At 41.5% G+C, this 288,358-nt stretch overlaps 1 protein-coding gene across 1 annotated transcript; it reads right to left on the bottom strand.

Moving 5' to 3' along the window:
• Positions 1-52,597: 52,597 nt before the first annotated feature.
• On the bottom strand, positions 52,598-254,851 carry KHDRBS3 (KH RNA binding domain containing, signal transduction associated 3). The gene is made up of 9 exons (XM_039527237.1): positions 254,572-254,851; positions 191,341-191,459; positions 165,742-165,858; positions 160,844-160,990; positions 141,221-141,360; positions 110,240-110,432; positions 86,141-86,223; positions 55,450-55,508; positions 52,598-53,208 (listed from the first exon to the last, which is right to left on the bottom strand). Exons 1-9 carry the CDS (start codon positions 254,657-254,659, stop codon positions 53,117-53,119), a joined length of 1,038 nt encoding a protein of 345 aa, XP_039383171.1. The 5' UTR covers positions 254,660-254,851; the 3' UTR covers positions 52,598-53,116.
• Between the last annotated feature and the right edge of the window lie 33,507 nt (positions 254,852-288,358).

Genomic DNA, 288,358 nt, shown 5'->3' with positions numbered 1-288,358 from the left:
GGGCAGGACTCCCAGAGGCTTAGTTCAGAATTCCAGAAGATGGTAAACTCCAAGTTGGGGTTATGCAGTTTTTAACTACATGATCACATACTACTTTTTCACAGGATCCTTGCCTCGTTCAGTACGCAGTGTAGACTGTTATCTGCAGATGAGTCTGAGTTGTTTAATGAAGGAGGCTGTTGGTAGGACTCCTAACCTCATCTAGAAGGGGTGTACTGAGTAATGGGGCCAGGGGAAGAAGAGAGAGCTGTGTGAAAGCAGAATAACTTCCCAAATGGATGGAATGTGTGATAGCAGTAGAGCTGCTCTGTTGATATAATCAATAAGAAAGCATATGAGGGTGTTCTGAAAATTTTACATTAGAGGGCAATTTTGATGAAGCTGGGATTTGTACTGCTTTTTGATCTGTGCTGGAGATGGATGTGAAAGCTGCATGGGGTGTTGGACTGCATTCGGGGCTGTGTCATGGGCAAAATGAAGGTGGAAAGGAATGCACAAGTCTTTCATCTTAACTTATTACCATGATTCTAAAGTCTTTGGGTTGATGGGATGTGTCCTGCTGCAACCCTCACTGCCACTAAATGTAACTGTTGTTTCCAATATACATGAAATATGGAAAAAGCAACAAAGAGTCCTGTCAAGTATCAGAGGGGTAGCCGTGTTAGTCTGGTTCTGTAGCAAGCAAAAGAGAATCCTGCACCACCTTATAGAAGATGTTTTTTGCAGCAGCTGCATGGGTGAATACACACTTCTTTCTTCAGCAGTGGCACCGTAAAGAATAAAAGATGTATTGGAGCATAAGCTTTTGTGGGTGAATGCCCATGTACATGGGTCTGACAAAGTGGGCATTCACCCATGAAAGCTCATGCTCCAATACATCTGTTCGTCTTTAAGGTGCCACAGGACTCTTTGTTGCTTTTTACAGATCCAGACTAACATGGTATAGATGAAGCAGACTCACCCCTGCGGCGCCTCCTGCTGGTGACTCCGGGGAATTAGCTCGTTCCAGCTCTGGAGCACTTTCTACAGGCCAGTGATCTGCCTGTCCTCTGGCCCCCGTGTCCCTCCCTGGACCCGGTGCCCCTTTATCTGGGGTGCTACCCCCCTTGGTAGTAACCCCTTTCTCTCAGGGTCTCCCCTCCTGGGGAACCCCCACCCACTATCCCCACCTTGCCTCAGTTTTGGCTACTGCCTAGTCTCCATCTAGCCCCTGTTCACTGGGGCAGACTGCAGTATTGTTGGTGTCACTAGGTATAAATTTAGGTAACTCAGGAGAATGGCTTTGGGCCTGTGTGAACCAAAGTACCTTTATGTTAAGTGCTTTTGTTAGCCTTACTCAACTTTTGTAACCTCCTGTGCTATGTGCTGACTGCTGGCAGCTGCAAGGCCGGTTAGCACTAAATGCAGCCAATACTAGATAAGATAGGCGGAAAGCAGATGCTGTAATTAAGGTTATATGCATGAGAAAGTAGCCCCCACAGTGCAAAAGTACAGATAAAGAAAAACAAAGGGGGTATAAATACTGGAACCCCGCCTGCGTGTGTGTGTGCAGGATTTGAGATTGCTATTTCTCCCTTGCACCTTATTTGGGCTCAAATAAACTTGGTTTACTTCTCCACCCTGGTGTGTTAATTAGTGCGACGCACACCAGGCAACAAACCCCGTTGTTGCCCCCCTTGGGTCGGCAACAGTATCAGCCACTCATCATAGGCAAAGAGGTTTGGACCTGCTGCCTTGGCCTACCCCTGGGCTGCCCTCTGCAACCCTTAGTACCTTTTAGCCCAATGCTAGACCGCAGCCTGGGGCTTTCCTAGGCCAGAGCTCCCCAGGTCCTCTGCCTTTCCCCAGCCCTGCTCCACTCAGGTACTTTGTCTCTAACTCCCTGCAGCCAGGCCCATCTCCCTCTACAAACAGAGAGAGACTGTTTGGTCCTGCCTTCTTATAAGGCCCTGTTGCTCAGTTTGGGGCGTGGCCCCAGCTGCATCCACTTCCCCCTATCAGCCAGGGTTTTACCTTGCCCTCTGCAGGGCTTTTCCAACCCCTTCCAGGCTGGAGTGGGTGGTCACCCTGTTACACATGGCTACCCCTCTGATATAAAATATGGAGCGAATCTGTGCTCAGACAGGTCAACAATTGTGAGTATGGGCTAAAGGCATCTCAAACAAAAAGCTTGGTTAGTGTTATTGCTGAAGATATTTAATGTTGTCTTCAAGAATGAGGGACTGCTGCCGCTTCTGCAGAAGCCTGTTATTCTCATAGTGTTGCCTCATGAGGAACACACCACAAAGAAGGGTTTTTGCCTGCAATGGATAAATATAATCAGCCCAAGAAAACCAGGCTACTCTTCTATTGAAATGACAGTAATCAAGATGCAGCCAGGATGTTCAAATCATGAGAAGGATGATGTGGATGTAGACCTTGCTACACCATTTCACTTTTGGATGTAGATCTTGCCACACCTACTTTTGGTGCATTGGGATTAGATGGTTTTGATGAAAGCAGTGGGGCTACACCTTGGGACCATTCAGATGCCAAAGTTACTCAATGGCATCCTGCTTATTAAGCAGAACATTATGCTGGGAGCTCTTAAAAAAGGTGCTCCAGGAGCTGCACTGGTTACTTGTAAGCCTCTGCAGGGAATCCAAGTTGTTGGTATTGGCCTTAAAAATAAATGTTACTTGAGAGACCATCTGTCTTGCTCGACCTTGTTCTGCAGCTGCACTCAGCAATGGCACTAAGTGGAAGTTCCCCTGATATAAATGACAAGGATTGGCTATCTGTGCATCTCTGTGAGGGCTACTTGACTCTGGAGCAGTTTCCCTGCTTTGTCCACCAAATTTGCTCACCTCTAGGACATACTGGACAATTACTGGACAAGGCACCCTCTCACAAATCTACAAAAGAAGACATCAGTGGCTGGGACATGTGCTGAGAATGGGAAAAGAATGCTTACCAAATACCGCCCTTGAATGGAAGCCAGAAAACACAAGAAGAAAGCGAGGAAGACTGTGAATGACGTGGAAATGAACCGTTCTGAATGACAACAAGCACCTCAACATGAAATGGGAAGATTTGGAGGGAAGGGCGGTTGACGGGCAAGGATGGCAAATGTGGATAGCCCAATGTGCAGCAAAGCACGGAATGGACTACGGTCTAAGGACATTCTACAAAGCTCATCATTGGTCCTCGGGCATTTGAGGAGGGGCAAGATGAAGTTAGGTTCGAGTTACATATTAGCAGGTAGGAAGGATGTTTTGGGGACCAGAGTCACTTCCATTGTCTACAGCCAGGCCCTAAGATACAACTGAATTTGCTCCAATCCCTCAGACAGAGACAAACACCTGCAAGATCTTTATCAAGCAATCTTAGAACTACAATACCCACCTGGGGAAGTGAGGAAACAGATTGACAGGGCGAGATGGGTACCCAGAAATCACCTACTACAGGACAGGCCCAACAAGGAAAATAACAGAACACCACTGGCCATCATGTACAGCCCCCAGCTAAAACCTCTCCAGTGTATTATCAACAATCTCCAACCTATCCTGGAAAATGATCCTTCACTCGCACAGACCTTGGGGGAGGGGGGCAGGTCAGTCCTTGATTACAGACAGCCCCCCAATCTGAAGCAAATACTCACCAGCATCTACATCCCACACCACAGAAACACCAACCCAGGAGCCAATCCCTGTAGCAAACCTCGTTGCCTACTCTGTCCCCATATCTACTCTAGCGACACCATCAGAGACCCACCCACATCAGCCACACCATCCAGGGCTCATTCACCTGCACGTCTACTAATGTGATATGTGCCAGCAATTCCTGTCTGCCATGTGCATTGGCCAAACCGGACAGTCCCTACATAAAAGAATAAATGGACACAAATCGGACCTCAGGAATGGTAACATACAAAAGCCAGTAGGAGAACACTTCAATCTCCCTGGACATTCTATAACAGATTTTAAAGTCACTATTCTTGAAAAAAGAAACTTCCGAAACAGACTTCAAAGAGAAACAGCAGAACTAAAATTCATTTGCAAATTTAAGACCATAACTTGGGCTTGAATAGGGACTGGGAGTGGCTGGCTCATTACAAAAGCAGCTTTGCCTCTCCTGGAATTGAGACCTCCTCATCTGTTGTTGGGAGTGGACCACATCCACCCTGATCGAATTGGCCCAGTCAACACTGGTTCTCCACTTGTGAGGTAACTCCCTTCTCTTCATGTGACATTATATAATGCCTGCATCTGTAATTTTCACTTCATGCAGCTGAAGAAGTGAGGTTTTTTACCCACTAAAGCTTATGCCCAAATAAATCTGTTAGTCTTTAAGGTGCCATCGGACTCCTTGTTGTTTTTGTGGATACGGACTAAAACGGCTACACCCTGATACTTGTGACTGTAGGGCACTAGCAGAACACTTATATGATTTGATGTGTGTGTGTGGGCGGGTATTGTTATGAATTGTAAGTGTGATCAGAGCCACCCAAAGCTTGGAGTGGGCACACCTCACCTCAATTTTTATAAATATAAATAAATAAATGACTGTCCCACTCGAAGCCTGGCTTAGTCCCTTACTGACTGCCCCTTTGTTCAATTGCTGGCAGGGGTGAAACATTCTTAGGGATGTCAGTCACTTCTTGAATTATGCAGTAATTATTGTATTTGTCCAGGCACAGAAACAACAGATCATGGTATTGACACTTACAGAAAATGCCTTCCAGGGTACAAGCAAATTACCTTCCCTTAATGCCCACCTCACCTGGATGCCTTTTTTTCTTTTTTGTGTGGCTGTCAGCTTAGTGCTGGTGAACAGTGCTCGCTTCATTGCCTTGGAGACTGAAGTCCTTTGGCCCATGAGCAGGTGCAGTAGGGTAGTGGCACTGCAAGGACCATGCTCAGGAGATAGAAGACAGTTTGTTTTAGGGGTAGGACTTTACAGGAATCTGGCCAGAGGCCCAAGTCCTGAACTCCCAAAACTGTCAGAAGAAAGCCAGAGAGACATGCTCCAGGATGGTCAGCCTGCTACACACTCCTTTCCACAAGTCAATAACTTCACCTCAAAGATTTTGATTCCATGATACATTAGAACCCATATCACCTCATCAACAGCTCAACTAACTGGATGAGGGAAATGGAACTGCTACAGTAGAAATGTAACTGTGAGGGAAAAAAAAAAAGACCTCAATGAGAAATTTTGACTCACCGAGTTTAAGTCCATTTCAATTAAGCTGTAATAAGTTCAGCCTCTCTTAGTTCATTTCCACTTACATCTGCATGGCTGAGCGGTATCAGGAGATTATTCATAGCAGGGTGCTCTCTGAATGTTTTGGTTCTCTGTATAGATAAGGAATCTTTGCTAACTGCAGTGCTGCATATCAGTTTATTGTCACAAGCCGGCAGACTCTGCTGTCCTCACACATTTTTTAATTCCCTGTCTTCAACCTCTGACTTTTCAAAAGATGCTGAAAGGTGTATAATTAATTCAGCACCAATAATTATTAATGTAAGAGGAGGAGCTGACACATGCTCCTCTATTTCCCTCCAGGGATGTGTTGATTCATGAGCCACAAATCACAGCTATTATAGGAAAGCAAACTTGGGGGAGAGAGGGGTGTTGTGTGTCTGTTTCTCTCTCTTAGGCTCTAGATACATGCACAGATAGCTGGGATTTAAAGGCCTGAAAATCAATGGCCACTGAATAAAGTAAAAGTAACCTATGAAATGAGCACAGAGAAATTGTACTGTAGCAATCAGTGTTAGGATAGAGGGGACTGATCACATTAGGGGGCTGCCATTTAGACAGGCAGCAGGTGCTTCAGTGGTGAAGGATTGTAGAAACAACTGCATTGTGCTGCCTTTGCTGTTGTGTAAGAGACAGAGACAAGAAAGAGGAACAAGTGTGGGGAAGGAGTGCTGTGTTATTTGCAGAAGAGGTTCCTTAGCAACCATTTTGCAGCAGATGGGTACCACGAAGGATGTGAAAGTAACACCATGTCGCTCTAAGTGGGGAGGGGGCAGTTAGAACATCTCCATGGGCAGGAGAGCAGAAGTCTATCAGATAGTCCTTCTCAAAACAGAATAGACATTTATAGGGATAAGAAGATCATCCACATGGGTGCCAGGGGATTGAAATTCATGAGGGACATAAAGCCTTATGCTTGAGGGCATAAACCTACCACTAACTCCATCAGGTGAGGAAAGTTTCTCAGAGTAGCTGCTATGTAATTGTGTGTTATGGGATCTTGTGCACCTTCTTCAGCAGCGTCTGGTAAAGGCCCTTGTCCAAGACGGGGCTCTTGACTAGACCGGCCACTGACCCAGTTAAATAGGCATGTATCACCTTACACAGTACTATGCCTGATGGCCTTCTGCCTTCCCTGTTAATATCTTCTTGGCTGTCAATGAAACTCCATATCTCATTCCAAGAATTAAATCCAGGAAGGGGCCTGAGTAATCAGGAGTTGTGGGAGTATCTCAGCGATTGTGGAGCATCCTTGTGGTCTAGCTCTCATCTGCAAAAGCAGACAGGAGCTTGCTAATGTATTCTTGTGAATCCAATTTACCCACACACGTGGGTTCTTACCCCCTGTGTCTACATTCCCTTCTGTTAATCTAAACTCTGAGAGACATTTTAATCATTAGTGTCGGTGAAACAAATTATTAGAAAACTGAAAACTATAGATGAACCTGAATTTGCTCCAATGCAAGTCAATAGGGTTTTTTTTCTCCCATTGATTTCAATAAGTGTATTATGAATAGTAATGGTGTTTAACATTTATATCGCAGTAGCACCTAGATGCTTCAACCAGACCCCACTGAGCTGGCTACTACACAAGCATAAGAAATGACATCTCCTGCCTTGAAGACCTTATAACCTAAAAGGTGAGACATGACAGGTGGATGAAACGTAGCCTCTGTGTACAAAGAGAAATTGTATTGGTTTAACTTAAACCAATTTAGTTAAGCGAGTGCAAATCCCTGTAAGGACACACACACTCTGGTGTAAGAATGATTTCTTCTGATTTAGCTTGAACCTGTTTCTAACCGATGTAAGTTAGCCTGAAACAAACCCTGGTTTAAACTGAAATAAGAGTACCCCCCCCAGTTTAACTAACTCGATATATAAACATGACTTGGCTTGAACCAGTGTCTCTTCTGCATGCCTAAGGCAGGAGGCAGGTACTAGAAGGACGGAGGAACAAAAACAGCAGGATGTTTTTAGCACTGACCAGCTGTGTGTGCCATTTTTAGCAAATCGGTAGCAGCAAACACAACTCACCACCTGGCTAGCCATTATCAGATGGCAATTTTCTAAATGCATTATGGGCAGAGATGTAGAGGGGAGCGGGCAATACATATATACAATATCCGTGTTTAGCTACTGCTGTTGCAAAGGAATCTTTTTTTTTTTTTTTTTTTTTTGTATTTAGTGCTTCAATGTCAATTTCTCCCACCTCCCAGGAATAAGCTGTTACTGACATTTCCAAGGGGAAATTATATTTTTGGTGTTATTTGTGGTGGTTTTTTTCCCCTCTATCTCAGTCAGTTCATTTAGCTGGTAGGAAGACCAAGCCCACATTTCATATAATATGCTTTTTTTTTAATGTCAGGCATTAGCAGGAATGAAGTTTCAGCACTGATCTGGAGAAAAAAGCCACTGCAAAGTGTCTTTATGGCGCGTGAAATCCAGTGTAGCATGAATAGAAGCCTTTCCACCACATTTCCGTTCTGATTACACACCTACTCAGAAATCGAGATAGCTTGTTTAACTCATCAATCTACTGGGTGCAGTGCCATGGATATTACAAGGAAGCTGTGCAAGACCTTCTGTGCTGTAGCACATTGTACAGCTTGGCATACTTATCTGTTGTGGGGGGAAGTTTGAATGTCACGTTTCTGTATGGCTCATACCGTAACTCCTCCAAAGCTGACTTTCAACCTTCAGTGCACCTGATTCAAACATAGGGATTTTCAAAAGGATTTTTTCCCTCTTCCTCCGGTAGTAAATCTTGCCTTTTGGAAAATAAAGGTTCTCTGTCTTATTAATCATTTTTGGGATAGAGTCCAGCGCTGCCTGCTACACTGGCAATATCCCACCATAAAGTGGGAAAAGTGGTGGGAGGGCTGAATTTCTCGGTTTGGCTCTTGCTATTTCTTAGTAATGCTATGGTTTTCAGTAAAGGGTCTTTAACAGTAAAGGGAATATGTAGCTATAATAGTACTGGCAGTCATCAGACAACACTATGAAAAGATTGCTGTAGTGAGGCAGCTAGAGCTTGGAGAAAGACTTGGTCTTAGTGGCGGTGAAGTTATTTTTGTCACCACCAAAGTCGGGGATGGTTTTTTGCTGTGAGTCTTTTCTTGACTAGACACCTTAGGTGCTGAGCTGCTGCTTACAGGTTATGCTCACTCAAGCCAACGCAACCACAATGTGATATCAAAGCCATCCCTATTGTTAGTTTTCAGGACGGGCTTGGGAATTGTGATACACATTTTAAATGCTCAGACACTTAAAAATATTGTGAGGTGGGGGAGGGATGAAGATAGCTTTGTCAGTGTTGGGTTCCATTTTAAATAGAGTTTTTCAAAAACAAGGGGGAAACCTCAGAAAATTCCTCTGGAAATTTTCTTGCCCCTTTTATTATGAAACAATGAAAATGTCAAATTTTAAAAATTCAGTAAATTTCACCCAGCTCTAAGGATGGTCAAAACCAGGGAACATCTTTTGCAAAAACAAAACAAAGAATTTTTTTCCATTTTTTTTCCTTCAAATTTTCAAAATTTTGTCAATTTCAAAATTCAGAACCTTTCAGCCTGCTCTAATTTTATAGCCTATTGCAAGACCACATCCTGTAAGAGCTGCTATACATGCAGGCAATGTTTTTCTGCCAGGCTGCACTGCTGTTTGCAGTGACAACTCTTATTTCCCCAACCCTGTTTTCCTCGATGCAACGAGCATGCCGAAAACTCCAGGCAGCAAGAGCAGAAAAGCAGCTGGTCCCAAAGGCTCTGTCTGACAATGTCCTCTTTCTTGCAGGACCCATTTGACAGCCACCATAAAGTCAACAGACAGCACCACAGCTCATGTGGTCTTCAAGGAGATACTGCATTGGAAAAGTGGTTTCCAGGGACCCTGCATCTGCTCTGAATGTCCAAGAGTCTCTGTTCCAGGCAAGACAAATAGTTCTTGCTGACAGCTGTGCCCTAGTCAGGTGTGTAACACCAGGCCTAGAAGTTCTCTAATGGCCTGAAGATTACACTTAAGGAACATTTAGCACTACCTGCATGTAGTGCTAAGATTGACTCATGGGATTGTAGATGAAAACTGCATATCATATCTCCTCTTCTGATCACTGGTTCGCATCCAGACCAGGTTGGTATCAGACAGTTTTCCAGGAACCTCTCTGCAATGCAAAAGTCAGTATGGTTTCCTTAGGAAATCCCACTTGGAGCAGATCAATAATGCCTGCCTCATTAGAAACCTCAGCTGAGAGGCCAAAGATTGAATGGGCTAGAAGAATGAACCATCCTCTCCCTCTATAGCTGGGCATTCCAGATCACGGTCCAGATGAAGAGTGGGACCTGAGGGAAGCTTGGTCTGCTGCTGCCCGTGTTGTGTCTAGCATACATGCATAAACTATCCCAGTCTCCGGAGCTTTCTGTCAGACTTTTCACCAGGAATAAGGTCACTTTAAAAAAAATAAACAAAGCTTCTCCTTGGTAGACAAAAGTGACTTTTATTGCATGTCTAAGTAAACAGTATCTAAAGAACATGAAGATTGTGACACAAGCTAACCGAAGATGGCAAATATAGGCTGACGCTTTGTCCTTAACTTGAACTGTTCAGCAAGACAGCCTACATTTAAAGCAGAGCTTTGGCCTTAACTTGCAATCTCCTGGGCTTTGTCACTTTGTTACATGCTTAATGCTTTTTAAGGCAGTTTCCGAATTGTTTTTCTTAGCACCACAGGGGTTAAAGATGAGACAGAACCAGTAGTTATTATTGGTATAACAGGTACCGCTATCAGGGCTCCAGAGAACTAGGTATTGTACAGACAAATTGAAGAGACCGATCTCTACCCAGACAGTTCAGAATCTACACGTCCAACAGGACAAGTCAGACAAATAGGAGGGGAGTGAGTGGAAGAACGTGCTAACAAAACAAACCAGGCTGAATAGAAAACCTTTACAGATTTTGACAGGAAGTTTTACCCATACATGGGAGGCAGTGTGTGAGAAATCACAGAGGTGCTTAAGGGCTGAACATACAGGCAGATTAGGTCACTTGCTCCATCACTGATGACCTAGAATTGTTCCCTGGTGTATATTGCTTTGTCCAGTCAATTCAGTTTGAAACAGAGGTGGACCTGAAGTAAAATTATGGATCGAAACACCTCAGACTATTGGAATCTTCCGCTCCAAATCCAGAATTGGTGGCTCAAGCTCATCTCTGACTAATTTTAGATCATCCAGGTGATGAGGTTTCTAAAAGAGATGCTCTAGGTCAGCCTAGCGGCTTGTAGTTTAATGCAGAAATCACTGGTCGACAGTCTAAGGTCTTTATTAGGCAGGTCAGACTAGAGGATTCTAATGGCTCCTTCTGGCCCTAACTATATTAATAAGACCTTGAGCCCAGTTTGAGGTAGGAGCTGTGTTCTGAATATTTTTATGTTTGCTTTCAATAGCATTACTCATTATCCTTCTAGCACTCGTATCTATCATATTTTATTATCATTATTATTTGTATTAATATAGTCCCTAGGACTCCAGTCCTGGACCTGAATTCCATGGCACTAGGTGCTGTGTAAACACTGAACAAAGATTGTCCCTGTCTCAAGCACTGACAATCTAAATATAAGGTAGGGAAGTACAAGGAAACAATGAGACAATACTGGTCAGCATGAAACTTTAACAGCGGAAGTTGGCATTCTGGACTGATCGGCTGTTGGAGTCGACATCTTGATAGTGTATGAGGGATGAGAGGTAGGATGAGCTAAGCCAGGAAGGGCCTTGATGAAGACTTGCAGTTTATGTTTGATACGATAAAGAGTGAGCCAGTGCAGCAATGCAAAGAGAGGGCTGACATGGTCAAAGTGACAAGCTTGGGAAATGGTCTTTCCAGCAGCACTCTGCCTGGATACAGGTGGGGTGAGATTGCATTTGCCAAGGTCAGAGGAGGATGTTGTAGTAATCAAGCCGTCAGATGATGAGCCTGGATGGGAGCTGTAGCTGTGTGGATGGACAGGAAAAGCCAGATCTTAGAGATGCTATGTAGAAAGAATCTGCAAGATTTAGACATAGCCTGGATGTGAGGACTCTGGAGTCCTCAGTGTGACCTCAGTGTGTCAATGTGAAAAATTAAATCTGAACAGCCTTTTAGGATGGTAGAATTTGATTCTGCTCCCCTTCTGAATGTGCGGAGTGTATGCTCTCATTAAAATTATTGTCAAAAGTAGTGTCATTTTAGACCGATGCAACAAAACAAGCCAATCTGTAGGTAAATTCTCCCGTGACTCACTAATACCTACAGCTCTTTTATTTTCTTTTGGTTGAACAAGAAATTATGACTATTCACTGGAAGTAATTTTCTATCCATTTTGGTCCCTTTGAGTTGTATTCGGAATGTAAGATGTCCCCACATAATAACACTGAATCTAAGTGGCATTCAAGAACACCAAAGGTAGCATCTCTCTCCCTGATTGAGCCCAGAGGGTTACCTCTGCGGAGCTTGATTACAAGGACCCAAGCAAAACATGGTTTGCTAACGAGTGCCAGTTCTGAACCCCATGAGAAATGCACCCCGTGCTTTCACAGAGGGGGATACAGGCTCATTAAGGGCATTGTTTCTTTAAGAGTCAGCAGAATTGGGAAGGAAACTAATTCCAGTAAAGGTGGGCCTTGTATACAACTTCATTTGATCTGACAGGAACAGCCACACCAAATTGATTGTACAGCTGCTCTTGCCAGAGACAGACTCCCTCGAGCCCCTAGCCCTGGAGAGAGATTTAACTCCTAGCCAGAAGTGCCTACACTGTGCTTCATAGGCCATTGGTGATCCCTGGACCACGTGAAGAACAGGTTGGTCACGTAGTGTGCCCTCCTTATTTCCAGCCGCTAAGTTGCATTAAAAAACAACTAAAAACACATTAAACACTTCCCTGCTGTTATCCAGCCCTCAAAGCAATCGCTGCAGAAGCCACAAGGATTGTTACGCAATCTGAAAAAGAGAGAGAGAGCCTGGGGCCAGAGCCTCAGCTAGGGTACATCAGCCTAACTCCGTCAGAGTCAATGGGGATCTGGCCCATTAACTCCAATGGAGCTGTGCTGATTTACTCCAGCTGGGGATCCGGCTTGTAATGTGCTGGCTTGTCCCCAGCCGACAAAGGACTTGCGGCCACTCCCAGAGTCTCTTTCCAAGCAGTTTTATGTCCCTAACATATGCAAAAACACACGATAGTTCTTCAGCCCACCTTGGGCTACAGCTGCTGGGGAATTTTCCCCTTTGCCTTTCAGTCCCTCCTACGTCAGGACCTATGGCAGGTTTCTTGTGCACTTTTTTAGCTCAGCGTGGCTTTCTCCCTGGAGGCCCTTTCCCCAGCCACTCTGTGACATGGCCCATTGATTCCAATGGAGCTGCATGTATTTAAACCAGCTGGGGGTCTGACCCGCTGACTGCGATGGAGCTACACCCATTTACGCCCCCATAGGGATGGTGGGTCATGGGAGAAGAGGGGCCTATGGGACAACTGGTGTATTAAAAAGGGGTCTATCACATTCTGCAAGGCGGAGCTTGGCTATCAACCCCTAGCCTGTAGCTAATCATAAGAACAAGAGGCTGGTCACTCTCCCCAAGTGGCTAGGGAAGGGGGGTGTATAAAATCATCTCTTTGTTTCAAAGATATGAAAAGGAGGGAAAAATGGGTAAATACCAAAGATGATCACAACTTGTTTGAAAGGAATTTGGGGGCTAGGGTGGCATGGAAGGGACCTGGGCAGGAGGAGGAATCTGTAAACTGGCTGCAATGAACCAGGGGTGGGGACAGAAAGAGGCATAGAGGGATGCATAGGAAGGGGGAAGGCAGTGCAGGGTACTGGGGTAGCCTCAAGTGGTGCATGAAAAGAGATAAGGGGCATGGAGGTTGGGGATTTTGAGAGTCATGAACTTTGCCAATCTGGTCCCTGTGCCAGCATCTCTTCATCCCTAACCTCTGCAGCTGAAATGATCTCCCTGCCCCCTGAACCATCCCGATTCACTCAGAGGACTCAGGGAAAAGCAGGGGGGGTTGCTACTGAGCCTCCACTAATTCCCTCTGTGCAAAGGTTCACTCATGGAGTCAGAGAAGAAGACAGTGTCCTCTGACTCAGGTGACCAATCCCATGCCAGGGGTCAAAGAATCAAAGAGAACTCCCACTAGGCGAGAAGTTGTCAGGGGGAAAGGGGCAGCATGCACTGGATAGCTCCATCTGACTTGGCTAAGTTCAACACCACAGCTTCCGATACTCTGGTTGAACAGCTGCAAGGCAGCGTAACTAACTAACTAACTAACTAACTCAAAAGCCCTTACGCAAACATGAAACCCAAAAGGTGTTTAATTCAGTTCATTGTTTCTTTCTTCTCCCCACAAGTACTTGGCCACAGTAAGATATGAAGAAGCATCGACTCTATTAGATTTTAGCTATTCACTGTATTAATCATAATCCAGCTCACCTTTCAAAAAGTAAATAACATCTTTAAGATGATCAGACTCAGTTTCGAGCACCATTTTTCTTATTAAACAAGCACACAAGGCTGGGAAAAATCAATTGGAGAGTTAGACTGGGCTGAGCGTAGAAGGTGTTTGTTATCACCCGTGTAGTCACTGCAAAAGATGACAAAGCTGCCACATTATGAGCAAAAGTAATTTTGCAGGGCTCAGGGTGGATTCAGGTTTCCATCTTCTTCCCTTTTGTAAGGGAGTGTGCGGTGCATTCACATCCCTTCTCAGCAAAATTCAGCTGCTTTCATGTCAGACTATTTAAGTCTCTCAAGGAAGATGCGGTAGGTACAGCATATGACACACGGACACTGCACAGCACTGTTGCTCTTTACTTAATCACCTGAGAAATGCACAAAAGATCTATATGAAAGCAACAAACCCTACACATATTCCTCCTGTCCAGCACACCTTTCCCTTGGGAGTCCTTGGGGAACCATCTCAATTGAGGTAGGCAGTGCCCTTCCCCCCACCCCATCCCGCCCAAGCTCAGCCAACTGCTACAGCAGCTTCCCTTGTCTTAAGCTGGCAAAAAAAATGGCCAAAAAGAGAGAAAAATAGAGCAGCTACTGCCCTTCATAACCTTCCAGTTTCATAGTTAGGTGCCTCAACAACAGAGTTCCTCCAGGGGGCTTTGTTGCTAGGCAACGTCTCCCTGCTAAACCAGTTCTCTAAGATAGGCGGCAGTCCATTGTCCAGGACGTTTGTAGTTCAATAGAGGACCATCCAAATTTAATGACCTTCTATTGTCAGCTCCATACCACTACTCTGAGGGCATTTCAGTCCAACATGGAGGTAAAGAGGAAACAGAGAAGATAAAGAACCCCACTTCCAAAACAAAATCTGCAGTCTGACACAGCTACATATAATGCACCCACAATAGCTAACAAGATTCCTAAGTTGTACAGACAGTCCCCCAAACCATCACAGTCTGTCATTTTTACTATTTAGTTGTACTGCAGTGGAGCCTAGTGGGTACAACCACAAATGGGACCTCAGAGTGCCAGGATGTGTACAAAGACATAGTAAATGACGGCTTTTTCCCAAAGGGTGTGGGGGGAACAGAAGCACAGAGAAGTAATGTGAGTTGCCCAAGGTCACAGAGCAGATCAGCGTCGAAGCCAGGAACAGAATCTAGGACTTCTGATGTCTGTCCATTGGACCATGTATTCCTAATGCAAGCTAGTCAAAGTCAGTGCAGGGCTGTACCTCACAATCCAGTTTTTGGTACCCCAAACTCATTAATATCTATTTCACTAAATGTAAATAAATTTGAAAAACAAAATCCAATTAAAATGTTCCACTTTTTTTTCCATGTGAAAACTGGCTTCTTTGTAACCCTGTGAAATGAAAACAACTTGGAAATTACAGAACTTTTTGCAAAACTAGTTTTCCTTATTTTGCCCACATCTTCTCAGGATACTGAACAGCAGGAGCGTGTCAGCAGTTTCACATATCCCCCAAACCCACTGCTGCAGGTTTCTCTCCCTCTTTATAGCAAATTCGTGGCCAGAATAAAACAGTGCTCTATTAAGTGACTTTGAAATATACACTAAGCTTAGCAGTCCATTGCTGTTGCTTAGATTAATGTGCTATTATTTTCCATATTTGATTTACTACCCTTGTTAATCCTGATGCAATATTTAGGTACTACGGATCAATAGGGCCTCTAATAGCCACATATTTACTTTATTATAATGTGTAAGTCATGCCCAGAACTCTCGGTATTCAGTTTACTTTGTTTGATGTACTTGTGGCACCTTAAAGACTAACAAATGTATTTAAGCATGAGCTTTCGTGAGCTACAGCGAAAGCTCATGCTTAAATAAATTTGTTAGTCTTTAAGGTGCCACAAGTACTCCTGTTTTTTTTGCGGATACAGACTAACACGGCTGCTACTCTGAAACCTTTGTTTGATGTGTTCGTTAGGCACTTTCAGAACCTTCACCTGGCCTCTGCATGTGATCTGATAACTAGTATCAAGTGAATGTTTATAGTGAATATTTGAATGTAATCTGTTTAATTAAATTAATCAATAACAGTTATCCCTGCTATTGATTTTTAGAGATATTTAGTTGCATATTGCTGGCTCAGAAAGTTATTTTAATATCAGAGATACTATTAGTTGACCTCTACAATAAATTAAAAGTGATGCTCAGACATTTCTTTGCAGAGACAGTTGAAATGAAGCCATTATATTATAGGTTTCTTGTGATCTAGGGGCAAATTTTGTAATTCTCTTCAATAAGGTATACATTGTCATCCCTGTCACTATAGAAGAATTTCTGACCCCATTGAAGGCAATGGGAGTTATCACTCATTTTAGCAGAGCTAGGATTTTAGTCTATCTTTTTAATGGCATTAAGATTTTGCTGATCTTTAATCATATGATCAGAAATCTCTACCCAGCACTTACTCAAAATAATTTTTAATTAAAAACTACTTATGCCTGTGAAATTTAGTTATTTGCAGCACTTTCTCAATGTTGAAGTCAAGTTCGACGTATCTGCACAAGTGCGGTGAATAATGTCTATGCAAGATAAAAAAAAATTGGAAAGAGTCCAGCAGAGGGCAACAAAAATGATTAGGGGGCTGGAGCACATGACTTATGAGGAGAGGCTGAGGGAACTGGGATTGTTTAGTCTGAAGAAGAGAAGAATGAGGGGGGATTTGATAGCTGTTTTCAGCTACCTGAAAGGGGGTTCCAAAGAGGATGGATCGAGACTGTTCTCAGTGGTAGAAGATGACAGAACAAGGTCTGAATAGAGTTGATGCTTCTTCATATCTGAAGTTGCAGTGCGGGGGGAGGGTTAGGTTGGATATTAGGAAAAACTTTTTCACTAGGAGAGTGGTGAAGCACTGGAATGGGTTACCTAGGGAGATGGTGGAATCTCCTTCCTTAGAGGTTTTTAAGGTCAGACTTGACAAAGCCCTGGCTGGGATGATTTAGTTGGGAATTGGTCCTGCTTTGAGCAGAGGGTTGGACTAGATGACCTCCTGAGGTCCCTTCCAACCATGATATTCTATGATTCTCTGATTCTAAGACCAATATAAGCCAACTTTTCTACTTGGACCATAAATTGTCTCACAAAGTGTATGGCTGCTGCATTATTGCCCACAAATACAGGGTTTTGTGGGTGCATTCAAATGGGTGTGGGGAGCGGGGTTGTTGTTGGTTTTTTTTGTAAGCATCTCCTATCCAGGGATGAAAATGAGGTCACCTCAAAAACAATTAGTGGACTGACTTTGTCCATTTGGAAACCAGGGTTATTACTTAAGCTTGGCTCTGTCTCGGCTAGCTATGAAACAAGATGTGATCCATACTGGCAGAGCTTTCAATCTAAACAGATGGAGAACACATCCTACCAGAAGAACTAGAAGATGATGCTAACTTAGGCCCTGTCCAATGAAGCCAATGAAAGCTGTGCAATTTATTGAAGCTATAATGGGGTAAGTCCTTTAATGACTTTATTTATTGGCTGTGTAGGAAGCAAAAGCTTTTGTAAAGGTTGGCCAACCTTAACTGATTGGGTTGACATTTTCCATGCTGCGATTCTGCCTCAGAGTGACTTTCTTTCTTTCTTTCTTTCTTTCTTTCTTTCTTTCTTTCTTTCTTTCTTTCAAAAGTTCCAAGATAAAACAGGAGTTTCCTTGCTATTGCTCTTCCCATCTTCCAGGGGCCACTGTGTGGCATCAGAACTGAGATCAGGGAGACCATCTGTCCTGTGGCCTCAGTCTGGTGTATTGGCAGCATGGAGGAGAAGGGTGGAGAAGGTTGAAACAACATTACTGAAGTGCAGAGGGTGAGGAGTTGGACCTGGGAAATGTCATGAGGGGGAGGGTTAGACAAGTGGTGGAGATAACTGAGACAAAAAGCTGGGTGCAGGGAGGAGCCGAGGGGGAAATTGGGATGAGGGGGCAAGAAAGCAGGAGGATGAGGGAACAGGACAAGGAGTCCAGGGTGGAGGAAAAGACATGCCTGAAATGCGGAGAGGGGGTGGGGATGGGGAACTGCGATGCGGAGCTGAGAGGGGATGGGGACTAAGACAGGGATGAGCAGCTGAAGCAGGTGTCAGTGATGTGAGACTGTGTCTGGAAGTTCAACAAGGCTAGGCTGAAAGGGACTTGGGCAGAAGAGTTTATAACCACTAGACTACACTCCCCTCAGAACCTGGACTGGAGCCGAGGGTTCCTGAGTCACAGCATTCCTCTGCTGTCAGGAAATATCCAATAAATCCTCTGGCAAAGTGTGTGCCTCATTTCCCTCTAGTGGCTGGCCCACATACAGGATGACAACCTACTACTGCTATTATTTACTCTGTTAGCTCAAGTGGCAGAGCTCTATGCTGTGGATCTAATGGTTCTAACCTCTATCCACCTATGTGACTTGCCCAGCATCACATAGAAACGCTGCGTTGGGGAAGGTATACATTTGTCATTGAGGCATTAGCTGCCTAAACCAGGAGACCCCCCCGCCCTGCCTCATTCAATACACACCTTCCAACTTGTGCAACAAAGAAGATGCCCCCTACAGATAACAGCCTCCTTCGCTCCACAACCTGATTTGTTCACGCAGCAGGTTCATCTTGTTCACTGAACATGGCACGGGGCCCTGCAGGAAAAACAGTATGTGATTATGTAATTAAAGGCTGTATCCTAATGAAGACACAGAAGGTTGAATTAAGGTTGCACGGGCACCCTTGATTCTGGTATTTCCTAATAGTTGAGTGCTTAACTTTGCAACTTTAATGATATTCTTTTAAAGCAGTTTTCTTTTTGGATGCAATATACATCTTTGCTAAATACGGCAGACGGAGCTAGCAATTCAGTGACAGTGTTTTTATTACCATATGTTGGCATTTGCAGGCTTTGCAGAAAAGATGAGTCTCAAGGAAAGAGCTGAAAGATACATTGGCCTAGGAAGATCATCTCAGGCATAAGGGTAGCAAATGGGAAGCAGCTTTCATTGGCAAAGACGCAGGGGCGGCTCCAGGCACCAGTGCAGCAAGCGCGTGCCTGGGGCAGCAAGCCGCAGGGGGTGGCCTGCCGGTCGCTGTGAGGGCGGCAGGCAGGCGGCTTTCGGCGGCGCGCCTGCAGGAGGTCCACTGGTCCCGTGGCTTCAGTGGCGGGGATGCCGATGGCGCGGCACCGGTGGACCTCCCTCAGGCATGCCGCTGAATCCTCTTGACCAGTGGACCGCCCGCAGGCATGCCTCCGAAAGCCGCTTGCCTGCCGTGCTTGGAGTGGCAAAAAACATAGAGCTGCCCCTGCAAAGAAGGGGGCTAAGGTAAGAAAGGAAAGATGCAAGCAGGGCCAGAGTTAAATATAAATCATAAAGGAATGTGCTAGTACACAGATGTGCTAGGAAGCTTCTCAGAAATGTCCTTCCTACATGGTATTGCCCAGGAGAACAAACCATCGTCTGACTATTCTAGTTGCAGATGCAGACACAGATGTGAGGCAGGTTACAGGGACCAGCACCCTGGCTGTGGGCCCTTGAACCAGTTATTGTTGTTTTGATTCATTGTGAGATTTATTCATAGGCAATAAAAGCATAACATTTTGAAGGCAAGCAGTTGAGGGAAGCTATTCCCAAGCTGATCTGACTCACCAGGCTAAACAGGATGATTCTGAAGTATACAAGCACAAAAGCCCCAGGTGAATACCGTCCCAGTTACATCCATTGGAAAATGATATATATTTTTCCCCCCAAAAGTTGAGTGCAATCAGACATTTATTTTATTTCAAAAAAGTCTGGTTTTATGATGGAACAAAAGCTGAATATTAATTAGTTTAAAAGTTTTTTTTTCCATTCTCCGCTTTTTTTTTTCCAGTGGAAAAGAAATGGAAGGAAAAAAGAACCCTTTGGATTTCAAAAAGCAGTTGTCCCCCCCTCCAGTTTTTTTGGGGGGTTGTCAAAAAATCAGAATAGCTGAACAGAAACAAAAATGTGCATTCTGTTAAAAAGTGATTCCATTCCGCCCCCCCCCAAAAAAAGCCAACCAACCAACCACTGTTTGGATGAGAAAATTTCAACCAGCTCAACCTCCTTCCCGTGGCTGCCAAACCTTCATACACAAGGGGCACCTGGATCATAGGAGGACCCATCCCACCAGAAACTGGGCAAAATGTTTATGTGAAGATGCTTCTGTTCCTGGCTCTGTGCTCAGGGTGTGGACCATGAGTTGTGTTGTGATAACTTGAGCCCCCACTTCCAAGGCTCTGGTTAGTAACGGAAAGTTCACAGATGGATAGACACCCAGGCTTCTTAGCAGAGGAACAGACTCCGTGGTTATCTGTTCCACAAACCAGCCCTTTACCCACAATGCACTCTCGCCCTTGAGTCCTTCCCTGGAGCCAGGGTATCTGCAGGACCTTCCAGATCACTGCAGCTCTTCTCCCAGTAGCACACAGCTCCTCCTGTAGCTATCTGGGAAGTCCCTTTCCCTTGGGAGCCTCCTCTCCCCAGGAGCACTCTCCCCTAACTGAGCTCTGGTAAGCTTTTAATAGCTTTGGTAGCCACTTAGCTGTCCACCAGCTACCTAGGCAATTAATTACTTATGGGTGGGACTAGACCAGCTTGTTCTCCTTAAAGAAGCCCTCACTCCCCTTAGAGTGGCTATCCACCCCACGACACACATCCTGCTGGTTCCCTATCCTTCTGATCCCCTAATGTTCTCCTCAAATGCAGCCCAGCTCTGGAGAGATGCCCATTGTACACCCTTGCTCCCCAGGTGTAACACATTTCTCCACCATAGCATTTTGGGGGAGATGAATGAAAACTTGGTTGCACTTTTAATGTTATTTTCTACTTGGGGAGAGGACAAAATATACTTGAAATGGCCCCTCGCTTTAGCGCTCCAGGCTCACCCATACCTCTTGTTTGAGGGAGAAGCTGCAGCGAGGTGATATATATCCCCCATTAGCTATTACCAAGTTCGACACATTAAATTGTAGCTGAATAAAGGTCAGTGGTAGGCTGAGAAAACAGACTAAATTACACAAGCCACCTAAGTAAGGAAAGACATTATGATGTGGCATTAAGTAGTACATTAAATTAACTCTAGCTTGGGAAGTTCATCACAGACTGCGTGACAAAACCAGCCCATGAAAACATTGACTCCAACAGTCATTGCTGGCCCAATCTTAGGAGGTGCTGGGTGCCTCGTTGGAAGACTGAACACCATCAACTCCCAATTAAATCATGGTCTCTGTCCTGCACTGCTGATGTCAGTGGACTGGAGTCGTCAGACCTGAGTTCTATTTTTGGCTCTGCCACTGAGTTCCTGCATGGCCTTAGCCCAAGTTACTTAATATCTCTGGGTCTCTCAGCTGTAAAATCAGGGTAAAACTTGTTTCCCTTTGCAAGGCGCTGTGAGATGCATACCTGAAAAGGGCTCTGTAAGTGTCATTATCCATCGCTGGAGACAGGCCCACCGGGCCCCAGGGCAGAACAGTCAATGCGCTGCCGCCGTGCATCGTGCAGGGCGGGCTGGAGCCGGGCCTCACGCTGCTGCTGGCCCGGCATGGCGTCACCACATGGGCACGGAGCTGGACCACGTGCGACGGCTGGTGCACGCACACACAAGCCGGGCCCACGCAGACACGGTCCACCTGACCTTTAGGCAGTGCTGTGCTGTTGGGTGCACTCTTCCAGCACGGACAGGGCTTCCACATGCCCGCCCGCCTGCCTTCACCGCCACCACCGGTACCACCCCGCGCACACCTAGGAGCCCTGTGGCCCACCGGTGATTTAAAAGGGCCCGGGGCTCCCAGCTGCCACTGCTGCTACTGCTGCAGCAGGTGGGGGGGTCCCCAGGCCCTTTTAAATCATCCGGGCCCCATGGCAATTACCCCCTTTGCCCCTCCCCCCAGTCGGCAGGCCTGACTGGAGGCAGGACTAAGCCAATGGTGTTGGGGGTAGTTGGTCCTCGCAAGATGGAGCCCTGAATTAGTCAGTCAGTGGATGCACAATATCTGTGATTCACTCATATGGGAATTGGGAGGGGAGGGGAGGGGTCCTACTAATATTCCAATCGTATTACAGCACAAGCAAAATAGGCAGAATGGGACGGATTCCTAATGCCCCCTTGAAAGCAGGTAGCTCAATGTTAGCTCACAAAGTCTGTGTGAGGTGCTAAATTAGGGCCCTAGCTGGCCGCACTTGAGAGGAAGCGGACATGAGGCACCATGCTGCTCTCCTGCAGGGCTAACAAAGCCTTAAGCTGATTCTGAGCATGAAGGTGGGGGAAGGGGAGAGCAGAGGTTGTGGGTGCCTGATATTCCTCTCCTGCAAGTAAGTGGGAGCGGAGGACTTGAGATGGCAGGAGGATGGTGCGTGGGGTAATGGGCCAACACAATGAACGCCCTCATTCCCCATCTCCACAGGCGAGTGGGAGGATTTACGACTCAGGGGTGCCTCTGAGTCACAAGTCCTTCCTGGAGCACCTGTTGGGGTGATGTAGCTACATGCACTGCCCCTTCCCCGGGCTGAGAGCAAACTCTATATCAGGGGCGGCAAGTTGTATGGGCCCGTGGTGCCCACGCTCCAGGAATATTCAGAGAACAGGGCCCCAGCTCCACCAATGTCTGGGGCCAGGTCTCTCCCCCAGCCCTGCTTGCCGCCCCCGCGTGCCTCCCCTGGAGCATCTCCCGGCCCCGCCTGCTGCCCCCAGGTGATTTAAAAGGGCCTGCAGACCCCCACCACCACCACTGGCAGCGAAGTGCATCTAAAATGTCTTCCTGCTGGCCCTTGTTCTGCACGACGTGTCACTCCTGGAAGTGGCCAGCATGTCCCTGTGGCCCCTTGGGGGAGGGGGTTTCTCCACATGCTGCCCCCACCCCTAGCGCCGACTCTGCCATTGGAACTGTGACCAATGGGAGCTGCAGGGGCGGTTCCTGTGGGCAGTGGTGCACAGAGACCCCTAGCCCCCCTGACTAGGAGCCGCTGCCAGAGGGGTGTGCAGGTCGCTTTCGGGAGCCGCCCAAGGTGAGCGCCTCACCCCCTCCTGCACCCCAAAGCCCTGCCACAGCCTAGAGCCTGCACCCCACACCCAAACTCCCTCCCAGCGCATGACTCCCCACCTCCTCCTGCATGCCAACTCCCCCTGCCCCAGCCCAGAGCCTGAACCCTGCACCCAAACTCCCTCCCAGAACCCGACCCCTCACCCCTCCTGCACCCAAACTCCCTCCCCAAGCCTGCACCCTGCACCCCCTCTCACACCCAAACTCCCTCCCAGAGCCTAGAGCTCCTCCCAGAGCCTGCACCCCAACCCCCTCCCAGAGCCTTAGGCGGGTGTGGGGGTGGGGGCGGGACTTGGATCCATTCTGGGCACCACTAAAAATTATACAAACCTGCCGCCCCTGCTCTCCATCTAGCCTTCTGTATCCCGGTTCCTTTTTGAAATCAAGCCACTTTACAAATCCATCTCCCATTTGCAGATACATGCATTATGCAGCATATGATCAACATAATAAATGGCATGAAAAGGTTTTCGCATAATGCACTGTTACAAAATGTTGCTATGCAAAATTTTAGGGGAGCAGGGCTTTTATCTTTAAAAAAAAAAACCAACCCACTCTGGCCAAGGAAATCGTGAATGAAGGAGGGGGGAAATGGATAATTGAGGAGGACATGGGGATTAGAACTTTTTAATGACAGACTGACTGGCTCATGGTAATGAGCAGCTGTGGGAAAGTCCTTGATACGGCAAATGAACACTAGTGAATTTCTGCTTTAATAATTCCCTGGAATAAGTCAGGGAAGACAGCTCATTGGTGGAAAGCTATCTCTAGCATGTAGAAATGGCTGGGGGTCTATGGAAGGGAAGAAGCCAGAGTTAAAGCTGGAGATTCCCTTAACCCCTTATTTGTTTCAGAAATTATCTTTCTAGGGAACAAAGAAAAACTTCTGCTTTTGACTCAAAATGACACTTCTGGAGGCTTTCGGGATGTTGGGTGATGTAACCATTTATGTTTAACATGTGGCAGCCTTGCATAAAAGCCCAAATTAAATTAAAATAAATAAATAAAGACGACAGCCAAACAAACAAAACAAGCGCCACTGTTTAAAAGGAACAGAGGGAAAAAAAGACGCCTCATCCTAATGCAATCTTAGCTGCTTTTGTCAGATTGAAAGGATTTTATCCAATTTTCCCATTAATCAGCTGATAAAGGGGCCCCACAGTCTGACACCAAGCATAAGATAATGTCAATGTTATTTGCAAACTGCTGCATTATAGTGACAGCCTAATGTTTATTACTGTCAAATTACTGTCATTTTATTAAAAGGACCCAAAGAATTGGGTTTGCTAAGTACAGCTTTCAGTCCCACTGAAAGGAAAAGCGAGCGATTCTGTTCGCTCGCTCTCTGCCGTGCTGTTCTCCGTGACTGGAAGACAACATATCTATTAGTTTGTGCAGATGGCTCTGTGAACATGCTAACTAATGAACAATGCCTGGAATTTTAAAGAGGGGGAAACCTTTTCATCGGGAGCCCTCCTGCGATTGTTTTTGCTGAGCTCTTCATTGAAAGTAGCAGAGTAGTGCATGTCCTACACTTTTTTTTTTCTGGAATGCTTATGCTGTTAGGGCTAGATTCTGCTATCCTTACTCAGGGTGAATAGTAGGTCACTCTGTGAAGTCAGTGAGACCACTTGGAGGTGCTACTCAGTCTGAGTAAGGGTATCAGAACCTGGCCCACCAGGTTTGTTCCTAGAGGATAGCCAGGCTCTCCCAGTCACTAGAGCAAAACATTTCCAAAGTAGCCACTGATTTGGGGTAGCTCAATTTTTGGGTGCCCACCTTGGCACATTTTGGACTCAAGCATGCAGCACTCCAGATGAGGTCAGTGTAGGGTGACCAGATAGCAAGTGCGAAAAATTGGGAGAGGTGGAGGCAGTAACAGGCCACTATATCTAAAAAAACGCCCTGAAGATCGGGACTGTCCTTATAAAATCAGGACATCCAGTCACCTTAGATCAGTGCGAGCTGCTGGGGCTCAGCACCTCTGAATATCAGGCTCATGGTGTTCCAGATTGGAAACCTGAAAATGGAGGCATCCAAAATCTGCTGCCTGATCCTGCTATGTTCTAAGCACCCCCTACTAGGAGCTGAGCACCCTCAACTCATGGGAATCGAGTGCATTTAGTGTCCTTACATAGATGGAAGGACACAGGACTGGGTAACAAATACTATTACTAGAGTACTGAAAGAGCTGCTGAGGCAGGCTCCTGAATGCCAAAACAGGGAGGCACAGAGCCTTCCACAGGTGGGAATGCTGCCCCAGAGACACAGTGCAGCACGCTCTAAGCAGGAAGGGTACCGGCAATCACACTGATTTCATGCCCTCTTGGTGGATCAGAGGCTTTGCTGCTTCAGGCAGGTTCCTAGTGCCATGAGGTGCAGAAAAGCTGGAACTTGGAAAAGTGAACTCAGCGTTTTCAGCAGTTGCTCAAATGTGTCATTTCCTTGGGACACACTCAGCCAGGGAGTTCGTAATGTTACATTTGCACCTTTGAGTGCGGGCACCTGTGAGGTCCTGCTGTTGGGCTGTTCCTGGGAAGTCTCTGGTTGTGCACTCCGGCTGAGCACTTATTCCACTCAAGAGTTTTGTTTTTGTTTTTAATTCTCTTTGGACTCTAGAGTGCAGTTTCACTAAATATTAGACAAGACCGTCTCTGTTCTATTATGTTCTACTTTTTTCATTTCCACAGTATCATTCTGACGGATCAGGCTACTAGTCAAGGGTCATTTTTACTCCGAGTGATGGGCAGATTACAAACTATTCAGAGTTCCCTCAGATAAGTATCCAAAATGATTACTGAAAACTTTTCAGAACAACTGAGAGAGACTCACGATGCCCTCTCATCCCAGAGATGAACAGGGCTTAGGAGTGTACATTTATTTGGCAAATCTCCAAAGCGACATCCCAAAAACGGATGGGGTACACAATGGACCCAATGGTGTACATAGGAGTGGAAGGAGCAGCAACAGGGAAATGGCCTGTCCTAGCTGTTGGAGTTAGCGTGGGATGAAACATCTGTAACAGAGACCTGGTTGCAGATTTCATAGCCTCAGTCCAGCTAGGGTTTGGCCTGGAAGCCATGTAGAATTCAGCTAACTGCATTTCTCTTGGAATCTTTCAAATCCCAAACCTAGGAAAGTGGGATAAACCACCACAGACCAAAAGCAAAAGAAGCATCAACATTAGCAAAGAAGGAAACCTTGGCATTCTCGCACTGCTCTTCTGTCTGCTTTTACTTCCAAAGAAAATTAAAATCAGCTGAATAAAGGCCACTTTCATTGGGAATGAGTGTCCACGCAGGAATGAGTGTCCACAAACATGGTTTAACTAATTCACTTTAAAGTCACAATTTGTTCATTTGGATTAACTTTCTTGAGTGTCCCCATGTAGCAAGAATATAAGAACATAAGAACATAACATAAGAAAGGCCGTACCGGGTCAGACCAAAGGTCCATCTAGCCCAGTATCTGTCTACCGACAGTGGCCAATGCCAGGTGCCCCTGAGGGAGTGAACCTAACAGGCAATGATCAAGTGATCTCTCTCCTGCCATCCATCTCCATCCTCTGACGAACAGAGGCTAGGGACACCATTCTTACCCATCCTGGCTAATAGCCATTTATGGACTTAGCCAACATGAATTTATCCAGTCCCCTTTTAAACATTGTTATAGTCCTAGCCTTCACAACCTCCTCAGGTAAGGAGTTCCACAAGTTGACTGTGCGCTGCGTGAAGAAGAACTTCCTTTTATTTGTTTTAAACCTGCTGCCTATTAATTTCATTTGGTGACCCCTAGTTCTTGTATTATGGGAATAAGTAAATAACTTTTCCTTATCCACTTTCTCAACATCACTCATGATTTTATATACCTCTATCATGTCCCCCCTTAGTCTCCTCTTTTCCAAACTGAAGAGTCCTAGCCTCTTTAATCTTTCCTCATATGGGACCCTCTCTAAACCCCTAATCATTTTAGTTGCTCTTTTCTGAACCTTTTCTAGTGCTAGAATATCTTTTTTGAGGTGAGGAGACCACATCTGTACACAGTATTCGAGATGTGGGCGTACCATGGATTTATATAAGGGCAATAATATATTCTCAGTCTTATTCTCAGAATAAGCCCTCAATCTCCTTCTCCAAAGCCAAATATTACCACATAAAGACTCCCAAGTCTGGTTTCTGAGGCATAACCCACACCACATGACTTGGCATGAGCTGAACTAGCTCAAGTTATGGACACAGTTGCTACCCCTCCGAAGACAGTTCCTGGGTGCTACAGAGGTGCTCTTCTCATGCAGAAGGGTGATGATGAAGATTATAGAGACAACCCAATGTGCATAAAGAGTCCCTTGACAAGAATCTTCTGGGCTGAGTAGTGTGTGTGTCTAAGAAATGAATTCCTGATAGCTTGGCTGAATGTAGAGCTCCACCAGCTCTGGTAACTTAGGCCTGGTCTACAGTACGGGTTTATACCGAATTTAGCAGCGTTAAACCAAATTAACCCTGCACCCGTCCACACAACTAAGCCCTTTATATCGATATAAAGGGCTCTTAATATCAATATCTGTACTCCTCCCCGATGAGGGGAGTAGCGCTCAAATCGGTATTGCCATTTCAGAATAGGGTTAGTGTGGCCGCAATTTGACAGTATTGGCCTCCAGGAGCTATCCCACGGAGCACCATTGTGACCGCTCTGGACAGCAATCTGGAGTCGGATGCACTGGCCAGGTAGACAGGAAAAGCCCCGCGAACTTTTGAATTCCATTTCCTGTTTGCCCAGCGTGGAGCTCTGATCAGCATGGACTGTATGGGAGATACTGGATCTGATCGCTTTATGGAGAGACAAATCTGTTGTATCAGAGCTCCGTTCCAGAAGACGAAATGCAAAGCATTTGAAAAAATCTCCAGACAGAGGCCACAGCAGGGACTCAACACAGTGCTGCGTGACAAACGTAACGGAAAGCCAAAGAATCAAATGGACGCTCATGGAGGGAGGGAGGGGAGACTGAGGACTCCAGCTATCCCACAGTCCCTGCAGTCTCCGAAAAGCATTTGCATTCTTGGCTGAGCTCCCAATGCTTGAAGGGTCAAAAACGTTGTCCCGGGTGGTTCAGGGTATATGTCGTCAATTTACCCCCCTCCCCCCGTGAAAGAAAAGGGGTAAAAAATCATTTCTCGCCTTTTTTCAATGTCACCGTATGTCTACTGCATGCTGCTGGTAGACGCAGTGCTGCGGCGCTGAATAGCAGCATCCTCTCCCCTTACTTTCCTGATGGCAGACAGTAAAAAATGGTGGAAAACCATCCTCATCATCCCGTGAGTGCTCCTGGCTGGCCTCGGTGAGGTCGGCCGGGGGCACCTGGGCAACAATGGGAATGACTCCCGGTCATTCCCGGCGGACGGTGCAAAAGGATTGAAAACCATCCTCATCATAGCAACTGGGGGCTGAGCTCCATCAGCCCCCCCCTTTCATGTCTAATGAAGAATCTGTACTGCCTGGACTATCATAGCAGCGGGAGGCTGCCTCCCCCTCATTTTATCTCACTAAAAAGTCAGTGTTTCTTATTCCTGCATTCTTTATTACTTCATCACACAAATGGGGGGACACTGCCACGGTAGCCCAGGAGGGGTGTGGGAGGAGGGAAGCAATGAGTGGGGTTGTTGCAGGGGCACCCCCTAGAATTGCATGCAGCTCCTCATTTCTGTGGGATTTCTGGGGCTCTGACCCGGAGCAGCTGTGCTCTCTGGTTCTCTAGTAGACTTGCCCCATATTCTAGGCAAGACTGACTCTATTTTTAGACAAAACATAAAGAAGGGAATGACCTGGGGAGTCATTCCCATTTTTGTCCATGCGCCCCCGGCCGACCTCAGCGAGGCCAACCAGGAGCACCCATGACAGCAGCAGACGGTACAAAAGGATTGATAACCGTCATCGCCAATTTCCAATTGCAGATGGTGATATAGGGCTGGTAACCATCTCTGCTACCTTGCAAAGGCAAATGAATGCCGCTGTGTAGCACTGCAGTACCGCATCTGTCAGCAGCATCCAGTACACATATGGTGACAGTGACAAAAGGCTAAACAGGCTCCATGGTTGTCATGCTATGGCGTCTACCAGGGCAATCCAGGGAAAAAGGGCGCGAAATGATTGTCTGCCGTTGCTGTCACGGAGGAAGGATTGAGTGACGACATTTACCCAGAATCACCTGTGACACTGTTTTGGCCCCATCATGCATTGGGATCTCAACCCAGAATTCCAATGGGCAGGGGAGACTGCGGGAACTATGGGATAGATACGGGATAGCTACCCGCAGTGCAACGCTCCGGAAAGCGATGCTAGCCTGGGTACATGGACGCACACTGTCGAATGAATGTGCTTAGTGTGGCCGCGTGCACTCGACTTTATACAATCTGTTTTAAAAAACCGGTTTCTGTAAAATCGGAATACTCCCGTAGTGTAGACATACCCTTAGTGTCTAGTGAGATTTGCAAAAAGGAAAATAAATAACTCAAGAGGCATAACTATCTGAGCCAGCAGCGCAGGAGTGAAATAATGCAGACAGCTCACCACTGGGCCAGTTCCTATGCCGGAAGGGGACAACCTGGAGGGTGCCTGCTCAGTATCGGATTTACCATGGCACCACGCCCATGGTCCAAAGGGGACCCAGCCCGGCCCACTTTTCTCTGCCCCCTGCCCACCGTGCTCTCCCACGGGGGCGGTGGCCAGAAGCTGGGTCCTGCTGGCTTCTGCTGCAGGGCAGGTTCTGCCAGCAGCCAAGCTCCCCCTCCCCCACGTCTTCTCCCAGGCATGCTGTGTTCCTGCCGCTCCCTCTCCCCTTCCTGCTCCCAGCGCTTCCTCCACCCCCACATACCCAGCCCACCCACACCCCATGCCCTGACTCCTGCACCCCTCCCACATCCCCACTCCCACCCTGAGCACCAAATGGGGGCTCCTGCACCCCCTCCCACATTCCCACCTGCACCCCTCGCACCAAATGGGAGCTGCCCCATGTAAGTGCTCCACACCCCAACCTCCTGCCCCAACCCTGAGCCCCCTCCCTCACCCTAGTTCCTGGCCAGACCCTGCACCCCAACCCCCAGTTTGCTCCTGCACCCTAACTCCCTCCCAGATCCTGAACCCCCAGTCCTGTGTTCAGTGCACCCCCACCCTCAGCTCAGTGCAGAGAGAGACTAAGAGAATGGGCTAGAACCAGGAAGAAGGGGTAAACAGTATCCCTCCACTCTATGTGGGCAGGGGTGGGGGGATCCTGTTTACCACCCCCCCACCAAGCCCTGCTGCGCTTGCAGTTTACCCCCCCATCCTTTCCTTGCTCATAAGAACGGCCGTACCGGATCAGACCAAAGGTCCATTTAGCCCAGTATCCTGTCTACCGACAGTGGCCAATGCCAGGTGCCCCAGAGGGAGTGAACCTAACAGGTAATGATCAAGTGATCTCTCTCCTGCCATCCATCTCCATCCTCTGACAAACAGAGGCTAGGGACACCATTCCTTACCCATCCTGGCTAATAGCCATTTATGGACTTAACCTCCATGGATTTATCCAGTTCTCTTTTAGACGCTGTTATAGTCCTAGCCTTCACAACCTCCTCAGGCAAGGAGTTCCACAAGTCGACTGTGCACTGCGTGAAGAAGAACTTCCTTGTGTTTGTTTTAAACCTGCTGCTCCAGGGACCAACCCTAGCTCCTGCCCTGCTGTGCTTTTGCCTCCAGCCCCTGCCTTGCTCCAGTCACCAGGGACTAATCCTCCCTCCATGCCCCACTATGCTCATCTTGCCCCTGGCCTGTGACTCACTCCAGCTGGGGACTAACCCTCCCCCACCCATGCCATGCCCCGCTGTCAGAGTGGATACAAATCAATGACTTTTTAAAAAAAAATAAAAAATCTGATTTTTTTAAATTTAAAATTGGATTTTTGAGGAAAACAACTATCAAAAGATAGTTTTAATTAAGATACATTCTATCTCATCATGGAATAGGGATTATACATTCTAATTCTATAGTATGAGACAATATACTCATGTAATGTTTAAGAAAAGTTTTGTAAATGAGTTCTAATAGTTCATGAATTAGGGACCCAATCTTATGGGGTTCAACAGGCTTCTCTATAGATTATTTAGGTTAATCTTTTTATCTACCCAATGGGACTCAGTGCTCAGTCTAGAAGATACCATCAGAGATGCTTAGTTTTGCAGTTCTCAGAATTTGTGTCTCCAGAGATAACATGCTTGTTAACAGCAAAAATGTTTTAAAATAAAAAAATAAATAACAGACCTCACCTCTATTGTCTCTCTGCAAATTTGTGTACACAGAGTCAATCCCTCACCTCTCTTTAAAAGTGAAAATTTTCAAAAAGTACAATGAATAGAAGATTGTTGGGGGTGGAATAGATCTGGACAAGAAGAAGAAGTCTGGAGATAAATGTGAGATGCGAGGGACATACGCTTTTTTCTTAAAATATTATGTTTGCTGTTGCAGAAAAAAAATCCAGAATACAGAACGTTGTTGTTTTAGTTAAATAAAACAATTTAAATGTCTGTCCGGTGAGGTTTTCCTAATACAGTCTGGCAAGAAAATCCTCCAGATATTAATGATTAACCCGTTGAATTGGAGCTAGTTCACCTTCCAATGACTTCATAAATATCTACTTCAATTATCTTTGGTAAAAGAAATAACCAACCAATCATTCATTTTCCAATATAGCTGTAAAACTCATCTGAAAAGTTTTCAAAATAAATCACTGTTTAAAAATGTATAGTGTGTACCTTCTAACAATGAAACCTGCCTCAATCTCTGAGTTGCGAAGAATATGGATTAAGGTTATAACAACCAATAAGAATGCACTTCTATGTTGAAAACCATGATTAAATTGAGGCTTCCTGACTAGTGGTTTAAATCATGATTTAAATCAAATCCACCCTTCCCCCTGTGCTCTTGCCCCTGGCCTCTTCATTCCCAAGGGGGCCCGACAAAAAATTAATCTGGCCCTGTGCCTGCTCATTGCCAATTCAGTGTGGGCCACCTGTGTCATTGCCTGGATTCCATAGCAAGTGCAAGCAGTGGACTGTCATGGCAGTAATTCTGCACTCATTGTCCAGCAGACACACATTGTTTGAGATAGTCATTTGCATTGTATAATGTGTGTGCATTATACACTAAGGGTCAGATCCACAACTGATGGAAATCCGGATAGCTCCACCAATGTCCAAGGAGCTACACCATCTGAAAATCTGCCCTTTTCGTTTCAAAATAAAAATAAGAAAAGGCAAATTCCAATTAAACATACGGCACCCTACTGCTAAGCAGAGGCAGGATGAGTCATTTCCAAGACATCTGGGAAACGACAAGTATTTGCGTTGTTGTAATCAACAAGAACCTAATTGCATATACTTTTGACCTGTAGTACATAGAGATGGATTTAGTATCAAACGTTCACAATGGGATTTGGTAGCAATACAAATCTGATGCAGAAGAGACTGCTAAATGCTTTTGGGGAACTGCTCGTCTGTGAAGATATAATAATTTGCGGGTAATCCCAACCTATAGCCCAATCAAGGCTCTTCAATCTGCAGACAGGAGAGAAAAGGAATTTTAAAGCCCTAGTGACGGACAAGAGCTCATCACTCCAATGGATCTCAAAGGCTTGAGAACCAGGAATTGCTTCAGCCACTGCAGAAATGCAGCCATTCCTGGGGCAGAATGCACCAACTATTGACCAACACACAGCAGTGCCATGTAAGAGTTTGACAGGAAGTGAAAAATAACGTCTGCTGTTGGAACTGCAGCAGGAATTTCACCAGAAAAAAATCCACAGTAATGACCCCAAGTTGGAGTTTCTGAACCGATGGGAGCTAAATTCCCTGTTCTTGTGGAAGTGCCATGGGATCTCTCAAATCCACAAGTGGTGAGGTCTTTGTTTTTGTGTCTTACTTGAAAGATGGCTGCTTTTGCTGCAGCGAGTGCAGTTCTGGTGTCAAAACTGCTGCTACCTTTTTTTTTAGTTCTGGAGCTACATTTGGTCCAAGCTGAGCTATACAGAGCTAATCATCTGGGTTGTTTACAAAAACAGAAGGACAATGATCCAAATATGAATCAAGAGCTGTGCAACCTACTGAGGTAACAGAGACTTCAACCAGGCTAATAAATGCTGCCCTCTCGATGGACATTAAATGGTTTAACAATATGGTTCATTTGCTTCTCAGATGGAAAAGCCTTGGGTCAGAGATGAGTGCAGTTATAGGAAAACCCCAAAGGCAAATAACTAATCTTGCCAGAGGGCTCAGTAGGTGATGGGTCCTAACATGAGGGAATTCCGATACAGCCAATTAATTCATCAGCTAATGTAAAAGGCGAGAGGGAATATCTAAGCAGCGCTTGCCTAGATCCAGAAATCACTGTTATAAACATGTATGAGGGGGAAGCCATGTTACTTTGGATCCATAAAAAGCAACAGAGAGCCCTGTGGCACCTTTAAGACTAACAGACGTTTTGGAGCATGAGCTTTCGTGGGTGAATATCCACTTCGTCAGATGCATGTAATGGAAATTTCCAGAAGCAGATATAAATATGCAGGCAAGAATCAGTCTGGAGATAACGAGGTTAGTTCAATCAGGGAGGGTGAGGTCCTCTGCTAGGACACCAAGTGAGGAGAAACTGCTTTTGTAGTTGGCAAGCCATTTACAGTCTTTGTTTAATCCTGAGCTGATGGTGTCAAATTTGCAAATGAACTGAAGCTCAGCAGTTTCTCTTTGGAGTCTGGTCCTGAAGTATTTTTGCTGTAAGATGGCTACCTTTACATCTGCTATTTTGTGGCCAGGGAGGTTGAAGTGTTGCAAACACCACTAGTTTGAAGCGCACTAGGGAACCTTTATCGCACACCAGCAGGGTCTTCGCAGACCATTTAATATGCAACACGTTAGTGCATTTTAGAAATAATCTCCACTCCCGTATTGCACATCCCTGCCCTGAGTAGATAAGCCTTTAGATTAGGATGACCAGATGTCCCGATAAAATCAGGACTGTCCCAATTTTGAGGACTTTGTCCCGCGTCCCGACCAGAGTACAGTTGGGATGCCATTTGTCCTGATATTTTGTTTCCTGGTCTTCAGCGGCAATTCGGCAGAGAGTCCTTCAGTTGCGGACGGTCTTCGGCAGTATTTTGGCGGCGGGTGCTTCTGTCTTTGGTGGCCAGGTTTGTTACCCACTGCTGAAGACCGTCTGTGACTGAAGGGCTCTCCGTTGAATTGCCGCCAAACTCCCAGACAGGTGAGTGTAAAAAAAAAAAAAAAAGCCCTCCCCCCCCCTCGTGGCGGTCCCCCGATATTTTCCCTGGTCACCCTACTTTAGATACAAGCCAGGGGGCAGGGACATTGCTTCTGTAAACAAACTGCACTGGGAAAGGGGTGAAGCTGGCATGACCTGCATAACTATTCCCAATGTTTTCCCTGCATTTATTAGATAAACAACAGATTATGTTTTCTGTATCAGGCGTGTTTTATTAGTGTCAATCGGTTAAAAGCTAAAATCAGAGGCCCTAATTACAACTAATGCCAGAATACAAGGCATGTACATGTAACCCTTCTGCCGGGCCGAAACGATAGCAGCAAGGGCCGGGTTCAATACATAGGGGTCCCTTCCCTACAGCGTAATGCAAAACCAGCTCGAGCCCCCACTCAGTGACCTGGGAAAATCTTACACACACCCCTGGGCACCTCGAAGAGGCAATACTCCCCCTCTTGCAAGCACAGAGTCTCGGTGTAGTAGAAGAGGTTTAATTACATGAGATAAACACAAGTATTAAATTGGGAAAACACCTCAATTAGCGTTCATAGATTAAACCGTGAGCAAAGACCCACCCCAGGAAATTGGGCCGTGTCCTTCTCCCTGGGCTCATGAGTCCAGCAAACCCCAAATCACCCCAAGACTCCAAAGTCCAATATCCCAAATGTCCCTAGAGTCCAGCAACCCAAAGATCACCCACAGTCCCAACAATCCCACAATCCAAAAGTCTCTGTCCTGGGTCAGTGCAGCCCCAGAGTTCGAGAGTCTATCTGCAGAGGTCCCTGTCCCCACCCCCAGCCTGGGTGGAAAGGGGCACCTTACGTGGTCCATGGGGTTCTGCTCCCGCCTTTTCCACGAACTGCTCCTCCAGCCATCCCCACAAACTGCTCGGCTCCGCTCGCTCCGTGGGCCGCTCCACCCGTCCCATAGCTGCTCCGCTCTGCCAGCTGCTCTGGTCCACCAGCCATCCCCGCAAACTGCTCGGCTCCACTCACTCCGTGGCTCCACAAACTGCTCCACTCTGCTCTGCAGTATAGCTTCAGGCTCCCCCACTAGTTAGCACAGTACTCAGTGCTCTCAGCTCAGCAATTCCAGCTCTTTAGTGACTTCAGCTCTTTAGTGATTTCAGCTCACAGTAGGGGAGCCCCAGTGCTAGTGCACCAGTAGCCCAAAGTGAGTTCAGCTCAGTAACCTGTATCTAGTTTCTTAAGGGAATCAAAAATCAATTCTGATATTCCACAATGGAGAGAGGCATAGGTGGGGCTGGTGCTTCCAGCTCACACAAGGAGCCTGCACCACCAGGTACAGATACCTGTCCCCAGCCTCTCTCAATTCACTGGGTTTTGGAACCCATGTCCCTTGTGGCAAGTGCTATTTAGTTGATAATGAAACCCTTTATCATAAGACAGTTTTGTAGTTCCTCATTTACTTAATCAGGGTGACAACATTTTATTCCTCCTGCCCCAATAACAAAGAAATTGGGGATCCCACAGCTGTGAAAATAACCATCCCAGGCTGCTGTCTTCTATGCTAAGTGGAGTGGGTTTGCCAATGCAAATGCACATTCCTGAAATTCCTTTCCCCACTCCAATGCACATTCTTGAAATTCCTTTGCCCACTCCTCATAATTTACCACCAGATGTCAGGGTAGAGCTCATCCTGACTCTGCTTGCATACAAATGACACTAAAAGGCATTGTCAACTCTCTTAATGAATCTATAATCTGAAAGCATTTACCTGATTTTTGGGAAGGGCTGCAAAATAATAGGTGATTGGGTGGGATTTTCAATCACGCCTAGGTGAGTTACAAACTCAAGACCTATTGAAAGTCATGGGACGGGCATATTCTGGGGTGCAATCCAGACCAGTGAGGGGTTGTGCCGCCACCTGCCCTGTAACCCCAGGTGCCTTAAATGCTCTCTCGCTGTGGCTCACAGCCTGGAGTCAGCAGGCAAGCATACACTGAGTGTCTGTACCTTAAGCAGCTCTGGCTCAGTGCTCAGCTTCCAGTCGCTTGCTTGTTACACCCCAGCCAGACTCTGGTATCTACCAGCCTTGGTTACTACAAGTCAAGTGACTCCAACACACGCCCATTTCTGAATTTTCTCCAAATTGCCCAAATTTAGACCCCGTTATTTTTATGTAGAGTTGGGAATACGTTTTCCAGTGTACGTTACTTTGCATTTATCAATATGAATTTCATCTGCCATTTTGTTGCCTCGTCATCCAGTTTTGTGAGATCCCTTTGTAACTCTTCACTGTCTGCTTTGAACTTAACTATCTTGAGTAATTTTGTATTGTCTGCAAACTTGCCATCCCACTATCCACCCTGGGGACACCACTGTTTACCTCTTCTCATTCTGAAAACTGACCATTTATTCTACCCTTTGTTTCTTGTCTTTTAACCAGTTACTGATCCATGAGAGGTCATTTCCTCTTATACCGTGACAGCTTACTTTGCTTAAGAGCCTTTGGTGAGGAAGCTTGTCAAAGACTTTCTGAAAGTCCAAGTACACTATATCCACCGGATCCCCATTGTGCATGTTTGCTAACTCCCCGTCAATGAATTCTAATAGATTGGTGTGGCATGATTTCCCTTTACAGAAGCCGTATTGACTTTTCCCCAACAAATCATGTTAATCTTCGTGTCTGATAATTCTGTCCTTTATTATAGTTTTAACCAATTTGCCTGGTATTAAAGTTATAATTGCCAGGATCACCTCTGGAGCCTTTTTAAAAAATTGGCATCACATTAGCTATCCTCCAATCATCTGGTACAGAAGTTGATTTAAGTGATAGATTACATGCCACAGTTAGTAGTTCTGCAATTTTATATTTGAGTTCCTTCAAAACTTTTGGGTGAATACCATCTAGTCCTGGTAACTTATTACTGTTTAATTTATGAATTTCTTCCAAAACCTCTTCTATGGACACCTCAATCTGGGACAGTTCCTCAGATTTGTCACTTAGAAAGAATGCTCAGGTGTGGGAATCTCCCTAACACTCTTTTCAGTGACGACTAATGCAAAGAATTCATTTAGTTTCTCTGCAACGGCTTTATCTTCCTTGAATACTCCTTTGGTACCTGAATCATCCAGTGGCATGTTTCCTGCTTTTGATGTTTGCAGTTTGGCAGGCTTCCTGCTTTTGATGTACTTTCCCCCCCCTTTTGGCTGTTAGTTTTTGTCTTTTTCTTTAAGTAGTTGCTCTTCAAATTCTTTTTTGGCCTGGCTATTTATACTTTTACCCTTGACTTACCAGAGTTTGTGTTCCTGTCTACTTTTCTCACTAGGATTTGACTTCCAGGTTTTAAAGGATGCCTTTTTGCCTCTAACCGCTTCTTTTACCCTAATCAGCCCACAATACATACAGTCAGGTACTTACAATTCTGACCATTGTTGAAAGATACAGATGGCTCAGGAGGCCTGTCTTAAAATACAGCTGAGGCTTTTTAAATTTTAAAGCCTATTACATAGAGCTAATGGGAACAATACGTTTAAAGATACATGAAATAAGGTGGCGCTCTGTTCTGCCCAGAGAATGTGAAATGTTGCAGGTACTCAAAAGAGAGTAAATAATATATTGCAGTTAGCTGGGAGTTTTAATAGTAAAAAACTCATTGAAAAATAAATGCCTGGGTGTAATTGAAAATGCTGCCTGCTCTCTACGACGTATCTGTAATAGACCAAAAGAGCTGCAGATTAATAAGCACCACCGTTTATTGAGGAGCCATTTGATTACCAGCATGACCACATACCCTGTGCTCCATTTGGCATCTCAAAAGAGAACTCTTGTGTTATAGTCAGTGAATGCCAGTGATGCTGGGCAGGGGGATGGACACAGAGGGATCATCTCTCTCCTATGAAAATTTATTGCATATAAGCTGTATATTTGTTATCATGTGTGTGTGCGTGTGTGTGTGTGTTGTTGGGGAAGGGGTTGTTTTTTATTTAGTAAAATGTAAGCAGAGGGAAGGAATGAAGTGGACGTTAATTTGTGCAGGCTAATAAGGAAAGTCCCGACTGAGGAAAGCACTTAGGCATGTGATTAACTTTAAGCCCATGTTTAAGTCCCATTGATTTCCCTGGAACATAGGTATGCCGGGTGGGGTTTTTGAAAGCATCTAAGTGACTGAGGAGCACAAGTCTTATTGAAAAAATCTATGAGGCTTGTGCCTCTAAGTCACCTGGGCACTTCTGAAACCCCAATTCAGGCTTGAAGTTAAGCACGTGCTTAAGTGCTCTTGCTGAACACGGATGCTGTGCCGAGCAAGGTGTCTCTGTATGTGAATGCAGATGGAAACTCAAGTACATACATGTTGCTAGGAGAGAAAGTTGAGATGCTTAAGCAATTGTGTCCACTCCCCCTCACCTGGTGATGTCTATTGCTGTAGAACATCTATTTACAAACCAGGTCAGACACGCAGAGCTGCGAAGTAAAGATAGAAAAGCTATTACAGAGCAGACAGGGTCTGAGACGCGCATTTCACTGCAAGGGTCAGGGCCACGGATTTGGGTTTTTCTCCTATAAAGTGAGATCATGTGTAAGCGATGTGCCTCCCAGCTGTGTGGGGAGGGGGAGAAACCAAATGCCTTTCTATAGTCACAGTTTAAGCAGCTTGTCAGCAGCTGCAAGGTGCAGATCCTCCGGGCTGCCATCAGCCTTGCCCGGGAGTGATCAGTCTCTAGATGCGAGGAGCAGGCCACTGCTGAGAGCCAGAACTCTGGAGTTCTGCTCAATGCTAAGCTGGCTGAGGAGCATATTGATCAGGCTCTCCCAGCTGGCACTTTATAACCTGAAGAATCTTGTTAGAAACTTCTTGGAGCCTTTCCCAGGCTGCGACCTGAACTGTCTCTTCAGGTCACAGACTCTGTTACATTAAAAGCCTGTGGATCCCACTTGGACTATTGTCTGATTTAGTGACTCTCGTTACTTACTGCAGGGCCTTCTTGGCAGAATATTTACCTGAGACAAGGTCTCGGGGCACGTCTCTTCAGTGTTTAACTTGCACCGTGTGACACCGTATCGACTCGACCACTCGTTTAGAGAGCCCTAGTGGGCCAGGGGCCATCTGATGTGGTGTCAGTGGAGTGCTGTCCTCTGCCTGAGTGATGTTTCTGTGCCACCAGGCCACCTTGGGCTGTGATCACATCTGATCACAAAATCAGTGCTCAGGACCCAGTAGGCTGAAGGAAACAGGCGGTGAATAAGGAGGTGATCCTCATCCCCTTCTCAGCATCGATCCAGCACCCAACCATGGTTCTACAGGCTTGTGTTGGAGGGGGCAGCTAATAGATAAGATTACAGACTGAAGTTCTGATCCCCTGCATTATATTTTGATTAGATACAGTATTCTGTACTCTCCCTCGATTCCAGTGTACTGTTGCTTTGTGCTTGTAAACAGCTTCTGTGTTCCACCCCAGAGCTGGCTGCAGTTCAGGGAACTCCTTTACAAAGTGCTTTAGGAATATGAACTATTCTTATATAGCTCATCTTGGTAGCCTAAGATCAATAGTCAGACAATGGCACCCAGTATTCTAATATTGCTAGACAGACTTACCTTGGAGAGGTGTAATAATCCCATGACAAATCCCTACAACTGAGTACCCCACCTTGTCACCTTGTGGTGCCATTCTGCTTTTGTGTCTTACAGTCTGACTCCCTTCCCAATGCTGATCTTAACAAGTAGCAGAGAGTTTGCCAACATAACCAAGCAACAGCAGCCTTGCCCCTGAAGAGTATCCTGTATCCTAGTTAAAAGTGACAGCATCATATTATTACAATCCACTAGCCTTGGAATAATTACAGCCTGGGTAGCGGGTACTTACTCGCCAGTGGGCCTCAATAATCTCCTACACAGACCTTCTATATCCTATTCCTTTGCTTCTAAGATTGCAGCTATTTGGGTGGTGGTCCCTGTCCTCTAAGAATTACATGGGGACCACCAACTAGTTGGAGTGTAAGCTCTAAGGCAGGGACCTTCCGTATAGCTGTAAAGAACCATGCAACCAATGGCATTTGCATGGTCTGGCGGCACTTCGTAATACGAAAGAAACTCTCGGAGGAAACACTGAGTGATGCAAAAGCAGACGATGAGCTTTCAGGTAACAGAATTCAACTCTGGGGCAGATACTGGCCCACAGTCACACCACTAAATTCAGTGGGATTGCACAGGAGGTAGCCCTGTTGGCAGAGCTTGCTTTTCATCTTAAGCAACAATGTCATTGTACCAAATTCAGTGTCTGCAGCTTTCTACACAGCTGCACACCCACTCCCACCCGGGGTTCCAATGGAAGCCACATCCCGTAGCTGCTGGTACCACATTGTCATTCATTTCTAGGGCCCTCCTTGATTCACTGCCATGAAAAACACTTCATGGACCGTGAAATCTGGTCTCCCGCCCTGTGAAATCTGGTCTTTTGTGTGCTCTTACCCTGTACTATACTGATTTCATGGGGGAGACCAGGGTTTCTCAGATTGTGAGTCCTGACCCAAAAGGGAGTTGCCAGGTTATTTTATGGGGGCCACAGTATTGCCACCCTTACTTCTGCGCTGCCACCTTCAGAACTGGGCGGCTGGAGAGCGGTGGTTGTTAGCCAGGTGCCCAGCTCTGAAGGCAGAGCCACCACCAGCAGCAGTGCAGAAGTAAGAGTGGGAATATCATTCAATGCCACCCTTACTTCTGCGCTGCCACCTTCAGAGCTGGGCGGCTGGAGAGTGTCGGCTGCCAACCAAGGGCCCAGCTCTGCAGGCAGCAGTGCAGAAGTAAAGGTGGCAATACCATACCATGCCATCCTTACTTCTGCTCTGCTGCTGGCAGTGACTCTGCCTTCAGAGCTGGGCTCCCGGCCAGCAGCCAACACTTTCCAGCTGCCTAGCTCTGTAGGCAGCGCTACCACTGCAGAAGAGCAGCAGTACTGCAACCCCCCCACAATAACTTTGCCCCCTCCCCCAACTCCCTTTTTGGGCAGGATTCCTACAATTACAATACTGTGGCATTTCAGATTTAAATAGCTGAAATCATGACATTTATGATTTTTAAAATACTATGACCATGAAAGTGACCAATATGGACCATGAATTTGGTAGGGCCCTATTCATTACTTCCAATTCTTTGGTTGAGTCTTGATCCTATGGCTACTGAACTGCTCATTAAATTGAATGAGTACTATGGAGCTTGATTAGGTCATTCATAGTAATGACCTATTACACTTACAGGACTTTCGCACTCTCCTTCCCAAGGCATAAAGCTCATAATCACTATACACATTCCTGTTAATGTGCTGCACAAAACTAGACAACTAAGCTTTAAATTTCTGGGGTTGAACTACAGATCCCTAACCTCCTGACCGTCTTTTTGGCACACTACAGCAGTTCCTGGACTTATGTAACTCAGCAGTCATCGTTTGTGCTAGCCACTTGTCACATTACAATGGCAGTACAGAAAACTGCAGGAGATCCTGAGGCTCTAATGTCAGAATTTTTTCCCCTTGCCTTTTAAATCCCTTTTGAGTAGTTTATAAACAGTTGAACAATGCAAATGAGCTGATCCTTTCAAATACTGAAAAGGCAAGTCTTCAGAGTGGTTGCAGCAGCTTTAATTGAAAGACCTTGGCTGTTTCGATTGCCTTGAAAGTTGAGCTGAGTTTTCTACGCTCTCTTCTCAACTGCTTTGGAAAATAACAGACTCAGGTTTTTATACCAGAGTATTATATCCCTCCCATATTCTCTTCAATCTAATGGAATTTCTAAAAAACAACAACTCCAAAACCCTAAATTTGGATTTGAAAAATTTACATCATGCAAGGGACTTGTATGTCTTTTGAGTAATCTCTTGATAGGACACATGGACACACAGACACACATCCTATTAAGTGGCCTATTTAACAACATGGGCTAATTATGGATTTGCACTGCAAATGCGTCATCTGAACTCTGGGCCTGTTTCTTAGTTACTCCATTCCTGAGATTGGGGATTTGGTTTGGTGGGAGCAAAGGTAGATTTAAGCCTCCTTTGCACTCTCCAAATTACAAGGCCATGTAGACACTGGCTTGGCAGTGAGTGTAAGTTAGAGAAGCCTCAAGGCTATTCTAACATACACTTTGTTCTATAAGTCCTCAGGGAAGCAAAGAATAGCTGGAGTGTAGCACATTCTGGCCACACTATCCCATGGCCTTGGTACATCATGTATGCATGCGACTGTGAGAAGGACTGGTATAGAGCCTTTGTACCAGCTGAACACTGGCCAGGAATAGCCTCTGTACAACAGCTCATCTCAGGAAGACATTTCTGCCTACTTTAATGCTGCTAGAATGGTATAAACGAGCCTTAGAGTAACTGGGAATCAGCCCTTCTCTGTCTTTGATGAAACCAAGAACCCGACAACTTGTATTCATTAGAGAGCCCATGGCACTCTCTCCAAATAGGGTGTTGATGCTGGGACGTTGCCCAGATCCAATTAAAGGTAATTACATCATGCCTGCCTAAATACCCTCTGCGGTTTCAATTACTTTTCCTGTCCTGAACTTGTGCAGTGTTGCTGGGCACTGTAATACAGCTGCTAACTTCCAACCTGGAGCTGGCTGCCTTCCAGTAGGGAGTGAAATGGTCAAAATGTATTACCACTGATTTACTTCAAAAGTGTTTTGTGAAGGTTAGTGAGATCCTCAAATGATAAGTCCTGTGTAAGTGTGAAGTCTCCGGTTCCCATTGGAACGATAGCATTACGTCACGCTAGCACTGAATTTACTCTGGACACCAAGTAGGCAGCTAGTGCCTAGATAACTGGGCTTTCCCTCAAAGGACTGACTCTGGGATAATGGCATACCAAAAATGGGCTATTACTTACTCAGCTATACAGAACTGCACGATTGGCTAGGTATATTGAGGGGGTTTCCCTTTTGTCTGATGTGACAAGTATTGGGCACTGTTGGGGGCAGGCTGCCAGACCTGATGGACCAGTGGTATAATCCAAAGCAGCAAATCACTCAAATACTTTTTTTTTGGCACTTCCGAAAGGTACCTATCAAAATATATTTTTTTAAAAAGTAGATAAACATTAGTCAGAAGTTCATACCCCGATTTTTCAATTGTGGCACTTATAAATCTTTCAGTTTATGCCTTACACCATACTGAATGAGTTATTGCTCTAATGCAAGTGACCCTGATGACATGTAGCCCTGAGCTACGGAAAAGGAGATTAAAATGTCAACCTACGACTTAGAAGACCTCAGTTCACGTCCCCTGCACTGCTACAAACCTCCCCTTGACTTCAGGCAAGTCACTGAGCCTCTTAATCCTCCATGTGCAAAATGGGGGTAATAGCACTTCCCAACCTCACTGGGGTGTTGTGATGATAAATAAAGAATGTGAGGTGCTCAGATACCATGATAACAGGTGCCCTATAAGTACCTAAGATAGATACCAACACATAATGCTGACAAATGATCTTACTAGACAGATGGTAACAAGAGGGCTGACACTTTGAAAATGAGCAGCTATCATGTGGTTGCCCAATAAAATCTGTTAATTTAAATAAAATAAATATATAAAACCATTGTCTACAGGGACTAGAGAGCTCAGGAATTTGTATTGTGATGCAGTGCCTTTCACTTCCCAAATCTTAATTTCCACTGCAGAGCAGACCCATGGTAAATAAGGGTTGTTAGAACCTAATGATTTGGGGAGGGGGAGTGTCCTATGAAAAGGATATAACCGTGTTTTTCTCCTCCTTTAATTTCTTCAAAGACACCATCATTTTTTTTGTTTGTTTTTTTACAAAACCAGTGTTACAATGCCAGTCATGATCAATTAAACATGAAAGTCCAAATTACAATCACAAAAAACAACAAGAAACTTCCCCACAGTCCCTGACATGCATCTTGTTGGTCACTGAAATGGAATAACTCACTCAGGCTCATGTACTCTTCTCCCTCAATATACTCTTTCATCAACCTTCAGATGCTTTCCGTTTATTAAGTAGCAATCTTTTGCTAGTCAGCTGAGTCAGTAGATGTTGTCCTGTAATTTACTAATGGGTAGAATACTTCTGAGGTCCCCCAGTAGAAAAAATGTAGTGTCCAAGGGAATACCACTGCTGAAAACATATTAGCTTTTTGATATACTTCAGGCCAAATTCTCAGTAGGTGTAAAAAGCTGAAACATCAGAGGAGCCAAATTAATTTTCACAAACTGACAATCTGGCGCATCATCTCAGAATGTACGTACAAATGACCATTCTCAAAATGCATACAGCAAGGTAGCATTCAGCTCATTTTAGACTTGTCATTTGCTTTGAACTCTATATTTAGGCACTCTGAATGGAATTCTTAAACAAATAGAGCAAAATATTGCCATACAAACACGGCAGCACAGCTGAGCAAAAAACCCAAAGGGTAATCTGGCTTCAGGTAATATTTTGATGCCCTAGCAGCTGCATGCATGGGAGACAGAAATGAGCGATCTTAAGCAAGAATAGCTATTTTACATAAGAAAAGGATTGTTGAGCAGGCCACATATGGTCATGCCATGGGGAAATACTTAACTAAACCAGGAACCATTCTATTAATCATTCATAAGAAGCCAATATGGTTCTCAAGGAGATGCCTTGTATATCTTGTCTCCTACTAACACAGGACAGGATACCACCACTATAATTCTTAATTCAACAGATAATGAGGCAATATAACAACTGGGAAAACACAGAAGGGAAAAATGTGAAATTAATTATCCCAAGGAAGATTTGGGAATGAAGACACCGACTTGGGGGTCTTTCAACAAACAAATCATCACTAATAAGACAAACTGCTATCAACCAGACCACACAGGACTTTGCAGGAGATGGAAGCTAATTACTAATAAGTCAGTAGGTTCTCTTAAGTGGGCTATTCTGTATACAGTAGTTAGTAATTTAAGTTCAAGAGTGAGATGCTGGCTCCATTGAAGTTAATGGTAAAACTTCCATTGACTTCACTGGGGCCAGGATTTCACCTTAAATATCTTATTTGCGTAAAGTACATCTCACTGTCCGTTAAAATTACTAGCCTATATTTGTGTTCCACACATCTATATAATACTATTAATATAAAAAAAACGATCTGTGAAAAAAAATGTTCAGGTTTGCAACAGCACAAACTGACCTGTACAAACTGATTGAAGTTTGATTTTTGTCTCTGACTGGCAGAAATAAAACCAGAAGCTTGTTTATCTAGCATAAGGAGTCTAGGGTAACTTTCTATCTTGAAAGGACAAGAGTAATTTTCACTGTTTAATATACTAAAAGAGAGTTCTGAAATTTTTTTGGCATAAGCCTTCATTAAGCTAAATTATTTTGATCCTACAAGGAGTTTGGCAGAAGATTTGAGGTGCCTGTTAAACGTGTTCCATAATTTGCCATTTTTATTAACGCTGTGTCACTGTGCCATACATTCTTAATGTTTTCCAATGAACAATTTGGTAGTTCAGAGTAAAACTACATATTGAGTCAGCTTTCTGTTTGCTGTAGGATAAGGTTTCTAAGCATTTTTAAAATAAGGGTTTGTCTGCAACATCCTCTCAACTCTCCGTTTGCAAAAAGTCTGCCTGAGCACATGGCCAAATTTCTTGGATGATCGTCGTCCTGGGTGCTTCTATTTTAAGATAGCCAGCTTAGTACAAAATAATGGTGAGCATGGTATAAGATCCTAAGCAGAACAGAAAGAGAGGGGAAAAAAGGATGAGGGGGGAAAATAGGAGGGCAAAGAATTTTTCATTTTACTAAATTTATTTCCCCCTGTAAAGAGTTTAATCTACTCCCAACTATCAACGTCAAATTTGATCTGATTTATTATTGCATATAGATTCATTTTATCCCTTTTTTTCTGAATATATAATTGCTTCAGCTGTACAGATTAAGAGCTCCAAATTGAAAAGCAGTAATAGCTATGACTTCAGGCTTATCCCAATTCACATTGCCATTGGAAATTAGTATTTCATCTATTAATGACGCTCAGATTTCCAGGAATTGTTTCTTGTGGCTCAGTTATAAACATCATGAGCATCAGCCCCTAATGGGGAGATGCTCGCCTCAGAAAAACCACCAGCATAATTACTGGCAAGACAACATGGAGAGTAAAACATCCACTGCTAGAGATGGTCAGGTTCCCCACTCTCTTATACCACCTTTATGTTTTCCCACTGAGATGTGGTATAAAGCTGGTTAACAGGACAGCAAATCAGGCCCACCGTCTCTTGGTGAGAGCTGAAGCACAGTCCCAGGCACACTGCTGCTGCCCATACACATGTATAACCTCTTGTGAAATGCACATTGGGACCAAGGGCCAGATCTACAAAGGGATTAAGGTGCCTAAATCCAAAATTTAGAACCTCAACTCCCTTGTACAGCTGCCACCTAACCCTGTCGGTGCCTAAAATCGGCGAGTGGCCTATGTCCTGATACCCAGCTCACATCTAAGCCCCAGTGGGATCCTCAAAATCGGCATTGCCCAACAAACCCCAATCTGGTAAACATGCTCAGAGGCTGTCCTAGAGCAGAGCAACTGGATGAGGCTTGACATAAACTGTAGCTAGAGGAGGTGGTGCTCCCCTTTGCCCAGTGGTAAGACCACTTGCACTAAAGACAAGAGACCCAGGTTCAAATCCCCTCACTACCTGATATAGCACAGGGACTTGACTCAAGCTCTCCCACATGAGTACCCTAGGCACTAATGGAGGAGGAGGAGCAGTGGTGGTGGTGGCTGCTCCTTTTGATTTGTAAGAATTGGCTGACACACCTAACTCCAGGAGAGGGTCCACTGCGGTGAATCCCAGCTGGGGATAGGCAACTAAGTCCCAGGGGAGGAAGGTGCAGTTTAGGCTACACTCCTCTCTTCAATTTCCTATTGGCTAATCTTGGACTGCTCTGAGCTCAGCATGCTGGCGTTCTGTGGATCCCATTCTCAGGGCCCTGCTTTCCCCGTGCATTGCGTAAGGAGACTGGGCCCCTAACTTGGAGCTGTGGATTCCAGTAGGCAGCAGGGAATCTAAAGTTAGGCATTCCAAGGGTGAGCCTAAATCCCATGTATGGGTCTAGCCCCAAGGATGAAATCCTGGCCCCACTGACATCAATGGCAAAATGCTCATTGCCATCTCTGGGGCCAGAATTTAACACTAGTAGTTTGTCACACAAATATGGAAGTCTACTTGGTATGTAGATATAGGTATTAAATTTAGGACAATCTTAACCAAGTTGCCTGTGTGCATATGAATTACATAGCCTGCAGTCAGACCATCTTGTGCTGTGATCAGATTCCTCAAGGCAATCAGAGTTAGGCCAGGCCAGTACTTATGTAGGAAATGCTAAGAAAATACCAGAGATGCTGGAAATAGCTTTGGTAATTTAGTACTGGACACTTTTCCCTCTGAGTCAGTGCTAACGTCATTTCCCACCATGATATTTGGAAGCTGTGCTGATAGAGATGCAGTTTAATTAGATAAGACTCAGAACTGAAAATCTGATACCTTATTTGTAAGAGATCACTGTGTGACTAATCCCAGTGTCCTCCTGACCAAATTACAATTAAAGAAATTGCCCTCTGCTCTCTAAATTCCCTCTCCAGAGTCAGATAAATGTATTCATTTTCCAGTCTTACATATCTGGATAGAATTTGCTATGAAAAGTTAAACAGTTGCTATCTCACAGCAGAGATGCCTGCATTTTGGTGTGATGTGAACTCATCCCTATGCAGTGATTACCTACTTCATTTGAAGGGCTGGAGGCTTGTTTATTTTTAAATCACTTGCAGGTCTTCTGGAAGGAGCTACAGCAGTGCAGTTGTAGTAGAGTGAAACAGAGTAAAAGGGAAAATTCTTGGATGTAAAATATAATTTTAAATAACTGAAACTTTAAGGTGATATAGCTAAGTGGTAAAGAAGAAACAGGAAGACTATCCTTTTTTACTACACCTGAAGCTCCTTCCAAACAACCAAAGGAGAAAAGAACTAAATGATACTCCTTTTGCTTAAGGTAGCTTTGAGAAATCAATGTGAAGAATACTCTAAGATCTGAAATCAATTTTCCCACCTCCATATAAAAACCCTTAAAGACAGTCTTCAACAGCCACTAAATGGTAATAAAACATCTCAATGTGTGTGGATGGAGATGAGGAGTTTGAACAGAAGACACTTATGCATAGTGATATTCCTTTATTTTGCAAAAAAAGTACGTTTGCCTTGAAAATATACACTTAGCTAAAAAAGAAAAGTCTGGCCTCAGTATCGAAATGGATTAACCAGCATGCACACTGGCTGAATTTGTTGAGTTTCAATAACTATCAGAAAGGAAAATGCATTTGATGGAAGTAAATTTCTGAAGCATGGGTGGAAAGCAGTTGGATTTGCAGTAAGAACAGGTTAAATTACCAGAAGTATATTTGTGTTACAAATTATCACAATAAGGTCTAATATAAAAATGAAAAAGCATTGAGGAAACAGGTCTACCAGGAACAAGAATGCAAATTTATCAAGACATAAAAACTAGATTGAAATTCCTTTCACTGGAAAAGATGTGACCTTATATTATAAGAGTAGAGAAGATACTTCAGTAGATGTAAAATTATAATCACAATATACCATGGAGTAAGTGAAAGAGAATGAACAATATAATACAAAAACACTGATGCATCTGATGAAGTGGGTTCTAGCCCACGAAAGTTTATGCCCAGATAAATTTTTTTAGTCTCTAAGGTGCCACAAGGATTCCTTGTTGTTTTTGCTAATACAGACTAACATGGCTACCACTCTGAAACCAATATAATACTGTCCACAGTGATTATGACCTTCATGTTCTATAAACAAATTATTGAAGGAAATTGAAATTGGGTTTGTTCTCTCTCTATTAATCAGTCTTACTTCAGGCACCTCTGTTTACACTTAGCCTATGAGCAATACAATAGCTTCTGTGTAGCACACTTGTTTTTATGTTTACTTGTCCATGCAGTAGATAAAGCACATCCAAAAGTGAACTGTGGGTCTAGTCATAAAACTCCACACAAGGTTCGCTCATAGCTGCTGTGTAGGAATTACAAAGTCACTGAAGGAACATAAGGATGCATTATGGCTTTGTACTGGAGATTTAAATGGAGATTCTTTATTGACTTCTACATAAATAACATTGTTAAGTCATTAAACAATTAAGGGCTTTTATAGCAGTTGTTAAAAATAAAGGATATAATATGATACACTTTAGTATTACAGTACGTAAAATACTGAAGGGAAACAGAACTGCATTTTCAAATTCCAAAGCTGATTTCATCGTTGACTAGGCACATTGGTGAATATAATAGTCTAAGCAGTCCATAATAATCACGACAGAAGTCCCTGGAAAAGAGGAAAACAAAATACGTTTATGTACATCTGGAAACAAATAATTATTACTGACTCTCTGGAGACCATCAGATTACAGGCAGTGGAAACAGGCAATTGGAAATACAATAAATGTATGTAGATTTATGGAAAAGAATGCAAAAAAGGAGCTAATGGTTTAAATTTAGTACAAAGATGACAATAAAGCCTGCGTGCAATATGGAACAATTAATAATTATATGATTAATCAATTGTTAAGATATTATTCACTTATGCTATTGGATTTGACTCTGGCGATATGTAGTGATTGACCAAGAAATGTGAGAACATGAAATTCTACACTGAATGAACTAGTTCTCCTTAGTAATTAAGTTTGTCACACTGAAACAGGATTATCTAATATCTAAACTACCTTCCTTGGTAGGTTATTCCATTATTCCAAAGAAAGCTGGAGATATAATAGAGGAACAGAAGGTCAAAGTGTGCTATTTTAGAAAGTGTTGAGAAAAGATTTATACTGCAAATACTGAACCTATAAAAGTGTCTAAAATTCTGCTTCAATGTAGTTTCAATTTTTTGTTTTTGACAAAAAAAAGATGCGCAATCAAATCCTTGGAGAAAGATAAAAAATATGGACATAAATTATAAAAATATTCCCTGTCCAAATATTTTTAAAATACAGTGCTGCTATGGTCACTATTCACAACGGTTCTTCTGTGTAGAAGTCTGTGTAGATTTCGATAAGATCATAATAAGAGCCATTAACTAAAATTGGGCCGAAGAGTGTAAGGGCTGCAGTTTTCATTTGATTGGTTCAAAAATTGCATATAGATTAACATCAGACTTTTTATGCAACCTTAACTCTTACACTGAAACTATTTTTTTTAAAAGCCATTTTGAGGGTATGGACAAAATCATGTTAACGTAGTAATTAAGTGTTTGACCCAGAAAGCTAAGAACATTCAGAGAAGACAGCTTCAATATACCCCCACTCTATTGCGCCTAGGTATGGCAGCAGCTCTAAGAGTCAGCCTTGCTCACGAATTTTGGATCTCTGCAGTTATTCTTGCCAAGGCAGATAGAAGTCTCAGCTGAACTTTTTAACTTTTACAAGCCTTATGGGGCCTTTTGGCTAAATCTTAAACTAAGTCTTGAATTTGTTCCAGCAAACTTTGCATGTGCAAATGCAGATTTTGTATATGCAAATGAAGAGACCTCCTAATGTTACTGTGTTAAACAGTAACTATGTATGCATTATTTAAAAATATATAGCTCCATTTATACTACAAATTAAAGGCACTAAGTTGCCGAAAGCTTGAGGAGCCGTTTATTAATCAATTAACCTGGAATTTAAATGTTTCTTATGGGATTAGTATCTAGAATTACCATTCAAAGTAGGAAATAACCCCCTCAAAGGTTAAAAGTTTCTGTCCTAGTTTCAGTCATTTTTTTTTATAGCACAGCACAAAAATCTGGGTGAATTATTTTTTAACCTAGTATCTGACTAACTTCATTAGAAACAGTAATCCACAGCAAACATGCACAGCAGTAGATTCACAGCTCTGTAAATACACTTTTAAGGGATTTGACTTTCTCTTTCACCAGATTCAACATGTTTCTTGTGCAGAAATGTTCATTTTGGTTCACCAAGTCATCCTGTACCAATTTTATTTTTCCTATCAAACTATTCCCCACAAAGTTATTCTCAGAAAAATTATAGATTGGGACCTCTCTGACAGAAACTGTCAACATGACTTTCTATCAGGATTGAAGTTCTCTGTGGGGGACTGATGGCATAAAATTATACTAATTTCCTTCTACATTCCTCTATTAGGTCAGCAACTCCTTCACCTAGTTAGCTGAAATTCATATTTCAAAGTTAATTCTTAATCTGAAGAATAGAAAGAATCCAACAACAGCTAGGGGCACAATGGGACAGTTCAATATTGAGCTTTACATGTCAGACTGCCTGAAAAAAAAGGTATTTTTCTTTTTGGCAGACTCTTAAAGTAACTTCAGAATTCAAAACAATCACTGCCCTTAGTGATTATTTAAAGATTAGCCCAGAGCCTTGCTAAGTCATTGGCAGTCTTTCCATTGGTTTTTATGGGTTTTGACTTAGGCGCTTAAAATTCTTTTCTCTGGTACATCATTGATCAGAGAGTTTAAAGTATATGAATAGGTACATACCAAAGCATCAACATATGTAGGTTTTTGTTCTCTTGGCTCCCCAAGACGTTTAGTGTTTCCTGACAAGAGAAAAGATCTGTTTACTAAATACAGAAGAAGACTTTAAAATATAAACTACAAACAAACAATTCAAATTAAACTATAATTAAAAAGACAAACTGAATCTTCAAGGAAAAGCTTTTGAAAACATTTGTAATGTTTAAGCACTGTTCTCAGTTACTAGAATTTATGGAAAAATAAGGTATTACAAACTACTAGTTATGAGGTTTTACATTTGTTTAATAGGGAATAATTTGTCCAAATTAAACTGACTGAGCTAAGGCTTTTTAGATTACTAAAACAAATTAAACTTTTTAAAATGAGAATTTAGGTGAGCTTAAAGCCTTTCTAAAATCTAAAATGAAACTTTCTAATTTGTATACTCCCTGATTTTATTGGTTATATTAAGATAAATTAAGTGAGATTAAAATCTTATTTGATTTATTTACCTTTGCAAATGAAGACCGTTTTAAGGGTTACACATCCTCTGCCTCTGACGAAAGCGACCTCAATTAGTCAAGTCAGAAAGTCTTTAAAAGCTTTGTGTTTATTGCTTCCAGCACGGAGCGAGGTGGTCATTAAGGTACCAAAATTCTCATAAAAATTCCAAAGTTGCACTAGTGAAAAAATGCTCAACAAGATGAAAACTAGTCACATCTTTTTCAGAAAATTCATTAGCTATTTTAAACCATTTTTAACCAAGATTATTTTTTTTATATGTGGCATTCAAGCAGATCCATACCATTTGGATATTTAAACAGCATTTAAATCTATTGTGAGTATATAAATGTACATTTAGGTTTATACCATTTTTTAAAAAAAAAAGCTGTACAGTGTTTAGTATGAGCCTTTTATGTTGATCATTGTTAGATGAATTTCTCCCTGTTTACTACTATTTATGAAGGTTTATTATAAAATAAACTAAAGCATAAAATTACTCTCACACACACTGATTTTCTTTCAAAAGTTTATTTAGTATCAAGCAAGAGTAAACTTTGCTTAACACTACAGAACATTTCAAGACTCGAGTTACAAAATACCACATTATTTGCATTTGTAATTTGCTTCCCTTTTTACGCATGTTTGCAAGAGAAAAAACTAGCAAAATGGTTGAAAAATAAAACTAAAAGAACTAAATTGCTGAAAACCTTTAAAATAAAAGGTTACGCTTATGTTAAAAGAATGGATTAACATATTTAGTAAACCTAGTTTTTGTTTAACACTAGTTAATCAGAGGTTATTTTTTTTTGATCACCTATTTTTCAAATACAGTCTGGAAATAACAAAGTTCCTTGTTTTACATATCTTTCTGTCCAGGTTGTTCTTTCAACAAAATAGTTTAAGTTCAGTCCAGCCGTTCAATTTTTAAGCACTTTGATTTACTAAAAAGGGATTGTTTATAGAAAAAAATTACTTGGAACAGTATACAGGACTGGTGGAGATTGGATATTTCACAACATCAGACAGTACAATCAGTATCTGGCATATGGCTGGTCTCTGTAGATTCCCTTTGTTGTCCGTGCTGAAGGTGCCTTGTGTCTTGAGTTGGTCCATTCTTCTTGCCCTGAAACAAGGAAAAGCAATCATAGTTAGATCTTTCCTAATGATCATTGTGGCAGTGTTTGTTTTTACTTATAATTTTTTTAGTTTAATTTTGGAGTTCAGTGCTTTTGCACTGACAGTTGTAGAGAATGAAGTCTAATATTTAGCAAAAGAACTGGTGAACTTCCCCATACTGCTCTTCCAAAATGCCTCAGTTCTGACTGGCATTAGCTGGGGGTGAGAATGTGTTTAGGCACCTATGATATTCAGTATGGCCTGTAATGAGGCTACAAAGAAGTACTTATACTAACAGGACCTGGTGTAAGAACATGACCATCTATGTAGGCTACGGAACAGCTATAAATCTCTCCTCCCCCACCCAACTTCTTTTGGTCACTACCAATTTAGGATTACTTTGAATTAGAAAGCTACAAGTGAAAAGTTTCATAATTCCACTATGAACACTTGTGGCTTCCCTTGTGAAAACACAACCTAACACAGCATTTCAGATAACAGTGGATTTCACAGAAACAAATACATTTCCTGTAAAGTGCAAGATCTACAGAGCTGGATTTTTTTTTAATAATCTTCAAAGAGCAAAGGAAATTGCTTGCCTCGCTTGTAACAACAAAATGAATAAACACACAACACACACTGAACTGTATTATTAACAATAATAATGGATCAAATCAGAGTTCTAATGTGTTAGACATAGAAACACATAGGAAGACACGGTCCCTCCCCAAGGTGCTAACAATCTTTCTGCAAATCTCGAAATATGATGGTGTACACTTAATATTTTGTACTAAACTTCTGGTAAACAAGTTTGCCCTGACAAATAACAAGCTATCAGTTTTAAGTAACACAAGATTTAATGAGAAAATTTTAATTTTTTTACCTTAAATATTGTAATGCTACAAAATGTTACATCTTGTGTCCTGCATTAAGCAGGTTGTAAGCTTTATCACTATTGGTTTTTCCCTTAGTGAGATACTCGGAGAAATCAGACCCCTACTGCCAAACAGTTAACTTTAATGCTGAAATATACAATGATTTAAGCAATGCGGTCCACAGAGACCAATTTAAAGAACTGTGAGGGGCAAAAATTGCTTGAAGTGACCTCCTCTTTTGATGCACTCATCTAATCAATTACTTTCCCTCAAGTTACTTGCATCAATTCCAGTAGATGACATGTGGCAAACCTATATGTTCAAAGTGTTTGTTATGACAAACAAATCTTAGCTGAGGTCATCATTGCTTCAGGGAGGAGACATCGTAAAATGCACTTCAAAAGATACACCAGGAAATGGTTTTCAGTTATGTTCTAAAAAATGTCATAACATCCATTAACCACAGTCATGATTCACTTGCACCAGTCACTGGCAATTCATGAGTTTTTGAGCTTCCTGACTGATTGAAAACTGCATTTCTCTGATCTCTAGCCAGAGGTATGAAGTAAAGGTGCCTTTTAACATGCTTTATGCTTCTAATCCATAACAGATTCCTTTAATTAAACCTATCACCACTGCACTTCTGATTTGAAAAAATGAATCCTATCGTTGTGGCATATGCTTTTTGCTTTATCATGCGTTGTCTTGCCTTCAGACAAATATTCCAGTACCCTTGTGTTTATTGCATACCTAAAATACTTCATAACTTTTATATAATTACTACCTGCTTGAGATTACAGAACAGGAGCTTGGACATGAATTTATATACCAAAAGACCACAAACTAAGTGTGAAATGTGCTCAATTCAACCCTGATTCAGCAAAGAACTTAAGCATATGCTCAAGTCCCACTGACTTCAATGAGTCTTAAGCACATGTTTTACATTAAGCATATGCTTAGGTACTCTGCTGAACTGAGGCCTTATGGCCCAATTCTTTGCCACCCTCACTCACACTAAATATTATTATACGCTGAAAATAATCCCATTGATTTGGGGGAATGTAGTAAATAGGAGTAAGGGTGGAAAATCTAGCTCTTAGTGCTTATTTTTACTATTATATGGCAAAGATAAGCAAACAAAATTACAAAAAACAAACAAAACAAAACAAAAGAACCTCCCAACAAATATGTCTCAGTAACCATAAATCTTCAACATCTGTAACAATGGGACTCAAGACCAGCACAACAGTCGATGCAAGTGCATCCTGATGCAGGATTGCAGCATTCTTCATGAAAATTCTTTTTGGGTTAAATTGATTTTTTTTCAAAGTTCTTTAAAATACACTGATAATTCCAAATACAAAGCTACTCACCATACGAATCATATGTTTCCTCACTAAGTCCATGTCCATAATCATAGTAATCTGTTCCACTGTATGAAAAAAAAGACAGACAACATAAGTAATGCTATTAGAAATGTAGTGTTAAGCAACATGTCTTAAAACATGATGGACTAGATTCACAAGGGACTTAGGCACTTTGCCTTTTTAGGTGCCAAAGTCCTACACTGAGGTGGCAGTGACATTCAAAAAACCATTGTTTAGCTGTCACCTGGCGCTGTCGGTGCCTACGTTTCTGCCAGAAGGCATACAAAATCATCTAAATCTTGACACTGCGCTGCGCAGCTGCTTCGTGCCCTAGCTTATTTTACAGGGACAACATCCCACCATGGTTTTATGGTCCATACATTTGTAACTATGTATAACCTTTTGCTTGATTATTGCTTTAGAAAAATATTTTACATGTGATCAAATGTCTACGGCAGGGATAGGCAACCTATGGCACACGTGTCGAAGGCAGCACGCGAGCTGATTTTCAGTGGCACTCACATTGCCCAGGCCCTGGCCACCAGTCTGGAGGGCTCTGCATTTTAATTTAATTTTAAATGAAGCTTCTTAAACATTTTAAAAACCTTATTTACTTTACATACACAAATAGTTTAGTTATATGTTACAGACTTATAGAGAGGGGCCTAAAAATGTTAAAATGTATTACTGGCACACGAAACCTTAAATCAGAGTGAATAAATGAAGACTCGGCACACCACTTCTAAAAGGTTGCTGACCGACACCTGGCCTATGGGATGTTTGCAGGACACTAAGCAACAAATAAGAAACACCATTTAAAATACAAAATGGGTGATTGTGATAGTTTGGTACCTAGTAGCCAGATAAATCCAGAGCCAGTATGGAATACATGGCTATTTGGAAAGTAGCTAAATTACAAACTGCTACAACCAAAGTCTTGTCTTCACTAGGAAAAAAAGCTGTGTTCTTATCTTATTTTGGCTAACAAGTGCTAACTAACACAAAATAAAATCCAAGTCAAGACAAAACAATTTGTAGTTTTAACAGGAGTTCGCAGGTAGAGGTAAATGCCAGGCTCTCACATAATCTTTTTATGTACAGAGTAAACAATACATGTATTGCAGGTGCATTTAACTTGCAGAGAGAACTACAGAGCTGAGACAGGTAATGAAATAGAGTTGTCAAATTTTGGAAAATACCTGGGCCAAAAGTGTAAAAATATGCAAATACAAAACAATAAGAGCAGTGAATGAGTCTCTATTATTGCTTGTCTAAAGCTTCCTGAACTAAAAATTCTAGTAGTGTCTGCACTGTGAAATTCTGAAGACCTATATAAGAGCTAAAATTCTCATCTATGGTTTGTCAGCCCACGTGACACAGACCTGTATATTAAGGACAAAAATGTGAAGCATACAAAGTAGCATAAACTTGTCCTGCAACAGTTCAGTGATAAAACAATCTTAGTTTTGACAATCAAGAACTTTAAATTGACATTCTCTATCATTTCACACAGCATCCGATTATTTATTGTAAGACTGTCATCAAGTCTAGAGGTCTATAGCAGCTGAGCCCCATCCCTGTGCCTGTCAATCCTGTCAGAATTACTTTTGCAGTGTTTCATTTCACAGACCTAAAATGTCTATTAAACAAAAAATGACACACATTTTATGGCATGTAAACTGCAAAACCAATAAACACTGGAAGGGAGAAAATCACTTATTTGCATTATAAGTACATCAAAATTTAACTTTATTACCTGACAGACTGTTCAGCATTAATAATCAGGTCAAATAATATTGTAAAGTGCTCAAAGTTGCTCAATGAAATGCAATGCGCTCTCTCTTCCCTGCACCCTCTCCTCTCAGGCTCTATAACAAAGTAATGCTGCTAAACCCTTGCATGACTGACTTCTGTCTGAACTTGAGAGTCTATAAACAAATATGAAATTTTACACAAGAGGGCAATATGTTTGTAACACAGTGAACATATTTTGTGTAAATGGCTGTAGGCAGGACTGAGGAAAGGAGAAAACAGAAAACCGGTAAGACTACCTATCTATCGCAGGCCTTCCTATAATTGGAGCCATGTGAAATTCTTTATTTTTATATTTTTTTCATTTTATTTTTTGGGAATTTCAGTTACTTTGTTTTATCCCCAAACCCTCACAATCCGCCCCCCTTGCCCTTCGTTGTAATAACTGGGCCTACAAATGTATATGCATTGTAAACTTAATTGTAAGACATGACAGTTTATAAAATGTCATGTTAACTTATAAGGACAAATATTAATGGAAAAAAGGTGCAAAAGGGACATAAAAAGACTAAATTAGTCCAAACAAAAAGGCCTATTGATATAACTCAAGGACTGAGTTAACATCATGTCTGGTAAACAAGAGAAGTGTTGGACCAGAAATCAAGGAACAAAAATTGGTGTGTTCAATATGAGGTCTAATTAATGAACAAAATAATGAGAGAATGGGCTATTCCATCTATCACTCCGTTTTTTGTTTTTTTTTTAAGAAAAATCCTTTTTGGGGAAGAACAGAAGCAAATACTGGCTGACTGAAGAACTAGAAAGGGGGAAGAAGGGAGCTTCACCATGACAACTGTCACTCCCACAGTTTCATTGGACCCCTGACCTTTTTTGTCTTGAGAAATGTCCTGACCAGGTTGGGCCAGAGAGAGGGAGCCAAATTTCATTGCCACTCCCCTGGCTCCAGCTAAGTCTCCAAACACCACCTGGGAAGTGAGACTTTGCCATCCCCCTCTCCATGTGTCCTTTTCCTTCCCCACCTTATTTCTTTTCTTTCCTCTCTCTCTCCTTTTTCTTGTATCTAAGAGGAGTCTGGCTTAGCTGGCCAAGACTGTATATTTTGCAACACTGCTGTGAGCCTTTGACCAGAAAAAGGCAGCTAAATGCAATTCCCTGAACAGCCCAACACTGGTACAAGTTTGCCAGGTCTCAATATGGCTAATAAGATCACATGCTGTGCCCATGTTTCTCCAGCAGTGAGGCTGCAAGTGAGTCAGCACCAGAGACAGAGGCTGCATTTTCTATCTTTGCTGTTCTCTTCTTTCCCCTTTTGTGTGTGTTTGGCTTGCTTTGTCTTCTAGAAAACAGGACTGGACTTCAAATAACAACAGCAACAATAATAGCTCCAGCCCATTTCAACTAACTTTTCCTCATTTCCCTAGAAAGGACAGTTATTATCATTTTAAATACCACCGAAAAGACTGTAATATGGGGTAGGGTGAGGGGAGGGTTTCCTTTTAAAAACTCTTTCCAGCTAAAGGGAAAGGGAACACGGGTTGTTGTTAGAATAAAATTTACTTAATACTTTATATGTTAAATGCTTTAACTGATTTCTCTCTTTTCTGTATTTTAGATTAAAGATTAAAAGGAATTTTAATGATGTGTTTGTCAATGGTTCTAAGCAGGGCTCTGTATACAAAATCCTGAATCTTAACACTGTTAATGTTGGACATTGCCAGGGCCACGGTAACACCTTTGATTCCTTGGGACTCTTTATAACATCTGCATTAATAGAACACCTCTCCCCCCAACAACCCTGACTCCACCTGCCCCCCCAACCCTTGCCCCTCTGAGCCTTAGACCCCCCCCCCACTTGCCTCGACTCCTCCAACCTCTGCCTGAGGTCCAGGCACCATCATCTCAATACTCAACCCGTGCGCAGACTCCTCTGCAGTGATGCCTAGTGCTCAGCCAGGACTCATCACTCCATCCCATGGAAGGAGGGGAAAACTGCAGTGCCACGACTCCCTTGATGGTCGTGCTCAGGAGAGGTTGAGCACCCGCTCTCCCTAGCTCCCTCACCACAATGGCTGCCTCACTCAGGTATCTGTCTCTCTCCTGCACTCTTCGTGAGGCTGCTAAATCCTCCTGCCAGCCCTACCTCAGGACGCACAGTATCCATGCACCATGAATGCATGTGACCCTGGCAGGCCCTTCCCTAGGCTGGTGCACTTCGTATGGTGGAAGTGATCCAATTAGTTCACTGCTTGCACATATGGGTGCTGACGCTGGCCACTGAATCTCCCATGGCTGGTGAGAAGCTTCGTCTTTTTGTTTTTTGTTTTCATTTTATATATCTTTTTTTGTTTTATTTCTGGTTATTGTGTATTTGAGAAAAAATATGGAGCTCTACCTCTAGTGCCTATAACTGCAGAGTCTAAGCAATGCTTGAATTCAAAAGCTAACACCCCGTATTTTCCTGGATTTATTAGTATATATCCATCCTCTTTGGAAGCATCTCATATAAAATATGAAGGTGCTAAAATCACCTACAGAAGAACTGTCTCATCCAGGAGCGAAACATTTAGTTTTTGATAACTTTCCTTTTATAGATATTTACTTATAGATATTTACTATTGACAAAGCTGAGCGCATTTTACAAAGAGTCTGCTCTATTAGAACTTAAGCTTCCTTTCAAATTAAATGTTTTAATTCATCAACTGAAACAATCAAGTAATTTCTATTTTTATGGCCATCACATTCCTCACAACGGGTATAATTTACACCTATGCAGAGGGCCCATGATAAGCCTGTTATGCAAATAAAGGGATCTTTGGTTTCCAAAACTCTCAAACACTTTCAAAAGCATTAAAATATAAAATAATTAACTAAATAAAAAAGTTTAATTCTCTGAATTTGTAAACAACCTGGATGCACGTCTTTTTCACATATGTTAGAGCAACAAGTGCTTCAGCATTTAAAGATGCTGGTCAAAGATTGCCTAAAGTTCGTATTTGTTTTTAAGTGGTCTAAATCAAGAGCACTGGAGTGGGAGGGGGAAATCTGAAACCTGCTTTGTCAATATTTCAGTATTGCTGAAATTTTTTAAAATAAGAACATTTTCTTTCCTGACAATTTTCTCTTTCTGAGATTTTCTACGCTTGCCCAGATGTCTGAGAATAGCTCCTTCCTACCAGCAGATGGAGACAGTACTCTGAAACTTTTTTGGTAATGTCTGCTCTGATTATAAATAGGGCCCTGCCAAATTCTCGGCCATGAAAAACATGTCACAGACTGTGAAATCTGGTCTCCTCTCCTGAAATCTGGTCTTTTGTGTGCTTTTACCCTATACTGTACAGACTTCATGGGGGAGACCAGTGTTTCTCAAATTGGGATTCCTGACCTAAATGGGTGCTGCAGGGGGGTTACAAGGTTATTTTAGGGGGGAAGGGGATGGTATTGCTACCCTTATTTCTGCACTGCCTTCAGAGCCGGGTACCCAGCTCTGAAGGCAGCTCCCCGCCAACAGAAGTGCAGAAGTAAGGGTGGCAATATCATACCATGCCACCCTTGCTTCTGCGCTGCTGTCTTTACAGCTGGGCAGTTGGAGAGTGGCAGCTGCTGACTGAGGGCCCAGCTCTGCAGGCAACAGTGCAGAAGTAAGGGTGGCAATACCATACCATGCCAGCCTTACTTCTGCACTGCTGCTGAAGGCGGCTCTGCCTTCAGAGCTGGGATCCAAGCCAGCAGCTGCTGCTCTCCAGCTCGGAAGGCAGCGCTACTGCCAGCAGCAGCACAGAAGTAAGGGCAGCAGTTCTGCAACCTCCACTACAATAACCTTGCAACCCTTACATAACTCCCTTTTCGGTCAGGACCCCTACAATTACAAGACCGTGAAATTACAGATTTAAATAGCTGAAATCATGGAATTTATGATTTTTTAAAATCCTAGGACTGTGAAATTGACCAAAATGGATCGTGAATTTGATAGGGCCCTAATTAAAAGTGTATTGCTCACCCATGTTGGCTGAAGCTTTGAAAGCACTAAGGCCATATTTTCTCAACAATATGTAACTTCATGTAATTGGGGGAGGGATAGCTCAGTGGTTTGAGCATTGGCCTGCTAAACTCAGGGTTATGAATTCAATCCTCAAGGGGGCCATTTAGGGATCTGGGGTAAAAATCTGTCTGTTCTGAGCAGGGGGTTGGACTAGATGCCCTCCTGAGGTCCCTTCCAACCCTGATATTCTATGAACTTTAATTCTGAATCTAGTCTGACTGCCACTGGAATTTTAACTATCTACCAGACGCTTCTGTACATTAATATATCTAATATCTACATCTGTTTGTGTGTATGTAACTACCAGGATTTCAATAGCACAAGTGTAGTATCTTAGAGCTGAAGGGAAGGGAGAGCCTGAAATAAAATGAAGAAAATTAAATTATCAGGTAAGAAAAAATTCCCATTCTCTTTGATTTTCTGTGCCAACCTAAAAACTTGGAACCTCACAAAGCAGTATGTACACAACAGTATGCAGGGATTAGCATCCAACAATAGACCTCAGTATGCTGCTCCTAATTGCTGAGGTCTGGACATTAATCCGATAATGCTTAGAGAGAGTGTGAAGTGAGGCCCAAGTAAGTAGTTTACATATTGCCAAGAGGATAGTGTCTAATTTCTCTGTTTAAGAAGTCACCACTGATCAAGCAGAGTGAGCTTTGAGAGATTCTGTCACTTCCTTATCACCACACAAGTAAGCCACTTGGATGAACTGTTTTAGCCAATTAAACAACATGGTACATAATGTGGACCTGCAACAGCCTGTCCTTTCCTGGTGCAGTGTGAAGAATGTCTCTCTAATAAACTGAATTTATAAGTGTAGATGATTGTGTTGAACAGGGCCTAAGTTCTCCAATTCTTTTTGCTGTGCAGACTGCTTCTAAAAATAAAACGATGGTAGACCATAGCTACAGAGTGATTTTTCATTCAGATACAAACAACAGTTTAGTAAGGGCTTTCAGGACCAAGCTCATGCCTCAAAGAGAAATGGCAGCTTGATTGCTGGCCTTAACTACAGCCTGTTATTGCTGGAGATGGCTGGATGTTCCCTAAGTGACAGTTATCTCCAGAAGAGTGGACTTGTGAAGGGCTGGCATTCATTCCCAAGTCCAGCCCATCTTGTAAGGATATTTGCTATGTGGACAATCAGAGGATCAGTACCGCTACATCAACACCAGACAGTGAACATATTCCATATTTTTGCATAGTATACATGGGTGTACTCTAAAAATATATTATTGTTGATGAATTGGGATATAATGACCCTGTAAGGCTGATGAAAGAATCCTCCAGGGTCAGTACTACCACATATCAAGGTATTCTCTAACAGACCATATTACAGGGGCATGACTGCTGAGGGAGAGGAAGTAGTCTCAGAATGGCAGTTCATATTTTGGGGAGAAACCCAGACTGTTAACTCTGATAGGGCTGGTCACTGGAGTGCAAAGAGAAGAATATTCTGGAAGCCCTTTTTCCTAGTCAGTGCCTAGAGGTTGCTTTGAAGTGTAGTTCATAGGAAGCCAGTTGGTAGTTCTGGGCTAGTGCAAGGCATGGTGGAAGAAGTGACAAGTAATCCATTGTTTTTTGCTTTTGCTTGTTATTTTCCAGTATCAATGCTGTGTTTGTTTGTTTAGAGGCTTTGAGGCTGAACCCTATGGGGTAAGGTCAGGATAGCTTTAGAAAGAGTAGTTGAGGAAAGCCAGGGGCAGGAAAATTTTAATTTGTTTTTTAAAAGAGCTTATGTCCAGTAAATTCCTGCTCAAGGAGACATACCACACTAGCGCTGACTGAGCTAACTTGCTGAAAATAGAGTGTAGCCACAGCAGTGCAAGTGGCTGGAAGAGCTAGCCACCTAAGTATGGGCCTAGCATCTTGGACAGGTATGTATCTGGGAGGCTACCACTGCCACTTGCACCACTGTGGCTACACTCAATTTTTAGCACTTTAGCTTGATCAGAGCGGGTATTGATCATAGGTATGTCTCCTTGAGCTGAAATGTATACCTCTATGCTGGAGTGTAGACACACTCTGTGTATGTGGACTCTCTTGTTTGGCCTGCTACAGACTGACAGCACAGAACAAGCGAACTAGGGAGCAAATGGCCTGTCAAAACAATTGTTTTATTTGGTCTGCCACCACTGTTATGACGATGTCTGACAAACCCTCTTCCCATGTCTTGCCCTCTCAATAGTTATGTCATAAACCTAAAGTGAGTTAGATCTTCCTGTGTGACTGGTCCTTATATTAAGATATTTTCCCATCAGTGAATTGTGGGAAATGTGCCCTGGATTTTCCTGCGGGGGAATCCTCACATCTGGTTTATTGCCTTGAACATCCTAGGGTTGGAGCTCCTTCTGAGCTTCTTGTGCTCTTCTGGATCATCAGTGCCTCTTATGGACACTGCAACCAGACATGTATGTGGTACTGTGTTCTGTCATAAAGGTAGGATCAGGCGGATGGGAGGTACCATTTTCTTATGTCTTCTGTGTTAAAGATACAATGTTTTCCATCTGCTGGAGTGAGAAATGACTGCCCAGGTTAAACCAACACGCCTGTCATACAAACAAGATGACATCACTGAAAATGTTTCAGCATATTGTCTTACTCTGTTGACAGAGATGAACTTTAGCCAAGCATATGGACTGGTACAGATGATCAAAGATAGCTGCTGGTGCATGACTCACTAAAAATAAAGTTTAGATATTATTACCACCCTCCCGATCCCTCTCCCCCTCCCCACCCGCCATGTTAAAAGAACATTAAGGTTGCAAGTCAAGCACTCAAAAATTTAGGAAATGTGACAATTCAGGTTGCTTCTGGAAAACTTAGTTCAGGCCCATGTCCATATGCATTGTCACACTCTTGAATTACATGATCACATACTATTTTTACCACACAACCCCAGCTTGCTTTCTTCAGTGCCGATGACAAACCTGCTCTGGGGCTGAATCGGAGTCTTGCAGTGGAAATTTATTTTTCCTCACTCTCATTCTTGAAAACAGCTGAACTTTTATCTGAAATTTTTCTAAATAATTCAGCCTGACACACCCTCAGCATGGAAAATGTCAACCCAAACTGTTAAAGTTTGGCAGTGTCATAAGGAACTGAAAACAGGGTCTGATAATGCAAAGTGTCAGACAATCTTGGTGATAGGCGGTGCCATCAGTCCTGCCTTTAATAACCATTGTGGCCTTAATTTATTGTTCAGCATAGTATATGAAGTCCAGGATTTTTAATACTCGAGTATTAATTACAGTCGTCAGATGCTGCTATTAAAATGTTTGAGAGTCAAAATACACACAAAACACACCTACCAGTGTAGGCTGTTAGATCTTGAAGAACTGCTATATTGTTATCGGATGTAACTATTTTAGAAATTTTTGAATATAGCAATAAAATTTGTGCTCTCCCTTGGTTTCTGACTAGAACCACATAACTGCTGCCCTACAATGATGCCCACAAATATTACAAAGTGAACATTAAAAGGCTTTCATTTTTTTCTTCAGCGGCTGTAGACAAGGTGTTCCTACTTGGGAGTCTTATTTCTCACTTCAAAATATTAATGCTGTACAAAATGTTGAGAAGGGCAGCAGAAAGGACATATGAAGTAGAGGTGATTGACACTAGTCCCTATCAGACTGTCAGTAGGCAACTGGCTTTATACGTGCCCCATGCTGCAGAGGAAGACATACCATGACCAAATTCCTCCCTCAATAGCAGCCTTCTCTCCTACTCAGTCACAGGACATCTGTACATGCTGGTGACCTGAGAAAGCTAAACCAGGAAGGAGGTAATGAGGAGCTACTGAATCGACAGCTAAGCATACAAGATCAAAGGCCTACCAAGGTATGAATATTTTTGCTTATAGCAATCTGCCATTCTGGTTCCATTAGACTCTGAAGGGACACAACTAAAATAGGTCATTTGTTCTAAAGGGTAATAATGGCCGACACTGCTCTGTTATCCACACATAGCTTCTGATAATACATGTGTTATGTGGGCAGTGCAGGATAGTGGGTTTTGCCATTTCCCCATCTTTGCATGTTATCTAAAATTGATTGTGAGGTTATTCCCACTTGCACAGCATCCATTTTGAATAAAATGCTGACCAGGGCAATAGGAGCTGTGGCCACTTTAGCCCCCTCGCTATCCCTATTTGGCATTGTACACAGTCTAAAAGTTGCAGTTGCAGCTATTGGTGAGGCTTCCCTCCATTAAAATATTCCATAAACAGAAACTATGCAATCAAACTTGGTTAAGCATAACATGTACCCAATACAAATTCATAAAAGAAAGGAAATGCCAAGTTTTGGACACCAGTTAGCTGTACCTAATGTACATTGCATGAGTGATAAACCAAGGTCTGAACCTTGGACATACAGCACCACAACACAGACCTTTACTACTGGAGCTAACTTAAGGAGAAACTCAGTAGTCTGTTATTCTTTAGTGAGCCTGCCATTACAGAGGGACCGAACATGCACTTTTGCAATGAATCACACTGTCATCTCACATGATCCATCCATTGTAAAGCGAATAAACCCCTTGAGGGCACGATGCCACACTTCCCCTATTAGATGAATATAAGGGTCTTCTCTGCACCCTCTGATCTGAAATCAAGAGAGTGTAAATTTTGTGTGTATAAACTATATAATTTTTTCAACTCTCTCAACTCCCAGACTTTCACCCACTTGCCTAACAACCTATAAAAGACAATTTCCCAAAGATGACATAAACCAGCTCTGCCTCTGCTCATAAGTGAAGTTGCATAATTTTTTTTTATAGCTTTGGCAACTCCTCCAGCCCTTTCCAATTTGCTGCGTTTTTTTTCTCCCAAATGAAAATTTATTTGAATCACTGCATCTAAAAAGAGACGCGACTATTTCTGAAAAGAAAGCGTTCAAAAGGGTCAGAAAGTAAAACTGCAAAATTTCATCCAGCTCTAGTGAAAACCATCAACATGTTGAATGCAAATATGCAAACCACTTTATCTTTGAAAAAATGTGGTCTTGGTAGAAATTCTGGTGCATTTTTTGTAGCATTTAGAGATTGAACTGAACTTTTAGATTCAGCACTTTTTTCTTTCACAGGGCAGCATCTGGTGCTTGAAGCTAAGAAAGTTAAATTGGACACTTTACTTTTAATATAGTATCACTTTATTGGGAACACATGAACTTTCAAAGAACAGGAATAGGCAGATGGCTCATTAAAGCCCGTTCTTATAACCATTATTTGTTTTTCTATAACAAGTCAACCAATCATTTTAACATCAAACAGTACATTTTTGAAGAGATGTGCAGAGAGAGACTTAGCCAAATAATTCCCTCTGATAGTGGGAGTTGTATAGCTCAGTGGTTTGAAAACTTACCCACAAACAACTGACTAGGAGATCACAACCATAGTATCCAAAGTCCAGATCCACAAACGGACTTAGACTTTTAAGCCCCAGTTTTAGGCACCATTGCAATCCAGAAAGCTGCTTGGCTGCCGTGTAGCCCAGTAGACACGCAAATTCACTTGTGCCTAAATTGTCATTGTAAAAGTTCCCTAGTCACTTAAGTTTCTGCTTCTGGGAGTGCATGCTGCTGCCTCACTCTACGTGTCTGGATGCCTCTCTCACACCTAAGCCTCAGCGCGATCTACAAATCAGGGAAAGACAGATATTCACCCATGTATCTTGCCTGAGAGGCCCAATTTGGTAGGCATGCTCACAGCCCTTATAATTTTTAGCCCTGTGCTTACGTCACTCACCCAGGCTGTGGGGGAGAGAGAGGTTAAATTCTCACTTCTGCCAGATAGGGAGAAAGGTTTTGAACACGGGGATCTCAGCTCTCAGGCGAGTGCCCAAACCACTGGGCAATGCCATATTCTGCTGTGGAGATGCTCAGTTTCTCCTGTTGAAGATATTCCATTTTGGACAAAGAATTAGAGTCACTGGAGCAGAGACACTGGATCTCCCACATGGGTATCCTAACCCCAGTCTATACAGTCATTCATTCTCTCTCTCTCCCTGGCCCAATGACTAAGTATGCAGCCCCGACTCACGCACATAACTCCTTGATAGGGGTGTGGCTTAGAACACACCCTTCTGGTCAGCATCTCCTATTGGCTAGTGTAGGGAGCACCCTGCCTAGTGTGCTGGCTTCCGTGGATCCCACCCGTATGTGCCTATTTCTTCTTTTCATTGTATAGGGAGCGTAGGCACCTAATCTAGCCTTTGTGGGTACCATTACTGTTCCAGTGATTTTCTAGGCACTTAAGATCTTCTGTGGTTCCGGGCCCATGTGCTTAAAGAAAAGCTGTACTCCAAGATTTCTCTCTTCACAAAAGTGTCTTGTTACTTGCTGAACTGAAAATTACTTGCTCTAGATTCATCTTTGGCAGTTTTCTAAACTTCAGCTCTCTTATCTTTTGTGTCAAAATATTTTGCAGTTAGTTCAAGTTGTTCGTGTAACTAAAAAGATATTTTTAATCCACAATGCTTTTTTAATTAGTTACTATTATAAATAATATCAGCAATGTATAAATCCTGAAGATCTCACATTTTAAGATTACTAGCTTATTAACATCTTTCTAAAGTAGAGGTCACACTTCAACTATCCTTTCCTAATGATTTCAGCTCTCCAGTAAGCAAAGGAGAAATTCCTATGTCCTATTGATTCTCTTCCACCTTACCTGCATGGTGATAATTCAGACAGAGGTTCAAAAAACTGTATCTGGGCAAAACTGAAGAATTTGTGCAATATGAATGAGTTAAGTTTGCAATCAGAACTTTTTTTTGCATTTCCTGAATACTTAAAATATGACCTTAATGTTCTTGTATTTGTATTATAATTACAGCAAATAAAAAACGTCTATAGCAGTTCTCCAAATTGATTTATTTTATTTATTTTTAGAAAAATCCTAAAACAAAGTTCAGGGAGTATTACTTAAATCCTTTAAAGCATACAGGCTGTTTTTTTCCAACAGTTGAATTTTCAGGCTTATAAAACTGTCTATTCAGTATCACTAATGCTAACTAAAAATACTCCTAGTATTTATTTTATTTAGTAGCTCCCTGATTTGCACCTTGGACTACCATTTGTTTGATTACCCCTCTTTCCCCTATTTTCTGAAATATCATATGGTATGTTAGCCTCATGACTTCCATCATCATTAGTCTCTGCTAACTTCCTATGCAATAATTTGGAAGTTTATCCCTTTGTAGCATTCCAACTGCTCTACATTTTATAATGTTCACTAAATTTGCAGATTAATCATTTTGCAAAGCATCAAACACTTTTCTTAACCTCAAATAATTTACTAGATTTGGGGCAAAATTTTCAAAAGCACATAAGTTATTTAGGAATCTATGGCTAGATCCCCAAAAAGGTATTTAGGTGCCCTAGTCCATCATCTGGGCACCACTGCCATTCTCAAAACCACAGTCCAGCTGCCACTGCACCTCACAGATGCTTCCGATTCTGCAGTCAGACCTGTTACCCCACATCTAACAACCTGCTTGAAGCCCTCTCTGAAGCCAAAGCCCAGTGGCCCTAAAGTGGGATTCTCAAAGTAGGCATTCCCCTGCCTATCTTGCAGGCATTCCTCAACCATGGTTAAGACTCCACACCTGTCTCAAAAGACAGCTAGGGGTGAGCAGGTTGGGAGGGAGAGAGTGTGTTGCAGCCTAGGAGTTAGGGCAGGGGTCAGATGTGGTTTGCTGAGTCTTCATTTATTCACTCTAATTTAAGGTTTTGCGTGCCTGTAATTGATTTTAAAGTTTTTAGAAGGTCTCTTTCTATAAGTCTATAATATATAACTAAACTATTGTTGTATGTAAAGAAAATAAGGTTTTTAAAATGTTTGAGAAGCTCCATTTAAAATTAAATTAAAATGCAGACCCCCCCAGACCGGTGGCCAGAACCCAGGCAGTGTGAGTGCCACTGAAAATCAGCTCGCGTGCCATAGGTTGCCTATCCCTGAGTTAGGACATGCACCTGGGAAGTGGGAAACCCAAGTTCAAATCCCTGCTCGTCTTGATTTAGAACAGGGTCTTGGAACCCAGCTCTCAAACATCCAGGTGAATGCCCTAACCATCAGGTTATTGAGTATCTGGAAGGTGGGTTCTCAATTCCCCCTGTTGAAACTGCTCCACTTTACATAAATCATTAACTATTCACTGGACTAAAGAGAGACTAACACTATAGCCTAGTGGTTAGGGTGTTCAGCAGAAATGTGGATTCAAGGCCCTGCTCCAAATCTGGCACAGCAAGGGTTTGAAACTAGGTCTTGCACATCTGAGATGAGAGTCCTAACCACTAGGCTATTGGCTATAATGAAAATGGGGTGAGGAGGAGGACATTTCTTTGCAAGAAAAGTCTGGGTTTTGTCTGCTAAGGCATGGGTTTTCTAAGCAACTCACCTGGCTTAGGTGCTTAACACCAGGAAAGTGATTTCTTTCCTCTGCATTTCACTACTAGGTAGCTTGGACAGCTCCCCGCTTAGTCTGTAAGGATCCTGTCCTTCAGTGCCTAACTCGCCTCATGCATTGTATGTGGCGCATGGGTGCCTAACTTAGGGTTGAGGATTCCTCTAAGTGGCAGCCTAGGGATTAGGTGATGCTATACCCTTGGATTTAGGCCCTAAGTGCAATTGAAAGTCAACAGAACTTAAAGTACAAGTTAGGGGTGTGATACCAAGGCTGAGAAGACATATTTGTGCTAGCTCTCATTGAGCTAGTCAGCTAAAAATATATTATAACCACAGCAATGCTCTTGAGTAAGTGCCTCTGGTGTCAGATGGGCACAACTTAGGGTGACTAGTATATCTTTCGGCTATTAGCTCAACGAGAGCTAGAGCAAGTATTTGTCCTTGAGTTCAAAGTGCAGACACACCCTTAAAAGCATCAAACAAAGTGGGTATTCACCCACGAAAGCTCATGCTCCAAAATGTCTGTTAGTCTATAAGGTGCCACAAGACTCTTTGCTGCCTTAAAAGCAAGTCACAAGATACAGCAGACTCATTTTCAATTAGAAGCTACAGTACTATCCATGAACATAAGAATGGCCATACTGGGTCAGACCAAAGGTCCATCCAGTCCAGCATCCTGTCTACCAACAGTGACCAATGCCAGGTGTCCCAGAAGGAGTGAACCTAATAGGTAATGATCAAGTGATCACTCTCCTGCCATCCATCTCCACCCTCTGACAAACAGAGGCTAGGGACACCATTCCATACCCATCCTAGCTAATAGCCATTAATGGACTTAACCATTATGAATTTATCTAGTTCTCTTTTAAACCCTGTTATAGTCCTAGCCTTCACAACCTCCTCAGGCAAGGAGTTCCACAGGTTCCCTATGTGCTGTGTAAAGAAGAACTTCCTTTTATTTGTTTTAAACCTGCTGCCCATTAATTTCATTTGGTGGCCCCTAGTTCTTATATTATGGGAACAAGTAAATAACTTTTCCTTATTCACTTTTTCCACACCACTCATGATTTTATATACCTCTATCATATCCTCCCTTAGTCTCCTCTTTTCCAAGATGAAAAGTCCTAACCTCTTTAATCTCTCCTCATATGGGACCTGTTCCAAACCCCTAATCATTTTAGTTGCCCTTCTCTAAACCTTTTCTAATGCCAGTATATCTTTTTTGAGATAAGGAGACCACATCTGTACGCAGTATTCAAGATGTGGGTGTATCGTGGATTTATATAAGGGCAATAAGATATTCTCCGTCTTATTCTCTATCCCTTTTTGAATGATTCCTAACATCCTGTTTGCTTTTTTGATTGCCGCTGCACACTGCGTGGACATCTTCAGAGAACTATCCACGATGATTCCAAGATCTCTTTCCTTACTCGTTGTAGCTAAATTAGCCCCCATCATATTGTATGTATAGTTGGGATTATTTTTTCCAATGTGCATTACTTTACATTTATGCACATTAAATTTCATTTGCCATTTTGTTGCCCAATCACTTAGATTTGTGAGATCTTTTTGAAGTTCTTCACAGTCTGCTTTGGTCTTAAGTATCTTGAGCAGTTTAGTATTATCTGCAAACTTTGCCACCTCACTGTTTACCCCTTTCTCCAGATCATTTATGAATAAGTTGAATAGGATTGGTCCTAGGATTGGCCCTTGGGGAACACTACCAGATACCCCTCTCTGTTCTGAAAATTTACCCTTTATCCCTACCCTTTGTTCCCTGTCTTTTAATTAGTTCTCAATCCATGAAAGGATCTTCCCTCTTACGCCATGACAACTTAATTTACATAAGAGCCTTTGGTGAGGGACCTTGCAAAGGTTTTCTGGAAATCTAAGTACACTATGTCCACTGGATTCCCACTTGTTCACGTTTGTTGACCCCTTCAAAGAACTCTAATAGATTAGTAAGACATGATTTCCCTTTACAGAAACCATGTTGACTTTTGCCCAACAATTTATGTTCTTCTATGTGTCTGACAATTTTATTCTTTACTATTGTTTCAACTAATTTGCCCGGTACTGATGTTAGACTCACTGGTCTGTAATTGCTGGGATCACCTCTAGAGCCCTTTTTACATATTGGCATTACATTAGCTAACTTCCAGTCACTGGGTACAGAAGCCGATTTAAAGGACAGGTTACAAACCATAGTTAATAATTCCGCAATTTCACATTTGAGTTCTTTCAGAAGTCCTGGGTGAATGTCATCTGGTCCAGGTGACTTGTTACTGTTAAGTTTACCAATTAATTCCAAAACTTCCTCTAGTGACACTTCAATCTGTGACAATTCCTCAGATTTGTCACCTACAAAGGATGGCTCAGGTTTGGGAATCTCCCTAACATCCTCAGCTGTGAAGACTGAAGCAAATAATTCATTTAGTTTCTCCGCAATTACTTTATCATCTTTAAGTGCTCCTTTTGTATCTTCATCGTCCAGGGGCCACACTGGTTGTTTAGGAGGCTTCCTGCTTCTGATGTACTTAAAAAACATTTTGTTATTACCTATGGAGTTTTTGGCTAGCCGTTCTTCAAACTCCTCTTTGTCTTTTCTTATAACACTCTTGCACTTAATTTGGCAGTGTTTATGCTCCTTTCTATTTGCCTCACTAGGATTTCACTTCCACTTTTTAAAGGAAGTCTTTTTATCTCTCACTGCTTCTTTTACATGGTTGTTAAGCCATGGTGGATCTTTTTTAGTTCTTTTATTGCAATCTTAATTTGAGGTATACATTGAAGTTGGGCGTCTATTATGGTGTCTTTAAAAAGCACCCATGCAGCTTGCAGGGATTTCACTTTAGTCACTGTACCTTTTAACTTCTGTTTAACTAACCCCCTCACTTTTGCATAGTTCCCCCTTTTGAAATTAAATGCCACAGTGTTGGGCTGTTGAGATGTTCTTCCCACCACAGGGATGTTGAATGCTATTGTATTATGGTCACTATTTCCAAGCAGTCCTGCTATAGTTACCTCTTGGACCAGCTCCTGCGCTCCACTCAGAATTAAATCTAGAGTTGCCTCTCCCCTTGTGGGTTCCCATACCAGCTGCTCCATGAAGCAGTCATTCAAAGTATCGAGAAATTTTATCTCTGCATTTCATCCTGAAGGAAATGTTCCCAGTCAATATGGGGATAACTGAAATCCCCCACTATTATTGGGTTCTTAATTTTGATAGCCTCTCTAATTTCCCTTAGCATTTCATCATCACTATTACTGTCCTGGTCAGGTGGTCGATAATAGATCCCTAATGTTATATTTTTATTAGAGCATGAAATTTCTAACCATAGAGATTCTATGGAACATGTGGATTCGCTTAAGATTTTTATCTTTCACATACAGTGCCACTCTTCCCCCTGCACGACCTGTTCTATCCTTCCGATATATTTTGTAACCCGGAATGATTGTGTCCCATTGATTGCTCTCAGTCCACCAGGTTTCTGTGATGCCTATTATATCAATATCCTCCTTTATCACAAGGTACTCTAGTTCACCCATCTTATTATTTAGACTTCTAGCATTTGTGTACAAGCACTTTAAAAACTTGTCCCTGTTTATTTGTCTGCCCTTTTCTGATGTGCCAGATTCTTTTTTATGTGAATGTTTCTCGTCTGGTATGGCCCAAACTTTATCCTCTTCCATCCTCTCCTCCTGACTAAAACCTAGAGAATCTCTATCAATATACTCTCCTCTAAGAGAAGTCTCTGTCCAATCCACGTGCTCTTCTGCAGCAATCGGCTTTCCCCCAACTCCTAATTTAAAAACTGCTCTACAACCTTTTTAATGTTAAGTGCTAGCAGACTGGATCCACTTTGGTTTAGGTGGAGCGCATCCTTCCTGCATTGGCTTCCCCTATCCCAAAAGTTTCCCCAGTTCCTAATAAATCTAACCCCCTCCTCTCTACACCATAGTCTCATCCACACATTGAAACTCTGAAGCTCTGCCTGCCTACCTGGCCCTGTGCATGGAACAGGAATGATTTCTGAGAATGCTACCATAGAGGTCCTAGATTCCAGTCTCTTTCTTAGCAGCCTAAATTTGGCATCCAGGATGTCTCTCCTACCCTTCCGTATGTTATTGGTACCTACATGTATGACGACCACCGGCTCCTCCCCAGCACTACACATAAGTCTATCTAGATGCCTCGAGAGATCCGCAACCTTCGCACCAGGCAGGCAAGTCACCATACGGTTCTCCCGGTCATCACAAACCCAGCTATCTATGTTTCTAATGATCGAATCTCCCATTACTAACACCTGCCTTTTCCTAATGACTGGAGTTCCCTCCCCCAGAAAGGTAACCTCAGTGTGAGAGGATACCCCAACATCATCTGGAAGGAGGATCCCAACTATGGGAAGGTTTCTCTCTGCTCCCGTTGACTGCTCTGCTTCCCTGGGCCTTTCATCCTTCTCAACAGCGCAGGGGCTGTCTGACCAGAGGTGGGACAATTCTACAGTGTCCCGGAAAGCCTCATCAACATACCTCTCTGCCTCCTGTTGCTCCTCCAGTTCTGCTACCCTGGCCTCCAAAGGCCGTATGCGGTATGCTTGTGATAATTCTTTTAGAGGGTTGCTTTGTAATAAATTATATAATTTCAATACATAAATGTGCCCCAGGTGCTCTGTAATCAACAAATTGCAAGATACTAGCCATTTAACCTAACACAGGAAATCAAACTGTTATAGATAGGATCGATCGATTTCTGAATACATCAGAGACTGAAACATATTCTGCTACCAGCAGTAAGATGCAGAAAATTACACGTTGAAAAGCTATAACAGACACTGTTTTGCATATAATCCATATTTATACACCCTGAAAATGCATGATTGCTGACGCCTAACAATGTAAATTTAAAACACTGAGCCCCACAAACAAAATGTCAGCAATTAAATTTTAGTACAACTTTGAAATACCATCATCTGCAAATCAATGCATTAATGAAACTTTAAAATTAAAATTCCCAAAACACAAAGACATTGCTGCTTACCAGCCTAAGAAACATTTTTCTGATTTTATGCTTAGTGGCAGCTATGCATTCAAGTACAGATTATCAGGAACAATCTTCCTGACGTATATTAAGTTGCAAAATTGTTTCCAAGGACATTCAAATGGTTGAGGTGAAAACTATAGCTGGTCAGGAAAAACTTTGATGGAATTGTTTTCTGAGGTAAAAAGCAATTCCTTTGAAATAAAAATGCCTTGGAAAGTCATGCTGATTTTACTAAAATTTCATTTAGGAAAAATAAAAAAGAAATTTATAACAATCACTGTCTAAATGAAACATTTAGATTTTTCATTTTGAAATGACTTTTCATTTTTTTTTATATTTTGCATTGTATATTATAACACATTTTAAAAAGTCAGAATCAAATAAAAATGTTCCCATCATTCTTAAACATTTTTTGAGTTGTCCTTAGAGGGGAATTTCAAAATTTTCAGGTTTCATTCCAATCTGAAATGAAACAAATTTTTAAATCTTATAAAACTTAGTGAAATGGAATGTTCACCCTCTGCGCAGTTCATGAAGTATGGACATTTAAAAGTAGACTGAAAAGTACGGTAGTAAACATACCGGATGGTACGATCCTATATCAGCAGGGGAATGAAAAGGATGATTTATATTTCTAATATCTAAATCTACTAGATGAAGAGGGTGGGGGGGAGGGGTGGGAAGAGGCTACTGCTTAAGGCAAGGATGCTGAAACATTTTCATTGCATGGACTGTATTACTTTACTTTTCAATTTAAGCAAATGCTGTAGTTGCTATATGCATGCTAAGCGGTCACAAACTGAATGGAAGGAGGTCTTCATGACTGTGATTTGGTGGTGGTGGGAATGTGGTCTGACAGACTCTGTCTATAAAGATGTGGACCACCCTATACAATCATCACTGATAAAGTTTGCGGGGAACACAAAAATTAGGGGAGTGGTAAAGAATGAAGAAGAAGAAATAATGATTCAGAGCGATATGCATTGCTTGGTAAACTGGGCTGAAGCAAGCAATATGCATTATAATTATTATGACAGTCATACTTACAGGATGGGGGGACTCTATCCTGGGAAGCAGTGACTCTGAAAAAGATTTAGGGGTCATGGTAGATAATGAGCCACACACAAGCTCCCAGTGCAACACGGTGGCCAAAAGGGCTAATGCTATCCTGGGATGCATTAACAGGGGAATCTTGGCAGAAGAGTAGAGAGGTTGTTTTACCTCTGTATTTGGCACTGGTAAGACTGCTCCTGGAATACTTAAAGGATTAGAAAACAAACCTTATAGTGACAGATTCAAAGAACTCAATCTGTTTAAAATAGGAATGTAAGAATGGCAAGTGGTCCATCTAGCCCAGTATCCTGTCTTCCAAAAGTGGCTGGTGCCAGGTTCTTCAGAGGGCATTAACAGAATAGGGCAATTAAAGTGATCCATCCTCTGTAATCCAGTCACATGGTCTGCCAGCCAGAGGTTTAGGGACACCCAAAGCATGGGATGCATCCCTGATTATCTTGGCTAATAGCCATTGATGGACCTATCCTCCATGAACTCACCTAATTCTTTTTTTAACCCATTTATAATTTTGACCTTCACAACATCCCATGACAATGAGTTCCACAGGTTGATTTGGGCTGTCTGAATAAGTGCTTTCTTATGTTTGTTTTAAACCTACTGCCTATTAATTTCATTGGGTGACCCCTGGATCTTGTGCTATGGAAGGAGTAAAAAATACTTTCTTATTCACCTTCTCCACACCATTCACCATTTTACAGACCTCTATCATAGCCCCTTAGTCTTCTTTTCTCTAATGTGAATAGTCCCAGTCTTTTAAATCTCTTTTCATACGCAAGCTGTTCCATACCCCTAATAATTTTTGTTGCCCTTCTCTGTACTTTTTCTACTTCTAATATATCTTTCTTGAGATGGGGCGACCAAAACTGTGCGCACTATTCAAGGCGTGGGCATACCATGGATTTGCATAGTGGAATTATGATTTTTTTGTCTATTTTCTAACCCTTTACTAATATTTCCTAACATTCTGTTAGGGTTTTGTTTGTTTGTTTTTTGACTGCTGCACATTAAGTGGATGTTTTCAGAGATCTGTCCACGATGACTCCAAGATCTCTTTCTTGAGTGGTAACAGCCAAGTAGGCCCCATCATTTTGTATGTATAGTTGAGATTATGTTTTCCAATGTGAACTACTTTCACTTATCAACACTGGTCCATTCTCCAAAATGCAATGCTGTATAGACACAGCAGTAGTTACTATCTGTGTAGTATCTACCATCAGAATGAAACAAAGCATTATGGTGAAACACAAAATATGATACATTCTTTCTTAAAAATGTCCTTGTGGCTTGAAGGACTGATTTGAAGACATTAACATTTACTGGGAATCTAGGATCTAAGATCTACTACATTTACAAAATTTGTAAAACTGGTAAAATATCATGCCTGGCCATCTTATCTCCTTTTAAGGCAACAAAATCCAAGGATTTGAAATTTAAAATTAATTAAAATTTCTTCTCATTGAATACATTTTAGTTGTATTTTTTAAACGTTTCAGTGCCTGCATGCACTTGCATAGTTCAAAATGATCTGGACAAACTGGAGAAATGGTCTGAAGTAAATAGGATGAAATTCATTAAGGACAAATGCAAAGTACTCCACTTAGGAAGGAACAATCAGTTGCACACATACAAAATGGGAAATGACTGCCTAGGAAGGAGTACTGAGGAAAAGGTTCTGGGGGGCATAGTGAATCACAAGTTAAATGTGAGTCAACAGTGTAACACTGTTGCAAAAAAAGCGAACATCATTCTGGGATGTATTAGCTGGAGTGATGTAAGCAAGACACGAGATGTAATTCTTCCGCTCTACTCCGCGCTGATTAGGCCTCAGCTGGAGCATTGTGTCCAGTTCTGGGCACCACATTACAGGAAAGATGTGGACAAATTGAAGAAAGTCCAGAGTAGAGCAACAAAAATGACTAAAAGTCTAGAAAACATGACCTATGAGGGAAGATTGAAAAAAATTGGGTTTGTTTAGTCTGGAAAAGAGAAGACAGAGGAGACATAACAGTGTTCACGTACATAAAAAGTTGTTACAAGGAGAGAGAAAAACTGTTCTTCTTAACCACTGAGGATAACAGAAGAATCAATGGGCTTCAATTGAAGCAAGGGAGGTTTTGGCTGAAAAACTTCCTAACTGTCCAGGGAGTTAAGCACTGGAATAAATTGCTTAGGGAAGTTGCGGAATCTCCATCACTGGAGATTTTTAAGAGCATGTTAGACAAAACCCTGTAAGGGATGGTCTAGATAATATTTATTCTTCCCATGAGTGCAGGGGACTGGACTAGATGACCTCTCAAGATCCCTTCCAATCCTATGATTCTATGAAAAAGCCATATGAACATAAGAACATAAGAATGGCCGTACCAGGTCAGACCAAAGGTCCATCTAGCCCAGTATCTGTCTACCGGCAGTGGCCAATGCCAGGTGCCCCAGAGGGAGTGAACCTAACAGGCATGATCAAGTGCTCTCTCTCCTGCCATCCATCTTCATCCTTTGACAAACAGAGGCTAGGGACACCATTCTTTACCCATCCTGGCTAATAGCCATTTATGGACTTAGCCAACATGAATTTATCCAGTTCCCTTTTAAACATTGTTATAGTCCTAGCCTTCACAACCTCCTCAGGTAAGGAGCTCCACAAGTTGACTGTGCGCTGCGTGAAGAAGAACTTCCTTTTATTTGTTTTAAACCTGCTGCCTATTAATTTCATTTGGTGACCCCTAGTTCTTGTATTGTGGGAATAAGTAAATAACTCTTCCTTATCCACTTTCTCCACATCACTCATGATTTTATATACCTCTATCATATCCCCTCTTAGTCTCCTCTTTTCCAAGCTGAAGAGTCCTAGCCTCTTTAATCTTTCCTCGTATGGGACCCTCTCCAACCCCCTAATCATTTTAGTTGCCCTTTAATGAACCTTTTCTAGTGCTAGAATATCTTTTTTGAGGTGAGGAGACCACATCTGTACACAGTATTCGAGATGTGGGCGTACCATGGATTTATATAAGGGCAATAATATATTCTCAGTCTTATTCTCTATCCCCTTTTTAATGATTCCTAACATCCTGTTTGCTTTTTTGACCGTCTCTGCACACTGCGTGGACATCTTCAGAGAACTATCCACGATGACTCCAAGATCTTTTTCCTTACTCGTTGTAGCTAAATTAGCCCCCATCACATTGTATGTATAGTTGGGGTTATTTTTCCCAATGTGCATTACTTTACATTTACCCACATTACATTTCATTTGCCATTTTGTTGCCCAATCACTTAGTTTAGTGAGATCTTTTTGAAGTTCTTCACAATCTGCTTTGGTCTTAACTATCTTGAGCAGTTTAGTATCATCTGCAAACTTTGCCACCTCACTGTTTACCCCTTTCTCCAGATCATTTATGAATAAATTGAATAGGTTTGGTCCTAGGACTGACCCTTGGGGAACACCACTAGTTACCCCTCTCCATTCTGAGAATTTACCATTAATTCCTAGCCTTTGTTCTCTGTTTTTTAACCAGTTCTCAATCCATGAAAGGACCTTCCCTTTTATCCCATGACAGCTTAATTTACGTAAGAGCCTTTGGTGATGGACCTTGTCAAAGACTTTCTGGAAATCTAAGTACACTATGTCCACTAGATCCCCCTTGTCCACATGTTTGTTGACCCCTTCAAAGAACCCTAATAGATTAGCAAGACACAATTTCCCTTTACAGAAACCATGTTGACTATTGCTCAACAGTTTATGTTTTTCTATGTGTCTGACAATTTTATTTTTAACTATTGTTTCGACTAATTTGCCTGGTACCGATGTTAGACTTACCGGTCTGTAATTACCGGGATCACCTCTAGAGCCCTTTTTAAAGATTGGCGTTACATTAGCTAACTTCCAGTCATTGGGTACAGAAGCCGATTTAAAGGACAGGTTACAAACCTTAGTTAATAGTTCCGCAACTTCACATTTGAGTTCTTTCAGAACTCTTGGGTGAATGCCATCTGGTCCCGGTGACTTGTTAATGTTGAGTTTATCAATTAATTCCAAAACCTCCTCTAGTGACACTTCAATCTGTGACAGTTCCTCAGATTTGTCACCTACAAAAGCCGGCTCAGGTTTGGGAATCTCCCTAACATCCTCAGCCATAAAGACTGAAGCAAAGAATCCATTTAGTTTCTCCGCAATGACTTTATCATCTTTAAGTGCTCCTTTTGTATTTCGATCGTCAAGGGGCCCCAATGGTTGTTTAGCAGGCTTCCTGCTTCTGATGTACTTAAAAAACAGTTTGTTATTACCTTTGGAGTTTTTGGCTAGCCGTTCTTCAAACTCCTCTTTGGCTTTTCTTATTACACTCTGGCACTTAAGTTGGCAGTGTTTGTGCTCCTTTCTATTTGCCTCACTAGGATTTGACTTCCACTTTTTAAAGGAAGTCTTTTTCTCTCTCACTGCTTCTTTTACATGGTTGTTAAGCCACGGTGGATCTTTTTTAGTTTTTTTACTGTGTTTCTTAATTTGCGGAGTCTATTATGGTGGGCTTTAAAAAGGGCTCATGCAACTTGCAGGGCTTTAGTCACTATATCTTAACTTTTGTTTAACTAACCCCCTCATTTTTGTATAGTTCCCCCTTTTGAAATTAAATGCCACAGTGTTGGGCTGTTGAGGTGTTCTTTCCACCACATGGATGTTGAATGCTATTGTATTATGGTCACTATTTCCAAGCAGTCCTGCTATAGTTACCTCTTGGACCAGCTCCTGCGCTCCACTCAGGATTAAATCTAGAGTTGCCTCTCCCCTTGTGGGTTCCCATACCAGCTGCTCCATGAAGCAGTCATTTAAAGTATTGAGAAATTTTATCTCTGCATTTCATCCTGAAGTGAAATGTTCCCAGTCAGTATGGGGATAATTGTAATCCCCCATTATTATTGGGTTCTTAATTTTGATAGCCTCTCTAATTTCCCTTAGCATTTCATCATCACTATTACTGTCCTGGTCAGGTGGTCGATAATAGATCCCTAATGTTATATTTTTATTAGAACATGAAATTTCTATCCATAGAGATTCTATGGAACATGTGGATTCGCTTAAGATTTTTACTTCATTTGAATCTACATTTTCTTTCACAGATAGTGCCACTCCTCCCCCTGCACGACCTGTTCTGTCCTTCTTATATATTTTGTAACCTGGAATGATTGTGTCCCATTGATTGCTCTCAGTCCACCAGGTGTCTGTGATGCCTATTATATCAATATCCTCCTTTATCACAAGGCACTCTAGTTCACCCATCTTATTATTTAGACTTCTACCATGTAGGTTTATGCAAACTAGTTTACTCTCTATGGCTTTCACAGTTTAAATTATTAATTCTTTTCTTGACAAATTTCCACCGCAGGTTGGAATATTATGTATATGGCACCCAGGAAGAACCTTCTAAGAGGAAGAAATCATTGTATCCATATCACATATATCAACAAACGATTCTACAAATTTTTTTTTGAAGTTTCTAGGAGACATAGGGAAAATTGAAATAGTGCTATAAATTTTAAGAGGTTTGAAATCTGAGAAAAATTAAGCATTTTCTTTTGTTTACAAGCATTAATCATTCTCTCCTGACAGAAAACTGTAAAGTAGATAGTAAACCTTTAGTGCTATTGGACAGGTAACAGACATATACCCTTTTTCAGCAAGCTTGTCACATAATCTGAATTTTAGTAACAATCCTCATTCTCAGGCATGTTAATTCTCTGCAGCATCTGTCACTGCTATGAATGGTTGATCATAAGTACCTCTGTAGTCATCTCAATGCTATTAAGCAGATGGCAGTGCTAAATCTGAATGATGTAGTACATCTCCCTAGTGGACTTTGTTTCCATATACTACCATTACTCTACAATTCCTCAGTGATAAATCTTATGTATTCTAGAGAACATTAAATAGTGAGCTGACAGTGGCAATTGATTTATTACCAGTAGTTTGCCTTTGCCCTATTATTGTCTTTGCAAACACTTGTGTAGATCATGTATGAAGCTTCCAAGGCATAAAGGCCATTGGCCTAATTTTTTCTTTAATGTTTTAGAGATTTAATATTTTAATGTAATTTGTCTTCAGAGTGAACATGTTTAAACTCTGGTCTATAGATCTGAAATAATTCCCTGTTAAAATTCTCCTTTTTTTCTCTATTATATTCTAAACTGTGGATTTTCATGATAATATGTTCTAGTATTAACATTAGGCCATTAAAACAGCAACTTCTTTTGACCATAAATCCAAGTAAAAGATTATTGCCGGATGTATGGTTTTGAGAAGTATTATTTGTAATTCAACTTTGTTTCATAAATATCATATACATACACATACACACACACACACGAGTGAAGCTGGTAAAAACGACACTTGTGTGCCAAGCACAAATGAATACAATAATATGGGGGGTTATTGTTTTAGCAGTATTTAACTTCTGCAGTTCAATTTATATTTAAACAGATCATTTGTGCTATATACAGCAGTATATGTTAAATTATTATGTATCTATGTAGTGCAGCTTTCATGAAGAAATTACTAAATGCATAATGTAAAAGTTGCCTGCAGAAAAGCTATATTGCATGGCATATGGCAACATTAATTTTAGTCTTTTTGCTTTCCTTAGCTTGGCACTGAAAATCTACCATGAGCGTTCATAGCTTTTGACAGTTTCCATTATACTCTGGTCTTTAGGTAGAGCTGGCTGACTGACAATTTCACAAATGTTTACTATTCTCAATTTTCAAAAGCTAAGCAACAATGTTTCATAAACTCATTTTATCTTTCTTACTATGACTGGACTGCTTTAGCATTATTTGTTCAATTAGCCTTACTAATTTGTATGGGTGTAATTTCTATCTAATATTATCCCCTAAATGTTAAGTGCTGCATGGGAATTTCATCACGTCAAGAAGAAGAAGTCAATGAAGCTGGCTGGCTAAATCCAGCACACTTCAGAGTTATCTATTTGAAGACTATCATAATTGCCAAAGATAGTTCCTTTGAAAGCCCACCAAAATGCACTCAATTATTTGTGGATTTACTCTATAAACAAATTATTTGTAGACGATGCAACATTTTAGTATCCAAAATGGAAACACTCCCCACAGATATTGTACTTGATTGCTGGGACACTACTATGTGTAAGAATTGGAGAGAAATCTCAGATTTAATCTTCTTCTCTCTGGTATTAGAGTGAAAGGTTTTTAAATAAAACCCAAGGTTGATAGGTACCAGCAGTCATACAAAAGTGATTCTCAGTGATGACGTCTGACTACCAAACAAAATGCCATTAATAAAACTTAAAATGGGCATCACTTTCAGTCTCCTAGTTGGAGGTTGGCTACTATATAACAGTATTGGTGGCTGGAGAGAAGGGAAGGTTAGGTTGTATAGAGAGGAAGAGCAGCTTTTCATGAAGGCAAGTGAAGATTCAACTACCCACCCACCCACAATATTTAGACCATGGTATCTGAATGTCATATAATTCCCTTCAACCCCTATCAGCTACAGATATCCTGGGGAGACAGTAAGGAGGATGTGAAAGTATCAAATGGTGCAGTGCTAGGGGAGAGCTCTATCCAGTTGCACTGGATGCCCCAAAATGGAGAACAAACTACAAAAATTTATTACTGCACTTCACATTTGAGATGGACTTGGGTGGGACAGTGGGCTATTCATTCTACTGCAAGAACATTCTCTTTAACTAGCACTGTACTATTTTGTTTCACATAAGAAAACTATCTGACAACCTAGAATACCAAAAATACCACTACTCTGAGATGTACAACAAATAAACTAAAAAGTCATTATTTTGCAAATTAGGAATCCGAAGACTGAACAACAGCAAATAGATGAAGCATCTTTAATTTCCCCTGAGTAGTAGAAGCATATATACAGTGGGATACATTTCAAAACTTTAGTCTGTTTCTAGAGATATTTCCAGTTCTAGTGGCATTCCTCATTTTAAGTACACGGAATATCTCTGAAATCTGCAATATTTTAAAATCAGTATGAACTTTTTAAGCATGCCACGTACCCATAGTACTAGAAAAAAGGAAAATGTAGTCCTAACTGTTGACTGAGTTTAAAGAGGCCGATTAACCTAATATTTGCTTTAACATTATTTTAGGGGTACTTAAAACAAGCAAACCTTGCTTTTACATGCTAATCAAAAAGTGACCCATTTTAAACATGTGGACCTATTCATTCAAATATGTCAAGATTTTTTCCCCTTATAATGAGGGGAAAGTATCAAAAAAAATTTTTACGATACTATAGCATCACAATTCTCTTTTGTTTCACATAATGTGTGTAACACCAACGACATTTAGATATATTCCAGTGTTATAAGCATCTCTTAGTAGTTACAAATGACATTACAATATGTTCTGTTCTTTGATCATCAGATTAAAAATTGTTCTGTGTTGCTCAGATGGTTTGGCTAATGAAATTCTGAAATATCTTTGCAAAAAATGTGAGCTGGGATTGTGTGAGCAATATTTCATCAAGCAAATTCATACCCCCTTCCCTTTCACCATGAACTACCCCTATTGTTTATAAAAACAGCAAAATAAGCAAGTGAATAAGTAATTCTTTTTAAAAGTTTATCAAATTTGGAGTCTAGTGAACATAACTGGAACAATATCCCAGATGCAACATAAAACAACTACCTAATAAAGTAGTTCTACCCTGGTGACACTCAATAATAACACATTATGGCTAGTAATCAGTACTTTACATATGAATTACATGTTGTGTTTCATTTGATTTTTGCTCATCATCATTCAGAGGACCACCAAAATTTGTAAAAGATAAAAAAAAAAGTTCATAACAGATCTTGTTTAAAACCTGACAAAAAGGAAAACAAATTCAAATAATCATTTTTTAAGTTTTAGTCTAGTCCAGTATTTTCATTGTGCTATCTGAAAGCATAGGCTGCAACAGCAAATAAAACCTATTACTAATATTAAAAGCAACAAAGCAAAATAGAACTGCCAATATTAAAAGTAAAAATTTGAAGACTTTTTTGACCAGTATATTTACTAAAAAGATCATGTTAACTGCTGCTATTTTCTAAAGGTAGTATGCAAGGTAGACACATCCTCCAGAGTTCTTATTGCTTCTGGTATGCACATCAGTTTTTAGAAATTTACAAAACCTTTTCAGGTGGGAGACACCATGAATAAAGACTACTCTTTTCTGGTTGTCAAAAACATCATAAAAAAACAATCTAAGTGAAAACAGTGAAATTAAAACTTTCCATAAATTTTTCACTTTGAGCAGTTTGCCTGGTTTTGAGAGCTTTCTTCCCTCACAAAGACTTAAATCATTCCTGACAAACAGAATGGCAAAATATTCCTCAGTTGCCAGCTGGGAAAGTGTTTTTCCTCCTCAACTGTGTTGTGAAATCAGGGTTCTTTAGTTTTTTAGATTTTGCTGCACTGTTATAATGCATTTAAGTAAAAGTTGTCTTTAACTTGTTTACTGGTAGGTGAGATATATTGTCAGTTTGAGCAGCACACTCCCTAGCCTTAGAAATATTGTAAAGGGCATCTTACCCATGAGAAAAATCTTTTAAAGTCAATCATCATGGATAATGAATGCAGGAACATAAAACCAGAATATCTGCATACTCAGCATGGTCAGCACAATGAGCTCAACCAAATAAACCAAATCAATCAAATAAAAAGTTCCCTAACCTTGTTTTATCAAAATCTATGTGTACTGAATGAGTTACACATGTTATCCTTTGATTCTTGAAATTTTTCGAAGCCAAGTTCCAACAAGCTAAAAAGTGAGTAAAAATTCCTTTTCTTTCAAGTATATACTGTTCAGGCACTTTATAATGCCACTGTCAACCAAGTTTCTGAATAATGTCATCTAGTAAAATTTGCCATTTTTTCAATATCTCTTCTCCTTGTTTACTGGGTTCCATTCGACCCCTTTTGGTGGCAATTTGTCTTTTGTACATACCTGATAGCAGAGAACAATATAAGACTGCAGATTGTTGCTAACAATCCTCTTGCATAATATTTATGCTGTTTAAAATTACATATAAAAGGAATTCATTGGTACTGAAAGTAAAATTAGCTACTTGATTGTAGGATATCAGAGGGGTAGCCGTGTTAGTCTGGATCTGTAAAAGCAGCAAAGAGTCCTGTGGCACCTTATAGACTAACAGACGTATTGGAGCATGAGCTTTCGTGGGTGAATACCCACTTCGTCGGATGAAGTGGGTATTCACCCATGAAAGTTCATGCTCCAATACGTCTGTTAGTCTATAAGGTCCCACAGGACTCTTTGATTGTAGGAGTTTTCTGCTATAAATACAGTGGGACTCGATACTTACCTTTGTGCCTGGGTGCTATAGCTGTTATCATAGGAGTCGTAGCCCTGCTCATCATAAGCAGTGCCATATCCATCATCATACTCCTGAAAAATATAATAGAAAAGTAATGTTAAAATGTAAAGAACACACTTCACAACCTGAAAGAAATATGTTAATTATAAATGTGAACAACACTATCCACTGAAATCTAAATTCATGCAACAAGATGTAAACCATGGAACTATAAAATCTTAATATACTTAATACACACCAATTCTATCTAAGAGGCAATATAAATCTAAGATCTAAGATTTATGTAGTTACTTTGGATTTAAGTTTGAGATCTTGGTGGCAACCAATTTTGCACTTTTAAGAGATATTAGCATGTTGAATAAAAATGGCTACTTACCACAAAGTAACTGTGGTTCTTCAAGGGTGCTGCCTCTGCATATTCACACCTGTGGTATGTCTGGAGCCACAGACCTTCAAGAAAGCAATGTCAGTTCGGGACCTTTTGTGGCAACAAACTTTGGACCCAAAGTTATAAAAAGGCTATGCAAATCCAGTTGCCTTAGTTCTTTTCCCTAAACTCAAGAATCCTGTAAGAGTATAATTCTGAAGAAGAGAGAGGCTGACAGGCAGTGCAATTATGCAGAGACAACACCCTTAAGAACCAGAGTTACTAACGTAAGTAACCATTTGTACTTCTTGAAGTAGCCTCTGCATAGTCCCACTTGTGGGATTTTAGTAAATGGCATAACCCCATGAAGGAGGGCAGAGATCTAATTAAACAAGAATTGTAGAACTGCCCTCCCAAAACCAGCATCAGACCTAGATCCCAGATTGAGAGAGCAGTGTTGTATGAAAGTTTATACAGAAGTCCAGGCAGGACCCTTCCAGATGTTTATATTGAAAAGAATACAGAGGTACCCCCGTGATATGGGCTTATGCCTGGTAGAGTGAAATCTAGAACTGTAAAGATCTGACACATTAGATAATTTACAACATGACTCAATGCAAAGCCTAATCCATTTAAACAGATGCTGACTGGAAATGACATTCCCTTCACATTGATCCCCCGAGGTTACAAAATTGTTGATATTTTAAAGGCCTCAATTTTACCCAAATAACTCAAAGCCCTCTCTAGCCATAGAAGGTATATAAGCCTAGTTCCCCCAGGTAAGCTTTGAAAAGATACTTGGGAGACTGATGATCTGATTCAGATGAAATTAAGACATCAGATTTGGAATAAATCCGAGATAAAAATACAGGGTAACTCTCTTGTAGATGTAATTGTGTCTAAAAACGGTGCTTTTAGTGTCAAGTGGAATAAAGAACACTGTCATAAGATCTCCAACTCTACAATCTTGTCAGCACAACACTAAGGTTCCTTGATGGAAGAGGTTCTCAACTCTGATGGGAAAACACCAGATCCTTTTAGGAATCTTTTGATGACTGAAAACAATAGAAACTCCACTGGGAGATAATATAGTAAGATTATAGATGTATTCTACCAAGGTGCATCTAATACAAGGGGAGACTTAAACACCAAGTACAATAAATATTTCAAAATCAATTATATGGGCATGGGTCATGGAGACATTATCTGATTACCTTTGAGAAAACATCTTCTGAGATGAACAATTCAACACAGATGCCTTTCTAGAATGTAGCAGAGCCTGCTCTATTTCCACAGAGCATTCCACATCAGAAGTAGTCAATGTCTTATGATCAAAGCAATGGAGATGAAGTGACTCCAAATTTGTAAAATAGAGAAAATAGTCTTCCTGTGATAGCAGGTCTGATGATGAATGTAGAAGACCTAGGAACTTCATGTACCAATACTGTCTAGCTCAACTAGGGCAACTAGTATGATTTTGGAGAATGTCTTGCATCTTTTTATTACCATTGGAACTGTTGGAACGGCATCAAAGAATCTCTTGCTCCAGTTCAGCAAGAATGTGTCTGTGATAGTCTATCCATCACTGTCTGTTTCAAGGAACACTCACACTGTTCCTGCAGCCAGCAACTGAGAGTCTGTTGCCATATTCTCTGTCAGTCAGATCTGCTGAGTTGCACTTGATGAGCCAGACTTCCATCTGACACAGCCATTGCTTCCTGGCATTATTGTTAACTAGCACCTCATTATTTATTAATGTAATATTTAGCTATCATATTAACAACATAGCCCTTATTCAATGCCAGAAAGGATTTGAGGCAACCTAATATATACTACATGTATATGGCACTTGGTCTCCTCCCCCAGATTCTACCAATTTTGAACTCTCAGCTTCGGAGATAAGCTCTCCAACTCAAACTGGATGTATCTGTGATGATCACAATGGCTGGGGAAAGAGGATAAAAATGAACTTCCTATATTATATTGGTTGGGAGCTTCCACCAAAGGAGAGTCCTAAGGAATTTTGGAAATCAACTCATTAGTTACATATTGGCTACATTAGGAGGGAATGTTTTGCTGAACAGTTGGCCCAGAGGGGTGTGAGGTAAGAGAAGGGTCATAAAACAAAGAAAAGAAAAGTGGCTTTTGCTTGAGATCCAGCATATCTAAACCTTCTTAAAAGGAACAATGCCAAAATGTGCCCCAAGTACGAAACAGTGCTAGCAAACTGACTTCACCACAAGGAAGACAGAATGCTGGCTAAGTATGGCAGGTTCAACTTAGAGTTCACAGAGAGGCTTGGTTCCATAAGTTGCTAGCCCAATTGCCTTAATAGGGTGTAACTGGCATGGCCAATACTACCATTTCCTATCCCATCCTGGTTGGTGGCTGTGTTTGTTACTATATTTAGTATCTGGATAACTTCTCTTTAAATATAATCTTCTTCCAAAAAGTTAGTATTATTTACTAGCTTTGGGTTTCATTGAACCTTCCAGTCTCTGAACAGGTATTGGACTATTCTGTTTTGATGTGTTCACTTTACAGAATGCAAAGAATGATAAATGAAGGTTACTTCCCTATAACTCACAGTTCCTTGAGATGATTACATATTCACACTTACAGGTATTGTGCCACCGGGTGGCGCCTAACCGGAGAACCTCCTCCAAGCAGTGTGCGTTAAAGAGCACATGCCTTGCCTCTTTCCTTTGGCATTTCCAAAAGCTTTACAAGGGGACACTGGCCCTCTACACTGTCAATTCCTTCCATTGCTAACTCAGAGTGACCATAATAGGACTCTGAGAAAGAGGGGGAGATAGGAGGGAAGTGTGAATATGCAGTCATATTGAAGAACTTGTATTACAACAAAGTAACCTTCATTTCTTCTTCGAGGGGCTCTGCATATTATCTGCTACGGGCAGTTTGACAAGCAGTGCTGAAAACCCAGGAGGTGGGAACAAAGTCAAAATTAAATAATGACTGAAGCACTGCTCTACCAAATTTGGCATTTACTCTTGAAGCCAGATCCAGAGCATAACATTGAGTGAATGCATGCACTGACTTCTAGGTAGCAGTTCCTATCTGGAACATGTCTAAGACAAGCAAAAGATGCCTCTACAGCCATGCAGAATGAGACCATACAACACAGAAAGCACAGGATTTTCTGCTAATTTGTAGCACTAAATCACATATAATTTAACCCATCTGGAAATAGTCTGAGCAGACACACTGATCCCTATTTTTCTTAGCATAACAAACAAAAAACCTAGAAGAACTTTGAAAACTCTGTTATATTTAAATAACATGGAAGAACACTTCTAGCATATAAAGTACATAACACAGATTTCCCTTTATTAGTGTGAGGTTCTGGGGAAAAACACTGGTAAAATTGTCTGGTTGATAGGAAACTTGGACACCACTTTTGGCAAAACATAGGGATCAGATCAAATAATTATCTTAACTTTACGAAAAACTATAACTGGCAAGTCAGCCGTCAGGGATAGAGTTTGCTCACCCTTCTGGCTGGCGTTATAACAATAATGAAGATCTCTTTAATAGATACACAAAATAAAGAATACTCTACCAGAGGTTAAAAAGGTACCCTCATAAGCATAGATAAAACCAGATTAAGATCTCAGCATGGGACTGGATACTTTAAAGGACGATACACATTAAATATCCCTTCATAAACCTTTTAACAGAATAACATGCAAAGAGTGATCTACCATCAATCAAAGCATGGTAAAGTGAAACAGCTGCCAGGTGAATCTTTAAGAAAGAATCAGATAATCCTTCAGATTTTAAGTGCATTAAATATTCCAAAATACAGGGTCTGAAGATGAAACTGGACAATCAAATTTTCCTGCATTCATGCAACAAAATGTAGCCCATTCTAAATAGTAATATTTCTAGTAGACAATTTTCTAGAATTAAGCAGTACATTTTGAACCAAAGAGGAATATTACTGTTCAAGACTAGCCAAGGTCCAATACCAGGTAGTAAGATGAAGCGACTGAGGATCTGGATGAAGGATCCTGACCAGTTGCTGTGATAAGAGATCTGGAGCCAAAGGAAGACACAGGTACAGTCTGACTAATAGCTGAAGAAAAAGCTTATGCTACTACTGTCTCGGCTAAGCTGTGGCAATCAAATATACTTTTTGCCCTGTCCTGATGTTTCCCCTTCACCACTTTCTGAATCAATGGAAAGGGGGAAGGGCATACTCTTACCCAGTGTAGAAGGACTCTCCCTCTCTGCTCTTGAACAGAGGAGAGGACACTTTTTATTGATCTTTTTACAAACAGGTCTACCTCAGGCCGATCCCAACAGGAAAAGATGTCTCATGTTACTCAATCCTTCGGGGACCACTCATGAATTTGAGAACTGTTCCTGCTGACAATCTGCTAGCACACTGCTTTCCCCTTCTAAATTCAGGACAACCAGATAGATCTCAAAGCATGCATAAATCTCATAATCTGACTGTTTCACCACATAACTGGAAAGAATGAGGACTCCTTTGGTTTGTTCATGTATTGTCTGTTGATTGTATTGTCTGTTGTAGCGATTGTATTGTCTGTTGATACGTGAACAACCTTTTCTTTTATATGAAGGAAAGATCTGAAGGCCAAACAAATAGTTCTTAATACAACACATTATGAACAAGCTCTTTTAATGAAAATACCAGTGACTCTGGATTGTAATCCAGCCTCAAAATGGGCTCCCAATCCACTGTTGGATACATCGGACATTGTGGTGACCGATGAAGGGGGACTGAACAGAACACCTCAAAGAACATGATTTGTCTGTTTACCAATTCAGTGAATTCAGAATCCATAAGACTTTGGAAGGCGATCACTTTCTGGGATTGGCAGGCTCAAATTTGGAAAACCACTTGTTCTATTTGTAGAAACCTGTCCTCTGGAAGAAAAGCCTTCCCTGCTACTGACTCCAGTTTAGAACCTATAAAAATAATTCTCTGAGTTGAACAAAGATATGATAGGATGACATTGAGAAGCAGACCCAGATGTGAAAAGAGGGAGATTGTAAATGTGATGTAGCAGCTTTTAGCCACCAATCATCCAAATATGGGTAAACAAAAATACCCTATTTTCTCAGATGTACCACTACCATAGAAAGGCACTTTGAAAAGATTCTTGGTGCTGTGGAGAGGCCAAGCAGGAACACTTTGTATTGGAAATGGCACCCCAACACCATGAAATGCAGGTATTGTCAATGACTATGCTGGACAGAGATGAAAATAAGCATCCTTTAAACAGAGAGTGATAAACCAATCCATAATTGTAAATGAAGGAATTATGGAGGCCAGGTTTAACATATGTAATCGGAATGTCTGGGAGGATCTGTTAAGTTTTCTTAAATCTAAAATTAGGCAGAAACCCCCACCTTTCTTTTTCTATACCAGGAAATAACTTGAATGGAACCCTAACCCCACAGATGTTTTCGTACCTCTTTAACAGCTCCTGTCTAGAGCAGCTTTTGAGCTTCCATATGTAGAATAACGTTGTGAGAAGGTTACCTGAAAAGGGAAGGATAGGGACAGCCATGCAAACTGAACAGCATAGCCTCTGACTGTAATTTTAGTACCCATACATCCTATGAAATCAGCCTCTGATGAACTGCGGATGAATTGGGCTAGTCTGTCCCCAAATAAAAGAAGAGATGGATACTTGCTGATAGGACCATGACTGTCAAGCCTCACACCAAATGTGAGACCTGGTGTTAAAGGAAGATGAAGAGGGAACAGATTGTCTCAAAGGTCTACATCTGAAAGGCCTCATTTTATGCTTGGTCTCAAATGAAGATGGAGGTTGCTGGTGCAGTTGCCGACATCAGATTTGTAGAAAAATAAACAGATGACGGAGAGTAATATTTCTACTGATATTGAAAAAAAAGAAGCAGAAGGTCTTCTGATTGAGGGCTAAAGACCTAGCAAACAAGCAGTGGCTCTAGAGTCCTTTAAACAACAATACATCAGTCTTATTGCAGAAAAGACAATTCCCTTTGAAGGGGACATCTTCCACTTTCATTCATTCTACAAAAAAAGCTGTGGAGAGTTTGTAGACTAACAGACGTATTGAGCTCGCCGGATGCATGTCATCCGATGAAGTGGGTATTCACCCACGAAAGCTCATGCTCCAATACGCCTGTTAGTCTATAAGGTGCCAAAGGACTCTTTGTTGCTTTTACAGATCCAGAGTAACACGGCTACCGCTCTGATACTTGACACTTTAATTCTAGTGTCTGCTGCCAGAGAAGAGGAATCGAGCCAAGCATGCCTCCTCAAGGTAACTACAGACACCAAGGCTCTGTCAGAAGAGTGTAATGCATCAAACAATGCTTTAAAGACATGCTTTGACATGTTCTGTCCTTCTGTCAAAATGGCATCAGAAAAGCCTTTTTTTATCTTGAACAAAGAAAACCATCCTTTTCCACAGGTAGAATTCATAATGGGCCATCAGTGCCTGGTAATTAGCCACTCTAATTTGAGATGCTGAGAACAAAATTAATCAAGGAACCAAAGGACACGACGAGAAGAAATTCTTAAATTGCTTGTACATTAATACTAGGAGCCTGGGCAACAAACATGAGGAACTGGAAATACTCATTTATGACCATGAAGTTGATTTAGTCATATTACTGAAAGCTGGTGGGATGATTTGCATGAGTGGAATGTTAAAATCAATGATTATAAGCTATTTAGGAATGACTGAGTGAGGGAAAGGGAGGGGGCATGGCACTCTAGGTCAAAATAGCATTCTACTAATGTCTCAGGAGGATGTTAAACAGAAGTTACTAAAGTTAGACATTTTAAAATCAGCAAGTCCAAACAACTTGCATCCAAGAGTTTCAAAAAGCTGGCTAAGGAGCTTGCTGGGCTGTTAATATTGATTTTCAACACATCTTGGAGCACTGAGGAACTTCCATAAGACTGGAAGAAAACTATTGCTGTGCCAATTTGTAAAAAGATAAATGGGATGATGACAGGTAATTATCAGCCTGTGAGCCTGACATTGGTCCTGAGCAAAATAATGCAGCAGCTGATATGGGACTTGATTAATAAAGAATTAAAGGAGAGTAATGTAGTTAATGCAAGTCAACATGGGTTTATGGAAAATAGATCCTGTCAAACTAACTTGGTATTTTTTTTTGATGAGATTACAAGTTTGGTTAATAAAGGTAATATGTTGACAAAATACACTTAGACGTCTTTAAGGGGTTTGACTTGGTCCCGTATGACATTTTGATTAAGAAACTAGAATATAAAATTAGCATGGCACACATTAAATGAATTAAAAAAATGTAAATGGTGAATTGTCATCAAGCGGGTCTATTTCCAGTGGGGTCAGTTCTTGGCCCTATGCTGTTTAACATCTTTATCAATGAGCTGGTAGAACAAACAAAATCATCACTGATAAGGTTTGCAGATGACACAAAAACTGGGAGAGTGGTAAATAACAAAGAGAACAAGTCACTGATTCAGAGTGCATCAATATTTCTCTTTTGCCTATCAGCAGGAGTGGAGTGAGTTTGGCCAGACCTAAGCCTATTACTGGAAGCAGCCACAATCAACAAATTTGGCAGAGCATGCATATAAAAGAAAGAAAACCCTTCATGAGGAAGCTGATGCAGTTTGTCTGCTTTCTTGGAAATAGGCTGACAGCAAGCAGGAGTTGACCAAACAATCTTAGGAGGCTGCAAAAAAACATCCAGGATAGGAAGTGACAGCCTATTGGTGGAGGTAGCCCCAAGAAAATCAAACACTGGATGGGAGGCTGCCTCCACAGTCACCAAAAGTAAGTTTAATGTGGCTACCATGTGATCTATGAGGTCATGGAATTGCAAAGCATCCTCAGAAGGGGAAGAAGCAGAAGCTACACCTAACATGCTCATCTGGTGACAAATCAGGATTAAAGTCAGTGTTGTCAGAGTGGTACCGGTGTGGAGCTCTGCTTTCTCCAATGTTGATATCACTCGGCTGCGTGCGTGTGTTCCCTTTGTGAGCTGCCCCAGCTCTTCGAAGATAGCTGACACAGCAGACCCGACGAGAACCCCCAATAACCACAGAGTCCAGTAAGATGCAAAGCCACGTCGGCTAGGTTTATTGCAACCTCGGACACAATTGCAGTTCCCTGTAGGTTTATTAGCCTAACTCAGGGCATACTACGAGAAAGTGCCTCTTTGCAATGGACTCAGCTCAGTCAGTGGCGGGATTTTCCACTGCCCCCTAGTCTGGACAAAGACACCGCCCCAGGAATGCATTCTTATACACAGATACAAACAAGTTACACATCACACCTGACGTATTGAGGGGCCACCCCTCTACGCAGCAAGGTTCCACCTTTCTACGTATTTAGGTGCCGCCTTCTACCTTGTACATGTTGGTTTGATCAAAACAACTCTATCCATCATTTTACCCTTTTGCCCCTGTCATTGGGATGGGTCGGCCTGTCCTTTTATTATCTATGGAATGTTTCAGTATAGTGTGTTCTAATGCTGTGTTTATACTTCGGTATGCTAGGTGAATATATGTTTATGCAGCGTCAGCCCTTTTCCTGCCAGCTTCTGTGAACTGAGCCGGCCTTCAGCTCACAGCCTCACTTTGCTTTTTAGCTAAGTCTTGTTCATTACTTTAGTTCAGGCCTCAGGCCTCATACTGGGCCTTTATCAGGGCCTGCACTTACTACAGTCAGTATCCATTTGTATCTTCTCATCCTCTTCTTCAGAAAGCATATCAGGTACGACTATCTGAGCTGCTGATGGATCTGGAGGAAATAGATCCAAAGACTGTTGAGCCACCATATCCTTATTGGATGAAACATCAATTCTCTATCTATAAGGAGGATAACCCAAAAATTCTTGTGGTGGAACCCAACAGGTCTCTTTAGTAGCTAGGATCTGGAAACATTTCCACAGAAGGAGAAGCAAAAGCATAAGGAGGCATAACCTGGGACAAAACAAGTTTCCTTCCTGTAGTCTCCTCTAAAATGGGATCTGACCTCAGATCTGCTATGTATCACACCAGACACAGCTATGTAACCACAGGGTGAAGACAGACATAAGGTGAGAAAGACCTGCCTGAAGATCCTGTTGGAATTGGAGGAGGAGGAGGCAGCGGCACAGATGGATCCCAGAGAAAAACTAACAACCTTCTCTGCTCTTCTCCTCTTTGCAGGTGAAGAAGCAGACCACAGAACTGAAGAAGACTGCCTCTTCCTCATTACAAACTTCCTGTCAGTTGGATCTGAGGAATGCACAGATGCAGGAAGATGCACATCAGCAACCATTGTTAACATCCTCTTTGGATCTAAGGACTGTCCCAGAACAAGAGTGGAGGATGGAACTGGCATCACAGGACTGAAAGGCACCAGATCTGGAGAAATACTCAGCTTCACAGCACTGGACTTTAAGCAGAGCCCAATTTGGATTTCGAAGTTGGAACCACAGAAGCTATGGGAGAAGTGGACAGATCCAATAAGTCTCTCATACAGGATCTGGCACTGCTAACAGTGACCGCCTTCTCCCTCAACTGCTTCTTTTGAACCAATACAATTGGAACCGAAATGGCTCTAGGTTCCTAAGCGGTCAGCCCTTTTCTACCAATGATGCCTTCAGAGACTTGACAGCTTTTTCTGAAGGATTGAGAGCTGGCACTGGCAAAGATACCAAAGAGTGGGAACACTTAGACAACTTAGCCTTGCTGGAGAAAGCCACCAGATTAGAAACACTTAGTCTTCAGATCCAATGACCCTCCAGATCTGGATAGCTTAGTGGCAAGAACTTCTTTAAGCAAACGCACAGAGGTCTGGTTCTGCCTGGCTTTGTGTGTTCTGGGCATGAAAGTCCAGCAAGCAGAATGTCCAGAAGGAGAGTGGCCTTGTCCCCAGGGCTGGCTCCAGTGTTTTTGCCGCCCCAAGCAGTGGAAAAAAAAAAGCCACGATTGGCAGCACTTTGGCAGCAGCTCTACCGCCACCGCTTCATTCTTCGGCAGCAATTCAGCAGCGGGGCTTTCGCTCCGAGAGGCCCTTTCCGTTGGCTGCCCCAAGCACCTGCTTGCTGTGCTGGTGCCTGGAGCTGGCCCTGCTTATCCCAGGCACTTATAACACCTAATGTTTTCGTCCAATGCCAGGAAGACAAGAACCCTGGTGCAACAGTTGGAAAGAATTTAGGCAGCAGAGGGCACAGATTTGCCCCCAAAACATTCAGAAACACTGAGGGATAGTACGAGTGTGGTGCACATGTACTCTAATGGGCACTGCCTGCAGAAGGTTCTATTGTTAGGCTCCACCAGTTGGCCCTATACCCATAAGCAGGAATATGCAGAGCCCCTCGAAGAACTGCCGCTTCACTGGAATGCTATTGCACTTGCAAAAAACAAATCTATCCTCTGCAAAGTAAAAGTATGATTCTTTGACTTTGTGATGTAATTCAAAGGTAGAAATACAGTGGCCTATGTACTTACAATGAGATGAAAATTATAAACAGCTGCTGTACTGTGATTGCCGTCTGATGTATTGCTAATATTTAAATATGCAGTAGTAATATCAGGATGACAAAATTAATAGTTTAAATAGAATTTGCAAGTCATGAAACTGGGTTCCTGATTTCAGTCACTTTCAAAAGTGTACAAAAACTCTTAGGGGGAAAAAAATCTATTGTTTTTTTCTCTTTCCAAAATATTGTGTCTACCAAATTATTTTATCATGCACAAAAGTTTCTTTGGACTATTTTGCATATGATACTTGCAAATAGAAAACAGTGCCTTCCATATGTCCATAAAAAGCTGCCTCAGTTCCTTGTTGTTATCGGATATCCTTCTAATGGATTCAGATCAGGTGACTGATGGCCAAAGCACAAAATAATTAATGTTCTTCAAATTTCTAACTTTTTGTGTACTTCGGATTATTTCTTGTTGAAAAATTGTCTTAAGGTTTATTCTCTAAAGGAATAGTTGCGGATAGTAATATCCCTTTATGTACTGCTTTGTCCATTATGCCATCAATGAAATATAGTTTTCAGAACAATCATCCAATGCCTTCATGCTACCTTCATCATGCTTACTTATTGCAACCTTGAATATTCAAATCTTTTTAACACTATGGAACATTTTAATCACACCATAAACCTGTGTTTTAACACTTCACCCTTTCCAGGTTGTCTGGAGCAGAGTTTAATTTTACTGCTTTACAGTATCATGATTTCCTACAGGCTATATTTTCATTGAAGCAGTCACTCCTTATTGCTTATCAGTTCTTCCATTCACACCAGTAATACTGTGTTTCTTAGCTCTTTTATATTGTTAGTAGTACACCCTCCTTTCTTACTGGAAATATCAATATTGCTTTTTCCATTTCATATTGGTAGCCCCTCTCTGGTTTAACAGCATACAACCTGTTTCGTTGCATTCTCCATAATCTATTTAGATAATGTGTCACCAGTTCCTCATTTGCAGCCTAGTATTTAAATTTATCAAATAAATTACCTTGAAAACCAACCAACAAGATAACTCATTCTACAAAAATAGAAGATGTCTAAGAACTACTCAGAATTTATTATCGCACCAAAACAGCAGGTAAGATATTCAAATCCTACAAATTCTCTTACAACCCATGATTCCCTTTAAACAGCAATCTGGCATGGGTGGTTCAAGTATGTTTTAAAGCTTGCCCTTAATTAGATTTGACTTCTTCGTGTTAGTATTTTGTGTTAGGAGAGCTTTTAAATGCTGAATATTTATCTTGGGCCATCTGGCATGTAAATTTATAGTTTTAATTTTAGATAAATCTCCACAAATTTGAATATATAGAAAAATTAGACCACCATTTGTTTCCAAAACAGAGTCTCCTTTAATCATATTTATAACATCAGTGAGCAACACCCATTGCCATTTGGCAACCTGCATTATTGTAAAATTTCATAATAATTTAAATAAAAGATATGTAAGCACCATTTTGCTGCATTATACAATAAAAAACTACTGAAGCGATAACTTTGCTGCAAGAGATCTGTATACTTTAAAGTTCTCTTTGTAAGAAGGTATTATTTACGAGGGTTGTTATATTAAATAATTTATTATAATATACAGAAAATATATTCATAACAGATGTTATCTTTCATGTTAATTTTGTATTGAGTTTATTTATACATACAATTCAAGCATTTGCTTAAGGAAACTTCAGTGTAGTCCATATTTTTTTATTTGGTGCATGGAAACCATTTTTTAGTAGTAAGTGGTTTTGAGTTCCCTCTGAGCCCCAAAGAAGATGATATTTCCAACTTACATTTGCCTCCCTCTAGATGCAATACCTTTCTGTCTGGCCAAGGAAGGTGTTACGTTTCCTTCTGGAGCCAATCAATGGTACTCCAGAAACGGCCAGAGAGTTTGCTTCAGAATCACTAGTTACTCCCACCATATCAGAGGCAAAGAATCACAGTCTCTCATCTTGTACCCTCTAAGTCAGTGGTTCTTAACCTGTGGTGCACACACTAATTGTCATTAGTCTATCAGGCCAGCCTAGAAAATCTACTTTCACCAATTTTATTCCTATAAACAGAAGATCATTTTAAAGTGTACTGCACTGCATATATCCCCAAAACAAGTAAATACTAATCTGTAAGTAGTACAACCATCTTAAAAACTTTTGTGTATTTTGGATGTCAAACCATGAACTGGAAAAGTAACAGAATGATTATTGGCTAGTTTTCTGTAAATTTCAATCTTTAGAATAATTTCCTGTAAAAGAATCACTTCTCCATGCAGAGTATCTTAGAATTCCAAGATGGGAGATTTTCTGAGATGAGACCAGGCAGCTCTTCTCACATAAGACATCTCTGAAGCATACTTAATATCCATTTCTTTGGAACTGACTTATATTAACCAGTTGGCCAATGTACTTGTAGTTGAGGCAAGAACAAAGGTCAGGAAAGTGGTATTGGTAACAGCAACTGTCCATTGCAAAGAATAAGAACATAAACATAAGAACATAAGAATGGCCGTACCGGATCAGACCAAAGGTCCATCTAGCCCAGTATCTGTTTACCGACAGTGGCCAATGCCAGGTGCCCCAGAGGGAGTGAACCTAACAGGCAATGATCAAGTGAATCTCTCTCTCTGCCATCTCCATCCCATCCTCTGGAACAGCAGAGGGGACACATCCTTTCTTTATCCATCCTTGGCCATAGCATTATTAGCCTTAGCCAACATGAATTTATCAGTTCCCTTTTAACATTGTTATAGTCCTCTCCTTCACAACCTCCTCCTCAGGTAAGTTTCACAAGTTGACTGTGCGTGCAGAAGAAAGAAGATTTTTTTATTTTTTTTTTACCTGCTGCTTATTAATTTTTTTTTTGACCCCTAGTTCTCTATAATAATATAAATAAATATATCTTTTTTATTCTCCTTTTTTTTAATCACTCTCAATTTTTCATACCTATCCCATATTCCCCCTCTTCTCTCTCCCTAGCCTCCCTAGTCTCTGCTCTTTTAATCTTCTCTAATCTGGACCCTCTCTCAACCCTAATCATTTTTAGTTGCTCTTTTGCTCTTTTCTTCTTTTTTTCTAGAATCTTTTTTTTTAGGTGAGGAACATAGACACAGATGGAGACATGGATGTGGATTTACCATTGATATAATATATGGATTATATATATTCAATCTCTTATTCTCTCTCTTTCTTTTTTTCCTTCTTCCTTTTTCACTTTTGCTTTGTTTTGCTCACTGCTGCAACATCTTCAGAACTCTCCAAGATCTTTTTCCTGATGGGTTCAAGCAACAAAGATGTATAAATAATCACCATTCAACTCTATAAACATCAAGTGATTCCTCTGAGTCAGTGGCTAATAGGGTGGTGGAGGGAATCTCATCCAAAACTTCTGTTGTTTCACAAACTAGCTGCACCATTTTAAATCCAGAAGAGAGTAGTGCTCCTCAACTTCTGCCTTATGATGAAGTAATTTCAGTGCACTCTGTGACCCTGCTAATCTTGGGGAAAAGAAATGATAGCCTTAACTTTTGAAACGTGGGCAATGGTAGATCAATAATTGGTTCTTTTCTTAAGGAGGGGGCACAAGTGTTTGGGAGAGAATGAATACAGGAGCACAAGGAAAAGAGAAGGGAGAAAGAATGCAAAAGTAGCTGCTCGATTTCCTCAAAAGAACTTTTGTTTTGTTTTGGAGTGATGAAAGTTCCTGGGGTGTGTAAGGAATCAATTCCTTTCCAATCCAACTCCACAAATTATGTAAGGGCCAACCCCAGGATGTCAGAAAGCATTACAGCTAGACATATCTGAGGTTGTTGCCTGGTTTATGAAAGGAATGGGTGTTCTCCTGAAATGAATACTTCAGCCAGTGCTTTACCATGAAATGCTGAGAACTATGCCTTCTTTTAGATAAGATATTGTGGTTGAGATAACGTGAGGTGCACAGATTGGAAATCTTGTAAATGGAGAGAGGACTTCACAGACAAATCTGTGGGTAGAATTAAGCACACCCTTGGAAATGTAGGAGCCTTGAAGGGAAGAAACGAACATTTTCTCATAAGCAAAGTAGGGGAATGTGGTCTAGATGTAATTACTATAAGGTGGGTGACTAATAGTTGAAAGAGGAGTTACCAATGGCTCACTGTCAAACTGAGAGGGCGTAACTAGTAGGGTCCTGCAGGCGTCAGTCATCGGTCTGATACTACTCAATATTTTCATTAATGACTTGGATAGTGGAGTAGAGAGTATGCTTATAAAACTAGTGGATGACACCAAGCTAGCAGGGGTTGTATGCACTTTGGAGGAGAGGATTAGAATTCAAAACAACCTTGGAAATTAGAGAATTGGTCTTAAATCAACAATATAAAATTCTAGTGCAAAGTGCTTCACTTTTAGGAAGGAAAACTCAAATGCACAGCAACAAAATGGGGGATAACTGGCTAGGTTGTAGTATTGCTGAAAAGGAAGTGGGAGTTATAATGGATCACAAACTGAATATAAGTCAACAGAGTGATGCAGCTGTGAAAAAGGCTAATATTATCCCAGGGTGTATTAACAGGAGTGTCGTATGTAAGACATGGGAAGCAACTGTCCTGCTCTACTTCAGCACTGGTGAGGCCTCAGCTGGAGTACTGTGTCCAATTTTGGGCATCACAATTTAGGAAGGACGTGGACAAACTGGCAAGAGTCTAGAGGAGAGCAACAAAAATGATAAAAGGTTTAGAAAACCTGACCTGTAAGGAAAGGTTGAAAAAACTGGGTAAGTTTAGTCTTCAGAAAAGAAGACTGAGGGGGGAGCTGATAACATTCTTCAAAAATGTTAAGGGCTGTTATAAAGAAGATGGTGATTACTTGTTTCCATGTCCACTGAAGACAGAACAAGAAGTAGTGGGATTAATCTGCAGCAAGAGAAATTGAGGTTAGATATTAGGAAAATCTTTCTAAATATAAGGGTATATTAGTTGTGGAATAGACTTCCAAGGAAGGTCATGGAATGTCCATCATTCAGGGTTTTTAAGAACAATATGGACAAACACTTGTCAGGGATGGGTAGTCTAGGTTAACTTGGTCCTGCCTCAGTGCAGGGGGCTGGACTTGATGACCTCTTGAGGTCCCTTCCAGCCCTATATTTCTATGATTTTTAAAGTTTAACCCAGAGAGCACTTCATGCAACTGCAAAACTATTAAGGATGTTGGCCAGAATCTAAGGCGAACTTGAGTCACATCATTAAGGGTGTTAGTGGCCAAAATACACTTAGATCGTAGGCTCTTTATTGCAGATTTCATGTCTCTTTTTTCCACCTCTAGTCTAGTTCACTTTTGATTGGAATGTAGGTAATAAATAAAACTTTTCTTGACTGAGTTAGGGAGAGAAACATAAAGTGTTTTTTCTCCAGCTTTACCTCTGTAAGCCAAAAAATGGCTTATTGAGAAATATAGCAGTGGGCAAGCATTGTAAACTGAGCCATCTTGAGGTCAAAAAACACCCATTACTTCTCTATTCATTTGGACACAGAGGGAAATATTAGACTCAAGAGAAGGATGTGTGTCCATACCATAAATACAGAATATATTTTTTGGGGGCGGAGAACACGAATCCATTTGCTGGAAAAGCTGGATGAGAAGTTAATATGGTTTGAAGGTGGTTGTTATTGTTTTTTAGGCGAATCAATTTAAAAACTGCAAAATAGCACTGGCAGTCATGAGTTTCTATACAAACAGGTGAAGAAGTAAAGCTTTTCCTTGGACTTTACTCACGCAGACATGTTCCCGTCCTTAAAAATCCAACTTTTCTTTGGGCTTACTCAACTTCATGGCCAAAAATAAAAGTTTAATAAGGTAGCCTAAGTCCTCCTGAGAAACTGTATGGGGAGGTTTTAAAAATCCTATTTTCCTGGCCCAAATATCAATTAGTTTACACTCTGAGAAAGGTCAAGAGAGGAGAGACAGGCTAAAGGTATTAGAACCACAGCCTACACATCTGCGACGTCTACTGGGGGACCATGGCAAAAAGTACATTGGATGCCACAGGAAAAACGGTCTATTGAAAAAGTGGGAATCTCCTGCCCAAAGGGTGATCTGAGGAGATGATATTTGGCAGAGTAGGGCCTCCATCATTCTGTAGGCAGCCAGATAGCACATTTAGAACTAACAGAGTATGATATACAAGAGAGAGGGAGTCTGAAATCCTTTACCAGTCCCAAGGTCTAGTTTCTCATACCATTCACTGAATCTATATCTCCTTCTCTGAGGTCTGCCGCTAGGTCTCATGGGCTATTCTGTATGCTGCAATCCCAGAGCACCGAGTCTACAGTACTATTGTAAGAGCTGACATTAAGGGATCTGCTGAAAACTACTGCTGTGGGAGTGGGGGCTGCTCATACTGTGAACAGTGAAGTATGGAGCTAGTAATTGGTAAGCCTTTTTTCATTGGTCTAAACTCATTTTGAGCTGAGAAGCAAAAATGTAAGCCTAAAAACAATTGCAGTTGCTGAACCAACTTCTTGCCACACTACATGCTGTAATAAGACAGGAAGAAGACTGGGGGTTACAGTGTTCATTCACATGGAAAGAGGCAGAACTGGAGGAACAAAGAATCAATGTGATTGAGATAACCTCCTCCTCATGGAAACACAGGTAGGTCAACGTCTTTTCCAGGAGACTAAATTTGAAAATCCTGTACAATAAAAACCTGGTTAGAACTCTGTTGTGATTGAATCAGAAAACTACCAATGTTTGGCTGGCCAATGAGAATGAGGCTAAACAAAACTCCATGAAAACAATGTTCTTATAATAATTTTAATGCAAGTTACTTTAAAATGGGGAATGCTTACATTTACATTAATGGAAACTGCTGAAGACTCAGCAATTCTGAAAATCAGGTCACTTATTTAGGTGCCTAAATATGGACATAGGAACCTAACTTCAGGCACTTAAAAAAATAAACAAACACCTTGGCCCAGAATTGTAAAATAGTTCAAAGGATTTGTAGAAATATTACCTTTTATTTAAAATTAGAAAGGATCCCTAAACCTCTATCTGGTATACTCTCCATCTTAATTAAATTTCCTATTAGGAAACCAAGCTAATTGAAGCATCTTAGAGATTAGTTAACTGCCAGAAATTATGCAATTAGGCACTGCATTAGGAAAATCTGCCATCAGCGCAAACCTTGTCTGAAGGCTAACACAAAAAGCATCAATAAAATAGCCAGACACATAATTAAAGCTCTGTCACTAATTCTCACAGACTGGAAGGAACCCTTAGAACTAATCATTGGCTTCCCAAAGAAAGACTACATTTCAGATAAATTACAACACTCTGACTGTGGATGGCAGGACTTCTGGGATTCTCTGGTTTACAGTGCAGAATTTCCCTACGCTCATGAACCACTGGTTCTAAGTTTAAATTCAAAACCCAATCCGTAATTACCACTTGTCTAAAAACAAAACATTATCTTGAATGTATATCCTGCCCATTTCAACACATATGAGCAGTGATTAAAATAGTCACTTGCCATGCAATCATTATATAAAGTCTTTATATAATTCTTGAAGTCAAATATTTCATTTGGAATAAATCATTTTAAAAATTCTATAAATCAGAACATCAGTAACATTTAAAATCTATTCTCAAAACAATGGCACTTGGGTATAGTCCCTTGCAAATTATTACTGAAGAAGTTTAGAAAATCTTTAAATATTGTGGTAAGGGGCTAATGGCAAAAAAGGTAGTAAAACTCTGAATATTTATAAGAAAAGTAAATTATGGTAAACATGTAAGTTTATTTCTGTAACCACAGTCATTGTTTCAGAGAAAACTAAACGGTATGAAAACGAGTTATAGGTATATTGCTACAAAATATCTATCTTCTGCTTATTGAGAGAAGTCTAGAAAAATATGAAATCATCTCCATTCCATTAGCTACTTATTAGAAATAATTACTGTTTCTTATTATAATGGAATAAAGTCAGTTGACTAAATCACGTGTGCACACAAACACATGCACACACACATAATGTCTTGGTTTTTTGTCAGCCTAATTTGGCCCAATGTTCAGGAGAATATTCTTTTCCTCAATAAACACGCATAAACATCTTTATTAACTGCCTTGGAAAGAGGTTACTCTAACTTACTAATTGAAGCAGTGTTCCAGATAAAGTCTTTTGCCATCCTCCAGTTAAGAAATCATGAACAGGACATGTTTTGATTGTAGTTATAGGAAAGTGCACAGATTGCTTTTCTGTAACACTGTACCTCCTAAAGATGCAAGTCTTAAACAGACTGGAGGCCATATACATCAATAAATCAATTTAATAGTATGAAACCATGTACAACCACTAAGCCAGCACTTAAAACTCAATATTCAAGGCCACCTCTTTGACAGGTAAATTGAAATTATTACTCTCTGACTGAGCCAGTAGAGAGGTCGCACTGAGGTTTATACTACCTGGTAAGGAATCCAAATCGAATCCACTTTTGAGCTTGTCAATCAGTTGCATATTAAGTACACTTAACAGAATACCACTTCTCTATGACTGAATTGTATGTGAAGAAACAGCAGACCATCACAAACAACTAAGATTAGAAATGAAATCCTCATCCACAACCAGCTGCCCTACATTGTGTGTTACAAGGCCCTCACTGGGCTGAAAACAATCTTTGCCTGGAATTTGCTCATATACACACTATTTCATTGTAGATTTCCTTTTTTGAGACAAAACAACTATCTAGAGGAGTTTATAGAATCACAGAAATGTAAGGTTGGAAGGGATCTCAAGAGACCATCTAGTCCAGCCCCCTAGCGCCAAGTGTACCTAGAATGGCGTAGTATTTTGGATAAAATACGCGTTTACTTCAAAATCCATCTCTTTCACCCCTTCTCATAAGCTGTTCAAAAACTCACGAATAACCTGTCTTTTGACCTCCCTGGGTATGTCTACACTGCAATAGAAGACCCACAGGCATGGCCACAGTTGGCCTGGGTTATCTGACTCAGGCTTGCACGGCTCAGGCTAAAGTGTAACAAAATTGTAGCAGGGTGAGAAAGTCTCAGAGTACATCTACACTGAATTTAAAAAAAAATGTAGCACCATATCTCAGAGCCCAGGGTCAGCTGACTTGGGCTAGCAGGGCTTGGGCTGCGGGTCTAAAAATTGCAATGCAGACGTTCAGGCTTGGGCTGGAGCCCGGGCTCTGAGATTCAGAAGGGAGGGTCTTAGAGGATGGGGTCCAGCCCAAGCCTGAACATATACACTGCAATTTTATAGCTCTATACCCTGGACCTCGCAAGCCTGAGTCAGCTGACCTGGGTCCTGACACTCGGTGCCATGGTTTTTTTTAATCATAGGAGAGCCATACCCCGAGGCCTTGCCGCAAAACCAAGAGATACCAGAATTGTCATCCTTGATATTTCTCAGAAAGAAAGCAAACAGAAAAATCCTAAAACTCAATCAAACCTATCAGGCCTCTTTCTGCATCAAGAAGAAAAAGGACATAATGCACTTAAAAAAAATTCTTTGCAAGTTACATAACTGCTTTGAGTAACTGATCTCTTATCCTCTGGTAACGTACACAAGCTCCTTCCCTTAAAAACTGATCCTTTATATAACACATCCTTGAGATAGTGGCAGTTACGCACTGTCCCAGTTCCTAGAAGCTCCTTGAACATCCAAAAGAAATGACCTTCTTCCCATCCACATCTTGTAGATCTCCAACCCCAGGTGATGGTGTGTGTGTGTATTACAAAAAATCTTGTAAGGACTGCAAGAGCACAGCCATCCTCCCTTCCCAGCACAGCTAGTATAATATTCACAATCATCTGTAGCAGTAGACTGTTCATATCTTCACCATAAGGGGTTGGGGCCATCCAGTTCAGCCTACTCTAGGGTGTTACTAACCTTCAATATAAATGAGGACATCCTATTTCTCACCCTTATGCTGCTCCAAATCTATACTATTCCTGATAGGGGAACATATCTGACTTTCCCCACCCACTATTCAGATGCTAGCACTTAACATTAAAAAGGTTGCAGAGCAGTTTTTAAACTAGGAGATGGGGGAAAGCCGACTGCCGCAGAGGAGCATGTGGATCAGACAGAGACTTCTCTTAGAAGAGAGTCTGTTGATAGAGATTATCTAGGCTTTAGTCAGGAGGAGAGGATGGAAGAGGATAATGTAAGGGCCAGATCAGAGGAGACACATTCACATAAAAAAGAATTGGACACGTCAGAAAAGGGCAGACAAATAAACAGTGACAAGTTTTTAAAGTGCTTGTACATAAATGCTAGAAGTCTAAATAATAAGATGGGTGAACTAGAATGCCTCGTGATAAAGGAGGATATTGATATAATAGTCATCAAAGAAACCTGGTGGACTGAGGACAATCAGACACTGCAGGAATTATATCTCATTGCCACAGGCAGTAAGAAGGAACCAAGGGATGACTGGGCCTGCTGTTTTTTATGTCCTGTGCAGGGGCGGCTCTAGAAATTCCGCTGCCCCAAGCAGGGCGGCGCACCGCGCCGCTCGCGCCGCCCTTCCCCGGTCCCGCGGCTGGGGCAGAAGTGGCTGCGGACGGTCCCGTGGCTCTGGTGGAGCATCCGCAGGCATGCCTGCGGGAGCTCCATCCGAGCTGCGGGACCAACGCACCCGCCGCAGTCATGCCTGCGGGAGCTCAAGCAGAGCCGCGGGAAGAGGGGACCCTCCGCAGTCATGCCTGCGGCAGGTCCGCTCGTCCCGGGGCTCCGGTGGACCTCCCGCAGGCATGACTGCGGAAGGTCCGCCGGAGCCAAATGCCGCCCCACGCGCCTGCTTGGCGCGCTGGGGTCTGGAGCCGGCCCAGGTCCTGTGGTGGGGCACCTAGGCCCTAGGCACAGTCCCAACAGATATCGCTGGTCTAAAGAATCTAATCTCACACATGGGGCATATGCACCCAGAAGCAGAATACACGTGGACTATTACTTGAAGATGATGGAGTTAAGGTTAAGTATATAACAGTAAATAAAGGGTAAAACATTACAGGGATGTAATTATCTCAAAAAGAAACATTAGCAATTCAAAGTCAGTAAAATGCACAGTTAAGGAACACCAACCTTTACTTCTATCTGCACTAACACCGAGAGGCAAAAAAAATGATGCATCTTCAATTTAACCTAATATTGGACTACAAACACTAAAATGTACTAATCATAATTGCAACTATATTGCATAGTGTCACTACATGACAGAGTTAAGGCTGTTTGAGCGCCTTAACTGTGCATTTCTATTCCTTAATATGTTTTCATTTCTTTTAAGTTTATTTTTAACGCTGAAGCTCCTGGGTGTGTAAATCATGGTTTTGGCATAACAGAACAGTTCTCTAATGTTTTTACCCTGTAGCTACAGAAATGTAATCAACTGTAACTTCATCACAGCACAGTTTATGTCTGGGAATATATTGTAATGTTAAAAATGAAACAGCAGGCTCTATTGTATAAAATATGGTTTTAAATGGTGTTTCCATTCTAGCGCAAACATTTTCTATTGTAAGACAAATTATATAGTATTGGAGAACATTTCATTTAAAAGTTACTTTGTGTCTTATTCATTTTCTTTGTTATTGTTTTCTAATAATTCTCTTTTCAAAGCTAGGTGTACCTCAGTATACTGACAAGCCTACCAATCATTACCATACTACATGCAGCTACAGATAAAGGCAATAGGTATGTATTAATTAACAAACACCAATTTATTTTCTAACATATATTGCCAACAGCAATGAAGAGTATGCCTTGGGAATAGTTTGTGAGAACAGATTTAATGAGGAACATTTAAAAGACATTATAAGTTACTGAATGCATTGCTCACCTTGACACAATCAACCTTCAGTTAGGTGTTATCAGGTATGGCAACAGGACATGCTTTGTCATATGGGCTAATTAATTATATTAACCTATTAAGAATCCTTTTTGTTGATCATTCAATTGATACTAAACCAATGCCTACATTCAACTCTCTTTCTTTACACAGGCCTAAGAAAATTACAAGAAACTACAGGCACATATTTATGATTATGTGATATAAAGGAAAGTGGGTTTTTTTTTGTGGTGGATGGAGGAAAAGGGGGGCAAGGGTGATATAGACTGAAGATCTAATCCATCAGATATGCTGTTTCTGGCAAAGGAAGACCACATGAGACTCCCACTACAGAGCGGTCACTTGTGAGATATAAAACACTCACATCCTCAGACCAATCTGTAGGCCTGAACTCAGATATCACCTAATATATCATCAGAGTGCAAAAGCTTTTCATAAACAAACAAACACAAAAATCCCTTGACCTATCTACCTTCAAATTTCTGTAATGTCTTTAATACTGAACCCATTTTTATTTGTACAATTAATGGATTAATGAGCTATTTTTTTCAAACCATTAGCTTTGTGTATTTAGTCAAAATTAAGTTTGTTCTTTAACAGTCTTTGCCATGCACCTGTTGAATACTACATTAAAAATAAACTAATTTAGAATATGCCTGAACTCAAACATCTATCTTTTATTTAAAATGTTTAACGCCTATACTGTAAACAAATTAAAACATTATTTTCTCATAGAACATGTGAGACTTACAACTCAGCTTTCAAGAGCCAGAATTCTTTTAAATCTCTCATAAGATTTTTATATTATATTTTGAGCATATGGAAGTTTTTTCAACTGCTTAAACATAACACAACCTGATTCCTATAAATAAGGAAAAAGAAGTATATGGCTGACTGCATGGTTTTTAAACCACTTGCACTGGAACCTAAAATTTAACATTTTTCTTAAACTTATTAAGTAGAACTTCATTAATTCACACTTACAACTAGACAACTGACCCATTACATAGTTTTGAGTGTTATAGGTTAGTAAAACAAGAAAAAAGTGGCTAATTCATTAAAAGAATAACTTTATTCATTTGTCAACTGCAGGTTAGATTTATTTATATCTTAAGGTATGATAGAAAAGTGTAATAGAGTATTTTGTAAAGATACTAAAATTTAAGAATATGATATCCAGTACACTGTTAAATCTTTCTAAAAGTGCTGAGAGACCACCAAATCTGGTGCAGATTTCAGGTGTGGGGTTCAGTAAAGTGCAGATTAAAGATGTTCTACTGAATTCTAAAATGACAGTCACAATCTTCTGTGACTAGAATAATGAAGATTATGCTTGGTGGTACCAACAAGTAGGTGAAAGGTTTCACTTACATATTCTCCATATGTCTCCTGCGCTGGAGGTGGTGGCAGAGGCCGGTAGCCTGCAGGTAGAGGTACTCCTCTTGCTCGGGGGGCTAGAAGTCCACGACCACGACTGACTGGACCTCTACTGGAAGGTACTCCCCTGGGAGCTGGTGCCCCTCTTGGTACACCTGCTGGTGGGGGTGGCACTCCTCCACGGCCCCTATGAACAAGAAGATAATTTTATTAAATACCGTATTCTTACTCTTGGTCTTCCCTCTGCAAGGTTTTTCCCAGTAACTTGTCAATTTTGCACCAGTGATCACTGCTACAGCTCGCTAAGAAGAATGTTTAAAGAATGTTTAAAGAATGTTTCTTTACAAAAGAGCGATTTGGAGTTTGGCATTTGTATTTCACATTTTGATTCAGTTATGCTTAGTATGACAGTACTACCAAAGGCACAAGTTGCATGTAGGTGATTTTTCACTAATGTCTTGTGAAGGTTTCTGCTGGTAGTGTACGTGGAAGCCTCCTAGTGAAATTATAGTAATCAGTCAATTGCACAACAAATTTAACTTGAGATGTGGAAATACCATCCCAAGAAATAAAGGATTATCTTGAAGCTATTATTAGTTACATCATGTCCCTTAGATCCATGCACAGAGAAATCAGACCCATCTCCCTTCAGACCCTGTAAAGACTTAGAATCATAGAATATTAGGGTTGGAAGAGACCTCAGGAGGTCATCTAGTCCAATCCCTTGCTCAAAGCAGGACCAACACCAACTAAATCATCCCAGCCAAGGCTTTGTCAAGCATGGCCTTAAAAACCTCTAAGGATGGTGATTCCAGCACCTACCTAGGTAACCCATTCCAGTGCTTCACCACCCTCCTAGTGGAATAGTGTTTTCTAATATCCACTTCTCTGCATGGTTCATGGAACATGATGAAAGAAGAGACTAGGTGGGGACAGCAGTTGATTTTCTTCCCTTTCTGGCCCTATGGAAACTACATTAAAATATGTAGCCATAGCTGTGCACTTGTACTGTGGTGAGAGCTATAGAAACACATTAAACTTGCAAAACACAGCCACCTACTTGATTATCAGTACTTCAAGCAGGGAGCATATAACATCCCTACTTCAAGAGTTTTATAAGATTGCTATATAAAATTCAGGTGGTGTTCAAGGTGCTGGTTTTAACCTATAAAGCCTTTGGGGTAAGAGAAGTGGTTACATTAGAGAATACACTTGCCCACGTATGTGGTTTATGGTAGTGGTAAGATGTTTGCTGATGTGTGGAGGAGTACAGCTTTGTATTGCTTGGTGGCTTATCTTTTCATTTCCTTGCTTTTGTGATTTAGTGTCTGGGATGTTTTTAATTGTTCAAGTGGAGTGAATGAGGGTGGGGAGAAGTTACCCAGATCTTTGTCACAGAAGTGTAGCTGCTGACACAGAAGCTGCACTTCTGTGGCAAATAAACCCTTCTCCATTGTAGGATAAAATCCAACAGAAAAGCGTAGTTGCTGAAGGTAAAGATGTTATGATGTGCTGGATAAACAATCAATAGGTGTGAAATACAGATAGCAAGTCAATTCTTCAGAAGTACTTAGTCTACACATAAAGCTTTAGTCAAACTCCTTTTCTTACTCTATAGGATTTATATTTGAGGATATGATACAAGAGCAAAAAAAATGAGGAAAAACCTATATAAAAATCTGTATGTCTCTTAAATGTAAAAAAAAAAAAGATAGTGGTTAGCTTACAAACTATTACCTTCTTTGCTTAGTTTGTGTATTAAAATCGATGATGGATGACCTTTGAAATGCTAGCAGAAAGACCTAGACAAACATCTTATTTCTTCCACAGAAAAGATTTAAAATGTGGACTTGGTATTCTGATTCACTCTACTGCCCACATCTTGTAATACATCTAGAGTAACATCAACAAAACAATACACTCCATTCTCTATCAGAGAGATAAATATACTCTGTAATTCATCCAAAAGAAGTAGAGAAGCAAGAGTGACCCTTGCAATTACAACCCGGCTATTAGAGAGAATAGATTCTAGACAAGCCTGACTTGGGCAGAAAGGTTTAGACTCATCTGATATGATATAAAATAAGGAGGGCCAGGCTTGTCTTGTGGATAACATATTGGTGATCTGGGATCTATACACACTTCCTGTGTAACCTTGATTAAACAACAGAACCACTCTGCACCTCACGTTTCTTATCTGTACAATTGTTTTAATATTGCCTTACATCACTGCTGAATATATTAATGTATGAAAAATTGTGGCACTGGCTGAGAAACTTAGAAGTGCAAAGTTTGATCATAATCAGAGTAGATACATATGAAATTACTCATAATAATTCATCAGGATAGCAAAGGGCAAAACATTTTGAACAATACAATGAACAGTATGAGTAACTGGTGTGGCCTGCTGAGTACTTACTGGTCACAAGCTGCTAGCTGAAGCTCCTGCTTTATAGCTGCTTCTACAGGGTTTGCAGTGATGTGTCTGACTACCTGCAGAAGTGGCATTAAAGGAGAAAAAGCAAACCTAGCACTTTCCACTAAAGGATGCAAAGAAAAGGAGAAGAGCTTGAGGTCACCAGCAGGGTCAGTGCCAGGAGATAACAGTAGATATAGAACAAGAGCCAGCTGCAGTGCCAGAGCCAGAAGTTTCCTTAATGATGTAGTTCAGGAGAGAGAAGTAATCAGGGGTGCAAGAGACCAGGCAGATACATGCAGGGAAGTGGAGGTGGTAGATGGGGAGAGGAAAAAAAAACCCTACAGGATTCTTTGATGAGAAAGTAAACTATTTAAAAAGTTTATTAACTGACCAAATTCTACAGTTGTTACAAATGCCTCATCCACCTTGCCTTCCTGATCTGGTGGTCTAGAGCAGACCCCCCAAACCAGGACTTCACTCCTATTTTTAACCCTTTTATCTTTACCCAGAGACTCTCAACTGGTCTGTCACTCATCCCCTTGTGGACCTCATGAGAAGTGTATCTATTCTTTATGTATAATGCAACCACTCCTCCCTTTTCCCCCTTACTGTCCTTTCTGAACTAGCCATACCCCTCTATATAAATACTCCAGTCATGAGACTTATCTCACCAAGTCTCTGCAATGACAATTAAATCATAATTTAGCTTATGTACTAATCCATCAAGTTCTTCCTGTTTATTCCCCATACTCCTTGCATTTGTATATAGGCATCTAAAACATTAATCAGATTCTCCCACTCATTGCCTTCAACCCTATTGTAATCCCCGCCCCCTGCATCTAACCCTCTGTTAAGATAATTTTTTATACTTATCTGTGGGCTTTTGTCACCTACCCCAACTGAACCTCGTTTAAAGTCCTCTTCATTATGTTGGCTAGCTGGTGCGCAAAAATATTCTTCCTCTTCTTGGTGAGGTGGGCCCAATCTCTTCCCAGCAGAACTTCTTCCCAGAACGGCATCCCATGGTCGAAGAAGCATGTCAGCATGCCCTTTGGAGGATTCTCTCCATCCTCCCTACCAATTTTCAATGGGGGTTCTACAGGTCTTTGTCTTTGATCCCCTTCCTCCAACTCTCCCTCTACACCTTTTTTTGGGTAATCTCATCCGCAAACACAAATTCAACTACCATCGCTATGCTGATGACTCACAGATCTAATTCTCTACTCAAAGCCTGTCTCTAAAAACTATCTCTAAAAACACTGTTGACTCATATCCAGTTTCTTGTCCACTGTAATCCCCTCCTTTTCTGCAGAATTGTCACTTAGCAAGAAAAGGACCTGGGGATTACAGTGGATGAGAAACTGGACATGAGTCAACAGTATGCCCTTGTTGCCGAGAAGGCTAACAGCATATCAGGCTGCATTAGTAGGAGCACTGCTAGCAAATCGAGGGAAGTGATTATTCCCCTCTATTCAGCACTGGTGAGGCCACACCTGGAGTATTGAGTCCAGTTTTGGGAAGGATGTGGATGTGGATAAGAAAGAATGTGGATAAACTGGAGAGAGTCCAGTGGAGGGCAATGAAAATGATTAGGGGGCTGGGGCACATGACTTACGAGGAGAGGCTGAGGGAACTTGGCTTATTTAGTCTGTAGAAGAGATGAGTGAGGGGAGATTTGATAGCAACCTTCAACTACTTGAAGGGAGGTTCCAAAGAGGATAGAGCTAGGCTGTTCTTAGTGGTGGCGGATGACAGAACAAGGAGCAATGGTCTCAAGTTTCAGTTGGAGAGGTCTAGGTTGAATATTCGGAAAAACTATTTCACTAGCAGGGTAGTGAAGCACTGGAATGGGGTTACCTAGGGAGGTGGTGGAAAAACCTCCTTACAGGTTTTTAAGGCCCATCTTGACAAAGCCCTTGCTGGAATGATTTAGTTGGGGTTGGTCCTGCTTTGAGCAGGGGTTGGATTAGATGACCTCCTGTGGTCTCTTCCAACCCTAATCTTCTATGATTCTATGAAAACTAAAATCTTGGCCTGTCTCTCTGTTATCTTCTTGCAGAGGCCTAGCCATCAGTTCAAGTTCAATATGGCTAAAACAGAGCTCTTAATCTTCCCTCTCTTTTCCCCTCTGTTTCCTTTCTTGATCACTGTTGAAATACCACCATCGTGCCTGTCAGTCAGGCCCGTAATCTGAATATCATCTTTGACTCAGACCTCTCTCTAGGTCAGCCAACCTGTGGACCTCTTTTCCTGAGGATGTTGTGAAGGCCAAGACTATAACAGGGTTCAAAAAAGAACTAGATAAATTCATGGAGGATAGTCCCATCAATGGCTGTTGGCCAGGATGGGCAGGGATGGTGTCTCTAGCCTCTATAACGAGAAGTCCTTGTGGCACCTTAAAGATTAACAAATTTATCTGGGCATAAGTTTCCATGGGCTAAAACCCACTTCATCAGATGCATGAAGTGGAAAATATAGCAGGGAGGTATAAATACACAGCATATGAAAAGATGGGAGTTGCCTTACCAAGTGGGGAGGTGTCAGTGCTAATGAGCCAATTCATTTAAGGTGGAAGTCGGCTATTCTCAACAGTTGACAAGAAGGGATGGAAATCACGTTGGTAGTGCTAATGAGGCCAATGTAAACAAGGTGGACCATTTCAAACAGTTGACAAGAAGGTGTCAGTATCAGCAGGGGGAAATTAGTTTTTGTAGTGACCCATCCACTCTCAGTCTTCATTCAGGCCTAATTTGATGATGTCTAGTTTTAAATTAATTACAGATCTGCAGTTTCTCACTGGAGTCTGTTTTTGAAGTTTTTGTTGTTGAAGAATTGCCACTTTTAAGTCGGTTATTGAGTGTCCAGAGAGATTGAAGTGTTCTCCAACTGGATACTGAATGTTATAATTCCTGATGTCAGATTTGTGTTCATTTATTCTTTTGCATAGAGACTGTCCAGTTTGGCCAATGTACATGGCAGAGGAGCATTGGGAACGGGCAATGGGGGATGGACCACTCAATGATTACCTGTTCTGTTCATTCCCTCTGGGGCACCTGGCATTGGCAACTGTCAGAAGACAGGATACTGGGCCAGAGGGACCTTTGGTCTGACCAAGTATGACTGTTCTTATGTTCTTCACATCTAGACTATATCTCAATTTTGCAGATGGCTTCTGCATAACATCTCTAAGATACAAATTTTCCTATCCACCCACACACTTTAAATTCTTGTCCAGGCTCTCATCACCTCACATCTTGATTATTTTAACATCATTTTCTCTGGCTGTGACAAATGTAATCTTGCTCCACTCACATCAATTCAGTATCCTGCTGCAGAGATCATTCTCCTATCCATCTCTTTGACCATGGGCAAACCTCTCTTTGCATCCCTTCATCAGCTTCCTCTTCTTTCTCTCTTTAAACAAACTGCTTGTCTTCACTTTCAAGGCCCTTCAAGGCCTAATCCAACCATATCTATCATGTCTCATTCACTATCAAAACCTTGCATCCGACGAAGTGGGTATTCACCCACGAAAGCTCATGCTCCAAAATGTCTGTTAGTCTATAAGGTGCCACAGGACTCTTTGCTGCTTTTATCAAAACCTTGACTCTTACCTCTGATCAGCCTATGACATAGGTTTCCACTGCCTCCTTATTAATTTTTCAAAAAAGCTGTGTTGTGCTTTCTCTGATTCCACCCCACACCTTTGGGAAGAACTCCTAGTCTAGTGACTCTCAACCTTTCCAGACTACCGTACCCCTTTCAGGAGTCTGATTTGTCTTGTGAACCCCCAAATTTCACCTCACTTAAAAAGGACTTGCTTACAAAATCAGACATAAAAATACAAAAGTGTCACAGAACACTATTACTGAAAAATTGCTTACTTTCTCATTTTTACTTTATAATTGTAAAATACATCAATTGGAATATAAATATTTCATTTACATTTCAGTGTATAGTATATAGAGCAGTATAAACAAATCACTATCTGTATGAAATTTTAGTTTGTACTGACTTCGCTAGTGCTTTTTATGTAGCCTGTTGTAAAACTAGGCAAATATCTAGATGAGTTGATGTACTCCTTGGAAGACCTCTGTGTACCCCCAGGGGTTCACATACCCGTGGTTGAGAATCACTGTCCTAGTAAACACCTGCAGAGATACCTCATTATCCTCCTTCAAATTCTCCTTTGCCATGAGGCCTACAAAAATTTGTACAACTGTTAAACTACTGCTATCACTGCTTATCATACTGACCAATACTGTCTCATTGTTACCTTGTATTCCCATCTATCTGTCTATATCCATCTGTTGTCTCTTGTCTTAGATTGTAAACTCTTTGGGGTAGGAACCATCATTTTTGTTCTGTGCTTGTATAGCACTTAGCACAATGGGGTCCTGGTCAATGACCCCATTATTATTTGTCTAGTAATTCAACAAATAATAATATTTGTATAATCCTCATCATTCTAGTACCTGAGCACTTCATAATCATTAATGGATTTCTATCTTCACAACATCCCACTGGAAGAAGAGAAGTCCTTTTCCCTAAGCGACTTGCCCAAAGTCACACAAAGCTTGCGTTAGGTGTTGGGGGGAAACCCAGACTTGAGTCTCAGCACAGCACCCTGTCAATTAAACCATCCTTCCTACTGAATGCAATTATAGAAGCTACCTTTAGGAAGGATTTGAAAAATGTACTCAATACATGGTAACTTGTAAACTAGAGCTGCTTCCCCAGTCCACTCCAGACAATGCTTACCCCTCCTGATTCTGGGGTCTGGTTCAATGACAATAAAACTACTGACTCCCTAGAAAGTAGCACTCCTGGAATATCTGGTTTAAGCAAATCTCAAACAGAAAAAAAAATCAGACACTTACGCAGAACAACCCTGATGTCCAAGCCTTCTCCTCAGGCATGGTTAACCACTGAGTTTCAGATTCTCCATAAGCACCTACAACAGGTCTGGCTCTTCCCCTTACTGGAAAGATCCACCAGCAACCCCTTTCGTTCTCCATGTGTTCTCCGTAGAAAGGCCCACAAGCAGCTACTACTCCCTTCATGCCAGAGCAAAGTTGAACCCTGAACCTCACTTAAAAGTGCCAGCATGCCTTATGACATATCTAAAATGAAATACATCTGTTTCACCTCTTCCCTGGTACACCAAGTCTTTTGCAATTAAACAGAGAAACAGCCATGTAGTTTTTAATATGAACTGTATTTTATTGGTATGTTTTTTGAAAATTTATCAAATAGCAGTTGATTGACAATGTAATTAATACTAGATCTGACTGAACAACAGAGATAAATATCTGGTAAATGTATTCAATGCATTTCAAAAGTTGTAGAACAACATAATTGCCAAATAGTATCTAACTATGAATTAAATAACTCAGACGTTATTCAAATACCAGAGAAAAAATCATTTACATTTTTGCTGAATATTATTTGACAAGCCCTATTACATTTCTTTTGATTTTGTTATACCTGCCCTTTCTTCTTAGCTTCATCTCCAGTCTGCACGTGATCATAGCTATTCATGGACCTACACACTGGGGCTGTACATTTTACCAGATACTTAATAGCCAAGACCAATTCTAGGCATGGGCAAGCAAAGCAGTCATCCTGGGTGCCTTCTTCCAAGTGGCACTGTACTGCTCAGCTGTTTTTCTTTTGTTTTCTGGGAGCTGGTGCCATACTGATTAGCCAGCTTACCCCCTCCCCTCGGCCATTCAATGGAGGGAACACAAGGTCAACGTGAAAACATCTTCTGTCCTGGCTTGCAAAATGGCTAGGGCCACTCCTGAGGAGAACTAAACCTAACAGTCACAGACTTATATGAATGACGAGAGAACCCTCACAGTCCAGTGGCAATGCAATCGCTAGAACAGGGAGTGTGCTGTATTTGCTATGAAGGTGCTGTCCCTAGACTGCTCATGAGCACATTCTTTAATACCAACCTCCAGGAATTTGATAAACTTGAAGAAGTCCACTAGAGACTTGTGGCTAAGAAGCAGCATTCCGTCTTTTGCTCTTCTAGAACTTCCCAGTGGCAGCAAGGAAAGTTCTCCATTACTGGGATCTCCATTATTCTACTTCTTCCATTTCTGAGCAGTGAATCACCTCCTTTAGTATAGGTGCAGCCTGTCTCCTCAGTATGCTCAGCTAGCTCTGCAGGCTCCACTCCCGCCCTACTCCCTTTGTCATGCTCTACAACCCCTGGGAGCACACAAAGGGTAAGACCCCTGCGGCCTCTTGAATTCAAGGACTATGTGATTGTTGCCAAAAGTTTTCAATAAAAAGTTACATTTTAAAACTATAATGTTGAATGTCCATTAAGAAGAATATTAGAAGCTAATATACTGAATATTTGTCCGTTATTTTTTTAAAATAAAAACAGAAAATATGTTATAGTGGTAATCCCATTTGCAAATAGCCATAAAATAATGTCAGGAAGGTAAATTAACCATGTTAGAATAAGGTACATTTTATTTGGAATTAGTATGCAAATACCACTAATGAGTCTCTGGAAATACATACTTAATTTCAACAACTGCAATTATCATCAATAACTATTTATTTGTTCTCTAACTGAAGCTGATAGTTGATCAACTCTCAAGTGTATGAATTACAGTAGAAAAAACCTAAATTAAATTCTCACAAATAAAATTAGAACACTTTACCAGAAATATAAGATGTTTTCTACATATTTGTTATTTACTCTAATGCTGAGGATATTTGCCTGAATTTATTTAAATACATCTCCTATTATCTAAAGAGACAAGAAAAACCTAAAAAGTAGGGCTGTTGATTAACCGCAGTCAACTCACACGATTAACTCAAAAAAAGTAATAGAGATAAAAAAAATAATCGCTGTTAATCACAGTTTTAATCGCACTGTGCTATAGAATACCAATTGAAATTTATAAAATATTTTTGGATTTTTTTTTACATTTTCAAGTATATTGGTTTATATTACAACACAGAATACAAAGTGTATAGTACTCACGATCATTTTTACAGTGTAAATATTTATAACAAAAAAAATAAAAAGAAATAGTATTTTTCAGTTCACCTCATACAAGTACCATAGGTTCAATCTCTTTATCGTGAAAGTGTAACTTACAAATGTAATTATTTTTGTTACATAACTGCACTCAAAAACAAAACAATATAAAACTTTAGAGTCTACAAGTCCACTTAGTCCTGCTTCTTGTTCAGCCAATCGCTAAGACAAAGAAGTTTGTTTACATTTACATGAGATAATGTTGCCCGCTTCTTATTTACGTCATCAGAAAGTGAGAAAAGGCGTTTGCATGGCACTTGTGTAGCCGGCGTTGCAAGATATTCACGTGCCAGATATGCTAAACATTCGTATACCCCTCCATGCTTCGGCCACCATTTCAGAGGTGCTTCCATGCTGACGATGCTCGTTAAAAAATTGTGTAAATTAAATTTTTTACCGTACTCCTTGGGGGAGAATGGTATGTTTCCTGCTCTGTTTTACCCACATTCTGCCACATATTTCGTATTATAGCAGTCTCGGATGATGACCCAGCACATGTTGCTTGTTTTAAGAACATTTTCTCTGCAGATTTGACAAAATGCAAAGAAGGTACCAATGTGAGATTTCTAAAGACAGCTACAGTACTCGACCCAAGGTTTAAGACTCTGAAGTGCCTTCCAAAATCTGAGAGGGATGAGGCGTGGAGCATGCTTTCAGAAGTCTAAAAAGAGCAATGCTCCGATGTGGAAACTACAGAACCCGAACCACCAAAAAAGAAAATGAACCTTCTGCTGGTAGGCTCTAAAGTTTTACATTGTTTTATTTTTGAATGCAGTTGTTTTTTGTACATAATTTTACATGTGTAAGTTCAACTTTCATGGTAAAGTGATTGCATTACAATACTTGTATAAGGTGAATTTAAAAATATTATTTCTTGTTTTTTACAGTGCAAATAATTGTAATAAAAATAAATATAAAGTGAGTACTGTACACTTAGTATTTGGTGTTGTAATTGAAATCTATATATTTGAAAATGTAGAAAACATCCAAAAATATTTAAACAATGGTATTCTATTATTGTTTAACAACATGATTAATCACGATTAATGTATTTAATTGCTTGAGTCTTACCAAAAAGGCATTTCAGATTTCAGCATAGTATATTTGTCACTGAATAAAAATTACAGAACATTAGTATTACATGTCTGTATTACTCCTGAAAGCACTGTTAATGCTGAAATGTCATCCTTAGCTTTTGTACCGAGCTATTGCAGTACCTTACATCTGATCATATACTGTTCTAAGAGTCTTGTAATTACTAATCACAACATGAGTCCAATAGGTTTACCTAATTTTCCTTAGTTCTGCGAATTCAACCAGACCTTCAACATTACTTTTAAAAGGTTTTTCTTTATGTTTGTGGTTGTTTAACTATTAGGTTGACCCAGTGGTACAACTTTTAGAGGCTGACTAAAAAATGACTCCTCTTAAACTCATCTTAGGATGAATGTTGTATTTTTAAGGGGTTTTATTTCCTTGGGATATGTTTTTTAGTTACTGACTGAAGTTTAAAGGCAAATTTTATTAAAGTTCACTGTCTTCTTTATAAAAGCAGCAAAGAGTCCTGTGGCACCTTATAGACTATCAGACATAAGTTCGTCTATAAGGTGCTACAGGACTCTTTGCTGCTTTTACAGATCCAGACTAACACGGCTACCCCTCTGATACTTGTCTTCTCTATTTAATTTGCACTCAGGAACGAGGAGGTTACTTACCTGTAACTAGAGGTTTTTTGAGATGTGTGGTCCCTATCCATATTCCACTGACTGTTTTACGCATGCACATGATGCATCCGAAGTTGGAGATTTTGAAAGTAATACTGTCTGTTAGTCTACGCATGCGCCCTTGGCTCACCTCAGGGTTTCGACCGAGGTGATAAAGGGCGGGGCGGACCAACAGTGTCTCAAGTTCCTTCGCCACTGCAAATCCAACAGACCTGCAGCAGAGAGGAAGGAGGGCAGGAAGTGGAATACAGATAGGGACCACATAGCTTGAAGAACCTCCAATTACAGGTGGGTAACCACCTCTTATTATCTGAGTGATGTATTCCACTGAAGGTGATTAACAGGCAGTACCTCAGTAGAGAGAGGGTACGAGGATGAAGATGGAATGGTTGAGCAGAGGACTGTTGTGCTGAAGGAGGCACCCACTACTGAGACATAATGCATAGCAAAGGTATGCACTGAACTCCATGTGGCCACTCTACATATGTCCCAGAGTGGCACATCATGGAGGAAGGCGATGGTCCAAGCCTAGGCTCTTGTAGAATGGGTCCACACCCAGAGGGTTACAGCAATCCCTATAACTGATGGAGTGTAAAATGCATCCTGAAATCCACTTGGAGAGTCTCTGTGTAGAGATTGCCTAACCTATAACTCTTTCAGCTACTACAACAAACAGTCGAGGAGATTTCCTGATCAGTCGCAGGTAGAAGGACAAGGCCCGATGGACACTGAGGGAGTGGAGTCGTCGTTCCTATTCTGAGGCATCTGGCTTTGGAAAGAAAGCAGGTAAGTGAATGGGCTGATTGAGATCATACTGGGAGACAACCTTTGGCAGAAATTTGAGATGCAGGTGCAAGGAGACTATCTTTATGGAAAGTGGTGAAAGAAAGGTCCACCATCATGGCCCCAGGTTCACCTACCCTTCTCTCCGAAGTGACAACAAAAAGGAAGGTGACTTTCATTGAAAAGAGGGACAGAGAGCACAAAGTCAAGCTTGAATGATGGATTTTGTTAATGCTGAGAGAAAAAGATAGCGGTCTCACTGGGGAGCGATGGGTCAACGGGTGGAAAGGTTCTGATGAGGCCTTTCCAAAACCTAGCAATCAGTGTATGTGTAAAGACAGAATGTCCTTCTGGGGAGGAGGGAGGTGGAAGGTGCTAATTGTTGCCAGCTGCACCTTAAGAGAGTACAGGACTAGAACCGATGTCTTCAAAGACAGGAGGTAGTCTTAAAGGAGGAGAATCTCCATTGCTTCTGGAGAAAACTCCTTCTGTTGGACCCAGGAGACTAAGTGTTTCCATTTGGCCCAGTAGGAACGCCTTTTGGACTCTTTCCCGGTGCTCAAGAGATTGTTTTGTACATCTGACAAACATGCCTGTTCTAGAGAAGATGCCCATCCAAATACCATGCTCTGAAGTGAAGCATCTGGGCTTTGGGATAGATCCTGCCATTGTGCTGCATCAGTAGCTTGTGGAAAGTAGGGATGGGAATTGGGGGATGGGTGGGACATACAGAGGAGTTTGGGAAACCAGAACTTTCTGGGCCAGCAGGGGGCAATCAGGATGACTGTTGCTCTTGTGGAGTACTCAAAGCAGGACTGGAAGAGGATGACATCACATCCAAAAGGACACTAATAGTTCTGACCTGGACCATGCGGCACTGAGAAGGAACTGGAGACACAGTCGGTCCGTCCCACCCTTTATGACCTCAGGTGAAACCATGAAATGAGCCAAGGGTGCATGCATGGATCAACAGTCACTACTACTTTCAAAATCTCCAGTTCTGTGTGCATGTGTAAACCCTCAGTGGAATACAATAAAGACCATCACATGAAGAAGAACATGTTCTTAAATAAAACCATATAAGCTGGATACAGGATTGTCATTTAACACCCATCACACTGCATCATATGTGAAAGTGTGACATATAGGAAGAAACTAGCATCTTCATTATTATCTTAATTGAAAAGAAACCTCTTCTGGGAACCATTTTTCCAGGATCCTTATTCTTTACATATTATTTCTTGATTATATTTCCTATTTTCTTTTACTAGATTTGAAGGATAATGAAAAAATGGGAAAAAGTATTACTTTCAAAATTGGTTTGAAGGTCACAGACTAGTTCTTCTCATTTATACAATTCAGTAACTTTTTAAACTGATATCATCATTAAACATATTAAAGAGGAAGAGTGGGATTTTTTGTACAAAATATTGAAAGACGGCTACAATATGGATTCTAAGTAGTATTCAAAGTACAAAGTATTCAAGTACTATTAATTATACGAACAATAGAAAGCAAAAAGATCCCTATTTGGATACAGACACAAAAAGAAGGAATAGTACTATATAAAGACTCAGGCCTTGTCTACACTACAAGACTATTTCGAATCTACTTAAGTCGAATTTGTGGATTCGACCTTATGAAGTCGAATTTGTGTATCCACACTAAATACACTAATTCTGACTCCATATTATTATTAGGGCCGGGCGCGACTCGTGCGGTGCACTGGAAGAAGCTATCCCCATCCCCCATGATCCCCCCTGCCCCTTGGAATGCTGTGTAGAGCTGCTGCCTGCCTGGGGGAAAAAAAAAGTCGAGCGGTTTTGGGATACTGTCGTCATTGACGAATCACCCTCCCCCCTCCCTCCCAGAAGCAATCGAAATCGCGATCGGCCTGGGTCGGTTACAGCCGCCGCCCACCCGCCACTGCACGCAGCATGGCATGGAGAGATCATCTCGCTGTACTTATGGCGTTGTCACTCTCTCTCGCACCTTACCCTCCACCTCCACCTCTTCAGTCAGATGCTGAGAAGAAGGCGAGGCAGCATGGTGAGGTGAGAGAGGAGAGAGAAGCCCTCTCCAGAAGGCACGCTGAGCGCGCTGGAGATGTGGTGCAAAATGGGTCAAGGGTGGGGTGTGGGGCAGCGATTCTGGGGGAAACAAGCAAGCGACTGGACTGGACTGCTGCAGGCTGGGGAGGCAGGAGGAAACAGTAATTTCAGGATGCGTAAGATCACTCCTTGCACTGTGTGACTGACTTGTCCCTCCCCCCCTGCCGCCGCCCACACGGATGCGAGCAGCCCTGCCTGGCAGCAGCAGCAGTGCAAGTGTGCTCTGGGGAAACCCGCCACCAGAGAGCCCCCCCACGGCTACCAGACACCACTTTGGCGCGCACCACGCTTGGGGGGGGCTGCTGGGGCCGTGGGTGATGCACAAATCGTGAGCAAAAACTCTCAAAGGTCTCGACTCTCAACAGGTGGCTCGTCGCAAACGTGATGGTCGTCCCGTGGATGGCCTTGGCTGATGGGGCTCTGTGGTGATGGGCCTCACCTATCCACACTCCACCCCCTGGGCAGCACCAGCCCAGCCAGCCATTTAGGCTACTTTTCTGAGGTTTTCAATTTTGCTGGTGCTGGAAGTTGACCCAACATCTTCGGGGGGTGGCCTCAACATCGTGGCGGGTGGCCGGTGGCGCGTGGTCTCAAACGCTCAGGCACTCGAGTTCCTTCCCTCTTCCCGGAATAACGGTTGGTCTTGGATGTGCAGATGCCTACAGTGGGTGGGCAGTGCCCCGGCCTGATCCTCGGGGACTGCCCCCTCCTAATAAGCCTGGCTCATGAAGAGAAAAGGAACTCTTGCTTCTGAGTGTGAGCAACTCTTCGAGAATGGCGCCCAGACAGAGAATGGTCATGGAGTGTGCTTCGGACGCTCCTCAAGGAGATGGGGGAGCTTACTCACTCTTATCGGACATCAGCGAAAAGAATATCCTAGCTGTGTGCTTGCTGTGTGTGTGCTCTTTGAGGTGGAGGGAGCAGGAGGCTTTGGCCCTATGGGAGGTTGAGGCAAAGTCAGCCAGCCTGCCTGTTCGAGATCAGAGACACCCCCAGCGGGAAGCGCTCAGCAGCCGAGGCTGTGAAAGCTATGGCTTGTGCTAGCTAGTTTCCTTCAAGAGAGCATGTCTTGATGACTGTGACTGTTGATTTGAGAGAGCCTGATCATGTGTGTGTGTGTTATGTGTCGAGTGAGTTCTGAGCTCACAAACAACTCTCTTCTTCCCCCTTTTCCTTCAAAAATTTAAAATCAAAATTAATTGAACAGTAATTAATAATCAATCTTTCGTTGACTTTGCATGGCTGTTCCTGGGTTGATGTACAGAAACATGTGAGCTGGCTTCTGGTGTACAGTTGTCACAGGTGCTTGTTCAATCATACACCACAGCTACACTGCTCCGTGGCAGGGTGGGTTGGGGTGGGGTCTGTGGTTTGGGTGGGGTGGTAGGGTGGGTGGGTGGTTTGCAGGAAGGGGTGGGGGGGGGGGAGGGTGGGTTTGGGCGTGGGGGTGGGTGGGGGCTGTGGGCTTGGGCTTTGGAGGAGGGGGGGGGTGGGGGTGTGGGGGTGAGGGATGAGGGTCCCTGGGGGGGGGGGGGGGGGAGGGGCTCTGGGCTAGGGGCGGCGGAGGCCAGGCTCGGCGGCGCATGGCAAGGAAGCTGCAGGCCAAAGGACTGACACAGCAGCACAGGGACCTGGACACCCCAGCACACACCACAACTGGGCACCAGTTTGCCACCACCACACCTGACTCTGCAGTGACTGCTGTCTGTGCAGTCTACCTGGCCCTGCTGCCCCCCTGTCTGCACAGTGGTAATGTTGGCCCAGTCTGCAACGACAAATGCCCAATCACAACAGTCTTCTAACGAGCAGACACACTGAAAAACAGACGGAACAGTTAAGACAACAAACCGCTTTAATAATGTTAAATGTTATGGGGGTTGGGACTTGGATTTGGTGTTGGGTGTCTGTGAAGAGGAAGAACTGGGCAGAGGTGTGAGCGTACAGTGCGGTGTTCTTGCGCTTCTGCTGCGTGCAGTCTCAGTTCTCACGCCCCCCCCTACCTCCCCTTGGGGCGGTGCCAGGGGGTGGGGGACGTGGCGACGGTTCGCAGCAGGAGGCCTGCAGCGCAGGGCTCTCTCCTGCTTCCCCTCCCCTGCGGTGCCCAGAACGCTGCGCGCCGCGTCTCATTAGTCTTCATCCTCCCAAGCGCTCCTGCTGGCGCAGCCTGCTGCCACTGTCTCTCCTGCGCTCCCGTTCGATCGCCTCTGCTGAGCTGCTGCTGTCTCTCACTGTCTCTGCTCTGCTGCCTTCTCTCTTCGCTGGTAGGCCATCCAGCCAGCCTGTGGGTCAGTCCTAGTCTTTTTTTTTTCTTTACTGTTGCCTGCCCTGTGGCCTAGATGTAGATGAGCAGTGAAAGAAAGAGGAATGAGGATGTTTGGTGAAAGTAGGCAAGAGATTTGAACAAAGTCAGCATAGTTGAACAGTGTGCTCACAGAGTCTAGTGTTCGAAGGTGAACAAGAGGATACAGGGCACTTAGTCTGACAGCCTTTCAGGGCCCTTACAGAGAGAATCGCTTGGCAGTGTTCGGAGTTGCAGTCCTGAGGCGCCAGTGGTTGCGAGCTTGCAGCTGAGCTCGCAGCCAGTCCTGTCCTAGCCCCCTTACAGTAGAGTCTTTAACAGTTAATGGATAGCTGTGCCCTCCCGCAAAGGCAATAAAAGAAGCAAGGAAAGTTTTCCAGCCCCTCCCCTCAGTGCAGTCCCAGATCACTGTATGCACTTCCTCTGCAGCCTCCAGAACGCTGTAAGTAGTGGCTGTTAATGCAGGGTCATTCTTCCATTAAATAAAAGTCTAGCAGTCACAATTAGACACAGCACAGTAAGAGCCTCACAGAGATTACCCAGAGCAGGCGATGCTGAGAATGACATGCATGCTAGGGTCAGCGAGACAGAGAGACCGATGCTAAGCTGCACAGAGGGGGACCATGCTAGGGATAGCCCCAGGAGGTGGATCGGCCACTGGGCTGAGACCTGCTTTCCTGTCTGTGGATTTTTGTGAGCACCCCCAGAGACGGAGACTCTCAGTTTTATTCTCCCCCAGAGGATTATGCTTTTTTTTTTTTTTCCTGAGAGCTTTTTTTTATAGTTTGATTTGTAATTTTATGTTTTTATATTAGTTTTATATTTTTTTTTTTTAAAAATTTATTTTTATTTTTTTTATTTTTTATTTTTTATTTTTTTTACCTGTTTTCCTTTCTAAATGTTGGTTGACTTATTAAGGGATCTCTGTGAGGGTCTTCCCTGGGATGAGGGTGGGAGTAGGGACTGGAGGGTGAGGAAGAGGGATCTGATGCTCCAGAAGGCCTCCAGGGAGCTGCCCAAATGCGGAGTGGGTTCGCTGTCGCTCCAGCACCCTCCCCATTCCATCCCTCATTCCACGCCCCAGAGAACCCATTACCCTCACTCCGTCCTGCACCACTATTCCATCCGGGGGGCACCGGCAGATGGCAGGAGCGCCAGTGGCAGACCCACCTAGAATGGCATGTCTGGGCTTCTGGCTTTTCGGTTCGGTCGCACCCTGACTTGCTTTTTGCCCGCTTTTCTCTTCATCTTTTCGTTTTCACTTTGATCATTTCCTGGCGCTTTGCTGGATCTTTGCACTTCCATTTCTGTTCATCACCGCTTCCAAGAGCTCTCCGCCTGCATTCCGCCTCTGGAGTCTGGAGACAGGCTCTCGCCCCATGCAGGGCCCCACACCATCTGCTGATTGTCTGTCCATGCTGGGGACCTCTTTCCTTCTTCAGTCTGGGGACTCTTGCCTCGACTCTGCTGAGGACAGAATGCTCAAAGTCAGGTGTCATTTCAATTTCTCGTCAGATTCAAAGTGCCCAGACAAGCAAATGAACAGAGAGAGCGGGTCATTTCTTGTGTGGTGAGCCAGAGAATGGGCAGCTCTGGTCCACCAGCCCGGAAGCAAGTGAGCCATGTCGACTTGGTGAGCTAGCCATGTACCTGCTACGAGGCACCAAGCCTAATTTGAGCTAGCCATGTCGATTTAGCGCTGCTAGCCTGGAGTATGCGTTACTCACCTTACAAATTTGATAAATAAATTCAAGGCAAAATTAATTAAAATTAACTATTTGTATACTTATTGCTTTTTCCCCCACTGTTTGTACGAAGAGTATTTCTAACACTTTGAAAGACATTCTGAGTAAATATAGTCTCTCTCTCAGCACCATGTTACACTGTTTACTAGGGTTAGAGATGAAATAAAATTAGGTCCATCTCAGTCTCTGTTTCATCAGCTGAAAAGAGTATTTTCATTGCCGTGGAGCAGCAAAAAAGGGGAAAGATGCACTTTTGTTCCCATTCTTCTCAGCTTCTTTATGCACTAGAGGATAAACTGATTTGTCTGAAGTATTTGCTTCTCACCAATGAGATTTTTCCATGCATTTAAGATTACCTTCATCTTTTTCTCCTGTTTTATTTAGTCTCTTGGACGAATTTAGCCCTTTTCTAATTGGGGCAGATAGCTTTGGTAACTACTCTGATTTTCTTGAAACACTTTATTTGATAGGATCAATTCATGATATGTATTGCTCTTCCTTTTTTAAATCTGCACTGTCTCTTTTTAGAAACTGTTCTCAGCAAGAATCTGCCACTAGGAACATATAGACTGGATAAAGAATATTCTACCCATACAATGAGGGAAATGAAATTAATAAATTCAACCTAAACATCCCCTTCTGTTTCAACTGGCTGCAATAGATGCAAACTGTCTACTTAGGAGGGAAAGTCCAAATTTTTACAATTTACTTCTTCTGTACCACAGAAAAATCCATTTATTCCAATGAATTAAAAGTATACCCTATTTATCCCCCTTCAAATATCCCTATTAATAGTTCTCAATTGTTGACACCTATTACTATGTACTATTTACTTCCAGGCCTAAACTGTTGCGCATTACTGAACCGTACGGTTAAACCATTATAGATTAAATTTATAACTGAGATCTCAGAACAGCATCTCCTGATATCACAAGATGCTATTTTCATGAGAAATAATAGCAAAGATGCACTAACTTTTAATATAACCATTGAAATCCCATTGTGGGAATAAAATATGGACAGCCATTGTTAAACTATTACCAGCTGCCACGGCATTATTACAAACAGCTTTAAGCCAGAAGTTTTGTCAATGTGTTCTATTTAATATTATGAATTATATTCATAATAGTCAAACCTTGTTTAATTAATTCAAAGAGGCATATTCGCTCCCAGAGCACTAAGAGGGATAAATCCTTCCCTGCATAATTTCTAATGCATGTCAGTTCAAATGAGTCTAAGATTATCTGGCACCCAGGGGCTCTTCAAATAGTTCCTTATCCAATTAATGCCCATAGTTCAAAACATCCAATCCTACCAAGCCATTCTACCTTGCCCACACTCTGGAATTGCTGCCACTTGTGCAGTTTCTAGCTGAAAATCAGTATGTCTTACATGTTCATGTTACAAGGGTGTTCACGCCCGATACATGGAAATGGTAAATTCTCCATGTCTTGACATCTTTAAATTAAGAATAAATGCCTTTCTGGAAAAAGATATGCTTTAGTCAAATAAAATATTGAGCTCAATACAGGGGTAACTGAGTGAAATGTAATGGCTTGGGATTTACAGAAGGTCAGACTACATGATCTAATGGTCTATTCTGATGATATACTCTGTGATCTATATGTAGAGTCCTCTCACAGCTCCGGATATCTCTAATTTATCATCTTCAAGAAGCACAGCACATTCTTCAGATGTCGTTTTCAACTGTGCTCTCAGATTTCAAAAAGAAACACAGCCACCTTACTGTTAGTAGCCAAAACTTCTGGGGCCACAATCTACCAGAAGCCCGCTGAAGAAAGAGAGACTTACCACACCTAGGGGACAATTCGCTTGAGTTCCTTTTTTGTGTTTGTTGACAACACTTAAACATCATTTATATAACAGACAATTCTAAATACTTATAACCAGCCTGTTAACTAAACTTACTAACAACATTTGTTTAATTTCTGAGGAGTCTTGCATTGTTGCTTGGACTTGTGGGTCTCCTTTGAAATATCAGTACTACTGTCAGTGGGCAGTGAGTCCATTTGCTCCGGCAGTGTTATGTCCTGGGGACAGATGTCAGAGACCAGAGGCCAAGTGATGGGAAAGGCCTGGGATGGTCCCTAGGGCCAATCTGGGCAACGAAAATGGTGTGAAAACTCCTTAGACATTTTGTGTTTACCTAAACCAAGGAAGGAGATTCACCCCTCTTTCTGAAACAATCTAGTTGATCGGACTTATTCAATCATTTTCAGGTAAAATTTAAGGGCTCAGACCAGCTGAGATGAATGCAGGATCATTTCTTTGTCACATTTTGGTTTGAGGCAGGAAAAAGCCAGGGATACTACTTGATTAATGTGAAGGCTAGAAGTTTTCCTTGGAACAAACTTTAGGCAGAAATCTCAGGACCACTTTGTCAAGGTGAAAGTAAATTAATGGAAATTGGCAATAAACAGTTGATTTCTCCTACTATTTCTAGTAGAGGTAACTCCAATGAAAAAATGCCAACACGGATGAAAGAAAATTTAAGGTAGCAGTTATCAAGTTTCATAATTCTTAAAGACATTCTTCTGCTGTGTTTTTTTAACCTAAGAAATATTAGAAATACTCCCAGATATTTTCTGGATAAACTCTTTTATATCTCAGAGCAAGCTTACTGTAAGTTATCTGATCTTATCTTACAGGGAAGAGGTGTTCAATATACTCAGCAGCCTCCTTTACTGAAACTCTCAGTTACTGAAGTTAAAGAATTGCTAACGTTTCATTTAGTGAAATTAAATATCTCTTCCCCACAAATTCCATCTCATCCCTTGTTGCAGAAGGTTGGTGGTGAGGCACGAGACTGGCGCTCGGGGGAGATGAGTTCTGATACAAATTTTCAGAATTCCTTTGGGCAAGTGGTTTGATTTCTCTCTGCCTCAGTTCCCTATCTACAAAATAGGAATAAAAAAGCCTTAACTCACAGGCATTTTGTGAAAATAAATGAATAAATTGAGAGTGGTGATGGATGCAATTGTTTGACTTTCTCCAATCATCACAGACTTCCTGGACAGATAAGACTTTACTATCTCATAAATGTAAACTTTCAGGGGAAAATCATAACATGGTTTAAAAGAAGTCCCATTTACATCAAAGAAGCACAGGCTTCTCACCTGGGCACTCACCACTGTACAGAAACAGGACCCAGCATACATAGAAGAGGACGACGATGGGTACTTGGACCCAGGAGGCAGCATCCTGGAGCTGCCAGTTCAGTCTGGGGGAGGCACTGAGTGAACTGGCATAGCTTTGGAAGGACAGAATATCCCTCCCCCAAGACAGGCTGGAAATAAGCAGGATGATGTACGAATGTGAGGATGATGAAATATTTTATGTTTTAACTATATACACTGGGTATTGCTTGGCAGAAAAGGAAGACTGAAGAAGTGACTTTACATTTGGATTTAAAAAAATGTTATGGTTTTGACCTTTGTGCTTAGACTGAGTGTGTGAGAGGTGGAGACAGGAGAGGCACAGGTTCAGACTTTCCTGAAGGCCTTGTAAGTAGGCTCCCTGGTCCAGTACTAGAAGGTAAAATTTTAGAGAGCACGCTGTCAGGCAGGTAAGGAAACCAGTGACAGGAACAGGAGCATCCTTGGAAAAATGCCAGATGGTGGAACAGCAAGGAGTGTTCCATGTGAAAGGTTTTACTTTTTATGGGGGGATCCTGTCAGCAGTTTGTGTGGACGTTCTCTGTTTACTTGAAGGTGATGGTACCACACTTCACTAGACTTAGCAGCTGATTGCATGTTGAACTGGAGGTCTCGTCTCACATAATTCAGGCACAAAATATTCCATAGCTGGACGCAGGCAAATGTAGAAATTAGCTGGCAAAAACCCTCTTAATTCAACATTTTACATTTTGTTTCTTCCATCTGCTGAACTAAAAAGAAGGTTCTTTGGAGGAAGGCTATACAATAGCTCCTTTCTGATGTGGAATGGATACTGGTTCTCCTACCGTTAGGAGCAGCAATCCCTTTTGGAAAGAGACTTTTCTTCTTTGGTCATCTCCTTGTCAATCATAGGTGGAAGCATCTCCCTTAGTAAAGATTGTGTGACTTATTCATGGTAAAAATACCATGAACCATATCACTGCCCCCAATACCTACACAGCCCAATGGTACAATTACATGACAATAGTATTTTCAAATATAGAACTCTTTTCCTACAACCCTTATATACATGAATATAGCACTTTGTAATACTTTTTATCAACTTGTATACCTAAATAACATTCATTTTTATAAGTGTACAATATATCTTTAGTGATTTATACTTACATGATAGATTCCGTTTTTTTAAAAATGGTATGGCTTTAGTGATTTCCTTTCTAAAAAAACGTTTCCCTTCCATAGGCACAGATACAAATCTTATTTTTGTAGTAGGTCTGAAACTGAACCTCAGAGAAATGTAACTATAGAGGTGGCATTTAGTAAATATATTAATATTTAATTCTCTCATCACATTTCTACAGCAACATTGATATCTTAGCACCTTGCTATCCACGTGCCAAAAACAAGTAAGTAATTAGCACCTCTGCCTTCTCATTTTGTTTTGTTTTGTTTTAAATACATGTCATTGCTGGAATAAAAACTATCAAAAAGGCGGCCTTCATTTTGAGCTGAACACAGTTAGGCTCATACTCAATCCCTCATCCTCTGGTAACTGCAATAAAGCCTTAGAGAACACACTGTCTTACAGCTCCTGAATCTTATCTCTCAAGCTTCAACATCCCTATGGAGTACACTGCCTCAGTGGATTGTGGACAAAAAGGCAGTCTTTATAATTTCCAATTAATTCAGAATATTATAGATTAGGATTGGGAGTTTAAATTTGGTCTGAAAATTAATGAGGAATTTGTGAGCACATTATAGGAGTGACAAGATCCTATGTCAATTATGACTGAGGCAGGCTGCAGCATTCTAAACTAGCTGTAGAATTTGTGTGACTGTTATATTTAGCCCCAGACCGAGTTGCAATAATGAAGCCTTGAGGACCCCAGCCTGCACACAAAGGTAAGTAACAGGGTTTTAACATGATATATGAATAGAGCTTCTGATCTATATTAATTGGAAACTTGTGTCATTTTCCCAAATAAGCTATCCCAAAACATAAGGAGACTATAAGGAGGGCTAAGAAAAGGCATTATATGGGGTGAAAAGATTTGATAATAGCTGCATTCTTAGATGCCACAATTCTAGGAATTTTCTGTAGTAGGACCAACATAACTCCTGCAAGCACATAATTCCATCAAGGAATTGGAGCCACTGAATTGTAGGTGGATAATTTTGGAGATTTTCTATATGATATTAATACTCCAAAGGAGGAAAAAAGGTATAAAAATTGGAAGTCACAATGTTTCTTCCTATACCATAATTGCACAAAAGTTACTGTATGCTCGTCCACCTTTAAGGAAGTAGTTGAAATGACGACTTATATTTTCCAGGGGAATATTAGTCAGAATAGTTTCTTGTGGTCTTGTATGAGATCCTCAAAACCCAATTAAATATTCTACTGTAACTCCCATCAATTGCTTGCATGAATTCCTGAAGTATTACAATTTTGACTGCAAATTTGATCAAAATAAGTAGAAAGAAACCAAATGGCTAAATGGATTAGCATTGGTGGGTACAAGCATTCAACGTAGGTGAAATTACTCAACCCCACCGGAAAACCAGGTGAGTCACAAAAACAATTCCCTTAGCAACAATGTCAAGAGCTTTAAAAAAAAAAAGAATCAGGGCAACAGGTAAATTAAGAACATAAGAATGGCTGTACCGGGTCAGACCAAAGGTCCGTCTAGCCCAGTATCTGTCTACCGACAGTGGCCAATGCCAGGTGCCCCAGAGGGAGTGAACCTAACAGGCAATGATCAAATGATCTCTCTCCTGCCATCCATCTCCATCCTCTGCCGAACAGAGGCTAGGGACACCATTCTTTACCCATCCTGGCTAATAGCCATTTATGGACTTAGCCACCATGAATTTATCCAGTTCCCTTTTAAACATTGTTATGGTCCTAGCCTTCACAACCTCCTCAGGTAAGGAGTTCCACTCACTCAGGTAAATTGAGGAGTAGTGTCCAGTAAAGTTATATTTTTCCCATATTTTTGGGGTAGGAAATTCATCAGCAAGCTGTTTAATTCTGAAGAGTCATGTTTTAAGTTTAAAATAAGCTAATTACTTTACACTTGGGGAAAAAAAAAATGCGGTTTTCAGGTTTGCAAGAGGCCCTTGGAGAGAGACACTAGCTAGAGTCCATGAGACTATCAACATTACTCACTACACACTTACAAAAATTGTATCTGCAATTTATATGATCATTGACAATGCATGCATTTTTAAATAAGAAGATACCGAAAATCATATTGATTCCAAGGGAGATGTTACAATTAGAGCCTGCGCAGATAGAAAATTTGTATTCACATCTGAGCCGCAAAAATGATCTGTGGATATCTGCAGATGTACAGGGCTTTAAATATAAAATTTGGATCCACATCCATCTGCAATCTGCAAAAATGGTCCGCTGATATCTGCATCTGTGGATATCTGCAGATATAAAGCAGACATCTGAGGATTTGCAGGGCTCTAGTTACAATCACGTGAATTAATACAACTGTAGGGAGGTGACACTGGCCCACTCACTGTTGAATAATTTTTAAATTTTAGAGCGTGTTGGGTTCCTGCAGGTGAGTAGGTGTGGGGATAGAGGAAGGGAAGGAACAGCAGCATGGGAGATGGAAGAAGCTGAAGTAGCATCACAGTAGGAGAACGGCTGGATCTACATGCTAGCTAGTAGCATGTTAAAGTTAAACCGTTAAGATTCTTCTTCCCTCCTCTTCCCCAAAGAAATGACAGCTGAGACACCCACGATGACAGAGTCCCTTTGTCCCTTCCTTTCTGATGCATACTCAGAATAGATGTATAATATCTAAAGGGTAAGAGATGTTTAGCAATGTAAGCCCCACCACTTTGTAGTACTGCTTCTTTCCTCCTGTCATTACCAGGTAGGCAGAGAAACAAGGGGGGGACGGGGACAAGAAAAAGGAATTAGCACTAGATTCAAGATCAACGGAAGGAAGGAAAGTGAATACCTAAAAGCTCAAGTTGGGAAGGAAGGAAAACTCTTCTGTGACAATTAAGTCTTATTTTCTATTTCCTCTTTTTCTCCCTCAGGAGTAGGCAAACTTTCTGTACAAAGCCACAATAGGGAGGGAGGGATCTCCTTTTTTCATATATTATCTATCTGTCTGTCTGCACACACACACACACACACACACACACACACAGTATAAAAACTTATATAGAATACACAAGAACAGAGGCAATATGACTGGGAGAGTCCTAGTTCTAAGCAAAGGAATGCTCTATGAAAAAAGTACTCTTGTCAAGGAAGTTACTAGGAACTTAACTGACATACATTTATGACAATCTAATGTTTGGCAATTTACAAAGGATAACAAATGTACTGATCTCTATATTCTGAAACTTCTGTATAAAGTGTATACTGGAATTTTATATATGTAAGAAAAGGCACTTTTGACAAGCTATATTGTCTGCCAGATTTAGAATATAAAATCCATAGGGAAAAAAATAGATCTTTCCCTGTGCAGCACTCAAGCACACAGTTGGCATCTAATAAATAAAAATGTGACCAATTACCAGGTACTGTACAACAGATATATATAAAGTACAGAAACTGAAAAAGACCAAGGTATTCTGTCATGTCCTTAAAATGAAACAGTGAATAAGGAGAGAGAATTCCACCATGTGGTGAAAATATAACAGGTGAAAACCCAATACTTTAACCTGTAAATAGGAAAATAAACATAAGCAAAGGAATTGAAAAAAAGATTCTGGGCAGAAAGGTGTTTGTTATATCATATTACATAAAGAGGTTACTGGGGTTTGAGATCTTACATTATATCCACAATGGATTTAAAAGTATTGGAATTGTAATCTTCATGTCATTTGAGGTATACGATTGATAGGTGTTTTTTTTTTTAAATCATTAACTTTTCTGCTTCTATGTTTTCTTAGAAATATCAGGAATGTAATTTTTTGTCTTCTCTGATTTTGTTGGAAGACTTCTGGGAGATCTCAGGGATGCTTGTTTGTTTGCATCATTATTTATGAGGCTGGATGTTAAAGCCTTTAACAAAGGCTTCCTTAAATCAAAATGTTAGCCATTTCAAGTTAAACAGGTAGGCACACTCTCTCACACGCACAGGGTTTTTAGAAAGTCTGAGTAAAAGTCTCTTGCCCTCACAATTGTTCAATTTACATTCTCTTGATTACTGATATATTACCATTTCATTGGTTCTCAAGCCATCAGATGAGACAAGACTTCAATTTTTAACATAAAAAACCCACAACTTTAAAACAACAAACAAAAAAAAGGAACTCATTTCAGGGCTCCTTTATATCATACATCAAACAGGGATCAGAAGACACAAACCCCATTTTTTTCCTTGGCAGATCACCTTTAAGTTGAACTCAAACTCACAGGTATCTAGCAGACATTTAAACAGAATTGCATGGCTGTTATAAGAATTAAAAAAGATTGGGTGATTGCAAATTGGAAAGGATAGAAGCTTACAGAAAAAATGGTAACTAAAGATCTCTTAAGATTCAATACAAAACCAGAAACAAATTAGTCCAAGTTAATGATCAAATTCTGTATCACAGAAAAAGGTGTTCTAAGGTAAATGAAAAATTTCTCTCTAAATATTAGTAGAGTAGAAAAGTACATGACAGAACCAAAAGTCTTTGTGACGAGAACTAAGTTTAGCGTGCACTTGTTAGAGGTGTCACTGAGAAAGTGAGAAATGTAAAGACAGACCCTGAGAAGTATAAATCTAAGTTTTCTACAAATAACCGAAATGATGTTTGCAGGAATTAGCACACAAAAACCTTTCAGATGCAAATATAAGTGGATCTAAATCTGAACACTATGGAACACCCATCAATAGATCATATGGAGAAAAATTAGAGAAGCACATTAGCTGGAGAAAAAAAACAAAGATATAACCCAAACCAGGGGAAAATTCCTGACAACCAGAATAATATTGCAAGAAAGATCTACAGGATAACCAAGATGTTTGCAACTGGTACCTTAATTTTATAATAACAATTCAAATATATTTTATGGAAATAGAAATATCATTGTTAAGACTTCAGCAAAAACATGGGTTATCTAAGCCTTTATCAAAGGATTTTCATGCTAATACATTGATTGATTTATCTAAGATATACACTTAAAATATTGTAATGAAAATATTACGCATGCAAAATGGAGGGATGTAGAGGCTCCTTTCTTTAAAAAACAAAACAAAAAACAACCAAAAAAAGAATTAAGCACCATGGACTTCCTAATCTTGGTGAATAACATATACAATGCTAAGGAAGTGGGACGTCATGACAGTTTTATCACTGTTTGAATGATCTTAAAATTGAAAAGCAAAGTAGACCATATGTATCTTCCAATAGATAATTTAGGAAACTGTACAAAAGCAAATAATTCCTCCAATACAATAAGCCAGGACGGCAAAAAAAACCTATAATCTTGAAGGAACAAGGCTCTGATACAGAATATCACCATTCTAGATAATGTAAATGCTTAAAAATTGACAGACTCAATCTGCATTGTTAAATGAGATGAATAATTTGGTCATCTTTCCAGATTGTCTCAGTTCTCCAGACATTTTTCCTCCAAAAAACATCTGTTTTCGTGTGTTAGGTTAGCCTCAGGACTGTATTTTGAACTTAATTTTGAAGCTAACCTGTGAGTTAGAATTTAGTGTAAATAAAAATGACAGATCTGGTAGAAGGAAAATGGCTTAATTTACACAGTAGCAACAGTTTTCTCCATAGAAACTAAGATCTGTGTTATAACGTAAATGCCCTGCACTACTTTTTTTTACCCCCTCCATCACCCAACACACACTAGGGTTTCAAAGGACTTGGAGGAAAATATCCTGAGCTGTCACTTCTGTACTTCAAGAAATGGGTATGCAGAGGGTTGATAACAAAGGCATAAAACTGGTCTTGTAGCAGAGGAGAGCACTATAGAAGAGGAAGCATATTTCTCCCCTTTTCTCCATCTAACAAAAATGCTTGTTAAATACTCGAATTCAATCTGAAGGATTTGGACATGTGGCTTTTTTAGAAGTGAGAGATGGGTCCCAACCTAAACTCAAGCTTCAAAACACCTATGTGAACTTATATTTTTAGCTTCTGATCATGCCGAGTTATCACAATAATGTTAAAATTAAAAATGTAGTACATTGTAAAGTTTCCTAGTGCACTATAACATAATACTGTTTCAAACAACATTACTTTGAATCAGGATAGGGAACCTTTCATGCACACCATCAGGGCCTACTCAGATCAATTAATGTGTAACACATTAGTGTGGTTCCGAAATCAAACCCCCACATTCTGCAGTACAACTCAGTATACACAAATTACAAGTAACCATTTCCAGTGCTATACTGGCCTTCATTGGCTAAACACTTTTTATTTTGGATAACAGGCATTTTATTAGTAAAATGAAAAATCAGAAGTCCTATTTATAACTAAAACAAAACTTGATTGGTCCCTTATGTAACTGAACATCCAGGGTAACACTCCGTATTGCAGAGTTATCTTTTCTCAACACAGGCATCATGTCACCCTTGCTAAGAGTTCACAAGACATATGCTGGCTAATTCAAACCACAATGTGTGTATATCAACATGTGTAATCAGGAAGGCCAAAGCACAGTTGGAGTTGCAGTTAGCAAGAGATGTGAAGGATAACAAGAAGGGTTTCTACAGGTATGTTAGCAACAAGACGATCAGGGAAAGTGTGGGACCCTTACTGAATGGAGGAGGCAACCTAGTGACAGATTACTTGGAAAAAGCTGAAGCACTTAATGCTTTTTTTGCCTGAGTCTTCACAGATAAGGTCACCTCCCAGACTGCTGCACTGGGCAGCAAAGTATAAGGAGGAGGTGAGCAGCCCTCAGTGGTGAAAGAACAGGTTAAGGGCTATTTAGAAAAACTGGCAATGCACAAGTCCACGGGTCCGGATCTAATGCATCCAAGTGTGCTGAGGGAGTTGGCTTATGTGACTGCAGAGCCATTGGCCATTATCTCTGAAAACTTGTGGTGATCGGGGGAGGTCCAGGACAATTGGAAAAAGGCAAATATAGTGCCCATCTTTTAAAAAGGGAAGAAGGAGAATCTGAGGATTCTACAGACCAGTCAGCCTCATCTCAGTCCCTGGAAAATCATGGAGCAGGTCCTCAAAGAATCCATTTTGAAGCACTTGGAGGAGAGGAAGGTGATCGGGAACAGACAACATGGATTCACCAAGGACAAGTCATGCCTGACCAACCTGACTGCCTTCTATGATGAAAGAATTGGCTCTGTGGATATGGGGAAAGCAGTGGACGTGATATATCTTTACTTTAGCAAAGCTTTTGATATGGTCTCCTATGGTATTCTTGCCAGCAAGTTAAAAAAGTATGGTTTGGATGAATGGACTGTAAGGTGGATAGAAAGCTGGCTAATTTGTCGGGCTCAATGGGTAGTGATCAACGGCTCAATATCTAGTTGGCAGCCGGTATCAAGTGGAGTGCCCGAGGGATCAGTCCTGGGGCCGGTTTTGTTCAACATCTTCATTAATGATGTGGATGATGGGATGGATTGCACCTTCAGCAAGTTCACAGATGACACTAAACTGGGGGGGAGAGGAAGATATGCTGGAAGGTAGGGATACAGTCCAGAGGGACCTAGACAAGTTGGAGGATTGGGCCAAAAGAAATCTGATTAGGTTCAGCAAGGACAAGTGCAGAGTCCTGCACTTAGGACGGAAGAATCCCATGCACTGCTACAGGCTGGGGACCTACTGGCTAAGCGGCAGTTCTGCAGAAAAGGACCTGGGGATCATAGATGCCAACTCCGTGGGTGCTCCGGAGCTGGAGCACAGATGGAGAAAAATTAGTGGGTGCTCTACACCCACCAGCAGCCAAGCACCCCTCATCTCCCACCCCTCCTTCTCCTTTTCCTCCTCCTCCCGCACAGGTGAGGCCACATCTGGAGTATTGTGTCCAGTTTTGGGCCCACCTCTACAGAAAGGATGTGGACAAATTGGAGAGAATCCAGTGGAGGGTAATGAAAATGATTAGTGGGCTAGGACACATGACTTATGAGGAGAGGCTAAGGGAACTGGGCTTATTTAGTCTGCAAAAGAGAAGAGTGAGGGGGGATTTGATAGCTGCTTTCAACTACCTGAAAGGGGATTCCAAAGAGGATGGAGCTAGACTGTTCTCAGTGGTGGCAGATGACAAAACAAGGAACAATGGTCACAAGTTGCAGTGGGGGAGGTCTAGGTTGGATATTAGGAAAAACTATTTCACTAGGAGGGTGGTGAAGCACTGGAATGGGTTACCTAGGGAGATGGTGGAATCTCCTTCCTTAGATGTTTTTAAGGCCTGGCTTGACAAAGCCCTGGCTAGGATGATTTAGTTGGGGTTGGTCCTGCTTTGAGCAGGGGGTTGGACTAGATGACCTCCTGAGGTTTCTTCCAACCCTGATAGTCTATGATTCTATGAACCAATGTGAATCTTGCTGCAGAACCGAGACAATTTCCTCACATTTTGGTACCCATGTAAATAGAAATCATATGGTAAAGAGTTGCTTTGCCATTCTTGTTTTTCTTACATAATACCTTGCCATACGCTCTGGATAATCAGACTTGATTCAAGACTGAGCCGAAATGTACGTTTAAATAAAACGGTGCGGTATTTTGAGGTACCTACCTGGCCAAAGCAGGGACTGGTACTCCTCGTGCTCGTATTGGTGGTTTTCCACGTACAACTGGAACTTCTGCATTTTCTGAACCACCATTCAAATATGTTAATTCTTGAAGCTGTGCCTGTCTGATTTCATCATTGTAGTCCTAGACAGAAGGGAGGAGTAGAAATCTATTCAACCAACACAGGAAATACTTATCACAAGAACTGCTTCTAAAAAAGTATTTTTCATAATATTCTAGATGATTTTTGTTGAAAATCCTTTAGAAACAACAATACAGAAAAATGTGGCAATAGAAACTCCAATTTAACCTAAAATATGATTAGAACCTTCAAATAAAACATGATGTTTTTAATTATATTTTTGCTCAAATCCTGTTTTCCTCTCTGAGGTTGCCCATTACCTCCAGCATATTTTCCACACAAAAAAAAAAAAAAGGGTGCTGGGTTTACTGACTAGCGGAAACAAATTACCAAAACACTATATATGTCTCTTAACAATTTAGAATGAGTATCAGGCAAGATCTGATGGTGGAATCACATTCCACTACGAAGTGGTGAAAATCCCATCACTTCATTTCAGCTTCTCAGATCTGATGAATTTTCAGCCGAAAGCATTTTGACTGCAGGCCCATGTGCCACTGGGAGAAATCCTGTGCTAGTGGAGGGTAGATTAAATGACCTGCCCCAAAAGCTTATTTCCATCCTTACATTCTGATTCTATGAATTTCTTCCATATATATGAGTAATTTTATCCAAATAATAAACATAGTCAGTGCTGAAAATATTTTCCTTTGAAAAATCTAGAATAGACTTGTATAAGTAAACTGAGGACACACTAGATTTATTTGCTCTCCTCAACAGAGCTACTCACAGGAAGACTGCAGAATTCATAACAGTTATTTATACAGAGTTAGTAGAACATTTCTCAAACACATGCAGACCTTGAAATACTATAAGCTATCCTCCAAATCCTGTATGCTACATAGAATGAAACTGATGTTGTGAGCTAATGTGAACTCAGAGCTGAATTTCTTTATCATCAAATTCCATTTAGTATAAATGAGCCAAGGATTGCAGTTTTAGTGTAAACCAAGAAAAAGATTGTATTCAAAAGACTATTTTTAACAGGCTCCTCCATGTACCAGCAATAAGTGCTGGTTCTCACATCATTTCACTCTTGTTTAGTTCAAGAAACAACTACATTGTGTCTATGCCTTTTCCACCAAAGTGGAAGAGTTTTATTCAAACACTGTCAATAGTTACAATTCTAATTAAGGAAGATAGGAAATCTCTCTCATGATGGCAGTGGAATTTTATCCCATCTATCAATGTGAATGCAACCAAAGAAATATCAAATGTTGCCTCATGCACTTTGCTATGAAGCACAGAAATTGAACAAACAAAAGGATTCATGCCACTCTAAGGTTGCTGAGCTCTGTGCCTTTATCCTCACACACAACTATTTCAAATTTGATGACAATATATATCTCCAGATCAGTGGCACCGCTATGGGCACCCGCATGGCCCCACAATATGCCAATATTTTTATGGCCAACCTGGAACAACGCTTCCTCAGCTCCCATCCACTCACGCCCCTTCTCTACCTACGCTACATTGATGACATCTTCATCATCTGGACCCATGGGAAGGAGACTCTGAAAAAATCCACCGATTTCAACAGCTTCCACCCCACCATCAATCTCAGCCTGGACCAATCTACCGGGAGGTCCACTTCTAGACACCACACGGCAAAAATAGTGACGTCACATTAACACCACCCTATACCGAAAACCTACCGACCGCTATGCCTACCTTCATGCCTCCAGCTTCCATCCCGGGCATACCACAAGATCCATTGTCTACAGCCAAGCACTGAGGTACAACCGCATCTGCTCTAACCCCTCAGACAGAGACCAACACCTACAAAATCTCCATCAAGCATTCTCAAAACTACAGTACCTGCACGAGGAAATAAGGAAACAGATCAACACAGAGCCAGATGCGCAGAAGCCTCCTGCTGCAAGACAAACCCAAGAAAGAAACCAACAGGACTCCACTGGCCATCACATACCCTCCAACGCATCATCAGGGATCTACAACCCATCCTGGACAATGATTCCACACTTTCACAGGCCTTGGGTGGCAGGCCAGTCCTCGCCCACAGACAGCTTGCCAACCTGAAGCATTCTCACACAGTAAACTGCACCGCACCATAGTAACTCTAGCTCAGGAACCAATCCATGCAACAAACCTCGATGCCAACTCTGCCCACATATCTACACCAGCGACACCATCACAGAACCTACCCAGATCAGCCACACCCATCACGTTCATTTCACCTGCACGTCACCCAATGTAATATACGCCATCATATGCCAGCAATGCCCTCTGCTATGTACATCAGCCAAACTGGACAGTCTCTACGGAAAAGGATAAATGGACACAAATCAGATATTAGAATGGCAATATACAAAAAACCTGGAGGAGAACACTTCAACCCTGGCCACACAATAGCAGATCTTAAGGTGGCCATCCTGCAGCAAAAAAACTTCAGGACCAGACTTCAAAGAGAAACTGCTGAGCTTCAGTTCATCTGCAAATTTGACACCATCAGCTCAGGATTAAACAAAGACTGTGAATGGCTTGCCAACTACAGAACCAGTTTCTCCTCCCTTGGTTTTCACACCTCAACTGCTAGAACAGGGCCTCATCCTCCCTGATTGAACTAACCTCGTTATCTCTAGCTTGCTTCTTGCTTGCATATATACACCTGCCCTGGAAATTTCCACTACTTGCATCCGGCCAGTGTGGGTATTCACCCACTCATCAAAAAAAAAAATCTCTTAGTCTAAGGTGCCACAGGACTCTCTGCTGCTTTTTCTAAGAACACTGGCACTCATCTGTCAGACTTTGTGCCTCCCCTCAATTGTTAAGTTTTTTTTTTTTTAAACAAAAGGCTTGGATTTTCCCTCATACTTCATTCAAGAAGGCAGCCTTTCGGTTGAAACACAGGTACTAAACAGCAATGTTACCTGTTAAGCATCTCTGTATACCCTTGGGGTGTTAATTCAGAGAGGATAGGTTGCACTTCACTCTCCGTTCAAGCACGAAGGCTGCAACAACCAATCGGTAAGTAAGGCTAGGTCTACACTAGAGAGCTTACAGCGACGCAGCTGTACTGATGCAATAAGATCTCTCGCGTAGTCGCTCTATGCTGACGGGAGAGAGCAATCCTGTTGACATAATTAATCCACCCCCACAGAACGGCGACATAGCTCTCCCGCCGTTATAGCGCGGTGGACTCTAGTGCTTATGCCGATGTAATATATGCTGCTCAGGTGGGTAAAATATCCACACCCCTGAGACACAAAAGTTTTGCCAACGTAAGTGGTAGTGTAGACATAGTTAAAGACAAACCTTTTTGTGCCCTTTCATAGATGCCTTCTGTGAGATAGTTTTATTTCCAGGACCTTGTTCTTTGTAAAACAACTGCTTCAGTAAACTGTTAATACTTTAAACGTGTGTAAGCAGCAAAGATTTTACTGCAATAAGATCTTAGATTAATACTCACATTTCAATTATTTCCATGGGGTGAGCGGTGTTTCATTCTGATTGACAGAGTACAGAAAGACAATTTGAACATAACATGTCTATTTCTTCACCTAATGTATGCCAAGTCATGATGGATGGGAATTGTAGATAGGAATCCCTTAGCTACAAAATACCAAATTATACACAAGGTGGACAATGAAGAACATTAAGGAAGCACTGGATGAGCACAGTAAGTAGGATGCATTGGCCAAAGTCCCCCACTGAAGAAAGCAGAGGTGACTAGTCTGCAGAGTTTTAATTAAAAAAAAATGGAGCATTGTCAGGCAGGAAAATAAGTTATTTAGCAGGCCTTGATTTTTCAGCCATGGGAATAGCATCTCAAAAATCTCTTTCAATGGAAGTCTAATAAAACACAAAAGACTTATATGAAGGAAGCAGTACACATGAAGGTGTACCTTGCAAAGACAGGCATTTTGACAGACAGGCATCCCTGATGGAGGTCCTTCTACTCTTTAGTAAGACCTATCAAACTTGTTCCAAGTTTGTTCTCTGGGATGTAGCCATGTAGCTTCCAGATCATTATAAACACTCAACTATTTACAATAAAATACCAGAATACAGTCAACTGAGAGTACTTGCAAAAGCAAGGAGAGCAGTTCCAGTGACCGTCACAGGCAGTAAGAAGGAACTGAGGGGGCTCAGGGTCAGATGGGCCTTTTATACTGATACCAATGGCATGCGGCATGCAGCATGCAGCAGGAGAAGGTGCCTAGCTGCCCCCAACAGGTATTGTTGAGGGGAAATTTCCAGCCACTGTGAAGGGGGCACACGTTCACCAGTAGCGGACTGCACATGTACAATCACTCAAAGAGAACTTTAAATTTATGCTGCAAATAGAGAATAAAAAGTATCAGTAATATTTTTGTTCCAATGAAACTAATGGTACAAGAATGACCTCTCTGCTCTGTCAACCATGCTGCTCCCAAATACCTGTTTGCTTTGTGTAAGAAGAACAGTTAGTTGTGCAATTTGTGGTTAAATAATTTATCTTAGGAGCTTTCTTCTTCAAAAATCCTGTTCACTTCTTGTTTTATCAACTCTTCGGTGGTGTTGTATTTAAAAGTTACCTTGTCTACCACAATGTTTTATTTTTCAAAAGAGGAAAGAAAGAATAGGTGCTGCTCTTTCCTGCTGGTAAATACAGTAAATTAATGACTGGTCAATTTTTTTTCCTCAAACTAATCTCTGTATCTGTAGTGTAAACCAAGAAAAAGATTGCCCGCGGGCGGGTTGGGGGGAGGAGATGAGGCAGCATCAGTAGTCACCGAGCAGAGTCAGCCACGGAGGCAGTATCACTAGTCGCCGGGCAGTACGCTGCCAGCTCAGTCTGCTACAGGTGCCCCTGGGAGCCACGGAGTCAATGCTCAGGGAGGAGGGATGGAGGCAGGAACACTAGTCACTGGGCAGGGTAAGCCAAGATGGCTTGAGGGAGTGAGGGAAAAAGGCGGGAAATGGGCTGGGAGATGGCATCAGGCTCTCACGGCCACTGATAGTGCGAGGGAGCACGATGCTTCTGTCACCCCTGCCCAAATGCCGACTCCACGGCCAATGGGAGCTGCAGGGGGTGGTGCCTGTGGATGGAGGCAGTGTGCCTGTAGAGTTGCCTGGCCGCACCTTGCCTCCGCCAGCAATACCAGGAACAGGGAGCCACTTGCGGGGATGAGGAGCTGCCCCAGGTCCTGGAAAAAGGTGAAGAAGAAAGAGGTTCTTTCGAGCTGTTGCCACTGCAGGTCTCTGTAATGAAATGGGTCCCTACACAATTATCTGCTTTTACCCACTGTCACATGTTGGTAGGTATGTAGAACAGGGCTATCTCAGCAGGAGCACCAGGAGGCACTGGACCTGATGGGAGCATAATCCCAGCCACACAGGGTTAAAACACCCACAGCCCCATCCCTTCAGGGTAGTAGCCACGCTTCTCACCTCCTGCATCTGAGCAGTGGGCAGGCCATGAGCCTGCCTCCTCCTCAGCCCCTTTTGTGCCCAAGGAGGCCCAGCTCAGCAAGGCCCCACTGTCAGCGGAGCATGGAGTGTGGGAAAGTGGAGCAGGAACTGCATCATGGTAGGATGGTCTTAGTGAAGGTGCTTTGGTGTCCCTGACAGACCAGGTTTGTATTCTTGGCATTGCCTCTGCCATTGATTTCCTGTGTGACCTTGGGTAAGGCCTCAGTTCCCCAGCTGTCACAGGGATAATAGTAACCCATTGTGTAGTAATGAGGGCCATAAAGAAATATTTGGAAAGAGAATGAAAGTCTGATGCTAAAAAGAGATTCAAAAGGTGGGGAAGGAGAGGAGAATTTCTAGTACCTTCCCCTCTCACCCACACACACAGCTGAGCATCCATGTAGGGTCCGGGTGCAATCTGGCCCATAGTTTTTATTACTGCTGTACAGATCACAGAACTTTGATTTTCTGTGGACCCTGTAAAAAGTAGTTATTTTTAAAACGTACTCATAATTGAAAAGAATTTCCTCCATATTTAATAAGTTTATAAACAGTTTTTAGTAATTGCAAGCCCAATAAAATGCAGCGGGGGTACTTTTTATTTCATATGATGTTTTGATACCAACCAAACCCATGCACAGCTATAGCAGGCTTTAATCTATTGATCTACCTACCTATATATCCACACAACAATTTACTACACATGGGATACATAACATTTCTGAGTGCCATCAGCTTCAGTTAAAGTTAGTTAGCCCAGTCCTGAAAGGTCCCGAGTATTGTGAACTCACACTGCAGTCAATGGCTGTTGAGGGCCCTCAGAAGCTCATAGCAGCTGCTCAGAACCTTGCAATATCAGGGCTTAATTCTCTTTCCAGACATCTCCGTTAGTACTTGTATGCAACTCAGTAACACAGTATTTGAGTGCATCTTAAACAATGAATTTAGCCTCATGCAACCTTTTTGAGGTCTCCCTATGTCTGCCTCTCTGTATGCTATTATAGCCCAAATCTATAGCAAGGAGCAGCCATGGCAACAACTTACATGGCACTGTTTCTCATTTTCAGTCTTAGTTTCTCTTATTGTTTCTGGAACCTTTGATTTACCCCCCACCTTTTTTTTTTTTTTGGTTACTTATCCACTAGTGCTATATTATAGAAGCAGGACAGAACTAAAGCTAACTGCATTTATAATGAATTCCCAGCACCTGCAGTTTTGCACTTAACTTGTTTGGTGTATTTCCCCTACATTATGAAAGTAACTATTCCACAGTAAGGGCCAAAATCTGTCCTTAGATTTGTGTGTAGGCAGAATTGTACTTCAGCAACAGCTGTATGAAAAGGATGGTTGTAATAAAGAATAAATACAGAACACTGGAAAGTCTGATTAACATAGTGTTAAACTGTTTCATATTAAGATGACAGAAGACATGGGGATAGGGCATCCATTTCGGATGCCTGTTTCCTGTATGTATATATGTACACACTATGTTAGGTCAATCAATCCCACCACGACAAGTTTTCCCTTCTTAGGGTCTTTTACTAATATGGTACTTCCTGATCATAGCTTGTGAATACGGATCTACATTACATGAAATTGGTTCTGCCTTTTCTTAGTGGCATCCAAATGGTCTCCTTTTTATTTAACTCCTCAATTTCTCTTTTGTTTCCCCTACTGCAGATGATCATTACATTTAAAAATATATATATTCTAACAGGGATGTCACAAAAAAGACAGATATACTGAAAATGGGTTGCCAAACTCTAGGAAGATCTGTCAAAATACTTCTCATTTCTCCAAATATTTATAAAGAGTTCATGAAGTTTGGTGGGCTTCTTGAGCCCCTGCAAGAAATTATTCTCAAGGACCCAATCATGCAAAACTCTCAAAAAGGAATCTAAGAACAGGCCCTAATTATTATAAACCCTCAGTAACATACAGTATGTAGCATTCTTTATAAACATCTGAAAATATCCCACGAAAAGCTGTTGAAATACATTTTCAAACCATACTTTTCAGGATGCTGTTTTTCCTATAGCTCCTACTATTTTTCCACCATTGTTCAAATTTATGCTATTACAGTTTTCTAGTTAATTTAATATACTGATCCTACAGCCATTGAATTCAGTGAGTTTTGCCCTTAACATCAATGGATGCAGGATCAGGCATTTCACTGAATGTATCTGAACTGAGTTTCTGTGGTTTTTTTTAATAACTTAAAAATAACACTTGATAGGAACATGAAAATGTATATCCAAGAACAAGTTAAAAAGTAGTGACAACAATGCACTGGATATATGGTTTTAGGATAAATATTTAGTTAAATATCCCATCTTACAAAAAATATTGACTTCCATTTTTTAACAAAAAACCCATACTGGACTTTACAGAAAATAGAATATGCACTGATAAAACAGAATAAAAAAAAATAAAATGGTGGTATTCCATGTTTTTGCCTCACCATGTCAGACTGAGCTTTATCTTGAATGTTACTGAATTACCATTCCATACTACATGTGTCAGTAGCAGCATGATAGTAGAGTTTTGCTTCACTGATTAGAATAAAAGTAAAATAAGTTACTGTAGAATCTTGATGACACGTAACAAGAGGCTTTGTTATCCAATCAGACAAAGTGTTAGCTACGTTCAATCAATGTTGTGTGAGTTTTTTCCCTTCGTTCCAGTGGGGAAAAGAACCTGCACAACATGGTCTAACATAGTGTGTACATACATACATACAGGAAACAGGCATCAGAAATGGCTGCCCTATCCCCATGTCTTCTGTCATCTTAATATGAAACAGTTTAACACTCAAAAAGGAGGAAAATGATAAAAATGAGGAACAGACTCCCCAAATGATCGCTCCCTTCATCTCTACTCATGGCATCAGCACAACCTAAGGACAAGGAAATCAATACTAAACCAGAGGAGGGATCCTGGCTGAAAGGATTCCAGCCAATAAGACTGTTTAGCATGTTGTGAGAGAAATCTTTGATTTGAATTCACTTGCTTGTTAAGTTGGGCATTTTGTGTGTTCTTATCTTTTATTTCTTTGTATCCAATCCTGACTTGTTATTAATGAAACGACAGATTTTATATGAGTTTGTATTGTCCTGGAGGGTACTGGGCAGTACAAGACACACATTTCTGGGGGAAGTCTGGGACTGGAATTTGCTGGTGCTGCTCTGTAATGTAGTTGATGGCTGGCTAGCTGGTTGGCTATAGTACTTATAGAGTATTGCTGGAGGTGATTTACATGCTGGAAGCTGTGTGGGGGCACACTAGAAGCAGTTGCGCTCACAGCGAAGCCCTGTAAAGGGCACCCCAGGTAGAAGAATTGAGGGGACACAGCTGTCAATCCGTCCAGATTGTACCCTGGGTAATATCACCGTGTGTGTGTGTGTGTACATATACACACACGCATGCACACACAGTACTCTAAAAGGGATAATTCCCCAAGCTGAGGAAAATTCTATGCAAATTAGGAAGGAAGGTGTCAATTGAAGTGTAAATTAAAATATGAAGTTCTTTATGAACAAGTTTATTAGGTGGACAAAAAGCTATGATTCTACAATAAAAAATGAGAACAACTTTGGCTAAAAGTTCAGCCTAGTTCATTAACAAAGTGAAGGCAGCAATTAGAAATCGAAAGAATACTATATAACAAGTGGGTGAAAAGGGGAAAACAAAAAAATCAACATCAATTAGAAGCTGCAGTTAGAAAATTGATATGGGAAGCTAAAGACATCAGGGAAAAATTCATGGCTGGCAGAGCTAAGAACAATCAGGACTACTTTTAAAATATATTGGGAATAAAGTATCAGAGAGGTAGCTGTGTTAGTCTGGTTCTGTAAAAGCAGCAAAGAATCCTGTGGCACCTTATTTTATTGGGAATAAAGAAATCCTAGCAATGGTATAGGCTCATTACTAGACAGAGATGGTAAAATTGTTCATAATGATGCAGAAAAGGTAGAAAGAAGTATTTAATTTCAAGTGTTCAGATAACCTGCTGACATGGGTAATTGTAGGCTGATTAGCCTGACATAAATCCTGGTTAAAATAAAGGAAAAACTGATATGGGATTCAGTTGATAAACAATAGGACTACAAGTAATGCCAGCAAATAAGCAGATCTTATCAAACAAACCCAATTTTATTCTTTGAGATTACATGTTTGGTTTATGAACATAACTGCATAGCTGTACTACAGTTTATAGTACTGCACAATATTCAGGTTAAAATATTAGCACTACACATTATCAACAAAGCACACTAAAACGGTTCAAGATAGATTTAGAAGTGACAGATCTCAAAGTAGTCAATGGAGAACCATCATCAAATGGGAATGTTTCTAGTGGGGCTCTGTTGGGATTGATACCAGGTCCAATGCTATTCAAAATTTTCATCAGTAGTAAATATAAAACTACTGCTGATAAAATTTGCAGAGGACACAAAGACCTCCCATCATACAGAAAGATCTGGATCGTTTAGTAAACTGAGCCATTCAAACAAAATACATTTTAATATGGCCAAATACAAAGTTGTACAACTAGGAACAAGGAATGCAGACCATAGCTACAGAATGAGGAACTGTATCCTGGAAAGCAGTGACTAGAAAGGATTTAGGGATTATAGTGGACAAACAACTCAACATGCACTCACAGTGCAATGCAAAAAGGGAGAATATGATCCTTGGATGTATAAACAGAGAAGTAGTGAATAGGAAAAAGGAGATTGTTTTACCTCTGTACATGGGATTGGTGAGACAACACTGGAATACTATGTACACAGTTCTGGTTTTATGGATATCAAAAAATTGGAGAGGGTGTAGAAAGTGATTGGGTTGGAGAATTACCTTACAGTGAGAGGCTTAAAGAGCTCAAGCTGTTTAGCTATCAAAAAGAAGGTTGAGAGGTGACTTGATTACAGCATATAATCACGGGGAGAAAATACAGGATTCTAAAGAGTTATTTAATGTAGCAAAGAAAAGCATAACAAGAATCCATAACTGGAAGTGAAGCCAGACAAATTCAAATTAGGCACAGACTTTAAACAATTAAGGTGATTAATTATTGGAATAAACTAACAAGGGAAATGGTGGAATTCTCCATCTCTTGAGGTCTTCAAATCAAGACCGGATGCCTTTCAGGAAGAAGTTATTGGGCTTCACTCAGGTGTAACTGGGAGGGAAGATTGGCCAGACTCACTAGATGATCTGATGTTCCCTTTTGACCTTAATTCAGTTAATCTATCATTGTTTTTTTAGAGACTTTATTCTGGAAACAAAACAAGAATCATGGGTATACTTGTATACGTAGGAAGTTCTCTATAGTCCATTTATTTTAAAAGGCAAATTGAAAGGGTAAAATACTAATCTATAATCTGTTTTTTTTTAAATTATATTTCACAGGACTCTCTTTCTTGGTTCTTGTATTTTCAACATAAGAGAAGCTTATAATTCACATTCTTAATCCATCAAGGCACTGACAGATGAGCATAAGGCTCCCATATTAATCCTTCCAAATGTCAGTGCCTTTAAGGTAAAAAAAAAAAAATAATAATGAAGAGGCAGTAGCCTGTGCCAATGCCACTGCCTCCTAAACAGCTTTCAGTCAGTTCTTGAAAGTGCAGTAAGAAAGGTGAATTGAAATCTTCAAAGAACAGAACTACAGGTATATACATTTTCATTTTTTTAAATAAGATACCATCTGCACTATTAATTGTACTCCTGGAGAGTAGATATCTCAAATGATACCTCAAAATATAAAGCATAATGATTAATAGCACAGCTGGCAGAGACAGAATGAAGGGCAATACCTTACATTATGCAACAAAGACTGAGAAGAATCTTCCTGTGAGCTACAGTAATACAAATAATGAAATAGTCAATGTTATCTGGGCAAGTGAAGAGTGTCGGGTTTCCTTTCTGCCTGACAAAGACATGAAGAAATGCTGGGAGTGGGATAAGTGATAACAGGCACAAAGATACTGCCCTCCCAGTCAGGGTGGAGGGAGATCAGAGCAGTTGAGTGGGAAAGCAGAAAAGAGATCTCAGCTGCTAAGAGAAGGGGAACGAGAAGACATGAGCAGAGCAGAAGGAGAAGACACAATTGGTACAATAGTCCAAAACCTGAAGTCAGAGGGGAATGAATTAGGCCTTGATTTCAGCCACAAAGACAATTTCTGGGGAGAAAGTGTTGAAACTGTAGAGACGAATATTGCTGATTATGCTTAGGGATGAACATCATCATTTCTACCAATTTTCTCTGCTAATGCTTGGATCATGGATGTATAAGGACTTGAGAGCAGAGAGGTTTGTCCTGGGGTTTTCGGTACTAGTGAGTTACTTTTTTTTTTTTTTAAACAAACAATCCGCCTTTACTGACCTGCCCGCAGCAGTGTGCAGGGCAGCGAGAGCTTTAAACAGATCTGGGGACTGGTCTTAAAACCAGGTCTAGTGGTTTTAGCACAACAAAACTAAAGCACAACTGTCTGCAAACCTCTCCCCGCACCCCCATTATTCTAACTAAAGCTTAAGGCACTTGTGAGCGTTTATCTACCTGACCTGCCAGGAAACCTAATGCTGGGGCCTTCTCCCTTGCTGGGGTCCCTTCCCAGGGACTGCAAGCGTTATTGTAGGGTTGCTGGGGCTGATCCCAATGCGTTGTTATTGGGGGATTGTATGTCAGAGCTCGGCTGCACACACTGGTTTGTTATTGTAGGGTTGCTCTTGAGCCCTGGGCTGTATAAGTAGGGGCACTGCCAGCAGATCAAGGGACGTGATCATTCCCCTCTATTCGACACCTGGAGTACTGTGTCCAGTTTTGGGCCCCACACAACAAGGAGGATGTGGAAAAATTGGAAAGAGTCCAGCGGTGGGCAACAAAAATGATTAGGGGGCTGGAGCACATGACTTATGAGGAGAGGCTGAGGGAACTGGGATTGAAAGGCAGTCCTCTGTGCCAGAATGAAAAGTAAACAATTTACTTTTCCAGCCAAGCCACAATAGTCTACTTAGCAACTTCTAGAGCCTTGCAAACTTAGCAGCAGCAGTTACAGCAGTTGCAAGCCAGAGTTTGATTTGATTTTAAGAAAAAGAATAATGTTTGCAAGCTTCAGGTTATAACCAGAGCATCTGAAGGCAATTATTTTTCCTGAAAGACAAGTGATAGCTCAATTTGCCAAGAAAGCCACACTAGGCTTTGTAGCAAATAAACTACAATTAGGTTATCCACTGCTTCTGAACAAAAACAAACTTGATTGGATTTTAGGAGGTGGACAGCTTCTCTCTTGTGCTACCCAAAATGACTACTCAGTTTTTAAAATGTAGATTTTTAGTCCTTCTGTTAGACTCCTTTTGAAAAGCCAAGAGGACTTAAGACAACATGGGCTTGACCCCAGATCTAACAAAAGGTCATTTTGTACTACCTGAGCTCAGCACAGGCAAGGTTCAATCCCATCTCTTGCAATCTGCTATGAAAAAAATAAACCACGTAATTAGGGATGAAAGGAGAAAGGTTGCTCTGGTTCTCAGTCTTCATCTTTCCATACTCAGCATGATAGGATCAGCCACTGCTGAGTTGAAAAGCATATCAGTCTCATCCCTTAAGGTGCTAGTAGACTCATAGAACAACTTCTCCACTGAGGTTAATGAATGCCTTTGCTCCAGATGTACCAGTGGGAAATACCTTCTTCGCCAGTGGATGGAAATCGTGTTTCTTATCAAGCAGACTTCTGTTGGTGCCAGGTGCAAATAGTTTCTTGTTCATTAGATTAGTCAACAATATCTACCTCCATTGTCTCCCACTCGAAGAATATTTCATCCATCACTACTGATTCAAGAAATAGAGTTTATCGTCTGTTAACTAAATGTAATTATGTCCTTATGTTTGGATTAGTGGCAATCCAAAATACCTTGCAAGTATGGCATATCTGTATGACTTTCTGACACAGGGGATTATAATCTGGTGCCTTCTTATTTATCTAGAACATGATGTTCAGGTTGTTCATTTAGACATGAGATCTATTTAGGACAGCATGACTGATTGCTCTCATCTCTGGAATATTCAAGAGTAACTGTTCTTGGAGAGAGCAAACTCTCTAAGTGCAAAGTTCCGCTGTGTGGTCTCCCATTCATCCAAGATTTGACACAAATTTAGTATAGTGTTTAGACACTGTGATGATAAGGTACTTTATAAATACGTACAGATAAATCCAAGTGGTTCCTTCCATGCTGGTCTGCCTGATCAGCCAGCCATCAAGAAAAGAAACCATTCAGGCAGGCTGCCATTACAGCTAAGAATTTCACAAGTATACACAATGCTATTGTAGCGCTGCTGAGGCACAGTCCTTTACAGAGTCTGAACTTTTAGAGTCGCCAGATGCAGAATCTCTAAAGCCTGGTCTACACTAGGCGTTTAAACCGGTTTTAGGAGCGTAAAACCGATTTAACGCCACAACCGTCCACACTATTTAATGGCTCTTTAAACCGGTTTCTGTACTCCTCCCTAGAGAGTAACGCTAGTATCGGTATATTAAACATATCGGATTAGGGTTAGTGTGGCTGCTGATCGGCGGCATTGCCCTCGAGAGCCTATACATTTGAATATTTCCTGTTTGCCCAGCGTGGAGCTCGATCAGCACGTGTGGTGATGATGCGAAAAAAAAAAAAAAAAAAAAAGCAGCACGGACCATGCGGATGTGATCGCTGTAAGGGCAGCAAATCTGTTCTATCAGCGCTCCGTTACAGAGACGCAAAAAAAAAATCATTTTTAAATATCTCCAGACAGACGCCATAGCAGGGACTCAGCGCTGCTGCGCGCGGCAAAGCGACGGAAAGCCAAAGAATCAAATGGACGCTCATGGACTGGAGGACTCAGCTATCCCACAGTTCCTGCAGTCTCTGAAAAGCATTTGCATTCTTGGCTGAGCTCAAATCTTCTAGGGTCAAAAACAGTGTCCAGTGGTGGTCAGGGCATGCTAGGCTAGGCATTTCCCCCCCCCCCCCCCCAAGTGAAAGGAAAACAATCCTGTCATGTCACCCTATCTTTACTGAATGCTGCAGATAGACGCGATGGTGCAGCACTCACACCAACATCTATTGGCACATGGGGCAGTGCAAAAGGCCTGGTAACCATGTACTAGCATCGTCGTCAGGTCGATCAAGCGCCTGGCCTGATGGTACAATATGGCTGATAACCATCATCATCATAGCAACAGGGGCTGAGCTCATCAAGCCCCCCCCTTCATGTGTAAAAAAAAGATTTTTTGCCCCTGGCTGGGCTCCTCTCCTCCACACTCCTTGTCCTCCTATGTATCATCATAGCAACTGGAGGCTGCCTTCCACTCATTTCTCACTAACAAGTATTCCTGCATTCTTTGCTGGGGAAGAATGGAATGAACAGGTGGGGTTGTTGCCATAATCTATGCAGGATCTGACACAGAGCAGCTGTGCTCTCTGGTTCTCTGATACAGTGGTTCTCTAGTACACTTGCCCATATTCTAGGCAGGACTGATTCTATTTTTAGATACCAAAAGGAGGGATTGACTCAGGAGTCATTCCAATTTTTTTTTTTGCCCCTGCTAAGAGCAGCAGCCAGGGCACTTATGCAGCAAATGGAACAGTGCAAGTGCACTGGTGGCCATGCCCCATCCTTATTACCAATTTATGGTATGGTAGATGGTACAATATGGCTGATAACCATCGCTGCTATCATGCAAAAGCAAAAGCATGCAGCTGTGTGCCACTGCTGAATCGCCTCTGTGTGGCATCTAGTACACATCACAGTGACAGACAAAAAAAAAAAAAAACAGGCTCCATGATTGCCCATGCCATGCATCTTCCAGATCCAAAAAAAAAAAAAAAAAAAAAAATCTTTGTCTGCTTTGCCCAGTGGAAGGAGGAGGATTTACATTTTTTTTACCCACCACCCACCATTTTTTTTTTTTTTTGGCACATGCACTGGGATCTCAAGGAGGCTGCGGGAACTATGGGATAGCTACGAATAGCTACCCACAGTGCAATGCTCCAGAAATCGGCGCTAGCCTCGGACGTGGGCGCACACACCGATTTGTTGTGTGTGTTGCTGCGCGCGGATTTTATACAATCTGTTTTACAAAACCGGTTTATGTAAATTCGGAATAATCCCGTAGTGTAGACGTACCCTAACATACTGGAAGTCAGCCAACATTCAAAGACAGTCTCTCACCTTAGAAACATATGGAAGGGCAAGCACAGGAAGGTACTACCAACCAAGAGGAACAGATGCTCCAAGGAGTACCCCACATTTAGAGCATTGAACTGTCGCCAGTTATTGCTATAGATATGCAGACATACGTTAGGCAAGGTATAGGTATGGAGTAATGCACTAACACAAAAAACAATAGCTTAGCTAAACTAACTGAGGCCTAAGGTCTAAAGATTTGACATAACCAACTAACCAGTAAGTGACCCTATATCATAAGTTGTCACAAGATAGAGTGCTGCATTAAGTAACTGATCCTAAACTGCTGACAGGTAACCACAACATACCTGTTTGGACCAGCTTTTAATATTTTAAATCAGAAGCATCAGCAGATAATAATGCCATGGTAACTAAAAATATATGCTAATGAGCTTGAGGTAAATGGCCTAGTAACCTATGGGAGAAGAGCACCCCAACATTAGTAGGGTGAGGTAGTATAGGTAAGGAAAAGAGGTTGAAATCCCTATTGCATATGCATGAGGAATAGGGAGTGTTGTCATAACCTATTATAAAGTTAGTACTCTACCTGTGGACCCCTGCGATATTTCCGGGAATCTACAAGTCCAAGGACAACTTGTGGGTCATCTCACCTACTATTGGGCTCCCCCAAAGAATGATGTGAGTACATGAATGCTGAATTCGGCATTATCTATTTTGCTGAGTTGTAGTGTTTGTGATATTGCTCATTGTGCTAATAAAACTACACCTCTACTCCGATATAACGCTGTCCCCGGGAGCCAAAAAATCTTACCGTGTTATAGGTGAAACCGCATTATATCGAACTTGTTTTGATCTGCTGGAGCGTGCAGCCCCCCGAGCGCTGCTTTACCGTGTTATATCCAAATTTGTGTTATATCGGGTCACGTTATATCGGGGTAGAGGTGTATTACGAAATCAGAAATTGTTTTCCCTAAGTGCGAGTCTCTCTCTGATACACCAGGGCCCTCACTCTAATATTGTGACTAATGTACAGGTAGCTGACCAGCGCAATAACACATCATGTTAAATTGCAAACTCTAAATAATACTTAACCAATAGATCAGACAACAAAAGTAAACTGGAAACTATATGCTGTTCCATACACCCAGTGACATCCATACTGCATCTAGGCCTTACGTGACAAAAAACAAATCTCCTCCACACTAGAGGCACTTCAAGGTATGGATCCACTGCTGAGTTGCACCGATTTCAAAGACACTGAATTTTCATTTATTTTTGCACATGGTGCCTCCTCCAAGGTATGTCACCAACGTACTGTTACCCAGGGTTTTCAGAACGCAAAGCAGTGGTAACTTCACAATTTCACTCTAGGTGGTATCAGGAATAAATCAATGGGAACAGAGCACTTCCGGCTGATGAAAAATTGATACAAGGGTGCTCTGATCTAAAACTACTATTTCTTAGATTTAAGCGCACACACAAGGACTAAGTTTAGAACATCCCAAGCAATTACACAGAATCTGAGATGGTATTGAGTAGTTAGCAGCAGGTCCGTGATGGTTGGTAGCTTCCCTACCGGGGAGTATGGTGTCAGGAAAGTCTCTCAAGATAGCTTCAGAGAGCTCACTCTAAAGTACACTCTATTATATAGTCTTTTGAGAACTATTTTTTACAAAACACATACCTTATAGTGACCCCTACTGGGTCATCAGTTCTCCTAACATTAACAAACTACTCATCAACAAAACATTCCTAACAATCTTAGTCATAATAAGCTTCTATATCAAAGGCACCCTAACTCAAGGTCCCCATCCACTTATTTTATTTCAGTCTCAATTTGTTCTATCTCCTCCCATTCTGATTAGCGAAAACTGCAACCCTGCAGCTAACTTTTGACCTTGCCTCTGGAAGCCCTGCTTATTCAAATTAAACTTTAACTATGTAGTGTTCTATATTTCATTCATTCATTGTGGCTGAATGCACACAATATGGTTGCAATTAGCTTGATCAAATTCTGGGTAACAAAACCACTGCATTCTGGAGTAACAGTACAATCTCCCCAACTCCAGGCACCACCAGTGTCTCTCTGACATTTAAGATGTTCACTCTGCTGTGGCTCTAAGTTCCAATAGGGCACTGGAATTTGTGCTTGTACCCCAGTGGTGCAGAAGAGAGAGAACTACTGAGCTACATAGACGTGCTTGAGTGACTCCTTTCAAGCTTCATAATCATAAACATTAAACAACATCCACCAGAAGCCAACTTTTGTCAGAATATCTCATTACCTTAGACAGGCAAAGAGCTTATCTCCACTATGCGGTGGCAGTGAGTCACTCACATTGTAAATTTTGTCTTCTACATGCATCACAGAACACTAACACTCTCTATGCACTTTAGATATGCACAGTTTTAGTAGCATCCCTATCATAACAGGCTCAATTAAAAAAAAGACAGCATGTAGGTGTATCAAACCTCAATGCTGAGGACTGAAAGTGGGAGCAAACTCTGCCTCACCTGCACTTAAGAACAAAATCAAATACATAACAATAGCAAGTGATGAAACTTCAAGGAAGACTCTCAGTGATGACAAATAAATTAAGTAAGTTCCCATAGCTCACACTTGGAAAAAAAAATCCAAGAGTAAGAATGCTGTGTGGGTTGTATCTCTAAAGAAGGCTCTTTATCTACTAAGATCTGATATAAGAGTTCAGTGTTTTCCTGCAACAGTTCAGGTACTCTCTAAACACATAACACAATAATCTGTACCAAAGGAAACATCACCTGAATTAAGATCTTATCAGGAAAGTAAAGGAGAGGAACTGATTTTTTCAAAATATTTTGTCTTGTAATTATTTGAAAACTTAAAGTTCATGCATATGTTTACCGAAATCCATTATAACTTAACTTAAACATAATTTGATCTAGCAAAATAAGAACAATGTTTAGATAAATAACCATTTTATTATCTAGCTATTATTATCTATGGCATTTTACCTATAACTGTTAATATTGTACCCTTATTTGCAGATAAGGTAACCATGTCTAATTTGCCTTCACCCAGTTGTCATTTGAAATTGGACATTTATTTTTTTTTATGATTTCCACTTTTTGAATTAAAGTGCAAATTTGCTCGCACCTGCATCTTACACCACCTAAAAGCAACCAAAATCATGTGTCTGCATATTTCCCATACTTTCTAAGGACTTCCTTAACAGCCTACATGAAGAAACCCAAGTTACCAGGGCCATCTGAATCTCCTTGTGTTTTACTACTCTAAGAAACCAAAAGTACCTTTAAAGCTATATTGACAAACCTGATTATAAAACTGAAGTTTAAAATCAATTCAATTTCTACCTAATTTGTTTTGACAATGTATTTTTGACTCTAAATTACATTCAATTTTAAAACAGAAGTAGCTAAATCAAAAATATAAGTAGGATGACTTATTGGGAAGCAGACATACCACCAGTAATAAATAACTTAGCTCACATATAACGGTTTTCATCCATACATCTAAAAGTGCTTTTCAAAGGAAGGTATAAGTCCCCATTTTACATATGGGGAAACTGAGGCACAGTGAGCTGGTCTGACTTGACCAAAGTCACACAGCACATTAAATGTCAGAGCCGGGAATAGAATACAGGTTTCCTGATTCCCAGTCCAGTGTCCTACCCACTAATGATCATGCTGCCTTCCTATTAATATACACATATCAAAATGTTTTATTTTACATGGGAATATCACAATTATTCATTCACATCTAGTGCAAATGATCTCTCAAATGAGTTATAGTACACATCCTTTAAAACCTAAGAGAGGGGTTTAGGTTAGATTGCACATTAAAGAGGCGGAATTAGTAAATAATAGTATAAGACTACAGTACTAACAGGGATAAGGAACTTCTTGATTTCTTCCAAAGCATGTCCCATTCTGGCATATGCCTCTGCTGGTGGGGCAAATACTTCAATTAGAACATGCAGGTCATCATTTAGATGGAAGTATTTTGCTTCCCCACTTTTTCTCAACTCTTCTTCCTGGGAAGGAAAGAAAATTTCACTGTAACAAATATAATCATAAAAAGAGAGAAAAAGAAAAGTAAAATGAACTTGTATTTGAGATGTTTGCCATATACATATAGTTCATTCACTTTTTGCTTCAAATACTAAATGGAAACATAACTGGAAATTATAAATTAATATTCTCTACTGTACTCAGAGTCAATGAAACTTTACAATATTGCTATTTTGCCTATCAAAGAATGTTTTATGAAGTATATATTACTCAAGAGAAAATTAATAGATAAGATTTCTACCTTGAGACAATTACTGGTTCCTCTAACAGACAGAATTGTTTCCATTGTTTTGACTTGATTGAAATAAACTAGCAGTATTTGTGAGCAACATGAAAAAAAAATCTTTGTCCTATTTACTGTTTCAACATTGGGGGGTTTGTTCTATTTATTCCTCTTGCTCCAACCTAATTCTAGGCTTGCTGCAGAGAGTGCATAATCTTCATTAAGTGGATGAGCACTCAGTTCAATCTGTGTATGCTCAAATTTCTGGAAACAGAAATTTCTGGAAATGCTTAGAGGCTTAAAGGACGTCATCGATTTAAAAATCATAATTATGCCTGAAATTTGTTTTGATGACTTTTTAATAAGCATTGGAAAAACAACAGTGTGTTTTAAAATCCCAAAACAAAAGGCACTGCTAACAGCCTAAGTATGGTTTCATTGTGCTATTAGACAAGCAGTAAAACATTCTGTTAATCTAAGTATTCAATATAATTTGATTTGAAAAAATGTTCTGTCAAATATCTGAGGCTCTAAAAAGTATGCTATTCCTGACATTTATTCTATTTAAACAAGCAATGAATAGCGCTGAAACATCTCTCTTTTAATAGGTCTACAAATAGTAGTTTTAATGACAGATTAAAGCTTTCTTATTTGTTCCTTCTGTGTCATAATTATGAGTTAAAGTTATGACAATCAGTTCTAGCTTATTGTAGGTAATCTTTATGTTGTCAAATTTACACAATATATGAATATTGCAAAATAGTTTGGAAAAGCAAAGCAATCTGATTATTGATAGAGCACTCAGAGCAAGAAAATTAACACATCATAATTAGTTGGCTGAATCTTGTCAGCCTTAACCATCATCTTGTCAATACAAGTGATGAAAGGACCACAAAAATAGAAAGTAAAAACCTCCCTCAATGAATACAACATTCTAGCTAAGAACTTAAAAAAAAAAGGGGATGGGGTCCTTTTAAGCTAGTTCAACAAATCAGACTGCTCAAAATGCTAAAGAAAATTTCTGCTTATGAGTCATTTAGCGTGGTCCAAAGGGTACAGGTGAGAGCACCATGAATTAAATTAAAAATTGAGGAATTTAAGCTGGATATCACAAACAAACTTAACTGAGAATGATTAGACTGTATAATAGTCTCCCGTGGGAAACAGCAGAAACTCTTGAATAATTTAAGAGTGAACATACCACTGGAAAACATGATAGTGAATAATCCTGCATAACACTATATGACTTGATTTAGAAGAAAGATGGAAAATATCTAGGATTCTTTGAGTGGTAGCAGGTTCAAAGTACAAAACAAAAGGGATTTAATCAGCCTAATTTTAATAACGTGATTAAGTAGATTTCAACAAAGTTTGTTTAAAATCACAGTAAGCAAAGTTTCCTCATACAGAGAGCTCATATGCTAAATTTCATCCCTAGGAAACTTGTTGGCTAAAGGATTTAAAAACTTAATAATTGGAACTGATAACAGTAGTGTGCATAGTGCTTGGATGTATTAGACCTTTCAGAAAAACATAATTGATGTATTAGACCCTTGAAATAAAACAACCTACATTGCTCAGATCAGGACTATAACCACTCACCCACTGCTAAGTGCTTTTTCCTTGCACACAATGTAATCTGTATTTTTAAATTATACCTCAGAAAAATAAAAATGTAATCTCAGAAGTTAAGCTCTTCCTCTTGCAGATATCTTAAATTCAGTGCAGATTTCATAATCAGTCTTTACTATTTAATCTCTTCAGCATTGTCAATACTGGCCACTGGTTATTGGATGAGAGCACTGTATTACATTTAATATAGAAAATATTTAAAATTGTAAACATTGAACTCATTAATCTGATTGATAAATAAATACAAACTGGTTTAGCACGTAACACTTCTAGTGCTTTTCATACACAGATTTTAAAATACTTTACAAAGGAAGGTAAATATTATTTTACCCTCCTTTAAAAAAAAACAAAAACCACAAAAACAGATTTAAGGATCTTCCATCTTTAATCTACCATTATTTGACAGGTTGGAAAGTTGTGATCAGCAGCAAAAGGTTCAAAAATTCTGACTTCGGTAATATACTACCATAGAGAACATTTAGGTAAAAATTGCCATCCCACCAGCTGATCTTTCAGAACACTCTACTCAACAAAAAGTATGTACTTTTGTTAAATGTATGTAATATTGCTAAACATCATGAATGTCTAAGAAATGAGAGCAAAACTCCTAATTTTGTCCTCCAGGACTTTGTTATCAGTGATAGTATACACACATCCCTGATTTTTTTTCATTTGAATTTGCTGATCATGAAAATGAAAGTCTAGTACCTCTGGCTGGTGGCATCATTAGTAGGAATACTACTATACAGGAATCGCCAGACCAGGTCTGGATGATGATTATCTGACAGCAACCAACAGCAGATGATTCAAAGGAAAGGGTGAAATCCATAAGATAATTATAGGACACGCACTCTTGAGAGACATTTCTATATCAAATATGAAGAAGAAATATTGTGTTTGTGTTCATATTTTTGGAATGCAACTCCCTAAGTGACACTCATTTACTAAATGCCACCTCTACAGTTAGATTTCTCTGAGGATCAGTTTTTGACCTACTACAAAAATCAGATTTGTACCTATGCCCAAAGAAGGGAAACATTGTTTTTGTAGGAAGGAAATCACTAAAACCATACCATTTAAAAAAAACCAGAATTTATCATGCAAGTCTAAATCACTAAAAAGACACATTGTACACTTATAAAAATGAATGCTATGTAAGTACACAAGAATAATAAAATGTATTACAAAATGCAATATCCATGTATATAAGGGTTGCACCAGCATAATGGCCTGTTGAAATACAACTGTACAACTTTATATTTCAAGCTGTTTTTCCTTCTTCTCTATATCTTTAATAAAGGTTACATGGATTTTTAATGGTGTGTTTACCATGATACTAAGCAGACTGAGGTCTCTGTATACCAAACTCCTGATCTTATTTAACACTGTTTAATATTGGACAGCAACTGGGTTATGTGAACACTTTTGGCACATACATTCCATTTAAATTAATATAACAGGCCCTGACCCTGGAAATCTAGATTATAAATATCAGTTTTTCTTAAAATAGAAATGAGCCTGAACTAAATGCCTGATTCAGACATCCTTCCCACAAACTCGGAGATATAATTTTGGATCTGAACCTTTTGGCTTAGGACTTTCCCTTTACAACAAAAAACAAAATGCTTTTGCTGTGAAATTAACCAAAATGGCCTTTGTATAAATATAAGACCAACAATATTTTTGTTGTAACAATGTAAAGCCAGGAGAGGGAATTATAGATCAGCTAAACCTTGCCCCAGGAAATCTGTTGATATTATAATACTGATACATAACAAAAAATGCACAAACCAATGAACAAAAAGAATGCCAAGATGGCATCTGCTCCATGAGAAAATGGAGAGAGAGAATGAAGAAAATTTGCCAAATGTCAGAACCAAATCAGTAAGCCAATATTTTAATACATATTTTCCTAGTAAACCTGGCCTCACCCTTTCATTCATCTCCCCACGCCCATTTGTCTCATCCATCTGTTACATTTTGACATAGCTAAATTTTGAACTTTTTGAGCTAGAGAATGTATTTTTACTGCCCATTTGCACAGTGTGTTTAATAAATAAGATACTAATAAGAAGCCACACATCTCAAAGTGCTACTGTAATAAAAACTATACATAATATAACCCCCTGCAAATAAAATGCATCAAAAGTTGTATTTAAACAGACTATGCAAACTATATTGCATGGGAATATTAATATTTTACACATTGATTTTTTTTTGATTAAGGAAAAATGTTCCTAACAGGCAACCCTAACAACCACACTTAAGTGTAGTTGACATCACCATCTACCTACGCACTTCTGAAGGCCATCATCATAGTATCTCATGATTTTCTTGGGAGGCACTCCATCACAATATGCCAGTGGTCTAATTTTCCTTCCTGCATTCTTTGAGACAGTTTGATTTTAAATAACTTCCCCCTTTTCTCTTCTATTGTTACATTTGTTTAACATGAAATAATTGTCTTTATTTCAAATGTCTCTGAATGGCTATTCACGTTACAAGTTTTAGGTCTGTCTGTGATTCAATTATTTCCTCAGACATTTAACATTCTGGAAAGTTCATGACTTAGGCCCCAATAGTGAGATGAGTTTTGTGGCGGGCAGAACCAAAAGCCCGTGCTGAGCCCCACTGACTTCACACGTTTAGAGGTTTGCTTGCATAGAGTTCACTGCAGAATCTGAGGGTTCATATGGAAAAACAGACCACATCTGAATCTGGCTCACATATGCTTTGTTTTATATTCATTTTCTGGTGGTTCTGGGCTTTTTCCACTTTCCCAAACTGTGCTGGGAAGACTAAAGGAAGCCACGTACCATGGTATACTATGCACTAAAATGTTTCAGCTATTTGGTTTACCTTGGCTTTGTCCCTCATGGAGCCTTTTCCCAATATAGACATTTTTGTCAATGTTTCTTCCTGTAAACGTTTCAGTGAATTGCCACGTGGACCCAAAAGTTTTCCCACAAAGTTGAACTGTAAGGAAACAACAAAAAAACACAATAAAAATATTAGTCTCTAAGGTGCCACAAGTACTCCTTTTTCTTTTTGCTGATACAGACTAACATGGCTACCACTCTGAAATAAAAATATTGTAACACTGAGGAACTGTCATCATGTAAAATTCCAACAAGGTATGAAAGATGTTGCTTATGCAGCATTTTGATGTAGCTGCAAACAAAACAATATATTAGGTCATAACTTTTATAGCCATTAAATAAACATATGTGGAATAGATACCACCACTTCAACAACTTCTCCCATAGTACAGAAACCTACAAACATCAATATACAACAACTTTCAAATACTATAAAGAGAACTCAATTCACTTCAACTATATTATTTTAGATTTAGGACAGAAAAAGATGCTAACCCTTAGGTCCTAAGTACCTCTGGCTACTGTCTAAAAGCCCAGTTCAATATAAAAATAAAATCAGAAGCTAGCTCAACCATATAGAGAAGCAACCAATCAAGTATTTTTATTTCTTAAAAGAAAACGTAGCTCATGCTCCTTAAAAATTATCTGTGAAGGAATATGCCACTCCCCACCCACCCCCCAAAAAAACACCCTCCCTAAGAAGATAAGCACTTATATTAAGGCTGTCAGTTTGTCACGGAAGTCACAGAAGTCATGGCAGCTCAGGCAGCCCCTGCGCCAGTTGCACCGGCCACTGGGGCAGTCTTGGGCCCCTGCACCCTCTCCTCTCCAGCAGCAGAGTCTGGGTGTAGGAGGGGGAAGGGGATTGGGGCACGGGATGGGGTGAGGCGGGCTCTGGGCAGAGCTTACCTGGGGGGCTCCCCAGAAGCGGTGACATCCCCCTCGCTCAGATGCTAGGCGGAAGCGTGGCCAGGTGGCTTTGTGTGCTGGCTTCAACCCCCGGGCAGCCCCCTGCAAGTTTTAGTCACGGGTATTTTTAGTAAAAGTCATGGACAGGTCACAGGTGGTGAATTTTTGTTTACTGCCCATGACGTGTCCGTGACTTTTACTACAAATACCTTTGACTAAAATGTAGCCTTACTTATGATCAACAGATTTAAGCAAGATCAGATCAAGGTCAGAAGCCATTTCCAAAGACAAAGGAGCTGTTATGGAGAACATCCTATTGGCAGCTCCCACCTGTTGATACCAAGAAGCTCAAGCACCTAGGTTGATCTCAACTGTGATTTGTCAGAAAAAGAAAGGAGATACAATAGCATAATGATAAAAATTCTTATATTTTTTTATATGCCTGAGTGTCTGTCTGGAGAGGTAATACTGAAAGGTAATCTATTGCAGGAGTTATTTTCTCAGACACTAACCATGATACCTTTTTGATCCAATGATGAACAAGAATTAGAACATCAGTTCTAACAGAAAGATTAGAAAAAACGGTTACCTACCTTTTATAACTGTTGTTCTTTGAGATGTGTTGTTCACGTCCATTACACATTAGGTGCGTGCGCGCCATGGAAACTTTTTCCCTTAGTGGCTCCCATCAGGTCGGCAGGGGAGCCCCCAGAGTAGCGCCTCCATGCTGGTGCATATATGCCCCTGCCGACCCAACCCCTCTTCAGTTCCTTCTTGCTGGAGACTCCGACAGAGGGAAAGGAGGGTGGGAAGTGTAATGGACGTGAACAATACATCTCGAAGAACAACAGTTACGAAAGGTAGATAACCGTTTTTTCTTCTTCGAGTGCTTGTTCACGTTTCTTCCACATTAGGTGACTCACAACCTTACCATAGGAGGAGGGTAGGAGTCATGGAGCAATTGATTGAAGAACAGCCCTGCCAACCACCACATCATCTCTGGCTTGCTGGTTGACTGCACAGTGGGCTGTGAATGTGTGCACCACTGACCAGGTGGCTGCTTTACAGATCTCCTGGATCAGGATGTGTGCCAGGAAAGCTGTTGAGGATGCTTGTGCCCTTGTCAAGTGAGCAGTGATCACCGAGGCTGGAACCTTGGCAAGCTCGTAGCAAGTGCGGATGCAGTCTGCAATCCACAATGATATACGTTGTACCGAGACCAGAAGCCCTTTCATTCTATCGGCTATGGCGACAAACAACCGTGTCGACTTGCGGAAAGGTTTAGTTCGCTCCAAATAGAACGCCAGGGCCCTTCAGACATCCAGAGTGTGCAGGCTACAGTGACTCAGGTCTGTGTGTGGTTTAGGAAAGAACACTGGCAAAGAAATGTCCTGTCCCATATGAAATTGTGAGACTATCTTAGGGAGGAATTTTGGGTGTGGCCTTAGTTGTACTCTGTCCCTATAGAAAACTGTATAAGGAGGCTCCAAGGTTAGGGCTCTCAACTCGGATACCCTCCTCATTGACATAATGGCCACCAGGAACACCACCTTCCAGGAGAGGTGAAGGAGAGAGCAAGAAGCCAGGGGCTCGAACGGGGGCCCCAGGAGCTTGGAAAGGACCAGATTAAGGTTCTAGGGAGGGACCAGCGGGTGTGACAAGGGGAAAACTCTCTCCAGTCCCTTGAGGAACCGCACCACCATGGAGTTAGAGAACATAGAACATCCGGATTCTCCCGGGGGGAACGCTGAAATGGCAGCTAGATGTACTCTGATTGAGGATGCTTGAGGTGCAGGAAGTATTCTAAGATGACTGGAATAGTGGCCTGGAGTGGCTGTATCTGCTTAGGCTCAAACCAGCAGGAAAATCTTTTCCACTTAGGTAGGTAGGCCGCCCTACTGGAAGGCTTCCTACTGCCAAGGAGAATCTGCTGTACCAGACGAGAGCACTGGCTCTCCATAGCGTTTAACCAGAGTACTTCCATGCCATGAGATGCAGAGACTGCAGATCTGGGTGGAGCAGGCGCCCGCGGTTCTGTGTGATGAGGTCCTGGTATGGGGCAGGGCAATCGGGGTGGCCACTGACAGCTCTAGTAGGGTTGTAAACCAGTGCTGACGAGGCCAAGCTGGGGAGATCAAAATTATTATCACCTTGTCCCTGCGAACTTTGAGGAGGACTCTGTGGATGAGCGGGAGCGGAGGGAAGGCGTACTTCAGACTCCCGCTCCAAGGGAGCAGGCTATACAAAAGTCCCACAGGAGAAGGGCCTCTTGGCAGAGGGGAGAGGAGTGGGCTCTGCCCTGCTTGTTTATATAAAACATGTCAGTGGTGTTGTCTGTCAGAACTGTCATGCTCTGACCTTCCAGAGTAGCATGAAAGGTTTGGCAGGCTAGACGAACCGCCCTGAGTTCCTTCACATTGATGTGGAGTGACATCTCGGCTTTGGACCACAAACCCTGTGTCCTTAGGTCCCCTAAGTGAGCTCCCCAGTCGAGGTCTGACGTGACTGTCACAAGCATCAGAGCAGGCTGTGGTGTGGCGAATGGGATACCCTCGCACACTACCGGCCAATTGAGCCACCAGCGCAAGGAGTCCAACACATGGTCCGGAACTTTCATAATAAGGTTTAGGGGATCTCTGCCCGGGCGATACGACTGGGCAAGCCATGCTTGTAAAGTCCTGAGCTGTAGTCGAGTGTATTTGATTACGTGAGTGCATGCTGCCATGTGCCCTAGGAGCTGCAGGCAGCATCTGGCTATGGTAGTGGGGAATCTTAGCATCAAGTCTATGATCCGCTGGATGACCAGGAACCTGGATTCCGGAAGGCTCGCTCATGCCTGCACCAAGTCCAGCAGTGCCTTGATGAACTCCAGCCTTTGGGTTGGTATCAGGGAAGACTTGGGTATGTTGACGAGAAGACCCAGCTTGCGGAATATGTCTAGGGCTACCGACAGATGGGAGCAGACCTCCTCTTCGGACCGACCTGCGAGGAGACAATCGTCGAGGTATGGGTATACCCGTATTCTCCTCTTTCACAGAAAGGGTGCCACTACTGATATGCATTTCGTGAACATGCGGGGGGCTGCCGCCAGACCGAATGGGAGGACCGTAAACTGGTAATGGTGTTGGTTTATGGCAAATCGCAGGAACCGCCGGTGAGCGGGGTGAAAAGCGATGTGAAAGTACGCATATTTCATATCGAGGGCAGAGTACCAATCCCCTGGATCCAGGGACGAGACAATAGTGCCTAGGGAGACCATGCGGAAGCGGACCTTGACTAAGAACTTCTTGAGCCCACTAAGGTCTAAAATGGGCCGAAGGCCCCCCTTTGCCTTTGGGATGAGGAAACAGGAGTAGTAAAACCCCTTCCCCTTTAGTTCTCGAGGGACTTCCTCCACCGTCCCCACCTATAGGAGCAACTGTACCTCCTGCATAAGGAGTTGTTCGTGAGAAAGGTCCCTGGAGAGGGACGGGGAAGAGGGGTGGGTTGGAGGGAAGAAGGAGAACTGCAGCATGTAACCCACTTGTACCATGCGTAAGACTCAACGGTTCAATGTTATATGGGACCACACCTGGCAGAAGTGGGACAAGCGGTCCAAGAAACATGGGGAAGGATCTAGGAGCTGGGTTGGTACGCTGTCCTCGAGCACACCTTCAAAACCCCTGCTTGTTGCCAGGTTGGGGCTTGCCCTGGCCCTGGCCTTCATTAGGCGTGTTATTCCACCTGTGTCTGTTGTCTTTGCCCCTCCTGCGATAAGGCTCCTGCCTAGGGCGAGGCTGGTACTGCTTGCTTCTGGACCTCTGGCGGAAGGCCTGCAGCCACGCTGAACACCTCATCACCACACCTGAGGCGACTGTTCTGGCTGCTGTGTCTGCCGAGTCCAGAGAGGCCTGTAAAGAGGTCTTGGCAACTGCCTTTCCCTCTTCCACAAGGGCCGTGAACTCAGTCTCAGAGTCCTGGGGCAATGAGTCTTTAAATTTGGAAACTGCTGCCCAGGAATTAAAATTGTGCCTGCTTAGGATCGTCTGCTGGTTCACAATCTGTAATTGGAGGCTCCCAGAGGAGTAGACTTTCCTTCCAAAGAGGTCCAAACGTTTAGCCTCCTTGGCCTTGGGGGCCGGGACTTGCTGGCCATGACACTCCTGTTCATTCATGGCTGAGATGAACAGCAAACAGGAGGCTGGATGAGAAAAAAGGAAGTCATATCCCTTGGAAGGGGCGAAGTACTTCCTCTCCACCCCGCTTGCTGTCGGTGCGCTGAAGGCTGGGGTTTGCCAGACCATCTTGTAGTTAGACTGAATGGTCTTTATGAGTGGGAGCGCAATTCTGGAGGGGCCGTCAGGGCTTAGTATGTCCAGCATAGGATCCTCCTGCTCCACCACTTCCTCCCCTGTAGGCCCAACTTCCTCAGATTCCGAGGACACCGACCTCAAAGGCCAATGTGGTGCCATGACACGGTGCCATCAGGAGGCTGGAGAACGGCTCCTCACCGACCAGGACCAGGATCGGTACCGATGCTCTCAGGACCGGGATCACTGCCTTCTACTGGGGATTGTGGCCTTATATCCCCTCGGTGCCGGCTTAGTGATCGCGATGGGGAGCAGTGCGCCGACGGAGCCAGTGCCGTGTGCTGGCTCAGTTCCAGTGCCATCGAGTTCCGCTGAGTCAAAGATAGCTGGGAGTCCACAGAGGCTGAGCTCAACTGGGACCGGCACCGGGAGCGGTGCCCGGGCAGTGACCTCAAGTGGGGCACCATTGCTGGCTTGCTTCTGGACGGCACCCTTGGTGATGGCACCGGAGGCTGCTCCTTGCAAGGGAGGGGATTTGCCGCCGACAGCTCGATGAGGTCTTTTGCTGCCTCAAAGGTGTCAAAGATGAAAACTGTTTATGATATTTATTTTGTAAAAATGCCTTAATTTTTCTTACAGGTAGATAAAAAGAGCAAATTCACATGGTAAGGTGAAAGAGTAATTGCTGAATAATTTAATTAATACCTTTTACATGTAAAATTACCCTTTTTATCTTATGGATTCATATTTTATGCAATATTAAATATGATGTTTTTCGTATTATTTAATGTACAAATAAAAAATAAGCCTTGAAAAATTGTTGGCGTCCGTCACACTCTTCTGAAAACATGAATGTGCTACTGGCCACAAAAAGGTTGGGGACTACTGGCTTAATCTGTCTCTAGTTAGGATTTCCACAAATTCTTTATAAGATGTTACAAAATTTTCAATAGCCTTAAGCTTCCAGTCTTCTACACATTATATATTTAAACAGACTGCTAGTTAGTTGATCTCCTCCTTACAGATTTAATGGTTTTGGTTAATCACCATTACTTACAAATAGTAACCTTATATTTAACATGTAAAAAAAATCTCCATTTCAGTTTAATGGAATGACAGGTCAATAGTTCGAACCATACCATATTTCAATATTTACAAGGCTATTTTTGTAGAAACAGAACCACTAGAAACACAGAGCCAGGTAAGCTATTAGAGGAAGTAATAGAAATAAATCTTCAATGCATACCTAAAGGAGGATAATTCATTATAGTAAGCAATGCTGAAATGTATTTCAGAATGTCAAGTGCTTATTGTATTACATAAATCAGACGACAGAACTTTAATACTTATCCAAAATATCAATTAGAAATATTTAACTTCAATTCTTCTCTCAATGCCATTTGATAAAAGTAGTTTATAAAAACAAAATAGTATTCAGTGGACTAAACACATATTATAACTTAATATTGCTTTTTGTAGTCTTCCCACATAACCTTATACAGTAAATACTATTTACAAAATTAAAATAATTTTAATGCATAATTAATTACAGTTGCTGAACTTCACTTCTCTTTGAAGACAAAAAGCTTTTCCAATTTATTTTAAAGACTAGGCTCTCCTAACTAGCAGGCATTAGACGCAAAAGAACAAAAACAAAACACAGTACACACTTTATCCAGGGGGAAGTAAAATCCACCTCAAATACCACTCTCAAATCTCTGCAATATTCACATAGGAGAAAACAAGCAGAACAAACCAGAACGAACATAACTAAAAATAAATTAGCTTCACTACTCAATTACAAAATGCCTGAAGATAGAAGCTAGTCATCATGTGCAAGCTAAGTCGATAACATCTTCTAGTCAACAAATCATTTAGTTAACAAGGAACTGTGTTAGCTATGCCCTTATGTCAGATCAAGAACTGCTCTCTGTGCTCTGAGAAGCTCTAAATACATTATAACTCTCATGTTTCAAAACTGTCATATCCATGCTGCAAACCTTTAAAGTTTTGATGGTTTCAAGATATAACAGCTTATAACCCTGAAAAAACATTGAAGTTTAGTGCAAGGGTGACTAACATAGTGTCCAGAAGCCAGATTCAGTCTCAAGGACCCCTTCCTGCAACATTCTCCAAAGACCAAGTGTAGAATAGACAGATTTTATATATATATATATATATATATATATATAAAATCTAGTTTGCTGCCCTGTTCATAAAAAAAAATCTACAAATTAGAAAAGGTAGGAAGTAAACCCCCTACAAAAGTTTGCTTTGAGCAGGGGCTGGACTAGATGAGCTCCAGAGGTCTCTTCCAACCCTTATCTTCTATGATTCTAAAAATGGATAAAAGCATGGGAAAAGAATATTTGCCCCAAATGGGGATTTAATTTCCCAAACTAAACTATTGTTTCAGCTCCTATTCAAGTTAATCGCCTGAGAAACACTTGATTGGAAAGAGTTCTTTGTTTGAGATTCAATACAAGATACGAACCCACATATTCCAAGGCATAAATCAACCAATAACTGATTATTATTTATATTGCTGTAGTTTCAAAGGCCCAAATCAAAGTCAGGGCCCCTCATGCATGGTGCTGTACAAACTTCTTGTAAGAGAAGCTGAAGCCGTCTTTGACCATACTCTAAATTATAGTGGGGACTAAATTCCCTCTCAAGAGCCCTTGTGAAACAAGGGAACACAAAATGACTTAAACCCACCTTTGTGCTCGGATACCCAGCTACACTGAGCAGAGCTCCCGTGTAGCAGAGGATCTGGGCAAAAGACTCTGGTTTCAGTTGTTATTCAATTAAATGCCTGAAAAACACTCAAGAAAAAAAGAGGCCTTGGTTAAAGATACATAACACCTGTCCCTACAATTAAGAGATTAAAAAAAAATCACAATGTAAATTTGAGACCTCCGAGACTTCCAGCAAAACCAGAGAGCACTAGATTTGACCTTACCTGATATTTCCAAGATTAAAATCCAAAAATAAGGACAATTATTTTTTAAACCTTTCAGACCTTTCTTTTACACATCATAAAGAAACGAAAAGGAACACAAGCCATTTTCACCGCACATTGAAGGTCACCTTTAAGTGGAGGATAACTTTATTTAAAATGTATGTAGAGTGGTAAAAAAAACATAAGAAGATTGTTCATTTTAGGTTAATGAAAAACAGTTAAAAATAATCCTATATACTGTCAACATTACTTCAAAAGAAAAATTTCCATTTGAAAATTTTCTGTGTTAAATATATTAAGTAACTGGTATTTTGAAAAACAAGTCTCACCACTAATATAGTGCATCAGTTTAACCTAATCATTGTACAGGTTTACTTCCTACACAACCCCCAAATTTAAAGTGTGCCTAGTTACATATACACAGGATTAAAGATTTCTTTTTATCCTACCACAACATCCCATTAATAGGAAAATGTATCAGCGTCTTCCCTGAACATTTCCTTTCTTGGAATAATGAGGTCCACATATCCATGACATTGGGTGCACTGCTCAATGCAGCCTTGAAGACAGACCAAAACCTGTCAGTCAGAGGCAGGGGAGGAGTGACTCCACCACTGAGAAACCACCAGCTGAGACATTTGCACAGCATTTGAAAAACTAAGAACTCTATCAATAAGGAAAATTAGGCATTAAGACTAAACAGAACAATCTTCCTGCAGAGTAGGGAATTCAGCGAATGATAAACTTGAGTGCCATTTAATAATTTGATATTTTTCCCCATTTAACAGCCCATTCAGGTTGGATTGGATCTGTGGACCTCATTACTCCAAGTAAGGAAATTTTCAGTTAAGACACACATATATTTTCCTATTTTCTTATTCATAATGAGGTCCACAGATCTATGATATTGGGATTTTCATACCAGCATCCACTCAGGGGAACTTTACACAGTTGTGTACAGATGCAAAATATAATCCTTTTCTAATAGTTACTGGGATATTAAAGCAAGGGGCACCCATCTATTGAAGGCTATATCAGATAATGACTGCAGAATTTGAAAGTGACATGAACAGTTGGCCATGTGGCTGTTCTCCACATTTCCTCTTATGAGAATGATCTTTCTGCCCATAAAGCTCCTACAAGTCTGAGAGATTGAGCTCTGATACTAGAAAACACGGTTATGCTTCTTTGACTCCTTTGTTCTGAGATACAATATCTCAGCCACCTAGAAATGGAGAATTCCAAAGCCTTCTTTCCCTCTGACACAAGATAAAGCACAAACAAAACATTTGCCTTTCTGATCTGAGTTGTGTGGTGAATATATACTTGTTCAGCTCAGCAGACATCCTAAGGTAAGCCATAGTTTCTCTTTGGGGTGAGATGGAGATTTGCTGAAGGATGGAAGAATAATTTCCTGTACTCTCTAGAGAGTGGAGGGGTAAGAAGACAAGGTTGAATCTTGAGCATCACTTCAGCTTTATGCAAGGTACAATATTGAGTTTTCAGAAAAACAACTCCCAACTCAGACTCTGAATAGCCACGATTGCAATCAGAAAGGCTACTTCAATGGTTAGAAAGTAATAGGCCACCTTCATGACAGGTTCAAATGGAAGGCCTGTAATGGCATGAAGAACCAGGTAAGATCCCACAAAGGAACTTTAGGCATCTCAAGAGGATGTAGAAGAGATACTGCTCTCATAAGAAGAATGCTGGATATTTGGGTAAGATGAAATTCACTACTTGTCTATTGCAATAAGGATGTTAGACAAAACAGCAACTTGACTTCAGTGTTTGAACAGTCAGGCTTATCACCTGGAGTCCATCCTGAAGAAACTTGAGAATTTGCAGTACCAGTGCAAATGGAGGAGTGAGACTTGTCCTGATGGTAATGGGTAAACCTCAACCAGGCTCATGAATATGCGGAGTTGTGGATTTATTTCTAGAGTATCACTCTGAATAACCTCTTTGGCTTAAGAGGCTCTATTCAAGAACCATACACCCAGGTTCATACTGTCTGGATTTTGATGCATGATTGGCCCTTGTAATATGATATCACTTCTGGATGGAAAGCAGATGAGAGATCTTTGTACCATGTCAAGGCAGTCAGAGAATCATGCACTGTCAGCATTATCAATGATGTTTCTCTACTGATCTTCAGTAACATTCTGGTGAGGATATGAAAAAGGATGGAAGGCATACGAGTCCCTCTTTTTGCCATATTTGCAACAAGACATCTGTTCCTTTGACTTTGATTCCACTGTCAAGAGAATACCACTGAAACCTAGTGATTCATAAGGGAGGCAAACAGATCTGTTGCTGTGAGATTAAATTCCTTAACCAAAGGATGCAACTCCTCTGGCTCTAGTTCCCATTTTTGATGATCTAACTTTTGCCTACTGAGCTAGTCAGCCACAACATTGACTTTCCTTGGGTGCAAAAGCAGCAAATTGTCCTTTGGCCAAGCCATCGGGAGGTGAACTTCTCTTTCAAGGACTGTAGACCTTGTTCCCTTTATTTGCTGACGTATGATATGGCTGAGAAGTTATCTATCATGATCAGCATTGAGGGCAGTCCAAACAAGAGAGCAAAGCCTTGAGACCAACTGGACTGCTCTGAGCTCTAGCCAGTTTATACTGTGCTTGGTCTCTTGTTTGGACCAGATCCCCTGGACAGTCCTTGATACAGGGTGAGCACCTCTTCTCAGGCTTGCATTTGTGGAGATGACTATCAGGACTGGTTCTCCTATTGGAGAAATCTAACCTGAGTCTACTTGGATTCATCCACCACCTGACTGACCTGAGAATCTTCTTGGGGTGAGACATTTTCACTGAGGGATAGATAAGACAGTTGAGGGAGGAATAAGAGGAAGCTCTGTAGTGACTTCATGTGAGCACTGGCACACTATGAATATCCACACAGGATACCACTGATTCCCCGAAGAGACAGAAGGATATGAGTGGGTATTCCCCTTGAGAAGTTGACTATTTGGTAAGATTTTTCAGCTTCTCCAGTCTTTCCTGCAATAACGAACTTTGTAGAGGATAATGTTCTCCCACTCAGAGAGGTTGAGAATTTGTTGAAACCGTTAACTGATTCTTTCACAAAACCATAGCTCAGCAGCATCCTTGCTGATTGGGTGATACAATGTATGACTGACTTTAGATGAGGCTTGAATAAGGAGGTTATACAGGAAGGGACAGACAGACATCTTTCTGTCTCAGAGCTGCTATTAACAATACCATCACTTTCATAAACACTTGCAGTGTTGTTGCTAAACGAAAAAGGGCAAGGAAGAGGAAAGTTTAGGAAGCATCTATGAGACTCTTAATTGTGATATAGACATAGGCACCCTTCAAATCTACTTGAAGTCATGCAGTCCCCTTCGCCGATGGCAGCTAGTGTGGATTTTAAGGTCTCTGTCTTCAATTTTTAGTTCTTCATAGATCTGTTGAGATAATTGATGTCAATAACTGCTCTGCAGCTTTGTTTTTGGTGGGATTTTTTAGCATGACTGAGCAATATGACAGTGATGTCTCTGGAAAGGAGGAACAGGTCCTACTATAAATGGGAGCAGAAGACCTAGGATGGCTGTCTGCTTATCCAGATTCCTCCTCTTCCTCAAGAAGAAGGCCTTAGGCTTTGCAATTTATTGATAGGTTGAGGGGGACCATACTTGCAATACTGTCCACCCAGGTAAGCATTGCTTGTGAAAGTCTGCGGAGGCACTTAGAATGTCAGATGACAGTTCTTTTTTATTTATTTATTCTTGTTGGCCTGTTGTCCCGGATAGATTTCATGCCACAAAGAGGGGGCTGACATTATGGCTGCCTGTGAAGGGCCTGTATAGCGAGGAGGCCATGTGACATTACCCAGGGTACAATCTGGACTGTTGAACAGCAATGTCCCCTTAACTCTATAACCTGAGGTGCTTTTTACACTTCTTTGCTGTCAGAACAGCTACTACTGACCTGCTCACACAGCCTTCAGCATGCAAATTCACTTCCAGATAAATACATGAACACTCCGACCACTTGCTCATGAATTAAACTGCAGAGCAACATCAGCAAGTTCCCTAGTCCAGACTTTCCCTTCCAGCCTGGGACCGCCCCCCTCCTTTAGTTGCGTCCTTCAAGTATTCACTGATGTCATAAACAGAGAGATGTGGGGAGGAGAGGTGAGTTAGAGGTTACTGTTTCTCACTTTTATATCCCTCTCCCTTCAAGGATTACCCCCAGCTGGGGTGCAGATGACAAGCAGTCTCCTGAGGACATGAGAATGGCCATTTAAGCTTCTGTTTTTTAACACCTGGCTGGGGCCAGTGTGTCTGTCTCTGAAAAACTGGTTTGTAGGTGTTACTGAAATATGTTATAATTCTGGGTAACAATATACAGTAGAATCTCAACCTCACATACAGTATTACTACACATATTTTAATAGGATAATAATGTTCAGCAGATTGTGACTTTTCAAATGATACCTCAAGGCATACTTTGTACAACATATGTCATAGTCTTGTAAAAGCAGTGAACATAATGGCATAGACTGTCACAGTCACTCTTTCAGAAAAAAATCTCTCTCAGTTAGAAACAAGTCCCTGACCATCAAAGAAAAGGGCACATTTATCTATGGCAGTGATGATAGGATACATTTTTGACTGGTGCACACCAAGGAATCTTCTGGCCTTGTAAAATGGAGGCCTGGGAGGAAGCATGGAGTAGAAAGAAAGAAAGAAATGGTGGGCAAGACGATCCTTACTGCCTGCCAGCACTTCCACATCTGGGCTGCTATCACTCTCATCACTCCAGAGCCGATGGGGGAAGGAGGTGGAGGTGGTAGAAAGGCATGTGGCAACCTGCAACAGAAGCTGGAAGCGAAAACCAGGATGGCAGGGCCTGGTGACCTACAGTGGCAGCTGAGGATGACAGCCTGATGCTTTCCCAGACTATTAGGTGTGACAATAATACACTGGGAAATTAAAGCTATTAGGTATCCCACTGAGTACATGAGGGATATACAGCTATAGCTTGACTAAAGCATATGTATACCTCATAACTGTAGTTTACATTTCTCAAAATATTCAGTGCACTCTGCCCTGAAAGTCTAAGTCTATCCTGTGTGTGTGGTGGGCTTTTGTTGTTTAAAATACTTTATCTGAGTCTCTAGTTCTGATCTGCAGTATTGGCATTTCTCCCCTAAGTAGGAAGATTCCCTGAGGGGAGTGCAGGATATGCACGCTTAGAGGAGACAACACCTATTTATGGCCAGGTCTTTTCTGCACTGATTTGCCATGCTGCATTCTGGGAATGTGGGCAGGTGGCCCCAGCATTGACTATTATATCCCTCATGCTGCACTCCGTGAAAATGAACAGGGTACACAGGCATTGAGGAATATCTGCCCTGGTGCACTCCGGGGAGGTAAGCAGGGGAGCCATGTACTGAGAATACCTGTCCTGCTGCACTCTGCTGGTGTATGCAGCTGAAGAGAAACAGATTCTACTTTGTGGCTCTTAGGGTGCCTCCTAGAGGAATCCCCTGAATCAGATTCTTCAAAAGATAGAGCTTAGGGATTCTTTTTTCTGTGCCCATGCTTTATGTTGGGGAGACTTGAAGGGTCTAAGTGTTAGAGACCTTTTTCTTCTACCTACCCTTGATTTGCCTCCTCCCCAGAAGGAGAGAGTGTAATTTCATTCTGACAGTGCCCTGGACAGGGAAGGACCTTGTGGTTACTCTTTTCAGCAAGCTTCCTGTCCCAAGAAATAGAAGATTCAGACTGAAGGTGTTGCTGGACTGGGTACAGAAGACAGATTCCCAAATTCCCAAGCTTTGTTCAAGGGAGATTCCTGGACATGGCCTGAACATAGGCTGACCTCACCCCAGAAGCACCAAGCTCCAGTCCTGGAGGTTCAAAGGGAGTCCCCCTTGTCCCACGTACTGCACTGGGAGACAGCACTGGGCTGACATTGCTGGCAGCGAGTAGCCCTGAGACACTGCAGGGCTGGGGAGGGGGCATGCTGCAGAATGGAGGAAAGGGTTGGGCCTGACTGCCTCTTAGCATACTCTCCTTGTTTTGTCCCAGATGCCTTTCCTTAGCTCCCTGTCACTGCCATAGCTGCAGGGGAGGAGCTGGGCAGCTGCTCTGCAGTCAATAGTCTTGACTTGGCTCCAGCAGCTGGGTGGGAAATTTCCATGACCCTTTAATAGGGTACTTCAAACTATATTCTCCCCATGTGGGGGGAATGAGGGAATCACCACTTGCTGGTCCCAGGTCTAGGGGATGTTGCTGTTTAGGTGCTGCCACAGCTTCCTGGGAGCTCTCCTGGCTGCTTGGGGGCTGAGGCTACAGGAACTTTTGCCTCTGCCTGAGTACTTGAAAGGGGGCTGGGCCTCCAGAGAACAGGCTCACATCTTCATGCAGGCACTTAATCAGCAGGAGAGGTGCAGGAAACAGTGTCTGGATCTCTCCTCTCCATTTTAATTTCTCATCCATGAGCACTCTACATGACTGAGCTGCTGGCACAGAGTTCCAGTAACTGAGGGAAAAGGGAATTCTTTCTTTCAATAAAGGCAGGCCCTGACAACATGGAGATTAAGCCTCTCCTCACCCCCTTTTCCTGCAGCAGCAGCAGCTAGTCTGCTTGCAGTTGGAGAGGCAGATGAGGTTGGATTTTTCAAGTGGAGCCACACCTCCCCTGACTGGCAGGTATGTCTGCCTCCAAGTCTGTTTAAAACAGAGTACCCAATGTCTTGGATCTGTGGACCTTATTAGGAAATAGAAAGAGATTTTTTTTTCCAGATTTATGTTCAGACTACAAAGGACATTCCTTTCATAGGCATTTAATCTGCTGTATGAGTTTCAGATAGAAAAGAATTAATATCAATGCTAAATCAAGTTTAAACATATAAATTACGGGGTAGAGGGGATATGTAATAAAACAAGTAATCCTTCTTTATCCCCACCAAGACAAATCTGCTGAGAATGCTATATATCCAGCTTAAATGCTTAGTGAAAGTATGGTATAAACACTTGACCAAATGGTCTATTTGCAAAGCTTTAACAAGCCAATTTCAAAGCTACATGAAGCTTTCTGGCATATTAGGTCCTCCGCTAGGGGGTTCTGTCATTTGGGATCCCTTTGAAACAGAATATGGTTGTAATTTGTTTATTCAGCATTGGGAAGTCATTGTTCCTAAACAATCCGATATTAGAAAACCCAGAGAAAATTTCCTCTGCCTCTTCCAAGATATGCAAGGCTTCCACAGCAAAAAAAAGTCTCTCCATTTCAAGCACCCAGTTTGTATTACACAATATTAGCCCCCTTCACTTGGGGTATCAGGTAACCATAGCTTTAAATACAAGAACAGATCTGAAAGCAATGTTATCAACTTCAGATTTAATCAACTAAAAAAATTCCAAAGCAGTTTCCAGTACTACACCTGTCCCTGATTCCCTGTACCAATTTTTGTCGCTTTATAACCATCCTTTCCTGTTTTTTATTTTGTTAAAAAACATTTCTTTCTCCTTCCTCTTTTTATCTGTGTTAAATATCCATGCAGGAGACACTGACTTGTGAAAAGATTAAGTACTGTCAAATGTGCAAAATAAATACATTGATAGAAAGAGGAAAAGGTTACACTAATCTTTGGTGTTACTTGTAACAGTAGACAAAATGCTTATAGATTGAAATGTAATTTTTAAGTAAACAGTAGCAATTTAACTTGGGGATAAACCCACAATACGGGCTCTGACTGCTGAGGGTATATAATGTAGACTAATACTTAAGGGAATACAATACATAGATTGCTCACAGCTTTATATCTATTTACTCAGTCATTCTCAAAAGTCAATATGAAACAGTCTTTAAATGTTAACTTATCTTAAAAGGGGAGTAACTGCCCCCAAAGTTATGATGAATCTCTTCAGAAAACTGGTTTATTATTGACTGAAGCCATTTTTTCCCATATCCATTCTAATGCCAAAGCAAAGTCAGGTTTCTGAGAAGATGAACTGGCTCAACAAACTACTTACTCATAAAATGGAAAAGAACAGTTACTTAACAGTAACTGTGGTTCCTCAAGATGTCCTATTAACAAGGATTCCACTTCTGGTGTGTATGCATCCCATGCACATGAGATTGGATTCTTTTGGCCAGCGATGTCTGTTGGAGCCACACCTGCACCCTGGATGCTCATGGGCCTCTCCCCGACATAGGACATAAAGGACAGATTGGGCCCAACCATCCTTCAGCTTCTTCACCAATATAAAAACCCCAGAGGTACAAGACTCTGCAGAAGTAGGGAAGGAGGGCAGGTCATGGCTTCCATGGGAACAATACATCTCAAAGAACAACAGTTACTGTAAAGTAAGTAGCAGTTCTTTCAAGTAACTGTCCCTAGGGATCTCATTTCTGGTGACTAGCAAGCAGTTACACTCCCTAGTTTGGAGGTAAATGCTAGGAGTCCTATTTAAAATAGGATTGCAGGACAGCTCTACCATAGTGGAATCCAATCTGGAAACCTCAACTAAGGAATAGGGCTCGGAGAACATGTTGACTGATCTCCTTGTGTCCTGCAATGGATGTATCTTAAGGAAGCAGTAGAGGCTGCCCGAACCCAGCTGGACTAAGTTATAATCTAGACAGGTGGCTCTAACCAGACTAACTTGCAGAAGGATCTTCCAAAGAGTTACATATTCATTTAGAGTCTCAGAAAGTATGGTCTAGCCCTTAACTCTGTCAGTAAAGGTCACAAACAATTTAGGGGAGTTCCTGAAAGACTAACGCTTTCATTATTTCAAGCATGTATGGCTTAGCTTCCCTTTAATTTGAGTGAGGCTTGTGGAAGTAAACCAGAAAGTGAACAGACTGATTCAAATAAAGCAATCTCAGGCAAAACCTTGGGGTGAGGCCTAAGAGTCACTTTATCTTTATAGATCACCTGTAAGATGAACTAGCCATATGGGTCTGAATTTTCTCTACCTCCAAGTTACAAGGAACGTGGTCTTCATAGACAGATGAGATAAGGAGGTCAAGAGGGGTGTACAGGGGGGTAGGGGGGAGACACATTAAAGTTTGTTGGTACTATACTGAGGTCACAGAAAGGCTGGGGCTCCTGAACTTCAGAAATCATGTGTATGGTGTGTGGCCCTGAAAAGGAGGGTGATGTGTGAAAATTGGTTAGATATCCTATAGGATTAATGGAAAGTGCCAATTGTTTTAGGTCTAACCAAAATCAAAATAGCAGAAATAGGATTTTCAAGGGAGACAAATGATGTCGGGATGTCCAAATAGACACACTGTTCCACTGTTTTTAAGTCAATCTAGTTGAGTTTTTTTCCCTTTGCTAGAGAATTCTGAACATCTGATGGGTACAGAGCCACTGACATTTATCTGATGAAAAATACACCAAGTCCAAGATCTCCTGAAAGAGTGAAGATGATTTTGCTCCCTCAGTCTGTCAATGTAGAGCATGGCTGTTGTATGGTCTGTCAGCACTTGGGCTGACACTAGGGAAGGAACACTTTGCATGTCAGGTAGATGGCTATGAGTTCCAGAACATTTACATGTAGAGAAGCTTTGGGTGGAGTCTGTAGGGACTCTATATGAGTGCCCTACCCTTGAGTTGAAGCGTCTCTCACCAGAATCCTGGTAACAAGAGGTGAGAAGTTGCACACCTGAAGTGAATCTTTCCACCAATTTCATGAGGAAAGGACCTCTTACGGGACCATCATCTGCATGTACATGCAACATTCGCTTGGCAAATACATTTCAAGTACCCTTATACAGAGCAAACTGAAGTGTGGCAAACTGCAATAAATAGACACAAGAAGTCATACAACCCAGAAGTGCAAGGCACACTCTTACTGTCTTTGGATGAGTCTACAGATAGCTGAGAAAGTCACTATGTAGTTTAGAATCTTTCTTATCATAGATAAACCTTTGCTGACCTAGAATCTAATACAGCCCCTATGAACTCTATGCTCTGAGTTGTCACAAAAGTGGTTTTTTCTCCGTTTATTTGGAGGTCCAGAATAGCACAGAGTCTTTGGATTACACTGGTCAACCTGGTCAGCTGCTAGGGTAATTCACTTTGGATGAGCTAATGGCAAAGAAATGGATAGACCTGAATACCTTACATCTCAAGTGAGCAGTTATAGTGGCTAGGCACTTGGTGAAAACCTTCAGCCCTATGAAAAGACCAAAGGGTGGGGACCCTGTATTGGTGGGAAATCTCCCATATCACAAATCTGAGGTATTTCCTGTGTACCACATGAAAGCACCGGTGGAAACAGGCCACCTGAAGGTCCAAACCAGTCTTGAGGGGATTATAAAGGCCAGTGTCACCATCATGAACTTGAAATGTCAGAGGAACTTGTTGAGGCATCATAGTTCTAGGATAGGGCACATCCTCCCTTCCTTCTTTGGGATTAGAAAATAGTGGAACTAGGATCCCTTGACGCTGAACTCTAGAAGCATCACCTCCATTGCGCTGAATTGCAGAATGGAGTTCAACTCCTCTTTCAACAGTGTCTCACAAGAAAAATCCCTGAGAAGGGATGGGGATGGAGAGTAAGAAAGCAATATCCTTTGCTGACAAATTGAGGTGCACCAATCCTTGGTGATGCCAGCCAAGGATTTCCAGAAAAGGATAGAACATTTGCCATAAAGAGGAGGAAGAGCAGTTCTAGATCCCTCATAGTTAAGACCTTGGCAGAACCTATGGTGTCAAACCTTCTGCCAAGACGAAGACAGACTGGATAGCAGCTAAGGAAATGGCAAAGGATTATCTGCACTGGAATTTTTTCCTCTTCAGTGGTTTTGATGTCCTTGGCAGTCTACAGGTGTACGAGGCTGAGGGATTCTGCCTGATGGAACTCTGAGGTCTGACTTGTGCTTTCTGGGCTTATACACCAAAAAAGAAAACAAGATAGCTCTACAGTCGTAACAAATCAAGGGCCTCATTGGTCTTGGAGCTGAAGGAATCACAACCATCCTATACTGTGCAACTGCCAGACCTCCTTGAGTATCTCTGACAACTTGGGGCAATGTTGGCACAAGAACAAAGAACAGGGCCAAATGGCTATAGAGAGGCCATCGACAAGTTTAGGCTTGAAATTAGATGAAAGTTTCTAACAATCAGAGGAGTGGAGTTCTGGAACAGCTTCCCAAGGGGAGTAGTGAGGGCAAAAAACCTAACCAGTTTCAAGACTGATCTGGTTAAGTTTATGGAGGGGGAATGGTATGATGAATCTGTGTACAATGGCATGTGTCACACCTGCCACTGCTAGTAGCAAATGCATCTGATCTTCAGCTGTTGGAGATGGGCCACTAGATGGGGCGGGATCTGAGTTACTACAGAGAATTCTTTCCCAAGTGTCTGCCGGGTCAGTCTTGCACACATGCTCAGGGTCTAACTGACCATCATATTTGGATTGGAGAAGGAATTTTCCCCCAGGTCAGACAGGCAAAGACCCTGAGAGAGTTTCATCTTCCTCTGAAGCATAGAGCACAGATCAATGGCTGGTTTGATCTACAGTAAATTGTGGATTCTGAGTCAGAGATTATGGGTCTATGACAGGAGTGGGAGAGTGAGATTCTGTGATGTGCAGGAGGTCAGACTAGATGATCACAATGTTCTCTTCTGGCCTTAAAAGCTTTGGAGTCTAAATGGAGCCAGAAGAATTTTTGCATTGCCACAGGTGTAGCTATGGTGGATGCTACAAGTGTCACACACTTCCAAAGCTGCTTGCAGGAAAGTTTGGGCAATCGGCTCCTCTCAAGCATTATCATGACGTGCAACCCTGGCATCAGATTTGAATAAATATATCCAGAACTTTTGGGAGGCACTTTGTACATCTATCTGCTCTTCTAAATGTGGCCAGTATCGATGCTGGAGTCTGCCACGATTCCTTGCAAGTTTTAACAATCCTTCATTAATGAGAAAGTTTACAAGGTATGAAAGGATAGAGAATATCAAACAGCTTGTGCAACTTCTCTTGCACTTCCTCCAGCAGGATGTCAAGGATCTGAGCCACGTGTTTCATCAAGACTTGGAATGCCTTAAAATTGTCCACTGAACAAGGCACAGAGGGAGTTGCCACCTCACCAGGGAAGATGACAAAATTGCAGCCAGGATGAATTGTTCTTCCACAACTATGTGGTGATCGTCATCGCTCTCTTTCCTTTTTCTTTAGGGTCTATGACTGTACCAACTGAACTAGCTTGGAAAACATGCCCTAACCCTAAGAGGCAGTGTATCTAACCCTATAAGGGGGCAGGAGTGAATGTTCATTTGTAGGACCAGGATTGTATATTTTAGGGTACCTAGTAGGGACATGACTGATAACCATATGAATACTGGACTAGTGGATCCAGGGGAGAATACCAAGGGGCCCTGTTATTTGTGAGACCCATGCCTTTTACTGCTCAGAGAACAGTGTCCTAAGTTCCTCTCTAATAACCACAGAGGAGAAAGGAGATGAACAGAAGATGACTATTTATCTCTAAAGACATAGAAGATGAAAAGGAGTACATGCCCAGCAGCAGCGGGGCTACTTTTTCTAGAGTGCTACAGTATCCTTGCCTCTCTTTTACCTGGGAAGGAGGAAGGCATTGGTACAGACATCACAGTTCCTACATATGGAGCTCAGTACCATACCATACAAATCATACCAAGGAGCTCAGTACCAGTGTCAGATACTGCTCTGTGTGTCAATATCAAAAAGTCTGTGTTAGACGAAATGTGATCTGTTGATTTAGCCAGTACCACATGCATTTGTTTTATGGTTAATACAGAGGCCCTAAGGGGACCCATCTTATGGCACAGGTTATCCTCTGACTGGGGAGCCAAGCCTGAACCAAGTCTAATATATGACGACTCATGTCTTGTTTTCATAGACACCTATATCTCAACTCTAGAGGAGGACTTCATTGCTCTGCCACCCTCCCTCAATCTCTCCCGCTGAAGCTGTTCCATTTGGGATAAATAATTAATGAATCATTAGGCCACACAGACAGCATGCATGAGAATGGCTGTATATTTGAAACACAGGATCCAATCCCCCTGGCTCCAAAAAGAGGCCAGACTGAGGGAGATAGACATCAAAATACCCCATAGGGGAGTTCTCTAATCACTGGGCTAAGAGGTAGAAGATCTTTGTTCAATAGCTCTTATCCCCCTCAGGTGGAGGGGGAACTTGAACCAGGATCTCCCAGATCTCAGGTAAATACCCCAACCACTGGGCTAAAAGTTACAAGGGAAATCCTTCTCCCCCTCTACCCATAGCTTCTTGCAAGAAACACCTTCAGCACCTAACTTCAAGTAAGGGTTCACAGCTCCCTGCAGCCCAGATATAGGCATCAAACTCTCTGAGAGGGGCAGGGATCAGGACACAATCTTATTCTTAGCATCTTCCACTGGCTATTAGCATGCTGACTTTTGTGAATCCCATTCTTAGGTGCCTAACTTCCTCCATTCATTGTATAAAAAGCCCGAGCACCTAACTTAAGCTTTGTGAATCCCAGTGATCTTTTAGGCACCTAGAAGTTAGGCATTCCAACGCCTATGTTGTCCCTTTGTGAATCTAACACTGGATTGCTATACTGTCATGGCAACATTTATTCCATTTATTCCGTTTTGAGTAATGTTCTGAGCAACATTAAGATATGTTGCTCAGAACATTACTCAAAATGGAATAAATGGGAGATCCTTTTGTCCCCCTCCTTTTCCTAGAACAGAGTGTATAGTTTAGAAGGGATCCAGAGAACATCTTAATAATGAGAGAGGGTGGGTTAGTAAATGAAGTGGGCAGAACACCCTTCAACAACATTATACTGATTAAAGCATGAAAAAGGTTTAGTTAGGACGCAGAAATATAGTTTAAGTAACCAAATAATTTGTTAGAGTGTATTTCTTAAACTGCATTTTTGCCTGAGACAGAGAGGTTCAAAGTGCAGAGTCACCATCAGTACCCCAAAATGCAATCTGCTTCCTTTACAGTTCTACAGTGGCAGGTACTTAGAGTTTTCTCTTGCTCAATCTATTAACTGACAGCAATGTGAAAGCTTTTTGTTAAAACTGTTGGCAGGACTATATTAACTTTTTTCCAGGGTTGACTCAAAACTTTTATGCTCAATTATTCTGAGCAGAAACAATCCTATTTTAGGCACTCACTGCTGTAAACCATTAATCACACCATCTCCAAGCAATGGTTCTCTCAGTAGGCTACTCAAAAACGTTAGGCTGGTAACAAAATGACATTCTGCATCTTATCTGCAATCATAACAAAGACCTGATCATCAAAATCAGAATCCATATTAAATATAAATCACTGACAACTTTATATTTCATACCAACATGAACACAAACACAGAGTGTCTAAGAAAAATAATGTAGTATAATCAGCAAAATATAATAATGGAGGAGAGGGGATTTCATGCATTAAGGACAAAATCACTTAGAGCTTTTCTATATGGCGTGTTAGTGCGCAGAAAGCTGAAACAGCAATAGGTCCAAGTGCACTACAGATCTTTTATCATGCGGTAGCAGGGCTCACATGACCTGTTACTGCACAGCATGCTAGAGTGCTGTAGATTTACACCACAGTTTGCCATGTACTAACTCTCTGTATAGACATGCCTTTACTTTATCAGCAGACAGTCCCTAGGATTTTAGTGGTTTTAACTACATATAGACATCTTAATAGGAAATTCAAATCTTTGAAGTAAAACCAATATATGCTCTCCATAATGCAGAGTACTACAGGTCAGAACAAAAAAATCAAATACATGAATACAAAATGAGCAACAACTGGCTAGCCAGTTGAAAAGGATCTGGGGGTTAGAGTGGATCACAAATTGAGTGTGATGCAGGTGCAAAAAGGCTAATATCATTCCAGGAGGTAACTGTCCCGCTCTACTCGGCACCACTAAGGCCTCAGCTGGAGAACTATATCTCATTTTGGGCACCACACCTCAAGTTAGATTTTGACAAACTGGAGAAAGTCCAGACAAGAGCAACAAAAATGATTAATGGTCTAGAAGATATGACCTATGAGGAAAGATTTAAAAAGCTGGGCATGTTTAGTCTTGAAAAAAGAAGACTGATGGGGAACCTGATAAGTTTTCAAATATGTTAAGGTCTGTTATAAAGAGGCCAGTGAAAAATTGTTGTCCATGTCCACAGAAGGAAGGATAATCAGTAATTAGTTTATTCTTCAGTAAAGGATATTTAAGTAGATGTTAGACATTTTTTCATAACCATCCGAATAGTTAAGCACCAGAATAGGCTTCCCTGTCACTGAAGGTTTTTAACAACAGATTAAACAAACACCGGTCAGGGATGGTCTATGTATACTTAGAATCATAGAACTGGAAGGGACCTCAAGAGGTCATCTAGTCCAGTCCCCTACATTCAAAGCAGGACTAAGTATTTTCTAGACCATCCCTGTCAGGTGTTTGTCCAACCTTCCCTTGAAAATCCCCAATGATGGACATTCCACAACCTCCCTAGGCAATTTAGTTCATTGCTTAACCACCCTGACGGTTAGGAAGTTTTTCCTAATGTCCAATCCAAACTACCCTTGCTGCAATTTAAGCCCATTGTCCTATCCTCAGAGGTTAAGAAGAACAATTTTTCTTCCTCCTCCATTTAACAACCTTTTACGTACTTGAAAATGGTTATGTCCCCTCTCAGTTTTCTCTTCTACAGACCAAACAAACCCAATTTTTTATTCAATCTTCCGTCATGGGTCATATTTTCTAGACCTTTAATCATTTTTGTCACTCTTCTCTGGACTTTCTCCAATTTCTCCACATCTTTCCTGAAATGTGGCGCCCAGAACTGGACACAATACTCAAGTTGAAGCCTAATCAGTGCGGAGTAGAGCGGAAGTATTACTTCTTGTCTCTTGCTTACAATACTCCTGCTAATACATCCCAGTATGTTGTTTGTTTTTTTTACTTATTCTTTCCATATTTTAGACTCTGATCTTACCTCATTTTCACTGGCATTCATTATGTTAAACGTCCAATCACCATCAACCTTCTTGGTGAAACCCAAAACAAAGAAGTCATTAAGCACCTCTGCCATTTCCACATTTTCTGTTATTGTCTCTCTCCTCCTCATCGTGTAATGGGCCTACTCTGTCCTTGGTCTTCCTCTTGCTTCTAATATATTTGTAGATTGTTTTCTGGTTTCCTTTTATGTCCCTAGCCAGTTTGATCTTGTTTTGTGCCTTCACTTTTCTAATTTTGTCCCTACATACTTGTGTTATTTGTTTATATTCATCCTTTGTAATTTGACCGAGTTTCCACTTTTTGTAGGACTCTTTTGGGAGTTTTAGATCATTGAAGATCTCCTGGTTAAGCCAGGGTGGGCTCCTGCTATACTTCAAACTATCTCACTGCATAGGAAAGATAGGCTCTTGTGCCCTTAATAATGTCTCTTTGAAAAACTGCCAACTATCTTCAATTGTTTTTCCCCTTAGACTTGCTTCCCATGGGATGTTACCTACAACTCCCTGCGTTTGATCAAGTCTGCCTTCTTGAAATCCATTCTCTTTATTGTGCTGTTCTCCCTGATACCTTTCCTTAGAATCAGGAACTCTTCCATTTCATGATCACTTTCACCCAAATTGCCTTCCATTTTCAAATTCTCAACCAGTTCCTTCCTATTTGTCAAAATCAAATCTAGACCAGCCTCAGACTTGGTCCTGCCTCAGAGCACAGAGCTGGACTAGTTAACCTATCCAAATCTCTTCCAGCCCTATATTTGTGTGATTTGATATTAATATATTAGTGTCATTTTGTTAACCATCTAGGCAATAATATCCAGTGGGTAGCGTACAGGACCTGGAGACAGTCGGCCCAAATTCTAAACCCAGCTCTTCCACCTAATCATTGTGCAACCTTAGGCAAGTCACTTCACTTTTTTTTGTGCCCTTGGTTTCCCCACCTGTAAAAAACAGTATAATAATGCTTACCTACTTTGAAAATTGTTTTGAGGTCTATGGATTAAAATCACTATAAGTATTATTTTATTCTTTTTTTCTTTATTTTTTACTAGAGGTTACAGAACAGCTGCAATATCCTGGAGGTTTTGGTTATGTGCTTGTTTCAATATACTACAAACAAATATTTCCTTTTTCTACTGCTTGAAATGAGGGTTACAAGTAGTCTTCCCTTCACACAAGTAGACATAGGTATAGCTTTAAATCTAAAGTTCATAGAAAATGTATCTGGAGCAGTATGGTGAGGAAGCCAGTATGAGAACTATATATAATAAATTATAGAATAACATGAGCAATAGTAGATAATACTGTCTTAGGTTTAGGAACAATTTTCTGTTGCTTAAAGAACTGAATATATTTTGCTATCACATTCTTACAAAGAACCAGTTTTAAATTTCTGACAAATTAACTTACCTTAGGAAATTGTTTCACTGGAATTAATACTTTCTGCCCCAGCTTCATATTTTTATTTATCACTACATCAATATACTTTTCCTCTTCCTTTCCTTCCCCTTTTTGGAATTTCTCAATTTCTGTAAAGAAAAGTACAAAAATCTGTTACTGATTTTTTTTTAAACTTGATATCATGTTCTCAAGTAAATGAATAATTTTTATATCAGCATAAATTCCAAAACCAGTGTGTAACTTGTAAAACAGATTGATTTTCTCTCCTAGGCTGCCATTTACAACTACATATTTGAGTCATAAGAACATAAGAACGGTAATACTGGGTCAGACCAAAGGTCCATCAAGCCCAGTATCCTGTCCTCTGACAGTGGCCAATAGCAGGTGCCCCAAAGGGAATGAACAGACAGGTTATCATCAAGTGATACATGTCTTGTCACCCAATCCCAGCTTCTGGAAAACATGCTAGGAACACCATTCCTGCCCATCCTGGCTAATAGCCATTGATGGATCTATCTTCCATGAATCTATCTAGCTCCCTTTTGAAACCCGTTCTAGTACTGGCCTTCACAACACCCTCTGGCAAGGAGTTCTAGAGGATCATAGTCATTGCATGAAAAAAATACTTTCTTGTGTTTGTTTTAATCCTGCTACCTCTATTAATTTCATTTGGTGGCCCCTTGTTCTTGTATTATGAGAAGGAGTAAATAATACTTCCTTATTTGCTTTCTTTATACCACTCATGATTTTATAGATCTCTATCATATTCCCCCTTAGTCGCCACTTTTCCAAGCTGAAAAGTCCCAGTCATATTAATCTCACCTCATACGGAAGCCATTCCATACCACTAATAATTTTCTGAATCTTTTCCAATTCCAATACATCTTTTCTTCAGATGGGGCAACCACATCTGCACGCAGTATTCAAGGTGTGGGCATACCATGAATTTATATAGAGGCAATATGATATTTTCTGTATTATTATCTATCCCTTTCTTGATGATTCCCAACATTCTGATCACTTTTTTGACTGCCGCTGCACATTGAGTGATTGATTTCAGAGAACTATCCACAATGACTCCAAGATGTCTTTCTTGAGTGGTAACAGCTAATTTAGATCACATCATTGTATATGTATAGTTAGGATTATGTTTTCCAATGTGCATTACTTTGCATTTATCAACATTAAATTTAATCTGCCAGTTTGTTGTCCAGTCACCCAGTTTTGTGAGATCCCTTGTAATTCTTAAAGTCTGCTCTGAACTTAACTATCTTGAGTAATTTTGTATCATCTGCAAATTTTGCCACCTCACTGGTTACCCCTTTTTCCATATTGTTTATGAATATGTTAAATAGGACTGGGCCCAGTACAGATCCCTGGGGGACACCATTATTTACCTCTCTCCATTCTGAAAACTGAGCATTTATTCCTACCATTTGTTTTCTATCTTTTAACCAGTTACCAATCCATGAGAGAACCTTCCTTCTTAAAAGCCTTTGGTGAGGGACCTTGTCAATGGCTTTCTGAAAATCTAAATGCACTATATCCACTGGATCTCCTTTGTCCGCATGCTTGTTGACCCCATTAAAGAATTCTAGTAGATTGGTGAGGCATGATTTCCCTTTACAAAAACCATGTTGACTATTTCCCAACAAATTATGTTCATCTATGTGTCTGACAATTTTGTTCTTATGATAGTTTCAACCAATTTGACCGGTACTGAAGTGAGACTTACTGGCCTGTAGTTGCCAGGGTCACCTCTGGAGCCCTTTTTAAAAATTGGCATCACATTAGGTATCCTCCAGTCATTTGGTACAGAAGCTGATTTAAATGATAGGTTACAGATGACAGTTAGTAGTCTTGCAATTTCACATTTGAGTTCCTTCAGAGTTCTTGGGTGAATACCATCAGGTCCTGGAGACTTATTACTGTTTAGTTTATCAATTTGTTCCAAAATCTCCTCTAATGACACCTCAGTTTGGGACAGTTCCTCAGATCTGTCACCCAAAAAGAATGGCTCAGGTTTGGGACTCTCCTTAACATCCTCAATAGTGAAGACCAATACAAAGAATTCATTTAGTTTCTCCGCAATGGCCTTAACATCTTTGAGTGCTCCTTTAGCATCTCAATCATCCAGTGGCCCCACTGGTTGTTTAGCAGGCTTTCTGCTTCTGATGTATTTAAAAAAATACTTGCTATTACATTTGGAGTCGCTGGCTAGCTGTTCTTCAAATTATTTTTTGGTCTTTCTAATTATATTTTTACACTTCATTTGCCAGAGTTTATGCTCTTTTCTATTTTCCTCATTAGGATTTATCTTCCACTTTTTAAAGTATGCCTTTTTGCCTCTCACTGCTTCTTTTACTTTGTTGTTTAACCATAGCGGCTCTTTTTTGGTTCTCTTACTGTGTTTTTTAAATTGGGGTATACATTTAAGTTGAGTCTCTATTATGGTGTCTTTAAAAAGTCAAAGTATTTTTAAAAAAATCCTTATCTGTTACTATCAGCACTTTGGACTACAACTGACATTTAAGAAAATATAATTTATACTACACACTGGATCATTTATGAGACTTTTTTTAATATAGTTTACTCAGTTTGAACAATGAAATGTCTGTACTATCATTTTAGGGGGTTCTCCCGCATTTGCCCTATGCTTCCAAAACTTCAAGAGAACGTTTTAAATAAAAAGAAATCATCCACTGAAAATTCAAGAGTTCATGAGAATATTTCTATTTGATTTTATAAAACCCAGGAATTAACAACAAAACTTAAATCTTGTACCTTAAGCACAAAACAGTTGCTTTGAAAACTCTTTAAAAAGCTTTAATTTTTTTAAAATATATATGTGATGGGGTGTACCTGGACCTTCCTTGACCATATGCCTACTACACCCCGCTCTAAAAAGGAGTGGCAAAGGTGGGTCCTCCAGGACTGCCCAGAGAGGCCTTGTGGAAGCAGCCAATCATAACTCAGCAAGCTCAGCTAAAAGGAGCTGCAGGGCCTTAGCTGGTCAGTTCCTGGCTAGGGCTAGAGGGGCAAGGGAGGGTGCTCTGTTCTGGCCAGAAGAGCTTGATAGGCTGTTTGCACTAAATCTGGGAGAGAGAGGACCTGAGAATGCTAACCCTAAGGTAAACAGATAGCGGTAAAGGGACCAAGTAGGAAAAGGCCCAGAGACTGCAACAGCAACTAATTAAATGAAGCAGTATGTGGGTCTGCCTGGGTTGGAACTTGAAGTAGCGGGTGGTTCCCGCACCAGCCACTAGCAAAGTGGCCTAAGCCCCAAGAAGGGGACAAGGGTCCATTAGAAGAATGAGAGAAGAGCTGGATTTAAAGGGCCCAAAGATAGGGGGTGAAGACCCTGGGTGAAGACAGTTTGGCAAATGCTTTGCTATCCCAGAAGGGCTCCATTTTGATGGTGTGACTTGGCCAGAGGGCTGAACCACTGAAGACATGCTTAGTGACATTGGCAACCAACAGGGGGCTCCACAAGTAGGGGAAACGGTTACAGCACCACACCTAGCTGCTAGGGGATACTTGAGGTGAGTGCCCCATTACAATATTGTATATATTTAAAGTTTAATTCTCTTCGCCCTCCATAATCCACTCCCTATTCCCAACATACATTTTAACAAGAGTTGTAATGGAGTTATATCCTCCACTGTATAGGTTTGACATCTAGTTAAACACATTACTGTTAGCCTCCAGATGAAGTAAAACAATCTTTCCAATGTTTAAAGCTACAAAATACCAAAACAAATAACCACATGCCAAGTCCAAAAGTCTAGGATTGAAGTTAATGTACAGATGGTAACATTTCTGTGGATGATGCTTAGAAACACATTCACTCTTCATGTTTTTGAACATCCTGAGGATGTTGTTTCCACATCCACATCTATGGTCTCTCATTACATTTTCCACGTTACTTTAGCACAGTCTCCTTTAAAACAAACAAAGTGTAATCTTTGCATGTGCTTAAATCTTTGCAGTACTAGAGCCCTAAACCCTTATCTTGCACTACGTTAACCAGATGTGGAGTCCAGTGCCCACACAGAGCCCAGCTGATTTTAGAGTGCTCCATATAGGCATAGGGTCACCCTTCCCCAGGATGTCATATTAGATCAGGGGCCTTTGTCAGTTAACCCCTCTGCAAACTGATGGACATTACCATAACTTTTGTTTGTCAACAGGAACAAAATGTATCAAAAGACCTGTTAAGTATTTATTCAATATAGGCTTGATCCTACACCCACTGAATTAAATAGCAAAGCTTCTAATGACATCAGTTATGCAGAATCAGAGTCTTGTTTATTCCCCACATTTTTGCTTTGGGTCAACGCAAAACTCTGAATTATTTAAAAAACTACTTAGAGAACCAGAGCGTCTTCAAGGTACAGTCTCACAGACTAATTTGTTTGAGTGATTTGTCTCTTTTACTGCTAACAGAAAAAAAATTAAAAGGAGTCATTCTTGTTCATCACTGCAATAAAATCTGAGGGACAGCTAAAATAGATTAATCAGCTCACATTTTTCCTCGCTACTGAAATTTCACTCTGCTTTTTTATTTTTAGAATACACTTTCCCATAGCAAACACACAAAGTAAGAAATAAATACTCTTATGCTTATTATCTATGTTAATTTCTTATCATGATGTTACAAATTAAACAAAAACATGATTCACAAATGAAGACAAAAATTTCTGGTAGCGTGTGCTTCAAAGTTTAAAATTTATTTTAGTTGCTAAAATGTTAATATATCAAAACAAAACAACAACAAAAACCCTATTTTTAGGTGTCACAAATATCTGTTGGCCACCTCTTTACTTTTAAAGACCTAGTGCATTTTTACAACTGAGTCAAATGTAAAGTTTCCTTGAAATTTACTTTCAGGTGAAACTGGCAAGAGTGCACATATACAACAATGAGGAATTTAGATTATAGGAAGATTAAAGTTTAATGAACCATTTAAAGTTATAAAACTTTTGCTTTTTACTCTTTTACTTTTTTGATCTCCGGATTCACATGTCGAGTGTAGTACTCTCTAAAATAATACTAAACTAGCTATAATGCCCTTGTTCCAAGCAAGGTAAATTTCATTATCATCAGCTATGTTATATATCACTCAGCTAATAAGGTCAGTGTATTACAAAACTTTTTAAGAGGTTGTTTACTCAATTAAAATAAATTCTGCAATATTTAATATGGAAAAAGTGGGAGGAAATGTGTGGCAAGTGTGTGTTAATTGCAACATCAAAGACAACATACTAAAGATACATAAACTGTAGACTCAAACCCAAAGCTTTCTTATCATTTAAAAGACTTCAGTTATTCAATACTGGTCCCATTTTACTGACATAACATCTCATGAAAGAGATGACAATACGTTGTATATTAATTGTTTGTAATATAATATTTTGCCTATGCATTTATTGCCTGTGAATGAAACAAATTAACTACAATAATAGAAATAATATATAATCCTCAGATTTGATTATTTCCCCTCCTCTGCATAACAATTTTTACTAGAAATTGCTTAGAGGTGGTAAGTAAAACAAAAGGTATCCAATGTACACTTTTACTTGTTTTTTTTGTTTGTTTGTTTGTTTCACTGAGATAAAAGCGCCACTCAAAATTGAGACGTCTGGGCATGTACTGTGCGGGAGTAAGTTAAATTTGCAGTGACTTCCGATTATGAAACTGATGTATTAATTGATTATATGTAAGAAACACATTCAAAGACATACTTTAATTCATAGAATAATTTATTTTCTAGTAAACCTAACTTATCTGACATTTATCTCTGCAGGTGAACTAACCTGTAAACAGTCATGTTTTTTCTTGATATTAAAAAGGTTACTCATCTCAGCATAAACAAATAAAAACTGAGGTTTGTTTTCTTCAGCTTTAATTAGTAGAAGTCATGCACTGTTGCACCCAATTGAACAGATGATATGAGATTTATTCCTCTATTCCCAGAGCAACAAGCAAATTTAACTAGTTCAAAACCAAATCAGAAAGGACTTGTATTAAAACTTTAAAATCTACTTTTGCAATGAATGGTGGTTCACTCTAGGCTTTTATGTACACTGATGGCAAACAACAACAAAAATCACACAACTGAAAATAACCAGCAGTCTGACCAAGAGCTTCTTACAGGATTAAAGTACATTGGATGATAGGTAAAAATAAAAACTCCCACAATACCTATATTTGCTATTCAATAGACATTGGGATTAGTTCCCTACCATCATGAGCACTGTGTAAAATATGGTATTTTCTTAAAATGAGATTGTACTCTACAAAATGAAGAGTAATGAATATATCTGAACTCAGCATTCTTAAGTACCTCACTTTAATGACAATCAACCCACTTAATATTCGTTAACATGTAATTTATACTGTAATTAGTTCTACTTCAAATATTTTAAATTTCTAAATTAGATTTAAGTTGATATGAGTAAAAATATGTATTATCTGGGAAATAAAATGCTATAAAAACAGGTAGCTTTAAGATACTGTATTCATTCACCAATGACACATTTTGAATTAATTATGATCTGTCACAGATAAGTGAAAATAAATTAATTGAGTCGTCTCAATATTAGCATTTCTGTCCAGAGCAGGGCACATCAATGTACATTTTATTGACCAGCCATTTGACCTATCTGAACCTGTCCTGCTTTCGCAATGTTTTTCAAGCTTTTTCTTAGCCTCAATAAAACTATTTTGTAAACCCGTAAAGGGACACTCATAACTTGATGGTAAATAACAGAGGTTCTTTTAAAATTGCCATAGTCAGGTTTTTTCCTAAAATGAATTACTCTTCTTCCAGTAATAGTAAACCTTCCCCCAATAGTCACCATGTTAGTACTAAAAACAATAAACCACGAAAGACTTCTCTTATTGCTCTGTTTTAACATATTAATAATAAACTGCTGTTCCAAGAGTTGTGTTAGTTCATGTTAACATCATAAAATTGAATCTGATTCTGAAAGAACATGAAAAAAATGTCCTGTTGGCTGTTGTATCACTAAAGAAACATAGAAAAAAAATTATTATGCATGCCAGAGCCAGTTTATCTTTATTTTTACCTCTATCTTTTCTTCTCTCTCTGTTCATTTCTTCCCACTCCCAACCCCTTTCAGGAAATCATGAACACCAAAAGTTTTAGCATCAGAGTATACACTCATAAGATATACAAGACTCATTTGACAAATATCATTCATGTATATCAAGCTTAACTTAATTGGGGAAAACTATGCCAGTCCAAAGAGCAAATCCAATCAGATTTTCAAGGTCGAACAGATAGGAGGATTTGCCTTTCCCTAATCCCAAGATTACATTCTGTACTACTCGGCTTTGTGTGACAGTGCAGTCTCCTTGTTCAGAAATAATAAATGAACATGTGATTAAGGCTTCTGATAATGCTAAGGGATTAAAATCCCATGTTCTCAGGCCATAGATGTAGCATTTGCATTAGTCTAGGAATTCAGCTGAATGAATAATTATGTGTGTTTTTTTTATCCACAGCAGAGAAGGCTAAGCAATGATTGCTTGCCGATTAACCCATATGACACAATATAACATTATTGAATAGATTAGATAATGGTGAAGTAGACTTCTTTAACTTTAATCTCAAACTAGAATTAATCTTCCTATCAGAGAATTACAATAGTCAGACATGTTATTTCCAATTTAATTGGTATGCAATACTTAAAAGTCTAAGCAATATTAAAAATGATGCTCTGCCTTTATCTGTTTAATTGTCATCATCATCCTCAGTCTGAGGCCAAAATGTCAAACTCAAATCTGAAGTAGATATTGCTATACTCTGTTCTTTTGTGGGCAGTTCGGTCAAACAATATTGCACAAAACTGAATTCCCAATGCAATGTTTTCCAACTCACTTATAATATTATAGCTCCTAAGCAAGATCCAAAAGATGTTTCTTCCCCTAGTGCTATGAGGACTATTTTTTTCAACATGACAGATGCAAGGCTGAGAGCTAAAATGTGTCTCGGAATCTAAAAGGGAGGTTCTTACATCAATAAACTGAAGTTTTTATGCAGTCTCTCTAACATTTGTTCAACAACCATATATAAGTGCTGTATTCATCTTATTTACCAGAAAGAGCCTTTAGGCTTAATGAGATGCTGAATACATGCAATTGCCAACTTTGCTCTCTTACATGAAAAGGCATAACAATACTTGCTGCTGGACCTTGGTAAGATGTGAATGAGTGTAAGCTTCACAAGAGACTTATGTCTAGGTTTTCATAAAACTACTGGTGCTGTGCTTACAGCTCAATTATGAATAACAACAATAATTGTGAGAACAAGTTTTGTATCTGCAAGCCTGGAAAAAAGAAACCACATCACTATTATTTTCAAACAACAGGTACAGTGACCATAAAATACAAGACTCTTCAACAAACTTCTATTGCAGAAAAACTAACCACTTTAGATAATGTAAAATGTCAGCTGGGCTACTACTCTTTAAAAAAAAATAGTGTGAATTCAGAGCTTCTAAAAGGAAATGACTGAAAGTTTGTTAACAAGTTATAGCAACGGACCTGACTGAACACTCTAAAATGGACAAGAGAGTGTAAGATAGTCAACAGTTTAAGGAAATACTGAAAAAACCTGTAATTTGAGTGACAATTATAACTATTAACTGGTCCAGTCCCACATTTCAACACTTCAGGATCAGATCCAGACACAAAATAAGTACTTTTTAAAATATCTTCTGTCCAGTGACCCCAAAGCACTTTACAATTAATATCCAAGTGATAATATATATAATATATAAATGTGGGATTTAAGTTAGTTTTAACAAAGATATTAGAATGGTCTTTGATGTCACAGAATGCGCACCATCCAGCTTTTTTTCTGTGCGACAGTTCGCCTTACTGATCGTGGCGTATGTTGACTTCCTGGCCCAAATAAACATATTTATCAACCTCTTGGATCTGCTCTCCTCCAAGAGTTATTTGGGTTCTTGGCAGAATATCTGATCTCATGTATTTTGTTTTCGACTGATTCATTTTTAATCTGACTACTTTTCGCGTTCAGTTCTTTAAGCATTCTCTCAAGCTGGGGTGTATTTTCGGCTATCAGCACTATATCATCTGCGAACCTGAGATGGTTTAGCCGCTCGCCATTGATATTAATCCCACCTTTCAAGTCTGCTCATTTAAAAACCAATTCAAGACAGGCTGTGAATAATTTTGGTGAAACTGTATCTCCTTGTTTCACACCTTTGTTGAAGGGGATTCAGAGGGGAGTATCAAACAGCAATATCAATGTCAGCAAGGACATCCTCCAAGGAAAGATCAGCAAAACAACTAGTGCGAATCTTTTCAACTTGACCATGCTTCCAGCGATGTTATATGGCAGTGAAACATGGTCGCTGACAAAGACTGAAGAAGACCAAGTGTCTGTCACACAGAGGGCGATGGAATGAACATTTTGGGCATTTCTCACCGTGATCACATCCCCAACAAGATAATTAGGCAGTAGTTTGGAGTGTGAGACATTGTTGAAAGCAGGCTCAGCAAAATGTGGTGGGCGGGACATGTGGCCTGACTCAGTGACAACAGATGGGCCACAGCTATATCCGAGTGGTATCCAAAAGAACAGAAACGGCCATGCGGTTGGCCTCCAAAGAGGTGGGATGATTTCCTAACAGGAGATAAGGACAAGCATGGCAAAGGATGGCCAGAGCGAGAAAAGATTGGAAGACATGTTGTGATCAGCTAAGTCTCAACTGATGAAGGACCGACAGTCTACGCAGTCTATGCATTATAATGGTCTCGTGATACCACATTGATTTAAGGCATCCAAATCCATTTTCCTTGCCCTCTCCCCCTCACCAGATTCAAGATCACCTTATTCTTAAGATCATTTGAAACATAAACACAGGTCAAGCTGCTGAAAGCCAACATAAACATAGGTCAAGCTGCTGAAAGCCAACTAAACTGGGTCTATATTAGCTCTAACCAATTTAAAATCATGTTAGCTGAATCAGTTTTAAACCTGTTAGAAAGTTTTCCCTGGATAGACAGTCCTTAGATCTCCTTTTTCAAAGTTTTAACTTTAGCAGAAAGGTTAAGCAACTGATTGCAATATGCCTACACACCCGTGGTTCTCAAACTTTTGTATTGGTGATTCCTTTCACACTGCAAGCTTCTGAATGTGACCCCCTCCCTTATAAATTAAACACTTTAAAAATATTTAGCACTATTATAAATGCTGGCAGCCTTGTGACTCCCTGAGGGGTCACAACCCCCAGTTTGAGAACCCATGCTACACACAGTGCACATAATTACACACATAATTACATTTTTGCAGGATTGTGGCCTTAGTATAACCACAGGGAAGATACTGTTTCGTATCATTTTTTACATTACAGTTTAGAACTGAAACAAATTCACTAGAGAGAATATTTAAAGGAAGCAGGATCAGCAACAAACAATATGTATCCTTGTCTGGAAGCCACCAAAGGAAATATCAGTTTTACTTGCATTCTTCAAGATCAGAAAACTTTCACTTGACACTATGCTAAATCCAGCCAACCATCTTATATTTATATAAATAACTGCAACTGTTTCTATTTCAGACAGAAGTAAACAAAGAAGAGCCCAATCCTGCATTCTTTATACACCCATCATTGACTTCATTAGAAGCTCTATATAGAAGACCAGATGCTATAAAGGATCTAAGAGCTGACAAGACAAAAATGCCTCTATTAAAGATTATAGCTAGAAATTCAAGTAACTGCTACGACAAATCAAAGTGTAACAAGATGGTGACCTTCCTTTAAATGCTGCCAGTGTCTGATTGATACTGAGGTGAGGTAAGGGAGCAGAAAGGTTCTGGATTGTGGAAGGGAGCCCCAAGGGATCCAGAAGAGCCATCAGTAAGGATGTGGGACCAATTCTGAGAATGCCACTGACTCATAAAATGCTGAGGCTGTGAACTGTACTACAGCGGACAAGCACTCCACTGGAGCTGTAGGGCAAGCTCAGATCAGGACACAATGGATCCAATTTCCAAGTCCTATGGGGAGTCAGTTTCCTGCAGGTGAATGCCTGACAATGAAGATGGTTTCACCTGGAGGACTTCAGCTTCCTGGACCACAGAATATTGTTCAGGGAAGAAGGACTGCTATCATGGAAGGGGAAGAACATCTTTGCATACAAACTGGCTAATTTAGTGAGGAGGGCTTTAAACTAGGTTCGATGGGAGCAGAAGACAAAAGTCCCCAGGAAAGTCAGTCAAAAAGAGAAGGGTCAGAATCTGGGGGGAGCATGGGACGTTATAGCAGCGACAAGAGAGAGACAAGAGAGAACATAGGGGAAAATCAAATCACTATCTTAGATGTCTGCATCCTAAGTGCGAGAAGTATAGGGAATAAGCAGGAATAACCAGAATGCTAGTTAATAAACACAACTGACATAGTTGGCAACACAGAATTGATGGGATAATACACAGGACTCGAATAAAAGGTACAGCTTGCTCAGGAAGGACAGGCAGGGAAAAAAGGGAGGACGTTTTGCATTATATATCAAAAATGTATACACTTGGACTTAAGTTCAGATGGAAATACTAGACAGACTTGTTGAAAGTCCCTGGATAAGGATAAAAGGGAAAAAAAACAAGGGTGATATCATGGTAGGGGTCTACTACAGACCACCTAACCAGGCAGAGCAGGTGGATGAGGCTTTTTATAAACAAAATCATCCAAAGCACCGGACTTGGTGGTAAAGGGGAACTTGAACTACCCAGACATCTGTTCGGAAAACAACACAGCAAGGCACAGATTATCCAATACATTTTTGTAATATATTGGAGATAATTTTCATTTCAGAGAGTAGAGAAAGACACTAGGAGAGAAGCTGTTCTAGATTTGATTTTGACAAATAGGAACAAACTGGTTGAGAATTTGAAAGTGGAAGGCAGCTTTGGGGAAAATGATCATGAAATGATATAGTTGTTCCTGATTCTAAGAAATGATAGGAAGGAAAACAGCACAATAAAGAGAATGGATTTCAAGAAGGCAGACTTTAACCAACTGAGGGAGTTGGTAAATAAGATCCCATGGGAAGTAAGCCTAAGGAGAAAAACAGTTCAAGAGAGTTGGCAGTTTTTCAAAAAAGAGACATTATTAAGGGCACAAAAGAAACTATCCCACTGCGTAGGAAAGATAGAAAGTATGGCAAGAGACCACCTGTCTTAACAGGAGATCTTCAATGATCTGAAACTCAAAAGAGTGCTACAAAAAGTGGAAACTAGATCAAATTACAAAAGATTAATATAAATAACAGAAGTATGTAGGGACAAAATTAGAAAGGCCAAGGCACAAAATGAGATTCAACTAGCTAGAGACACAAAGTAACAAGAAAACATTCTACATATACATTAGAAGCAAGAGGAAAACCAAGGAAAGGTTAGGCCAGTTACTCAATGAGGGGAGAAAAAGAATAACAGAAAACATGAAAATGGCAGAAGTGCTAAATTACTTTTTTGTTTCAGTTTTCACCAAAAAATTTAGTAGGAATTGGACATTTAACTTAAAGAATGCCAATAAAAATGAGGTAGGATCAGAGGCTAAAAATAGGGAAAGAACAACTTTAAAATTATTTAAACAATTTAGATGTCTTCAAGTCACCAGGGCCTGATGAAATACATCCTAGAATAATCAAGGAACTGACTGAGGAGATATCTGAGCCATTAGGATTATATCTGAAAAGTCCTGGAAGTTGGGAGAGATTCCAAAGGACTGGAAAAGGGTAAATATAGTGTCAATCTATTAAAAGGGAAATAAGGACAACCCGGGGAATTACAGACCTGTCAGCTTAACTTCAGTACCCAAAAAGATAATGAAGCAAATAATTAAGCAATCAATTTGCGAACATCTAGAAGAGAATAAAGTGATAAGTAACAGTTCAGCATGGATTTGTCAGAACAAATCATGACAAAGCAACCTAATAGCTTTCTTTGACAGGGTAAAAAGTCTTATGGATTGGGGGGGGGTATGCTTTTGATACTGTCTCACATGACCTTCTTATAAACAAATTAGGGAAATACAACCTAGATGGAGCTACTATAAGATGGGTGTATAACCAGTTGGAAAACCACTCAGACTAGTTATCAGTGGCCGAGTCAAGCTGGAAGGGCATATCAAGAGGGGTCCTGCAGGGATCAGTGCTGGCTCCAGGTCTGTTCAATATCTCCATCAATGATTTAATAATGGCAGAGAGAGCATACTTAAAAAGTTTGCCAATGATACTAAACTAGCAGGGGTTGAGAATGCTTTGGAGGGTAGGCTTAACATTCAAAACGATCTGGACAAACTGGAGAAATGGACTGAAGTAAATAAGATGAAATTCAATTAGGACAAATGCAAAGTACTCCACTTAGTAAGAAACAACCAGTTGCACACATACAAAATAGGAAATGATTGCCTAGGAAGGAGTACTGCAGAAAGGGATCTGGGAGACATAGTGGATCACAAGCTAAATATGAGTCAACAGTGCAACACTGCTGCAAAAAAAGTGAACATAATTCTGGGATGTATTAGCAGAAGTGTTGTAAGCAAGATACAAGAAGTAATTCTTCCACTCTACTCCATGCTGGTTAGGCCTCAACTGGAGTACTGGTGTCCACTTCTGGGTGCCACATTTCAGGAAAAATGAAGACAAATTGGAGAAAGTCCAGAGAAGAACAACAAAAATTACTAAAGGTCTAGAAAACATTACCTATGAGGGAAGATTTAAGAAACTGGGTTTGTTTAGTGTGGAGAAGCGCAGACTGAGCGGGGGACATGCTAACTGTTTAAGTACATAAAAGGGTGTTACAAGGATGAGGGAGAAAAAATGTTCCCGTTAATCTCTGAGGATAGGACAAGAAGCAATGGGCTTAAATTGCAGCAAGGGCAGTTTGGATTAGATATTAGGAAAAACTTCCTTACTGTTCAGGTAGTTAAGCACTGGAATAAATTGCCTAGGGTGGTTGTGGTATCTCCATCATCGGAGATTTGTAAGAACAGGTTAGACAAATGTCTGTCAGGGATGGTCTAGATAATCTTGTCATGAGTGCAAGGGACTGGACTAGAAAACCTCTCAAGGTCCATTCCAGTCCTACGATTCTATGATTCCTCTGAACAGGAGCTGAACCTGTAGGTCTTGAGATGGGGGTATTGGCAAAATCATTGCTGGCTTGCCTCTAGACTCAGTCCTCCACAGAGGTGCCACAAGAGTAGAAGCAGTCAGTACTGATCGGTGCTCTGGGGCTGGAATTGAGACTGCAGGAGCACATGGTTCCAATGTCAGTACCCTGTGAGTCTCTTGCATCGCAGGAAAAGCCAAGTTACTCCCTATCTGCCTCAAACACCTTGGGTGTCAACGGTACCAGAAGGGGTCTTGAATCTGTGGTTCCCAGAGGTGTGTTGATGCTTCAGAGATTTATATCAATGGACCCTTCCTGGGTTCTGGTGTCATCAATCCTTTGTGGTTCATATATTGCTCCGGAGGGTGCAACTTTTTAGGTTGCACCTGCAAGTCATTTTGAGACGTGGTGCCTTCCGCTTGGAAGGTCCCAGTACTGATTCCTTAGGAGACTTACACTACCTCTTCTTAAGCATTGGTGATGCACATCTGGCTGATGACTCTTAGAAGAGGAGGAGCACTTCTTATAACCTTTGAAGTGCTCAGTACCTGTTTAGAGCAGGTGAGTTCCAATGGTGGACCAAGTGCAGACTCTGAGCAGATACTTAAGTCTGGCAGCCCTGTTCTTTTTTCAAACAGAGTTTGAACTTCCTATGAATGTGACATTTGTCACTCAAATGTGCCTTAAGGCAACTGGGATGAGGATCGTTCACTAGCACAGACCCGCTACATGAACGACAGGCATTGAAGCAAGGAGAATGGGGCATCAATCTGGTACCAATCCCGGTATCCAACCTAGCACCGGTAATCACATACTAAGGAGATAGTTGTTATAATGTAAACTTATACCTATGTGTAGAACTACTACACAAGACTAAAACTAGCACTGCAGTTACTACAGATACTAAGGGAAGGAAGATATGAAGAAATGAAGATAGCAGGTCTTTAATTACTGTGATCTTAGTTAAAAATATTCCTTACTCAAAACACTTATGCTGGTGATTGAACGGTTTCTTTTCAGACCAGCAGCCGCTCTCTTTAGAGGAAAAAATACTCTACAATACACAAGTGGTAGGAAAGTGAACTTTTAACACTACTTGGATTAAATGTAAATGGCAAAGCATGTTTTGTTGGCACTTCCTGACTTGTACTGGCTGGTATATGGATCAAACTGAAAACAAAACATGTTCTACAAAAATTACTGAATTACGTTGAAGCTGAAGAACTCAAATAAAATTAATATCAAGAACCATGTTGAAGATGAACACTGGAAGCAAACCATGACAGAACCAAAAAGAAAACTCACTTTAGTATTCTCATTCACTTCCCCTACTTACACACGTTATTTGCAGCACTTTTACACAGCATTGTGAACTCCTGTTTGTCGCATGAGAGGAATATATATAGTTATACTTTTAAAGTCGTACTTAACGGTAAACCTAAAACAGATAAAAGTAATTAGTCTATTATAAGTAAGATGGCATGTACTGTTAAAGTATACACCTCAGCAATAAGATATTTGGATATTTAAAGATGACTGAAGCTATAACAATGTATAAAAACATATTTGTGGAGGAACACTAATGGATATGGTCTTTAATCTAGTTTCAGGTTATTAAAACTATTTTTGAGGACATTTGAATTAAAGTACACAGACAAGATGCAATATCTGAATTATACTTCTTTAACAGGACTAGCTTTGTATCAGTCTGCCCACAAACCAAATTACTGAAGACCTGAAAAATTAGATGCAGTGAATAGCTCAGTGTACATTTTTGAAGACTCAAAGGGTTTATCAGACAAGTTTAACATAACTACAAATTGAAAAAAAAATCAGCAGTCTAAGTTAATATCTTCCTAAACTAGTAAGTTTTGGGGGGAGTAAAGTGTGTAGATTATTGAAGTCTCAATAATGAAAACAAAGTCAACTCTTCAGCTAAATCAGCAGAAGGGTTAAGCTACATTTCTCACTTTTAATTGCAAAGGCCATTTAGATATACTGCAAAAGATCAGCTATCTTATACAATTATCAGGCTCTGGAGGTCACCAATTAGAACCCTGCAAGGATTTGAATTAAAAAAGGCTTTGTGATTAGGTGAAGTAATGATCCAAGAAAGAGATTAGTTCTGTTCAGACTGCACTCATTATAAAACCTATTTCCTTTGTGCAAAGATTCAGTGTCTCTCACATTTATCCTGCTGGCGTTATCACACTATGAGACAGAAATATGACTGTACTAATACATTCTGTAAGAGGCATAAGAGCATTTAACTCTCTATTTTATCACTAGATGTGAAAATAGACAAAGTTGTGTTTTTCCCTATTGACTAGGTACAAGTATGTCACAAAACATAAGCCACAGTAAGAACCATAATGAATATGGCAGGTAAGTCTAAGGAAAAAATAAACTATTCATTTCTGGTCTTGGGTTTTGTTTCTTTAACTAGTAGTTCAGTACAGGCTGTGGGTTTTGGAGGAGGGTTTTTGTTTCTGTGGGGCTAAATATGAAACAGGCACTATAATGTACATGTCAGTACAGATAAAGTGTGTGGAGAAACTGATACCTTAGAAAGATTATTTTAGAGGTAATTAATGTACCTGGGACTGTTACTCTTAAATCCAGATGGATTTTAAATTTGAAAGATTCTAATTAAATTCCAAAAGAGAAAAACATTTTTGATTTATGTATAAATTGTATGGGCAAAAAAACAGAATAGTTGAATAAAGGATTATTTATAAACTATTCTTTAAATAAATATGAAGTGTGAGAAACAAAAAAACTCATGTAATAAGAGGAGGTTACTTACCTGTAATGGGAGGCACTTCAATATGCGAGATCTCTTTCTGTATTCCACATCCCACCTACTCCTCCTCCTCTGCTGCAGATTGTTTGGATTTGCAGTGGAGAAGGAACTGGAGACGCTGTCAGTCCACCCCACCCTTTATCACCTGAGACAAAACCATGGCACACATGCAGACCAACAGACACTATTACTTTCAAATTGTCCAGCTCTGGACACATGGTGGAATACAGATAATAGGGGCCACACATCTGGAAGAACCCCCAGTTACAAGTAGCCAACCTTCTTCTTTGAGTGATGGTCCCTATTGTTGTCCACAGAGGGTGATTACCAAGCAGTACCTAATTCAGAAGAGGGTGCAGGGATGAAGATGGAAGGGTAGAGTGGAGGACAGCCGTGCCGAAGGAGGCATTTGTTGCAGAGTCTTGCACCAAGGAGTAATGCATAGCAAACGTGTGTACTGAACTCCACGTGGCCGCTCTACATATGTCAAGGAGCAGCATGTTGTGGAGGGTGGCCATGGTCGAAACATGAGCTCTCGTGGAATGGTCCCTCACCCCAGAGGGTGGAAGCAGTCCCGATAACTGATAGAGTGTAACGCATCCCAAAATCCACTTGGAGATTCTCTGTGTGGAGACTGCTTGACACTTAACTCTTTCAGCTATTACAACAGACAGCCTGGGGGATTTCCTTATCAGCCTCATTCTCTGCAGGTAAAAGGCCAAGGCCCAACTGACATTAAAGGAATGAAGCTGTCAGCCCTCTTCCAAGCTGTGCAGCATCGGGGCGGGAAGTGTAGAATCGGTGCGGGGGAGCGGTAACACAGGTAAGTGAATGGGTTGATTAACAAGAAACTGGGAGATGACTTTTGGCAGAAATTTGGGGTGCAGGCACAAGGGACACCATCTTTATGGGAAGAGGTGAAAGGAAGATCTACCATCATGGCCCCAAGCTCAATAACCCCCCTTGCTGAAATGATATCAACAAGGAAGGCGACTTTCATGGAAAGGAGGGACATAGAGCATGATGTCAGCAGTTGGAATGGCAGTTAAGAACATAAGAACATAAGAAAGGCCGTACCGGGTCAGACCAAAGGTCCATCTAGCCCAGTATCTGTCTACCGACAGTGGCCAATGCCAGGTGCCCCAGAGGGAGTGAACCTAACAGGCAATGATCAAGTGATCTCTCTCCTGCCATCCATCTCCATCCTCTGACGAACAGAGGCTAGGGACACCATTCTTACCCATCCTGGCTAATAGCCATTTATGGACCATGAATTTATCCAGTCCCCTTTTAAATATTGTTATAGTCCTAGCCTTCACAACCTCCTCAGGTAAGGAGTTCCACAAGTTGACTGTGCGCTGCGTGAAGAAGAACTTCCTTTTATTTGTTTTAAACTTGCTGCCTATTAATTTCATTTGGTGACCCCTAGTTCTTGTATTATGGGAATAAGTACATAACTTTTCCTTATCCACTTTCTCAACATCACTCATGATTTTATATACCTCTATCATGTCCCCCCTTAGTCTTCTCTTTTCCAAGCTGAAGAGTCCTAGCCTCTTTAATCTTTCCTCGTATGGGACCCTCTCTAAACCCCTAATCATTTTAGTTGCCCTTTTCTGAACCTTTTCTAGTGCTAGAATATCTTTTTTGAGGTGAGGAGACCACATCTGTACACAGTATTCGAGATGTGGGCGTACCATGGATTTATATAAGGGCAATAATATATTCTCAGTCTTATTCTCTATCCCCTTTTTAATGATTCCTAACATCCTGTTTGCTTTTTTGACCGCCTCTGCACACTGCGTGGACATCTTCACAGAACTATCCACGATGATGCCAAGATCTTTTTCCTGACTCGTTGTAACTAAATTAGCCCCCATCATGTTGTATGTATAGTTGGGGTTATTTTTTCCAATGTGCATTACTTTACATTTATCCACATTAAATTTCATTTGCCATTTTGTTGCCCAATCACTTAGCTTTGTGAGATCTTTTTGAAGTTCTTCACAATCTGCTTTGGTCTTAACTATCTTGAGCAGTTTAGTATCATCTGCAAACTTTGCCACCTCACTGTTTATCCCTTTCTCCAGATCATTTATGAATAAATTGAATAGGATTGGTCCGAGGACTGACCCTTGAGGAACACCACTAGTTACCCCTCTCCATTCTGAGAATTTACCATTAATTCCTACCCTTTGTTCTCTGTCCTTTAACCAGTTCTCAATCCATGAAAGGACCTTCCCTTTTATCCCATGACAGCTTAATTTACGTAAGAGCCTTTGGTGAGGGACCTTGTCAAAGGCTTTCTGGAAATCTAAGTACACTATGTCCACCGGATCCCCCTTGTCCACATGTTTGTTAACCCCTTCAAAGAACTCTAATAGATTAGTAAAACACGATTTCCCTTTACAGAAACCATGTTGACTATTGCTCAACAGTTTATGTTTTTCTATGTGTCTGACAATTTTATTCTGAACTATTGTTTCAACTAATTTGCCCGGTACCGACGTTAGACTTACCGGTCTGTAATTGCCGGGATCACCCCTAGAGCCCTTTTTAAATATTGGCGTTACATTAGCTAACTTCCAGTCATTGGGTACCGACGCTGATTTAAAGGACAGGTTACAAACCTAAGGTAATAAGGTAATAATTGGAGATATACCAATCTCCTAGAACTGGAAGGGACCTTGAAAGGTCATCAAGTCCAGCCCCCTGCCTTCACTAGCAGGACCAATTTTTGCCCCAGACCCCTAAGTGGCCTCCTCTCTGAACTCACTCAACAACCCACAACCCTGGGTTTAGCAATCAAAACACCACTGCTATCCCCCTCCCCAGGGGATTTAACCTTAGTTAATAGTTCCGCAACTTCACATTTGAGTTCTTTCAGAACTCTTGGGTGAATGCCATCTGGTCCCGGTGACTTGTTAATGTTGAGTTTATCAATTAATTCCAAAACCTCCTCTAGTGACACTTCAATCTGTGACAGTTCCTCAGATTTGTCACCTGCAAAAGCCAGCTCAGGTTTGGCTGAAACGTAGTTTCGTTAGAATGGACAGAATTAGGTTGAGGGCCCACTGTGGAGCAATGAGTTGTATGGGTAGGAAGGTTCTGATGAGACCCTTCCAAAACCTAGCAGTCAACAGATGTGAAGATACAATTCACGCGGGGGTTGAGAGTGGGAGCGTGTGAAAGGTACTAATTTCCACTAGGTGGACCTACAGGGCAAGACCCCAGGCCTTCAAGGATGGAGGTAGTCCAGGATAAGGGGAATCCCCATCACTTCCAGGGAAAGTCCCTGTTCTTGTACAGTAGATGAAGCATTTCCACTTCACCTGGTAACAACTGGAGAGGATATTTTGAACTTCTGATGAACACTCCCTCTCTAGCAGTTTGGGAGACCAGAATTGTGTGGGGCAGTATGGGTGATCAGGATGACCGTCGCTCTGTCTCATCTGATCTTGTGGAATACTCATGGAAGGAGTGGAAGAGGGGGGGAGGGATAGCTCAGTGGTTTGAGTATTGGCCTGCTAAACCCAGGGTTGTGAGTTCAATCCTTGAGGGGGCCACTTAGGGATCTGGGGCAAAAACTGGTCCTGCTAGTGAAGGCAGGGGCTGGACTAGATGACCTTTCAAGGTCCCTTCCAGCTCTAGGAGACTGGTATATCTCCAATTATTACCTAAGAGGCAGGAAGGCGTAGTTGATCTGATCTGACCAAGGCAGTATGAGTGGAGGTCCAAGAGACACATATCCCTAGAGTACAATGTACTGTATTTGTTGTTGACGGGGAAAACAAAGAGGTCACTGGTCAGAGTCCCCCATCAGATGTTGTATATCATGGTATTGTGGAGTTCCCATTTATGCCCAATCACCAAGTACCTGCTGAGAGAATATGCAACCATGTTTTGCATCCCCAGGATATAGGCTGCCAATAAGAGGATCTGCTGAGTGATGCACCAATTTCATAGGTTGACTGATTCTGTACATAAAGCAGTTGACTTCATGTGATGTAGCAAACAGTGGTGGTGTGTCTGACACGATAAGAACACGATGGGAACGGGTGAACAGGAGGAAAGCTTGGCAGGTGGTCCTTACAGCCCAGTGCTTCAGAATATTTATGTGCATCCTAGATTCATGAGGAGCCCATGCTCCATGTCATGTTCTCTCCCATGTGTGCGCCCCAACCTAAGAGGAATGCATCGGTGATAATTGCTTTGTCTGAGGAGTAGGGGAAAAAGGGAATCCCAATTCAGACCTGATGTGGATCCGTCCAGCAGTGGAGGGAAGAGAGCACTCTGGAGGCGGGGAGGACTATTAGCATATGGTCCATGGTGTGATGTTTGGGAGAGTAAACCATCTGCAGCCACCTCTGGAGGTAACAAAGGTGATGATGTACGTGCACAAGGCCAAGGACAGATAGACTGTCTAAGGGTAGGTAGGCCCATGCTGTGACTGAGTTGATGGAGGATCCTATGAAGTCTAGAGATTGTGTGAGCTCCAAGGTGGTTTTTTTGTTTGTTTGTTTGTGTTTTGGGGGGGGGGGTTGCATTAATGTTGACTCCAAGGGAGAAAAGGAGGCTGAGTGACATGGAGGTTGAAGCTTGAGCTTCACCTCTAGATTGTGCCACCAGGAGCCAGTCATTGAGATATGGGAATACAAAGACCCCCATAATGCCTGATGTAAGTCACTACCATGGAGAAAACCTTGGTTAAGACCCTGGGAGCAGTGGTGAATCCAAATGGGAGAACCCTGTACTAAAAATGGTGCGAACTGACTGTGAACCTCAGAAACAGTCTGTGTGCCAAATAAATGTCTATGTGAAAGTAGACATCTTGCATGTCAAGAGCCATAAATCACGTTTGTTTGTTTTTAAATGATGGAATGATCGCTGCAAGTGTGACCATTGAGAATGTGTAGGTCTGGAATCAGCCTCCACCCATCCTTCTTTTGGGGTATCAGGAAATAAGTTGATTAGAACCCTGTCCCCTGGTATTCTGGAGGGACCTGCTCTATCGCTCCTCTTTGTCTTAAGGAGTTCACCTCTTGGGTGAGGATGCTGTCATGAGAGTGGCCCCGAAGAGGGATAGGGGAAGCTGTTTAACTCAATTGTATAGCCATGGTGGATGACATTTAGCACCCATATGTCCACTGTTTTATACCTCAAGCTGGTAGAAAGAGTGCTAGATGACCTCCAAAAGGAGTGAGGGGGTTGTATGGCAGTAAGCAAGGTGGTTGACGGCTCTCTAGGCTCTCTCAGAAATATCTTTTCTGTGGAGGTTGCACATGGGAGGAGGAAGGCTGTGACAATGAACCTGGAGGGTGAGAATTTGGGTCTTTTGACATTTGTGTGGTGGTTCATAAGGCCTCTGATGGAAAAACTGGGAAGTCCTGTAATGCTGTGTTGTGGCTGAATTTATGCTTCAGCACAGATATTTAAATACCCAAGGAACAAAGTGTAGCTCGTGAATCCTTGGGGATGTGTAGGAAATCATCCACTTTCTGATCAAAAAGATGTGATTCATCGCAAAGTAGGTCTTCAGTAGTATTTTGTACCTCCCTGGGTAAACCAGAGAAATGGAGCCATGATTCTCTCTTCATGACAATGCCCACAGCCATAGAGTATGATGAAGTGCCTGCCGCATCTACAGCTGATTAAAATTCTGTCCTTGCCACCAGTTTCCCTTTCTCCAAGATTGCCTGGAATCAGATCTGATCTTGTTGTGGCAGTTTTTCAGCAAATTCCTCCAGTTTGCTGTAATTCAGGAAATTGTCTTTGGCAAGTGATGCCTGAAAATTCAAAATTCTGAACTGAAGCCTAGCTGAGGAGGAGACTTTGTGGCCTAACATGTCCAACCACTTGCCCTCTATCAGCTGGAGTGGAGCATGGGTGCTGTTGTCTGGACCATTCTCTCATGGCCTATACCACAAGAGAATACCGGGCGGGGTGGGGGGCACACAACAGACTTGAGAAAAGAAACTCAGACTCCATAGCTGATACATAGAAGCACTTTTCTGCCCCCTTGGGAGTAGGCATACAGGTGGACAGTGTATGTCACACTGTTCTAGCTGGCTCGAGAATGGAATTGTTGATTGACAGAGCAACTCTACCCAGTGCCAATGAGTGATGTCCAGGAGCTTATTTTGTGTGTCCTGGATCTCCTCCAGGGGATGTGAAATTCACCTGCTACCCTACACATGAGACCTTGGAAGTGCCAAAAGTTATCTGAGGGCAAGGGAGACGCCGAAGCCACTACAGCATTTGGTGAGGATGATGGGAATCACTCCTGCCCTGGCAATACTGGTGGAACCGGACTGAGTGGCTCTTCCTCTATCAGCTCAGAGCATCTACTAGAGGGCATTTGAGACAGGGAGAGAGGCAAAGTTTCCCCTGTAGAACAGGTGTGTACCAAGGTTAGTTATTGTGGCCAGGGTCCCCCACAGGGCCAGCATGACAGATCCGGAGGGTGTTGTGGCAGGCTCCACAACATGCAGATCCAGTGGCTCCTTGTCAGTTGGACTGGAGGATATTGCCACGATGTAGACAACCTCTAGGAGTATTTGTAGTTGGGAGGTCCCTGCCCTTCATCTGACTCCTCTGAAGATGAAAACACAAACACCAGTTCCACTGGTAGTATCGTTGGAGCCAATAGAAGCATATAGACCATCAGAGCAGGGGGTGAAGGGTGCCTTGGCTGTGGCATGCCCTGAGGGGGAGATCTGGCCTGCCTGGAGGTGGAAGGTATCAGAACGCATGGAGACCTGGGGTCTCCCAGGGCAAACACTTTCTAGGGCTCTGGGGCTTTTCCCAACTTTCCTGATGTTAAGGGTACTCTTTCTGTATCTGAAACCGGTACCAGAGCAGTGGACTTCCCCGGAGTGGGCAGATCTTGCACCTTATGGGGGTCTGATGTTGAGCACAGTTCAGTAACTGGTACCAGCAGTTCCATCGACTTGTTGGTTTCTTCTCATGTTTAGGTGCTTTAGAGCGTACTCCCTCCCCATGACTAGAGCTCATGTTTCCTTACCTCCCAGCTAGGCCCCGGTGTAGGGCACATAGTGGTGGTACTGCCGATGTCAGACTCAGACTCTATAGCCGGAGGTGCACTCTTGGCTGTATCAGGCTAATGTACGGCAGGGGAGGGGGAGATTCCCCAACCTGTGTCTGAATAAGATCTCATGGCAACTTCCATGAGATGCTCCTGGATGCAGAGTCCAGCCTTCTCAGATACATCTGGGGAAAGAGTGGCAGATACTGCACTCCAATGCAATGTGGGCTTCTCCCAAGCAGTGGAGGTAGCATTGATATTTGTTGCCAACCAAAAAGGAGCACGGGCAGGAGGTGCATATTTTGAAGTCTTGAGCCTTCAGCATAGTCCAGTACCAGCATGTGGATACTGGCGGGGAGTTAACAAGGAAACAAAACTCCCAAAGTTCCAATTCTACTCTAAAAACCTATCTAAGACAGTAAAAACAGCAAAAATACTGTTATTAACAAACTCTATACAACTATACTCTTTTAAAGGTGCACCACATGCAAGAGGACACTAATAGTTCCGACCCAGACCATGCAGGGGTGAGAAAGAACTGGAGATGCTGCTGGTCCATCCTGCCCTTGGACAAAACCATGGAGCGAGTTACGGTGCATGCACAAACCAATGGACACTACTATTTTCAGCTTGTCTGGCTCCAGACGCATGGTGCACATGCATAAACCCTCAGTGGAATACAAGAGGGCCCACACTCGAAGAAGAAAGTGTGCCTACTATAGTGTATTTCTTAAAGCAAAACAGTCTCTCTCCCCTCCCCGCCCCCCCCCCACCATGTCCAAGTCAGCTCTAGGTATACGTATATTGATACAGCTAATTAGTCAGATAATATGTAAACACACAAAATAATCTTCCATATCAGCAGTAAACTGCAAACAAAGTTTACATTTTATTAAATTAGATTTGATAAAGGCTCTAAAATGTATTTAATGAAGTCAGTCAGTTTATACATTAGCCACATAGTGTGGAGAGGAAGTGGAGAGCGGGCAGTGGGGAGTGAGGCAGGGAGATGGGATGGGGAAGAGAAGGGGATAGGGGAATCGTGGGGTGTAGCAGGAGCCCAGCATGCAGCATTCCCTCAGCAGCAGCAGCAGCAGGGACTCCCCCATTAAGCAGGCCCATCAAACGCCCATCTTGATGAGCTCCGCCCCCTCTCGCCCCTGGACCACCCCAATGAGACTTGTGCATCCATATCCCGCACTGACCCGCCTGCATCCAGAATTCCCCACACAAAAGCCTCTGACCTTGATGCCCCCACACTTGGGACCCTGCTGGGCTGAGCCTGCCTGCCCACACCTGGTGTGCCTGGTACAGAGTGGCAGGGCTCCAGGGTGTTTCTGGGGCAGACCCAGCCCTTGCTGAGTGTCAGGCTCAGGTGCAACCTCACCGCCGAGTCCCTATCCCAGGGAGAGGGGGGAGCTGCAAGATGATTCCCCACCTCCATGCAACCAGATGCCTGTGCTTCCCACTGCCATGATGGAGCCTCTACATTTATTTATTAACAAATAAAATTTCCAGAATTTTAAATATTGTGTGCAGAATTTTTATTTTTTTGGCCCAGAATTCCCTCAGGAGTACACAGTGTATGTGATGCATTGAAAGGTGGTATTAAATAGAAGCCCCTTTTAACTTTCCTTAAATTCTGCAATAAGAGCTCAAGTGTTTGAATTACTTACATATTGCATTTTCTCTTCTGAGACTGCTACCACATTCAGATAGAGTCCTCCTTTTATACATGTAAATTATGCCTCCTTGATCTAATCCAGCATATTTTATTTTGTGGCTAATTAATGCTCCTTTCCCCTACTCCTTCCCTGAGTCACTTAAAGAAGGAGCAGATGAATGAGTGATTTACAGTATGTCAAACAATTTGATATCTAATATTGATCTTGTGAAGTCTGCAGCGGGGTTGTGTGTCCCAGTGCAAGTGTGGTGAATGTGGTATTTGTACTGTGTTTTGTATATGTTGGAGATATATGGCTCTTAGTTGTGAAGGGGTGCAGTCTGTCAGCAAGAGAGGTTAATGGGATATGAGAGTGGTTATCCCTCAACTCGACTTCCAGTTGAGAGCATAGAAGGCAGAATGGGCCAACCAACAGTCAGGAGCAGCTTCAGCACTGTGGTTTCCAGACAAATGCACCTCTCTTCCTCCCTGAATTGGGGAGCTCTCTCTTGAGTTACACCAAAGCTATATTAAAAAAATAACCCAGGAAAATAACAAAATTATGTCTAGTGACAATTAAGTTTGCATCAAGGACATATTCTGTCTACCCAAAACCTTAGAACATGGAAATAAATTAATGGGAAAGACTTCTTCACTTCTTTCCACCTTCACATTGCCTTCAAAATTGTCAATAAGATATTTCAACACACCTTAAACATTCTCATTTCCTTCTTCAAGGGATACATAAACAAATTGCACTCTAATGCAAAGCATAACAGTGAATCAGCAGCGTTAAGGCAGACAAACTTTCCAACTGCATGGAATGTGAAGCAATCGCCAGAGGTTCTCAAACTTCATTGCACCGTGACCCCCTTCTGACAACAAAAATTACTACGTGACCCCAGGAGGAGAAAAATCGAAGCCTGAACCTGCCTGAGTCCTGCCACCCAAACCCAAATCCCAAGGGCTTCAGCCCCAGGCAGAGGGGTCGACCTGACCCACAGTTTGAGAACCGCTGATCTGATCTGTTAATATAAAAGCATATGAGGTCAACATTCAGATTTTGTTAAGTGTGATAAAGTTTCAGGCATGTCTTGCTTTTTGATACCTGTGGAACAAGGGTGGTATTCTGATACAACCTAAAGTGTAACTAAATGTAGTTTTTGTTTGTTAATGTAGCTTTAAATGTAAAGTATTCCCCGGGAAACCAACTTGTGAATGAGAAAAATGCCCGCAAAAGTAGCTACAAAACAACAGAATGTTTCAGGTGCAGAGCTCAAGTGTGGGAGTGACATTAGATCTACTGAAAAGTAGATTTTTTCCTAGCTTTTGGAGAACTGAAAAAGAGAGGGAATTTCCAATGTTTACATTTTGCTCAGCCAACGTTGGTTAGACAGAATTGATAAAATTGCAATTAATGGGAGTTGTTGTAATTGCATTTTTCATATTGCCAAGAACCCCTACAGTGACATATTCGTGCTCTTTCTTCACCCTTCACCCAATATAAACTGAAGGGGAAATAAATAATAAATAAGCCTAATCAGGTAACTCCTATGCACTGAGAATATTTGCTTGAAAATATTTCTGCTGCTCTGTCCCCTTCTATATCTCAAGAAAATTTATGAGGCGAGTGGCTTGTGGTTAAGGCACTGGACTGGGACTCAAGGTATGTCACTTCAGCTATTAGCTCTATGGTGGACTTCTTAGGTAAGGCATTTAACATCTCCATGCCTCAGCTCCCCACTTGTAAAACAGGGATAATTCTGCCCTTCTCCAATTCTTTGTCTCTAACGGTGCTGTTTAGAATAGGGTTGCCAACCCTCCAGGATTGTCTTGGAGTGTCCAGGAATAAAAGATTAATCTTTAATTAAAGATGTAGTGTGATGAAACCTGCAGGAATACAGCCAACCAAAACTGGCAACCCTAGTTTAGAGTATAAGCTCTTAAGAGCAGAGACTGTCTCTTACTAAATATACGTACAGTGCTCAGTACAATAAGGCTTCAACTTTGATTGGAACCTCTAGGCACCAAGTAATACAAATGAATACAATTCCATTTCTCTTGGCTCCAACTAGAGGGACAATGAGGTCCTTGGCAAAACAGGGCTAGAAAAGGTGCCATTTTACTTCTTCCACCTTTGATAGCGAAGGAAAGGAGACTGAATCAATCATAAAGTGTGATTTGGATGCCAGATGTGGTCTACATGGGTGTACATTATTTACAGTGTATCATCAGCTATATTGTCTTTCTAGGGGATGATGTTGGATGGAAACAAGTTTATTACACAGCTGCAGGTAGTCCCATTGGTGACATTGTCACCTGCTTGCAGACAGTTAGGGCCTTTGGGCCAGTTGTAAAAGACCAAGCAATTTTTGAAATTTTCCACAGTTTTTATGGTATTCTCTGGGCTTACCTCATATACTAAATTTCAAACTATAAATAAATTAATGGAAATATCCTATCTCCTAGAGCTAGAAGGGAATGTGAAAGGTTCATCAAATCCAGCCCCCTGCCTTCACTAGCAGGACCAAACACTGATTTTGCCCCAGATCCCTAAGTGGCCCCCTCAAGGACTGAGCTCACAACCCTGGGTTTAGCAGGGCAATGCTCAAACCACTGAGCTATCCCTCCCCCCTAGTAAACAGAGTTTACTAGAGGATAGATATAATGTCTCAAATTTTGGAAGCACCTTTAATATACAATTTATACAATCATAACTTTCACCAAGGCTTTTGACAATGTATTTATAGCATGTAGTAATATGATTAAAATTGGAAAGCTTATGCTCAAATAAATTTGTTAGTCTCTAATGTGCCACAAGTACGCCTGTTCTTTTTGAGGATTTACAGGGTTAAAAATGTCAAAGCAGCATCATTCTGTGGTTCAGCCATTCACAGCACCTCTCCTCCTACACACCACACACAGAACACAGCCCTGCTTTCACCTTGATTCACTCCCCTCTCCTCCTCCCATTCAGCCAGGCACTCACTCCATCCTCACACAGACAGGTGTCAATCCTCAATTCAACAATATTTCATTGGCATGATTATCTACACAACTATTGCTAAAGTGTAAACTACAGAGAACATTCGAGCCTCTGGGTGAAATAGGTAAAACCTGCCTATTGCAAAAGAAATATTTAAGTTATCCAGTAAGAGTACATACTTTCTCATTAACAAGTTCAATTATCAAATTTACAAGATTATGGAATACTGTATTTTATTTGGCATTTCAATTCCCAATAAAACTGTCTTTTTTACATAAAGTGGAATCTAAAAATCACATTTCACAGTTTAAATGAGGTGTCTGAAAGATTTTTGTTTAAGTTTTGTCAGAGTGTATTTGTGTTCTTCTGGTAGACTTTTTGCCCAAAAAACTGGGGTATTGGAGGGGGAAGAGTTCTACCACAAAAAAACTTTCAGCATAAGCACAAATCAGAAATGAAAATTAATGTATAACAACCTTTGCTCTAGCCATATACTCTCACACTGTTTACAACACCACTTCTTGTAGTATTTTTGTTTAAGAGGTGTTTGTTAAATACACTATTAAGATACTATCCTAACAGTATTTATATAGTGATTGGGGGAGGTGTAAGACTGAAATACATTTAGTTCAGATAGTCTCTTTAAAGAGACTAAAAAACTTGCTAAGCATGGTCACCAATGATTGTCTCTTTCCTTTCACTGTCAGTAATTGTTTTGTGTAGTAACTTAATATATCAGTACATGAAAATACTATATTACTTCAGTGCAATTTTATTTTACATAAACACATATGTTTACAGATGTTCTAACTTGTAAAAATACAGTTTATAAGATAGTGGGGGGAGGGTTTCAGAAATTGCCCAAACATATTAAGTATATAAATATATTTATGTATTGAAAAGCTGAACTCACCTGTTCTCAGGGAACGGCGCCATATGAATTTTGATTATTTCCTATTCATAATTGACTGTATTGATTAAAATATTTCTCCTGAAAGATAAAGTTATTTCTAGTGTTTATGGAAGATTTCCTGCAATCTTTAATATTTGTATTATGGAGAAATGGGCATCAGTAAGATGAACTCTGTGGTAAAGTAGTTGTGTATGTTTTCATTCCAACCTCATTTACCATAAAATGCAATTTTATCTACATAAGAAATCTGACTATTTTGAAAACATATTTAACGAGTGCAACTGGTTTGATGCAATGATATATAATTTAAAGAATTTGTCTCAGAACAGAGCATTAAGCCTGATATCCTTAAAATCAAACAGGGCTGTTTTCACTCTTGTAAGCAACATTGTCAGTTAACTAGTTGTCCTACACACTGATTAATGTGGGTTATTTTTGTCGACAGGAATGTATGTTGATTTTATGTGTTGTATTCAGTTTGCAAGCAGAAGCAGAAAGTATCCACTGATCATGAGGAAAGTTAGTCCTCTCTTGTCCAAACTAACTGTAAAAAGAGATCTCATTTTTTTTGGTAGAGAGATTAATGACCACTGCATCTTGTACAATGATCCCTTCATTTCTTTTAGAGAGAGAACACTGAAATAAGTAGATTAGTGATAGCTATTTGCAGTAATGAAGAATATAAATAAAACAGAAGTGTCACCAAAAGCACACAAAAAAACACAAAGTTCATTTCTATTGATAAAAATTAGACTAAATGCTCTGGCAGCTGCAATAGTAGATGCTATACTATAGACAGCACGCATGCATTTTTAATCACAATGTTGTCTAATTCTATTCAGGAACACCAATCCATTGACCAAAAAAAGTTGTAATAGCAGTAGAACGCTCTGTAATGGAACTGGTATTCTAGCAGCTTCGCTACATGAATTCTAGAATGTCAAAATAGAGACAAGTCTATTTTTCCATGTCTCGCACCAGAAGAGAGCTTTTCCATACTCTTGAACAGGCAAGGGAAGTATACGTACATAATATTTATTGCTTGAGATTAGATTTTTTATTTGCTTTTCCATTGCCAGTTTAATGGCTGCCACTGCTATTGTTCTTAATGGGGCAGATGCTACAGCTTCTGCCAGGTAATATGCTTTCTTTTAAAATGCCCACTACCTCCTACTACTGTTCAGGAAAGCTGTTTAAGTCTCAAAAAACTGAGACTACTTGGAAACTGTATGGTAGACAATAGTTTACAATCTCATACAGCCAGATTCCCACACCTTATATTAGCGTATTTATGCTTCAGTGAGCTTTACAAACTGCACTATCAGTGATCCTAAAGACTGAAGTCATCCTATACATTTAACACCATAAGCCATGTTCCAAGCTCCTCAAGGAAGTTCATGAAATATATATTTAAAATGATGGCATATTTTTGGATTTCAAACACTGTCAGATTGTCAAATCGGAAAAAGTTGTGACTGTTTCATATATTTTTCCCTGATGAAGACAAAAATTAACTTTATAACTGGGAAAAATTATATAATTTATTATCACATCTGATAATCTGAACTGTCCTTAATTCTGTGCTATCACATAGCACTGCTTTGCTGCCTGAAAGTGTAAAAGGTTAATTCTATTCATAAAATGTAAGCTAGATATTAACTTCTTCCTGTAGTTAATTTTAATTGTGTTGGCTTGACCTATTGTTCACAGTGTTCTTACACAGTTTGCAAATTTTGTAAGGTTTACAAATTCTGTGGCCCATTTGATGTCTGTCACTGTCACCAGAGACTCCAGAGCCCTTATGTATGTGACCTCCAGTTTATAAAAGTGAAAGCCACAGAAGAAGTGCACACAAGCTGTGTAAGATAATAAGACAAAATGTGTATGCAAGGAGAGCAATAAACCAAAGATGACCATTGTAAATTCTTTAAGAAATGCATGTTGATTTTTTTTAAAAGGACATAAGAACAGTATTCTGCATGGTTTGCTTGTTTGTTTTTTGTTCATTTGATCCATAAAACAAGATGATAACATAACATAAGAACTTAGAAATTGGTTTTTAATGTGTTCTAGGAAAGTATGAGAATATTCTACCTATCACTACAACAAATTCATCTGAAGATCTTAAAGGGCATCTCCATTTCACAGATACAGAAACTAAGGTAGGAAGGTTAATTGACTTGTGCATGATAACAGGAACAGAATTCAGTCAGGATATCGAAGTCTGGCAATCAATCCACTGGATCACCCTGACTCTCTTCCTTCCAAGAAGGCATTACTCCCAAAAATCAGATCCTGGAGACAAGAAAGGAAGCTGAAAAACTTACAGAAGCAGACTGGACGTGTTATATTTCTTATTACTACCAAAGAACTCATTTGTTCTTTAAGTAGGTTCAGACATTAGTAATAAGAACTTATCTTAGCCAAGAATGAATAACAGCATACAAGAAATTGACCAGCTATCTGGCATTGTACCTAGCAATTCTTAATAGTGTTCCATTGCATGGGGTAAGCCAGATGTGACCCGAATCTCAATTCCCACAGCACGCTGGAACAAGGAAAGAAAACATGTCACTGGACTTCTGATCTAAACCCTCTTGCCACAAGAAAAAAAAAGTATGTACTATGAATGTGTACAAGGAGCACAAGATGTCTATGTTGCAGAGTTCAACGGAATCCCCATTTTTTTTTCTGTGCAAGAAGCTGTGATAGCCCTACTAGAATGGGTGCAGCTATTCACCTGAAAAAGATTACTTGTTTTCCAGGACCCAAATACAGGCTAGGATCCAGGTTTTAATTATCATCTTTTCTTAATGAAAAGCCAAAAAACAGAGGGAGTTAAAGCAGCACAGAGCAGCCACCCTTCTACCCACCCATCATGAGAGCCAAAACGGCCCTCTTTCATGAAAGAAGTGATACAAGATCTAAAACAAATGAAGATCTTATAAAATCATGAGATGGAGTCGCCATGGGAATGTCCCTGGAGGACTGAGGAAAAATTACTGCTTTTAAGAAACAAAAGATGGCAAAGGGAATCCAGTCTATGCCTCTTTTTGAGATACAAATACTTTAGGTACAGTCAGGTGCACATCTTGACAAGCCAGCATTAGCCCAAACATTCTATCAGGGAAGATACTGAAAAGTGTTACAAGAATGTTCCACAAATGGAAGACCAGTTTATATAACAGCACCAGATAGAAATTCCAGCTAGCTAGACTCGATTAGAAACATCAAGTCCCACACAGAATTAGAGTGGTTAAAAAAATGATCTTTTCTTGGTTCCCACCCCATCATGTTAACTAAAAACTATGTTTTATTATTAAAACTATTATTTCTGCTTCCAGAACAAAAGGGGCATGGACAAGCCAGTCATCCAGGCACACACCCTTGCACTGGGACCATATGTTTAGTTGCTTATTCACTATGACCCCCTAAATCCTTTTCAGAGTCACTAGTTTCTAGGTTGCAATTCTCTATTCTATAGGACTGGCCTGCATCCTCGGTTCCTAGTCATATAATTTTGCATTTGACTGCATTAAAACACATTTGCTTGCATGGGCCCATCTTACCAAGTGATCCACTCTGTTCTATAACTACCCTCTCCTCATTATTCCACCAATTGTTGTCACCTGCAAGTGACCAAGACTGATTTTATATTTACTTCCAGATCACTGATAATACAGATGTCAGGCCTAATATCAACTCCCACAGAATCCCATTAGAAATACCCCATACAATGTTTGAGCACAGCTTTTCTTCCAGGTCTTGCAGTGATTATTCCCTTGTTCTGTTAAGTCTTTTAGTTAAAGGAACCTCTACTCTCTCTCTGGGTTAGCAATACAACATTTTCTGATGCCTGTCCTTGCTCCTGCTGCCAACTTTGTGAAGGTGGCAGGCTTCTTCCGACATCAAAAGGGGGCAAGTCTGCCCTAAAGGAACTGCATCTTCCCATTTCACTTCCAAAAAGTGTTTGCAATTAAAAATCTCAAATCCCATTTTTACAGAGTAAAGATCAGGGAATATACAAGGACAATGACCCTTGCAGTTTTTGAAAGCACTGCCTATAATAGTTTTTAGCATCTTGCATAAGAAAATGCATAGTCTGGCAATACTGGGGACTCGCCAACATATATGGGGATGTCATAAACCACTCAGAACAGGCAGGACAGTTGTGTCCTAAAAAGTTCAAACTTCAATTTTATCAGCACCAAAGCAAATTAATCTAAGTATGTGCCAAGATGACTAAATCTACCCATAAAAGTTCTGAGATCAAAGCAGAAAGGCATGAGGTGCTGAACAATCTGCAATTGCAGCAACTATAAGCACAGTGCAATGCTGCTATATAGCCCAGCTCCACTTCCATTCAATGCCATTTATTCAGCAAGTGGGTGGGCACACTAAACATGTATTTGTAAAAATAATTATTAGCAGGCTTTGTGTTAAGGGAGAGATCTTCAAAGATGCAAAGAGATGAGAAATACACTATTTTAATCTTGAAAGTACACAAGAAACATTGCAAAATTTCTAAATATACTTTAAATTAAAGGAGGCATTATAATCAATAGAAGATGCACTAAAAATCAAGAGAAGAGGCTCTTCTATTAAAAGAGCATTCACATGGAACTAGTTTATGGCTGATATCTTTCCTAAAAATAAGGTCGCTTTTTTGACCAAAGGCAGCTAACAGAAGGCTCATGGCCACCTGTTCACACAGATATTTTAATTCATTGTTTATATGCTGTAAGTAATGCTTTTCACCATGTGAACCAACATCTTGCTCCATACCATAACATACATCTAATTTCCAATTATGCAATTTTCTGCATTTCTGTAGCCTTTGGCGACCTAGCTATGCATTTTTGACTTACAGCTAAGAATTACTTCTGCTTGCTGGGAATTTAATCTTTGAAAAAACAAATTTTATTCTTTTCTTCCTTCCCTTAAGGCTTGTTTACACAGTGCAGCAATGTGCACTACACGGCTGTGAATTCTAAAGCACACTAAAATGTTGCACACTAGTTGTTTCATGTAGACCCTTCTGGGGCGCATTAAAAGCTCCCTTGTGCACTTCAAAGTAGTATGAAAGTAGTAAGCAGCACTCAACTGGGGACAAGATAGCAATGGCAAACAACAAGTGCATGTAGCAGATGGTATCTTGCACAAGTACTGGAACAAATTTGTATAGTTGGGGTGCTCAGAGCCATTGAACCAAACTAAACCCTGCATATAATGGAAACCACTTCAAGCCAGAGGCTTAGCACCTCTAGTTCCAGCTCAGATGGTATCTTGGAAATATGCAGCTCCTTGGAAGGAGATGTTCTAATGTTCGCTAGTTCTAGAGAGAAGCAACGAAAGCTAGTATCAAATGCTTGTGTGACATGTAAGGCCTCGAGAAACTAAGCTTCCCAAGATATACTCAGTTGTGTAAGGACTACAAGTGTTGTTTTTTCATAAGAAAGAAAGGGTTTCTATATATTTAATATTAGTTGCCATGTTAACAAATTAAGAATAGGAGTTGTATGTTGATTTTCCTCTGTTCCACATCTAACCCCCACTTGCTCCAAAGGACTTGATGTATAAAAATGCCTCACTTCATCCACACTTATGGTTTGTTATTTTTCCTTAAATAATATAAGCTAAAATCTTTAGTGACCTTCAAGTGATGCATTTAAATAGCACATGAGAAATACAGGTGTTCAACTCTCCCCTGAACAGCTTCATACCTAGAACATTTTCACACATACACAACCCTCACGGAAAGAACTCTACACTCTTCACAAGGACCAGTGACTGACTTAGTTCCATCAAGCTGCCAGGGGTGCCACTGAAAACAATCCCCAACTGAACTGTCAATGCTTTGCTAGCTCAAAGCAGCAGGGATTAATATTACCCAACATTACTTATAAAACTGCAGAATGTACTTCAGGAAGTACCATTCTGGCATGCTGCCAATGTTTAATAGCCACTCTCTAATTATTGGAAATATGACAGGGAATTTAAAGATTCCTCAAAGATACAAAGCTCTGTGTGTCTGTTTTGGCATACATGCTATTTTAAAAGAATATACTGTAATGGCAACTCTAAAGGAAGGGATTCTCAGTTAATACACATTCACGGCTGTATTCATATAATCTCTCTTTTCTCTAATGCTTGGCACATCATTTTTCAAAACAGCATGCATTTTGCAGTGTACTTTGTGAGTTGCTCTGTATTTAAAAGGCTATTCATTGTTTTAATTAAATTATATATATATATTTTTTTTTTTAAAGGAGAAGTATCAGATTCTTCCTCAATTCTACAGAAAGGGAAAAGGACAGAGCAGGAAAGCTCTAGGTCATTTTTCTGCCTTTCATTAAAGTCATAGAGCTTGCTATACATTTCTATCCTACTCACATAATCACTAGCAATTGGCAGTACCTCTTGACAAGAGACAAGGGATTAACTCTGTAGCTGGCCAGGAGTGTCTATTCTCTTTAATCTATTTTTCTGAAGGGGCCATCTGCTTCTATTTCTTAATTTCATGCCCTAGCTCCAAATTACATTCACCATTCGGTCTGATTTCAATTAATTACGTGTAAAAAATTTCTTCCATTTCAGGATAACTGGCTTGATTGAGGATCAAATCATGTAGGGCAGAGTTTTTACTATAGTAACCTGATTCCCCAAACTTTAATAATTGATTTTATTGGTGGCTCAAATAACTGATTAGCCACCAATAAAAAGAAGCAGAGAAAATAATCCTCTCTTTAATAACATTTGTTTTATTATGCCACTACCTGACATAAGTTACAAACCAATATGGGCAGCCATGTTTTTGAAAAACTACAACATTGAACTTGAATAGGAAAGGGACCATATCCCTGTTTTCTATGGCCAACCATGCTCGCTGATCACACAGTGACAGCCAACCAGGGAATCTGCCTTGAGAGCAACACTGAACGTGTACCCTCCAAATAAAGATAGTAGAGGAGCAGACTTCACAGAAAGATCTGTGCCACCATCAATATAAGCATTTCCCTTGCAGGTTCAAATTCTGCTGATTTTTTTAAATGCAACTTAAGGTGCCATCTCTTAACATTTTTGTACCAACGGTCCATTCTTGTCTGACACATTGTTCAATATAGTCCTTTGACTCTCCAGGTCTCACATCAGGGGAAATGAACAATCCTGGACCACAAAAATAAATAGGCTACTGATTTAATACAATGGACCCCAAAGAGAAAAACTCAATTCAATAAGGTCTCCTAAGGAAACTGCAGGAAATTGCTACATCTGTCACACACTTAGAATCTTTAAAAAAACAAAAAACAAAAAAAAACAACACTACATACAGTTTGGTGCAGTGTTTCTTGTTTAAAAGTTCATTCAGTGAATATCAAATAGGATTGATTGCATTAGAAAATGAAGTCATATATCAGCAGAAGGGCTAAAGCATAAACAGAAGCAATATAAACTTCAACCAACATGCCTCAACTATATCTGGAAACCCGAGCTCTAGAGATAAGATGGTCTAGTCTCCGTTGTGATGCTCATTCTATCCTTAAGCCTGAGCTTCCCACCAAGGATACCAACTCTAATGAGAGCAATTGAGATAGATATCTAGCTAGCCTATATGAAATAAGGTGGTAGAGAAGACAGACTAACTGTTTTGCCACACAACCACTGCTAAATTTCAAATTGGCCAGTTATAGATGAAGTCTGCACGGTTTTAACTTTGGCATCTTTCATATTCATACAGAGTGTAGCCACGTATACATGAAAAGCATCTCCCATATGTTTTAATTTAAGATTAAGACCCCAGATTCAAAAGTTGACCAAAAAATGTTCCTCCAGTGGACATTTCGGGGGGAGGGGGAGGGGAGCAAAAGGAAGGAATACAAAAGTATTCCAAGGGCATCATCTCTCTTTACACATCTCACCCTGTAAGTCACTAAACTATTACACGTTAAGCATGAAGAGAAGCTCTAAATACACCTCTACCTCAATATAACGCTGTCCTCGAGAGCCAAAAAATCTTACCGCGTTATAGGTGAAACCGCGTTATATTGAACTTGCTTTGATCCAGCGGAGTGTGCAGCCCACTCCCCCACCCTCCCGGAGCACTGCTTTACCGCGTTATATCCGAATTCATGTTATATCGGGCCATGTTATAACGAGGTAGAGGTGTATACTAAACAATTTTCTTCAGCTTCCACAGTAATAGCTCCCAGATTTCCTCATTAAAGGCAAAATTAATTTCCTATAATTTTACCTTTGCTAACTATTTGCTACATCTCTTGTCCAGTACTGATGGGGTTTCTGCCTTTGTTGCACACATTGGGAGGTAGACAATATCCTTCTGATTCTCTTGTCAGGCTTAATGCCAACTCCCCCAGCCGACATGCTTCTGGTACTCTAGCTACATACCAGCTCTACCATACTTCCTCTACTGAAGAAAGACAATATCCAAAACTGATCTCAGAAAAGGCTATCCAGGAAGGAACAACATTAAACCAAAGAGAAAATAGCAAACAACAAACAACCTCCAAAATCTAGATCGTGAGGGAAACTGAAAACACTTAATGGGTGCCATTTGGGGGCGGAGGCGATTACAAGAACAGTTCTTGCAAAAGACCAAGAGCATACTGGAGGATTCTTTATCCAAAAGCATGTTGGATAAGTCTAAAATAACTGTGAAAGCAATTAGTATATACTTGACTTGAGATCAAGTTGCCCTAAAGAAGATCTCATTGCGGACATTACATACTGCTCTCTCCTTGACGTAGCCAGGTTGAGTGATCCCCTCAGCTACACTTCTGAGGTTTTGTAATGGGTGTTAAACAGCAGACACTAAGTGCTGCAGGAGTACGGACATTTATGAAAGCTTTCACTCCTGCTAGGAGACACTTACTACCACCAAAGGAGAGGAGCGAGAACAATGGAAAACTGAGGTAAAGAGAAATGCCAGCCAGTCTTCAAATCCTGTGTCTCGATATCGGCTGAACACTGGGTTTGAAGTGGCATACTGCTGCCAGATATCAATCATCCTCCTGCATTTCTGTGGTTGCTTCACTTCCCCTTACCATAAGAACCTCTAGTTGACTCCTAAGAATAGCAATCATGATACAAATGAGGAGAGGAATCACTAATCAATATGTTGGTCCTCCTAGCACAATTTAGGCAAAAGGAAAGTTATACAAGCAGTCTGAAGTTCCTGCAGTTGGGATATTTCCCTCTGACATGTTTCTTGATCTTGCAGCTATGTTCAATTTTGAAGCATTTCAAGGCGAGGAAAGTGATCAGGAACAGTCAGCATGGATTCACCAAGTGCAAATCATGCCTGACACATCTAATTGCCTTCTATGATGAGATAACTGGCTCTGTGGAGGAGGGGAAAGCAGCGGATGTGTTATTCCACGACTTTAACAAAGCTTTTGATATGGTCTCCCACAGTATTCTTGCCAGCAAGTTAAAGAAGTATGGGCTGGATGAATGGACTATAACAGGGATCAGCAACCTTTGGCACACAGCCTGCCAGAGTAAGCACCCTGGCAGGCCGGGCCAGTATGTTTACCTGCTGTGTCCGCAGGTTTGGCCAATTGCAGCTCCCACTGGTCGCAGTTCACCGCTCCAAGCCAATGGGGACTGCGGGAAGCGGTGTGGAACGAGGGATCCATTGGCCACTGCTTCATGCAGCCCCCATTGGCCTGGAGCGGTGAACCGCAGCCAGTGGGAGCCACCATTGGCCGAAACTGCAGATGCGGGAGGTCAACAAACTGGCCCGGCCCGCCAGGGTGCTTACCCTGGAGGGCCGCAAGCCAAAGGTTGCCGATCCCTAGACTATAAGTTGGATAGAAAGCTGGCTATATTGTCAGACTCAACGGATAGTGATCAATGGCTCCATGTCTAGCTGGCAGTCGGTATCAAGCGAAGTGCCCCAAGGGTCGGTCCTGGAGCTGGTTTTGTTCAATATCTTCATTAACGATCCGGAGGATGGCGTGGATTGCACCCTCAACATGTTTGCAGATGACACTAAACTGGGAGGAGTGGTAGATATGCTGGAGGGTAGGGATAGGCTACAGAGGAACCTAGACAAATTAGAGGATTGGGCCAAACTAAATCTGATGAGGTTCAACAAGGACAAGTGCAGAGTCCTGCACTTAGGAAAGAAGAATCTCATGCACTGCTACAGACTAGGGACCAAGTGGCTAGGCAGCAGTTCTGCAGAAAAGGACCTACGAGTTATGGTGGATGAGAAGCTGGATATGAGTCAACAGTGTGCCCTTGCTGCCAAGAAGGCTAATGGCATTTTGGGCTGTATAAGTAGGAGCATTGCCAGCAAATTGAGGGACGTGATCATTCCCCTCTTTTCGACATTGGTGAGGCCTCATCTGGAGTACTGTGACCAGTTTTCGGCCCCACACTACAAGAAGGATAAGGAAAAATTGGAAAGAGTCCAGCGGAAGGCAACAAAAGATTAGGGGGCTGGAGCACATGATTTATGAGGAGAAGCTGAGGGAACTGGGATTATTTAGTCTGCAGAAGACAAGAATGAGGGGAGATTTGATAGCTGTTTTCAAGTACCTGAAAGGGGGTTCCAAAGAGGATGGATCTAGACTGTTTTCAGTGGTACCAGATGACAGAACAAGGAGTAATGGTCTCAAGTTGCAGTGGGGGGAGGTTTAGCTTGGATATTAGGAAAAACTTTTTCACTAGGAGGGTGGGGAAGCACTGGAATAGGTTACCTAGAGAGGTGGTGGAATCTCCTTCCTTAGAGGTTTTTAAGGTCAGGCTTCACAAAGCCCTGGCTGGGACGATTTAGTTGAGGATTAGGTCCTGCTTTTAGCAGTGGGGTGGACTAGATGACCTCCTGAGGTCCCTTCCAACCCTGAGATTCTATGATTCAGTATTATCTGGAAGAAGCAACAGGATATAAATTGGCTGTGAACATCTAAAGCAGTGGTTCTCAAACTTTTGTTTTTGTGGACCACTTGAAAATTGCTGATGTCTCAGCAGACCACTTAATGATCTTTCCAAATGTTGTTTGTATCGTTAGCTAACTATTGTAAAGTGCTTTGGATAAAAGTGCTATATAAAAAAAAACCCTTAATATTATTTTTTTTGTTTTACAAATAAAAGCACACAACTCATATTTTAATATCAGTAGTCTTACTTTTCTAATGCAATGGTTGTGCCCTCTCTCCCCTGCCACAGCATCCCCCGAGATGGGGCTGGGAAGGAGGGAGGTCTTTCCCCTGCCAGAGCAGCCAAAGATCTGAGGCTGGGAAGGAAGGCCATCTCTCCTCGGCAGCCACAGCCCTGGAGCTGGGGAAAGTCGCCTCTTTCTCTGGCTGCCGCAGCCCTGCACGTCCCAAATTTCCCCCCACCCCTTCTTCTGACCCCACTGACCCCTCCCCACCAACCCCCTCCTCCCCCAACCCCAAGGCCACCTCACCTTACATGTGCATCTTCTCCAGGGTCCAAGCACCTAGTTAGTGGCATGCCTGCATGCAGTGGTGAGCTCCAGCCAGTTCGCAGTAATTTGCGCGAACCGGTTGTTAAATTTAGAAGCCTTTTTAGAACCGGTTGTTCCAGGACAACCAGGTTCTAAAAAGTTTTTAAATTTAACAAAGCTCGGGCAGCTGTCCACCTGGCCCGCAGCCCCAGCTCACCTCCCCCTCTCCCCTGAATGCTCCGCCCTCCTTCTCCTCCCCCTCCCCTGCTTCCCGCGAATCAGATGTTCGCGGGAAGCCTGAAACGAGGAGCAGGCAGGTAAGCCGGGCGGGGCGGACGGCGCACGTGGCCCAGTCCAGCTCCACTTTGAGCAGCTCCCCCTGGCCCCGGCCAAGCTCCCCAGCCCGGTCCCGGCCAAGCACCCCCGGCTCGGTCTGGTCCCGGCTGAGCGGCTCCGACACGGCCCAGCTCGGGACCCGCGGCACCGGCTCCGGTGCCGGCCCGGGGAGTTGGGCCCCACGACTCCGGCCCCACTGCCGGCCAAGCGGCTCCAGCCCAACCCAGCCCGGGGCGTCGGGTCCCGTGGTTCCGGCCGAGCGGCTCTGGCCCCGGTGCCGGCCCGGGGAGTCGGGCCCCCCGTTGCCGGCCGAGCGGCCCCAGGCCTGCCCAGAGAGTCGGGTCCCGCGGCTCCGGCCAAGTGGCTTGGCCCCAGCCCGGCCCGGGGAGTCAGGTCTTGCGGTTCCGGCCGAGCGGCTCGGCCCCAGCCCGGCCCGGGGAGTCGGGCCCAGCGGTTCCGGCCGAGCGGCTCCGGCCCCGGTGCCGGCCTGGGGAGTCGGGCCCTGCGGTTCCGGCCGAGCGGCTCCGGCCCCGGTGCCGGCCCGGGGAGTCGGGCCCCGTGGTTCTGTCCGAGCGGTGCCTGCTCTGGTCCCACCGGGCTCGGGGAGTTGGGCCCCGCGGCGCCGGTCGTGGTCCTGGCAGAGTGGACCCGGTCCGGCCCCAGGCAGTGGGGTAAGGGGGCAGGGAGGGGGTGGGGTGTGGGGGTGGATAGGGGTCAGGGCGGTTAGAGGGCAGAGAACAGGGTGAATGAATGGGGGCAAGGGTCCCGGGGAGCAGTCAGGAAAGAGCAGGGTTGGATGAGGTGGTGGGGTCACTCAGGGACAGAGAGAAGGGGTGGTTGGATGGGGTAGGGGTCCTGGGGGGCCATCGAGAATAAGGTGGGGTTGGGTTGGTGGCAAGGGGCAGTCAGGGGACAGGGAAGGGGGGGATGGGTCAGGGTCCTGGGGGGTGTGTGTCAAGGAACATGAGGGGTTGGATGGGGCACGACCTCCCCCCCCCCCCCCCGCGGGAGGGGAGGAGGGAACCGGTTGTTAATATTTTGGCAGCTCATCACTGCCTGCATGCCTCCACTAATAAAGTGGGTGGCCCTTAATTCTCTCGTGTGCGGCTGCCCAGATGCGCACTTTAGAGGGAACTATCCGCGGACGACCTGAATGGAGCTCGTGGACCACTGGTGGTCTGCAGACCACAGTTTGAGAACCTCTGATCTAAAGCATCTGCTATAAACTTTCCCCAAATCACCCAAGACAATTGTTACTGGCATTGCTGTTGAGTGGGAGAGGTAAGAGATGCATCCCAAAGCACAGAATGAATGCAGAAAGCCCATGAGTACTGAACTAATTGTAGCAGCAGTCATCCAAACAAGAAAAAAGGGGCTTTGTGTGTAGCTCATGCACATATCCCACATTTTTTCTAAGAGGTCTTTTTCCTATTCACAGTTCCTCTTGCTATATGATTCAAATAACTTAAAATGAGAGAAATTCTCACTGAAATTGAGGGGTATATAGAATCTTAAAGGATTCAGGGGCAGCCACAAGTCAACACTGTCACTCCATCATATCAATACTTCCATTGTGGAGAAAAAAGATAACCCAGAAAAAAATTGATACAAAGCTTCATATTAATGCACACACAAAAAGAAGAGTTTATTGAAAAGTTTTTAGCCCAAGGTTTCATAGATGGAATTTCTCTATAAAAAGAAAACCAAGAAAGGAAAAGTCCTCCCAAGAGTTGTATAAAAACTTCCTATATGCTCACCAAGAGAGCGTAAAAGATTTACCAACCACTAACGTTAGGCCGGCTTTTGTTTGCTGCCTTGTAGCTTCGCTCCTGGTGAGCTGCTAGCTGAAGCTGAAAATCTGATAAAGACATCAAATGCAAGAAATGGAAAGCAGCCAGCGATATAGCAGCAACTGGAAGTAGAGAATAGTAGGTGAAGCAAAACTCACTTCTCTTCCCAGTTTCCTATTAATTTTATACTTGACATAAAAAAAATGTGATGAAAGAAGGCAGTTGAAAAACAGAAGACAAGCAATGGAAAGAGAGCAAAAAGGAGAATAGCATACATGAAAAGAAGTTCTATTTAGAGGGACGGATCTGAAAGGGGAATCTATGCAAGGAACAAACAGAGCATTACATAACCAGCAAGACACCCCAATGCTGAAAGAAAATTATGTTTTAGTCTCTTACAAGTTACAGTACATGGATATTTGTTCCCTGCCTCCTCTTCCTTCCCTACTCTGCATGGCCTGCTCCTTTCCTTGGAGATCATATAGTCTGAACTCCTATATAGCAAAGACCATCACACTTTACCCAATTACCCTTGTATTGAGCCCGATAACCTAGCTGACTAGAGCATAAATTCTAGAAAAGCAGTCTTGATAGAAATGGATAGAGAATCCACCACTTCCCTTGGTCGTTTGCGCCAATGAGTGATCACCTTCCCTGTTACAAATCAGTGCCTTATTTCTAATTTGAATTTGTTTGGCTTCATCTTCCAGACACTGATTCCTGTTACCTTTCTCTGACAGATTAAATGACTCTTTAGCACCCAATATTTTCTACTTGTGAAGGTACCTTTGTATCAGTCATCTCTCAATATTATTTTTGATAAATTAAAGAGATTGAACTTTAAGTCTCACCACAGGGCATTTTCCAAGAATCATTTCTGTGGCTCTTCTGTACACTCTCTCATTTTTCAACCTTCTTCTTAAAATGTGAAAAACAGAACCTTACACAGTATTCCAGTATTTTTTCCACCAATGCCAGATACAGAGAATCACCTCCCTACTCCTACTCCCTTTGTTTATTCATCCAAGAATCACAATAGCCCATTTTGTCACATCACACTATTTAGTTGATTGCCCAATGCCCCCAAGTCCTTTTAAGAGTCACTGCTTTCCAGGATGTAATCCCCCAGTCTGTAGGTTTGGGCTATCTACCCTGTCTCTAGATGTATAATTTTGCACTTGACTATATTAAAATATATTTTGTTTGAATGGGCACAGCTTACCAAGCAGTCCAGATCACTCAATACCAGAGGTTCTTAAACTGGGGTGCAGGTCCCCCTGAGGGGGCACAGAGTGTATTCTGGGAGGTGACATGAGAACCTTTGGGGCAGGGGGAAACTTACTGCCTATATTTTAATGCACATTAATGAATAATTAGCAAAGCAGATTCCTCCAGATATATCCAGTCCTCAGATGGCGCTGTGCATTAGCCTCTAGATGGCACGATATATTTTGACGGATTTCTGTTAAGCTTGCATAGCCTTATACAAAGTTGTTGCCATCTGTACATTAAACCATTTGCTACAATGCAGTGTGCATATTTAATTGTAAACATCAACCACAATTGCAGTTTTGCTTTTGCTCTTATTACAATGGATCATTTGCTCTGTCTGAATCAATGCCTTACTGTTTTTAATATGTAGTGAGATTTATATGGGTTGTTTTTTTAAAAAGATATATGTACTTGTGTGGTGGGGGGGCAGGGTAAACTAGGGGGACACAATCAAAAATGTTTGAGAATTCAAAAAACCACAGTAGAGGTGGGGAATTCCAGAGAGGGCACAGAAAAGGTTGCATATGTAGAATTTAGGAGTATATGCAAGTCAAACAAGACCAGGCTTAGCGCAGCCAATCAGTACTCTGTGACCTTCGTACCGACTTCTCCAGTAAAGTGCTCAGAAGGTTACAGTTTTAATTTGCACGGCTGGTGTTAATGAGGACTGGAAGTGACAAACCGTATCAATTTAAATTTGAAACCTTTATATTCGATCACTCTCATTGACTGCCAAAGTAAGTGTGCAACTGAATTAGAAGTCAGTTTAGACTAGATGAGATCATCAGTGAGTGGCTGCAGGCTGGAGTCATGCTTCAGAACAGAGGAGCCCAGGGTGAAGCACAGTGTGATTAGCTTAAGCTGTATTTTACAGCATCCCTGTTAACTACTTGCTACATAAAGTATTCTACTCATGTTAGCTTTAAAAAAGTCAGAGGAACAATTACAGAGTCCACAAATTTGACATTTGAGGCTCTTAGAAGTTTCATATAGCTATTCAAAACCCAGTTTTATTGGGGGAGGGATCACAAAACCACTCTTTTCAAGAAATGTCTAACTACCCAACCAATCCCATTACTGAAAGTTTTAACCAGTGAAGTCTTATTTATTGCAGGTATAAATCATATGAGTGGGTGAGAAGCAGTATTCAAACACTAAATGATTTCTAATGTATCTGCAATCCATTGCCTACTACTGCAGTAATAAACTAATGAGAGGGGGGGAAAGGAAGAACCAAAGCAGATCTTATTTGTTGTTTTTTGTGAAGCTACTAGAAAACCATGTCCAGTCATATAGCTACTTCTATTTTCCATAAAATCTGCTAACTAATCTATCTTTGCATAAACCTTTTCATGGTCTGACAGTATCTGATTAAAGTATGACCATATAGATCATTGTTTCAACCACCGTTATATACTTGCAACAAATCTTTTACAAAATGTGGCTTGTAAGATGTCTATGGAAAGGTTATGATTTACTAAATATGATTATGCTATTTGTATGCAAATATCATTTTTGTATTTTAAGTTATGAATATTAGCTCTATACCTGGATTTCAAATGTTTGAAATCCCTTTGGGGGTAACACCTACAAGGTAATTAGCTAGCACATCTTGGAGGGACTGTTCACATTGAGTGGCCCATCAAAAGGACACTTAATTCACAATGAACCATAGGAGACATCCATCTAAACTGAATGGACTTTCCTGTGGATGTTCCATCTGAAGTATAGGTAATATCTTCCTGCTACGACTAAGCAAAATCAGGCATGGACAGGTGACCTGCCCACATGACTCCAAACTCCCATCTTTTACCTGTAATTTTCCATTAGCTGTGCTGAGGGCTTTGTTTGAAACAATGGGTTTCCCTCACCATGGCAGAAGCTATAAAAGGCTCTGGAAACACCTTCATTTTGCCTCTCTCCTGCTCAAACCTCTGGGCTATGGACTTATACTAATGGGAACATTCTACCCAAGAGACTGAGGTCCTTCTAAAGATTTGGAAGCAACCCGAGGCTTACTAAGCCAGCAGTTTATTCCATCATTGCTACAAGTTTGAGCTAAGAACTTTGCATGTATTGTATGTATTTGATTCCTTTAACTAATTATAACTCATCTTTCTTTTTATGAATAAACCTTTAGATTTTAGACACTAAAGGATTGGCAACAGTATGATTTCTGGGCAAAATCTGAGTTATATATTGACCTGGGTGTGTGGCTGGTCCTTTGGGATCAGAAGAACCTTTTATTTGACAAGGCTGGTTGTAAAGAACCACTCATCTTTAAATCCAGTGTTTTGGGGCATAATACAAGGACTAGAATACCTAAGGAAACTGCTTTTATAACTTCTTGTTGGTCAGCGTGGTAAGACAGAAGTTTACTTTTGTTGTTGATTTGGTATATCTTATGGAGAAATAACCACCAGTTTGGGGCGTGTCTGCCCTATTTCTCAGCAGTTTGTCCTGAATTTGGTATTCTCAGTTGTAACCCACAGAAGCACGGGTTACACATGGAATAATGATAATGGCAAAAGAAAGATCCAATCAAGAAAATCATTCCCCATTCCCAAATAAATAGACATTACTTTCTAGGTCAGTTCTGAAGAGGACAATTTACTCAGGGTATGTCTACACTAAGAAATTAGGTCAATTTTATAGAAGTTGATTTTTAGAAATTGATTTTATACAGTCAAGTGTGTATGTCCCCATTAAGCGCATTAAGTCGGCGGAGTGCATCCTCACTACTGTGGCTAGCATCAACTCACGGAGTGATGCATTGTGGGAAGCTATCCCACAGTCTCCGCTGTCCATTGGAATTCTAGCTTAAGCTCCCAATGCCTGACGGGGCAAAAACATTGTCATGGGTGGTTTTGGGTACATGTCGTCAGTCTCCCCTCCCTCCGTGAGAGCAACTGAGACAATCATTTCACGTCTTTTTCCCTGGGTTACCCGTGCAGATGCCATAGCATGGCAAACATGGAGCCTGCTCAGCTCACCGCTGCTGTTGCGAGTATTGTAAACACCTTATACTGCAGTATGTGCAGAACCTGGGTAAGAGATGGCAGCATGAGGATGATTGTGAGGATGACAGACACAGATGTTCCTCCTGAAAGCAAGAAATGTGGCAACTAGGACATCGTGACAGCAGTGGGGCTGGTTGATACAGTGGAGCACCGATTCTGGACCCGGCCAACAAGCACAGACTGGTGTGACTGCATCGTGTTGCGGGTATGGGACAATTCCCAGGGGCTGCAAAAAACTTTCACATGCGAAAGGCCACTTTCCTGGAACTCTGAGTTGTGTTCCCCAGCCCTGAAGCGCAGGAATACCAAGATGAGAGCTGCCCTGACAGTTGAGAAGCAAGCAGCGATAGCCCTGTGGAAAGCTTGCAACACCTGGACTGATACCAGTCCATTGGGAATCAATTTGGAATGGGTAAATCTACTGTGGGGACTGCTGTGATTCAAGTAGCCAATGCAATCACTGATGTTTGCTATCAAGGGTAGGGACCCTGGGAAATGTGCAGGTCATAGGGAAAGCATTGCAGCAAAGCCATCCACTAACTGTGGTGGGTGATAGATGGAACGCATATCCCTATCTTGGCACTGGACCACCTTGCCAACCAGTACATAAACCACAAGGGGTTCTTCTCAATGGTGCTGCAAGTACTGGTGGATCACAAGGGGCATTTCACCGACATCAACGTGGGATGGCTAGGAAAAGTGCAGGACGCTCACATCTTTAGGAACTCTGGGCTGTTTGAACAGCTGCAAGAAGGGACTTGCTTCCTAAACCAGAAAATTATTGTTGGGGGATGTTGAAATGACAATAGTTATCCTTAGAGACCCAGTCTACCCCTTGCGTCATGGCTCATGAAAGCCTACACAGGCAGCCTGGACAGTAATAAGGAGTAGTTCAACTATAAGCTGAGCAAGTGCAGAATGGTGGTAGAACGTGCCTTTAGATATTTAAAAGCTCACTGGTGCTGTTTGCTGACTAGGTTAGACCTCAGCACAACCAATATTCCCATTGCTATTGCTGCTTGCTGTGTGTTCCATAATATCTGTGAGAGTAAGGGGAAGACGTTTATGGTGGGGTGGGAGGTTGAGGCAAGTCACCAGGCTTCAAATTTTGAACAGCCAGACACCAGGGCGATTAGAAGAGCACAGGTAGGCACGCTGTGCAACAGAGTCTTCGAAAAAACAGTTTCATAACCGGCCAGGCTACAGTGTGACAATTGTGTGTTTTTCTCCTTGATGCAAGCCCACTCCCTTTGTTGCTTTTAATTCCCTGAAAGCCAACCACCATTCCCCCTTCGATCACAGCTGGCAAAGGAAATAAAGTCACTATTGTTTTGAAACCATGCATTCTCTCTTTATTAAGAAAATCACTTATATATATACTATTAAGGTAGCCCGGGTGGGTGAGGGAGGAGGAAAGGACAAGGTCACATTGCTTATTGTACCCACACTACAAATCACAACTGTTTGAATGACAGCCTTCTGTTGCTTGGGCCATCCTCTGGAGTGGAATGGCTGGTTACCCAGAGCCTCTGCTCTCCCTCTCCACCCCCCCTCCCCCAAACACATTCTTGGGCATCTGGGTGAGGAGGATATGGAAATTGGGGAGGAGGGCAGGTGGTTGTACAGTGGATGCAGCAGCAGTCTGTGCTCTTGTTGACTTTCCTACAGCTCCAGACGCCTGAGCATGTCCATTTGCTCCCCCATTAGCCTCAGCATTGCATCCTGCCTCTTCTCAGTGCACTCACTTAATGCTTTCCTGGACTCTGCCACTGAATGCCTCCATACATTCAACTGTGCCCTATCACTGCATGAGCTCGGAAAACATGTCATTGTGAGTGCGTTTTTTCGGCTTTAATCTGCAATAACCTCAGGGATGGAGATGGGGGGGCATAGAAACATTTGCACCTGCAGGGGGATAAAAAGGAGAGTAAAATTTAAGAAGATACATTTCTGAGAACAATAGGGAGACTCTTTCACAGTGAATCAAGCAATTCACAGCAGACAACACATGTGCTTTAGGTACAAGATCACATTTTGCCTTTTATATTGAGCACCTGCTGGTATGGTGACACGTCTCACACAGCTGGGCAACAGAATTCCGTTTCCAGGCAGTCACGGTAAGCCAAAGGGTACACAGGTTTGGCTTTAATGCCCTCATAACATGTGGGAATGTTTTCAAACTGCAGCGCCCTCCTTTCCCATAGCAAGCAATGTCAATTGGGTTTGCGGTTTAAAAGGCGTGGGCTGCAGTTTTCAGGTGGATGTGCGGAACACACTTCCCCCCACCCCTTTGCATGGCTATTTGGGATGATCTCTTCACTCCTCCTCCCACCTCATGGCTCTTCTCAGGGATGATCCTTTTAGCCAAGCGCAAACAGACCAGAATGAACAGGGTCCTTTTACTGTTCCTTTACAAAAATTCCCCTACTTCAACCAGGTGACCATGAAGGATATCACTGAGGCTAAACACAGAAAGTTATAGACCGAATGTTGCTTGTATGCGACGAAAACCCAGGACCATTTGCTGTCATGCTTTGTGCTGCAATGATTCCGAGACTACTTGGTACTGGCTTGGCATGGTAAAGTCTCCTAACGTGGAGGACAAAATAAGGCAACCCTCCCCAGAAACTTTCTGCAAAGGCATTCAGAGTACCTCCAGGAGAGCTTCGTTAGGATATAGATATTCAGGCCTGTCTGCAAAGGCCTATACTTTAAGAATTTAGGTGTATTCTTATCACTTAGCTAGTTATAGAGGTATAAAAGAATCAAATCACAGTCTGTGTGTATAATGGCCTTCTCTTACTGTGACAGTCTGAGGCCTGGTTCTTAGGCTAAGGCCTTCAGCTAAGCAGCAGAGGCCAGCCATAAACTGGGAAGTGTACGGTCACATCCCAAACAGGACACATTGAAATAAGGTGCTATTGGGCTGTTAGGAATACAATCCTGTCCTGATATTCCTATCACCTCCAGAGAAAGAAGAGCCTAGAAGATGTAAAAGAAAACAGTTTGATAGCATCCTGTCTGGCAAGAACTCACTTATCAATAGCTGGGATGTGAAATCCTCATTTCTGTATTGTTCTATCACTGTAGTCTCCAGTTCCCTATTGTTTGTCTGTATAATCTGTCTGGTTCTGTGATTGTTTGTCTGCTGTATAGTTAATTTTGTTGGGTGTAAACCAATAAGGTGGTGGGATATAATTGGTTAAATAATCATGTTACAATATGTTAGGATTGGTTAGTTAAATTTCAGTAAAATGATGGGTTAAGGTACAGCTAAGCAGAACTCAAGTTTTACTATAGAGTCTGCAGTCAATCAGGAAGTAAGGGGGGGAGAAATGAGAATCATTTTGCTAAAGGGAGAGTGGGAATAGGGAATGCTCTGTGGTGTCAGAGCTGGGAAGGGGGACACTGAGGAAGGAAACTAGAATCATGCTTCCTGGAAGTTCACCCCAATAAACACATTGTTTGCGCCTTTGGACATTGTTGCTCTGTTCATGCGAGAAAGACCAGGGAAGTCAGAGGGTGAAGGAATAAGCCCCTTAACAGCTTCATGGAGATGTCCCTGGAGGATTCCCGCTCCATCCCCAGACACATTAACAAGCTTTTCTAGTAGCTGTATTAGCCACAAATGCATCCCAATTCTTCAGGGCAAACCAAACATTAAAGACTATTGCTTTTAAACTCTGTACTGTAGTTACAATGTACACTCATCAGAGGTGCCTTCTCCACCTTCAGAGTCAGGGATCCCACCTTGGGAGGGTTTGGCTTCAGGGTGATGAAAAGGTCCTGGCTGCCAGGGAGAACAGATTCACCACTTGCCTGCTGCGTGTTATCATCATCTGCAAAATCCTCCTCCTTGTTGCATGAGAGACTCCCTTGCCCCCTTCAGGTGTCCATGGACAGTGGTGAGGTAGTGGCAGGGTCCCTCCCTAGAATGCCATGCAGCTGCTCATAGAAGCAGCATGTATGGGGCTCTGACACAGAGTGACCATTTGCCTCCTTTGTCTTTTGGTAGAGTTGCCTGAGCTCCTTAACTTCCATGCTGCACTGCTGTGTGTCCCTGTTGTAGTCTCTGTCCATCATGCCCTGTGTGATTTTGGCATATATATTAGCATTTCTTCTTTTTGATTGGAGTTCTGCCTGCACAGATGCTTCTCCCCATACAGTAATCAGATCCAGTGTCTCCTGTTCAGTCCATGCTGGAGCTTGTTTGCGATTCTGGGGGGACTGCATGGTCACCTGTGCTGCTGAGTGCGCCATGCTGACCAAACAGGAAATTAAATTCAAAAGTTCCTGAGGCTTTTCCTGTGTACCTGGCTAGTGCATCAGAGTTGAAAGTGCTGTCCAGAGCGGTCACATTGGAGCACTCTGGGATAGCTCCTGGAGGCCAATAACAATTTGTGTCCGCACTACCCCAAATTCGACCCAGCAAGGTCGATTTTAGTGCTACTCCCCTCACCAGGGAGGAGTACAGAAGTCGATTTTAAGAGCCCTTTAGGTTGACAGAATGAGGTTGCTTGTGTAGACACATTCATTATAAAAAACAAACCCCCACCAAAACCTAACGCGGCTAAATTCGACCTAATCCTGTAGTGTAGACCAGAGTCACTCTGAGCCCATTGGCTTAAGCAAGCCTCTTTCATTATGGATCATTATGCTTTTTTATTTTCAACTGATTAGACAAAGCATACAGCCCATGAATGGTTTGGTACATCTTATTAACTGTCCTCATATCTGATCAGTTTTCTTTATCTACATTTTTAGTTACAAAATGTCTACTTCTTACGAAGCAATTTGATAGCCACTCAGAACACACACTTGTACAAATCAGTGCTGTTCCTCCTCAATGAAACAAAAGACAGTGTGATAGCAGATGAAAGATTAGAGGTTATGCAGTAATAAAAATGGTGGCCACAGAATGAAGGCTTAAGGAAAGAAAATCATCATTTTCCCTCCACCTTGTCACTCCTAGTCTCTACACAAACAAAGTCACAAGAATTCACTACTAAAGATATATACATCAAATAAAATATGAATGTCACTTGACAGTCTAATCAGAAACACCACACCTTTAAGCGAATCCCTGACCATGGAATATGCCATAATTTTTCAATGTATAAAAAAGTTATAAATTCTTGGTAAATATGCTGCAGACTTTTGTTGAGGAAACCTGACTCTGAAGATGCAGATGCTTTGAGAAATGCAGAGTCACTGTTTACAAAATAAACCTCATTACAGTTTCAAACACTCAATTCTTTACTAGCACAATAAAATTAATAAGTGCTACTTACTAATTTGTGGAGGAAATGAATTGAATGGAAGTCAGTAGCTTACTTTATCCTTGAAGTATTTCAGGGACAAAGTTTAGTTCACAAGATCTTTAGTTGAGATTTATTTCATTGCTACTCCAAGGAATTTGTACATAAGAACCAGCAGGCCGGTTCTGTGATCAGTACTAGCTGCCCATTCAATAAAATGGATCAAAAGATAGTTAATACATATTTTAAAAAAAGTTCTCTCTCCTGAGGAAAGGTCTATTGCTGCTTTATATCTGGCCATGTCAATGGAAATCAAGAGTGGAACTGCAAACTAATTCAACAACTCTGTGTAGGATGAGAGACAGGGTCTTGTGTCAAGATTTTGCACCTGTGGACCTCTTCCCTTCAACATACATAAAAGATATATATATTGCATTTTTCTATAATAAACCAGAATCTGTATTTCCTTTTAGTTTATGTTTGCATCTCTAATGCTTTTACATTTACATGGTCCTCCTATTCCACACATTTAACCTAAATACAGTACATGGGCCTTAGTGGGTGGTATGGGTTGAGTTGGTTTCTTTTGAGGGGGAGGTGTAAGGTTCCCATATGCCTTTTGTAATGAGCAACTACAAGTGAAATGTGATTAACAGGTTTTATTTCTATTAATTTCTTTAATTTGATCTTAACATATTTCAGCCAGCATTTACAAGAGCTAACGACATACGTAACTAGAGAATGGCAGACCCTATCCTCATTATTTCTGTTAAAATAATGGCGAGTACTTCTCTTTCTGACCTTTCAGCATTCTGTGTGTTTATAGCCTGGTCTACACTATAGAGTTAGGTCAAAGGAAGCCACCTTAAGTTGACCTGTTAATGTAAACACATACATTTCCAGGTCCTTTAAGTTGAACTAAATCACCTCTGATGTCGACTTCTGTAATCCATCTCTGTGAGAGGCATAGTGCTTAGTTTGATTTTCATGGCTGACTGAGGTAGTGCAGATGCAGCATTGTGTATTTCAACTTAACTGGCCTCCAGGTGATGTCCCACAATGCTCATCTATGACTGCTCTGGAGATCATTCTCAACTCTGCTGCACTGCAGGCAGGTACACAGGTTACAGCCCCTCCCCTGCTAAAGCCCTGGAAACTTTTGATCTCCCATTTGATCAGCACTGGGAGCATGCCAGCTTAAGCACAGCTGATCACGGAGACTACACACCCGAAACGTGCTCCAGCCTGGTCTGCACACAAGGTGGTGGATCTCACTGTGTGGGGAGAAGAGTCTGTGCAGGCAAAGCCCCGATCCAGCAAAGGAAACGCTGACATCTATGACATTTAAAAGATCACTTGTGGAATGGGGGAGAAGGGCTACACGAGGGACACACATAGCAGTGCCGTATGATAATAAAAACTTCACCAGGCATACCAGAAGGCAAGGGAGGTGAACAGTTGTTCTTGTGCTGAACCTCACTCATGCCAGTTCTACAATGAGCTGCATGCAATTCTTCGGGGCAGGAGTGACCCTACAAGCACCCCCACAAGCAATGGGGACACCTAAAAGGTGTGAGTCTAGGGATAACAAGGAGAATGACATGGTGGAGGAGGAGGAGGGGAATGGGAGACAGGTGAGTGGTGGATCCATTCTCCCAGAGAGCCAGAAAATATTTTTTAACCCAGGAGCCCTGTGGGTCGCAGGACATCACGGTGGCTGACCGTGATGCCAGGGAAGGCACCTCTCATTGCAATTGTATACTCAAAGTCCGATTAAACTTTACTGGGTGCACACATTTGATGGTATTGTGTGTTTACTGTGAAGAAAAAAGTGAGGTGCTGTGGTTCTCTGCTTACAAGAGGCTGCTCCAGCTGCTGCTTATGTGGACTGATATCTCCATGGAAAATTCCCAGGCTCTCTCTAGGAAATTTTTTATGGAGGTATTCTGCAATCCTTTGCAGAAGGTTTCTGGGCAGAGTAGTCTCATTTCTTCCACCATGGTAGAACACTTTCCAATACAACTCCCGAATTAATTCGGCTGGCATCATTGCAGTACACAGCATAACGACCGGGTTTATACACAGACGCATGCAGCGTCTCCTTCCTTTCTGCCTCTGTTACACTCAGGAGACTGATATCACATAAGGTTGCCTAGGGGAAAACAGTGGAGATCTTCATCAAAAGTGCTCTTACACAGGAAAAAAAGGGCATGTAGACCCACCCCACCCCCCCACATTCTGGATCACCAAACCACACAGCCGCTAATGTGCCTTTACTGTGCTTGACATGGATTAGCAAATAATTTAAAGTGGCTGATAGAGGACTGGGGCCCCACATGAGAGATTCCACCATTTGGAAGTGAAAATGTTTGTCCCTGCCTCTTTTGTAAACAGCTGCTCATGGTTCTATGGGAAAGAACCATTGTTTGACTAGCTACCTGTGCTCCTGATGTGAGCCTGCCTTCATTAAAAGTGCAGTCACCAATGACCTGGGGGGCGGAGGGGGCCATATTCCCCATGCCTGGGGAAAAACAGTACAATGAACCATTATGGATTCTGATAATATTATGGCTTGCACCAAATGTAATAAGGGTTTTGGTTTTTGTTTTTTTTTTTAAATGAAAATGGCCTTACTATGGAAACATTTTATTCATGTACAATGGCTCCTTTATTTCTTCCTCCGCCCCCACCCCCCGCCCCCACACACACCTGGAAATGTGTCCTTTGGCATAACACCACCTAATCACTGAAAGTCTGCTTTTGGAAGGAGGACATGTTCACTGAGAATGAACTGAGCTTAGAGGATTTCATTGTCTGAGAAGTTAGACGTGGAGAGTAGGAAAGCGTCCAATGAGCGAGAGTGTGGTACGCAGGATAAGATGCTTTGAATTATAAGGGACCAGACACATTGAGGCATCTAGGAACAGACGCAGGAGGGTAGAGTCCCTCTGCACACCCTGGAGGACAGGCACCATTGCCTGATGCAGAATCACCCTCCCCCAAGCTTTCTATGAGGCATAGGCAAAAATGTCCATTATCCCTTTCACTTAACTTGAGGGAGGAGGGGCGGGGAAGAGAAGAGTACAAGGAACAGAAGGTGCACATTCCAGATCAAAGGTCTGTGAATATGGTGGTATGTTATGCAGCTGAAAGTATTTTTGCTGTTCCAGGAGGGATAGCTCAGTGGTTTGAGCATTGGCCTGCTAAACCCAGAGTTGAGAGTTCAATCCTTGAGGGGGCCATTTAGGGATTGGTCCTGCTTTGAGCAGAGGGTTGGACTAGATGATCTCCTGAGGTCCCTAATCTATGAAAACTTTGCAACTCTCTCTCCCCCACCCCAGTTAGCTTCTCTCCCTCCTTACTTATGGTAGTTAAATAAAGTAAATGGATTAGAGAAAGAAAATGTTCTTTATTGAGTAGAAGCAGTGGGCTTGGGTGGGGGGTTGGCTTTACAAGTACAGTAATACAAGCCAAGTGAAAGTTTGGGAAAAGCACAACGCAGCTCACATTACTCTGACTCATTACTGAAACGGCTTTTCAAAGCCTCAGATATGCAGCACCCCTTGCTGCGCCTTTATTGCCCTGGTGTCTGGCTGCTCATGTCTGAACTGCCCATCCCTGCAGAAAATTTTTTCCCCTCCCCCAAGATATTATGGAGCATACAGCTATAACCATGGGGATGTTCTCCTTACTAACAAGGTTGGACCTTGATGATCTTCTCCAGTGCCCTTTCAAACGACCAAAGGCACATTCAGCCACCATTCTGCACTTGCTGAGCCTATAGTTGAACTGTTGCTTACTGCTGTCCAGACAGTAAGTGTATGGCTTCATGAGCCATGGGAGCATAGGGTAGGCTGGGTCTCCCAGGGTAACTAAGCAGCTCAACACCATCAATGTTAATTCTGTGGTCTGGAAAGAAAGTCCTGGATTGCAGCTTTTTGAACAGACCCAAGTTCCTAAAGATGTTGGTGAAATACCCTCTGTGATCCACCAGCGCTTGTAACACCATTGAAAAGTATCCCTTTTGGTTTATGTACTCTTTGGCAAGGTGGTCTGGTGCCAATATGGGGATATGCATGCCATTTATGACCACCACAATTAGGGAACCCCATCGTGGCAAAACCATCCACTATGTCCTTCACATTTCCCAGACTCACTACCCTTCGTAGCAGAAGTTGATTAGTGGCCCTGCACACTTGGAGCACAGTAGCTCCCACGGTTGATTTACCTACTCCAAACTGATTCCTCGCTGACCGGTAACTGTCTGGTGTTGCAAGCTTCCAAATGGCGATCACCACTCATTTCTCCACTGTCAGAGCAGCTCTCATTTGTGTTGAGCTGCAGGGCAGGGGAAAACTCTGCACAAAGTTCCTGGAAGGTGACCTTCTGCATTCAAAAGCTCTGCAACCACTGCTTGTCATCCCATACCTGCAAAAGATGCAGTCCTACCTGCAGTCAGTGCTTGTTTCACGGAACCAGAAACGGTGCCCAGAGTGCAGCTGCTCTGGGACTGCCAGCAGCAACCGGGAATTTTTTTTCCAAATGGCTTGCAGCAGCGCTGCTTGCAGGACATCACTGTGTTCCATGTGGAGGGCCCTACTTCAGTTTTGGAAATACTGCAGGAGAAGGTGCGAGGTGTTTGAGATGCTCACAGTAAGAGTACACAACTGAGCAGGCTCCATGCTTCTGGGGTTATGGCGTACGTGCAGCAGTTTTAAAGCACTAAAACCACTGGGTTGTTTGCCATTGATATGAAGGAGGGAGCACAGTGCATCATGGGATGCTGATGCAATGTTCCCACTCGCCTCATGGGACCAAAACATTGTCACAGAGGAATTGCACAAAACTTCCCAAAACACACTGCAACATGTCGCACTTTGGGATAGCTACCCACGATGCACTGCTTTGTGCATCAATGTAGGTGCTGATAGTGAGGATGCACTCCAACAAGACAATGTGCATGGTGTGACCATTCACAATCAACTTCATTTATTCAGGGGCTTGAGGTCGAATTAGATAAAAAGTCAGCTTTGGTTTTGTAGTTTAGACAAGCCCTAGTTACTGAACTACCGAACAGTTTAATAAGTATTATGTCAGCCCCTCTGGTATTTACATTCACAAAATGTATAATCTGAAAGACAAACAGTCAGCCTTGCAAACACAATACTCTGCTTGATAAAGGGCACTGGATTGTACATCAAGAAAGTAGTTGAACTTTTGACAGTGACATGTCCAGAGGTAGAAAACAAGTTAAGCAACCTAATCTCAAAAGCACCAGATTCAAGTTGTACAGCTTTAAGAAAGTATTTCTAGTAGCAGATGTAAAATTAATTCCAAAAACCTGGGGATAAATTCAAGCTATGAAGCCTATGAAAGTTCACCCTCACTTCGGAAAATAATTGCTATAAATCTTCACACCTTCAAGTGCATTGCTTTGCTATAGAGAGATTTTATTTTAACCGGGAACAAATTACTGCTGCTGTCTTCAACTCAATCTGTTTCCATATGTGGTAAGGAGCAGATGTAACCATTGCATATTAAAGTTGTTCTACCTGCTAAGTTTTAGTACAGTGACTGACAAGTCACTTATTTAAAATCTCTGTAGCATAACACTTCCCTCTGCGTGATAAGCTATTGCCATGCTAAGGTTAAAGATGAAAGCTATATCTAATGCCTTTGATTATGGCAATTGTAAAAAAAACAATCACTAGAAAACGTCTAAAAAAAATTCAGCTTCTAAATCCAAAAATGTATTTTATTTCTCTATCAAAATAGCAGTTCCCAAACACTGCAAACATGGAAAAAATGCATAACTGAATTGCATGCTCTTACATGGGGGTGGGGGTGCCCACCACTTGATTTCCCATGCCCCCATGTGATCTAACCTCCATGGGAATGGCACCAGAGGCCTTCCTTGAGAATAAGAGCTACCATATGTAGGTTAGAACTAGCAAGAATGTTTTATTCCTGGTACTTAACAGCTACATATTAATCGTTTCAGAGCTGCCAATTTATTAAGTATATGAAAACTTCACCTATGTGTCTGACTTTTTGTCACAAATCTAACTACGTTTATAGTAAGAAAGCTAATTGTTTTACAGTAAACAGGCTTAATGTGTTTTGCTCAAGGAGAAAAGTAAATACACGTCTGATTCAGAGCAGAACTGAGACAATATATTCTCATTACCTCCTGGAGAAGGACCCCTACTGTTCTACCAAATTTAAGCAGTAGTGGATTGCTCCAATACTTGTTTAACACAGCACTTCAACAACAGCCACCCCCCCCTCCACCCTGCATTTATATTTGTGAAAATTTTGTTAAAGCCATTGGAGGCCTCACATTTTGGGGGAACAATTTGAGAAGATTACTGCTTTACAGCAATTGAAAGTAGCAAGCAATGAAGTTAATGAGTATGTAGGTAGGCAACAAATATGTAGGTGTTGATTTCAATTCCATCAGTTTGCTCAATGCCAGCAAATGCTATTTGCCAAGCAAACACATTAATTCTGAAATACTAAAAACTTTGTTTCTCTGTAGTATCTAGTAAAGGAGTTTACCCAGCCCCATTCCTGATGTTCATTATGTTCTGTAGTTTATCAAGTTCTGTAAATAAACCTTCAGACCAATAAACCTTACATAACATGTATGCTTTCTGATTTTTCATCTGCCATTAAAATTTCAGTATACTATTGTGCATTACCATGTGGAGACTATAACTGGCAGATATTGAAAGTACGGGCATAGGGCAGCTTCTCAATTCCCTCTTGATACTCAATTTCAACATGGCAAGACATTTGTTAAGATTATTGTGCTCTCATATGTACTGAAAAAATGCACCTATTTCAGCCCTTCTCAGTTTTGTTTGGTGATTTCCTTCCCCCCCACCCACCCCAATACTGATTGAATGATGCTGCTCACTATGTCTCAAGAAGTGATCCCAAAAAAGTTTTAGGCAAATTGGTTTTATTCATCAAAATGTTTGCCGCTCTACTATGTGGAGCGTATTCATAAGACAAAACAATCTTTTATGTTGATTTGGCAAAAAACTTACAATAACCTTACAATAATTAAACTGGTTATTTGTAAAGTATTTATTTCCTTGTTCGTTTTTGCAACCCAAATCCCAATTTTGATTGCACCGTTGGAAAAAAAATAAAATCAGTGTTACTGAAGGGGTAAGAATTAAACTTCTATTACTTTCAAATAAGCAAAAATAGTGACATGTTTAGATTTTATGATTCCTGAACAACTGTAAGAAAGGGAAGTTAACTCAGATTCTCAACGTAAGTAGTACAAACCACCAAAATTACAAGTTCAGGTAGACAAAAGAAAACATTTAAAAAACCCAAAAATAATATATTCCATTTTGCCAAGGATATATGGCCTGGTATGATTAAGAATACGTTAAAGACCTATTAACTTCTGAAGTCACTGCAATATAAAAATCCTCTTATTACTTTAAGACAAGCAGATACTCTACACATTATGTTTCTTTTAGTCAGCAGCAGCTTCAAAACACTAGATTATACAACTCTCTGTGAGGCCAGCCATCAACTCAGGTAATTTTAAATAGTTAAGGTTACATAAACCTAATTTTAAATTGGTAGTTACTATGCTTTTATTTTAGGAGCTTACATTTCAAAAGCTAAATGGGTGAACTATCTTTAAGTCTTTGTGACTTTAACAGCACAGAAATTAAATCTGAACCCAAACAAAATCTACATAAATACAAGAGACATTATTAACAAATGTCCTACTGAGAATACCATCCATGTTTTACTGGTATGAGCTAGAAGAGAACCAGGTATATATAGATACTAAAACTACTGTACCAGGAAACATGATTAGAAGTAGATGTGACCCTGGTCATCAATAAAAACATGCAAGGGGCATTCTAGTTAATTTACTTTGTCATCAAACTTCAGACCCACAGTTAAGAACCTTAGTTAAAGATCCTTAACTTCATGAAAAGTGATCAGGTATGCAGACTTATAAAATCTGGAAGATATTCTATTCTCAATCTTTGCTCAGAACTCTAATTGAAAAGTGAATAACTGTCATGATGTTGGAGGACAGTATACAGTTAGAAGCTTTATCAACTTCTATCAGTCATTAAAATAAAATTTAAGCACATATTTAACAAAGATACTTATTGACAGGATCAGAAAACTTGATTTACACTAAGATTTTCCTTCTCAAATGATTTTTATCTTAAGTTAATAGGAAATTTTACAAAAAAATTCCTTCAAATAAGACCGCCTGGTGTTCCGCACTTTTTTTTGGCACAAAAACTTTCCATTGTTTTAGAGTATCAAACTGAAAGTGCCATGGTATGTCCATTTTGCAATTGAGATTATGTGCATTAGTCAACTATAATACAGACTATTTTAGCAACACTTTGTTAGTACTTACATTTAAAACCAGAAATTATTTCTAGCACACTGCAAATCAAAGTATGCCAATCTAACATTTGTAACTTGGATATATATCAATGAATGTAATGAAGCAAATACCAGTATAGCCTTCCAATAATTTCAGCAATGAAGTCAAGGTGCATATTCTATTTTCATTTTTAAAAGTTAACTAGTGAATTGATTTAGTAATAAAATCTGGACTACTACGATTCGTGAATTTTGTACCATATTACCTCAGCATATTTTATGAATGTTTTAAAGTCATCTACCCATAATAAAGCAGTTTACCATTCAGACATTCCCCCAGAATTATAGCTGAACATACACTGCATAGTTTACACTTTACTTTCTTCTTTAATATTCAGGCAATAGACATTTCTGAAAACACTAGTGACCATTTTAAACAAGTTATTTTTCAATTTACTGTTGCTAATTGACTTTATTTGATGCTTAGAAATCACTTTTTTCAATTACCACAGATTGCCTAAAGCAGACTTATGCAATTATAATTTTGCATAAAATTGACTTTAAGAGCTATTTTCAATTTCTGAAGTTACTTGCAAAGGTGTACATGACTTCCTGTGGGAAAACTTAGTTTGAAGACCACTTCTTGAAGAACGAACAAATAAACATAATTTTTAGTTTTGCTGGCATACTGGACAGCTCCTAGATATTAACAAACAGTCTCAACAGGAGAACCATTATTTGTGGAATAACTAAGGCTATTTTTAGATAAAATGTACATGCAGTTGAATCTATTCTTACTATATATGAATATGTAACCTAACTATGGACTGTTCATAGCATAAACTGACAGACATGTATGCCCCAAAATCCCAAAGCAACACTTCACATAGCAGTGGCAACATGAAAAATCTGAAATCAAGACTACCTGTCTTATGCATACAAACTTAAAACAACTCTTCTCATTCGTCTAGTTAAATGGGATGTCATTTTCCTGAGAAAAGATTACACTTTGTTTTATTATTATTTGACTTTGTAACCCCAGTCTTCCTTAACTCCACTGATCACACTCTATAATTCAGATCCTCACACAGCAGGCGGCACAATAGGTAACAATGGAAAACATAGTTCATTAGACACAAGAGCAAGCCCAATCAGGAATGTAAACAGAAAAAAAAAACGAACAACGTATTAGAAATGAATCAAGAATAGAAACTGCAGTAATTAATTTAAATGAACATCTTCATCTGTTTATCATTAATCCAATATTACTAAAAACAGGAAAATGTGGTGATTAATTTTAGTTCAAATAAAAGCTAAGTGGGTGCGTTTGACAATCCTGTATTATCTGCTCACTAAAAGGGTTACCTCTTCCTTCTAAAAAGCCTACTCTTTAAATAATTTGGGTATTTAAGGGACCTTCACTGCATCAGATGCAAAGCGAGGAATTACAATATGCACTGTTCTCTGGGGCCAATTTTTTGTGGTTACTTTACACAAAGTCGTCAGGCTTCCTCCTCCTAGCAGAAATGTACGTACATCACTATTAAGATCCATTGAAAGCGACAATAGCAAACATACAAGTGTCCACAGAGCGGGACAACGCTTCACCTTCCAAGCACACCGGGCAGAGACAAGACCCGGCTTCCTCCCCACCCCTAGTACTAGACGCATCCTATTGAGAGAGATCACAAAAGGCTCCAGAGCTGAAGTCAACCCCCGCCCGCCTGGACAGCGTCTGGAGGGAGATTTTACATCCCTGGCAGGTACGTCTCCTCCCACCGCGTCCCCCGGGGTGCGATGTGCCAAGGCACCAGCCACCCTCTCTCCGGTGCACGCCACGCCCGCTGGGGATCGCGTCTCGCCGGGCGACCGCGACCCAGCCGCCAAACCCCGGAGAGCGAGGGGCGCTTGGCCCCCGGAGTAACTTTCCCCTGGCAGCCGCGGAGCAGCAGCCGGTGCCCCTGGCAGGCGGCCCGTGCGGGGAGCGAAGGAGCCGAAGACGCCAGGCTCCGCACCTGGCTGCCAGCCGCCGAGAGGAGCCAGCGGGAGCAGGCACAGGCAGCCCCGCCGGAACTCGGGCCGCGCCTCACGGACCCAGCGAGCCCCGGTCCCCTTCCCACGCCTCGGGGGTCCCCGCCCCCCTCCAGCGCTTGTGCCCCGGGGTCGCCCACCTTGGTTCACCAGCCGCAGCGCATGGGTGAAGGAGGGGTCCAGCGAGTCCTTCTCCGCCATCAGCTCGGGCAGGTACTTCTCGTCCATCTCCGCTTCCCGCGCGCCGGGGGGACCTGCACACACGGCAGCGGGCGGCGGCGGCGGCACCGGCGCCAGGCGGAGTCCGAGACGTAGTAAATCCTCTTAGGCAGCGGCGAGGCAACGCTTCCCTCCGGCCCCCTCCTGCCCCGGACGCCGGGAGCGCATCCAACGGGTACCACAGACCCACACGCCCGCCCTGCAAGAGGGGAACCCCTCCTCCTCCTTCCCCACCCGCCGAACCGCAGAAGCCCGCCCCTGCTGCGGAGGAAGGGGGCAGCCACGGGATGAGCAACCCGCGCGCACAACCGTTATCCAAAGCGGCCTCCGCTGGGACCACAACACCTGCAGCGGCTCCGCGCCGACTCAGCGGCTGAAACTGGGAGCAGCAGGTTTAAATAGCGCCCACTAGGCCACGCCCATCGCCAACCAAAGGCCACGCCCATGTCCTTTCAAACCACGCCCCCATGCGGTTTAGCCGCGCCCCCGCGATCCTCCCAGCGGGCGGTGCCGTTCAGCCTCTTCAACGATGGTCCTGCCCTTCTCTTAAGATGCCTCCCATTGGGTAGGCTCGCCTGTCAGTCAGCTACTTTCTGCGGTTTCTGATTGGCCGATTCTCTTCAGCGCCGGTTTGTTTGGGTTGGATCTCTAGGCGGCCGGCGGGCGGGCGGGAGTAACCGTTAGAGGCGCCTCTCCTGCCCCCTGAGAGCACCTGAGGCGGTGCTGGTGGCAACAGCATCTCAGCCTGTCGTCCGTACCCAGGGCTCCAGGCAGGGGCTGGGTGAGTGTGAGGGGACAAAGTAAATGAGGGCGGGTTTAAGTGCCTCATCGAAACACACAGCAAAATCCTTCTTCACCCTTCAGCTCCCCCCCACCTCACCCCCCGTCACCTCCATATGCACGCACCCCACTCTAGGAGGGTGGGCTCCAGCTAACCCTCCCTCCCAGATGTAGAAGTCCCAGCCCAATATGGAAATGGCATCACTTATACCTCACAATGTCACCACCTGACATTTCCCAAAATCCCATTATTAAAAAAAAAAATGGGGAGCTGTAGCTATCCCCACTTACTCATCCCTCCCCACCTGTGGACAGTCTTGTTACCAACCATCCTGATGGTATCAGGAGTCTCATAATATTTGAGATTTCATTTACAGTCCCAGCTGCTGAAGACAAGTAATTGTGGGAATCACAGCTTTCCATTAGAAAATGCTTCTAGCTTTCGTGGTTGCAAAGAAAAGATTCAACATATGACCTGAGTGCACCCTAAAAGCTCAGAAATGAGAATGCCAATTAAAAAAGCAATTTTTAAAAAAAATCTCATGATTTTTTGGGTACTTATGATATTTTTTTAAACACTTGTGGTTGGCTATAGTGAAATGCCCCACTAAAATTCTGCTCTCTTGCTGTACTTAATACTGAGCACTCACATGTCTCTCCAGACTGAGATTTAAAGCTCTTTACAAAGGTTTGCTAAATAATTCTCACAGCAGACCTATGATGTAGGGAGATAGCTTAGTATCATTGTACAGATGGGGAAACATAGGATAAATAAGTTGTTCAAGATCACCTAGCAAGCCTGTTACACTTTCCACGTTTTTTTCTGTTGGTAAACATATTAGAAGATTGTTTATCTTGATCTGTGTAACTTTGTGAGGTTCTCAAGTATCAGAGGGGTAGCTGTGTTAGTCTGAATCTGTAAAAAGCGACAAAGAGTCCTGTGGCACCATATAGACTAACAGAAGTATTGGAGCATAAGCTTTCGTGGGTGAATACCCACTTCATCATGCGTCTGACGAAGTGGATATTCACTCACGAAAGCTTATGCTCCAATACTTCTGTTAGTCTATAAGGTGTCACAGGACTTTTTGTGACATTGTATGGCTTCCTGCTTGGCCTTCAGGAATTTCACCAATGAATCTTTGTTGATAACCCAAGAGGAGAGAGAAAAAAATCTGCTCCCCAGTGGGCATGAGAAACACGGACAACCCATTTTGCTAAAGCCTTGACAGGAAACTGCCATAATGCTAGAGGAATATTTTAATTTCAAATTTTATGTTTATTGGAACAAAATCAATACAGAGGCTAACAAGTGATCAACAACAGTTAAAAGATCTGTGGAAAAATACAAAATATATGGTGATAATCAGATAACTTTATATTTATATAGTACATTTCATCCAAAAGTGTTTTGCAAAATATATACATCAGACGTGTGTATAATATTAATACAAAAAGAGAGAGAGACTAATATTAATATTATGGCTGAGAAACCATGCACTCAAAAGTTAGGAAGTACAGAGTTAAGACTGAGCTCTGAGCATTTCATATGCTCTTTTTTGTACTAAATATAAAGAGATTATGTTTTAAAGCATATGCATCAAATATTACAACATATAATACAAACTGGAATTTCTTATGAACCTTTTCACAGGCTGTTACTGTATATAAATAACAAAATCATCAAACTTGAATTGATTAGATTCCTTATATGATTTACAGAATACTCCCAATTCAAAGCTATTTAGTTCAATAACTCCAGAACCAATCTATATTTGGCTAACCAATTCCAAAAGCAATCCATCATTAAGTAAGGACTCTGATCCAGCCAAAGAGAAATTATGAACATACTGTTAAGGTAGTTCCAGTTTGGGACAGTTGTCCCCATATGTATACCTAAGTTTACCAGACTGGTTTTATTTAAAATTTGCTTAATAGGCAGATCTTTTAATGAGATCTATTCGTATATGGCTTGGTTTATAAAGATAACTATAAAAATGTTATGACCATTTGAAGTCAGCAAATGGATTTAGAACAAAATACTTTAATAGAACCAGAAAAATTCTAATACATATACATTTAAGTTGTTCGAAGTTTCTAGCTGTCGAGGAAGACCAAATAGTAAGGTTTGAGAGGCAAACACAGATAGTACCTGGGATAGCTAAAGCCAAGAGATCAACCCCTAAAAGTGTTCTTGGGGTCCAGAGAAGACATGGGAAAGTGTCTGTTCTAGAAGCAGAGCTGAGAAAGGAAGAGCAGCCCAGTAGATATTAGTATTACTGTCCCCAAGACTTCAGAGAAAACAAGTCAGATTAAAAAAAAATCATTAATTTTCTTCTGCCTTCTGATTTGAGTCTTAGTCCTGGTCTACACTACAAGTTTAGGTCAAATTTAGCAGCGTTAGATCGATTTAACCCTGCACCCATCCACACAACGAAGCCATTTTTGTCGACTTAAAGGGCTCTTAAAATCAATTTCTGTACTCCTCCCCTACGAGGGGATTAGCGCTGAAATCGACCCTGCGTGGTCGAATTTGGGGTAGTGTGGACGCAATTCGACGGTATTGGCTTCTGGGAGCTATCCCAGAGTGCTCCATTGTGACTGCTCTGGACAGCACTCTCAACTCAGATGCACTGGCCAAGTAGACAGGATAAGCCCTGCAAACTTTTGAATTTCATTTCCTGTTTGGCCAGCGTAGCAAGCTGATCAGCAGAGGTGACCATGCAGAGCTCATCAGCACAGGTGACCATGGAGTCCCAGAATCGCAAAAGAGCTTCATCATGGACCGAACGGGAGGTACTGAATCTGATCGCTGTATGAGGAGACGAATCCGTGCTATCTGAACTCCGTTCCAAAAGACGAAATGCTGGAATATTTGAAAAAAATCTCCAAGGGCATGAAGGACAGAGGTTATAACAAGGACCCACAGCAGTGCTGCATGAAGCCTACCAAAGAACCAGATAGGCACAGCATGCTGAAGAAACAGAGAGGGCAGTGCAGAATGGGGAAGAAAATTGGCAGCATGCGACCTCCAGAAGAAGAAAGAGAAAAACTCATGTATCCCCAATGCAGATAGAGGTAAGAAACGGTTTTCAGGCGCTCTGCACAGTACTACGTCAGAGAATGGTTTGGAAGAGTCAGTTGAGGGAAGAGATCAGAAGGAGATCCCATCGACCAGAAAGCATGTGATGCATTATCCTAGGGATGGGGGTTCCACAACCACCACTCCCAAGAAAAGGAGATGGATGGTGGTGGTCGGGGACTCCCTCCTAAGGGGGATAGAGTCATCCATCTGCCGTCCAGACCAGGAGACTCGAGAAGTGTGCTGCTTGCCTGGAGCTAGAATTCAGAATGTGACGGAGTGTCTGCCGAGACTGATCAAGCCCTCAGACCACTACCCCTTCCTACTTCTCCATGTGGACACCAATGATACTGCTAACAACGATCTTGAGCGGGTCACTGCAGACTACATGGCTCTGGGAAGAAAGATAAAGGAGTTTGAGGTGCAAGTTGTGTTCTCGTCCTTCTTCCTTGTTGAAGGAAAAGGCCCAGGTAGGAACCATCGAACTGTGGAGGTAAATGTGTGGTTATGCAGGTGGTGTCGGAGAGAGGGCTTTGGATTCTTTAACCATGGGATGTTGTTCCAGGAAGAAGGATTGCTAGGAAGAGATGGGATCCACCTAATGAAGAAAGGGAAGAGCATCTTTGCAGGCACGCTTGCTAAACTAGTGACGAGGGCTTTAAAACTATGTTAGGCGGGGGATGATGACCTAAGCCCGGAGGTAAGTGGGGAATTGGGATGCCGGCAGGAAATACAAGAAGGAGGGTGCAACAGGGAAGGCTTCCTGATTCATACTGAAAAAAAGTAGGGCAATCGGCTAGTTATCTTAGGTGCCTGTACACGAGCACAAGAAGCCTGAGAAACAAGCAGGAAGAATTGGAAGTCCTGGCATAGTCAAGGAACTATGATGTGATTGGAATAACAGAGACTTGGTGTACGTCCAGACTACCCGCCGAATCGGCGGGTAGCGATCGATTTTGCGGGGATCGATATATCGCGTCTCATCTAGCACGATCCCCGAACGTGCTCCTGTCGACTCCGGAACTCCATCGGAGCGAGTGGCGGTAGCGGAGTCGACGGGGGAGCCGCGGACGTCGATCCCGAGCGGTGAGGACGGGAGGTAAGTCGGGATAAGATACTTCGACTTCAGCTACGGTATTCCCGTAGCTGAAGTTGCGTATCTTACCTCGACACTGCCCCCCAGTGTGGACCAGGCCTTGGTGGGATACTCACATGACTGGAGCACTGTCATGGATGGGTATAAACTGTTCAGGAAGGACAGGCGAGGGAGAAAAGGTGGAGGAGTTGCACTGTATGTAAGAGAGCAAAATGATTGCTCAGAGCTCCAGTATGAAACTGGAGAAAAGCTTGTTGAGAGTCTTTGGGTTAAGTTTAGAGGTGAGAGCAACAAGGGTGATGTCGTGGTGGATGTCTGCTATAGACCACCAGACCAGGAGGATGAGATAGACGAGGCTTTCTTCAGACAATTAACAAAAGTTTCCAGATCACAGGCCCTCGTTCTCATGGGGGACTTCAGTCACCCTGATATCTGCTGGGAGAGCAATACAGCAGTGCACAGACAATCCAGGAGAGCATTCGGGACAAATTCCTGGTGCAAGTGCTGGAGGAACCAACTAGGGGCCATGCTCCTCTTGACCTGCTCCTCACAAACAGAGAAGAATTGGTAGAGGAAGTAGAAGTGGGTGTCAACCTGGGCAGCAGTGACCATGACATGATCAAGTTCAGGATCCTGACAAAAGGAAGAAAGGAGAGCAGCAGAATACAGACCCTGCACTTCAGAAAAGCAGATTTTGACTCCCTCAGGGAACGGATGGGCAGGATCCCCTAGGAGGATAATATAAGGGGGAAAAGAGTCCAGGGGAGCTGTATTTTAAAGAAGCCTTATTGAGGGTGCAGAAACCGTCCCAATGTCAGAAAGAATAGTAAATATGGCAGGCAACCAGCTTAGCTTAACAAAGAAATCTTCGGTGAGCTTAAACACAAAAAGGAAGCTTACAAGAAGAGGAAACTTGGACAGATGACTAGGGAGGAGTATAAAAACTGTTGCTCGAGCATGCAGGGGTGTAATCAGGAAGGCCAAAACACAATTGGTGTTGCAGCTAGCAAGGGATATGAAGGGTAACAAGAAGGGTTTCTACAGGCGTGTTAGCAATAAGAAGGTGGTCAGGGAAAGTGTGGAACCCTTACTGAATGGGGGAGGCAACCTAGTGACAGATGATGTGGAAAAAGCAGAAGTACTCAATGTTTTTTTTGCCTCGGTCTTCACAGACAAGGGTAGCTCCCAGACTGCTGCACTGGGCAGCACAGTATGAGGAGGAGGTGAGCAGCCCTCAGTGGTGAAAGAACAGGTTAAGGACTAGTTAGAAAAGCTGGACATGCTCAAGTCCATGGGTCTAGATGTAATGCATTCGAGGATGCTGAGGGAGTTTGTTGATGTGATTGCAGAGCCATTGGCCATTATCTTTGAAAACTGTTGGTGATCGGGGGAGGTCCTGGATGACTGGAAAAAGCAAATATAATGCCCATCTTTAAAAAAAGGAAAGAAGAAGAATCCAGGGAACTACAAACCAGTCACCTCAGTCCCTGGAAAAATCATTGAGCAGGTCCTCAAGGAATCCATTCTGAAGCACTTGGAGGAGAGGATGGTGATCAAGAACAGTCAACATGGATTCACCAAGGGCAAATCATGGCTGACCAACCTGATTGCCTTCTATAATAAGATAACTGGCTCTGTGAATATGAGGAAAGCAGTGGACATGATATACCTTGACTTTAGCAAAGTTTTTGATATGGTCTCCCACAGTATTCTTGCCAGCAAATTTAAATGGTATGGATGGGATGAATGGACTATAAGGTGGATAAAAAACTGGCAAGGTCGTCGGGCTCAATGGGTAGTGATCAATGGCTCGATGTCTAGTTTGCAGCCGGTATCAAGTGGAGTGCCCCAGAGGTCAGTCCTGGGGCCGGTTTTGTTCAACTTTTTCATTAATTATCTGAATGATGGGATGGATTGCACCCTCAGCAAGTTCATGGATGACACTAAGCTGGGGGGAGAGGTAGATGTGCTGGAGGGTAGGGATAGGGTCCAGAGTGATCTAGACAAGTTGGAGGATTGGGCCAAAAGAAATCTGATGAGGTTAAACAAGGACAAGTGCAGAGTCCTGCACTTAAGACAAAAGAATCCCATGCACTACTACAGGCTGGGTACTGACTGGCTAAGCAGCAGTTCTGCAGAAAAATAACCTGGGGTTTATGGTGGACAAGAAGCTGAACATGAGTCACAGTGTGCCCTTTTTGCCAAGAAGACTAACGACATATTGGGCTGCATTAGTAGGAGCATTGCCAGCAGATTAAGGGAAGTGATTATTCCCCTTTATTCGGCACTGGTGAGGCCAAATCTGAAGTAGTTTATCAAGTTTTGGGCCTCCCACTACAAAAAAGATGTGGACAAATTGGAGAGAGGCCAGCGGAGGGCAATGAAAATGATTTGAGGGCTGGGGCACATGACTTACGAGGAGAGGCTGAGGGAACTGGAGTTATACAGAAGAGAAGAGAAGAGTGAGGGGGGATTTGATAGCAGCCTTCATCTACCTGAAGGGGGCAGCAGGTTCCAAAGAGGATGGAGCTAGGTGCTGTTCTCAGTGGTGACAGATGACACAACAAGGAGCAATGGTCTCAAGTTGCAGTGGGGGAGGTCTAGGTTGGATATTAGAAAAAAACTATTTCAATAGGAGGGTGGGGAAGCACTGGAATAGGTTATCTAGGGAGGTGGTGGAATCTCCATCCTTAAAGGTTTTTAAGGCATGGCTTGACAAAGCCCTGGCTGGAATGATTTAATTGGGGTTGGTCCTGCTTTGAGCACAGGGTTGAACTAGATGACCTCCTGAGGTCTTTTCCAACCCTAATTTTCTATGATGAAAAAAACACAAAGGAGGGTCAGAACAATGTAAGAAGAGTGAGGAGAACTGGTAATTTGTAGTTGGGAAGTGTTGGTTATGAGAGAAGAAATGAGAGTCAACAGCTACTTATATAAAATAAAAACTAAGATAGGTAACTTGTTACCTGGGTTTTGTATGTACTGATGACCTGATTTCAATTTTTAATTTAAGACTCAGATCTTAACTAGGAACCAACATTCATTTCCTCTGTCCTAGCCATATCATCACAAACATAACAGCATTTATCTCCATATAGTTTTATTAAAATGATAGAAGATATAAAAAGAGCAAAGTAGTAATCATATAGAATTGTATAAACTGAAAAATGTTAAAACAAAAATATCTGTTTTTCTCCTAGAAGAATTTCAATCAAGTAAAGTTTAAGTTTGTGTCTTTTCCATGAAAGCAGCAAACAGAGCTGTTAAAATCTGAGTAGTATTCTGTTAACGTTTTTTTTCTTGTGCCAATTAGAAGTATATCTATAAGACAGATCTTTTTAAGATTATTTCCAATGAATTCATTATTTTTGTAAGCCCTGCAGCCTGAAGCTCTAGATGTGAAGAAGCTGTCTGCCCCATGTATGGGTTAACAGAGGGAAGTACAGCTACAGAGGGAGTTTTATTTACATAACCTTTTTACCTAGAATTCCTTCAGTGACATTGTGGGAACCACCCTAACTGTACAACAACTCAGATTTGGTTGGGTAGTACTACTGTATCTCAAGGACTCTGCTCAAAAATCCCATATGCCTTTCATACCCCTCCCCTGAGGATCCTGTGGAAAGAGTTGATGCAGACTGAGAATTTCACTGCAAGAGCTGTTGCGGAAGTGACTCCTTGACATGAGAAGACACAGAGGCAGTTCATTGATGTGGTGCAAAGCAGAGAGAACTCTTCAATGAAGCCACAGAAGACACTTACAGACTTGAATGAAGTTCAGTGAGGCCCTTCGCACCCAACCACTGAATAAAGCTGAAATCACTATAGCTGGCTGGATTATGTGGTGGAGACTCACAATGAGACCAGGCAGCACTTCCGAAGATACTGGGACAGGTCTGCCAGAGTACATCTCAGGACTCTGGACTACACTACCCACTGACAAACAGGACATTCTCACTAGCAGTTGGGAACAGAGTAAACAGATTATTGCCATAGTTACCATCAGGGAGGGAAGGAAGAAATAGAAGTGATTTACTTATTCATTTAGCTACATTGTTGCTGTGTTTCCCAGTTTGATTCAGAGAAGGAATCTTTCCACTCTCTTTCAAAATACTGTAGTCTGACCAACACTAAAGAAACACAGGATTCTTCAGTTCCAGCCAACTATCACCTTGTGTCAAAGGTCCCATTCCTGAGCAAGTTCTTAGAGAAGTCAGCAAAAAGCCAATAGCAAGGTCATCTAAATTAAGCTAAAATTTTAGACCCAGGACAATTTGGTTTCAGGCCTGGACGCAGAATCAAAACTGCCTTAGTGGTACTGATGGATGATCTCTTCCTGTCAATGGATAGAGGATAGATATCCATTTTTATCATCTTGGACTTCTCTGCAGAGCCATGTTCAACCACTGTTGACCATGAGATTCTGCTGCCTCACCTGGGAGAGGTGGCAGGAGTCCAGGGTAATGCACTAAAATGGTTTTAGTCCTTCCTGGGAGGATGTTCCCAATGAGTAGTGAGGGGAAATTGCACGTCCACCACTAGACTTCTCACTTGTGGAGTTCCACAAGTATCAGATGTCTCTCCGGTGCTTTTCAACATCTACATGCAAACACTAGGTAAACTGGTCAGACAACATGGACTCAAGTGCCAGCAATATGCAGATGATACACATGCAGCCACATATGACCACACCACCATCACCAAGATGGCCCAATGCTTGGATGAATAGCTGCTGAAGCTGAACCACAGCAAAACAGAGTTGATGTTAGTGGACATAAAGTAATCTGAAGAGCTTAATGACATGGTGTAGTGTCTATTGGTTGAAGATACACTCCCACAGTTGGTCAATTCAGTCTATAGTCTAGGAATACTCTTTGATTTCTCACTGACACTAAGCCGTCACATAGCAGCATTTGTAAGTAACACTTTCTACCATCTCTGGCTAGCTAACAGATTCTGTCCCATCCTAGTGGACAAAGACCTGGACTCAGTTATTCATGTCTTTGAAACTTTTCAGCTTGACTACAGCAATGCAATATACCTGGGTATGAATGCTTCAGCATTTAGGAAACTCCAACTAATACAGAACACTGCAGTACATCATCTTAGAAATATGGGCTACCATGAACATATCAAACCTGTCCTCTGCTCTCTACGCCTGTTTCCCATAGAATTTCTTGTGTGTACAGGAGATAGAACTTTCTCTGGTGGCAGTCAAAGACTATAGAATGAACTGTTCCAAGAACCAAGGTCATAACAAACCTTACAAATTTCTGCTTCAAGTCTAAGGCACATTTATTTGGTCTTGCCTTCTCTAATAGAAACACACAGGAGCAAGTATATTTATATATCAAAACAAAAAACCCTAAGCATAGTATAAGAACCAATAGAACTGAATAGAATTCTGTTTTCCCTTTCCCTCATTAAAGTTTTCCTTGTTTCATATACAGACTCAGTGCTTGTGAGTGCGAAAGTATTGCCTATTAAGAGTGCCCAGAAAAATATTCAGTGATCTCAGAAATTCTGGATAGGGACTTGAGCTCATGGTGTTTGTTAGTGTTTAAAAGGGACCCCCAGTTTGAATCTGGGCCTTGTTGATGTTGACAACACCTGGCAGAAGAGGTGCATTATAACTTCTTTACTGTTATGTCCCAGACATTTCAAACTGATATCAAAGGGCAGATCTACACTACCACTTAAATTGATGTAACTTACATCACTCAGGGGTATGAAAAAGACATCCCCGAATGATGCAAGTTAGAGTGACTTAAGCGCTGTTCACACTGGCGCTATATCAGCAGGATATGCTCTCCCTCCGACATAGCTTCCGTCTCTCGCCAACAGGAGAGCGTTTTCCCATTGGCATAGAGTGTCTTCGCCAAATGTGCTACAGCGGTACAGCTGTGCTGATGTAGCACTTCTAGTGTAGACCTGCACAAAGAATCCTTTATGCTACCCAAGCACAAAACTTTAATAAAAATAAGGCTTATACCTTTTCCCTTCCAATTTAGGATCCTTTAATGTAGTCCAGTTGCTTTACTTACCTATTTACTTCTGAGGTTGGGTCTTAGAAGTAGGTTCCCCTCTTCCAGACAACTGACATGGTTGGAGACAACCTTTCAAAGAAATGGTAAACGTCCAGAACAGGAAGCAATTCTTCTAACTCCATTTCCCATGCAAAGACAATGCCAAACATTTCTGGAAAACATGGATTAATTCACAATTCAAACAAAGATGCTATCTTAAAGTTGAAGAGAAAGAATTAATTGTTTTAGTGGCATACTAAAAAACAGCAGTTAGAGATTTCTGGCTGTTTTCCTCTAGTTACCAATTAATGTAACAATAGTGCAGACTGTCCTCCCAGTCCATATTTTAAAGTAATCTCAACTGATTTAAAGCAGTCATGATAATATGTGCAAGAAAGCGTTAGAGGGCTACATGTTGTTATGGCTTATACAACAGTCTGTAACCTACTAAACCCCTCTTTTTTGTCCTATGACTGCAGAGGTATTAGCAGGGCACTCTACCTTGAATGGTCCCTTAGAATATGTGCTAACTACTTATGCTAAACAATCTGTTCCACCTTGCTTTTAGCTGTGATGCTCAAAGTACCTTTCCCAGACCTGAAGAAGAGCTTGAAAGCTTGTCTCTCTCACCAACAGGAGTTGGTCCAGTAAAAAAAAAAAACTACCTCACCACTTTGTCTCTCTAACATCCTGTGTCCAACACAGCTACAACTACTCTATATACAGCATATTTTAAGTCACTTTCAAAGCCAAATACTACTTCTTAATTATAGGTTTGTGCAGTTATCGTTCAGCTCAAGACTATCAATTCAACCAAAGTTTGATACAATGAATAGGACAGTTTTAACATTAATCTGATTGTCCTCTGCTCTCATTGTTACTCTCTCTCCCTTTCCCACCACTCTTTGCATATTTTCTGTCTTTTTAGATTACAGTAACTCCTCACTTAACGTTGTAGTTCTGTTCCTGAAAAATGCGACTTCAAGCAAAACGATGTTAAGTGAATCCAATTTCCCCATAAGAATTAATGTAACTAGTGGGGGTTAGGTTCCAGGGAATTTTTTTTTCCACCAGACAAAAGACTATATGTGTATATATACACACGCACACACACACACAGAGTATAAGTTTTAAACAAATTTAATACTGTACACAGCAATGATGATTGTGAAGCTAGGTTGAGGTGGTGAAGTCAGAGGGTGGGATATTTCTCAGGGAATGCCTTACTGCTAAATGATGAACTTGAACAGCTAAGCCCTCAAGGGTTAACACATTGTTGTTAATGTAGCCTCACACTCTACAAGGCAGCAGAAATGGAGGGAGGGAAGACAGCATGACAGACAGACACACACACCCTGTGTGTGTGTGAGAGAGAGATGTGCATTCCTCCTTTAAGTACACTGACCCCATTCTAAGTACATTGCCTTTTAAGTAGATCAGCAAGTTGAGACAGCAGCTGCTGGCAGCAAGCTCCCTCCGTCCTGAGCCCTGCCATGTCCATTTCCCTCCCCCCACCCTGCTCTTTGGAGATGGGTAAGCAGGGGGCAGGAGCAGGGGGAGGGGGGCACCCTGATGTTAGCCCCTTTCTTCCTCCTCCCCCCACGCATGTTGCATAGCAACTCCAAGGCAGAGGGCAGGAGCAGCACAGGGCAGTGTGGGGAGGGACAGCTGAACTCCCCGGCAATTGATAGCCTGCTGGGTGGCTGCCGCACAGGGAACTTAGTGGAGGGGGGAGCTGATGGGGGACTGCCAGTCCACCCTGGTTCCAAGCCCCCACCAGCTAGCTCCAACGGGCTGCTGTTCCTGCAAGCAGTGAACAAAGCAGGCAGCTGCCAAACAACGTTATAAGGGAATATTGCACAACTTTAAACAAGCATGTTCCCTAATTGATCAGCAACGTAACAAGATTAACCGGGATGACTTTAAGTGAGGCGTTACTGTATAAACTCTTCAAGGCAGGAACATTTTTCTTCTTACAGATCTATATGGTGTTTAGTACATTTTTACCGGTATTATAAACAAAATGGTTTATAATTTCATCTGAAGACCTTTGATATATTTTCTTGTAATTGTTGTAATTAACAATTGACTGTCATTTATGCTAGATAAATGTATAGTTATGATATAACCATTAATGATATAATTGAGGGATTTATTCTGGTATTTTTTAAATATATGTGCATCTGTAACCCACATTAGGAAAGTATGAGTCTTTGTTCCCCTCCAGTGACCAATGCATAGGAGGTTTAGGACTGCTACTGTTGCCAGCTGAAAGAACTGTCTTTCATGCTTTTAGCACTGAAGGTCCCGAGTTCAAACACAGCTGTCAGTCCAGGGGGCATCCACAAGCTAAGACAAGGTCAACACTACAAAGTTTTTTCAGCATAGCTATATCAGTCAGGATTGCCAGCAAAACCCCCAGCATGGATGCAGCTATGCCAACAGAAGAATGATTATATCGGCATATCTTATATCAGGGATCGGCAACGGTTGGCACGCGGCCCTCCAGGGTAAGCCCCTGGCGGGCCAGGCCAGTTTGTTTAACTGCTGTGTCTGCGGGTTCGGCCGATCGCAGCTCCCACTGGCTGCAGTTCACCGCTGCAGACCAATGAGGGCTGCGGGAAACCGCAGCCAGCACATCCCTCGTCCCGCGCCGCTTCCCACAGCCTCCATTGGCCTGGAGCAGCAAACCGCGGCCAGTGGGAGCCTCAATTGGCCGAACCTGCGGACGCGGCAAGTAAACAAACCAGCCAGGCCCACCAGGGGGCTTACCCTGGCAGGCTGCATGCCAAACGTTGCCGATCCCAGAAAAACTCCTCCTGTTAGCATATGCTGCATCTGCATTAGGAGGCTCTATATCAGTTTATCTGGATCACCAAAGCACTATAGTGCTTGTATGAGGTGAATTGAAAAATACTGTTTCTTTTATCTTTTTACAGTGCAAATATTTGTAATAAAAATAATAATATAAAGTGAACACTGTACACTTTGTATTCTGTGTTGTGATTGAAATAATTTTAAAATGTAGAAAACATCCAAAAATATTTAAATAGTATTCTATTATTGTTCAACAGTGTGATTAAAACTGCAGTTGATCACGACTATTTTTTATCTTGTGATTAATCAATTAATTTTTAATAGTCTATTCACAGCAGAATTAATTTGGGTCAGGGACTGTCTCCCACTATGTGTTTGTACAACACCTAGGACAATGAGGCCCTAATTTTGGCTGGGGCCAATAGGCATTATTGTAATACATAACAGTATCTGCATTTAAATTTAATCTGGTCCTCACTCCAGTTATAATGTTTTAACTTATCACATGTAATACACATGTATATGGAATGTTGGAATAAACAATTAAACATTTATTAACTGACACAACATAAGGATATATGGAGATGAGCAAAGCCTTCACTGACCTTGTACCAAATTTAAGATTATGGATTAATGGTTTTTGATACTATCCAAAATATATAGAATATGGGCATGGCCTTATATATATGTTGACATGATTATGGGAAAGTTAGTACTGTCTTTGTCCCAAAACCTGGAAACATTGATACACATGAAAAGTCCCATTAGTGCAATGTTGAAGATAAAGTGAATGTAGTCTACTCAAGATTGAGAGAGTTTGGTAATACAAAAGAAAACAAAAAGGAGCAAAAAAATGTAATGGTGCCTAAGGGCTACTGTAGATTAAGCAAAAATAAACCTTTTTTGGTACATATCTATATAATATTGCTAGAAAAATGCTCTACACACTGCTGATAAAATTCTATATAGTATTTTGTCTACTGTAATATATTTAAAAATAAAAGTTTAACAAAGCAAATGCAAAAAAATTGGTAACAGAATGACAAAGTTATGCAATTAAAAATCACAATAGATCAGGAAATGCAAGAGTTAACACCCCAATCCTGAAACTAGATGCACACAAGTGCACTCCTGCATTAATTTCAGTGTGGCACCTTGAAGACAAATCATTTTGGCGAAGTTCTATGGCTGTGTTATACAGGAGATTGGATTAGATGATCGCAATGGTCTCTTCTGGCCTTGGAATCTATGACACAAGGATCTGCCTCTGTTGATATAATTTCAAGATCAGAGCCTAAGTTTTCAACAGCTATTTCCCCTATCCACATGCACATATGGAGAATATTTTATTCCTGTTTACCTCATTAGAATGTGTAATTTACTGTATTAATGTTAAATTGTGTATTGTAATATACATGATATACAATATGGTCAAGTTAACATTGCTGCTGGAACCTTTCCTTTTGCTCCTGACTTTATGATTTTAACTCTGCAACTTTATCATTGTATTGTCTTTTTAAAAATAATTTATCATACTGTTCCTAAGTGGAGCAGTTGAATTTTTTGTCTACATATTGATAAAATTAACACTGAATACCATACGAGAGAATTTTCCCCACTATCATGAAACTGCTTTAAGAAACATTCTGGTGCTTGTCTTAATGAAATTACAAGATGCCCAAACTATAGTCATGGTTGGGTGATGAGATTGTCTCCTTTTTATTTTTTAGTTGTGAATAAATCAAATTTCTGTTGTCCTGAGGTTTTATTAAGTCAGTGACCATTTCTAAGCTTATTTTCTATCACCTGAGTATAAACCTGTAAAATGAGTTAAGAAAAGTATTAGTGTGTTACAAGAAAAAATAACCTACTGAAACCAATACATTGAGTTTTACTGAAGTACTTCCAAGCAATATTTTTGTATGTATGCAACAAGTACCACTAAATAAAGAAGCTTCCCTAAAAATTGTAAAATAATTGGCTAATATCTTAAATCCCATTCTCTTTGCAATCGTTTAAAAAAAAATCTGACTAGCCAGTTGTCAGATAATTAGAACATAATACTTCCCCATGAAATAACTGCAGTTTTCTTAAAGAAGCTGTTAAATTTTATAGACTTTCGAATAGTTTACCTCTTATGAAGTTCAAGCAGAAGTGCAACGCTTGAAAAATAGTGGAAAAAAGTGAGCCTTTTAAATTATCTTGAGACACTACAGATATCTTTATAGCATTAGTAGTTAGTAATTGATGCATTCATCCTGATTTCCAGCTTTGCTGTTGCAGCAAGTCCCAAAAATTAGCATAACAATCCCAAGAACAAATGGGTCCCTAGTTGCAAGTTTCTCTGCTTTTTATTTTTTCATTCATTACTGTGACTTTTGTCTGGTGTTTCGCCACAGATATTTTTTTCGCATGAGAATACACATTTACAATTCTCTTATTTTATACTTGTTTTTCTAGCAATTGAATGTGTAGCACTAATGTAAAACTAATAAAAATGCTATAAATGACACCTTTCATTAGGCTCTTTTAATGATATTTTTAAATTCTTATTTTACTTCTTGAGACCCTGCATTATGGTTGCAGGAATAACAATTTTATGTTCTATTTTCTTCTACACTGTATGATAAAAATTTCCACAGCAGCTTGTGAAACACAATTCTAAAAATATCTAAATACATTTCTGCTTTATTTTTACACTGTATAAATAGCACAAACATAATTTTATAGTAGTAACAAACATCTAAGAGCTAAGAATAAAGGTAGCAAAGTGTGAAACAAATGTGCTGATTTCATTTTGCAGTATCTAAATATTGCAACACTAAAACCATGCTGTTTTTCATATAGTGACAAATAAGAACATGAAAGTTTCTGTATCAGAAGATATTTATAAGGCTCCAGTGGTCAACTGTAGCCCTATAAATGAAAGTTTAAGTAGAAGGCATAAGTCTCACTTTATGCAGAAATACACCACAGAGTGAAATTTCTTCTTGACTTCATTTAGGCCCCAATCCTGCAAATTAACTCCACATCAGCAGACTCCAGGACCCAAAAAGAGCCCCAAGGGGGCAGGGGTGGTGGGAAGAAGAGGTCTGCCTGGAGCTCACTTCAGGATTGATGTCTAGCATGATCAGTTCTTACCCTAAAGCATGAGGATTGATAATCCTTGTAATTTTTTATCCTGGCTGTTTTAATTACAGAGGCTATTCTTATTAATGTAGTGTCTGATCCTTATTAATATTTATCTATCCCCAGAGGAGTGTTAAGGATTAGGTAAAGTTTGTAAAGTGCTTTGAACATGTAAGGCTCTATAAAAGTGCTAATTATTATTATTTTTTAAATTGAGCAAGTTAATTGTATGCCTCAACTTTGCCTTCCATTAATTAAACACAAATCTGTTTACAACAGAGCAAGTTAAAAACCTTTTTAAGTCTAATTTAATGCCATCACTAAATTGAAGTTCTATTTATCCACAGAACATATACACCACAGGCAGAAAAAGGACATGATTGTCTCATGCTGATCCTTCAATATGCTTCAACCCTGAAATGGAACCACCATCAGTAGGGGAAGATCTATGCTCAAGTCCATTTAATTGTTGCACTCAGACTGCCCACAAGAATGCAAGTCATGTGATATGCACACCTCTCCCAGTAGAAAAGGGTATGAGAATACCAGAGCTTTTTGGATAAGCACTTTTTTCAGGGGAGGGGGGTGTCTATAGAATTAAAAATAAGATAGTGTTGCATAGGAAACAAATGTATCTGTCTATAAGATCACAGGAGTTTTCACTGTCCGCTGATTTTCATTTCAGTCACAGACTGCAATATGCTCCATATTGGTAGAGCCCTATACCCACAGGGAGCCCCACTGAGTTTATTGGAATGGCATATAGGCACAGAGGTCTATCCACAGTGTTGTTTGTTGGAGTAGGATGCTAGAAATGAAAGCCCCTGCAATGCCATTCCTCAACACTCAACAGGATAAATTCATCCCTAAATTCTCCATTGAGTTCTAAGATTGCATGATCTGATCAATCCATTCCCCTATATACAACTAAAGCTTTGGTCTAAACCAGCTAGAGTAGGAAAATTCAAAATTGTGGCTAATACAGGATGACAATATACCTTAATTTTATACCACTCAGCCAAAGTACTGCAGGAACCTTTTAACAGTGTGATTTTACATATACTATGCAGCCAAGCTACTGCACAAACCTGTTAATAGTGTAATTTTGCATACACTATACAGCACAATTCTTAGGTGTAATTATGAGACACATTAAGGACAGAGCTTCATCTATGAACTTTCTTTTTGTTTCTAAATCAAAACCTTAATGGTACTTGAACAGAAGGCTCTTCAGTTTCATTTCTTTTAATATTTTATGTTACTTTTTAGCCTATGAGAATCTGAGTATGTATATGAAACTTACATTCACACTTGAGTTAATCATACCTAAGTTAATGTCACACACACACACATATATATGTGTACATATATAACACAATGGTGTTCCTCCACTTCTCCCTACCTATTGCTTATTTATCTGTCTCTAGATTGCAAGGTCCTTGGAGTGGGGATAGTGTTTCTTCTGTGTTTGGAAAAAGTCTGGCACAAGCACTACCAGAAATAAATACAAATAATAAATGATGCATCAGGTAGGCTTGGCCATTCACAAATTATATTTTAATTGATATTAGCTGTCAAAAGAAGGATAGGAAAAATGTTTACAGAGAATACAAGTCAATTGCCAGTCATTCCCTGTGCAGAGTGCATGCTTGAAAAGGTATTTATTTTATTGTTCGGGGCCACTGAGAGAGTCACCTGCAGAAAGGTGACAAGTTATAGTAACAGACATTATGCCCCCAAAAGAGTAGCGGTAAATAAGATTCATGTGCAGACCTACTTGGTTGCAAATGGCCCCTCCTCCATTATTTCTTGCTAGTCAATAAAGTCCTCCTCTTCCTTTTGCACTTTCTTCTCTCTTAGACAAGGGGGAGCCATCAGTTGTGGTTCCCTTTCCATGTTAAACAATTTCTACTTAAGTGGGGTAAACACCTGGGAGTGGGGAAGACTCAAAGAGGGATGGTTCTAGCATGGTGACCAGCCTTTAACCAAAGAAGCCTAACTAAAGGGCTGGAAATGGTTCCACCTAAAATTATAGGAAAATTGTTGACCTCTGTTAAAAGCTTCATCTCCATGTTTGGCTTATTATTGCAGGAAAAACCCCTCTTCACCACTTGAAACATATAAATTCATTTATTCCACAAAGAGGGGCAGGTATTAAGAGGTAACTTTCTAGAAGCAGCTTTTAAGAGTCTTGTCCCAGAATGAGATGTGGAAGAAATTTTTTTTTACACTGAAATCCATAAAGGTGTTTTCAATCGGGATCAGAAAAATATTAGTTCAAATTAAACTGGAAAACCCAAAAGGAGCATGATCTTTAACAGAGTTCTGGTTTAGGTTTTTTGTTTGGTTGGTTGGTTTGGTTTGGTTTTCCATATGTGATGTTCAAATCAGTGGTGCTAGCATGGTGTATCTTTTTAAGATCAGGGAGCCCAGGCTGTAATATTAGAGCTTTGTGCTCCCCGTTTTCTACAACTTGGTGCTGCCTTCTGATTATTGAACTATAGAAGTAGCTTGAGTCAAATGTTATAAGAATGGAAAACAAGGAAACTCTAAAAACACTTCTCACATTCACTTAAAATTGACTAAACCTTTTTTCAGAAAAAACTTTCAGGCCTTGACCTTGTAATATGGCAAGTTTTACCCCAAACCTAATTTTTGCAGCTGAATTTTATAAGGCATTATAATATAAACACTGAAACAGCATCAGTTATGATGGTGCTAATAGCACCACTATCACCCAATTAAATTGGTTTCACCCTATGTGATTGGTAGATATCTGATTTCTTATTTAAGAGCCACTGTAACAATGTTGTTGCAGACTAATGGTCTTTTCTACTTCTAGGTAAATGTCAAGGTCAAATGAAGGTATTTGTGGAAAAGTTACCATAAAAGTTATGGGCTTTTGGAGAAAGCAGAGTCAAGCAAATGCTCTGAGATGAGCATTGTTACATTCTTTATAATTAAGACTATCATGTTTAGGTCAACCTCATCATATTTCTGTGCACTGCATTATGGGACACAAGAGGTTCAGAAATAATACACCGCTACCTCAATATAATGCCACCCAATATAACACGATTTTGGATATAACGCGGTAAAGCAGTGCTCCGGGGGTGGGGCGGGGCTGCATACTCCGGTGGATCAAAGCAAGTTCAATATAACACGGTTTCACCAATAACGTGGTAAGATTCTTTGACTCCCAAGGACAGCGTTATATTGAGGTAGAGGTGTATTTGCTCTCAAAGTCCCTCAGCTGGACAGAGTTTAGGAAATCTGTTTGCAAAAATATATAATCCAAAATTAGATGCATAAAGTGGTAATAATCAATGAAAACAAGAGGCTCATTCATTGAAAGATAGATTTTTAAAAACAAAAGCGCCCTTTGTAAGCTTTATAGAAGTTGGTGCCATGGGAGAAAAGAGAAAGCTATAATTAGAGGAACAAGCATTTGTTTTCTTTTTAATAGAGAGAAAATCAAATCTATCCACTATCTTTGGCCCTGATCTTGCAAGCTGGTTTGTCCATATGGAACAGTGTACAAGATCTTGACCCCAGGCACTTTCTTTCCAAGATTATTTTGCTGACAAAAGAAAAAAAAGTGATGTTCTTTTTCTGGAAGGAAAATATCATCTCAACCTTTTCAGGAACAATAAGATGCATTTATATAGTGCCTTACCTAAGGATACAAAATCACTTTAAAATTGTGAAGTTTCACAGCAACCCTGTGAGAGAGAGGAAAAGAGATGAACTAAATTGTATACTAATTTGGTATTTAACTAACCTGTTTATGAGCCATCTTCTTCTCATTTAAAACTTGAACAGGGCCCTAAACTATTCAAGTTTTTTGTTTGTTTGTTTTACATTTCCATACAATTCTGCATGGCCCACTTTCATCCACAAGCTAAAGTGATGACACCACAACAGCCTACTCTGGAGTCATTTCAAGTCTAACTCAAACCACGAAAAACATACTAGTCTAGTGAGATTTCTAGCTTGATTTTTAGACAGTTCAGACTGGATCTGAAATTTTAGATGCTAACCTACAAGCTTTAGTAGATGTGTTAAACTTAGCCAAACATTTAAAAATAGCAGTTCATTTGCATATGTATTAACACAATAGGGAAGACTAATAGGGATAGAAGGAAAGGATAGGGAAGAAAAATAGTTTTAGGGAAACAGAGTCACTCATTAACAAGCCCATTTGTTTTCTCAGATATATTTTTCCCAAGCCCTGAAATTGGAGCTCCATCAGTGTATTTTAGGATTTCTTATAATACTTATCATTTAGCTATCTAAACATTTCCCATGCAAATTAGGTCTTTACAAGAGGTCCCTAGTGGACTTTCCAAAGTCTTCTGCTTTTCTTCATAGTTAAAAGAAGCTATTGTTGGAGTTGCAACCAGGGGGAACGGGGGATAGGTTAGCAGACCGCACTGTCACCAGGCAAAGGCAGGTCTACGTGATTGGGGATTCCATACTGAGAAGGTTGGACAGGCCTGTGACCAGGGCCGATCTGGAGAACAGAAGGGTGTGCTGTCTACCGGGAGCTAAAATACGGGATGTGGACCTGCAGTTGAAAAGGATCCTAAAAGGAGCAGGTAAGAACCCGTTGATCATCCTTCATGTAGGAACGAATGACACGGCTAGATTCTCGCTGGAGAGAATCAAGGGAGACTATGCCAGGCTGGGTAAGACGCTCAAGGAAATTGAGGCTTAGGTGATCTTCAGTGGAATTCTACCTGTCCCTAGGGAAGGGCGACAAAGGGGTGACAGGATTGTGATGATAAATAGTTGGCTCAGGGAGTGGTGCTATAAGGAGGGCTTTGGGATATATGGGCACTGGGAGGCTTTCGGGGACAGAGAACTGTTCTCGCGGGATGGGCTCCACCTGAGTAGGGAAGGAAATAGACTTCTAGGAGGGAGGCTGGCTCATCTGATCAAAGGAGCTTTAAACTAGGTATTGGGGGGAGACGGTTGGGAGATGTCCAGGCACTCTCCACGCCAAATTTAAACATTGAGAGGGAGGACAACAGGATAAGAACGGATATAGCCAGAGGGAGGGGTTTGGACATAAGGAAGAGGGGGGGGATGGATACTAGACCAATAGGTCATACTGGTGGTACTGGGTCCCTACCAAATTGGGTAACAAAGGTGAGAGAAGCCAAACAGCAAAAATTAGGATGTTTGTTTACCAATGCGAGAAGCCTAGGTAACAAAATGAAGGAATTGGAGCTCCTGGTCCGAGAATTGAAACCGGATATCGTAGGAATAACCGAAACATGGTGGAACGGTAGTCATGACTGGAGTACAGGTATGGAAGGATATGTGCTGTTTAGGAAAGACCTAAACAAAGGTAAAGGTGGGGGAGTAGCATTGTATGTCAATAATGAGGTAAACTGTAATGAAATAACTAGTAATGGAATGGATAATATGGAGTCTGTTTGGGCAATGGTCACATTAGGGAAGAAAACTACTAGAGCCTCCCCTGGGATAGTGATTGGGGTGTGCTATAGACCGCCGGGATCTAGCCTGGATATGGATAGAGACCTCTTTAATGTTTTTAAGGAGGTAAATACTAATAGGAACTGTATGATCATGGGAGACTTTAACTTCCCGGATATAGATTGGGGAACAAATGCTAGTAATCATAATAGGGCTCAGCTTTTCCTAGACGTGATAGCTGATGAATTCCTTCATCAAGTAGTTGCTGAACTGACGAGGGGGGATGCCATTTTAGATTTGGTTTTGGTGAGTAGTGAGGATCTTGTTGAGGAAATGGTTGTAGGGGACAACCTTGTCTCGAGTGATCATGAGCTAATTCGGTTCAAAATAAATGGAAGGATAAAAAAATTGCATCTGAGACTAATGTTTACGATTTCAAAAGGGCTAACTTTACTAAATTAAGGCGACTAGTTAGGGAAGTGGATTGGACTAACATATTTAGGGATCTAAAGGCGGAAGATGCCTGGGATTATTTCAGGTTGAAGTTGCAGGAGCTGTCAGAGGCCTGTATCCCGAGAAAGGGAAAACGGTCCGTAGGTAGCAGTTTTAGACCAAGATGGATGAGCAAGCGTCTCAGAGGGGTGATTAAGAAAAAATAGAAAGCGTACAAGGAGTGGAAGATGGGAGGGATCAGCAAAGAAACCTACCTTATTGAGGTCAGAGGGTGTAGGGATGCAGTGAGAAAGGCCAAAAGCCGGGTAGAGATGGACCTTGCGAAGGGAATTAAAACCAATAGCAAAAGGTTTTTTAGACATATAATTAGGAAGAAAACCAAGAAAGAAGAAGTGGGACCACTTAAAACTGTAAACGGAGTGGAGATTAAGGATAAGCTAGGCATGGCACAATATCTAAATGAATATTTTGCCTCGGTCTTTAGTGAGGCTAATAAAGGGCTTAGGAATAGTGGCAGAGTGACTGATGGGAATGAAGGTGCGGGGTTGGAAATTACAATATCCGAGGTAGGAGCCAAACTTGAACAGCTTAATGATAGTAAATCAGGCGGCCCGGATAATCTTCATCCTAGAATATTAAAGGAATTGGCAAGTGAAATTGCAAGCCCCTTAGCGATAATTTTTAACGAATCTCTAAACTCGGGGGTTGTACTGTTTGACTGGAGATTAGCTAATATAGTTCCTATTTTCAAGAAGGGGAAAAAAAGTGACCCGGGTAACTACAGGCCTGTTAGTTTAACATCTGTAGTATGTAAAGCCATGGAAAAAATATTAAAGGAGAGAGTAGTTACGGACCTTGAGGTCAATGGCAATTGGGACAAATTACAACATGGTTTTACGAAAGGTAGATCGTGCCAAACCAACCTGATCTCTTTCTTTGAGAAAGTAACAGATTTTTTAGACAAGGGAAATGCGGTGGATCTAATATATCTTGATTTCAGTAAGGCGTTTGATACGGTACCGCATGAAGAATTACTGGTTAAATTGGAAAAGATGGGGATCGAAATGAAAATCCAGAGGTGGATAAGGAACTGGTTAAAGGGGAGACTGCAGCGGGTCGTATTGAAAGGTGATCTGTCGGGTTGGAGGGAGGTTACCAGTGGAGTTCCTCAAGGTTCGATTTTGGGTCCGATCTTATTCAATCTATTTATCACTGACCTTGGAACCAAAAGTAGGAGTGGGCTGATAAAGTTTGCGGATGACACGAAGTTGGGAGGTATTGCCAATTCGGAGAAGGATCGGGATATCCTCCAGGGAGATTTGGATGACCTTGTAAACTGGAGTATTAGTAATAGGATGAAGTTCAATAGTGAGAAGTGTAAGGTTATGCATTTAGGGATGACTAACAGGAATTTTAGTTATAAGCTGGGGACGCACCAGTTGGAAGTAACAGAAGAGGAGAAGGACCTCGGAGTCCTGGTTGATCACAGGATGACTATGAGTCAACAATGTGATGTGGCCGTTAAAAAAGCTAATGCGGTCTTGGGATGCATTAGGCGAGGTATTTCTAGTAGAGATAAGGAGGTGCTAGTCCCATTATACAAGGCGTTGGTGAGAGACCTCATTTGGAGTACTGTGTGCAGTTTTGGTCTCCCATGTTTAAGAAGGATGAATTCAAACTGGAATGGGTACAAAGAAGGGCCACTAGAATGATCCGAGGAATGGAAAGCCTGTCGTATGAAAGGAGACTTGAGGAGCTCGGTTTGTTTTCCTTAACCAAAAGAAGGTTGAGAGGAGATGTGATTGCTCTCTTTAAATATATCAGAGGGATAAATACCAGGGAGGGAGAGGAATTATTTCAGCTCAGTACTAATGTGGACACGAGAACAAATGGATATAAATTGGCAGTCGGGAAGTTTAGGCTTGAAATTAGACGAAGGTTTCTAACCATCAGGGGAGTGAAATTCTGGAACAGCCTACCGAGGGAAACAGTGGGGGCAAAGGACCTCTCTGGCTTTAAGATTAAGCCTGATAAGTTTATAGAGGGAATGGTTTGATAGGATAACGTGATTTAGTCAATAGGTCAATAATGTGCGGCCACTGGTAATTAGTACCAAGGGTCAATGTTGGGATATTGAAAGTCTTTTTCCTGAGTGTCTGGCTGGAGAGTCTTGCCCGCATGCTCGGGGTTCAGCTGATCGTCATATTTGGGGTCGGGAAGGAATTTTCCTCCAGGGTAGATTGGCAGTGGCGCTGGAGGTTTTTCGCCTTCCTCCGCAGCATGGGGTAGGGGTCGCTTGCTGGAGGATTATCTGCTACTTGAAGTCTTTAAATCAGGATTTGGGGACTTCAACAGCTGAGTCAAGGGAGGGAATTATTTCAGGTCAGCTTTTGTGGCCTGCATCTTGCGGGAGGTCAGACTAGATGATCATAATGGTCCCTTCTGATCTTAAGTTCTATGATTCTATGATTCTACATAAATGCACGTAAAGGCATCTGTGCCACTGTGGTAGACAGTAGGTAAGTTATCTATAAATAAAGCACAACCATAACAATTTCTCTTTATTTATCTGTTGGCGCATAACCAGGAGTTGGGAACAGTTAAACAGTATCTGTTTGTGTTGTAGTTGGCTCTATTCAATCCTAGAATCCAGTTCCCCAGAAAGGTTAAGGAAAAGAGTAAATCAAACTAACCAAAAGAATTCACTTGTAATTAAAATACTACTGCATGGGGCTTGATGATAGTCAATTGGAAATGGGGGAAGCTAGTGGTTTCCCACTGCCTCTATTTAACACTGAGGTTTTGTGAGGTAGACTGGGAAATGTAGTTCCTCCAATAGGTGGCAATTTTGGAAGACTGACCATTCTGCAGTAGCATCCTGGGAAATGGGGAGGAGCCTGGGGCCCTTTATAAAAAGGACCTCTTAACAGCAAAAAAGAGGGTATGTTACCAAGAATGAGTGAGGCTGATGAAATAATGTATGTTAATATTCCTTTTAGCTCTGTTTAGGGTTTGTAGGGTTTACTAGTGTTTTATTTAGAGGCAGAGAGGCTTGCTGTTTGAGTATAGTACAGAAGTGATTTTAAAAAAAATGCCATTTGTTGTAATAAAGGGGCTCTTTGAAGAGCACAGAGCACAGAATCTGTCAGGATACAATTTTCTAACAGTAATTGAATGAGTGAATGATGCTGCACTCAGCAACATCCTGACAAAGTGATGAGTGGTGTCTGTTTATACTGTGGCTCCTTTTTTTTAAATCAGTATAGCTTAGCTGGTAGCTCTTTGACCTCTGCAATAGCAGGTTGAGTTGTCTTCATCCGAAACATGCACATGGACATCGTAGTGCACTAGGCGTTACTGCACTGGTGGAGGACCCTTTACCCCATCATGTGCCTGTAAGAGTGAATGATCCTAAGGGTACGTCTACACTACGGGATTATTCCGAATTTGCATAAACCAGTTTTGTAAAAAAAGAAAAAAAAAAATCGGGTGAGCGCGCCACTAAGCAGCATTAAATCGTGGTGGTGGTCCATGGGTGGGGCTAGTAGCGATGATTTTGCACTGTTGTGGTAGCTATTCCCCTATTCCCCCATTCCCCATAGTTCTCGCCTCCTCCCGCGGAACTGAACTTTGAGATCCCAGTGCCTGATGGGAAAAAAAAAAAATCATGGTCGGGGGTGGTTCTCAGTCAAGTCACTCCTTCGTCTCTGGAAGGGCAAGCAAAAGCATTTTTTTTTTTTTTTTCTTTTTTGCCTGGAGGCAGCCCATGCATGCAGCATGGCATGCATGGTCATTGTTTTTGTGACTCTCACCGTATGTGTCTAGATGTGCTCACATAGATTCATCAGCGAGCGCTTCAGCAGCGCTTTTTTGCTGCAGCATTGCAGCAGAGATGGTTACTAGCCATATTGCACCATCCAAACCATCCAATGAAACTGAGGATGATCATGGCTGATGATCCTTTGTACCAGTCATTTGCTAGTGCCCCTGGCCGTGCCCCCAGGGCGCAAGCAGGGAGGCGCAAAGCCCATAGCCATATTGCACCTTCCACCCATTTTTGCTTTGCTGCTGTGCATTGGTGCCCCAGCCAGCCTCCAAGATCAGCCAGGGGCGCAAAGATGAAAAGTGGGTCAATCCCTCCTTGATATCCAAAAAAAATATATCTAATAATAATGCTAATAGGCAATATGCCTAGAGAGCACAGAGACTAGAACCACCAGAAGAGCAGACTGCAGATCAGAGACTCTGCCTGTATTAGATGGGGCTCCTGCTATTCTGTACATTCACAGGGGTGCTTCACCCCCCAGCCTCTTTTCTTCCCCCGTTTTCCCCCCCCCTTGTTTGAATTATTAATAAATGCAGGAATAATGTGATGAATTAATAAAGAAGAATGCAGAAATAAGAAACACAGCTGAGTGGAAGAGAGCTGAGAAGGTCCAGACAGGACAGTAAGGATAGGTCCAGAGCACATTGCTAGTCAGGGGCAGAGAAAAAGTGTGTGCATCTGCTAGGAAGGGGGTCCAGGGATGGAGACTTGGGCTGTGAGAATGATCAGGATGGATGAATGCCATGGTGCCCCATCATGCCATGGTTGCACATACCAGCCATGACCATCCATCATCCCACCAAAAAAAAGCCAGGCCAATTATGAGCAATAGGCTGATGACGCTGATGATTTCCATCATTTTTGTACCATCAGGATGAGCTGATGACATGGATTTGTTTCCATCGGATGGTGGATGTGGGTGCTGCACTATGTGCACAGATGTGGTGACATCGCCTATCTGAGTAAAACATGTAAAAGATTCAGAGATGTGTTTTGGGGTGGGGGAGGGGTGGTTGGGGGCCAAGCTATGCCTGGGGGTGGGTGGGTGTGTTTGACCCTAGAAGACCCTGAAGCTATGACCCTGTGTTTCACAGATGCACTTTGGGAGCTCAGCCAAGAATGCAAAGGATTCCGGAGCAGTCAGTGAACCTTTGGATATTCTGAGTCTTTGGCTTTCCGGCTTTCCATTTGATGCATGGCGCTGTGATTGGCTCCTTTTCGCTCTCTGCGCTTTTAGTAATCTGGTTAATTTCTGAGTCTCTGTGAAAGGATGAAAGATTTCATTTTTTGTAACGGAGCCTGTAGCGCGAGCGGATTTGGGATGAGCGAGCTCTTTCATCCGATTTTTACATGCGCATTCGGGCTGATTTTTGATTTTGCTGCTGCGCGACACAAACGATTGGGGAAACAGCTGGCTTGCTTTCTTCGCAGACCAAACGTTCATCGAGTTCAGATTGCGGTCTGGCAGTCACTGGTGCACTGTGTGATGACTGACAGCGAGTCACGACAGTAGGTGTGATAACACGCTAATCCGATCCGATAATACCGATACCGTCCACTTGCGACTATCGTTACTCCTCTAAACGAAAGATAATTTTAACTCCTTAAATTTAAGAGGATTACTCGTTAGGAGTGTGTAAAAAATCGTTAAAAGTTTTTGTAAAATAAAGTTTGTTTACGCTTTGTGTGTTTTACGCACTAGGCTCTTTCAGAAAAGTGCTCAGAGGAATGTACTCTTGTCCATTAAAGGGAGCTATTAGGGCTGGTCAGATACTATGAAACAAAGTCAGTGAATATCCAGTAGAATCTTTTAGCAAATTCATTTTGACTTTGTGGTCATCCCTTTTGTTTTTGCTTTATATGACTATTCTTGTTACTGGCTGAAATATTCACAAAGGCAGCACATTTTATGTGATTTGGGAAGACATTGATACAAAGTTAAACCATCATTTCAAGGGTTATGCTCATTCAGTCTGTGGAAGGAAACACGCTAGGTAACCTGTGTCTATGCCAAACTAACTAGTATAGTTTATTAGTTGTATATCAACTACTCACAATGAATAACTAGCAAGACTTTAATAATACCAGTTCTAGATGCCAGGGGGAACAGTTATAATTGCTGTTCAACCGTAACTTGAATTTTTAGGCTTCAGAGTTTAAAATCTGATTGCTAGTATTGTAGTAATGCTGCTCTCTGTGAGTTAATGATAACTGTGGAGTGATTGATCCGGTCTCTTACAAAGTAACTGTGCTACTGCATCTCACTGGGGAGGGGGACGTGGTGGGGGTTCTTTGGCATAACCTGAGTATGTAAAGTGGCTATATGAAAACATGCTGTTCTAAGAGAGAAACAAAGTTATTGGAACAATGTGTTGTCATAATATAAATATAGCCCCCTTGGAAAATGAATGTCTTGGTTTCACCTCAGTGTTTATTTTTGAGAAATGCCTCATGTTTGCCTTGTTATTAATCTAGCAGCAGACACAACTATCCAGTGACAACATTCTGTTCCATTGACATTATCTCCTAAAGAAGAATATCTTTAGGTTAGGTTATTTCTATCACAAAATGTCCACTTTCTAGGGCTAGTGTTTATAGAAATGTTAAATTAAGAATACATTCATACATGTTCAGTACTCTGAGGTTCTATAGTTTTTCAGACAAAGTTCTGATCTCCCAGAGATATTTAGTGGGATTGTATTGCCTTGGTAACTTCCTTGGAGTGTGGAAAAACAAGTTTTCATGTAGTCACTTGAAAAAAAAATTTCCACGAATGAAACTGATTGCTATGATCCCCATCCTGCAAAGATTTATGCAGGTGCTTAATATGAGACATATGGAGTTCCATTATGATGGCCTCTAATCCTCTCATTTATAATGGATTCAAAGACAGAGTGTTCAATGTTAGCCTAAATTAGCTCTCTGTCCAATACCACTTCTTGATTCCTATATTGCAGTGTGGGGAGTACTTTAATCCACTCCATTATTTATTTATTTTATTTATTGCAAATCCAGCTTCTTCACCTGTCCTTTGCGGCACTTAATTGGCAAAACTAGTATCAAATATGACTCTACCAATTGTGACAACACTAGGGACAAATATACCCTTAGTCCACATCTGGCCATCAGAATATTTGATCTAGTTCACTACTGAGCCATAGACATTTTCTTTCAGTATGTAAAGTAGGAAGGGGCAGGAAGAACAAACTCATATTCACTAAGCCCAGGTCTCCTGGGTAGTAGAGCACATTGTAGGAAATGACAGAGTATGATGAGGAAGCAGGGGAATGCTTGTAACAATGCCTCAAAGTCTGAGGCGCTGAGTGAACTGGATTTAAGAGGTGTATGTTTATTTTGACTAAAGTAATTTCATCCGCCCCCATCAGTATTACTGAAAATATTGGGTCTGATTTTATGGCCTTTACTCACATGAGTACCCCCCAGTATCCTCCCATTACTACTGTTTTTTTAAATACAGTGTATTATAATTGTAGGTCCCAATCCTGAAATTGGATCTAGTTGGGAAGATACTTGTGGCCATATTTTTGACAACAAAGCAGCCTGCATCCAAAGTAAGTTGCTTAGTTTAGAGAAAAGAGTTGACATAACACTTATGCTCTCAAATTATTTTCCAGTAAGATGTTGCTATAGGAAAATAATGGTATGCTCATTCCTAAAACTAGGAACTAATAATATTAAAAGCCATAACAATTATATAGCATTTTCTGTACTAGAATGTAAAGTACTTTACAAATAGCAATTTTTGCAACCCCCTCTGAATCTAAGCTAATACTGTCAGACCCACTTTACAGATGATGGTGTCCAGCGACACCATCACAGGACCTAACCAGATCAGCCACACCATCACCGGCTCATTCACCTGCACGTCCACCAATGTAATATACGCCCATATCATAGCAATGCCCCAATCTGCATGCATACATTGGCCAAACTGGACAGTGTCTACAAAAAAAAAAGGAAAATAAATCAATAATTAGAATGGCAATATACAAAAATAAAAAAAACCTGTAGAACAAACTTCTCAACCTCACACAAACACAAAGATCTCCATCCTCCTCCAGCCAAAAAAAAACTTCAGGACCAGACTGAGAGAAACTGCTGAGCTTGCTTTCATCTCACCATCAGCTCAGGATTAAACAGGAGAGGATTAAAACTGAACTAAACAACTAACCAAACTTCTCCTCTCTTCTCTCCTCTCTCTCTCAGCTGTTAGAAGAGGGCCTCATCCTCCTCCTCATCTCTCTCTATCTCTGCTCTGCCTTGCTCTTGCTTGCTGCTTATATATATTCCCTGGAACTGAAATCCACCACAAGTGGGTATTCACCAGGGCATTCTCCCACACCCATGCTCTGCTACGCTAGTCTATGTCTATCTTTTGCCACTGCCACAAAAGCTGCTTTACAGCTTTTTACTTTACAGATGAGTAAATTGAGACCCAAAAAGATTAAGTGATACACACAGTGAGTCCACATATCTTGCCACCAGACAACACTTCTTGGGAACAAAGGATAATTAAAATGGTGGGGTTTAGATATATATTTGTACAAAAAAAATGAACCTTGCAGGAAGTCCCCTTAGCTTTTTTGTACTTTTGTATGTTTGTATATTTTCCAGTTTGCATGCTGTGCACAATCTCTGTATTATAATTTCTTTTATTTGAAGGTGTGAATATGAGAAAGAGAGACTGACTACACACAGCAGTACCCTAAGTTCTGTTTAAACAAAATGAGGCTCCCAAACAATAATGGTAAATGCCCATTTCCCCCTCTTTCTTATTTAATACAAAAACAATTGTGGTTCTGTACTTTTATAAGAATGCAAGGAACTTTAGCTAACTGAACATGGTAGTTAGAAATGGTGCATGTGATTGTGCTGTCACACTGGTGTGAATCAGAAGCAACTTTATTTCAATGAATGACATTTCATTGGTGTAAATAAAGTAGATGAGGACAAGGATCAATCTGCTTTTTTTCTTGAAATACTTTATCCAGATACTTAGTATGAAGTATAATAATAATAATAATTAATAGGGGAAAGCTGCCAAGAGGTCAGAGCACCCTTTCTGACCTTTCAGAACTGCAATGGAATTACGTCTGGTAAATCAACAGGTGAAGTGTATACATTTTCACATGAAAGATGGGGCTTGCAGCAGCACAGTGCCCCCTAATGCCATGGTGAAGTACTGTTCTCAATGACTGATACAAGTCTAGTTTATCTACTCCAGACTGAGCTGTAGCTCATTAAAAGCTGTATCCCACTCCCATTGACTTCAGTGGAAACAGGATCAGGCTTGGTGTAGAGGAAGAGTCATTGGTACTCCAGACTTGAGCTATTCCAGGTTCCCAGTGCTGATAATAGATTAGTTTCATTTGGTCAAACCTGGCAGTTCCCAAGAATTGACAAAGATTGTCTCTAACAGTGGTTTCAGCTACAGAAAGAGACACTTAGAAAAAAATGTCCTCCCACCTGAGTCTGATAAGCTGCAGATAGATGTACTTGGTGGAGCTGGACCAAGAACCTGTCTTTGATCACAAATGTCAGGCAGTAAAGGAAAAAAAAGTTTTATAATGCACCTGTAACTAATGCACCTCAAGGCTACTTAAACTTTGTGACATCAAGGACTGCTTTGGGAACTTTTCAGGAGGACCCCACTTTTTCCTCATTCTTTTCCCTCCTAACAACGGACTTCTTCCACAAGGCTCATACATTAAGGAATGAAAACACGCATGCACTATCACAACTTTCTAAGAGAACCTTTCAGTCCATCTTGTCTTATCTGTGTTAGTCTTTTAGATCATAAGCTCCTTGGGGCAGGGACAGTCTGTAGACGTGTCTTGTAAGTGCTGACCACATGACTTGCCTATAACAAGTTTTGAATGTCACATGTAACTAAGATTCACATTTACACAAATTACGGTATGCTTAATACAGATAAATGCAAACAACCACAATATTTGCTTGTACCTTTTATTGCATATTGTCTCTCCGGTATAGAACAAAATGATTATTCCTTGTTTGTGTTTACCAGCTGTCATAAAAAATAAAGCAAGTAATCTGCTTTTTCCCCTCTCTCTGAAGCTGTGGGTTGCATTTAAGGATACAAAAGGCCACTAAAGGACCTAGAGCAGTGTTTCCCAAACTTTGGATGCCGCTTGTGTAGGGAAAGCCCCTGGCGGGCCGGGCCGGTTTGTTTACCTGCCGCGTCCGCAGGTCTGACCGATCCCAGCTCCCACTGGCTGCGGTTCACTGCTCCAGGCCAATAGGAGCTGCTGGAAGTGGTGCAGGCTGAGGGACGTACTGGCTGCCGCTTCCAGCAACTCCCATTGGCACGGAGCAGCGAACTGTGGCCAGTGGGAGCCGCGATCGGCCGGATCTGCAGACGCGGCAGGTAAACAAACTGGCCCGGCCCACAGGGGCTTTCCCTACACAAGCAGCGTCCCAAGTTTGGGAAACACTGACCTAGAGCTTTGAATGCCCTTCTTTTATTCTGATCATTCAGCTGATTTTTTTAAGACCCCTCTTAGGTAATTGTATGTACCCCATTACCATAGTATCTGAGCACCTCCCCCCTTAATGTATATAGCCTTAAAACTCCCCTGGAGAGTAGAGAAGTACTTTTCCAAATGTGGGACTTTGGCTCAGAAACACAGAATGACTCGCCCAAGGTCACACAGACAGTCTGTGGTAGAGCGAGCAATTGAATCTAGGTCTCCCTAACCACTGGACCATAGTTCTCTGGCAGTCTCGCCAGGGGTGCTGGAACAATATGTATAGTGGGGGTGCTGAGAGCCATTGAACCAAACTGTCAACCCTTTATGGAAACAACTTGAAGTCAGGGGTGAAGCAGCACCCCCAGCACTACTTGTTCCAGCACTAATGAGTCTCGCTGGATGATTCCAGTGCCAACCATCTTCCACATGTCACCAAAGAACTAACCTTTTGTATTCATCAAATTGCTTTAACTTTAAAAACTGTAAAGGGATATTTGTTTTGGGGTGTGTGCCGTGTTCCTCCCCCCAATTATTCTACTGAATGT

This window comes from Mauremys reevesii, linkage group 2 (genome assembly GCF_016161935.1).
Source record: "Mauremys reevesii isolate NIE-2019 linkage group 2, ASM1616193v1, whole genome shotgun sequence".
In the NCBI taxonomy this organism is placed as follows: Eukaryota; Metazoa; Chordata; order Testudines; family Geoemydidae; genus Mauremys; species Mauremys reevesii.
Note: the sequence above shows the minus strand (reverse complement) of the source record. Positions and strands in the feature narration are given on the sequence as shown.

What these genes read in the sequence shown, in the direction of transcription:
- KHDRBS3 (XM_039527237.1), bottom strand. Translation starts at nt 254,659, where the DNA reads ATGGACGAGAAGTACCTGCCCGAGCTGATGGCGGAGAAGGACTCGCTG. An exon ending in GCTGCGGCTGGTGAACCAAG is followed by an intron (nt 191,460 to 254,571) that starts GTGGGCGACCCC and finishes TTTTCTTTACAG; the next exon opens with AAATTGAGAAATTCCAAAAA. An exon ending in CCAGTCCCTGCTTTGGCCAG is followed by an intron (nt 110,433 to 141,220) that starts GTAGGTACCTCA and finishes TCTTGTTCATAG; the next exon opens with GGGCCGTGGAGGAGTGCCAC.